Source organism: Acinonyx jubatus, chromosome B2 (genome assembly GCF_027475565.1).
Source record: "Acinonyx jubatus isolate Ajub_Pintada_27869175 chromosome B2, VMU_Ajub_asm_v1.0, whole genome shotgun sequence".
In the NCBI taxonomy this organism is placed as follows: Eukaryota; Metazoa; Chordata; class Mammalia; order Carnivora; family Felidae; genus Acinonyx; species Acinonyx jubatus.
This window is the reverse complement of record NC_069385.1, coordinates 90670520-90958877: the sequence shown is the minus strand read 5'-3', so window position 1 is coordinate 90958877 and position 288358 is coordinate 90670520.

Here is a 288358-nt window from a genome sequence, read left to right as displayed (position 1 = left end):
AGCCTAGCTTATTGACTTGTCTGCAGAATTTTTGTAATTCCAAGTTATTATACAGATTATCAATAATGTCATTGCTTCTTATTATTTGGCATAGCCCTTATGCATTTGGGATAATATATTTTTAGACAACTAAGGTCAATTTGACTTGCTTAATTATAGTAGTTACTCTTGATGTTTCCTCTTTGGGAAACTGGATATGTATGTCTCCACATGGCTCCTAATTTTATTTTCTGAAGAAGGATTATTAACATAGAGGAAAACAAACGCTGCTTTCATGCATAGCTATGAGTCATGATACTCTCACAACTTTAGCCCCTTCCAATACAGTAAAAACTCAAACAGCATAACAGAGGTAAGAACAGATATTATCTGTAAACGGAAGTAACCTGTCACTGTTAAGTCATACTAACGCACAGTGGCTTTTTCGTGAAGAAGCAACAACCAGTCTTTACCTTCTGAACTCTTTGTAACTTCATCTGAACTCACATCTTCAACTATGAGTCATCATTTCCTCATTTGAAACATAAAGAGATCAGACAAGTACTCAGAAGTATACAGAAATTACATATACAAACTAGGAGAAGGTTAAACCATCAAAGACCAAAGAAGTGCTGGTGCTCTTGATTGAAGACATAAGGAAATGCATGTTAATGAACTCTTGTTGATTATTTCTGGAATCACTTTGATACCAGAATTTTGAATTTATGTGATGAGCTTAGAGTTGTTCCCACGATATAAACCTTTCCAGTTCAAATAGGTTTATTGAAGTCACTTCCTTTTGAATAATTTTAATAACTATTAGTTATAACATTGCATATAAACAATGAAACCTTTCATTTATACCCTTCAACATTGGGGTGTGTGTGTGTGTGTGTGTGTGTGTGTGTGTGTATTTTTTTCCTTTTTGAATCAAATAAGCCTGGTAGATTTTCCTCAAGCATATTCCATACTTTTCAGTATTATAGCTTTAGTTTATTATTCTGTTTCTTCAGAAATTTCTCACTTCTGTAGCACTCAGGACTTCATTTATGGTCCAAGGCCAAAATCAAATCTTACTTCTTCCCACTACCTTCATTTCATGCCTCCAGGCTGTGTTCTTTATATATATAACACAACCTTGGGGGAAACATTTTTTTCTAGATATAAAAGTTTACAGTCTCATTTTATTTAAAATTTTTTTTTAACATTTATTCATTTTTGAGAGATAGAGAGAGACAGAACATGAGCTGGGGAGGGACAGAGACAGAAGGAGACACAGAATCCGAAGCAGGCTCCAGGCTCTGAGCTGTCATCACAGAGTCCAGTGTGGGGCTCGAACTCACCAATCACGCAATCATGACATGAACCAAAGTCGGATGCTTACTCCACTGAACCACCCACATGCCCTACAGTCTCATTTTAATATGAATGTATTAATAACAACAAATCATAATCTCATTGATTAAAGATGACCACTGTTCATAATGTATATACTTATTTTTCTGTGAAAATGTTATTTATTTATCTATTTATTTATAATACACACACAGCACACATACTCTTTCTCATATATACAAGTTTTAATAACATAAATCTGAGGAGACCAGTTCCTGGACACCTGCTCAAGTTCAAAGCCTCTGTGACTTTTCAGACCCAACTATAGGCAATTATGGTTGTTTTATCTGGCAGAAAACAACTGCATTTCCCACACTTGACTTGGTAAACAGCAACTGCATTACAGTCTGTGAATAAGGGAGTTGCAGTCCAGGACTCAGGGCTACCAGTAGGCTATGTATTCTTAGCTCAGAGACCTCCATTTAGAGTCCACTTTATCAAAGTCCTTCAGTTGAGACGTTCTTAAGGTGCCTCTGCCTAAACTTCTTATTTGGTAGAGTGGGGAGAACTTTGAAGACATCTTGCTGCACTCTTACAACTCAATATTTTTCCATTCTGGCCCATCACCCTCTACCCTCTCCATCTTGACATCCCCCAAATAGTAGAAGACTTTTGTTAGAGGCCCCTCAGCAGTAAGACACCACCGCATCTGTGCTGATACACCATACTTTCTACCTCTTATTTATACCATCACAGTAAGTGATTAAGTCTTCTTACTTTCATTTTGATTTGCTGCCGTCATCAGCTACTCTGATACCTGGCAGCTCAATTCCCTCCAGCTCAGCTGAACTTCTGACAAAATTATGTTCCCTTCCTCTCCCTTCCTTTCCCTTCCTTTCCCTTCCCTGTACTGCCCTCCCTTTCTTTCTCTCTTCAACCCCTTTCCTCTTTTTCTTCACTGCTGCAATCCTTGATACCAGGGTAAACTGTCTAGCAAACAACCTTTACACAATCAATATTTGTTCAATGAATAAACTGAATGAATAACTAAAATGGAAATAACTAAATGAATGACTAAAATGAGAATGACTAAAATGAATGATTAAAATGACTCAATGAGAAAAACCTATAAAACCAGTATAGGTTTTTGTATACTGCATTTGTATTTTTTCTATTTCTAAGTACTTTCAAAATCCTTGAATGCACTTTAAACACATTTTTATCTATTGCTACTTTGTTTCATCATATGACTACATCTTAGTTTAGTTAACCATTGTGCTACTGCTAAACTTACTTTATTTTCAAAATATCACTGAATATTGGAAAAACTTTGATAGACATCCTTGAGCAAAGTATTGAGGTATCATTTGGTTTTATGTAGGGATTAAGACCATTGGCTTTAGCCTAATATTACCTGGATTAAATCCCTAGCTGTGAAATTTATTAGTTGAGTGATATTAGACAAATTACTAAAGCTTCTCTATGTCTTATTTCTTTATCAACTTTAATAAAGATGATACTAACTAGTTTACACTTTTTTGTAAGTATTAAATGAAATTTTATATAAAATTAACAAAATTCTTATTATTAACATTTAATAATAAATTTTTAAAAATGTCATTTCTTATACCTTATTTGCATAATTAAGAGAAACAAATATATTTGTTCAAAGCAAACAGACATTTTAAGGAAGGACATCAATGGATATTTTATTTTATTTTATTTTATTTAAAAAAATTTTTTTAACGTTTATTTATTTTGGGGACAGAGAGAGACAGAGCATGAATGGGGGAGGGGCAGAGAGAGAGGGAGACACAGAATCGGAAGCAGGCTCCAGGCTCTAAGCCATCAGCCCAGAGCCTGACGCGGGGCTCGAACTCACCAACCGCGAGATCGTGACCTGAGCCCAAGTCGGACGCTCAACCGACTGAGCTACCCAGGCGCCCCTCAATGGATATTTTAAACAATGCTTCAGGGGCATCTGGGTAGCTCAGTCACTTGAGTGCCTGACTCTTGGTTTCGGCTCAGGTCATCATCCCAGGGTAGAGGGATTGATCTCTATGCTGAACACGGAGCCTGCTTAAGGTTCTCTCTCTCTCTCTCTCTCTCTCTCTCTCTCTGTCTCTCTCTCTGTCTCTCTCTCTGTCTCTCTCTCTCTCTCCCTCTCTCTATTTATTTATTCAGAGTGCAAGTGGGGTGAGAGGCAGAGAGAGAGCAGAGTGAGAGAGAGAATCCAAAGCAGTCTCTGTGCTGTTACCACAGAACCTGATGTAGGACTCAGTCTCATGAACCATGAGATCATGAATTGAACCAAAATCAGGAGTCAGACACTTAACCAACTGAGCCACTGAAACACCCCAGAATAGTTTAAATTTGTTCTTGTGTCAGTATATTATCTGAGGACAATAATGGAGGCTTCCAAGTTTCAGCTCTATTTAGTTTTCCTGGCACCTGGCACTTTCTTGCTTTTTTTGCTCCTGAGCAAGTCTGTATGATTATTCCGAGTTAGTACGTTATTCTACAAAGTACTTGTATTACTTCCAAGCCATAGCATTTAATTTCCTGTGATTTTTTTTTCTTCCCCTCTTTACTTCTTCTCTGAGAAGGAAAAAGCACTGTTATGCATTGGACATACCCAAGAAGTAAACTTTTAAATCACAGTTTCAGAGTTGTTCATTAACTCAACATAACCTGGCCACCATGCCTAATCACCATGCTGTATCACTGTCAATTTTAATTAGAGGGAGTTATGAAAATAGAAATATAGATGATAGATGATCTTGGCCAATTTATAATAAAAGTATAATTTAAAATGACATTCCATTAATATTGGAAAAAGTGAAAGATTTTAATATTTTCTACTTATATTTATTATAATTCAATAATATATATTATAATATAAAATAAATATAAGAAATCTTTCTTTTCAATTACAAATTCCCATTCATGATTTTACCCTTTTTTAGTTATTTTTACATGCATGAATTCTAAAATTTTTCTGCATACTAAATCAGTTGCATGTCATTTATATTAAAAACTTTTTCCCAACTTGTCATCTGACTCAATTTTATTTATTGCAAGCATTTAATGTAAAAGTGGCTTTATATTTATGTAGTTAAAAGATTATTGTTTTTGTTTTATTTTTCATTAGTCATTGTATCAATCTGCTTAGGCTGCCCTAACAAAATACTGTAAACTGGTTGGCTTCACCAACAGAAATTTATTTTCTCATAGTTCTGGAGGCTCAAAGTCCAAGATCAAGATGTTTTCAGTGTTGGTTTCTTGTGAAAACTTTTCCCTCAGCTTACAGACAGTGTTTTCTTTCTGTGTCTTCAAATACCCTTTTCTCTGTGTGTGCATGGAGAGAGAGAACTGTGATGTCTCTTCTTATAAGGATGTCCATCCCATTGAATTAGGGACCCATCCTGAGGATCTCACTTACCCTTAATTGCCTCCCCCAAATCCTTATCTTCAAATACAGTTACACTGGAGTTAAGGCTTCAACTTAATGAATTTTGGGTACACGTAATGCAGCCCATAACATTTTGCTCTGTGTCTCCCCAAGACCATGTCCTACATTGACCCCATACCTACAACCTCAAAAGTCTTAACCCATTCCAGCATTAGTTCCAAAGTCTCATCTAAATATCATCGAAATCAGGGGCACGTAGGTGGCTCAGTTGGTTAAGCGTCAGACTTCAGCTCAGGTCATGATCTCACAGTTAATGAGTTCGAGACCTGCATGGGGCTCTCTACTGTCAGTGCAGAGCCCACTTCAGATCCTCTGTCCACCTCTCTGTCTGCCCCTCCCCCACTCTCATGGAGCTTGTTTTGGATTCTGTGTCTCCCTCTCTCTCTGCCTCTCCCCTGCGCACACTATTGTCTCTCTCTGTCTCTCAAAAATAAATAAACATTAAAAAAATTAAATATCATCAAAATCAGGTATGTGTGAAACTAAAGGTATGATTCATCTTGAGGCAAAATTGTCTACAGCTACGAACCTGTGAAACCAGACAAGTTATGTGATTCCAAAATACAATGGTGGGAGAGGCATATGATCAGGATTTCCATTCCAAAAAGGAGGAATCAGAAAGAAGAAAAAATGATGGGCCCCAGGGAAATCTAAAAGAGAGTAAGGTAAATGCCATTTGATTTTCAGGCTTGAGAATCATCTTCCTTGATTCCGTGCTGTACTCACTAGGTGCACTGAAGTGGCAGCATCACCCCAAGATTCTAGATGGTAGCCCTGCCCTGTTGCTTTGGGCAAAGCCGTCTCATCACTGGGCTTTTTGTAGTGTTCCCCCTTTCCCCTGATCCCACGGCACAGGGCAAAGGAAGTCAGCCCACTGAAACCAAGTGGGTGGCCCTGTGCTCAGAAACGAAAGAGCAGAGCCTTTCTTTCCCAGTCAGTAGGCTCAGGGTTCACAAGAGTGGCAGCCCTAATGATCTGAATCACCTTCAGGTTTGTTCCTCCCTTTTCTCAAAGGAAAATGGATGCCAACAGCTGGATATCACTGTTGGCCTATTCTGTAGAATTTCAGCAGATCTTGAAAGCCTTCCTTTATTTCATGTTTTCTCTATGCCCTTTGGTCCAAACTGGCAGTCAGTATCTCTACTGGTATAATCCCATTTCTTTTCCTGCATCTGTTGAGATGACTGATTAACATTATGGATAACCTTTTATGGAGTGATTGTTTAACCACATGCATTGTCATTTTTTTTTTTCAATATGGATAGAATGCGAGTTTTCAGATCTTGTGGTTTGGGTTTCTTTTGGATAGAAATCTCCTTAACTAAACATCCAAGTTCATTACATTCTATTTTCCCCAAAACACTAGAACAAAATTCAACCAAATTATTTGCCTCTGTATAACAAGGATCCTGTTTTCTCCAGTTTCCAACACCATATTCTTCATTTTGAGATCTTACCAAAATGTTTAGTGTTCATATTTTTACCAACATTCTGTTCTTGATTATATAAATATTCTCTAAAATGATAGAAGCTTTCCCTACAGCTTTCCTCTTCCTGAGTCTTCACCAGAACTGCTTTTAACATTCATATTTCTACCAGCAGTCCCCTCAAGGCAACTTAAGCCTTTTCTAGCATGTCCTCAGAATTCTTCTAGCTTCTGCCGTTGTTTACCCAATTCTAAAGTGACTTCCACATTTTTAAATAGTTGCTACAGCAGTACCCAACTCTTGGCACCAAAATCTATATTAGTTTGCTTAGGTTGTTATAACAAAATCCCACAGGCTGGGTAGCTTAAACAACAGAAATTTATTTTTTCAAAGTTCTGGAGGCTACAAGTTCGAGATCAAGGTGCCATTCAAGTTAATTTCTCTCTGAAGAGAGACCTTTCTCCTCAACTTGCAGACAGTGTGATTTCTTGCTGTGTCCTCATGTAGACTTTTTTGCAAACTCTGGTGTCTCCTTTCTATTTTATTTTATTTTATTTTATTTTATTTTATTTTATTTTATTTTATTTATTTTTGAGAGAAAGAGAAAATGTGGAGGAGGGGCAAAGTGAGAGAGAAAGGAAGGCAGTAGAGGATCCAATGTGGGCTCTGTGTGCACAGCAGAGAGCCCAATGCAGGGCTCAAACTCACTGAGCTGGGCTGTGACATATGACCTAAGCCAAAGTCTGATGTTTAACTGACTGAGGGATCCAGGTGCCCCTCCTTTCTTTTTATAAGGATAACAGTTTCATCGAATGAGGACCCCACCCTTATGGCTTCATTTAATCTTAATTATTTCCTTAGAGACTCTGTCTTTAAATACAATCACAATGGGAGTTAGAACTTAAATTTTCGTAGGGACACAATTCATTCCAAAACAATTATGCTTAAAAAGTCTTTCCTGACATAAAGATCATACATACATTGACTCATAATTTTTCATGGTTTTCCGTGATTTTAATAATTAATTTCATTTTGTGTTAGTTTGGGCATGGCGATGTTGTGGCATCAAATAATTTTTTGAAATATGATTTCCTTACTAAACAAGGCCTTACATCTCATTTTCTGTACATTTAGCTTTGGGTTCCAAATCTTTGCAAAGTCTTATTCATGCACAAAGAGCTGGAGAAGTGTGTACTAGCTCTGAAATCCTTTAGCTTTCAAGGTTGTACCACCTATAAAAGGAGTTGAAAATATAGGTGCTGGGTAGTGAGTGAGTTTGCCACACATTTTTTTCAGATTATAAAAGAATATTATATGATAATATTTACAAATCACAAAAGGTAAAATTGAGAAAGGTTTAAAAATCACTCTAATACCACGAGCTTTTTTTTTACCAGTTCATAATATATAACATGGTTTAAGCCAATTTTTCCCAATCTGTTGATTTGGACTAATACCAACATTTCCTTGGTTTACACTTACAATATATACACTTTATATTGTATTACATCTTATATAATATTAACACTAAGATATTGTGTTAATTATATAACATAGACAAAAGTTCAAATTTAGAAAGCTTAAGATATAATTGAAAAGAAGTTCTAGTAGGTCTGTCTTTACTTTCATCCAAGATTCACACCGCTGCATACAACTGCTCTAAAGGACATTCTTTTTATGAAAACCCAATGTGAGAAGACAGAGAGTTACTGACAGTCAGCCCCCTTTCATTTCTGGCTGAGTGGTCTGGAGAGACTCTATCTCTCAATGTTTGTTTGCAAGGAAAGAGTTATTACTGATCAAGACAGGGCAATGACTCTGCCTCACATGCCAAATTAAGAAAAAATGAGGTGCTTTTCTGGTATTTTTGTAACTCCACCCCCCCCCCCCCGAGATGGAAGCAATTAATGGAAGTGAGTCAAATTGTCATTATACTTTTTTTTTTTAAGTGTGTGTGTGCAATTCTGGCTCAGAGAGCCCTGCATGGACTAGGTAAGCTAAAAATTTCCTGGTAAATCTATAGGGCTTCTTGAGATTATTGCTAAGCCTATTTTATTTCTGCAAATTAAAACACTGGTAGCTGCTTCTCCACCTTTCTCTTTTTTATTGATTTCAATGATTGAAATGAAGCGATTGGTTCCAAAAGACTCACATCGAAGCTCTAGTAAACTGCACATTTGTTCACATATCAGCTTGCAGCTGCTTCTGGAGAATAGTCAGCTGTCACTTCTTTTTCACCTTCCAAATATCTTGAGAGAACTCTCATCATCAGATTTTAACCAGAACCATATGGCCAAGAAAATTGTGGAAAAAGGAGAAGATTACTTATAATAATAAATGATGCTTAGTTAAATCAGACAATACAACTTAATAAAACCTGTCAGACACATTGGGCAAATTGCATTGTTACATAGTTTGTTTACCAACCGTGCTTAACTGAGTGTTTTCTGACTGTCTTTGTGGTGGGCTGTGGATGGAAAGTGTGTGAGCCAAGGAAGCCCATCAAGCAAGCTGTTCATCTCAACAGTCAACTTCCCCTTCTGTATGTCTGTGTGATTTATTCCACTTAGCTGTCTCTATCACTCTGCTTTGATTTGTAGTGAAAGCAGGAGTCAACATTCATAAGATATGGTTTTAAAAACATGTGAATTTGTTTTTTGACAAATATAAAATTGTTATCTCATTGCTAAATAAAGATAAATAGGTAAATTATTTACATTTTTTCAGTATGAAATTTTATGATTCAATTATTCAAAAAGAATGAATTTAGGGTAGATTGCATGATTACATCTTGAAATACAAAAACTAAGTTTAATACTCATCTCCATAGGAGGGCTACTGATTTTCTCAGTTCTAATTCATTACTGCCTATAATTTCAACTTGATTTTCCATTATCCAAAAAATACTGCTGTGAATCCTTATTACCAAAAGCAATTGAATATCACAAAATGGCCAAAATGTAAATAGGTAAAGAGAAGAAAATAAACTACTTAAATATTTCAATACACAAACATGCTATAAGAAAAATATTCAAATTATTCTTCTCCCCAGGAGCCTAATAAAATATACTATTTAAAACATAAAGTAATTGGGAAAAGAATAGACCCCCAATCATGGTCAGCACTGTCATTATATAAAATGTAAAGAGCCTTCAAGAATATATTAGGGGGAATGTAAATGCAACACACTCTTTCTAGTGTCACATAATTGATCTGTGCAACAAGTTGTGTGTATATATATATATTAATATATATTTATTATATATATAAACCTTATGGCTTTTCTTTTATAAGAATCTTTTTGTATGCATTCCCTATTAAGTTTGTCAGAGGAAAAACAACTGGTAAAACATTTTCAAATTATCTATAAAGTTTATGCAGACATCTCTAAAAAGCATTGTTTATATACCAGCCCTACTATATAAATAAGTTCTACTGCTTGAATTTTCTGGATAGGCTCCATCCAGATATAACTATAAAATTCCAATGAGATCTTACTTTGTTGTATTAAAGTATTTAGAATCCACATCAGTGACTTAGATTTTAATTCAGACAAGCTTTCTTTCTTTCTTAAAATTAAACATACAATATTACTGAAAACATCTTAAAATGCACTTTATAAAAAATAAAATTGTTTTTGTTTGTTTTTTGTTTTTGTTTGTTTTTACTGCTGTGCTAGTGCAGAAGTAATTCACTTGTGAAAAACTAGAAGCATGTGCGCCCCTATAAATTCCATCAAAACGTTTTAAAAGGTCACATAAAGTAGTTAAATTAAGTGATGACCACGAAAGTTAACGCTGCCTGGCAATCACACTGTATTTCCCTTGCCCTCCATTCTCTAACTCTTCTAAAGCATGACTTCAAGTGCCTTCTCTTTCTCCTCAAATTTCTGGTATTTCCACTCCAATATTCACTCCAAGTGCAATCTTACTACCCACTGAGAAACTGAAGCAACCAGGAAAGAACTTCCACAAATTACCATCACCATATCTAATACCCAAAAACCTCCCTGATCATAGTTTTACCTTCTCTCCTGTTTGTATCTTTAAACTGCACTAAATCTCAGCCTTGTTAACCCTCTCAGAGCTATCACTCCAGTAATTTTATCATCTCCTACTCACATTATCACATGTTCCTTCTTTTTAAGATCATTCTTACGAACATATAAAAGCGTTGTATTATTCTCATCTGATTACACTCATTAACCCTAGTCTACTTCTTGCTGTGCATCCATTTCTCTTCTCTTCAGCTTCCAGTAACACTCTTCAACTGGTTGGGTGGAATATACTTTTGTCTCCTACTAGTCAATGTCATTGTCTCTTCAGTGCACTCCAAGTAGGCTTTTGCCACGACAGCTCTGTAGAGGGTTCCAGAGATATGCCCTCCAAAGTCCAGTGGTCAAATCTGAACTGTTTATATTACTTTTATCTTTCTTGATGGATTAACTTTACCCAGAAAAGGCATTTTTTTTTGTACCTGAAAACACTTTTGTTCACTTAGGTTCAAGGATGGCATATTCTCTTATTTCTTCTCCTGCTTTACTTTCTACTCTTAAATCAATCAATCAGTCAATCGACATATGTAACAATAATTAATTATTTGCTTTGTAAAACACTGCTGATGCCACAATTGCTAACAGCCATTGAGAAAACAGTGACTAACTCATAGTTTGATTAATAAGCTCTATAAAATGACAAAACCCTGAATCAGTTATTTCATTATAGTCTAAAACAACAGTTTCTCATCCCCAGCTATTTAGATCAGATAAATAAAGCAGTTTCCTCCCATATCTGAAAATCTTTAGTAGAAACATTCTGATATATATAAACTAGTTTGCTTATACATTCAATAAAATCAATAATTTATAATATATACATGGAGAATCTTCAAAAATTGTTTATATGATCTGATTTTATCTATTAGTAACTTTCTAAGCTCTATGAAGTTATTTCCCCAAAATTGAATGTGCACAATATGTATTCTAAACTCTGTTATTAACATCTTGGAACAGAAATGAACTTCTGTGGGGAAGAAAATAAGGAGTTGGAATTCCTTTTGTTATGAATTGGTATGGTGCAAACTTTTCTCACGTTCTTTTTTTATATAAGTATCGCAATTCAATTAGTTGGTTAATGTTGTTCTCAAGAGGCAAATACCATCACCTTTTACATACAGAAGAATAACTTAGAAATGTTTTTATTTTAGAAAAAACCCACAGTCATTGAGTTGGGAAGAACAGAGGATACCTAAGCGCTCTGCAGCATCTGATTCTCAAATTTAGTCTATTTTTTTTTTAAGGTCACTGATACTTTACACATAATATGTTAATATCTGGACCCATTTGTTACATATTGGCATTCTCCTATTTCTTTATATTTAATGCTGTTGATATTTTAATTTACATTGTCCAATCTAATTGTTTTCTTTTAAGTTTATTTATTTATTCTGAGAGAGAGAGAGAGAGCACACAAGTGGGAGAGGAGCAGAGAGAAAGGGAGAGAGAGAATCCCAAGCAGGTCCCATGCTCTCAGCTCCAAGCCCTTTGCAGGGCTTGAAACTTCAAACTGTGAGATTATGACCTGAGCCAAAATCAAGAGTCAAATGTTTAACCTACTGAGCCACCCAGGCACCCACAATCTAATCATTTTTTTAAAATGAAGAAATATATGACATGTTCAACTTCAGAATGGATTTAGTCTTAAAAATCAGCATTATTGATATTTGACCGGTATAAAGGAGTCCATTGATTTTTAAATATTTAGTGTATGCCATAAATTAAGGGAGTATTTAAGAATTTGAGAGGAAGGTAAATATTTCATATTTCACATAAAGGTGTCTTATTAGGAAGAAATATAAAAAGAGGGTAAGTTTTTCTTCAGAACAGAGAGGCTTATGTAAGATCCTAAATGGAAAACTAGATTGCATTCCATTGTTTTTAGTTACATTTGAAAGCATTTCTCCTATATGATTTGCCCATCTGAATGTAAATACAAAAGGAGGATGTTTCTGTTTATGATGGATAGTACTATTTCAGTAAACTTAGGGATATAAGTAATGACTAAATTACCATCTTGCTTCTAAGCCATCAAAACTGCCTATGAAGAGTAGGCTTCATTTTTTTGTTTTGTTTTGTTATGTTTTCAGGTCATTAGAATGAGATGAGTTATAACCTTCAACCACAAATATAAAAAAACTCCCATTATAAAGAAGATAGCCTTAAAATTTGTCCTGTCCTCAAAATTCAATATAAATATTAGTTCCAAATCAACTTAATGACAGAACTAAGGAATGCCATTTGGTATTGACATTTCTTTTTAATATGGTAAGGTGTTGAACAAACAAAATAACCTTATTTCCGCTATTTCTGTATTTGTAGCTTTCTGCAATAAAACATAAAAATATTAACTCACTAGGGGCGCCTGGGTGGTTCAGTCAGTTAAGCGTAGGACTTCGGCTCAGGTCTGTGAGTTCGAAGCCTACTTGGGGTTCTGTGCTGGCTGACAGCTCAGAGACTGGAGCCTGGTTTGGATTCTGTGTCTCCCTCTCTCTTTGCACCCCCCCCCACCCCCCGGCTCACACTCTGTCTCTCTCTGTCTCAAAAGTAAATAAACACTAAAAAAGAAAAATTAAAAAAATATTCTAATAAGGTTTAATGACATTCTATAAATAATCCATTAATATAATGAGGCATACTATAGGTTGAATTGAGTAGGCTTTTATGTTATTCCTAGCATTATTTTTGATTTTTGCACAAATAATTTCAGGGGTAAGGTCAATAAAAATGTTTAAATATACTTTTTGATTTTAGAGCAGTTTAGAGTTAGAAAAACTATGAAGATAAACAAAACTGCCATATACTTCAAACCCAGTTTCTCCTATTATTAACATTCTCCTATTTTAACCACAATTTGTCACAGTAAATGAACTAATATTGATAAATCATTGTTAATTAAAGTCCATACTTTATTTGGATTTCCTTAGTTCTTACTTCATGCCATTTTTGTTTCAGGACCCCATTTAAGATTGCACATTACACTTAATTGTTATGTCTCCTAGGCTTCTCTTGGCTGTGACAGATTCTCAGACTTTGTTTTTGATGAACTGGACAGTTTTGAGTAATATTGGTCAGGTCTTTGTTAGAATCTTTTTTCATTGGGTTTGTCTGTTGTTTTTCTCATGACTAAACTAGGGTAACGTTCTTAGGAGGAAGCCATCAGAGGAATAACACCATTCTTATCACATCACCAACTGGTATATACTATCAACATGATTTATCACCATGAATGTTAATCTTTATCACCTGACTGAGATAGTTTCTGTAAAGTTGGTTTACTAAATAGTTGCCCTTAATTTCTTCCACTTTCCATATTGTATTCTTTGGAAAGAAATCACTAGGCTCAAACCACATTTAAGGAGTGGGGAGTTATGTATGCTTCTGCTCTTAGGGGAGTAGTATCTACATAAATTATTGGCATTCTTTTGCATGGAAGATTGACTTCTTCTTCCTTATTTATTTATTATTTTATTTATACCATTATGGACTCATAAATACTTATTTTATACTTTGGGTTATAATCCAATTCTACTCTATTTGTTTTATTGCTTAGATTATTCTGCTTTGGGTCATTTCAGTCAGTTTCTGCATCTCTTTGGCACATCCCAATAATTGTGTATGTGTGTGTGTGTTTCTTGTGAGCTTTTTGTTATTTCCTGGCACTACAAAATGCTTCAGGCTTATCTCGTATATTCTCTGCTTGAGTATATTGAGTGTTGCTCATTCCTCTGAGGGAGTATTGGTTCCTTCTTATTGAAGAATGGTTTTAGAAACTAAGATCTGAGTAACAGATATGCTTGTTCTTGCTTGGGAGGTTGCTGGGGAGTTGTTGCTTCGGGGCCCTTTCAGCTGACAGAGCAATGAAATAAATATGTGTATACTAGCCCATGCAAATACATGCATCTCTATATATATTTCTCTGTGTCTGTTTTATTCTAAACACATGATCATGTTGATGTCCCCTATTCTACTCCATTATTGCATGGGTATTCTAGAATTCTAGTCACTTCCCCTGCCTATCAATAACCTCTTATTCCAACATTGAGAAGCCTGACTTCCACATATGCTGCCCATTTACTCAGTTTTTCAATTCTAATACAGAAATATAAAAGTAACAGAATTGTTAACCGGTACATCATGGCAAACAAATTTATCAATAAGAGTACAGTGTTTGTGTACATTTTTTTTAGCCTTCAGTCTTAAATAATCTACTGATTGCCAAAGTTGCTTAAACTGGCACCTTTCCCCTACCCTGTTCAGTGAGTTTGTTTTACACATTTGTAATACAGTCAGATGTTTTTGTTATATTCTCATTCTATCCAGGGATTCCCTGACCTCCTAAATGATTTTTAAAACATTTTCATACATTTCAGTTCAATCTTTGTGCTGTAAAATTCTGTGGATTTTGACAATTGCAGAGCATTATGTATCCAGCAATGCAGTATGGTGCAGAATAATTTTACTGCCCTAAAAAATAAAATCCCCTGTGCTTCACCTATTTAAGCCTTCAACTTTTATATATAAACACCTGAAAACCACTTATCTTTTTTTCTGTCTGCATAGTTTTACCTTTCTAGAAAGTCATATAATTTGAATCATCCAGCAAGCAATATTTTCTGACTGGTTTATTTTACTTAGCAATATGCATTTAAGGTTCATCAATATGAGTGTGTCTTGATAGCTTATTTCATTCTGTCACTGAATAATAGTTCATTGTATAGATGTACAACAGTTTGTTAATCGATTCACTTATTCAAGTACACCTGATTCCAGGTTTTTGTGATTATGATTAAAATGCTATAAACATTCACAATTCATTCGTGAAAATACCTAGGAGCGTGATCACTGGGTTTTACGACATTTTTACCTTTGTGAGAAACTATCACACTATATTCCAAAGTTACTGTACCATATGGCATTCCCACCAGCAGTGACTGAGAATTTCTGTAGCTCGGTAACCTCACCAGAATTTAGCGTTGTCAGTGTTTTTTGCATTTTAACCATTCTAACAGGTGTATAGAAGTATCTTGTTTTAATTTGCAATTCACACACAAAAAAACCATACGATGATGCACTTTTCTGATGCTCATTTGCCATCTGTGCATCTTCTTTAGTGAAAAGTCAGATTTTATAAACATTTTTTATTTGGGTTGTTTATTTTCTTATTGTAGAGTTTTAAACATTTTTTAGTATGTTTTGATTATAAGAACTTTATCACATACATGTTTTTCAAATACTTTCTCCAAGTTTATGGCTGATCTTCTGATTCTCTTAGTAGTGTCTTCCACACAGCAGGAGTTATAAATTTTAATACATTCCAAGTTATCAATTTTTATTTGTTTGTTTTATGGACCATGTTTTTGGTGTTGAATCTAAAAACTCATCACCAAACTACTTGTCACAGAGATTTTCTCTCATAGTTTCTTCTACATGGTTTACAGTTTCACATTTTACATTTCACTCTAGAACCCATTTTGAGTTACTATTTGTGGAATGTGGAAGGTCTCTGACTACTTTCATTTTCTTGCATTTAGACATCCAAGTCTTCTTCTTTGTTGAAAGACTACACTTCCTGTATTGAATTGTCTTTGGGCCATTGTTGAGGATTAGTTACTGATATTTGTTTGGGTTTATTTCTAGGCTTTGTATTTTGTTATTTTGAACTATATCTCTATACTTTCATTATTATTATACTGTTCTGATTATCCTAGCTTTTTTATAAGTCTTAACATTTGGTGGCATTAGACTCCAGTTGTTTTTTTTTTCTCCAGTATCATATTGAGTGTTTTAGATCTTTTGCCTTTCCTGTATACCTTAAAATTGATTTGTTTTTATATATTGGATAACTTGCTGGGATTTTAATTGGAATTGCATTGTATACATAGACCAAATTGGGAAGAATTGTGATTCTAACAAATTTTTGTATTTCAAGTTATGAACGCAGAATATCTTTTCAATTATTTGTACGATATTTTATTTCTCTTATCAAAGTTTTGTAGTTTTTGTGTATAAATATACCATATGTTTCATTATATTTATATTTGAATATTTAATGTTTGATGTTATTATAAATGGTATTTTTTTCTTTCAAATTCCCAATATTCATTGCAGGTATATAGTAAGTTGTTTGACTTTTGTATATTAAATCTTAGACCTTGCTATTATCTTTGGTTGTTAGTTCCTTGAGATTTGTTTTGTTTTGTTTTTGTTGCTGTTGTTTCTGAATTTTAAAAAGATATTTTAAATAGCAAATATGTAATCTATGAAAGAGACAATTTTATTCCTTCCTTTCCAATGTCTATACTTCATTTCATTTTTTTCTATTATAGTAGCTAAGATTTCCAGTATGGTGTTGAATAGAGTAATGAGAAAAATATGCTTGCTTTGTTCCTAATCTAAGAAAGGATCATCCAGATACTCTTCATTAAATGTATCATTGTAGGTTTTTTTCTAGATATCTTTTAATAAATTGAAGAAGTTCTTCTCTATTCCTTTGATGAGAATTTGTAGGCATGAATGGTGTTGGGTTATTTAAAATGGTTTTCCTATTTACGATCATCCAATATGTCTTCATTAGTGTGGGGAAATATGAATCAAGAATTCCTTATCCTTACATAAATGGATTAGAAAAAAGCTTAGGGCAGAAAGCCACCACCATGGGTCAAAAGTGTCCAAGGTTAGCTAGTGAGATATTATAATGGGATCACGAGTAACTTGTTATATCACCTGTAGGAGATTTCTTTCCATCTGGTGCAATATACTATTGTGCTTTGATCACAAACTCCACTTGTGCCCCCAGACCCTTTGCTTCCTATGGACACAAATTAATGGTTACTATCTGGTTGTTTTCTTCATGTTCATCACGTGTGTAAGATCTTGTTTTCTTCACGCTCACCACATGTGTAAGTAAGATCTTGAGAGCTCAATAAATATAGAGATGGCACCCCTGCTTGGGGCTCTTGTCTCTTCCCAGACATTAGCCTCTCTTGTATTCATTTCTGTGTCTCTGTCTTGCTGGACAAGAGATAACTTCAGACTCATGGTCTGTGACACATTAGCTTGTTGATGTGGATGATTACACTGATTTTTAAACGTTAGAACAAACTTGCATACCTGGAATTACTATTTGGTTTATAATTCTTTAATTCTGTTTGTACATTGTTGGATTGAATTTATTAACATTTTGTTGAGGAATTTTCATCTAATTTCATGTCTGTAGTTTTTCTTTTGTTGAAATGGTTTTATCTGGATTTGGTATTAGGATAATGATGGCCTCCATAGAAGGAGTTATAAAATGTTCTTCTGCTTCTATTTTTTGGAAAGATTTTGGAGAATTGGCATTGTTACTTTCTTATATGTTTGATAGAATTCGCCACTGAACTCATCTACTACTGAACTCATCTAGCCCTAAAAAATTACTGATTTAATATTGTTAATTGGTATTGGCCTGTTCAGATTGTCCTTTCTCCTTGTGCGAGTTTGGGCAGTTTTTTCTTATAAGAATTTGGGCCATTTCATGTAAGTTCTCAAAATTGTTGGCAGATGTGTGTAGTATCCCATATCCTTTTAATGTCCCTGTAATCAGTAGTGATGCCCTTTTTCATATCTGATACTGATAATTTGTGTCTTCACTTTTTTTTTTTTCATATTTAGCCTGGCCAGACATTATCAATTTTATTTAACTTTTTAAATAATTAAAATTTGTTGATTCTACCCATTGTTTTTCTGTTTCAAAATTCATTTATTTCTGCTCCATTTTTCTTTTCTCTTGCTTAGTTTATGCTTAAATTGTTGTAAGGTGGAATTGTATGTTATTGATTTTGGACTTCTAATACATGTATTTAATGCTATAAATTTTCCTCTTCATGCTACTTTCACTGCATCTCCCCAGTGCTTCTTGAGAAATATTTTAAATTTTATTTAGTTTAAAATATTTTAAACGATATTTTTCCCGAGATTTCTTTGATCCATGAATTATTTTGGAAAGTATCTTAAAATTTGCAAATATTTGGAGGTTTTCCAGATATCTTTCTGTTATTGATTTTTAGTTTAATTACATTGTAATCTCAGGACAAATTTTGCATTTTTTTTAATCAATTAAGGTATTTTTTATGGCCTCAAATATGGTCTATCTTGGTGAATGTTTCATGCGAGCTTAAGAAAGGCATATTTTCCTGTTGTTGAATGGAATATTCCTTACAAATAAGTTAGAACAAGTTGATTAATAGTTTAGTAGCCTAATCTCCATCTAATTTTCTGTATGCTTCATTTATCAATTACTGACAGAGGAGTTTGGAAGCCTCCATATGTAGTAGTGGATATATCTATTATGTTAATTATATCAGTTTTTAATTCTCTTGCTGTATACAAATTTAAGGTTGTTATGTCTTCTTGGAGAACTGACTCCTTTATCACTATATAATGCCCAGACCTATCTCTGATAAAATTGCCTTTGCAAAGTCTGCTTTGTTTGAGATTAATATGCCTTGTCCAGCTTTCTTTTGATTACTATTAGCATGGTGTATCTTTCTCCATCATTTTACTTTTAAACTGTTCCTTTATATTTTAAATTGGCATATAGTTGTGTTTATTCTTTCAATGTGTTTTTACAATCTCTGTCCTGTTTAAATTTAGATGATTCATGGAAAAATTATTGGTACATTTGAATTAATAACTGTCTTGTTTTTAGACATTTCTTTTTTTATTTTTGCATCCTCATTTTCTGCCTTCTTTGCTGTTAATTGAACATTTTCTGATTGTTATATCTCCTTTCCTAGCATACTAATTATACTTTGGAATATTTTTACATTTTCTGATATGCACTTATCATATCTAATTTCAACTTCACATGACACTGTTCTCCCTCACATATAGCACACTTGTCTCAGAGTATTCCAATTCATTCTTCCAAGTCATTTATGATATTGCTGTCATTCATTTCACTGTTATGTGTTATAATCATCCAATACATTTGTTACTATTATTAAACAGTTATCTTTTATCTTAAGAAAAGAAAAATAAATTATGTTATCTTCATTTATTCCTTCTTCTGTGTTCTTTCTTTCTTTCTTTTTTTAAATATATATTTGATTTCTTATGTTATTTTTTTCACCCTAACAAACTTGTTTTATTCCTTCAGGACCTGAAAGTCTTTATTTTTTCTTTTACTATTGAAGTTCTCATTTTATGGATCCAGCACCTTCTGCTCCAGGTGGACAGATCCTGTCTTTGACTCTGGAGTCATCTGTCCTTTCACATTTTATAATAGAAGTTTTCCTTTTGATCTGTTTGCTGGAGTCCATGAAAAGTAATGGATGTTTAGTTCACTTAGGTTTTATTATCATAACGATGGAAGTGACATTAAAAAACTTTTCATGTTGATCTGAAAGTCACCATACTGCTTTTTAATGCCTTCTCTCTAAAAATTCCCCCTTTTTCTCCCTCTGTCTGTCTCTCTCTGTCTCCACACACACAAGCGCATACACGCGCACACACACACACACACACACACACACACACACTCTAGTGGACTGTGTCTATTGGAGGGTGTGCCTTTCATTTAAAGAAATTCAACTATACTGTCCCAATAACAATATCATGACATTGATTTTCTGTTATTGGAATATGAAAGTCTTAATTGTTGATAGCTTCTGTAATATTGCTAAGTTATCACTTCATGTTTATTTCTTACTTGCATGTGGCAATTTTCCTATATTTATATTTATTCATCCTCTGGTGTGTCTTAGCACATTTCTAGTTTATTCAAGTTATAGGTGACTGACATAATAAATGTAAAGGTGGTTCCATTCTGAAAAATCTATGGAGCAAAGGATTGGAAGCATAAAACAGACCTAGGAGAATCCTGTCATGTTCCACTGGGATATACATTTTACCCTTCAGCAGCATATTAGAAATGCATGTTTTAGAAACGGAAGCAAACTACATTGTACTTTTCTCCCATAAGACACATTTCTCAGCCATGAGTAGAATTTTCTTCTTGGCAGAGACTTTTTATTTTTCAACTGGAAAGCTCATGAGTTTAATCTACCTAGTATTATTCTTTGTACTAGTAGAAACTGGCACACAAAATTTTAAATCACATTGTAAGAATAATAATAATAATTTACTCTTCAGAATGGTTTTATTTGGTCAAAAGAGGACATATTTCTCCATAATATTTGCCAGTATGTTTCATTAGATTTTAAAGATAAACTAAAAGCGTTGCTGAAATTATCCAAAAAATCTGAAGTTGAAATATCAAATATGAAACTTATGTCCAGTCCATGGTGAAAGTCTTGTTAAAAATTAAGATAAAAGTCTTCCACTTTGAACTATAACAATGAAATATTAATATTTACCTCTCACTTTTGAAATATACAGTGATTCTTCAGTTAACAAAGGCACACTTTTCTTCAATCAAGCAAGACAATATATTTAGATAAATATCAGAAAACAATTCTACTTGGTGAATACTTATGAGACTGGACACAAAAAGGTTTTTCGTTTCATTTCAGGCACCTAGCAAGTAAAAAAAATAATAATTACATATATATGTAATTATCTTTAATTAACTTAATTATATAATAAATATGCTTATTTTGCTAACTCTGTCTATTCTCCTTATTGTTCATACATTTCAACTTCATTAAAGTGCTAAAAAATTATGAGAAACTTAAGTATCTCTCCATGGGCTATTATTTTGAGTACATGTTACAACTCATGCGGTCAAAAACAGGAAGAAAAAGGTGTGCTTGAGTCATCAATACTGGAAATGAGTCCTGGGCTTTTCCTTAGTATTATGAAGAAATGTAAATTAATAGAGGTGCCATGACAATATCATAGTTCTCCTGAGCTCGAGAACAGACAAGCTGTATATCAAGAGAAAACCCTCAGCAACGAAACCTTATGGAAGTCATCAGAAAGCCCATGCCTGGAGGGCACATTTATCTCCAAATAAATCAATTGGAAAATGCACAAGTAACTTAAATGAAGTAACTCAACAAAGGATCAATACTGAGACTGATCACTTGGAGTGTAAAATAGATAAAACTTTTAAGAGTTTAAACAATTTAGTGTTGACATGATTTTCTTGAGGTGAACCATCTCCAAAATACCAAGTGTGCCTTGTCACTTGGGACTGCAAAAAATACACACATATAAAGAAAGATGATTCTCAAAATGATGGAACTTTAAATCATTTCTTTAAATCTTATTTCAAAAAAGCATGGGGATATCTGTCTGGCTTCAGTTCACCAATATGTAGGAAAATTATTCATTTAAATGATATTGAGTATCCTTTTTTTTAGTTTATTTCAAATGTATGATGTTATGCCCATTAGCATAATACTAAATTACAAAGAAGAGCAAACAAATTTCAGAGTGTTTCTAGAGAAACCATATGCAAAAGTGAAATTATGGTTCTCTATTTAAAAACATTACCAATTATATGATACAATTAATTCTATCAAAATTTTAGAAAGCATACATTGAAAGAAATTGAAAGAAATGTTTGAACCTACATTTGGAAAGATTTACTGATGGGGGCTTTCTTTTATTCAGTGTAGTACTAGTTTTTCTTTTATGAAATTAGAGAGGGTCAGATAGGAAATAAGCTTGCAACCAGAGTTTTTGAAAGATTTTTGGCAAATTTTCATTGGAGGTGTTATATAATAATTAAAAGAATGATGAGAGAAGTGCCTGGGTCGCTCAGTCATTTAAGCATCTGACTCTTGATTTCAGCTCAGGTCATGATCTCATGGTTCATGGGATTGAGCCCCACATCGGGCTCTGGGCTGACAGTGTAGAACCTGCTTGGAATTCTCTCTTCCTCTCTCATGTTTGTGCTGTCTCTCTCAAAATAAATAAATAAACATTTAAAATAAAATAAAATAAAAGTAATTATGAGAGTCTCTCAAACAGAATAGAAATAATTTTTAAACTCAAGAGTATGATGAAAGCATTCTTACATGAAAAATAATTGAGCTTGTGTTCAGTCTTTAAGGGCATAGATGCCTCACCTTCATTTCTAGTCCACTTCCTTTCATATAGGAGGCATTTAATAAAGAACTAATAAAAAGCTAAATGATTGACTCTAAGCTTGGTGTGTACAATCACCTTTCAGTATTTGGTTTTCCTATCTAAAGACATTCTTTGTGAAGTTGTTACAAAACTGCAAAATAGTAGCAAAACAGTTATTGTGCAAATTGACATAAGAAATGATAGTATGTTGGACTATTGTCTGTTTTTAATGATGAAGACAATGAGAAGTAGTCGAAATTAGTTGACTATATGGCTGAAAAAAATTGCTGAAGTCTTGAATGAGGAATTTGGAGTGCATGACAACTACCGAGCTGTCAAAGATAACTTTAAGAAAGTTGATCTTAACAATTAAATGGTATTTGTTAATGGGAAGGGCAATGCATGAGAAAGATATACTTGGGGAGGGAAAACCTCGAGTAAAATTTTGGGTGTGTACTTTTAAGTAAGTTTTCTTTTAGAAATGTTGATGTAAATAAGATGGTTGAATATACAAGTCTACAGATCAGGAGAAAGAGTGCAGGTGAAAAAAAAAAAAGCTTGTACATCCTCAAAAATAAATGTAGCAGAAGAGAAGTGATAGGTGATGGAGTGTGAGATGTTCTTCCAGAGGGAAGGAATCACAATGCTATATTATAAGATGCAGAGAGATCTATTACAAAGAGAACTAGGAGCTGACCATCGGATGTGGCATGAAGTGGTTTTGTGACTTTCATAAGGGTTGTTTTATTGGAATTATACAGTAAAGTTATTATATACATTTTCTACCTCATTAAAATGTAAGTTTCTTGGTGTCAAGGTTAATGTTTTTTGTCATGATGTTATCTAAGGCAAATTGCATGGTGGTTTCCAAATAAACACTTAATGAATGCTTTGGCAAAATGTATTGAGGGATATCAAAAAGGAAGAGCAGCTCTCAATTTCCAGCTTTGATATACTAAGTTGCCTATTTTAAGTTTGGCCAAAAGTTTTGTAGAAGTAGAACATGCTAAGTTATTTGCTTTATTTTTAAATATTCTCATTAAATCATTGTGCTTTTTAACAAGGACAGACATGAAAATGCATTTAACACTAACAGAATTGCACTAATCTTTTTGGGGCTATTTGCAAATATTTATTTTCCTGCTAGGCAAGCTCTTTTATTTGGATGAAACCACGCATTTGATATGTACTGGCCAAAGAATATTGAATGATGCTTTATTTCCAAGGCAGTATATGTAATTAACAATTCAAAACCTTTTCTTTACCCTCATTACAATAACCAAAACTTTCCAGACAGCAGCTGCCCCAGCAGCCTAGGTCCCAGAGTGAGGCAAGAAGATATAGAAAAGACTCTTTAGATGACCTGCAATGAAATAAATAATAACAACAAAACAATACAAAAATGTTTATTGTTTGAAGCCACAAAGTTTGGGGAATATTTGCCACCTCGCCACAACCTAACCTGTTCTGATTGATACAAACACAAAGGAAATTTGCCCAAAGTGCTTACAGATTTAAACTACTTTGCCTAGGTGAAAATTTGAATTAATGGTACATACTCTTTCTTCCAGTATATGTTTCTTCCATTAAATGTGGTTAGAAAATTATATTCTTTATTGCTGTATAAAAATATGTGATAGGGATGAAATGAGAACTAGGGTCAAGCCATTATGCTTTTTGTATTCTAAATGCCTCAGCTCTTGGGAAAGAGTAGAATTAGTGAAACAGGTCAAAAGTGGATGAGGAAATTTGGAGTCTTAAAAATACTACCTTGGAGAAGCATTTATATGAATGTAGCTTTTCCTCCAAGACAAAAAAAAAAAGTAAAAAATTCTGTGGTGACTGGAACAAAGTGTTCACTACATTGACAGCATGAGAGGGAGTCAGCAAGGTGAGGGAGGCTGGTGGCATAGTAGCTTTAGGTAAATAAGATGATCAAACGTTTTTAAAAAAATGTATCCTAGGAAGTTGTGCAAATAGACCGTACTCCTGGTTACCTTCAAGAACTGATCAGAGATGGGTTTGCAGAAACATATGGTGCCTGAATATCAGCCCTACTCCCTTCAATCCTTTCGTCTTTTGTAACAAACAGAACTGTGGCACAATCCCTTTTACAGATGGGGTCGTATGTGTGGGGCCAAGTTTATCTGTGAATTCAGTGGAAGAGAGCATTAGAGTATGAGCTATTTAAAATAAGGTTTTGGTTCTTGAATACCTGAATCTGAGTGTTGCGACTGAGATTCATTAATGCTATATTTATCTATAAAATATATAGTACATTTGATTTCTATTTGTATTTGTCCAAAAGAAACATTTTATCACGCTATCAAGGATAATAATGTCAGTTAAGATTTCTATGCCCTTTTGAGTTTATAACACCCTCTCATAAACATTATCTAATTTTCATAATATCTTTCTAAGACTAGTAACATTACTGTGTTTAACTTATTAATGAATAAATTGATGTAAATCTCTTTTCATGTGGAAGGAAATTGGGTAGTGAACAGCGATTTTCCCAATATTACAATAAAATAGAAAATACACTGAAGATACAGTTTCATAATAGAGAACTAATATTATTAATAATATCATAAGAATCAATATCAATGTCAATAATATTATCAGCAAGAACTAATACTCTCAATTAGAATGAATATTTTCAATAAGATGTGAGGAATTTATTTAGTTCTCATAAGAAATTTCTGAATCGAAGAGGGTTCTTTATTATATGTGAAGGCATATGAATAGATATTTAAATAATTTGAAAAAAAACAGTGGAGAGAGAAATATCAGTGTTCTTCCCACACTTCTTTCTCTCTGCTTACTGTCCATTCATCCTCATTTAAAAAACAAAACAGAACAAAAAGCTCTTCCAATTGTTCAGCATATAGGACACCAAGACCCAAGACATATGATGGGCCTTCCCTTTGCTCCTCTTAGACCTGGGTCAGCATCTCTCACTTCTTATAGGCTTATCATTCACCAAACCTAAATCTCAAGGGTTAAGAAATCTGAGATTATTTCTGGAGATCAACCATCTATATTCAAGAAGGAAGAGAAAGCCTCACTTAAACTTATTATTAAAGTTTTATCCTCTAAATATTTAGAATGCTATGCATTTGAATAGCCTCTACACCTGTTTAAACTGTTAAAATTATATATACTAAGTTCCTGATTCTGTAAACAGTCCTTTTGTGGACAGTGGCAAGAGTTTAGAACCCCGAGGCAAGTTGGGGTAATGATATAATATGGGCTCCAAACCTCCACTCTGTACCATAAATATATTGTTTTTACATGCTTTTCTTTATCATTAAAGAGCTCCTAAATTCTATTCCTGTAGTTAAACTATATATTATACGAGAATTTCATTGTAACAGTGAAAACAACACAGTAAACACTGAAAGTGATATATATTTTTTTTCTAAAAAATTTACTTGAAGAATACTGATGCCTTTACTGCTTTTCAGATTGTATTTTCCTTAATCTCTTTCATGGGATTGATCAAGTGCATCTTGCTTCAGCAGTTATAATTCCATTTGAATTTCTAGTTACCATAGAAACAACTGATTCCCAAAACACTTTTTTAAACTGAGATAATACTTAAGGGAAAATGATGGTACTAATTAAGATTTTTACATTGGAAACTAAAGACCTTAAAATATTTAACAGCTATGACAAATCCCAGAAAATAATGCATTTTCAGAGTGAATTTATATCAAAAGAACATAAAGTACTGGCATGTTTATTCATGTTGAATGAAATATTATTTGATCCCACATAGAAAATGACATATTAGTTTTCTAAAAATAAGAGATCATGCTAAATTGTCATATGAATTAAATATAATCATTTGGTAAAAATAAGATAAGACATTAAGGATACTGAAGATAATTTATCTAGAAAAAACAAAGAATTAAAAAAGAACACGATGTTATTTTGGAGAAAAAAAATCTGTAAGTTAAAAGGCAGAGTAATACTGATATGTCTTCTATCATTTTTCTCATAGGTGATCTCACTGAACTAAGTATTCACATTTCTTTAAATATACAAGCACTGATTCTATCAAGTAAAGGCATTAATGGTATCAACTTAAAATATATGCTTCTCTAACAATGGTTATTAATGCAGCAACTTCTGGGAAAAGCATGTAATTTAGTAATAATTTTTTTTTAATTTTTAAATTTTTATTTTTGAGTAACAGACACAGAGTGTGAGTGGGGGAGGGGCAAAGAGAGAGGGAGACAGAATCCGAAGCAGGCTCCAGGCTCTGAGCTGTCAGCACAGAGCCTGAAGCAGGGCTCAAACACGCAATCCATGAGATCTTGACCTGAGCTGAAGTCGGACACTTAGCCACCAAGGCACCCCTAAAAATTGTTTGTTTATCCATGATATAGAAAAACCTGAAAATAAATTATATTTGGAAAATTATGGCAACTTTTAAATAAATTATGGTACAACCCCCTGTGGGATAGCCTATGGCCATTGAATGGATTCTTTTAGCATTCCTATAATGACATATGTAACGGGAAATAATTCAAAAACTAATGTGCACTTTTCTACTGCCTTTTTTGAATACATGAATTTTACCCTCGTTCAACCAATTTGCCCTTATGAGAAAATCACAAGACTATATTCTTGAGAAACAGTGTTGAAACTATACTGTCTTCCTACTTGAACTTAGCAAATTGGGCTGGGGAGTTATATTTCAAAAAATGTTCAGATTGGAAGGAGAGGAAATTTCCCTTTCCTGAGGAAAATTATAGTAGAAAGGAGAGAGATGTTGGTGAATCAGATGTTTAGATGTGTTCTCATTTCTCTTCTTTGAGTTTCAGATTGAGAAGCAGGTAGCCAGGATGAAGGTAAAACAGTGCCACACACCCCTAATTAGGAATCCTATATTGAGGCTGTTCGTGTCAACGTGGGGGAGTCAAAGGGGACAAAATTGCTTTTTTAGCATGTCTTGGCAGAACACTGATTTTCTTGACTTAGTATAAGGACCATTTCTTTATTTAACATTTTCTTAACTCTAATTTAAAAACCAAATAATTGTTTAAGGTTTCTAGACAATGATACATCATGTGTTAATTAATCCAGACAGTTTATTATATGGAAGAGAAATTTAGTAACTTTCCATACTATCCCCCCCACCCCCCACCCCAGTCCCAATCCACCATTCTCTAAAGGGATAAGCACAGAAAATTCTCTTTTCAGATTAAAAATATATAATCACCCTGGGTTTTTTATACTTGTCAAACATATGCTTCATAGCTGATCATTTTGTTTACCTGCCTCTGCAATGTGACAAAGAAAAATGAGTGTTGGATTCAAGAAATCCCTCGGTAATTGAATGGTCTATGTATTTAGCTGATTAGAAGGATGAAAAACAGACAAACTAAGAATGTAGAAAGGCAAAAAGGACTTCATATCTGAGGTGTATATATAAACACTGAGGAAAGCTACCAAGAGACAATTTCAACTCAGTATGAACTAAAAAAAAAACTGTGGCAAGGGAGATAAAACATGACCTCCAAAAATTTGACCCACAACAGATTAAGTAAATAATTATAATTAACACTAGTTATTGAATAATTATTATAAGCCAGGTAGTGAGCACATCTCATATTACCTAATTTAGTTTCTACAACAACTCTATGATATAGGCACTGCTAATCCAAATTTATATGAAGAAATGAAGCCTGTAGGTTATTTGTCCAGGATCACTGTTAGCATTTAGCAGGCTTAGGGCTGAAATCTAGGTCCGACTGTGTGAGTAGGCAGGTCGCTTAAAGGCAATATTCTATTTCCCCTCAAAGGAACAATGAGATGCGGCATCCCAGGAAAAGACAAGGAGTGATAATGGGAAAAAAATGTTAGCCAGGGTATTATTATCCAAAAACACACTTAAATATAGTTTTGTTTAAAATATAGTTTAACTGCTTCCCTAAATTGAAAAAATATTAAAAACATAAATATTTCATCTTCTGAAAACCAGGTGGGCTATTGCTTATCTTATAGGATTAGATTGTAGTAAAAATAAGACATGAAATTGGAGGTACAGTGCTAGGTGCAATGTCTGGTCCAGAGTAACTACTGACAAAATAATCAATGTAATGATATTGGTACAGTTACACTGGCTTTGATACATCAATGACTTACTGTTTGAATTTTATCCAAGTTTGCCTTAAATGTTTAAGGTCTTGAAAGCCTGATTTTTTTATGAACAAATACCCCTAAGTTTCTTCAAATATTTCACAACAATAGATTGTTATATTTCAGTTTTTTGGATATCTATCCCAATATTACATATTTTCCTAAATCATTGCCTGAATATAAAGGTGTTTTTAAAGTTATTCCTTGTCCTTTTATTGTTTTTAGAGAAGGGGTAACTGTGTTTTAAGCACAATTTAATTTTTTTTTAATGTTTATTTCTGATGGAGAGAGACAGAGCATGAGCCAGGGAGGGGCAGAGAGAGAGGGAGGCAGAATCCGAAGCAGGCTCCAGGCTCTGAGCTTTCAGCACAGAGGTGGATGCGGGGCTTAAACTCGTGAACCACGAGATCATAACATGAGCCAAAGTCAGACACTTAACCAACTGAGCCACTCAGGCACCCCGGTATTCCTTGTCCTTTTAAAACAAACAACTAGGGGCGCCTGGGTGGCGCAGTCGGTTAGGCGTCCCACTTCAGCCAGGTCACGATCTTGCGGTCCGGGAGTTTGAGCCCCGCATCGGGCTCTGGGCTGATGACTCAGAGCCTGGAGCCTGTTTCCGATTCTGTGTCTCCCTCTCTCTGCCCCTTCCCCGTTCATGCTCTGTCTCTCTCTGTCCCAAAAATAAATAAAAAACGTTGAAAAAAAATGTTTAAAAAAATAAAGCAAACAACTAAAGTTCTGTTATTTATACATATCAATTTGATTTAAGAAATGAAATGTCTCTAAAATATCCGCCACAGTATTTTTACATTGAAATTTGTAGTTGTCCTATACAGTTGGGCATTCAAGTTCATGCACTATAGTGATATCATTAAATTATTCCTTATGGTCATCAAACAATAAAACATTAATCTAACTAACATGTATAGTTGATTTCTGGGGTCTCTTCAGGAAGAATATATAAGGAGCAAGCAATTGAAAATTCAAACTGAATTAAGAAAATTACATTAAAATAAAGCTGATTAAGAAATAGAAAACACCTATAACAAGAAGGTAAAAGTGATTAAAATGACAGTGGTAATAACAAAACAGGCAAAAAAACGTTATGACAGTAAAAATCAGTCAAGAAAATAAAATATGTAATTGCTTCCAGAAGTGATTTAGAGACAACAGGTTTAGGTAAATTAAAGGCAAATAACCCCCAGAAAAAACAATAATTTTTAGAATAAATATGTAGGGGTGCCTGGGTGGCTCAGTCAGCTAAGTGTCTGATTTCTGACTTTGGCGCAGGTCATGATCTTATGGCTTGTGAGTTCGAGTCCTGCATCAGGCTCTCTGCTGTCAGTGTGGAGCCAGCTTCAGTTCCCGTATTCCTCTCTCTCTGCCCCTCCCCATCTCGTACTTTCTCTCTGTCTCAAAAATAAATAAAAACACCAAAAAAAACTAAAAATAAAATAAGATAGATAAGTAAAATGCATACTTCACTAGGAGTAACATTCAATAGTTAATAATGATGCCTTCTAGGAATCCTATCTAAAGCTTCTGATTCTTGACAATTCTGTTTTCATTATTATAAAAATTATCATTTTTTTAACATTAGACAATGTATAGTGTAGAGTTACCATATAAAATACAGGGTTTTCCGTTAAATGTGAATTTCAGACAAACAATGACTATTTTGGTATAAGTAAATATAAATATATTATTTGGGGCATGGTAACTGGGTGTACTGCATTTCTATTTGCTATTTCCAGAATCCCTATATAGGAGTCAGGTTGCACAGCAGTGAGTTATATTTGAGTATATAGTCAATGCATCACTAATGGCCAAGAATCATATTTCATTATTTTTTGTTTATTATTTATATATTGTCATTTGTAAATGAATTGAGGTGTCATATATTAAAAGCAACCTATTTAATAGTATTGGAGGTCTTTTTTTTTTTTTTACCAGAAAACCTAAAGTATATTACTAGGAACCAGCTATATAATATAATTTAGAGAAACACAAAATACCGGAGATTTAGGCAAAATTAGATAGGGTAAAGCCAACACTGCAATTAATATCAGAATTCAAGTCAAACAGGATCCATATTATCGGCTAAGCAAATGAGATCAAATATTTGAGCAGGAAGTAAATTGCCAAATCGCCCACAGATTCCAAAGGATACAGTGATAAAACTGACTTACTACCTTGAAATGAAATGTCAGAGCTCAGGCAGGTAAAGCAGGTGAGCAAAGTCATTGGAGCCTAAGAAAGCAGCATGATCAGCAGAAGTAAAGTAAGGCCAAATCGTGACAATCTCAGCCCCAAACCAATCTCAGGATAATAGCCAATTATAATCCCAAGTAAAAGTAGGTAAGCACAATCATTAGATTTAATTGCAAAAGCCTAGTAGGAAAAAAAAAAGTGTAGATTTTTGAAGAAAGGGATCAATTGACAGTGCCTGGACTAAATTTAATAATTTAATTTTATTCACATAGTGGTTCATATCTGAGTATGAAGATATAATCCATACTGGGAATGTCAGAAGTTTAAAAATATGAAAGAGGGGCGCCTGGGTGGCTCAGTCGGTTGAGCTTCGGACTTTGGTTCAGGTCAGGATCTCGTAGTTTGTGAGTTCGAGCTCCCCGTCGGGCTCTGTGCTGACAGCTCAGAGACTGGCCTGTTTCAGATTCTGTGTCTCCCTCTATCTGCCCCTCCCCTGCTCATGCTCTGTCACTCTGTCTCTCAAAAATGAATAAACGTTAATTTTTTTTTAAAATATGAAAGAAATGACCTCATTTCATTTTTTATGTTAATTTATTTATTTTGAGAGAGGGGGAGAGAGAGAGGGTGCATGCCACCACATGCAAGAGCCAGGGAGGGGCAGATAGAGCAGGAGAGAGAATCCCAAGTAGCCCCTGTGCTGTTAGCACAGAGCCCGATGCAGCATCCAATCCCACAAACTGCAAAATCATGACCTGAGTTGAAATCAAGAATCAGGAGTTGGCCCTTATCTGCCTGAGCCACCTAGACACCCCAGAAATGACCTCATTTTGAAAGAAAAATTGAAATATATACCAAACCAGTTGTTAATTTAAAAACACTTATTTTGGAAACTGCTGTATTTTACAGTAGACTAGAGATATATTGGTGAGCAAAACAAATATGACCCCAGCTTCTGCAGATTTTATAGTTTAGTATTAACAAATTATACAAAATGTCATAACATAAAGAAAAATTATGAGTGGTAACTTTGTATTAGACTTAGAAGGCTATTATGAGCTGAAGATTACACTGAGGAATTAAGGGTGTATGTGTGTATGTAGAGGTCAACCGAAGCTTGATGATAAAGCATCTTGTAGTGAATGCTAAGGATTATTAAACTTTATCCTGAAAATAAAGAAGGATGGATGGATGGTGGATGGTGGATGGTAAGGAAAATTCACATGGTCATAATAGAGGTGAATATCTGAACTGAGAGAAAGAGTTTGATCAAATATCCAATTTTAAGTGACAAGGTATACCTGTAGGGACACCAAAAAATGATTATATACTAGGATCAAATATGTGCAAGTTTAAAATTATTCTGAACCCATTTCGCCTCTTCAATTACTTTTATTGAGGAAGAATGAAGGAAATGATTCTCAATGATCATTGAGAGAAGTGAAACTATCTAAATAGCAGTATTAGAAATTGTTCATTACATTGCTTTATCTGTCTGTGCATAGAAGATAGCTTGTAATATTACAATGAAAATGATGGAAAATATAGATTTGCCAAAAGTAGATTTTTTTTCCTTAAACACTTCAACATCACTGGTGATATATTGGTCAGTTTGGTTCTTTTCTGTTTCAAGGTAGAGTATTCTGAACACCTTTCCTAACTCAGAAAAGAACTGAAAATATTAAGGTTTCTTTTACATTCAAATGGGGACATATTTTCTAAAGGAATAGTCACAGATAAATGGTTACGATTAAAAGACTGCACTAGGAAAGGAAGATAGGGAGGGAAGAAGCGAGGGAGGCAGGAAAGGTAAATATGGACACATTTAAAAATTATTTGAATTAACTATTGATTTTTTTAAATTACCTTCTGCTAGTCTAACTTTTTGTTTTGTTTCTTTTTCTCACTGTATTTGGCTAACGCCTATGACTGACTGAGGTTACTGAATGTCTTAAAGTGTAACTACCTATCTCTTAGACTTATCCTGTATTTAAGTACACTTGGGACAATTATGAAAAATGGTGTTTATGATAAGTGAGGAGTGAGAAGAAATATTTGTGGCAGATTGCTATGAATATTTCTGCATAAGTGAAATGAGCTACTTTCAAGTCTTGATTTTTATGCTAATAAATTTGTAGCATGCAACCCTACAAAAACTATAAAAGCAAATCTAGTAAAATATACACAGGATACATTAAATTAATTATTCTGTTATTCAAAATGCTACCACAACATCAAATACAATCAAATCACTAAAGATTGTTTTGCCCAGTGTACAAAAACAAGATTAAATAGTAAATGGAAATCAATTACTTGTTTCCATGAGAGATTTTCCCCTATCTATAATGTCCTCCTTCTGCTCTCTGCATATACCAGGTGTTTAGTAGAAGTTTTTCAGTGTTAATGATTTAATAGGTTGCCTTCTCTCCTTCCAGATGCTTTTACATGATTAACAGTCATAAAGTGTTATTTTGGTTCTCCCCAAATTTACATTTCTTCCATATAGTGCATATTTTGGGACACTGAGTTTCACACAAATGTGTTCTAATTCTATTTTTGCAGTCAAACCTCCCACTTCATTGTTTTTGTTATCATCATTTTAAGATACCCATTTTAACACGTATGTAAACATAGAAGAAAATTGAATTATGCAAACAATTTGGGAGTCATATTGGATTTATTAAAAAAATTTATGTTGAGCTTCTGAATGTCGTATTTGACTACTTAAATCTCTAAGTCCCCCCGTCCTAGGATAAGTTGTTCAATTTGTACTTTCACATTGCCTACGTAGTTATAACCCAAAGATCTATTGTGAAATGTGATTTTTCCCCTAATTTGTATAAACTGATCCTAAGGTTTATAAAGTTCTTTGTTAACTTCTTTAACTCTCACATTCATTATAATATCATTAGTACTACTCAGAGATGCTTTTGCCTTCAAGTTAGGTTGGAGTAAACCCTAAAGACTTAATGGTAAGAGAGTGGAACAAATATTATTGTCTGTTTAACCAATATTATGTCTCCCTTGATGGTACAAAATGAATATCGTAAGAGGGTCTTAGAAGTGTCCTTCAGGGAATATTTTTAAAATTGTAGAGAGTACATAAAAGTGTCCCACCTCCTTGAATTGAAACATAGCTTAATGTTAAGGTGTCATTAATCTGTTTACATATTATCTGTATAATTAGCAAAGCCTTAAAACACCCCCTTTCTAGAGACAAGTTTATTCTCATTTTCTAGCTAATAATCAAGCCTATTTTTGAACTTTCAGTACTTTGCTTAACCTGTTGGGTGACTGTTCTTTTTGTGGATAATAGTACAGCAATGACATTAATGCCTATGTATATTCACATACCTAAGTGAATGCTTAAACTACCAATGCTGAACAAGTTTGTAAGAAAAAATACAGTTAGTTATATAATGCCATGTGTTCTAAATGCCACATAAATGTCAATATTAGATTATTTTCAAATAGAAATCAGCTTAAAATAAGCCATTATTATATTTATTCTATTTTGGGTTCTTTTTCATTTTTTTATGCCTCTAAGTTATGATAGAGAATTCTCAATGTAAATAAAGTGGAGTTTTACACAAAAACAAAATTACCATGTCTTATTTTTTTCTAATTTGCTTTTTGAAAATGTTAATGTTTCTATTGTACCATTGAGAGCAAATGCATTAGGTTTGGTATCTTGTGGAAGCACACATGTATTTCACATAAAAGTTCTATGTCAGGGTCCAATATCATATATACTTGTCTTAGGTATATATTTGTCTTAGATATATTAATGTGTGTTTTCCTATATGAAACTGACTGAGGACCCACTTAAACAACAAAAGGTTATGCTCTAATTTATCACTTACATTTATCTTTGGAAACTTGAACATTATAAAATAATATACAACTAGTCTTAAGTACACTAAATTCCTTTGGTTTCTAAGAATAATCAGTATTTTATAATCCAGAAGTTTATTACCATGTTACGTAATTTTTTCTAAATACTCTACTCTTGAAACAGCCATGTTATAGGTATAGCTAAGCTTTTCCTCCCAAACCATTTTAATTTAATTGTGCTGTTGTTTTGTGAAGTAATCATTTTCAGACATTTAGTTTAATACCATGAGATTCTGGTTTCAAATTAGTGACATTTTTAAAGAATATTCATAATTTGGTGTTACCATTGGAATGAAGAACTAGATTAATGGGGGGAAGAGACATGAGGATAAGAAAGAGGAGAGTATATGTACAGAATGGCTAGAAAAAGAGAAGGCTGAAGGAGATCAATAAATGTAATAGAGTTATGTGATTAAATATCCCTTTATGTACCCCTGTATATAGTCATCTTGCTTTATTTCCCATTAAATTTCTGTAGTACCTATAGTATACACACAAACACTGTCAAGAAAATACAAATTAGCAGTTGTATTAGGATTCTCCAGAGAAACAGAACCAAGAAGATAGATGCTGTACATAGAGATAGATCCATGCATACATATACAGCAAAAGAGAATGAGAGATATATAGAGATCTAGAACTTTTTATGAGGGGATGGTGTAAGTGATTCTGGAGGCTGAGAAGTCCCATGATCTGCTATCTGCAAGCCAGATAAGCCCAGGAAAGCCAGTGGTGTAGTTCTACTCCAAACCTGAAGGCTCGAGAATCAGAGCAGCCAATGGTGTATGTTCCAGTCTGTCAAGGCCTGAGTCCAGGAACACCAGTATCTGAAAGCAGGAGAAGATGGATATCCTAACTCATGCATTTGCTCTTCTTCTGCCTTTCTGAGCTATTAAGACCCTTAATAGATTGGATGATGCCCACTTGTATTGGTGAGGATTATCTTTCATTAGTCTATGGACTCAAATTCTAATCTCATCTGGATATGCCCTCACAGATCAGACAGACCCAGAGTTAATGTTTTATCAGCTATCTAAACATCTCTTAGCCCAGTCAAGTTGAAACACTTAAGATTAACCATGTCAGCAGTAGTCCAAATTTACATTGTGTGATATTATTTACACCGTCTATAATCTTTTCATATTGCTCAATACAAGCAAACAGCTCCTGAAAAATCCTGAAACACAAAAATTTGAGAAAAGACTAAAGAAGCCAAGGCAAAGTGGATATCTGCAAATAGTTGCTGTAGAAAGTAGAAACCAAATCTATCTATCTATCATCTAGCTAGCTAGCTAGCTATCTCCTGGTCTGTTTTCCAACATTTAACTAAAATTTATTAAATGACTAGACATTGTAAGACCAAGTGAGGAAGACAGGTTAAATGTCAGCCTTCATGGGGCTTACTGTTTAGGACTTCGATAAGCTCTAGGAGCTTAGACAAGGTATAGCCACAAGAAACATAGGTACATCTATGGTAAAGATATGCCAAGCTAAAAATATGGAGATTAAATATCTGGCTTAGTGAGAAAAAAGGAACAATGAGCTGTGACATCAACTGGATGGTGAAATAGGAGGTTCCAACCCTCATACCCCTTCATAAAACACCAGTTATAACAACATCCTATGGACAAGAATACCTTAATGGAAATTCAGACGTACCAATACCTCAGTGGAGCAAAACTTGTGAGAATAATACACTGAATGAATAAGAAGTTGTTTCACTTTATCTCTTGGTCTGTGATTTCTCCTATGAGGGAAAGTGAGCATGAAGTGACCACCCAGCTTCTCAAGCCCTGTGGGATTTTGCTCAAAAGGTCCACTTCTGTCTTACCCCACCCAGAACACTAAAAAGATCAGCACAGTTGAATAGTCTGGGGACAGCTAGGAGGAGAGAAACGTGGCCAAGGTTCACAGCAAACAGTGTGCAGATATCAACATCTCCTGAACATCCTACAGCTGACTTACAGACCCCACCCAGAACTCATGCATGGAATTTATAAGATTTCCTCGCCTGAAGATCCCCATAGACAACTGATAAGCACTCCCCAGCACTCTGCATAGTTCCCCTGTGGCAGATACCCCATTGCCTGCCACAAGCTACATGCATAGGAGCCTTCACAGATAGCATGTGTGAGGTCGTTCAGACGCACACAGGTATAAGCAGTCAGCTTGACTTTGCTGGATTGGGAGAAAATGCATAACCTTGAACACTTCGGGACACTCCCTGAGGAAAAATAGAGGCTCCTCAGCACTAGGTCGGCCTGACTTTGTGAGACTGAGAGAGGAGCACATGATCTCAAGACTTCCTCCCCAAGACAATATAAGAGGAGGAGAGCCGGTACACTCACAGAAAAGGTCTGAGAGACCAATAATAGTATTTGCTAATTAAAAGATTTACCAAATACTCTGAACTTCTATAACTGACACTCTAAGTGCAATGCATTACCTTACTGAATCATCAATAACCTGGTGAAAGTGGTGTGATGTATCTCATCTTATAGATAGAAAAATGAGGCTCAACCTTTACTTTCAAATTCAGTGAACTACAGCTTCAAATAATAGCAAATCTACATTTGATGAGAGTAGCAACAAAGAAGAAATAATTAAGATTAGGAATGTGCATTGCAGTCTTCTCTAATGGAATAGGTAATTTGGAACCTGTTCACGCAAAGAGAAGTCATTGGAATCTTTATAACTAGGAGCAGACATAATCAAACATTTTAATTAAATAAGGATTATATAATGCCATATTTTATCATATGTCAGAGGTATTAGTGGTATAAATCATATAAGTGAAAGAAAGGACAGACAAGAGTGTTGATAGTGACAATGGAGGTAGAGAATTGAAATATGGAACCCAGAGTCCTGGCAAAAGAAGGAGAGGATGCCTGCTATCCAGAAGGAAACTTTGTTTCTCTTTAAGGTAAACCGCTGATGTATTATGAGACTCTTCTCAATGATGACTGAAAAAGCTGGTTTATCCTGACATACTAGGGTATAGTAAATTACTATTCCTAACTTCAAAATTGACAGGATTTTTAGATCAGGAGAAAAAAAGGGAAAAAATGCCTCTTGAATTTGTCTGGATATATACTTTTATACTTGTAGCAAGAATTACTATAAAACTCTACTCGCTGGGCCAGGCACCATTATGGTGTTAGCAAAAGTCTTGCCCCTCAGTAGCACGCTACCTGTACTTGTGAGTTCATTGGCCAGTATCTATCTATCTCTATCTATCTATCTCTATCTATCTATCTATCTCTATCTATGTCTATATCTATATCATATCTATATCTATGTATATCTATATATCTATATCTATCATCTATCATCTATCTATATCCATATAATAAAACTATCATGTAACATATTTTCTGTGATGTCTTATTATTTTTTTATTATTTAAATTTTTTTTGTTAATGTTCAATTTTGACAGAGAGAGAGAGACAGAGCATGAGTGTGGGAGGGGCAGAGAGAGAGCGAGACACAGAATCCGAAGCAGGCTCCAGGCCCTGAGCTTTCAGCACAGAGGCGGACACAGGGTTCGGGCTCATGGACTGTGAGATCATGACCTGAGCTGAGGTTGGACGCTCAACCCACGGCGCCACCAAGGCACCCCTTTCTGCAACATTTTAAATTAAAGTTCTTAAATCCAAAGATCCTGGGGAAGAGACAATATTATGTTTAAGAATTTGATTCCAGATTCAGTTTCCTGGTTACAGTCTCCATTCAACCACTTACTATTTGTATTGCCTTGACAAGGTTACTGTCTATCTCTAACTTCAGTGAAACTACAAATGGTTGTTGGGAAGATTATACGAAGTAGTGCGAACAAGCAATAAGTATATTGTTGGCACAGAGTCACGGCCTAAAAACGTTGGAAATATTCTTTTCAATATATATGCACACTCAATACATTTTTTCTTGTGATTCAAATATATTGACTTTCAATGTATCGACAACAAAAAATGACATATTGATTCATTCAACAAATATTTATTGAGTGTCTATATACATAGCAGTCACCAGTAACAGAATTCTTTTTTAATAGCAAAAAAACACCCTCATGGTATTAAATTTTTATTTCTTGACTGTTTTAAAAGTTAACCACTGGGAGGATGGGGTGCCTGGGTGGCTCAGTAGGTTAAGCATCCGATTTCCACTCAGGTCATGATCTCATGTTTGTGGGTTCAAGCCCTGTGTCAGGCCATGAGCTGACAGCTCAGAGCCTGGAGCCTGCTTCAGATTCTGTGTCTTTCTCTCTCTGTCCCTCCCCCTTCTCAAAAATGAATATACATTAATTTTTTTAATTAAAAACAATTAAAAATAAATGAATAAGTAAAAGTTAGTTACTGGGAAGCACTTCCAGAATGGCATGGTAAGTACCTCCGAAATTCTACTCCTCTTTAAAAGCAATGGTAAATCTTGGGTGCCTGGGTGTCACAGTCATTTAAGAGATGACTCTTGATTTCCACTCGGGTCATGATGTCACAGTTTGTGAGATCCTCACTGGGTGTGGAGGCTGTTTGGGATTTTCTCTCTTTCTGTCTCTCTGTCTCTGCCCCTCCCCACCGGTACATGCTCTCTCTCAAAATAAATAAATAAACTTTAAAAAATAAAAATAAAGCAATAGTAATACTGACAAAAGTGCCAAAATCTACTTTCAGTACTCTAGAAATTAACCAAAGGTTTATAACAATATGAGAAGCTTCTATTAAAACTAGCTCCAAAGGAAAAAAAAAATGAGTGGTACAGCATTTTAAATTGTCCTATTTCTATCGTCTCTCTCTCTCAACATCATGGCAGTCTCTCTCTCTCTCTCTCTCTCTCTCTCTCTCTCTATATATATATATATATATATATGGTGTATATACATATATAGACACAATAAAAGAACCTGTTAATTAACAGCAGCTATGAAAACCACCAGCTAAGCACCATTGGAGGAAACAGAACAGGTTTGGAGCTCTGCCAAAAACAGCAATCCCCCAAATTGTCAGTATTTGAACTGTATGGCTGTTCTTTAGAAATCCCATTTACTGGGCTTGTCTTAATTGATCTGACTCAGACTTTATTCAGTGTGAACAGTCTTTTCCTTGGATATGCCTTGAAAATAATCATTGGCAATTGCCTAACATCACAGATGACTGAGGAGGAAATAACAGGACAAATAAGAGGCCTCCCAAAAATCTTAAACCTGGAAAAAGATGTAGTATGGGACTTTGAAAATCAGAGTTATATTCCAGGAAATCTAGAAGGCCTTATGCAGGTGCAGTGTTGTGTGCATACCCAAGAATGGCCTGAGAAGGCACTTGTCTTTTGTCTCTTACTGACCTTGAAGGTTTGCATAAACAGGAAGTGAACAACAGGCAAAGATGGAAACTACCTGATATAATCTTGAAGATAGGATCCAAAACTTACATAGAGCCCCTCAGGAAAAAAAAAAAGAAAGAAAAAAATATATATGACAGTGGTTTAAGGAATTTATGGAAAACTGTCCAATCATTAGCTGACAAACTAAATGAGCAGAGATTTCAATGGCATGTACAGTCTTTACAGAATGTAGGAAAGTTGTCAACAACAGAAGCATGCAAACAACAAATAACAACAGGAAGAAATCTTGGAGAAGGAGGTGAAAAATACGATTTCAAGAGGTCATAGATTTTATTATTTAAAATGTCTAGGTCTCAACAAAAACATTAAAGTCATGCAAAAGACAGAAAAACATGGTTCATACAGAGAAAAAAGTCAATAAAAACTGTTGGTGAGATGCCCAGACATTGGGCTTACTAGAAAAACACATTAAAATAAAAATTAGTGGAGCACCTGGGTGGCTCAGTCGTTTGAGCATCTGACTTCAGCTCAGGTCATGATCTCGCAGTTTGTGGGTTTGAGTCCTACTTCTATTCTGTGTCTCCCTCTCTCTCGGCCATTCCAGCACTCATGCTCTGTCTATCTTTCTCAAAAATAAGTAAATGTTTAAAAAAATAGTTCATTGAAAATAGAAACAAAATTAATAAAACTTTAACAATTTTGTTTAAAGAATAGATTCAAATCACTAAAATTATTAATAAATAAAACAGGAAAATCACTTTCAACTCCAGGAAATAAAAAGGATCATGACAGAATATGAACAATTGTGTGTAGTAAATTAGATAATGTAGCTGAATTTGAAAATTTTCTTTGAAAGCAAAAATTACCAGTATTGACTCAAGAAGAAACAGAAAATCTGACTAGAACTATAATAAGATTTTGAATTAATAACCAAGAACTTCCCCAAGACAAAAGCTAATACCAGATAAATTTAATAGTGAGTTCTACCAAACATTTAAAAGAAAATAGTAACACCTTCACAAATGTTTGAAAATGTAAGAGGAGAGAAAGCTTCCCAACACATTCTATTACTCTGGTACAAAAATCATCAAATCATCAAATACAAATACATCCTAGGAAAACTACAGACCAATATACCTATGAATCTAGATGCAAAAATCCTAAACAAAATACCAGAAAACTGAACCCAGCAAAATATAAAGAGGATTGAACACCACAACAATGTGGATTTATCTTGCAAAGTGGGTTCAGCATATGAAAACAATCAACATATTTTGCAGTGTCAATAGACTAAAGAACAAAACCACATGATCATTCATCTCCAATGTAGAAACTATACTTGACAAAAATCAACTAAACATAAAAATAAACATAACATAAAAATAAACTAATCATAAAACAACAATAAAAGAAAAAATAAAGAAACCACAGATAGAACTTCCTCAACCTGATAAATAAAATCTATGAAAAACAAGTAGCCTTCCAATTATGGAATTAATAAGTCACAGGAATAAAAGACACAGCATAGGAAATATACTCAATGATATTGTGATAGTGTTGTATGGTGACAGATGATTGCTACACTTGTGGTGAACATAGCCTAAGTGTATAGAGAAGTTGAATCACTATGGTTGTTCACCTGAAACTAATGTAACATTGTGTGTCAATTATACTCAAAATAAATAAATAAAAATAAAAATAAATGAATACATACATACATACATACATACATAAATACATAACGGAAACAACTCATGTCCTTCAAAAAGTGACTGGTTACATAAATTATGGATGGTACATAAACAAAGCAGCTGGAAAAGAACAATAAATCATTCTGTGAACTAATACTGAAAGATCTCCAACATATAATGTAAAAAAGGCAAGGATCACTAGTGTTTATTGTATTCCGTCTTTTTTGTAATAAAGAAGTGAAATAAGAAAAAAAGAAAAACACAATTATCATACATAATAGTGAGAAAATTAGCACTCTACCCCTAAGATCAGTAAAAATACTTTTGAGTCTGTTCTCATCACCTTAATAACACATTGTTCTTGATGTTCTATTCAGAGACTACTAAATAAAAAGAAATAAAAGGCACCCTGACTGGAAAGGAAGAAATAAACCTATATTTGCAGATGATATGGTCTTTTATATAGAAATTTCTAAGGATTCACAAAAAGCTTTTTTGTTGTTGTTGCATTTCTTTCTTTCCTTTTTAAATTTAAGCTTTAGTTAGTTAACATGCAGTGCAATATTGGTTTCATGAGTAGAATTCTGTAATCCCTCACTTACTTACAATGTTCATCACAAGTGCCCACCTTAAATGCACTCATCTATCTCATCTCCTCCCCACCTCCCCCTGTCACCCCATTGTTTGTTCTCTATCATTAAGAGTCTCTTGTGATTTGTTTCCCTCTCTTCTCTTCCCCCTACTTCCCATATATCCATCTGTTTTGTTTCTTGAAATCCACATATGAGTGAAATCATATGGTATTTGTATTTTTATGATTGACTTATTTCACTTAGCATTACACATTCTAGTTCTACCCAGGTCAATGGCAAGATTTCATTCTTCTTGATGGCTGAGTAATATTGCATTATATATATATATATATATATATATATATATATACACACACACATATATATACATATGTATATATGTGTATATATATATATATATAACACATCTTCCCTATCATTCAACAGTTGATAAGCCTTTGGACTCTCTCCATTGTTTGGCTATTGTTGATAATGCTGCTATAAACAATGGGGTGCATATACCCCTTTGAATCTGTATTTTTGTATTCTTTGGGTAAACATCTAATAGTGCAGTTGTTGGATCATAGGGTAGTTCTATTTTTCGTTTTTTAAGGAACCTTCATATTGTTCTCCAGAGCAGCTGCAACAGTTTGCATCCCCACCAACAGTGCAAGAGTATTCCCTTTTCTCCACATCCTTGCCAATACCTGTTATTTCTTGTGTTAATTTATCAAAAAGTTCAGCAGGGTTGTAGTATATAAGATCAATACACAAAAATCAATTGTATTTCTATGCACTAGAAAAAAGAAATCCAAAAGTGAAATTAGGAAAATAATTTTGTTTAAAATAGCATCAAAAAGAACAGAAGGCTGAAAACAAAGTGCAAGATTACATTGAGAATTACAAAACACCACTGAAGCAAATCAAAGAAGTCCTAAGTAAGTGTATCCCATGTTCACAGACTGGAAGACTTAATGTTGTTAAGATGGTCATTCTCTCCAAGGTGATTTAATATTCAATATAATCTCTTTGAAATTCCAAATGGCTCTTTGTAGAAATTGATAAACTGGTCCTAATATTTATATAGAAATTCAAGAGATTCAGAAGAGTCAAAACAATATTACAGAAGAAAAATGAATTTGAAAATTTGAAGTTGAAAAATGAAGGCTCACATTTCTTTAAAACTTTGAAGCTACAATAATCATGACAATGTGGTTTTGTCATAATGATATGTAAAACAATGGAATAGATTTGAGAGTTCAGAAATAACTCTACACATCCCTGGCCAATTGATAGTTGACAAGGATGTCAAGACTTTTTTTAAAAATAATTAAATAACTGGATATCAGCAAAAGAATGAAATTAGAACAGTATCTTAAATCATATACAAATGGATTATAGATGTAAATTTAAGAGAAAAAACTAATTTTTTAAGAAAAAAATATAGGGGTAAACCATGTGACCTTGAATTGACAAAAAAAAGATAAAATAAATTGAATGCCATCGCGATTTTAAAAATATTTTGCTTCAACAGATACTATCAAAAAGGTGAAATTACAACTCACGGAATGGGAGAAACTATTGGTGAATCATATATCTGATAAGAGAGTGGTATCAGGAACATATGCAGTGCTCTTAAAATCATGATAGAAGACAAACATATTTAAAAGTAGGGAAAGGATTGAATGAATAATTCTCCTAAGAATGTATAAAAATGGTGAATAGACGCATGAAAAGATGTTCAACATCATTAGTCAGTATGGAAATCCATAGGAAAAATGCAGTGAAATATTTCTTCAACCCCAGTAAAATAGCTAAAATTAAAAAGTTAGACAAAACAAGTGGTAATGAGAATGTGTAGAACTTTGAACCCTCCTACATTTTTTGTAAGATTGTAAGTGATGGAGACACTTTTGGAAAACAGTTTAATAGTTCTTCAAAATGTTAGCATAGATTTGCCATATGACCCAGCAGTTCCACTCCTAGGTACACACCAAAGAGAATTGAAAACAAATATCCACATGGAAATCTGTACATAATTTACCAAAGAGATATGGTTTGTTATATCCCTCCCCCCAAAAAAGACATGGGTGTCTACTAATAGATGAATAAATAAGCAAAGTAGGATATACCTGTACAAGGGATTATTTGGCAATGAAATGAAAAGTAGTACTGATGCATGCCATAACATGGAAAAACTTGAATACACTGTGCACACTATAAAAAGCCAGTCCCTAACGGCCACATATTTTATAATTCCATTTAATGAATTACCCAGAATAGGCAAATCCATAGAGACAGAAAGTAGGTTAGTGATTTTCACGTGTTCCGGGGAGGTAGCAATAAGGAGTGACTGTTAATGCATATTGGGTGTTTTTTGGGGAGGGTGATGAAAATATGCTAAAATTAGACAGTGGTCATAGTTGCACTATCTGTGAACATTCTGAAAAGTGCTGAATTGTACATGTTGAAGGGCAAAATTCTTGATATTTTAGTTACATCTCCATATCCCATTTTTTTAAAATAACTATAAAGAAAAGACACCTCAGGGATCATTTTGCTGTGCAGCGTTAATATTTTCAGCATATGGATTAAAAAACAGCTGCTACTCAATGCATTATTTTATAAAGGCAAATGTTATGTGGGAATTTCAATCCTTGTCAATAATAACTACTCCATATCCCTGTGATAACCTGTTGGTTCACCGATGGATGGCTTACAAATTACTAAATACAGAAATCCTTAAATTCTTTTTTCTTGAATCTGGCCATCAAATATCTCTTGGGCCAGAATAAGATCCATAAAAACTACACTGCATATTAATCCTTCCATTTTGTGTATTTCTATGATTGCATTTTGGGGATTTGTACCACAGAAAAGCAAGTAAAGATAAGAGCAACCCATTGAGGATTAATTATCTCTATTCCAAGAAGAGAAAACATTTCCAATGCTTCACAATAGTTATAGTTAATGACCATACATATACCTTCTATCACTTAAGGAACATATGAACTTCAGCAACTTAGAATTCTGAGAAGGAGAAGGATAATGTTGGGTAGAATCTAGAAAGAAAAAGAGTACAGAAAACCACCAGTCCCCTCTCTCTTATTTTTGTCTGTCGAGAAGACATTTTGTCTGTCTATGAGAACATTCTTTCCCTGGAATATTTGGAAATACTGGAAAGTGTGATTTTTGTCTTTCTCTCAGCCTCTTATTCACTATCCCCTAAGGATGAACACTAAAGATGGTGATACTGGAAAAAGGTTCTGTACATACATTTTCTCATTTCTAGCTATACTCCCCTGTTGTTGGCACACTCATCTAATACTCCTGTCTTCCGTAGTGTAAGCACACTAGAGTCATATGCTGGATTCTACTTACTGGAGGCAAATCTGTGGGAAAATTTCTAATGCTACACATTGTTGAAAGTCCAAAAGCTACAGGGCACATACTCCTAGCTATAGTTGAATCTTCTTCAGACACAAACTCTCTTTTATGTGCATTGTCCCAAGATCTAAATTAGAGGAACCAAGGTATTAGCAATGCAGAGCAACTGTACTGGCCAAACCACTTTTTTTTTCTTTACATCACTTGGAGGAAAAAACCATGCATTTATGTTACAAATTATTTTGTAAATTAGGAGGAGAGGGTGGGTATTTTTGAAATCCAAACACTAATTCAATACATAAATACTTGTACTCCCTTATTAAAAATTTCACATTATATTATAAATAAACAATTATTGTGGGCATATTGTCTCAGTTCCTGTTAGCAAATACTTAAGGGCCATAAAGAGAACCAAACTTAAGGTCAAACTAAGAGTGTACATAGAAATGCAAGGAGATGTTAGGAACTTAAGTCTCTGAAGACATAATCGATCCTCTGAATTAACAAACCTTGACATTTGCCCTACCTCTGAACCTCCCATTGTGTACGTAATTTAGTCCTTCATTATTTAAGATCTTTAATCTGAGGGGGCTTTTTTCTTTGTTTTTTTAATGTTTATTGATTTTTGAGAGAGAGAGAGAGAGAGAGAGGGAGAGAGAGAGAGATAACATGAGCAGAGGGGCAGAGAGAGAGAGGGAGACACAGAATCTGAAGCAGCCTCCAGGCTGAGTTGTCAGCACAGAACCTGGCATGTGGCTCAAAGCCACGAACTGTGAGATCATGACCTGAGCCAAAATCGGACACTTAATTGAGCCACCCAGGTGCCCCAATCTGAGTTTTTGTTTGTTTGTTTGTTTTTCTTAATTGAAGCAAACTATATCTCAACTGATTCAAAATAAGCTATCATGGTTAGGGACCTCTAAGCAACAGATTCTAAAATATGAAATTAACATTGGGGTTAGAACTATCAGCAATACGGATTTCACAATTCCTGTCTGAGAAGTTAGTTGTGAAGTTGATTAGGCTGCTGCATATTCTACATTATTTCCAGGCCAAGAGCCAACCAACACTACAATACTTCTGTAAATGGTAGGAAAATCATAGAAGTTGGCATGAGGCTTTTGGGAAGTTTGTAAATGAATGAGGCTAGTTTCGTCTAAAGATGTCTATCTAAAAAATAAGAGTATGTAAATGACAGTTTGGGCAAGAGGACTTTTCTACCTGTGACTTCAATACAAGTTGACTGAGATTTTCATAATAAAAAAATGGTGGAGTAGGAAGAGCTTGAGATCTTGATGCCATCTAAAACAATTGAATCAATAAACATTCACTAAAGTTTGCCCTACTTCTGAAATTTCTAACTGGAAATAATGAGAACATTACTTGCTAGACATCTTTAAGATTGGGTTGCTAATACTTGTGTTAGTAAACATCTTCCCTAATACAACAAAAGAGTTTATCTGCTTGCACAGCCAAGGTTTGACATTGGGGTTAGACTTCAAAATAATTGAGGGTTACTCCTTTACCATATTTGCTTTTATATTTCCAGTAAGTTACACAATACTTAGAACATGGTAACACAACAAATGGTTATTTACAGGGTGGATCTGGCAAGAATTTGCCAGAGTATTAGAGCCTCACATAAAATGTGGAGTTTCAGTATCACTGAGGGTACAGTAAAGGCTCCACAAGACCTTCTGAGATGCTATCCCCTTTGATGATTGGCTTGGAAGCTGGAGATCTGCCTGTGACATATAGAACTCATTAGTAGATGTAGTCACAGGACAGGTCAAGACAAAGGCAAGGAGATTGATGAAGTGTGAGACAATAATGTGATCTTCTGATCTACATATTTATTCCTACAGCTTTGGGATACTAAGGGTCATTAATCATCCACATTAAACCTTGTTGCAAAGTAGCCTCTAATGACATTGTTGAATAATTAACTCTTCTTGAATTTGCTGTAGTTGCTATAGACCAGAGAGTACCTGGTGGTAAGTTTGGCTTCCTATTAAGAACAAGTCCTGAGACACTGACACAACCTTGTCCGTCATCAGTATCATTTTCACTGTTTGCCACTGGCCTCTTCTCTGTTTCACAATAAGGAAAACACTGCTCACACTCACAGACATAATTGGAACACAGATAAGCAATTGTCTTCAGGGAGTAAAAAGAAGACCGGATATAAAACAATAGGAATAATCATATTTTATCCGTTGGCATTACCATTAATAAATAGTGTAATATTTAGTGAGTTAAGCAGACAATGGCATGTGCAATATAGCCCCAAATTCATGAAAAGAAACACTATGTGTCCTTGTCTTTGTGTGTGTGTGTATGTGTTGGTATGACTGTAAAAAACCATTTCACTGAAAAGGGATGATTGGCAAAATGTAATCCTAAAGAGTTTTTACTTGTTTTGATTTTTATTTATTATTTCGTTATTTTTTTTATTTACTTATTTACTTATTTATTTGAGAGGGGAGGGGGAGAGTGTCAGAGGGAAAGAGAGAGCGAGAATCTTAAGCAGGCTGAATGCTCAGTGCAGAGCCTGATGCAGGGCTTCATCCCAAGACTCTGGGATCATGACCTGAGCCAAAATCAAGAGATGTACACTCAACTGACTGAGTCACCCAGACACCCCACCCCTGTTTGTTTTGCTTTGAAATTCAGCTGGATTCATATTTTTCCTCTGTACTAGGAAGAGAACATTTTCAGGTCCCCCCAATTTTTTTTTACGGTTTTAAAATAATACAAGCCCTTCTAGTCAGGAATTAAAATGGCTAGCCCAATATACTAGTCAATATTCTGAATGGTTTCATGTCATGGTTTCTTCTCTACCTTCCCTAAACCACCCCATCCCTCACTTCCATGTGAGCAAACTATGAAGCTCACATTCAGGGAAGGAGTGTTACATGTTTCTCCTCATGCCTATAGATCTATCTTCCTCTCAATTTGATTCTGAACCTTTGGAGTTGGAGCACAGAGACAGTGAAGAGACAAGTAGGCAGAAAGTGCACAGTTAACAAGTATTGTGAGCAGATACAATACTCTATGACCTGGGGAACTGTATAAACCCATTGCTTTCAGGGGCACCTGGGTGGCTCAGTCAGTTAAGCATCCAACTTCAGCTCAGGTCATGATCTCGTAGTTCCTGAGTTTGAGCCCCACATCGGGCTCTGTGCTGACAGCTCAGAGCCTGGAGCCTGCTTTGGATTCTGTATCTCCCTCTCTCTCTGTTCCTCCCCCTATTGCACTCTGTCTCTCCTTCTCTCTCAAAAATGAATGAACATTAAAAAAATTTAAAAAAAAACATTGCTTTCTAATGTATTAGTCCCTGTTTATCAAATAATACCTCTGGCTGCTCTTAGGTTTTGCTCTTAGAAAATCCTAGATAGCCCGATGCTGATACCACTTGTGACTCATATCAGATTCATAGGCAACAGAAACACACTGTCCGCCTTAATAAAATCTGAAAATGCAAGATGGTGAATCCAGCTGTCCAGATTTGGCTTCCCCCTCAGCAGCTAGACATGCAACACTCTTCAGTTTAGATCTGAAAGGTGAGGGATAGACAGAAGTCTCCTTTCAGGGACAAAATTCAAGCTCCGTAAGTGATTGTATTCCAGTACCTTTTACTAGACTTATGATAAAGAGCAGGAACAACAAGCCATTTAACTTCTTTAAAATGGTAAGGCTCACAGCTCAACAACAAAAAAATAATGTGCTTCTCTCCATGCTTCTTTTCTCAGACTTCTCAAGTTCTTTTGAATTGTGGTTGGTTGCTGCTGGAGGACCGCTTCTTTTCACAAACTTCAAGTGCGGAACTTGGTTGACAGGTTTTCTGTCATTCACTTTTTGCAATTCCAGCAGAGTGGTCTTAATTGGAAGATAGTGTCAATTGTTACCAAGCCTCAGCTGAAACTGATCCTGTGTTTCAAAACATCTCTCTCTTTTTCTAAGGGCTTATAAATGGGTCTCATCCCAAATATGAAATCATTTTTCACTGATATGTTTATATCTAAGTGTCCTTAATTACCTTCTTTACTGCCAGGCTCCTGATACACACCTATAAAAACAAATGATCTAAGTGTCCAGCCATGATGGAGTGGCAAGGATAAGATTTACTCTCCCTTGGAGCAGAAATAAACAAATAAACAAAATGGACATGTTGTATGAAACACGGTTTCAGCTAATTATACATCAGGCAGTAAAACAATTCCTGAAAGAGGGGAAGTGAGGCCTAAGATGGCCCCGGTTCACTGCCTTGAGAGAGTGACCAGAACACCGAAGAGGGAGGGTGATGGACTCCCTGTTTTGAGAGAGATGAAAGACAAGCCATTTCAGGGTATCTTAAGTTCACAGGGCAGTGTATCCGTGAGGAGAGAGCTGTAGAGAGAACCCTAGAGCAGAGGGCTCCCTTCAAATCTTCAGCTGACCACTGATAAGCATATGTTTCAAGAAACTACTTGAGGCTACAGGAAGAACTAATGGGAGAGAGAGAGAGTTGGGAGGGGAGGGGGAAATACCATTGGAAATAATACCTAGATCTCTAAGAAGGCCATGAACTCTTCACTTCCCTATCAGCCAGGATGGAAAATTTCTTAATTCAATAGGGTATTTGGTAGAACACTCCAAATGATATTGCCTTCTCAGTGAGGCAAAATTAGGCTTGGACTTAAAGTGTGTCCTGATTTTACCAAAAAAAGCATAAATGAACAAATTGTTTTGAAGTTGACTGTATTTTAAATAAAATATCAAGAATATGTATGGGAAAAGTTAAAAACAGATTAAATGAAAACAAATACTCTAAAAATGGAATATAACGGGTGGGATCAGTCAAGGATTAACAATAGAACGAGTCATAAAAATTATAATCATCTTCATTCTGTCTCCTGTAATTAATACTTATTTGCTTCATCTTGGGTTTAGAGTTTTATGAATCAATTTGTTTCCCATTAGAGTTTTAGAAATTCTTACCCAGTTCAGTGTTACTACTTAAACTTTTCAGAAACCTCTACCCTAGAGTTTAATTTTTGTAGAGGTCTTTTTTTGTGAATTTCTTTAATGAGAAAGCATTTTTGCCAGCAATCGATTGTAAATGTTTTCAGAGAAGACTTAAGAGTAAAAAAATAACTGCCTGTGAATGACAAAAGATTTTAAAATAGCCATGGTTAAAGATCTGATGAGAGTTTATCAAAAAATGCTACAATTGAGAAGCAAATTGTTATTTTTGTGACATCCAATATTGTAAAATAATAATGAATTGTGACTGATATACTAGGAGATGGTAAGAATTTTAGGTATTTTGCATAATTTCTGGGACACTTATATTAATAATACATACCCATCTACATATTGTCTAAGAAGGTTAAACATTAGTTTTTATTTGATAATTTTCCCATGCAATTTAACATATCAAATAAGCCTAAAAAATATTATTTCTCTTTTTATAAGAAGTGAAAGCACTTCTTTTGAGATCTTCCAGGGAATCTCTGAACAATTCCAAAGTTAGAGATCAAATAGACTTCAATCAAAATTTAATATGGGAGAAGTTTGTTAAAAATGTCAAAAGATTTAAAACCATGTATCAAACAGGAACAGAGGTCACTGTGAAATAATTTTAGATATTTCCTCAGCCAAAGTGACTTAAAGATTTAAAAAGCAAATAAAGTTATATATATAGTTGTAAAACTATAGCTCTTTTAATATGGAAAAGACTTAGTTTTCTAAGGAACCCAAGTCTTGATAAAGACAAAGTGAATTATAGAAATATTTCACAAGACACAGAATCTTTGTTTCCTAGGCAGATTACGTTAAAGGTAAAGAAAAACCTTTTTTTTTTTCTAATATATGTTTATTGTCAAATTGGTTCCCATACAACACCCAGTGCTCATCCCAAAAGGTGCCCTCCTCAATACCCATCACCCACCCTCCCCACCCTCCCACCCCTCATCAACCCTCAATTTGTTCTCAGTTTTTAAGAGTCTCTTATGCTTTGGCTCTCTTCCACTCTAACCTCTTTTTTTTTTTTTCTCCTTCTCCCCCATGGGTTTCTGTTAAGTTTCTCAGGATCCACAGGAAAAAGTCTGGAAAACCTCCAAAAGCATGGAGGTTAAAGAACATCCTACTAAAGAATGAATGGGTCAACCAGGCAATTAGAGAAGAAATTAAAAAATATATGGAAACAAATGAAAATGAAAATACAACAATCCAAATGCTTTGGGATGCAGCAAAGGCAGTCCTGAGAGGAAGAAAAACCTTTTATAATATTTTACTAAGAGCAAGCCAATAAGCTAAGACATTTTGTAATTTTAACAGAGATTGTATCAATACATCTTTTAGTTCATTTAAAAACCTTATATATTAATTTTAGCCTGCTTTGACCTCACAACATAAATTTTATTTTCCACAAACCTATGGCTTTATATATTCATTTAGGTTTTGTCTGTCTTTTTTTCCTTTGCTATTCTGGAACAACCAGTTATTTAATTTTAGAACAAAATTGCTATTTTTCTTTAACAAAAACACATTCTATATTACTTGCATGCTTTTCTTATAAAACCACATACCATTTTCTTCCTATACTTTGTATACAAAGTTCTTTCCCTTGGTTCTTATTATTTCTAGTACTTTTATTTTTACATATGATTATAAATTTTAGCTATTAGTAACTTTACTTTCTAGTGAAAACTGGGAAGCAGGCAACTGTGAAGTCTCTATCGTACATGAGCATCCTGTAGATTAACAAATTCATAAGTACATAATTATAAAAGCTTATAATTTATTAGAGACAATGTTTTTGGTAGTATGATCAAAGAATGCATTCCTTTGTGTTGCAGATGGTAAGATCTCATTCTTTTTTATGGATGAGTAATATTCCATTGTACGTGTACCATGTCTTTATCCATTCATCTGTCAATGAATATTGAGGTTGCTTTCTTATCCTGCTTCTGTAAATAATGCTGTAATGAATATAGGTGTGCATATATCTTTTCAAATTAGTGTTTTCATTTGGGGGGTGTAAATACCCAGTAGTGAAATTACCAGGTCGTATGGTATTTCTATTTTTTTAATGTTTATTTTTTTTTTTTAGAGAAAAAGAGAGAGAGAGAGAGAGAGAGAAATAGAGGTGGGGGTGGGGGTACAGAGAGAGAATCCCTAGCAGGCTCAGTGCTGTCAGTACAGAACACGATGCAGGGCTCAATCCCACAAACCATGAGGTCATGACCTGAGCTGATAGCAAGAGTTGGATGCTTAACCAACTGAGTCAACCAGGTGCCCCATGCTACTTGTATTTTTTAATTTTTTCAAGACCCTCTATACTGTTTTCCACAGTAGTTGTACCAACAGTGCCAGAGGGTTCTCTTTTGTCCCCATCCTCACCAACACTTGTTGCTTCTGGTCTTTTTGATAGTAGCCATTCTTATTTTTGTGAGGTGATTATCTCATTGTGGTTTTGATTTGCATTTCCCTGGTGGTTAGTGATGTTGAGCATCATTTCATGTGGCTGTTATCCATCTGTTTATTTTTGGACAATTGTCTACTTCAGGTCCTCTGGATATTTTTTAATTGGATTATTTGGAGGGTTTTGGTGTTGAATTGTAAGCTTTTTATATATTTTGGATATTATCCCCTTATCAAATAAATCATTGTGACAACATGGATAGACCTAGAAGGTATTATGTTAAGTGAAATAAGTCAGTCAAAGAAAGGCAAATACCATATGATTTCACTTATATGTGGAATCTAAAACAAACAAATAAGCAAACAAGTAAGGAACAGAAATAAACTCATAAATAGAGAGAACGTTCTGGTGGTTGCCAGAGGGAAGGAGGATGGGAGAATGGGCAAAAAGTTGAGGGGATTAAGAGGTACATACTTCCAGTTATAAATAAGTCACAGAGATGAAAACTACAGCTTTAGGAATATAGTCAGTAATATTGCAACAATGTTGTATGGTGACCACACTTTTTGTGATGAGAACTGGGGGATGAGAATTGTGGAATCACTATGTTGTGCACCTGAAACTAATATCACATTATATATCAAGTATATTTCATATAGTTTTAAAAAATGTACTCCGTTGTGTCCAAGAGGTTTGAGATCCTCTCTTTTCAAGGATTCCCCTTACGGTGGACTATCTTATCTGAGTTAAAGTTTCCTCAAAGTGACTATTGAAATTCCAAATTATGTAAAAATTCATCCATTTTCCAAAATGGCAGAAGATCCTGGCCTATAGAGGGTATACATTTAGAAAGCAGGAGTTTTTGAGAGAGAGGAGAAAAGAGTTTTGACCACATGGAACCTGTTTTTGCCTTTATGTTCTTTAAGATGTCTTAACTATGAGGGGCCCTGTTTTTTTTTTTTAATTTTTTAATGTTTATTTATTTTTGAAAAAGAGAGAGTGCTAGCAAGGGAGGGAGGGCAGAGAGAGGGAGACACAGAATCAGAAGTAGGCTCCAGGCTCTGAGCTGTCAGCACAGAGCCCCATGCGAGGCTCGAACTCACAAACCATGAGATCATGACCTGAGCTGAAGTCAGATACTTAATCAAGTGGGCCACCCAGATGCCCCAAGGGACCCTGTTTTTAAAGGGCTGTTTTCAATCAGGGAATCCCTCCTTAAGAACAGAATAGGATGGCTTACTAAGAAGCTTCAACAAACAAAATATGGGTAAGCACAATCAAGTCAGAGTTCAAAATGCAAACTGAGACTTATTCTCAAACTTCAGGCTCAGCAAGAAAACAGTGAACTCAATGGGCTTTGTGGGGACAAGCACCTGGTTGTTCTATTGGCCCGAGTCCTCAGGGTCTTCTTTGGGTACAATTTCTGACCCCAGAAACTGTCAAGCCAGAAATAGCAAAATTAAATCCACCAAATCAATGAACAGTATTTAGTAAGGGTTTATTGTGCATCCAAAAAGAGTTCACAAAGTGGAAGCTTTCAAAATCAAAGGCTGATAAGAAATTCAGGAGCCTGAAGTTACAGGATGGCTTATAAAGTGAAAGTGGAAGTTGGTTACCCTCTACAATGATAGGTTATTACAGTGAAGGTTTCCAGATGGCAAGGGATTGGTTAGGAGTGGTTATATCATGGGGCGCCTGGGTGGCTCAGTCCTACTTCAGGACAGGTCATGATCATGTAGTTCGTGAGTTCGAGCCCCACTTAGGGCTCTGTGCTGACAACTCAGAGCCTTGAGCCTGCTTCTGATTCTGTGTCTCCCTCTCTCTGCTCTTCCTGAACTCACACTCTGTCTCTCTCTCTCTCTCTCAAAAATAAATAAACATTAAAAAAAATTTTTAAAAAGAGTGGTTATATCATACCAGATTTAAGAGGATGACTTAAGTTTATTTTATGATTATCAGAGGCATTTACAAGAAGTAACCTAACTTTTGCTTCTCTTCATGAAATAAGCTAGATTTAGTTTTGCTTACATTCCTTACATGGTTTTGTCTGCGGAGAGAATCCTCAAGTCCAGTTGCCACTGTGTATGTAATTTTAACAATAGGGACGCTTTTCCCATTTCCTTTATTCAGAAAGGCAAGTTCACTCTAAGTATTTTAGATGTGAGTTCTCCCACCACATAGCATTAGTGTAGCTCCATAACACAGGTTTGCCTTAAGGTAAGGACAGAGAAGAAAAAGTAGGAAAACATCCCTCACCGTGCCTCACATGCACACACAAATGAGGGTTCTCCTCATGCACGGGTGCTGCTTGAGGCTTTTTCTTTCCTTTTTTTTTTTTTAGTCTTCCATTTCCCCTTTTCCCTGTTCAGAAAAATGGGCTCCTTTCCAAGGCTTTACTAGCTACACCTGACATGCCTTTCCCTGATTTAGCCTGCTCTTGTGTCAAAGCTGGGAGATAATGAGGGAAACACAAGCCAGAAACTCATTGCCACTGTTTTTGTTGCCCTTCCAATTTTAGCTTCTTTCACCAATCTCCCTGCTAATATTTGCTTTTCAGGGTCCTTGAGTATAACCTCTTATATAAGTAGGAAAGTACTTTGGTTCTTTGTTAAATATCATTACTATTACTTACCTGGTCAAAGACAGGCAATTCAGAATAATATATACCCCCAGGAACTTATTTCCTGATCTTTTCCCATCATTCAAATCATATTTTTTAAGTTTATTTATTTTGGAAGAGAGAGAGAGCACAAGCAGAGGAGGGGCAGAGAGAGAGAGAGAATCACAAGCTTGATGTGGGACTCGAACTCATGAACTGTGAGATCATGACCTAAACTGAAATCCAGAGTCAGACATTTAACCAACTGAGACACCCAGGCACTCCCAAAACATAGTCTTTACAAGGAAGGCTCCTGAAGAGGATCCTCCTTCCCAGAACACAATTGACCTCAGCTGTTTTTCATGAGATGCTGCCATGACTCCATCACTGGAGAATCAAAACACCTGGTATGCTTTCCTCTCCCAGCTAGTGCTTTTTGACTATAATAGAGGAGGGAAGGGTGGTGGGATCTCATTCTGAATTGCCTGAAGAACGGAGGTGGAGTGGGTCTTGTCTCCTGAATCAAAGTTCAGAAAAGTAAGTAGGTTATTTATTTTAATCTACTTTTACCTTCCTATTAAGCCACAGTAGCTCTTTGTGTTTTACTATTGTGGAAGGAAATGTGTTTCAGTCATTATAAAGTAGCTCTCTTGTTTTCCTTTTAAATTTGTGTGTGTCAGTCTATAGGCTAAAAACAGTTTGCAGATATGTTGAGGAAGGTGTGAATCTCATTCTACTATATAGGATTGAAAAAATGTGAAATATGTCTTAAAGCCTAATATATATGATGTTGCAAAATTGTTAATTCAGTCTAACATGAGAAAACCATGAGTTAGTAAAATAAAATGTTAAACGTGATAATTTTACCGCATTAAATAATAGTTACAAATAAATCCAAATATTCAAAATGGGGCTATAAAAATGTTTTCTGTTGGTGAAGCTAACATTCTATGCTTTTACAAACTTTTTTTTTTGTGATCACTGCCAATGTTTCTTCACCATATCAGGTAATTAACTAGACTTACTTTTCAGCATTGTGTTTACTGCTTGGTTACTCTTCATTGAACTGTTTTTAAATGCATTCCATTTTCCTTATTGGGATTCGGCAAATTATCCTAGTTAAACGTTCTTTCAAAATGACCTTTAAAGGCCTCTAGTATATCAATTTCTTCACTGTATTGATTTCATTATGCATTAGTTGAAACTACTATTGCAAACCCATCAAAAACACTGCCTTTTGTTTTGTTTTGTTTTTGCAACTTCAGGTTTGGTATAATCAACAAAGTTTTCTATCCTTAGAGTTTTCTCCAATTATTAAAATTTTCGTGATAATAAGCAATTATTTCTTGGATCTATTGTTTGCTTTCTGTTGAGTGTTTATTTTCTAAGTTAATAGTTTAGGTGGCCTCTTTAAAACAGAAGAAAAACTAAGACCATGTTGGCCAAAACTGCATATTCTTTGTTTCTGTAAAATCCTGATCTTAACTATGGACACAATTTGGAATATAATTATTAGAATTGAATTATATTCAGAGTGCCTGGGTGTCTCAGTCCGTTAAGCCTCTGACTCTTGATTTCAGCTCAGGTCACGTTCTCACATATTGTGAGATTGAGCCCTGCCTCCCGGCTCTGAACTGACAGTGCAGAGTGTGCTTGGGATTCACTGTTTCCTTCTCTGTGCCCCTCCCCACTCGCATGCTCATGTGCACTTTCTCTCTCTCAAAATAAATGAGCATTAAAAAAAAGAATTGAGTTATCTTCTTATCATAAGCACATGTTTCCTATTCTATAAAAATGAAGTTTTACAAGCAAGTGAATGAAAGAATCTCAAAAGAGAAAATGCCATCAAACATGTGTAGATAGTATCCTTCAAAATATGACTAAGAGGGGCGCCTGAGTGGCTCAGTAGTTTAAGAGTCTGACTTCGGCTCAGGTCATGATCTCACGATTGGCGGGTTCGAGCCCCTGAGCCCCGGTTGGTGGGTTCGAGCCCCGCATCGGGCTCTGTGCTGACAGCTCAGAGCCTGGGGCCTGCTTCTGGTTCTGTGTCTCCCTCTCTCTCTGCCCTTCCCCAGCTCATGCTCTGTCTGTCTCTCTGAAAAATAAATATTAAAAAAATTTAAAAATATGGCTAAGATAAATTTGGAAACTTTTCAAGATTATAACCCCCCCCCCCCCCGCCAAAAATAAAAGCACTAAGAAACTCCACCATTTGTAGTATCATCTATTTAAAAGAAGGAAATGACCAGGGTTGTGAAAGTGTGGGAAATAGGTATTGTTCTGAAATAATAAATGTAAAGACACTATTTTTTAAACCAGAAAAAAATTAACATTTATTTAAATTCCAGTTAACATACAGTTAAGATTAGTTTTGGATGTACAGTATAATGATTGGCACTTCCATACAACATCCTGTGTGCACCACAAATGCCCACCTTAATCCCCATCCCTATTTAACCCATCCCCCCAACCACCTCCCCTCTAGTAACCATTAGTTTGTTCTCTGTAGTTAACAGTCTGTTTCTTGGTTTACCTCTTTTGGTTTTTTCCCCCTTTTCTCCTTTTTGTTTCTTAAATTCCACATATGAGTGAAATCATATGGTATTTTTTTCTGGCTTATTTCACATAGCATAATATTCTCTGGCTCCATCCATGTCTTTGCAAGATTTCTTTTTTTTTTAATGTTTATTTTGAGAGAGAAAGACAGAATATGAGTCGGGGAGGAGCAGACAGAGAGGAAGACACAGAATCTGAGGCAGGCTCCAGGCTCTGAGCTGTCAGCACAGAGCCTGACACGAATTCACGAACCATGATATCATGACCTGAGCTGAAGTCAGAGGCTTAACTGACTGAGACACCCAGGTGCCCCTGATTTCATTCTTTTTGGATGACTGAGTAATATTTCATTGTGTGTGTGTGTGTGTGTGTGTATTTCTATTTTTTGACTACTGTAGATAATACTGCTGTAAACATCAGGGTACATGTATCCCTTTGAATTAGTATTATTGTATTCTTTGGATAAATACTTAGTAGTGTAATTGCTGGACTATAGGGTAGTTCTATTTTTTAACTTTTTGAGGAACCTCCATACTGTTTTCCAGAATGGCTGCACCAATTTGCATTCCCACTAATAGTACAAGAGTGTTCCCCTTTCTCCATATCTTTGCTACCACCTATTGTTTCCTGTGTTGTTAATTTTAGACATTCTGACAGGTGTGAGGTGATATCTCATTGTAGTTTAGATTTGTATTTCCCGATGATCAGTGATGTTGCTCGTCTTTTCATATGTCTGTTAGCGTTCTGTAGGTCTTCCTTGAAAAAATATCTCTTCAGGTCTTTGGTCCATTTTTTAACTGGATTATTCATTTTTGGGAGGTTGAGTTCTTTAAGTTCTTTATATATTTTGGATACTAACCCTTTATCAGATAGGTCATTTGCAAATGACTCCTCCCATTCATAGGTTACCTTTTAGTTTTGTTGATTGTTTCCTTCCTGTGCAGAAAATTTTTATTTTGATGTATTTGATTTATTTTTGCTTCTCCTTCCCTAGCATCAGGACACCTATTTAGAAAGAAGTTGGTATGGCCAATGTCAAAGAAGTTACTGCCTGTGTTCTCTTTTAGGATTTTTATGGTTTCAGGTGTCACATTTAGGTCTTTAATCCATTTTTTAATAGCAAATTTATTGTCAAATTGGTTTCCATACAACACCCAGTGCTCATCCCAAAAGGTGCCCTCCTCAAAACCCGTAACCCACCCTCCCCCTCCCTCCTACCCCCCATCTACCCTCAGTTTGTTCTCAGTTTTTAAGAGTTTCTTATGCTTTGTGTCTCTCCATTGTGCATATAAACCACAATTTCTTTATCCATTCATCGGTTGATGGACATTTAGGCTCTTCCCATAATTTGGCTATTGTTGAGAGTGCTGCTATAAACATTGGGGTATGAGTGCCCCTATGCATCAGTACTCCTGTATCCCTTGGCTAAATTCCTAGTAGTGCTATTGCTGGGTCATACGGTAGGTCTATTTTTGATTTTTTGAGGAACCTCCACACTGTTTTCCAGAGTGGCTGTACCTGTTTTCATTCCCACCAACAGTGCAAGAGAGTTCCCGTTTCTCCACATCCTCTCCAGCATCTATAGTCTCCTGATTTGTTCATTTTGGCCACTCTGATGGTATGAGGTGATATCTGAGTGTGGTTTTGATTTGTAGTTTCCTGATGAGGAGAGACGTGGAGCATCTTTCCATGTGCCTGTTGGCCATTTGGATGTCTTCTTTAGAGAAGTGTCTATTCATGTTTTCTGCCCATTTCTTCACTGGATTGTTTGTTTTTTGGGTGTAGAGTTTGGTGAGCTCTTTATAGATTTTGGATACTAACCCTTTGTCTGATATGTCATTTGCAAATATCTTTTCCCACTCTGTTGATTGCCTTTTAGTTTTGTGGATTGTTTCCTTTGCAGTGCAGAGCTTTTTATCTTCATAAGGTCCCAGTAATTCATTTTTGCTTTTAATTCCCTTGCCTTTGGGGATGTGTCGAGTAAGAGATTGCTATGGCTGAGGTCAGAGAGGTCTTTTCCTGCTTTCTCCTCTAAGGTTTTGATGGTTTCCTGTCTCACATTCAGGTCCTTTATCCATTTTAAGTTTATTTTTGTGAATGGTGTGAGAAAGTGGTCTGCATGTTGCTGTCCAGTTGCTCTCCAGCACTGGAGAGAGGCTGTTAAAGAGGCTAGATTTTTCCATTGGATATTCTTTCCTGCTTTGTCAAAGTTGGCCATACTTTTGTGGGTCCAATTCTGGGGTCTCTACTCTATTCCATTGGTCTGTGTGTCTGTTTTTGTGCCAATACTATGCTGTCTTGATGATTACAGCTTTGTAGTAGAGGTTAAAGTCTGGGATTGTGATGCTTCCTGCTTCGGTCTTCTTCAAAATTACTTTGGCTATTTGGGGCCTTTTGTGGTTCCATACAAATTTTAGGATTGCTTGTTCTAGCTTTGAGAAGAATGCTGGTGCAATTTTGACTGGAATTGCATCGAATGTGTAGATAGCTTTGGGTAGTATTGATATTTTAACAATATTTATTCTTCCAATCCATAAGCACGGAATGGTTTTCCATTTCTTTTTATCTTCTTCAATTTCCTTCATAAGCTTTCTATAGTTTTCAGCATACAGATCTTTTACATCTTTGGTTAGGCTTATTCCTAGGTATTTTATGTTTCTTGGTGCAATTATGAATGGGATCAGTTTCTTTATTTGTCTTTCTGTTGCTTCATTATTAGTGTGTAAGAATGCAACTGATTTCTGTACATTGATTTTTGTATCCTGCAACTTTGCTGAATTCATGTATCAATTCTAGCAGACTTTTGATGGAGTCTATCAGATTTTCCAGGTATAATATGTCATCTGCAAAAAGTGAAAGATTGACTTCATCTTTGCCAATTTTGATGCCTTTGGTTTCCTTTTGTCGTCTGATTGCTGATGCTAGAACTTCCAACACTATGTTAAACAACAGCGGTGAGAGTGGACATCCCTGTTGTGTTCCTGATCTCAGAGAGAAAGCTCTCAGTTTTTCCCCATTGAGGATGATATTAGCTGTAGGCTTTTCATAAATGGCTTTTATGATCTTTAAGTATGTTCCTTCTATCCCAACTTTCTCGAGGGTTTTTATTAAGAAAGGATGCTGAATTTTGTCAAATGCTTTTTCTGCATCTATTGACAGTATCATATGGTTCTCATCTTTTCTTTTATTAATGTGATGTATCACATTGATTGATTTGCAAATGTTGAACCAGCCCTACAGCCCAGGAATGAATCCCACTTGATCTGGTGGATAATTCTTTTTATATGGTGTTGAGTTAGATTTGCTAGTATCTTACTGAGAATCTTTAATCCATTTTGAATTTATTTTTGTGTATGGTGTAAGTAAGTGGTCTAGTTTCATGCTTTTTCATGTTGCTGTCTAGTTTTCCCAGCATTATTTGTTGAAGAGACAGTATTTTTCTCATTGGATATTCTTTCCTAGTTTGTCTATGATCAACTGAACATATGGTTGTGGGCTTATTTCTGGGTTTTCTATTCTGTTCTATTAGTCCATGTACCATTCTGTTTTTGATTACTACCACTTTGTAATATAACTTGAAGTCGGGAATTGTCATGCCTCCAGCTATACTTTTCTTTTTCAAGGTTGCTTTGGCTATTAGGGGTCTTTTGTGGTTCCATACAAATTTTAGGATCCTTTGGTCTAGTTTTGTGAAAAAATGCTGTTGGTATTTTAATAGGTACTACATTAAGTATGTAGATTGCTTTGTGTAGTATAGATATTTTAACAATATTTAGACTTCTAATCCATGAGCATGGAATGGTTTTTTATTTCTTTGTGTCCTGTTCAATTTCTGTAATCAGTGTTTTATAGTTTTCAGAGTACAGGTCTTTATCTCTTTGGTTAGGTTTATTCCTAGGTGTATCATACATGCATGTTTGGGATTGATTCCTTAATTTTCTGTCGCTTAACTATTGGTGTATAGAAATGCAAGAGATTTCTATACATTGATTTTTGTATCCTGTGACTTTACTGAATTCATGTATCAGTTCTAGAAGCTTTTTGGTGGAATCTTTAGAGTTTTCCATATATAGTATGTCATCTGCAAATAGTGAAAGTTTGACTCCTTCCTTGATGATTTGAATACTTTTGTTGTTGCTGCTGTTGTCTGCTTAGTGTGGTTAGAATTTCCAGTACTATGTTAAATAACAGTTGTGAGAGTGGATACCCCCCTCATTCCTGACGGTAGACGAATAGCTGTCAGTTTTTCCCCATGGAGATGATACTAGCTGTGGGCTTTCATATATGGCCCTTATTATGTTGAGGTCTAACCTTACTTTGTTGAGGGTTTTTATCATGAATGGATCTTGTACTTTGTCAAATGCTTTTTCTGTATTCATTGACATGATCATATAGTTCGTTTATTAAAGTGATGTAGCATGTTGATTTGTGAATATTGAACCATGCTTGCAACCAGGAATGAATCCCATTCGATCATGGTGAATGATTTTTTTTAATGTATGTTGGATTCAGTTTGTTAACATTTTATTGAGGACTTTTGCATCTATATTGATCAGGGATATGTAGTTCTTTTTTAGGGGTGTCTTTAGCCCATATTGATATGAGAGTAATGCTGGCCTCAAAGAATAAGTTTTGCTTCCTTTTCTATTTTTTTGAATAGTTTGAGAGGAATAGGTATTAACTCTTCTTTAAAAGTTTGCTAGAATTCACCAGTGAAGCTATCTGGCACTGGACTTTTGTTTGTTGGGAATTTTTGGTTACTGATTCAATTTCTTTGCAGGTTATCAGTCTTTTCAATTTAACATTTCTTCCTGTTTCAGTTTTGGTAGTTTATATGTTTCTAGGAATTTATTCATTTCTTCCAGGTTGTCCAATTTTTTGGCATATTGTTTTTTATAGTATTTTCTTTTACTTGTTTATATTTCTGTGCTTTTGGTTGTTACTTCTCTCATTTTTGAATTTATTTGCTTCCTTTCTCTTCTATTTTTGGCAAGACTGGCTGGAATTTTATCAATTTAATTTTTTCAGAGAATCTGCTCCTGGTTTCATTGAGCTATTGTTTTTTTTTGTTGTTGTTGTTTGTTTGTTTCCAAATCATTTCTTCTCTAACATGTATTATATCCTTCCTTCTCCTAGCTTTAGGCTTTCTTCTTTTTTCTAGCTCTTTTAGTTGGTTGTCTGAGATTTTTCTTACTTCTTGAGGTGGGCCTGTATTGCTGTATACTTCCCTCTTAGAACGACTTTTATTGCATCCCAAAGGTTTTGGGCAATTACTTGCTTATTTTCATTTATTTACTTTTTGATCGATCCACTCATTATTTAATAGCATGTTGTTTAACTTCCATGTATGTGTGTTTCCAGATATTTCCTTGTATTTGACTTCAAGTTTCATAGCATTGTGGTCATAAAGGTTCAGGGTATTACTTCAATCTGTTTGTTTTTGTTGAGGTGTGTTTTGTAACCTAATATATGACCTGTTATGGAGAGTGTCCCCTGTTCACTTGAAAATGTGTATTCTGCTTTGGAATGTTCTGAATATATCTGTCAAGTTCTTCTGATCCAGTGTGTCATTCAAAGTCCTTGTTTCCTTGTCTATTTTCTCTTTAGATGATCTGTCCATTGATGTGTGTGTTAAAATCCCCTATTATTGTATTATCGATGAGTTCCTTTAGGCTTGTTATTGTTTTACATATTTGGTGCTTTTGTGTTGGGTACATAGTATTTACAGTTGTTTAATCTTGTTAGATTATCTCCTTTATTATGATATAGGGCCCTTTTGTCTCTTCTTACAGTCATTGTTTTAAAGTCTAGTTTGTTTGGTATAATTATTGGTACTCTGGCTTTCTTTTGACATCCATTTGTATGATAAATGTTTCTCCTTCCCCTCACTTCCAATCTGCAGTTGTCTTTAGGTCTAAAATGAATCTCTTGTAGGCAGCATAGATATGGGCCTTGTTTTGTTTTGTTTTTAAATACATTCTGACACCTTATGTCTTTTGATTAGAGTGTTTACTCCATTTACATTCAAAGTAATTATTGCTATGTATTTATTGTCATTTTTTCATTGTCATTGTTTCTGGAGATTTTCCCTGATCTTTTCTGGTCTTTGTCATTTTTGGCATCTCCTTCACACTCATTAATATTTCTTGCAGGGCTGGTTTGGTGGGCACAAACTCCATTAGTTGTTGTTTGTCTGGGAAACTTTTTCCCTCCTTCTATTCTGAATGATAGCCTTGCTGGATAGAGTGTTCTTGGCTGCAGATTTTTTTTCCATACAGCACTTTGAATATGCTATGCCACTCCCTCTGGCTTGCCAAGTTTCTGTTAAGAAATCTCCAGCTAACCTTTTGGTTTCTCCCTTATAAGTTCAGGACTTCTTTTCTCTGGCTCCTTTTAAGATGTTTTTCTTTATCATTATACTTTTCAAGTTAAATTATAATATATCTTGGTTTTGGCCTGAATTTTTTAAACTTTTTTTTAATGTTTATTTTTGAGGGAGAGAGACACACAGAGCATGAGTGGGGTTGGCCACAGAGAGAGGGAGACACAGAATCCAAGGCAGGTTCCAGGCTCTGAGCTGTCACCACAGAGCCCCATGCAGGACGTGAACTCACAGGCCATGAGATCATGACCTGAACTGAAGTTGAACACTTAACCAACTGAGCCACCCAGGCACCCCTGGTCTGCTTTTGTTGATTTGATGGGAGTTCTCTGTGCCTCCTGGATCTGGATGTCTGCTTCCTTCCCTGATTAGGGAAGTTGTCTGCTATTATTTCTTCAAATACATTTTCTGCCTCCTTTTCTCTTCTTCTTCTGGGACTCTTATACAAATATTATGTTTGATGGAGTTGGTGAGTTTCCCTAAATCTACTCTCATGTTGCATAATTCTTCTCTCTTTTGTTCATCTCTGTTAATTTGTTATTTTGTCTTCTTGGTCCTTAATACAGATGTCCTTGGTCCTCTGCTTCTTCTAGTCTCCTATTCATTTCTTTAAGTCTGTTTCTAACCTCATTTATTTCATTATTCATCCCTGATTATTTTTTGCCTCTCTTATCTCTGTGGTAAGGGTCTTATTGATACCTTCTATTCTTTTTCTCCAGCCCAGTAAGTATTGTTATGATTATGGTTTTAAATTCTCCATCAGGCATATTATTTATATTTGTTTTACTTAGATCTCTGGCTGTGGCCTTGTCTTATTCTTTCATTTTGGGTAAATTCTTCCATCTTGGTATTTTGTCTAAATCTCTGCCTTCTTCTCTGTGTTAGAAAAGCCAGTTATATCTCCTGTTCCTGAAATAATGGCCTTATAGAGAAGAGGTCATGCAGTGCCCAGGGCCTAGAGTTTCAGGGAGTCTCTCTGGTGTGTGCTGTGTATAGTCTTCTGATGTGTTTTGACTCCTCTGTCCTTCAGGTCAGTCATCTGTGGATGTTCTCCTTGCCTGCTGTGGGTGGTGTGTGGTCCCTTGCCCAGATGTGGTGAATTTTAACTTGGTGTGCTCTTGTCTGAATGTGAAATGAGACTGTCACTACCTCCACCGGATCTGAGTCCCTGCAGAATTCTCTGCTCAGAAGATATGGTAGGGGCAGGGATTTGTGCTGGTCTTGTGGGAGGGGTACCCACCATGCTGGTACTTTGACAAGTGTGATTAAGAAAGGCAGTCCCACCAGTGTGCAGGGAGATGGAACTTGGTGTAAGCAACTTATGCAGTGTTCCAGAGGTGTCTTTGAGTTTATGCTGAGGGCTGGGAGAGGTAAATTGTGCTGGCCAACTTCTTTGTCCTAGAGAGACATCTGTGTGAATGCTGCCTCTCTGGGATCCACTCTGAAGGGTATGAAAATTCTCCCTACTGTGTGCCCCGGGCATTCTTCAAATAGCTACTCCCATGCTGTCTTCCCTGCATTATTTGCCTGCCTTCTCTTCAGGAGCAGGGCAGTGTCCTCTGGGCTCTATCCCAGCCATGCCTGCTGCTGACCTTTAGAACTCCAGGGTTTAAGCCCTGTTGGTTGCAAGAAGTCATGAAATTCAGCCCATTTTATATTCCAAACCAATACCTGTGGGGATACCTTCTCATTGTACATTCCTCTATGTGCTCCCCTTGCCACCCCCCCCCCCCCCCACACACACACTTGTCTTGCTTTCTTTCAATAAACAGAAGATATGGCTCTCCAGCTAGGAGAGGAGATCCTTCTCTAAGAAAAATTTATTTGATTTTTACCAGTTTCTGAACCTCGATGATTACACCAGTTAGACAAAACATTAGCTAGAATTCTTTCAAGTGAAAACTGTGTCCCTTTAAGGCTCAATATGCAAGATAAGAAATGTGTATGTGTCTTTTCTGGCATGTAGTGTACTGATGCTTTATTATAACCAGAATGGCAGCCTCGGGGGTTAATGAGTAGAGTAAGAAAAGTGAACCAGTTTGCTGGAGAAGACACCACATTATATTACTCAGAGTTGGAAGGCTTCAGTGAAAAATTCATCAATGTGGGAAGCAAAGACTGCATGTCCATTTTGAGGTATCATGTCACTAAATGAAAATACATATTTATATATAAATTGTGAGGACTTCAGGACAAAGTAAATATAATTAAGTCTTCTATAGAGTAGCTGGTACCTTGCACACTTCTGGGAAATTACTAATCTGCTTGTATGTCCATTTTAATCATGTCATATACACACAAGTACATATTATAACAACTTTTAGTCCTAAAAATCTTAGAATTTTTATCATCAGCATGTTTATTTGCTAAGTAGAACTTCAAGGTGGAATGAGGGAACACAATTTCAGGTTTGAAATTATCAGCCATTTAATTTTTTTCCTTTTATGCATTTTTGTGAACTATAATAAACATCTTTGATTTATATTTTAGAAAGATAATACTGATTAAAAACGAATAATTTTGTAATTTGATTTATAGAAGTTATCTCCCTAACTCCATGATCCTTTCTGGAGCAAAGAGAGGTCAGAGAAAGATATTAAGCATGGCATCCTCATATTAGTTTAAGGTACTATGGATAGAGTTAGCTCGTATAATACAGGCATCTTCACTCTGTTCTGACTGTTGAAGTTTTTCCAAAACTAGCTTAAAAAATTTCAAATATGTGGTGGTAATTTTGGGAAAGCAGGGTATATGTTTTGTAGAAATATAGAATATCTGAAACCCAGATAAGTGAGAAGCATAAAGATGTGTAGGGTTTTTTGTTTGTTGGTTTGTTTGCTTGTTTTTTTTCTCCAGCTTTGTTAAGAAATAAGTGGCATGTAACACTGTATAATTTAATGTGTACAATGTGTTGATTTCATACTTCTATATTTAATGAATACCACCATCACAGTAACACCTAGTAAGCACCTTCATCACATCACGTCCCATAATTACTAGTGTGTGTGTGTGTGTGTGTGTGTGTCGGGGGCGGTAGGGGGGGTGGTTGTGGGAGCTCATAGAGCCTGGCTGGTTAAGAATAAGAAAGAAATATTTGCAGCCTGGGGAATGGCAGGCTGAGAAGCAGCAAAGCAGACCAGGAAAACCTGTCTCCTTTGGAATGTCAAGGCTGAAAACAGCCAGACCTTGCCTATAGATCAACATGTTTTCTCACTCTGTAAATTCCAAATCTAAAGTAGTAAAACAACCCCCTTCCTATGGTGTATACACTGCCCTTGTGATGTACACTTACACGTCACTACCCTGATTGTACTGTTCCACGAATAATCTATGAGTATGCTTTGTTTCCTCTTTTGAAACTACACATTGCTTTCCCCTGCACACCTTGAAATGTACTAATAAGATTCTCAATGAAAACTGGAGAAGAACTTTGCTTGGAGCCATCACCAATGGCTGCTTGGCTGGAGCCATCACCAATAGAATGCTTGGTTCCTTTGACCTCCTCCTTTATCTTACTCAGGAGTCTGGAGTTATCTGTCATCCGCCACCCCGAGGTTTGCTGGTCAAACCTGGCATGTGGTGAGAACATTTAAGATCTACTTTTAGGGATTTTCAAGCCTATAATACAGTATTACTAATTATAGTCACTGTACTATACATAAGATCCCCAGAATGTGTTAATCTTATAGCTGGAAGTTTATGCTCCTTGACCAACATCTTTGATTTTCCTCCCTCCCTCAGCCCCTGGTAACCATCATTTTAGTTTGTTTCTATGTGTTTGGTGTTTTTAGATTCAGATCTGGGTGACATCATACAGACATCTTTCTGTCTGACTTTCCTCAGTATATTCCTCAAGTTCCATCCATGTTGTAGAAAATGACAGGACTTCCTTCTTTCTCATCGCTAAATAATATCCTTCTGTGTGTACCACATCTTGAATCATTCATTGGGAATTTAGTTTGTTTCTATATCTTGGCTGTCATGAATAATGCTGTGAGGACATTAGGAATGCAGATATCTCTTTGAGATCCAATTTGCATTTTCTTTGGATATGTACCCAGAAGTGTGATTACTGGATCATATGCTAGTTCTATTTTTAATTTTTTGAGGACCCTCCATACTGTTTTCCACAGTAGTTGCACCAATTTACAACAAAGGTTCTCTTTTCTCCACACTCTCACCAACACCTACCTCCTATGTTTTTGATGACAGCCATTCTAACAGGTATGAATGGCTCATTGTGGTTTTGATTTGCGTTGCCCTAATAATTAGTGATACTGAGCATCTTTTCATGTACCTATTGGACATTGGAGGTCTTCTTTGGAAAAATGCCTATTCATTTCCTTTTTTCAGTTGCTTGCTGTTTTATTATTGAGTTAAAGGAGTTCATTAAATACCTTGGGTATTGACCCCTTATCAGATATATGATTTGCAAATTTTTTTCTTATTCCATAGGTTTTTTTTTTTCATTTTTTTGGTTTTCTTCTCTGTGCAGAGGCATTATTTGACAAGTTTTTTTTTCCAAAAGAAAAGATGGTCATTAATCACCTTAAAGTTTATATTATATATTTTTTAAATTTTTTTAAAAAAGTTGCCTCATTTATCATAGTTTTTACTTAGAATGTAACATTACATATATTTTATAAATCTGATCAGATTTATAAAGATAAATTGTGAAGATATTGCAAAGCGCCTGCATAGACTGCAGCCAGTTTATTGGGATATCTTACATTAAAATGACTCCTTTGTACAATTAATGAACCACTAAATTTGTTGTTGTTATGAGCCAGTCTCCATTGTTCAAATTCTTTTAGCTTACATCTACTACCCTGATATTGTCCAGGATCCTAACCAGGATACTTCATTACATTTTGTCATCATTTCTCTTTAATCTCCCCTTAACTATGAGAAGTTCTCAGATTTTGTACATGTGTGTATAATTTTATTAATTTAACTCTTTGAGAGTATTAGCCAAGTACTTCATAGAATGTTCCTTAATTATTTTGTATAGGGTATTTGTCTCTTCTCTTTATTTGGTAACTTATATAAGTAAGAATTCACAGATATTAATTTAAAATGTTGAATTATAATCCAATAATGGTATACTTATTTAGATACTCAATTAGTCCAGCCTTGGCTATTGGAAATCCTACTCCCATGTTACTTCAACATGTTCCTGTCATGTGGATCACTGCTTTTACTTGAGCACTTCTTTACTTTCTGACAGCGCAAAATGATCTAGGCTAATTTGTATATTATTTGCCCCAGTCCTAGAATCAGCCATTTCTCCAAAGAACTCTGGTTCCTTTAATTAGAGAATTGTGTGAGAAACTACTATACAGGCTCTAGGTGTTCTCACTACTATTGGAGAGAATAAGGAAATATTTGTATACTGATCTGTGTTTATTATACATATTTATTGATATTCCTGTATGTAGTTACTTCTATCTAAAGCTAAACTTGAATTCACACTCATATCTCCAAATCTAATCCCTTGATAAACAAATGGATCATCATACACGTTTCCCCTTACTTACCAGTAACCTACTCACAGATCAGAAAAACTGGCTTCTATCATCTGCTGTCCATTTAATTAATTGTTCTGTTTCTATATACATATATTGTGGCCTCAGACTTGTTAACCCTATCTCCACAGAAAGGGCTCTATCAACTAGAGTATAGTGCTTACTTACCATTTCTTTTGAGTCATTTAATTTGTGTCCTTTAATCCTCTAGATTTCACTCATTTCCAAAATAATCTAGGTCTGCAACTTTCCACCCCCTCATTTTCAGTAAAGTGGTTTCATATACTTGCAATACACAAAAATTGGTTTTTTTCCTCCTTCTATTCTGTCCTAAAATCTCAGACACCTAAATGATTTTCTAAGATTTTTATGCGTTAAAGTTATTATTTGTGCTGTAAACTTCTAAGTGTTTCAACAAATAAATCATGGCATGTATCTACACAATTTTATATAAAATGGTTTCACAGCCCTGGAGAAATCTATGTACTTCATCTACTCAAACTTCTCTCTCCAACCCTGGACGCTTAGGAACCACGAATATATTTACTGTCTTAATGGTTTTGTGTTTCTAGAGCATTATACAATGGGAACTACACAGTATACTTTTCAGATTGGTTTCTTTCATTTAAAATATGTGCTTAAGATTTATTGTGTCTCTTTATGAATTGATAGCTCATTTATTTATCACTGAATAATATTTTTATGAGTATACCACGGTTTATCCATTCACCAATTGAAAGGCATATCAGTTGCTTATAGATTAGGCATTTTTAAATCCTAAATACCTATGTATGTAATTACTGGAGTGTGCTTATAATTTTGAAAACTGCCAAACTATCTTCCAAAATTGAACTACTTTCCCCCCACACACAATTATTGATCCAGTTTCTTTGCGTATCTGTTGAAATGGTACATTATACTGATTGAATTTTGATGTTGGAACAGACTTCCAAGACTCTAATGAATTCCACTTGTTATGGGCTATAGTTCTGTTCACATATTATATTTGATTTGTTAATATTTTGTTAAAGATTTAACATTTATAATGTTATAAATGTTATATGTATATACATATACATATATATAATATATATAACATATATATATGTATATGTATATACATTTATAAATATATAAATGTATAAATGTTATAAATGTTATAAATGTATAACTAATATACATTTAATGTTTTAAATTGAAGATAGCTGGAAAATCCCCCAATATTTGGTGACTACACATCACACTTTTTTTCCAAATACTTTTTCTATGTATGTTTTTATTTTTGACAAAGAGAGAGAAAGAGGGGCAGAGAGAGAGGGGGAGAGAGAATTCCAAGCATGCTCTTACTGTTAGTGTAGAGCCAGATGCGAGGTTGGACTCACCAACTGTGAGATCATAACCTGAGCTGAAATCAAGACTCAGATGCTTAACTGAACTGAGCCACCCAGGCACCCACATCACACTTCTAAATAACACATTAGTATAAGTCTCAAAAGAAATTTAAAATAATTTTGGACTAGAGCTCCTGGGTAGCTCTGTTCGTTGAGCATCCAACTCTTGATTTTAGTTCAGGTCATGATCCCAGGGTCTTGGGATCAAGCCCTGCATCAGGCTCCACACTGAGCTCCTCCTCTCCCTCTCTCCCCCTCGCTTGGGCTTGCATGCTCTCAGTGTCTCTTTTTCTCTCTCTGTATATATACGTACATGTATACATATGCATGTATATGTATATATCATTTTTGGGCCAAATTGAAATTTTCAAAATTTGTTGGGATGAAATGAAGGTAGTGCTTGGAATGAAATTTATTACATAAGTGGTGACATTGACTTTTATTTTCTCTTTTCCAATCTAAATTCAATTATCTAAGTTTCTATCTTAGGAAACATAGAAAAGAGAGAAGCTTAAGTGTACAGCAAGCTAAAGAAAATACACAATAAATTGCAGTCGAAATTGTGAAATTGAAAATGGAAAAGCAAAATCAATGAAACTAAGAGTTGGGTTGTTTTTTTTTTTTAAATATCAGTAAAAATTGATTAACCTCTAGTCAGTCTAACCAAGAAAAAGTACATATTACCAAAAATGATAGGTCATTAATATTGATCTCACAGCCATCAAAATGTAATAAAGGAAACTGTGAACAACTCTTTCCATAAATCTAATATCTTGTATATGATGGACAAATCCCTTGAAGGACACATGCTACCAATACTCACAAAAGGAGAAATAAACTGAATACTTCTGTCTATTAAAGATATTGGATCAGTAATGACCTTCCAAAAAGGAAAGCAGCAAGTCCAGATGATTTTACTCGTGTATTCTCCCAAATATTTAAAAATGAAATTATAGCAGTTCTCAATCTCTTTCAGAGAGTAGAAATATAATACTTTCTAACTCCTTCTATGAAGCCATTATTACCCTATTATCCTAACAGCAAAACTAGGTAAAGACATTGCAAGAAAGGAAAATTATAGACCAATATCTCTCATGAGGAAGAATACTCAAGAAAATATTAGCAAATTGAATCCAAGAGGGTATAAAATTTTTATTAACTTGTTTCAGTGTTTTAAAACCCTTTCCTTGTATCTGCCTAAGTTTTATCAGAGTATTTCATTTCTTCCATAAAAATGTGAAATCTTTCCTCCATGAAAATGTGAATCTTCTGTGAGCTAATTTGGCTATGATTCTACCTTCATGCCACCACATTGTCAGACAACTTGGCCCAGGGCTGAGCCTGAGCCCCATTTTCTAAAACTTTGTTTTCTAACAGGAGTCCTCTTGTACTCTGGGCAGAAAACTTGGAATTTTGAGGCACTACCAACTTACCATCTTTGACTCCTTAGAAATTATACCAATATTCTAACTTTTAGAATATGAGACAAGCTGCTATTTTATAATATTTTGGCATTATTCAAGACAAACAAATTCATTGTTTTATCTTGTTTCTCCCCTTTGCTGCTTGTTCTTTTCATGCCTGCTACTAAGATCTTGATGCATCTTGAAGCTAAGAGCTTAAATATGATGCCATCTTATTTCTATTTATTTTCTAAGGTTAACCCAAATGGCAGCTCAATGTGCTGTTCTAGAATTTTCTTTTTTTTTTTTCTTTTTATGATTACTTCTGGGCTTACAAGCTTTCAGCTTTCTAAAATTGTATATATTTCATTAAAAAATATATATGAGCCATCTTTATTTTTCTGACCTTTATCTCTGGTCCTTCCAATCTCCAATATTTCAGAGTTTTGGTGATCACATCAAAAAGGTTTTTTTTTTTTAATTTTTAGTATATATATATTTGAGAAAGAGAGAGACAGAGTGTGAGTGGAGAAGGGGCAGAGAGAGAGGGAGAAATAGAATCCAAAGCAGGCTACAGGCTCCGACCTGACAGCACAGAGCCCAATGTGGGACTTGAACTCACAGACATGAGATCAAGACCTGAGCTGAAGTCGGACACCCAACCAACTGAGTCACCCAGGTGCCCCCAAAAGTTTTGTTTTTGGTCTTTTGAGTTAATGGTTTTTATAAAATATTTTGTTATAATAATCAGCATAGAAATATTTATTTCTATATTTACTTTCAAGTGTATTCAGTATTACTATTAGATTTATATCCTAGATATCCCTTTTAATTTTGAAAACTAATCTTTGAAGCTATAATTCTACTTTCCAGGTTAAAGTATCTGAGCTTCTGCTAATATACATCATTATATATATATATATATATATATATATATATATATATATATACACACACACATATATATATGCATATATATACATGTATATATGTATATATATATATAAATTAGTATACATATACAGTACACATACATATATTGACATTGACATTTATATACATAAATAAAATTTTCTAATTCTTTTCCCAAATATACACATGTATGTATCCACATATACCACCAACAACCTAATTTGGATGACTTGAATCTAATAGCCTATTTGGAAAAATTTAAAGACTCCTCTTGTACAAGACACCTTTTGTTCCATCAGTCCCCTGCTAATAGTTTCCTTTCCTGAGGAGGTCAATTGTTATCTATTTAATGAATCCAGCTTCTCGCACTTTGAACACTGAAACCTTCATGTTCTTTCCTGAATGCTAAAGGCCTGTCTGGTCGTACAACACACTGCTGCCATGCCAACAGGCTAGCAAACATCTATTTTCAACTGACAACAGGCACATATCTCCTGCTTATTTTGCCCAAAGCTTTTTCAATTCTTTTGACACTCAACATACAAACTATACAATTAGAAAGTAATATAACAATTAAGAATTATACCCCTTCTTAATCTCTCCAAACTTATTCCTGAAGAAATGCAAAGAAAATTTTCTGTCCTAATATTTATAATTTCAAACTCCTTAGTGTTGTGTAATTATTCCTGGGAGGTGCATTGTGTGAGCTGTTTACATGAGATGAATGGAACCATGAATTTATAAGTACATGCTCCATTACACTCAGAGTGTATTGCTTCTTAATTTACGTCTTGCTTTGGGCCATGCAGAAGATTATTCTGGCTATTTTAAAAGAGCTGTTCCAAATTCTGTAGATTCATCTCCCACGGGTCCTTTTTATTCTGCGATTTTAAAATCATTTGGTGGGCAGAAATTTCACCATGCATTTGTCAGATAAATTTCCCACTTATCATATTTGGCTTATGGCAATATGGTAGTTTTCAGAAGAAGAAAGCAAAAAGCTCATGACTTACTCTAATGGGACAGGAAAATGTAGAGCTAGAAGACAAAGAATATAATTATATTTTTATGAGCAACCATGTAAATATATTACTAAAAATTTTCTTTTAAATAGCATAGTCAAATGGAGAAAGAAGTAAAAGCATTGGAAACCAGACTGAAAAATCCTTTGATCTGACTTCTAGACTGCTCTGCTTAATAAATTAAAGGCATCAACTTTATGCATCTGACTAAAATGCACCTAATTAAGGATATCATTACTAAGGATCTTACTAGGAAAAAAAATAAAAACTTAGGAACTTGAGGAATGTTGCTTCTGAATAAAATAACTTATCTTGTAAGAAAACAAAATTTAATATACCCAAATTAGCATATTTGCCAATGAGTTCCTCTTTTTAAATAACTCAAAATCATCGATATTTTCTCTGAGAATGGGAGAAATTCAGGAGTTATGATTCTCCTCGCACATAAAGTCATTAATTTGATCAAAATTTATGACCCCACTTGAATTCAAAAATTGGAAAATAACACTAAGTAACCTGAGTGTTTCACAAATTAGTTGTCTGTGTTTGGGGAAGATTTTTAAGTTTTCTGTGTTTCTGATACATAATATGTAGAACAAAGTAGCGTAGTCAGAAGGCCATTCTTGCAACTTTGGAATTTTGTTTCTAACCTGTTACCAAGCATGTTACCTATAAAACAGAAGAGCAGTGGATTTTTTTCCCCCAGTTAATGTACTTCAAGTAAATTCATTGTATAAAAAATAAGTTATTTAATGTTTACTGTTCTTATAATTATATTACTGAGATTAGTAGGTCAATAGACTAGAAAAACACCTCTATAATAATATTAGGGAATGTTTCTCCAATTCCCAAAGGCACATGCTCCCTGCCCTTTTCCACACTTATAACTCCTGGAAATTCTCTTGTATGGAGGAGATTTGTGGGGAGCAAAATTGGAGAAGGAGTTGATGGCCATGTGTATTTTGCAAAGTTCACAAGTATCTTGTGATACAGTCTCTTCCTAACCCAGTGTTAACTAGTTTAGATTGATCTAACACCTTTTGAGGGTATATGCAACTATGTAGACAGTATTTTTCTAACCTTCCTAAAAGAATATCAACCATACATAAAAAAAATCTACATTTAAAATTTCTTTTTTTTTTTAATTTTAGAGAGTGCACATGCAAATGTTGGAGAGGGGCAGAGGGGGAGAGAGAGAGAATCCCAAGCAGGCTCCATGTGATTAGTGCAGAGCCTGGTGTGGGGTTCAATCCCAAGACCCTAGGATCATGATCTGAGCCAAAACTAATAGTTGGACACTCAACTGAGCCACCCAGGCACCACAATCAGTTTTAATTATGGCTTTAGTGTATCCCCACTCTTGAATTTGAAAAAAAAAATGTAAGGCTAACTTGAACTATTTGTTCACTATAATTATGGATAGGTCATATCTTTATACCCCAAAATTTCATGTTCTAAACACTCATTAACTATTTAGAATCTTGTCAACATATAGAACCTTTACTATATATACTTGTTCCTTTATATGTTTCTGGACATAAGTCATGGAAGGAAAGAATTCTCTAAGAAAATGTGCACTGAGGCTATGGAAGGTTTATTGCAAAAAAGTCAAAAGGGATGTCAGGCTTTGTGATCCGGGCTTTGATGTAGGCTTAGATTTTTATCCGCATCAGAGCCATGAATGAACAAAAAATGCACACATGACTAAAGCAAACACAAATATACTGCACTCAAATATAGTTTATTAAATGTATACTATACCAGGCAAAGAATTAAACACACTCAGTTTAATTCTTGCTGCAACACTTTGAGGTTTTTATTGATTTCTCCATTTTAGGTATAAGTTTAACTTTATACAAGGTCATAGAGTTAGTAACTCTCAGGTGGCATTTGACTCTGTTCAGAGTTTTGTAAAGATCTGCATCAGAACTCCTCCTTGCAGCTTACTAGGTGTACAATCTTGGGAAAGATACTGATAACTGTCATATAGACCTCAACACTCATGTGTGTCCATAATAAATTGCCTTTCCTGCTTGTAGTCAAAGCATATGGACAACCGAATTGCATCCAAAGGTTTTAAGGATGGAATGAGAGTGAGGGAGTTTAATGATTTAAATGTTTGACCACTTCAAGCTAATGTCCTATAGTAACACTATCACTGATTATGTCTCAAACATAGCATCACAATTCCCTTTAATTACCCTCAGAAATATGTTGGAAGGATTGCATTTATATTAAATATTTGTGTGTATATATTAGATCTATAGACATATGTACTATATGTCTGGAGAGAGAGAGCAAGTGCATGAAATTTTGGTAATGCAAGCCACAGAGGAAAGCTCCCCAGTCTTCTCTGATACTGCAGATATGTAAATGACTATGAAAACAAATTTCAAAAGAATATTTTAAGGTTGAAGTTAGGAAATTTGATATCGCCAAAGAAAAGAAAAATACTTTTTATAATTTCTGGCATCCATACACAAAACAAATATTTTGTTTTGGGGGCATGGATATTCTTAATATTGGATGTCTGCAAATCAATTTCCTGGGAAATAAATTAGATAATACACATTCTTTTCTGTTCTTTAGAAAAGACCTTACTATTTACTCTGTATTCCTTTCATAGACAAAGAGTTTCTTGACCTTAAATATTACTATATTGATATAAATATTGATTAACATTAATATGTATTGATTATCTCAAACTTTATTTCACCTAGCTCTTTAAAATCTTTTAACTGCTTCCATTCTTCATAGAATAAAATCAATTCCTATCCTAGTCTGCAAAGCCTTGAATAATATAACCATATTTTAAGTTTCTCTGGGCTCATGTTCAACCACTCCCACCATAAAAGGCTATTTACAGTTCCTTGGAAGTTTTTATATCTTTCCTGCTTCTGGCCTTTGAACACACTACCCTCTTCTATTTCCACTTAGTTTTCTAGCTAAATCATATTCATCTTTTAGTGCACACTTTATTATTTCTCCAGTAGAGCTAAACTCAGAGACAGGTCGTTTCATGTAATATTCTATATTAAAATATAGTGCTTAGTCTTTGTTAGAGTTTTTTTGGTACCTATAATGACTGACACTTAATACATTTTTAATAAAAAATGAACAAACAATTGATTTTTCTATGCCTTTATTCAAGTCTAAGCTCATTTTAGAATAATGCATTTTAAAAAATCTGGATGAAATGATATCAGGTATAAGCCCTGTTCTAAAAATTACTTGGCCTCTTTCAGATGATTTTTTTATATTGGTATTTTTGTAAATATTGACTTCAGTATCTTACCCCATTTATAAGTGGCAGACAGACCAATTAGTAAATCTCTTCAGATACATAAATATTGACATTGCAATTTATTAGGTATCACAATACATTTTTTCCCATCTTTTTCTTTCTTTTTTTTCTTAATTGATTCTTTAACTCCTTAAGTTCATGGAAAATCTCCAATGTTTTCTATACCTCACAAAATTTAGTATTGAAATTTTCCTTTTCATTATTTTTAAAATTTTTTAAAGTTTATTTATTTATTTTTGAGAGACAGAAAGTGAGCAGGGGAGGGGCAGAGAGAAGGAGGGAGAGAGAGAGAATCCCAAGCAAGCTCTGCACTGTCAACACAGAGCCCGATGTGGGGCTCAAATCCCAAACTGTGAGATCATGACCTGAGGTGAAACCAAGAGTCAGACGCTTAACCCACCGAGCCACCCAGGTGTCCCATCCTTCTCATTATTATCATCATATTCTCTATATTGCATACATGGACAGAGTGCTTACTTAGCATCAGATATAATCTTCACAACAATTCTGAGATAACTACAGATACTATCCTCATTAAAAACATGAGTAACCTTAGTATCTACAGTGACTTTTTCATGTAGCAAATGTTAGGGGAGGAATTGAACCCAGAAAGCCAGTCAGTGGGGTCTCTTCTGTAAGTAGTATTCAAAGAACATGTGTTTTTATGGTTTAAGATTGCCTGAGTAGCTAGTAATCTGTGTATTCATGATACACTAGTATTAATGCACTTAAGAGTGGGAGACCCACCTTGGGTCTGGACAGATCTTTAGTAGGTATGCTTTTAGATATGTCCTGGAGAGAGGTTCCCAGTGCTAGCCAATATAGTTATCAATAACTGAATACCTTATGATAATCGTCTTCCTTTCTGATTCTATACACTTTCCATGTTGCAATGCCATCCTTAGCAGCTTACTCAGATAACTGATTTGCACATTAGTCATCAGTATACATGTTAACATTTTTCATGAAATGCAATATGTTTCTGCTTGTAGTAATAATTTGACTAATAATTTATATCTTTTGTTAGTAAGTAGTTCTGGTTTGTTAATCACTAAAGGAAATGGTATCAACTATATCTGATTTTTCTCAAATGTGAAAAAGTACAAGAATTACTATATTAGCAAAATTACTTCTATTTTGCAAGTTTAAAAATGTTAGTCAATAAATGGTTTTTTTTTATCATGTTAGGAACGAGTTAGATAAGAAAACCAAAAACAAGAAAAACAAGTTATTTGTAAAATATTTAATGTAGCTGTTGACATGATTTCCATACAAATTCAAACAAGTGGCCTCATGTTCTCTTTCTCTCTTAAAAGAAAACAAGTTTGATTTAATGATTAACTTAAAAAATTAGATATTTTTTTCAAAGCTTTCAATAGATGTAATGGAAATTATATATTAATGAAATATGAATGGAATTTTGCCTCTTTTTAAAACTGAGGGACTATTTGCCAAAGACAGTGAAAAGAGATGTGTGTTGTAACTTGACCCAGATTGATCCTATTCAATTATTTTATTTTTATTTGAAGAAAGAAATACAGAAACAAGTGATTTAACTCAAGTTGAACATTGGAGCAGCAAAGTTAAGTAGAACCAGGCTGGAGTTGGCCCCACGGGGTCAACCTTAAGAAATTTATATTTGGGTAAGCAGAAACAAAACACTGAGCAGAACTGACATGCTCAAGAGAGAATGAAATATTTCTACAACAAGAAATAGGAAATAGAGACCATGTAGCCCCAGACATTAAGATGAGCTATCTAAAGATTTTTTTTCCAGTTTTATGGTAGCTAACTGTACTTCCTAAAATTGGGTATCTGGAAAGTGTTTTGTATGTTCTCAATTAGCTACCTTTGTAATCTGGGCTCATCTGAAAGATTCTTGGACCCTGGAAAGCAAATACTCCCCAATTAAAACAATCTCATATTGAATGAGTTACCTAAAAGTGTATTTTTATAGAATCAAATTTCTTGTAACTGTACATACATATCACCTATGCTATCTAGATTTCGCTCCTTGTAATATATAGAAAGGATAATCCTTTTTAACATGTATTTAGGGACTGGTTCTTTGCTTGAGTTTTTTTTTTCTCTGTCAAATGAAATGTTTATTTCTAATCCTTCAATTAAAGATTCTTCAGATGAAAACATTATAATTGCATTAAAATTTGAGAATGGAATGCACTGCATGAGGAATATTTGTATTTTTTCTCTAACTCTATATGTACCTGAGTTGTTACATTAGAAATTATAAAAAGGGAATCTGAATTCTAGTTTATCCTCCCTGAAATTCCATGTTAACCTTTACTAGTGTAGTTAATGGGTGTGGTGACATGAAGAGCATTGGCTTTGAGAAGAACAGGACCATCCTTAAACCCAACTAGATGTGACCACTTTTCTGACCAGGCTTGAAAGTGCTCCATCCTGATCCTCTCAACAGGGAGGAAAGTACTTAAGCCTAAGGTATTGTAGTCACCTAGATCCCATGTGCCTCTCCAGATGGGTATATGTGTGTGTGTGTGTGTGTGTGTGTGTGTGTGGTGTGTGTGTGTGTGTGTTTAATCATGTTAGGAACAAATTTGATAAGAAAACCAAAACCAAAAACAAGTTATTTGTAAAATATTAAATATCAGATAACTCGATCCAGATCAATCTCCTGATACTCAGAACCTGAAAACCATAGGGTAAATTGTCCAGAACCTGGTTCTAAGACTTGCATGGGCATGAGTCTCTTTCCCAGTGTGTTTCCTACAGGGTGGTCTAAGTGTATTCAAGTGTATTCAAGTCTAAGTTGGGGTGGGGGTAGAGGAGAAGAAGTGACCAAGACATAGTTCTTGTCAGACACTGTGGACAGTGCTTGAATAGACAGGTGATGGCTCCATCCCCATGTGCAAAAGTTGCCTCATGGTATGAGATTGAACCTGCCATGTGATCAAGGGGAAGTTGGTCAAGGGCCAGGAGCTGGCTCTTTCTTAACTACCACATTCAGGAGTATAAGAATGTTGTAATTGAGTCTTACTTTCTAGGTCATTATGAAGGTATGTTTATCAAGTTAGGAGGCTAAAACATATTTCATTGTCTGGTTTATAGCTTTTGGGTATTAGACATATGGTATGTGTACCTCTAGTTGTATTATCACTGTTAAGATTCTGATGAATAGATGTTGTGATCTGGTCTTGTAGCTTTTGAGCTCCTGGTCTTGGTGGCTCATGATATGTGCTCTTGGGAATGCCCAAGGGGAAGGGTCCACTACAATATCCCTCCTCTAATTACTAAATTAAACTCAGGACACAGACCTGTTACTCTATGATTTTTCCAGAATATATTTTCCTGGTCCAGTCTGCATTAAGCATTTTTTTTAACTGAAGGAGCAAGGGATATCTTAATTTATTTCTTGAGGAAAAATTTATTTCCCATTTGAGTCTAAGTGGAAACAGTTCCCCTATAGTTTAGCTCTGGTTTTGTCCACCCTTTATAATAACATTAATGTTCTTCCAAGAACAGTAGGTAGAGGAGGGTTAAGTCATTTAATGGCTAATTCATTTTGAATATAGCTTTACATTAATTTGTAGATATGTCCTGGTTATAAAACACAAGAGACAATGATAAAATAAATTTGGAAATGGTACATTTTTAAAATGCATTTATTTTATAAACCTAACTCTTGGTGGTTTTTTTTTTTTGGTTTGTTTGTTTTGCTAATTCACATTTATATATTTTTTCTGTTGAAAATATCTTATGGCTACATTCACCAGAGAAGGAATCTGGTTTCTTTATCAAAACAAACTTAAAAAATTAGTGTGTTAAAAATTTTTTAAGTTTTCTGCAAAAATTGTTTTTCTTATTAATACACACATTGTACATGATCAGTAGCAGTAGACATTTGCTTCCTCTTTCCTATTGATACTCCTTTTTAAGCAAGGTGAAATGATATATAGAATAATATCCAGCTCAGTTTCAATAAATATTATTACAATCATCTTACAACTCCAATAATGATTAAAAAATATCATTTTAGAAGGTAGCAATGCTTCATTGCACAACAAAGCTTTAGTGTACAGGGTAGAAATATTTTATGAGGCTTCCACATTTAGATATTCGTTCTGTTGTATGTGATGGTGTTCTAATTGGTCCTTTCAGGAAATCTTATCAAAATCATAGGTTGAGTTTCACTTTAAAGCTGTTAAATCTTATACAATTTATGTAAATGACGATAGAAAGTTTAAAATACAAAGTAGGGGTGCCTGGGTGGTTAGTTAAGCTTCTGACTCTTGATTTTTGGCTCAGGTCATAATCTTGCAGTTGTGAGATCCCACCCCACCTCAGACTCTGTGCTGGGTGTGGAGCCTGCTTGAGATTATCTGTTCCTCTCTGTTTGCCCCTTACCCATTTGTGCCAGTGTGCATGCATGCTCTCTCAAATAAATAATAAATAAATAAAAATAAAATACAAAGTAATACACAAATTAAGATTACAAATCATCATTTAGAACTCCTACTCTGTCAACAGGAAGGCACATACGTGACTTTTTATGTGGAAAAAATTCTAAACTGATTTTCCCATTTCTTAAATTTTATAAGAATCTAAATTTAAACCAAAATGTTTCTTATATATTCTGTGTTATAAATTTCACTAACCCTATTGGTATTATTTTTTTTTCTTATTGGTATTTAAGAGAGGAGTGAAACTATTTGTGTAAAAAAAAATCTACCATTTAAAATAAGGACATATTGGTATTTTAACTATTGAATTTAAAATTATACACATACAGTCAAGAGTTAATTTTAATGCTTTTATTTAATTAGCATTAAGCTATAAATAGAAAAAAAAGTCTAATTTGTATCAATAGTAACTTCATGTTCTCATCAATATTATTTTACATGCAAAAAAGTCCAAAATAATCATTGGACTGTAAGAAATTATTCATGAGAATATTTTCAGTTTATAAAAGTAAGTGATATAATTAAGATTTAATTCATTGAAGATACTGGTATATATGTATTACCAGGATTCTAGTCTCATCCCTATGAGGGGATTTTTATCTTTTTGACCCTCAGTGTCCTCATCAACCTCATGTGGGCTCTAAATTAGAGCTGAAGCATTGTGTCTAACTCTCATTAACTGCCTATGTGACTAAGGTAAGTCATTTTTCTTCCTTGTAAGAATGAACATTTTATAAATGAGCTATATCTCAAAGTTGAATCTAAAACCTTCTATGGAGTCATATTTCTGAAAGAGTCAAATTTAGGGCTTAAACTCTGTTTTCCTGATAGAATTTTAATACACTATTAATGAGTGCTGACTATTATTTCAAACTTTTTCATGAACTTAACATACAAGACACACAGGTCTTCATCAAACAATACAATAGCCTACAGAGTGACTTCCATTTATTAATTCCTGAGAGGTTTATAAGTGAAAGTAATGGATTATGCATGGATGCCTTTTCCACATTAAGTGGAATAATCAGCTAATTTTTCTTAAACATTATTTTGTAGCCTATGAAAGAAGCCAGAATGTCACCCCAAAGTGTCTCTTTGACATAAAAATTAGTTTGAACTGAAAGCAATTAAGAAGCAAATCCAGAAAAAGCTTTCCCTTTTCTGCTTAGCAGGTATAAAGTTTCCTTTTACTGGAGACAAATTCTTTTCAGGCCAGAGATGGCACGAGAGGAATCCACAAACACACCTCATTCCATCAGTTTTTGTTCCCACAGTTTGCCACCCTTGGAATCCTTGAACTGCTTTTCTTTGTCCTGTCCTTTCTCTACAAATTTGTTCTTAGCTGAAGATGCTATACAAGCTGCTACTTTGAGTTACTTTTTTGTTGAATTTCTCCCGAATGTTGTCTGCTGTACATATTAACAAACTATTTTTTTCTTATTAATCTTTTTGTAAAAAAGTCCAAACTGAAACCCCAAAGTGGGTAAAAGTAAAATTTAGCCTCCTTTACATCTACTTGTCAATTACAATCCTATATATTTTTCTTCAACATTGTTTCAGTACCTACATGTCTATTAGAATTACAGGTGTTTTTATGTTGATCACCCATCATGACAATTATTTTGAGTTTGTTATAAATAGCTGGAACCATTGAAATAAGGGAATCTTCCATTTGTCCAAGGTAATGCGGAAATACAGATGATATGTCCCTGGGCCTCACTAAATTAACTGGGATCTTGCCTATTCTTGCAGTAGATATATCATAAGTATCTCTACATCTTAACTGAGAAAAGTAATATTAAAAATGCAATGAAATCCTTTGATCACTGGAATTATACTGTACATTGTGTTTCAAAAGAAATCTAACATCGTTTGAAGGACACATTTTAGTATTACACAAGGACCAGAGGGGAGAAAACAGCTTGCTTTCAAATTCTCAATATATATATTGGTGAAGAAGGGTAGTGTCTTGCCTTCCTTGTTGCTCATGCCTCTGCAAAGCTCTGCATGGCTTTGGTTTCAGTGATGGTGGAAATGAGAAGGGTGCTAATGGAGTGTAATTTCTGAGCTGCCTTTGATAGTGTGGCAATCCTTTCAGAATAGAATTTTGGAAAAAACCATCTCCTCTATTACCCATTGCACGTGCTGGCTTCCTTCCATCTGCCTCCTTTTGATGTCTCCCCATTAATGTAAACTTTTCATTTTCTAGCTTCCTTTCATTTATTTCATTCAGTTTAAATACTTAAAAGTACAGCCATTTAGGTTTTCTGAAACAAATTGTGATTTCTTGATTGAAATTTCTTTTCCATTAAGGAAAATAATAGATAAACATTCAATTATGTAAATACTGAATGGATATAGTTCTTTCATTTGCTATAAGAATAGCAACGGCTACTCTTTTTTTTTTCTTTCCCCCATATGACTAATTTTCCCTGGGAACCAATGTGAAAAGATCAATAAAATAAAGGTGTGGAGACTTAAACATTCTTTGATCAACTTGCATTCGTTTACACTAATCACTGTATTAGTTGCAATCTCTGACATTATTATTTCAGGTAACTCCTTTTGTCCTGTATGAAAATCAACATTCTGTATATACTTCTCATTCTTATTGCTTTTGATCTATTTTGAAGGCCTATTTAAAATATATTTTTATAAAATTTAGTGTATACTATGCCTGTAATATACACAAAGCTGCATATTATAATTTTTGATGGATGATATCAGCAAAAGTAATGTACCACATCTGAGAAAGTAATATAAAGCATCAAAGAGTAGAAACTACTTTCCTTAACTTCTAATGGTTCTAAACCAACAAATAACTTTGCTTTAAATTCATGAAATATAATAAAACTTTAGGCTACTAATATTGTCAACACATAGTATAATCTCTTGTTTATTATAGTTACTTGTTTGTAAGTGCGGGTAAGGGTACATTTTTCAGATAGGATATTGTACTCTGAAATAGAGTTGTGCTATGACTCTCCAGAGGGAAGATTTTTAAAACTTTGGTTTAGGTGGTGATGTGAAAACAAGTGAAAATGCCCTCTGGGTACAGAGGTATCAAAAAGCTTTCACAAGTTTCTCCATAGTTTTAAAAAAGACATAAACAAAAACAAAAACAAAACTTTTTAAAGTCAATTACCTCTTAGTAGTTGGTAAAAATGAGTCAGAAGTTTTTAAAGGAAAGAATGAACATGGTTGAACATTATGTTCTACGCAATTTTTTAATACTTTTTTTTTTTTTTTTTTTTTTACCATCTCAGATGTACAGACTATTGAGGAAAAACTGTTTTGGAACACTGTAAATTTTTGTAGCCACTTAGATTTACCACTGTACTCTACAACCAAAGTACAGAACTTGTGGTTTTGTTCATAATCTTAACCTTTGTAACAAGTGCCTAGAAAATTACAAATGATAAAAATTATTGAAGGAATTAATATTAAACCTGATTAACACATCACAATGCGGTTAAATAAATAGTACTGATAATCCTGTTTTGTTAAGAAAGGTTAAATTTTATTGAATATACTCCATTTTAAACTTTATCTTCTATTTGTTCCTATGTTAATGGCAACCATTCCCAAATTCCCAAGGAACTAGATTTTAATCTACTGTTTATTCTGGGACCTGTCCACTCAAAATGAATAAACCTTTAAAATAAAAATTTAAAAGAAAGGAATTTTATTCAATTCTAAGTTAGGATAGCTTCTTGGGATACACGGTCTTGACAAAGAAGAGAGTACTCTAGGAAATGAATATTTGGTGTAGGTTTAAATGTTTTGTTTTTGTTTTTACATTCCAGAAAGTTAGACTTTATGATTTTAGTGGGTGCAAGGCTGTATGAGTTTGATCTGGGAACCCAGAAGATTTTTTTTTCTTTGGAAGGGTCCTTTTTGGTGGTGGTGGTTGTTATTTTTAATGAGGCAGACCTACTATGTGTGCTTGGGGCAGAAATAAAGCCCATGTTGTGAGGTTTTGTGGAGTCATTTTGACTTTGGTCATTTTGACTGGGCTTTTCTAGGAGCCCAGGAACAGAGCCCACAAACATAAATTGAAAATTTCCTTTCTGAGGTCAAAAATTCATTTGTTGACAAGATTACTGCAGTTAGGTATTGGGTGTGGATACCATTATTTGAAAAATAAGAATACCTCCAACAAACAATGAATGATAGAGGAAAGAAATTTATTGAATATCTCAAATATACCAGAAACTTTGCCTGCATCACTTAAACTACTTAGCCATTTTTTTCCTCTTACTTTCTCTCTCATTGTGTGGCTGTATTACTCTGGCTTTATACATGAGAAAACTGTGACTCAGAAACATGAAAGGTTATATAGCCAGTTAAGTAGTGGCATTGGATTCAGCTCCTATGTGATTTCGAGCCCAGGACATGTTTAATTTTATCTACTTTGCATTTGCATTGCACTATGTATTTCTCTAATGTATATGTGTGTGTGTGTGTGTGTATACATATACACACACACACACACACACACACACACATATATATATTTAAACATTGTCAATATTGTATATTCTATTTGGATCCTGTGTGCCATTAATTTCTCCTTCTCATGTCTCAGAAAATTCAGTTTAATATGAAATTTTCTTTCTTTTTTTTTGAAGTTTCATTTATTTACTTTTTGAGAAAAAGGGAGAGTACACAAGTGGGGAGGGGCAGAGAGAGAGAGGGAGACACAAAATCTGAAGCAGGCTCCAGGCTCTGAGCTGTCAGCATAGAGCCTGATGTGGGGCTTGAACCCAGAAACCATGAGATCATGAGATCATAACCTGAGCTGAAGTCAGTTGCTTAACCAACTGAGCCATTCAGGCACCTCTAATGTGAGAAAAGCAAGCGGTGCCTACATACTTAATTTTTCAATATACATTTGTTACCCTATTGTCCTATAACTAATTATCAATATATTTCTGCACCAAATATTTTTGGTCTATCTAGACTATAATTAAACAATTTTACTTTCTTCTTTTTGTCTTTCTCTGTATAGTTCCTTTTTATTTAGTATACATTCTAATATAGACTTTTACTCAGAGAAATTTTCATTTCATTGAAGAGCTACTTTGGGAAACTTTCCATTTTAGTCGTGACATGTAAAGAGCTTGGAAGTCATCACTCCCATCCTAATAAGATAAAGCTTAGCAAACTGAAAAATGAAGGACTTTTCTTGGACTCCTCAGAGAAATGAGGTGCAGAACAAACTGCTACTCTGAAATTTGAGGAGAGGAACCCAGGTAGTCAGAGATCAGGTCTACTTCTTAGGAGCAGAAGTCACTGAACCATAAACTGGTATGAACTTGTACATAAAAATTTTGATGAATTTCTTGACAGTAAATGATTAGCTTTGAAAGTGGGAAACTGTTAGGGCCACAGTTTGAAGGGGAGTCTTAAACTGTGGTGGGTCTAACCTTTAAGAATCCCACCAGGTTTTCATGGTGAAGAGCCAAGAGGGATAAACTCTAGGGTCTGGCAAGGGGAAGAAAGTAGAAACCATTCTAAATATATCCAGAGCACTCTCCATAAGAGACTACTCTCTAGGGTAAAAGACTTTATCAGAGCCTTATCTTTCATGGGAGAAGGGCATTTCCCTGACTCCAGGCCCCTCTAGCTTTCCCATCTCACTAAGAGGAGAAATACTAATGAAGGTCACAACCTGCAGATGCAAGCCTACTAAAAAGCTGAGAATTAATTATAAGGATACAGAGGAATGGAAAGATTCCACCCATCTTACCAGAACTACCCCCATGACAGCAGGATTCTTAATTATAGTGGATTACTCCTGAAAGAACTCCAAAGTGCCAGCTCTGTCTGAGGAGAAATTCTTAGGGAAGCCCAAGAATTCCATGGGAGAATAAAGTGGCACTAAAGGCGTTTGAGCCTCGGATAACTTCAGCTACAGCAAATGTTGAACACAGAGAAGCTACTTGCCAGATTAACATATAACATACTAAGTTCCTATTTATGTCAGTTACTATTACCTAATAGATTATGTCTGACTTTAAATAACATTTTCAAGCAAGCTAAATGGAAAGGAAAACCATCTAAAGAGACAAATTAAGCATCAGAACCAGACTCAGATAAGAAACAGATTTTAGAATTATCTGGCAGGAAATTTAACATTGTGCTAATGGGAAAAAAAATGGAGAATGTTTAAGAGTAGATGGATAATGTAAACAGAGAGAAAGAAATTTTTTTTTAATTTTTTATGTTTGTTTATTTTTGAGAGTGAGAGAGACAGAGCATAAGTGGGGGAGGGGCAGAGAGAGAGGGAGACACAGAATCCAAAGCAGGCTCCAGGCTCTGAGCTGTCAGCCCAGAGCCCAACATGGGGCTCTAACTCACAGACCGCGAGATCGTGATCCGAGCCAAAGTCGGAGGCTCAACCGACTGAGCCACCCAGGTGCCCCAGAGAGAAAGAAATTCTAAGGAAAAATCAGAAGGAAGTATTATAAATAAAATGCAACAGAAATGAAGACTGTCTTTGATGGACTTGTCAGTGGAAAGGATGTGACTGAGGAAAATCAGTATACTTGAAAACATGCCAATATAAACTGAAATGCAAAGAGAAAACAAAGAATGAATATAACAGAACATTTATAAACTCTTGGACAACTTCAAAAGGTATTATAGACATGTAACTGGAATGCCAAAAGGAGAAGAAAGAGATTGGAGTAGAAGAAATATTTGAATGAATACTGGATAAGAAATTTTCAGAACTAATGACATGGAAAATCACTGATCGAGGCAACTCAGTGGACACTAAGCAGCATAAATAATTTTGGTTAAGGGTATAGTATACTTGATACAGATTTATCAAATAAAGTAATTTTTATAGTGGGATTAAATGAAAGGAGACATTCTGATTCCTTTTCAGACCCACTGAATATGATCGAGGGTTGTGATAGGAATGGTTTTTGATACTGAAGTCAACTGTGATTATGGGACTTTCTTTTATGTGATTAGCTAATATGAAGAAAATAGTGACAATAGTAAAAATATGCAATAATTTAAAAAATTTGATAGTTTCCAATTTTACCTTTAATTTTAAATATTCAGCATAAACATAAATTTGAAAGTGTCAAATGCCATATTTTTATTTATTCTGTTGACAGTAGCTAAATAGACATGGTGTATTTTTATTACAACTATATAAAAACTAATAAATGAAATTAAATCACCAATTAAGACTTACTATGTTGGCATGCACTTCTTAATCTTGGGGACATTGCTAAGCACAGAATGGAAAATCATTTGCTCTCTTTGCTCAAAGAAATCCACCCGTGGCAAATATTAAGGTTTCCAAGCTATTTTCATGTTTGTTTGTTATTCCTAAAGGAATCCAAGAAGAACTTATCTGAAACTCTTTTTTGGGATGGTTATATTTCTCTTAATTTAGGACTTGATGCCATGTGGTCTTTACACATAGAACACAGAATTTCTTCATGCTTTAGTTGAAAGATTGTATTCACACACAAATGATTTTTTTTAAGTTCATTCTGGGAACGCATTAGGGAGAAACTGAATGCCTTCAAGAATTCCTGGTACTGTGTTAATAGCCGTGGTAACAATGAGAGAAAGACGCAGTTTCAGTCGTTAAGGTGATAGAGTTTGACCATCTATTTTCTTTTTGTCTATTTTTAATTGTCTTCTTGTCTTCTCAGTAAAACAGGTGCCAATAATTTCCACCAATAGCAATTAGGGACACCAAGATAAATGAAATTGTGGATAATTTCCTAAAGTGCTCCCTGGCCCCTTTCCCATCTGGAAAACTGGACCCTGAGTATTCTTCCTCTAAGATACCTTGTCTTGGCTCTTGGAATGGAAAGTTTCTGACAGACAATTTTTGAAACCTTCTTTAATCAATCAAAACAGCCTCTATTGCCTATTTAGTGATATTTGCTCAATATATTTAGAAAAACTGATGCTAGTAATCAGAATAATATATCCTTTTGTTATATGCAAATAGGCAAGCCAAGAGACCCTTTATCTGGCAGTGCACATTGTCTGTAAAACTGACTTTTTTTTCTGTAAATTGTTCAGGTTCTAAAACTGACACTGATGCCACAGAGAAGTGAAATAGTTATGGAAGTATATAATCAATAAGTAATGAAAAATACTTATTTATTGGACAGTAAATCAATAGGAGCAACTTGTGCCCATTTTCATATTGTCACACACATAACAGATAACTAGGCACAATCAATAGAAAGCTAATTCTTACAGTCCCAAAGAAATGGCTGATTTCATAAATATGTATGTGTTCAATATATCAAGTTGGCACAAACTCCTTCTAAGCAAGTTAGAAATGTCTTATACTGTCCAATTTTCCATAGTCTATTTGTAAAGATTGAAAGTATCAAAACACTATTTTGTACTAAATATGATAACCCTGGCATAACCATGAGCATATATTTTTCATTTATATGTGCCCAATTCTTTACAAATGTTATATCATTAAATATTATAAAAACAATCAGTTGTCACCAGATTTGCATGACAAGATATATTAAAGGAACTTCCAAAGGAAGGTCTTCAGACTGAAAGGATATGATTCTAGACAAAAATTCAGATCTACAAGAATAGCTGAAGAATGGCAAAAATAAATACATGGTCAAATAATTTTTCCTGATTTTTAAATAAAAAACTTGAGTTATTTAGTGAAGAGATAATAAAATGTACTTTTAGGCTTATGTAGAAGTACAGAACAGTGATATAATGATGGATGGATATCAGCAGTTTGTTTTAAGATTCTCAGTGAAATGATAGACATATGATAAAATGGTATAACTCAGGCTGTGATGTTAATATATACTGTAACTCTTAGAGAAGCCATTGGAGGGAAAACAGGTATAGTTGCATGTATACAGAAAGGATAAAAATAAATACTGAAATTAATTGATTAAAAAAAACCTTCTTTTGGAACCTCCGTACTGTTTTCACAGTGAACGCACCAGTTTGCATTCCCACCAATACTGTAAGAAGGATTCCCCTTTCTTCATATCCTCACTAGCACCTGTTTTTTTGTATTGTTGATTTTAGCCATTCTGACAGGTATGAGATGATACCTTATTGTAGTTTGGATTTGTATTTCCTTATAATCAGTAACGTTGAGCATCTTTTCATGTGTCTATTGGCCATCAGTATGTCTTGTAAAAATGTCTATTCATGTCTTTTATTTTCAATTGGATTATTCATTTTTTGAGTGTTGAGTTTTAGAACTTCTTTATGTATTTTGGATACTACTCCTTTATCAGATATGTCATTTACAGGTAACTTCTCTTACTCCATATGTTGCCTTTTAGTTTTGTTGATTGTTTCCTTTCACTGTGCAGAAGATTTTTATATTGATGTAGTCCCAGTAGTTTATTTTTCTTTGTTTCCCTTGCCTCCAGAGACCTATATAAATAGAAGTTGCTACAGTTGATATCAAAGGGGTTATTGCCAGTGTCCTTCTCTAGGATTTTTACAGTTTCAGGTCTCACATTTAGGTCTTTAGTCCATTTTGAATTTTTTTGTGTGTATGGTGTAAGAAAGTCATCCAGTTTTATTCTTTCGCATGTTGCTGTCCAGTTTTCCCAGCACCATTTGTTGAAGAGACCGTCTTTCCCATTATATATTTTTTATAAAATTTTTATATATTTTATATATATATAAATATTTATATATTATTATACATATATAAAAATATATATTATATATATATTTATATATATTTTATATATTTTTCTTGTTTTGTCAAAGATCAGTTGACTATGGGGACGTCTGGGTGACTCAGTCAGTTAAGCGTCCAACTTTGGCTCAGGTCATGATCTCACGGTTCGTGGGTTTGAGCCCTGCATTGGGCTCTGTGCTGACAGCTCAGAGCCTGGAGCCTGCTTTGGATTCTGTGTCTCCCCCTCTCTCTGTCCCTCTCCTGCTTGTGCTCTCTCTGTCTCTCAAAAAATAAAAAATGTTAAAAAAAATTTAAAAAAAGAGGTGCTTGGGTGGCTCAGTCAGTTGAGCATCTGACTTTGGCTCAGGTCATAATCTCGCAGTCCGTGAGTTCGAGCCCCACATCAGGCTCTGTGCTGACAGCTGAGAGCCTGGAGCCTGCTTCAGATTCTGTGTCTCCCTCTCTCTCTGCCCCTCCCCCGCTCATGCTGTGTCTCTGTCTCTGTCAAAAATAAATAAACATTAAAAAAAATTTTTAAAAAGGTCAATTGACTATGTAGCCTATGATCCAGCAATTGCACTACTATTTACCCAAAGAATACAAAAATATAGATTTGAATATATATGTGTCTGTGTGTATTGTGTATTTATATATATATATACACACACACACACACACACACACACAATATATATATATATATATAATGGAATACTACTCAGCCATAAAAAAAAAACGAGTGGGTGCCTGCATGGCTCAGTTGGTTAAACATCCTACTCTTGGTTTCAGCTCAGGTCATGATCTCATGGTTCATAAGTTCTAGCACCACATTGATTGGGCTCTGCACTGACAGCTGTGGAGCTTGTTTGGGATTCTCAGTCTACCTCTCTCTGTGCCCCTCCCCTGCTAGTTCTCTCTCTCTCCCAAAGTAAGTAAATACACATTGAAAAAAAGAATGAATCTTGACATTTGCAATTATATGGATGGAGCTAGAGAGTATTATGCTAAGTGAAAGTCAGTCAAAGAAAGACAAATACCATATTATTTCATATGTGGAATTTAAAAAACAAAACAAAAGGGAAAATAGGCACACCAAGGAACAGACTCTTTATAGAGAACTGATTGTTACCAGAGGGGAGGTGGGTGGGGGATGGGCAAAATAGGTGATGGGGTACACCTACTGTTGTGAGCACTAGGTGTTATATGGAATCACTATACTGTATACCTGAAACTAGTATCACATTTATGTTAACTGGAATTTAAATAAAAACTTAAAAATAAAATAACCTAAAACATTATTCTAAAATAAACAGTGGAGGAAAAAAAATAAGGGGGGATTGAAAACAAACGAAGACACACGATTATCCTCATTTTACAGGTTAGGTCCAATACTGAGAAAAGTTAAGAAACTTGCCCAAAATTAGATATCATTTAAAGGAAGTTCCATGATTCAAACACAGACCTGCCTGATTGATTCTTATTACGCTCAGTTCCTAAATGGTACTGAGTAAGCGTCTTAATTACAATCATTACTGAAGGATGACAGTTTTGACTACAGTGTTAGATTGGAGTATTAGAGTATAAATAGTTCTGCTGAAAAGATACTTGTAGATAAAATTTTGAAATAAACTTCATCTAGGTAACAAATTATTCATATTCCTATATTTTCCTTCCTACTTTATGATTGTAACTTGAAAAGCAGCCATTAAAAAGTGAAATAAAATCCTATAACTATATACCAATTGAAGAAATAAAATATGATAAAAAAATGAAGTAATGCAAAAGTAGGAGAGAAGAGACAAAGAATAGAGGAAAAGATGAAAAATAGGTGTAATCATATAGTTACATTAATGTAAATTGACAAAGTATTCAAAGTTAGATTGTCAGAATGTGTTTAAAAACACAGGACCCAATTCAATGATGTCTTCACTGGTTGTACTTTAAATATGAAGACTGATAATTTATAAGTATAAATATAGGAAAAAGATTTAATATAAACCTTAATGTTAAGAAAACAGTATTTATAGGACAAAAATATATACTTAAGTGTCCTATACACTTGTGTATAGGACAAAAATATACTTAATCACTAAGGATAGAGGGATATTTCAGAGTTATAAAAGTGTCAAATCTTCAAAAAAACAATCCGAAAAGTAGATGCACATGATAGGACATCAAAACCATGAAATAAAAATAGACAAATACAAGAATGAATAGACAAAATTTATTAAAATTGTTGGAGATTTAGCATTATGTTTTAAATAGAGCAATGAATAGAGAAAAGGTAGACAAAAAGTAAGGAAGCAACATGTTTCCTGACATGACAGAAAAATTATTATAATAGGCTTATTACTAGAAGAAACTATAAAAATTAGCAAAATACATGTGGCAAAGTCTTTAGCCCTGGACTGGACATCATAAGATGGCAATTGCTAATAGAAATTAAACTCATAAGATGGAACTTATGATCAACCCAGCCTATGAACAATTCTCCAAAGCAGAAGATTGTAATTTTGTTGAGTTAGAGAGGCTGAGATGAGAATTTGGGGCTGCTGAAGCCCCTAAATTTGGAATCTAGCAGGTGGGGCCCTTAGGAAAGAAGTATAATGAAAAAAAACAGGAGCCTGACTGGGGTTCCCCATGGGTTTTTGATTGAGAGTTAGGCTCATGTAAGTGCATCAGGGCAAGATAATATGATGTTTACAGAAGAGCAGCTGCTGTGAGGTTGTAAGAAGAAAAACAAGTGTAAAAGACAAACATCCTGAGAAATCACTTACAGTGTCCTAGCCAGAATACAGAAAACATTTTAATGCCCAGGACATTTACCTGAGATACCAGAAATACCAAATTTAGGAATGATGACTACTCTAAAAAAAGGACTACTCTGAGCACTCTTACTAAGTTTAACACCAAGCTTCAACAAGACCTACAGGGGAGACAGCATTTGTAGATTAAGAACCACCAAGCTAGATCACCTTAGGAAACACCTTTAAGTTTTCACTTATCTTCCCTAATTAAACACTAAACCAAGTCTACGTAGGTTATTAGGCAATAATGAACTACCTACTAGAACAAACATTAACATTTTCAGTACAAGATAACAGAATGCATAACTTCTAAAATATATCACCCAACATGTCCAGAATGCAATTAAAAACATCGCTAGACATACAAAACCACAGTAAAACATTATCCAGAGTCAAAAGAGAAAGCAGTCAATATAAATTGATCTCAAAAGACTCAAGAAATAGGATTTAATCCACAAAAACTTTAAACAGCTGTTATAAATATATTCAAAGGAAAAGAGTTCACCTTCGTGAGTAAAAATGTAGGTATTTTAGCATAAAAATATAAAAGCAGACATTGGAAATTATAAAACAAAATAAGCAGAAATGTTCTCTGATATAGAAAAGATCTGTCAACAATAGCATAAACAGTTGGAACAGCTGAACAAAATTATGCTATGTTTATTACATTCTTAATGTAGAAAATGGGAGAAGGTTGAGGGTAGGAAGAGTGGGAATCATGAAATGTGAAGTAGAAAGTGTGCATTTTCATATAGTCAGATGTAGGGGAGTAAGAATTGGGAAGTGTGAAGTGTCAAGTGTGAAGTTTACAATGGCAGACAGTTAATGCGACACATTTTAGTAAGTTAGGGATATCTGTATTGAAAGAGGTGAGACTTACTAGCCAATAGAAGAAGAAATTAGAAAACTAAAAATATTTTATTTTAAAAATGTTTATTTTTGAGACAGACAGAAGGAGTGCATGGGAGGGACAGAGGGAGAGGGAAACAAAGGATCCGAAGTAGGTTCTATGCTGATGGCAAAGAACGCGATGCAGGGCTCGAGCTCCTAAATCATGAGATCATGACCTGAGCAGAAGTTGGATGCTTAATCAACTGAGCCACCCAGGTGCCCTGAAAAATAAAAATATTTTATTAAATGAAAATATAGGAAAAAGAGTAAGAGCTTATTAAAAGCTTGGGCAATAGAAAATAATAAGATGATACACTTAAACCATATCAATAATTATATTAAATCTAAAAGGAATAAACATTCTACTTAACAGACATAGATTTTTAAACTGGATAAGAAAGCAAGATGCAGGGGCACCTGGGTGGCTTATTCAGTGAAGTATCCAACTCTTGATCGCGGCTCAGGTCATGATCTCACAGTTGATGAGATTGAACCCCGCATCAAGAACCCCAAGAACCCCTGATTGGGATTCACTTTCTCCCTCTCTCTATCTGTCCCTCCCCTTCTCATTCTCTCTTTCTCTCTTTCTCTCTCTCTCTCTCTCTCAAAATAAACTTAAAAAAATCCAAATTTATGTTGTCTACAGAAACACATAGGTTGAAAATAAAAAGATGAAAAAATAAGCATACCTCACAAACAGCTGAAGGAAGATGATGTGAGTCTATCAAATGTCAGACAAAGTAAACCTCAAGGCAAGGAGTATTATAATATATAAAGAAGGGCATTCCATAATGATAAAAGGAATAATTCACTGGGAAGAAGTAGGAAGTCTAATATAGTGTGCATGTAATAATAGAGTTTCAAATGATGCAAAAGGAACCCTTACAGTATGAGAGGGAGAGATAGAAAAATTCACAATATTGGAAGCACTATTCTCTTGGTGATTGAAAGAAATACACTTTTCACTATGTAGATAGTTGTCAATGTGCTATTGCTGCTATAACAAATCACAAATTTAATGGCCTAAAACAACACAAATATAGTTTTGGAGGTCAGAACTCCAAATAGGTCTCACTGGGCTGAAATCAAGATATTAATTAAATGTTTGTCTTTTTCAGGCTCTAAGAGAGAGTCTTTTTTTTTCGTGCCTTTTCAGCTTCTAGAGGCTTCCTGCTTTTCTTTCTTTTGGCCCCTTTCCATCTTCAAAGGTAGCAATGGCTGGTCGTGTTTTTCTCACATCTTGAGTCTGATATAGACTCTTCTGCCTCCCTCTTCCACATTTAAGTATCCTTGTAATTACATTGGCCCAACTGGTTAATCTTGGATAACCTCCCTATGTTAAACCAGCTGACTAGCAAACTTAATTCCATCTGCAACCTTGATTTTCCTTTGCCATGTTAGGTAACACCTTCACAGGTTCTGGGGATTATTACGTGGCCTATGTGGCCACTGATCTGCATACCACAAAATTATACCTCAACAAAACACAATGAAAAGAGAAAATAATGTTAAAGAGACTGGCATGAAAAAGTCCCAATATGTTTAAACTAGAAATATAAATCTTAAAAAATGTTAAACACTACTTAATATTTTTAATATAAATTTCGATGTTTTCTCTCACATTACAGTTTCCTATTGCAAAGCTATCCATTTCTTTACGTGCTAGTCTCCTTTCATTCAAGGTCTGCTATGACATGAGACAGAGTCAGACTTCTGGTTTCACTCTGGCTTAACAGATGCATGAGAATTTACTAGAAATAGCCTCTCTCGGTTTCATGCCATGGTCTAGATGGTTGTATATTTCAGGTATTCCATGTGAAGTTAGTCTGATTGAGATGGATGATTTTTTTTAATGTTTATTTTGAGAGAGAGAGAGAGCAGGTGAGAATGGGGGAGGGGTACAGAGAGTGGAGAGAGAATCCCAAGCAGGAGCCATGCTAACAACGGGACTCAATTTTATGACCCTGAGATCATGACCTAAGCCTAAATCAAGTGTCAGATGCTTAACTGACAGCAACCCATGTGCCCTGAAATGGATAACTTTTGTCAAAGCTTCATGACTCAGATGTCCTTTACCCTCAGTATCAACTTACTGTTTACCTCGGCAATGATGTTTCTGAACCAGAAACCAATGTGACCTATTTAAGTAAGACAAACAACTATGACCTAGTGTTTTGTTTTTTGTTTTTCTTTTGTCTTGTGTGTGTGTGTGTGTGTGTGTGTGTGTGTGTGTGTGTGTTGATAAAATTTCTGGTTTTGCCCTTTCTGTTTTGAAGACACAATGGTATTGGTTTTAATTTGGGAAGAAATTACATTACCTATTAACTTATTGGTACCACCACCAAGACTATAATTTGTCCCTTATCTTTTAATGGTTACTAGTGTACTGCTGTCCTATGGCTCTCTTTTATAAAATATTTCAGTTATTAGTAACTATCACATCATACTGATTTTCGGTATGCATGTTTGGATCATTGCTGTAATTTATCTTCCCTTCTATTTATTTGGTTTGCTATTGACTTCAACTGCAGTTTTGTTACTATCCACTGTCAACATTTATTCTAATATGACTGTTCAAAATCTGTCACTGGAGAAGATACTCATTAAATCCCACCACTAAGGAAAATCAGCCAACGTGGGTAAATTTATGTTCATTTTTGGATTCCACTTGTTTACATTTACATTGTTCCAATTCAGTTAGGTTGGAAAAGCTCAGCTCCACAGATACATAATGGTTAGTATAAGTTGGAACATAATTTCCTTGCTATTACAATAAGCAATGCGATGATAGAAAGAGCAGTGGATTTATTTTCAAGAGAACTGGGTTTTGGACTCAGGTTGTTTTTTTAGGATATGTATGTGTAATTCTCCTTGGTCTTCCTCTTTGCTAACACTTAGGAGGATACATTACATAAATCTCTACATTTCCATCCATCTGCAAGCCTACCTGATTGTAATCCAGCTGCCTTTATGATATAAAAATACACTGGTATAAACTATAGGTATGTACATCATAACTAATTGGATTTTTTAAGTGAAATTAGGGATAATTAGATCATATCTCTATTTTGCTGTGGAGGTTCAGCAGTCTTTTGCTCTAAGAGCACTACTTGAAACGTGGAATAAATAAATATTTTTAACTACATAGGTCATAAATATGACCGATAAAGCCATCTCTTATACCCTTAATTCCTATAAAAATAATATTATTTTATAATGATAATATTAAAGATTTAATTATTAGAAAACTATATATGTGTACATATGTGGATATTATATATTTACAGGAATATAAAATAATAATTAAATACCATTTTGGGAATTTGGTATCCTAGGAGCCTGTTTTACTTTTGAGATAGATCTCTTTCAATTGCTTATCTTACTTTCCCAATGGACTTGTCCACATTTCTTAAAGCAAATTAGAGACTATAAATATTTTATCATAACATTTTTTAAATTATTTTATTTAAAAAATGTTTTTTACATTTTATTTATTTTTGATAGAGACAGAGCACAGGTGGGGAGGGGCAGAGACAGTCGGAGACACAGAATCCGAAGCAGGCTTTAGTCCCCAAGCTGTCAGCACAGAGCCCAACACGGAGCTCAAACTCACAAACCATGAGATCATGACCTGAGCCAAAGTTGGACGCTTAACTGACTGAGCCACTCAGACGCCCCCTTTTTTTTAAATTATTTTTTTAAACATTTTATTTATTTTTGGGAGAGAGAGAGAGAGAGCAAGCAAGCAGGGGAGGGGCAGAGAGAGAAGGAGACACAGAATCTGAAGCAGGCTCCTGGCTCTGAGCTGTTAGCACAGAGCCCCATGTGGGGCTCGAACTCAGGGACCATGAGATAATGACCAGAGCTGAAGTCAGATGCCTAACCGACTGAACCATCCAGGCACCCCACATTTTTTTTTTAATAAATGAGAATCAGTTGCCTTTTGTCTTGTTTTTTTTTGTTTATTTGTTTTGTTTTGTTTTTTGGTTTCGTTTTGTTTCTTGTTGTTGTTGTTTTCTTAGTTTCACAAATCCAGTGAAGGCTCAGTGCTGTGAGAGTGGAGATCTGCTGGGATAGCAGGGGATCCCTGGACTTCCTGGGTAAGGCTCTGGTCAGCTTCTCCATGGATGACAGCCTCTTCCTCAGACCCATACCCAAACCCTTGCTCAGGTAGGGGCAGTCCAAGCAGCCAGGTCCCCTAGAGGTCCAGGTCCCTGATGGTGGTCACAGTGACTGTGTGGTTGGGGTGATCAATGCTGCACCAACTCCGTGTTTGCTGTCACTAGCCTGTCTAGTTTGTCTGCCTCCTCTTTCTCTGCAAGGGGCTTCAAGTATTCGTGATGGTGCTCCTCCCAGAGCTGCTTCTGCTGGGAAGAGAATCAAAGGCAAGGGTGGCTACTTCTAAAACTCAGTATCTCTTGCAATTATGAGGGACCACTGTCTTTTCTTTTCAATTCACATGTAGTGTTCACAAACCATTTGATTCATTGTACTTTGCTTCAGAAGCTCAATTAAATAAAGTTAAGGAGATGCTCAAGATCTCCATCTAATATGGGCTTTAGGGATTAATTTCTCTGAAAACTTGACAACATCTGTGTTTTACATCACTGAGGTCTTGGTTACCACCTAAAATGTAAGATTCCTTGATCGTTCATGGTCTTTTATGCTCTCATTACCACAGGGACTTGTCTTTTTCTCTCTGGTCCCACATCCTCTCACTATATCCTTAGGAAAATAAACATACAGACCAAACTCCTGAGCCATCTGGAAAACTTGTTCTCTAATAGACAAATGCACTTACACTTACTTGATCTCAATATACTGTCTACATTGTATCAAATGGAACTCTTTACCTTTGAGGTTGTCATTTCCTCTTTGGCTTCTCAGGACTACTGACTCATTCACACTCCACATACCTCAGTATTAGGATGTGAGTTTATTCATCCTCACTTCAAAATATCACTTTATAATCATTGATGTTTTTTATGTTTATATAAATCTGTCTTATGCTTAATGTATATATATTCTTATCCACTTAAAATCACTCTCTATTCAACTTTAGTACTTTTGTGGAATCTATAAGGTAATAAATAAATGATTAGAAATATTGAAACCTGGATTCTTCACTCAAAGTCTTGCCATCATGATCAAGAATTTCAAATTGTCCTGTGGATGAACTAATAACTCAGTATCCCTACTTATCTACCCCTGCTTATGTCAGCCAACATCCAATTTCAAATTGAATTGAATTTATTGTCAATAGGATACCATAATTGTTTTAACAATAGACAAAAAGCCTAACTTGGGTCACTTAAAGTTTTATATTGGTAAATTCTCCCACTGAACATAAATTGGGAAAAGTTGCACATAATCTACTCCAGCACATCACTGCTGATAGCCCCAAACTGATTTACTTTAAAAATTTCATATTCCTGAGGCGCCTGGGTGGCTCAGTCAGTTAGGCATCCGACTTCAGCTCAGGTCATGATCTCACAGTTCTTGAATTCAAGCCCATGTTGGGCTCTATGCTGACACCTCAGAGCCTGGTGCCTGCTTTGGATTCTGTGTCTCCCTCTTTCTGCCCCTCCCCTGGTCATGTCCTGTCTCTGTCTCTCTCAAAATAAATTAACATTAAAAAAAATTAAGGGTGCCTGTGTGGCTCAGTCCGTTAGGCATTCAACTTCGGCTCAGGTCATGATCTCACGGTTCTTGAATTCAAGCCCCACGTTGGGCTCTATGCTGACACCTCAGAGCCTGGTGCCTGCTAAGGATTCTGTGTCTCCCCATCTCTCTGCCCCACCCCGACTCACACTCTATCTTTTTTGGTCTCTCAAAAATAATAAGCATTAAAAAAACAAATCATTTTAGATTCCAACACTTTACATGTAACTTCCTATTAACTCAGTTACCTGTAATTGTCATTCTTTATCTAATATAAACTTCAAAATAAATCACAAGAACTTCCCTGATACTGAAATTGCTAATTCCCACTGCCCTCTGTTTCACAGTTTTGCAAAACTTTAACTTTAGATCAGTCCTGCTAGTCTTTTCTATACCTATCCTAAGCTACTAAAGTCAAACTGGTGCAGCCACTTTGGAAAGCAATATGCAGGTTCCTCAAAAAGTTAAAAATAGAACTACCCTATCATCCAGCAGTTGAACTACTAGGTATTTGCCCAAAGAATACAAAAATACTAATTCAAAGTGATATGTGCACACAGATATTTATAGCAGCATTATCTACACTAGCCAAATTATGGAAACAACTCAGATGTCCACAGACCTTAGATATTTTTAAAGAAATTTTGGGATAAAGACAAATTAAGACACTATATTAACTAACCTAGTTGCTGTAGGAGATGACTCAAAATTTCAGTCATTTAAACATAAAACTTTACTTCCTCCCAAGTGTTAATTCCATAATGAGTTTTTCTGATAGGCAATAGAAAGCACATTTTATTTATGTTTGAGAGAGAGAGAGAGAGAGTGAGAATGAGTATTTGAGTGAGGAAGGGAAGGGAGAGAGGAAGAGAGAGTACGGAGGCTGCAGTCGGGTTTGACCTCACCCAAAATAGGGGTTGACCTCACCTGATGCAGGTCTTGAGCTCTCCACGAGATCATGACCTGATGCCTAACCGTGTCAGATGCTTAACCGACTGAGTGACCCAGGCACCCCTAGAAAGCACATGTGACTCAAAGATCCAGGGGATTCTGCTATCTTCACCACATGATATCCAACTTACTCTGGATATCAACATCCAGTGACCAACTAAAGAAGATAATGGAGAATGGTGTGATGGCCACTTCTAAAAATAGAATTGTATCACTTCAATTTTTTAAGTCTCAGAAAACTTCAGAAATTCTGCAAGATGAAGTCTAGCTATGTGCCTACCAAAGATTAAGATTTGGTAATCAAGTAGTATATTTTGTTCATGCTGTGGCAGACAATAATGGTACACCCAATTCATCTCTCATGTTTGCCACTATGATAGAGGTTATAATAGCTAAATATCTGCTCTCCCATCATTCACGTCCATTTGGTTCAATTATCATTAGTGAATCATAATCAAAGACTTGTGGAATTGTTCTTAGTTTTAGTTATTTATTTTGGGGAGAGAGAGACAGAGAGAGAGAGAGAGAGAGAGAGAGAGAGAGAGAACGAACATGCACAAGAGGGAAAGGGGGCAGAGAGAGAGAGAGGGAGAGAGAGAATCCCAAGAGCAGGCTCAGTGTTGTCAGCACAGAGCCCAATGTGGGACTTGATCTCAAAAATCATGAGCTCATGAGCTGAGCCAAAACCAAGAGTCAGATGCTTAACTAACTGAGCTACCCAGGTGCCCTCAAGACTTGTGGAACTATTCTCATCTGCTTCTTTCCTCCTTTTTATGGTAAACGTTTATATGGTGGCTTAGTCTGTCCTAGCCATCTGATGCCTCTGAAGATAAGGTCAAAAGAATCACATATTTGTTGTGCCTGATAGCATTGCATTATTAAAGAAGCAAATACCTACCTCTAGACTTCTGTCAATAAATGGAGTCTGATTGCCTTAAGACAGTCCTGTCAGGTATTTTATAACTTGCAACAAAAATATTCTTAACAGATACATCTGCCATCTGGGATCTTACAAGTTAGGTGCTTTTTTGTTGTTTTTCTTAGGTTATTATTTTGGCAGTTAGTGTTCTACATATATTATGTGTTCAAATTTAATAAAGAAAAAGTGATGCATAAAATAAATGTATTGTTATATGTTAATAAAATATGTGCTTGCTATGAAATATAAAAAGTGTAAAACTTCCATGCCTATGAATTTCAAGGTTTTTTATTGTATTTTCTAAATTCTATTATTATTAACTTGGACGTTTAATTAATAAACTTGAATAAATTCATGACTGAAATATAAAACATACTTTTTTCTTTAAATATTTCCTCTTTTAAAATTTTTCTTTGTGAGAAACTCTTTATATATGGTGACTTTTTAAAACCCATTATCCCCAATGGTTGATACATATTGCTACCTATTTATTGCTAGAGGAAAAAAAATATTTTTAACATTATTTTTGAATAGGTGACATATTGATGTTATTCAAAGTCGGAAACACAGATTGACTAAAAACGCATACTGAATTTCCATTATGTCCTTTGACCCGAGCCACCTAGTTCTTTTTCCCAAGGGGAAAGAATCATATCGACTTCTTATATATTATTTACAAGACTCTATGAATATATAAGCACGTGCTTATTACAAATATATAATTTCCTTTACTTTGGCAAGTTCATATTTTCTTTTGCATTACCATTTATAAATATTAGAAAATATGTGTCAAGTTATTGTTTAAAAAAAGAATTGTTGGGGCACCTGTGTGACTCAGTTGATTAAACATTTGACTTCGGCTTAGGTCATGATCTCCCAGTTTGTGGATTCAAGCCCCGCTTTGGGCTGTCTGCTGTCAGTGCAGAGCCCACTTATTATCCTCTCTCCCTCTCTCTCTCTGTCCTTCCCCTACTTGCACTCTCTCTCTGAAAAGTAAATACTCATTAAAGAAAAAAAAAAAGAATTGTTAAGCTTTCCTGTAGCCATGGATGTTTATAAAATATTTCATTTTGGTCTCATTAATCATTCCTAGCCATACTATATCACTATTATGTATAATTTTAGAATTTATTTTTATAATTTGTGAGTGTTCTGGAAGATACAATATGGATACTTTCACTGTCCTTAGTCACAAAAAATATGACTCAGAGTTCATCTGCATTGAGGGAAGTGGAGTTTTGTAGCAGATTGCTGTGGGTGATACTGGGATCAAACTGCTTTCTAACTGAGCAGCCTTCAACTAACCCTGCTTGTGTTAGCCACCAACCCTTTGTCTCTAATTTCAAAGGGACCCTTGATAACACTTCTTAATCCTTTTGAGGGTTCTTCCATGGAAATCAACTTCTGCCCACTTTTTGTTTAGATTTCAGCTATCTCATAACTGCTTCTGATTACCCTTTGTTTATCTGCTTTCTAGCTGACAGAATCTTGTTGCTGTTGTCACATCTCTAAAGTCTCTATCACTGTAGTTTTATACCTTAAAAGTAATTTTTTTCACAAAACGAGATTTCACGATGACACAAAATTAAATATGTCTTTAATCTGCCTTCTTAACCTGGAACCCTAACCTAAATTTTAAAAGTATTCTTTCTCTTTCCAGTATTTAGAGAGATAGAAGATAGAATAGTACTTGGTTACATAATGTGGTCTTCAATTATACTATTTTACAATGTCTTGAATAGTTTCTAATAAGTTGGAACTAAAAAGACTGAACATATGGTTAAGAACATGGGTCTTTTCTTACATGTACAGGCTCTCTTTGTAAATATGGGCAAATAAACTGAAAAACAAATATCCTTTAGTTTTATTTAAATTGATCATGAGAGAATGAAAACAAACATCCAAAGTAAGTAAATATATAAAATTATACTTTTAGCACATCTAGCAAAATGGAAGAGGACACTAAGTGGCAAAATCTGAAATTTTTCTTTCAAATTAAATATTAGGCTAATATATCTGGAACTTTATCTAAATCTAGATTTACATGATCACAAAATACATGCTCATGATATTGTTAAAAAGTAAACCATACATTATGGGGAATCTTGTGAAGCTAGATATTCAGCTGGTTTATGTATTTGAAATGCAAGGAAATCAAGCAAAGTCCTGTTTTCTAATACCCTATTTTCTCATGTTTGGGTAGTAGTTATTAAAGAAATGACCTTGCCATAGCTCTTAACCATGAACATAAATAAAACTACCAATGTCTATAAAGATAGCTAACATTTGTTTCATCCTATTTAAGGAACTTAGAAAAGTTGATAACTTTGAAATCGTTGGTGGCTTTTTGGTTAAAGAAAAGCTAAATTGGAAGAAAATTCTTGGCATTCTATTTGCTTTAGAAACCATTTTGAATTTTCACAACTGATGGGTTTTTATGGATTTTGTGAGGACAAAAATACTGCACATCGTGATGTCCCGTTTGTTTCTGCAACGCATGCATAGTTCAACATTATTATGGGATTCTTAAGTGATTTTTTTTTGTTTTGCTTTTTTTTTCTCTACTGCCATGAGAGTGGATCTCTATGAGCTAAACCTTGAACCATCATCACCTTTTCAAGTGAACTTGTGAAAATTAGGGAGAGAAATAGTTTTCAAAGTACATAGTATTCACTGGTTTCATTGACCATGTCATGGAAGAATTTATTCAAATCCAGCAAAAGTTTCACTTGTTTAAAGATTAAGACAGTGGCCCACTTTCAGAACAATATAAAAATAAAAGGTAAAACCATATTGTGGTGCATTGGGTGGAATTCTATAGATGTATGTACGAGTGACTTAAAGCCTTCAAAATTCAAAGTCCTGCAGGTCACAATTACAAATACTGCTTGGGTCAAGCTGGTAGTTTACATTAAAGTTACTTGAGAAAGACAACTATGCAAATTCTCCCATTTAATTTATCTGCAGGCAGGAATCTGCAGAAACCTGGAATCCCTAAAGAAAATTGTCAAAGGTTACTTTTGCTCAGATGACCTTAAAATTGAAACATGGATTTGTAATCCTTTCTTTGCTGACATGGACAGCAAATCAATGATGCAGGCCTTGCCAAAAATGACCTCACTGACTTAAGGACAAAGAGAACGATGCTTCATGAATTTCACTCAAGTCTTAGAGAATTTTGTTGTTCCTTGACACAGACTTATCCGCATTTGTCAAAGTGAGCTATGGGAGTTTTGATTCTTTTTCTATATGTTCTTTTAATTCAAGGTTTCAGCACTTATTGCATAAAAATGAAAAGTGAAAAATTGGAGATCAAATATAATATTTTGCTTTAGGTCACCCAATAATTTAAAACATTTTCAAGCTATTTAAAGACAGATTTTAATTGAACTATATAAACAGAAATAAATTTGACATTTTGATTTATGTTCACAATTTCTTTTTCTTGGAAGTAGAAGGTAATTAATGGATGCCTCAGTATTTTTAAGCTCTTTCCTGAATGTTCCCTATAACACCTAGCCTTAACAAAAATTGGTACTTCACAAGATTCTGCTTTCTTAAATCTTCCAAGTGGAATTTGGTCATTTTATCAAAATCCATATGTAGTTATATAAGTTTGAAATATCACTTTCCTCTTCCCCTCCCTAACCAGTGTCTTTTTGAGACCACTGTCCTCTATTAATAATAATAATAAACAATAAAAACAAACAAATCTTTGATCTTTAAGGCTTATACAAGTTGTTTATAATCGTGTACCCTTATTCATTTTCTCAATAAGTTATTCATTATTTTCCCTCATTCTTAATGACTTTTGCTTCACAGCCTAGAGTTTGAGCAACTTTCTGTATTTGTGAATGATCCATCTGAAATCCTGCCCTCCTGCTTTCTTGACCTCTTTCCAATGACCTTCTGTTTATCCAGCCCCCTCTCCTTTTTTATTTTTAAGTGGCCATACAATGGGGTTTATAATTAATCCAAGCTCTTTTGTTTGTTTGTTTGTTTTAGCTTATTTATTTGGGGGGGGGCGGGAGAGAGAGGGAGAGAGAGAATCCCACGTAAGCTCTATGCTCAGCATGGGGCCCAACATGGGGCTCAACACCACAACCATGGGATCATGATGTGAAATGAAATCAAGTCAGATGCTTAACTGACTTAACCACCCAGGAACCCCTAGTCCAAACTCTTCTAACTTTGAATCACAGTTCATGTATACTAATTTCTGACCATTCTATACCTCCAAATTTCTGATTGTCTAACACTTGGAACATATACAATTCAATTTTGTTCAATGAAATTAAATGTAAAAACCAAGTATTGTAAGTAATACATTTTTTCATTATAAAGTATAATATAAAATAGTTTATCTCAAGAAAATAATTTTCCATACAAAATTAAGTTATATTTTTCATGTATGAGTTCAATATAATTTTCAAAAAATTCTGTGATCCTGAAAAATTTTATAGGTCATAATCTTATGTGTATGCATGTATGAGTATATGTATATACATATATACATTTTATATGTATACATTTATATGTGTACATTTTATATGCCCATATACACTGAAACACATGAGATTTTTCATTAATTTGTGGATATTTTTCTCCATTGAAAAAAGAGGAATATTATCTATTTACTCAATTTATTCTTTTCACTAAATTTTTGATATCCAAATAGCAGGAGGGATGTTTTATGTTTCCTTATATCCACAACAAATTCTATGCACAGCATATGCTCAATAAAACCCCTAATTTTAAAATAATAAATACTAAAGTCTTACTTAGGTTTTGAAATGCAACATTAAAAGCATTATAAGAATAAGGAAAGCATTTAGTGAATATATAATTATTTTAAGCAGAAGAAGCCTTACTGGAAATGATGTTGATAGCAAACAATCAAAGATTGCTGACTGGAGAGACTGAAAAGAAAGAGAAGAGCCGAAAAATATGAAAATATGTAATTTTCATAGCTAAAACCGTAGAGGAAAAGCAAGTATGTCAAATATCACGACAAGTATATTTGTATACCAGAAAAAAAGAAGCAAACCAAGGTCCATCTAAACTATGCTTTCTTAACTTCCAGGCAGTTGTTAATATTGGGATGGGTAACTCTTTGCTGTAGGATCTGACCTGTGCATTATAGGATACTTAGCAGCATCCCTGACCTCTACCCACTAGTGCCAGTAACAACCTTTTCCAGTAGTTGTGACAAACAAAAATGTCTCTAGACATTTCACAATATCCTCTGGGAGGCCAAATCACCATGGTTGAGACCCATTGACTTAAACAAAGGCAATAAAGGATTTTGCACTTCTTAAGAACAGTAAAGTTCCAATCTCTTTAGCCTTAGCCTGCCATTGGGTGTCCGTGATACTTAGAAGGCATAAGCCATGGGACTTGGGAGAAAGCTATGCCATTTATTGGCATCTAGGAAAATAACAAGGTGAAAACAATGCAAAAAAAAATAAAGGTTTTAATGAAGTATAGTGAATGCATGGCTAATAGAAAAAATTAGATCAACTGTAAACTATATATAGTAATATAGTATGCCTCCCCAAACTTTAGAGAAAAACAGTTGACCCTCAAACAACACAGGGGTTAGCCCCCTGTGTTGAGCCCCCAATACAGTAAAAAATGTCTGGAACTTTTGTCTCCTCCAAAACTTAATTAATAACCTATTGTTATCTGGAAGCCTTACTGATAAAATAATGAATTAACACCTATTTTATATGTTATATGTATTATATACTGTATTCTTACAATAAAGTAAGCTAGAGAAAAGGAAATGTTACAGTACTATACTGAACTTATTGAAAAAAATCCACATATAAGTGGACCCATACAGTTGAAACCCATTTTGTCCAAGAATCAAATGTATTTATTTTTATTTTTCTTCTTTCCTTTGCAAGTAGTTAGTATGTACAATTTTGGTGTCTCTTTTTCTCTGGAAAGAAATCCTACCATTTTTTACAGTTTTGAAATGTAAAGATTTATGGAAGGCATTACACAGCAAGCTCTACTATTTGCATTTCAATATATGATTGAGAATCACTGTGTAACTTTACTCCTGCTGTTTTGTATTGATTGTACACAACATGTTTCATTAGACTACCTTCAAAAACTTTATTCCAAATGCTTTATAGATTTGCTAATTTCAATAATTGCCCAGAGACTGTGACTCTGTAAGTGACTAAAATATGTACTATAGGAAGGCAATGCTAGTCAGTGATTTGGCCATATTCACAGCGAAGTTTGAAGACTCAGTAAGGCTTTAATGATTCATATTGATTAAGACCACTCTCTTAGTTGAACAATACAGGATGGATTTTGGTTTAAATGTATGTCAGTTTACTTAGTTTTTTTTTCCCTAATATGTAATATGCATTCCATGAAATTTGGTAAACTTACTTTTACTTTTCTAGTTTATCCATGGTAATTGTAGCATAGCTGGAATCCTGTGAGTACAGATGGAAAATTCAGATTCTTGTTTTATAATAGAGCAGGATAGAACAGGTGCTGTTTAAGCTCTATTCTAGGGTTAAAACTGACATATTTACATTAGATATTATTCTTCTCCCTAAATAGGACTTAAAAGTATAAACCTGAGCAAGACACTGTTTGTTTTTCCCCCACATAATTTAAGCAAAGAGACATAAATGTTGCCTATTCTGCTTGGCTCGCTACTCATTCAGTTTTATATTTATAGACAGTCAAACTCTGATGTGAAAACACATCAACTTATTAATGTGTTAATTATTATTTATCACTTCCTAAGGAAATATCATTTCCATAAGGTGATATATAGCAGTTCTGTGGACTGACAGTTTTCAGTCTAAATACTACATTTTTTATTGACTTACATTCTTTAATAATTTGTTTCACTTAAAGCTGTGAATATATCAAATGTGTCTATTACCTGTAGTTCTTTAAAAGTGGAAAAATGGCATATTTAGCTTCTGCTAACAAGGAAAGGACAATTTTCTGACTGCCAAATAATGCCTATAACATATAAATTCAGTGAAATAATCTGGAGATAATATTAAAAGAAGAAATTTAAATTATTTTAAAATTATTTAAATCATTAATAAAAAGTTATTAGGTAAATACTAAAATATCTTAAGCAGCTCATACTAATATTCCACAATCTTTTCCCATATAAGTAGACTTAAAACTAAAAAAGATAGAACTAAGCTTATATTAGAAAAGATTTTATTTTTTTTTCATGGTTTATTCATTTTTCAGAGACAGAAACAGAGCATGAGGAGGGGAGGGGCAGAGAGAGAGGGAGACACAGAATCCGAAGCAGGCTCCAGGCTCTGAGCTGTCAGCACAGAGCCTGACATGGGGTTTGAACTCACAGACCATGATATCATGACCTGAGCTGAATTTAGACGCTCAACCGACTAAGCCACCCAGGCACCCCAGAAAATTTTTTTTGTATATTTAATAGTGATATTTAATTGTCTATATAATTGAGACATTTTTGGAGCCATGACTTCATTTAAGTGTTAAAGCAACATATGGATAATAAAATTTTAGTAAATTGATGGATTTGCCCATTTTTTTCTGATTGGATCTTTATATGAATTATGTGCTTTGAATTAGCATAAAATATGAAATTGTAAGCAATTTACCACATGAAAAGATGAATTTCAAATTTTGTTCTGTCCTGAACATTCATGTTCTCCTCTGCTACCAATTGTTCCTTTAATGTTGGTTTTGTGCTTAAATGAAGTTTCATTGTGAAGAGAGGAAACTGGAATATTTTCTTCTATAATTTTTACAGGATCAAATGCCTTGATTGAACAGTCATGTGTTTTTCATGTGATGATATAAATAGAGAAAGGTAGTTCTTTTTTGAAATTGATACAATCCAGAGGGTACAGCTTTACTGAAGTTCTTGGTGCTATTAAAAGCTAAACTCAACTGTAAGACTAAGAATTTTGTGGCTGATTATAGGACCACAGCTTGTAAGAATACTGGTGTAGCCTCTCTGATAATGCTTAGAAATGCAAGGTGGGGACAGCTGAGACTTCACACTAGTTTGAACTGATATATATGCATTCAGAAAATACATTAAATTGTGTGTTTTTTGATGTTTATGTTCTTCCCTAAATTGCTAATTGTTAAATATGTCATATTTGAAGAGTTTTCTTTCCCTCCTGCTGTTTGATCACATTAAGAGATCATTATTCTTTGTTTATGATCTCACAGTCTGTCAACTGAAGTGTCTACAGTGTCAAAAGAAAGATTATATGCAGGACTTTTTCAGAATAAGCAGAAAGAAAGAAGTTAGTAAGCACAAATATTTTATAATAGTTGTATTTATAAATAAAAAACAGAATCAAGTTACCTTTCACACATTCAATAAATGTACATTGTTCATGACAAATTTTCATAGATGTTTTATTATGATAATAGAGCTACAGTTATATAAGTAATAAACAACTGGGGAGAGATTGAAGGATTATGGAAACCGCCTAAGCTATTTTTGCAGCTATTCTATAAATCTAACGATAGGTGAAGATTTTTTTTAATAAAAACATCTGAGATTAAAATTCTTAGCATACTAATAAGTATTTGCCAGACAACTCTCTCTAATATTTGAGAAATACCACAGAACAGTGTGTATATACACATATATGACATACATACATATTTGTCTGCTCAGGCTGCCATTACAAAGTGCTACACTACTAGAGACAAGGTACCGTAACCAGCAGACATTTTCCTCACAGTTCTGGAGGCTAGAATTCCATGATCAAGGTGCCAGCAAATTTGGTTTCTGGTAAGGGCTCTTTTCCTGACTTGTAGACAGCCACCTTCTCACAGTCGTCACCTGGCCTTCCCTTTGTGTGCATGCAATAAGAGAACTCCAGCTTTCTGATGTCTCTCTTTTTATAAGGACATCAATCCCATTGGTTAGGGTTTGATGACCACATTGAACTCAAATTGCCTCCATAAAGGCCCTATCTCCAAATACAGTCACATTGACAGGACTTTAGCATATGAATTTTGAGAGAACACAACTCAGTCCATAATAACATACTTACACGTATATACACATTTAGCGTAACTTGAATTAGGTCACCAAATTCGTGAATAATTCAATCTCAATTTTAGAGCTGTTTCTTTTGGTCGAGAAAGGGCTTTGGGACTTACGCTGTGCAAATCATTTAGGTAATATTGATCATGCATCCATTCCATTTTCAGTATGCTGAATTGCCCATTAGCCACATGGCCTTTCCAGTTTAAGATCAGTTCATTTTTGGCCACATCAAGGACACAGGAATTTAAGAAAGGCAAGATGGTTTTCTGCTGTATTTCTTTCTGGAGCTCAGGCAAGGAAATAGTAGGAGAGTTTCTCTGATTTTTGCCCAGAAAAAGAAGGCTGTAAGAAAAAAAGAGGTCATAGAAATGTTGAGGTCAGCAGCCTTCTTGGACCAACCTTTACCAAGGATAGCAGAATAAAATAAATAAATTAATTAAATAAAATAAAATAGTAAAATAAAATAAAAAAGACTCAGAATCCATAAAGATTCAGAGCTCTCTCCCATAATAAACTTCCTGTCTTTCATATATAGAAATAATGACGCTTGCATCTTAAGCCATTATTGTTTTGTTTCTGTCTTTGTTTTTGTTTTATGTTAGAGGTACCAGAATTTATTGCTACACAATAAAAAAAGGTTAAAATAACATGTAAAAAAAGTGCAAAACTGTGGTAAGACACTCTCTTCTTGAAAGCTGCTCTTGTGTTGAAACTTTATTCATTGATAAGTACTCTATGCACTTAGCTTCAATACGTAAAAACAAAAAAATATATAAACAAACATTAACATACTAGGCAAACTAAGACTTGTTATGGTATATTATTCAATGTCAGATTAAGATATGATAAGGCTCACCTTTTTGTCATGGTATTGTCCCAATGTAAGAAAGTTTGAGAGAGAAAAAAAATGCACATTTACATCTTTCAACTAATAACAATAATTCTAAGACCTTGCCATCTAACTTTATGTATTATAGAAGCTAAAAGATTTCTAACTTTGGAGAGAAATAAAGTTACGCCTAATCTTCTTTACTGTATATAGCTATTAGCATATCATATTAAAACATCTACATTTAGATTAATGGTGTTTCCACTGTTTTATCCACAATTAAAGGAAAAAATCAGTTAAGTAAGGAGTCATTCTCTTGACTTATAATATCCTATCCTACATATCCCCAAATTTATGCTTCAAAAGTAAATGTATATATCCATTTTGGAAACGGAAGAGAGAAACTTACATCCCTGTTCTTTAGTTTTCTCCATCTAACACCATAGAATACTCAGATATATAGTAAGAATTCTATATGGTTTATTTTCTATTTTATGTTTCATGTGCAGATAATGGCCTATTAAAATCTTCAAATGCATTGTGTACTTTGTATATATCTCTGGATTTCAAACACTTTCTGCTTAATATACTTTAATGCTCTGTTATTTGGCTCATAAAATTTTATGACTATGATATTTTCATTGTAGACAGTATTTTGTATCAATATACTATAACATTCTCTGTCCCATTGAGTGCTTTTCTGCCTTAATTACACCTTGCCTGAAATTAGTATCCCAACCTCTAATTTATCTATTTTCTTTTTACATCTTTGCTTATTCTTCTGTCAAACTTTAATTTGTTTTAAAAATGCTTATATGCTGCAGCAGATAGTTGATATTATTTTATATTTATTAATCAATTGATACTATATTTTTCTTTGTACTTAATCAAGGGGTCATTGACATGTATTGTTATAACTGATTTGGTTGGTATTTATTTTGTTTTACATTATTTTTGTTCTGATTGTATAGGTGTTTAAATTTTCTGGTAATTGTTTTTTTTTTTTGCTTATGACTAAGTAATTAGTTACAAAGAAAATGGACATTCTGTTTTAATTTCATTGGCTTTCTTTTCATTAGTATCTGCTGAGTGTATTTTCCTATACATTTACTATTAACATTTCCATGCCCTGCCATAGCTTAGCCAAATTATACATTCACATTTTCAAAATGATATCACAATCTCTGCCATTCAACTACAGAAAGCAGTACCTATGCATTCCTTGTAACCACTAACATATTTCAATTTACCTCTATCATTATATGTGCTTCTATATTCCTTGATTTTCTATCCTTAATTTATTCTACTTTATTGTCTTATCTTGATCATGGGTGTTTTTTCTATTTTTTCCTTTTAGTAGTTGAGAAATTATTATTATTAAAAATTTCTAGTGAATACCCTTTTTAAAAATATTTTATTTTTAAGTAATCCATACAGCCAACATGGGGCTTGAACTTACAACCCTGAGATTAAGAATCACATGCTCTGCTGGCTGAGCCAGCTAGGTGCCCCTAATTTTTTAGTTAATATTCTTAAACTGTTGTTAAAAGGACTAACTTAAAAAATAAAACCTTAATATTAAAAAACATCTCTTTCTCTCTTCCTAACAATAGAGAAATCTTAGAAAGCATGAAATCTGGTCATTTCATAGGAGTTTATACTAATTGTGATCCAGTTTTTAAAATCAGCTTATTTTAAAAATTCAAATTAGCTATAAATTAAGCAATATGTAATTTTATAGATTAACTCATAATTTTTCCACTTATTTCTGTCAACATTTCTCCTGAAATGGCTTTCCTCTTTTCCTAAAGTAAACATCTTTTTTATTCAGTGATAAACATTATGTTTTTATTTATCTAAAAAGAGTATTAAAATTGCTCATATGGTTAAATCATAATTTAACTGAGTACAAAAGTGACAGTTATTTATTTTCATAATACTTTGAAGATAAAACTGTTTTCTCCCTACTCTTGGGAAGTTTTCATTTTACTGTAATTTCTACTTAGTAAATTGTTCCTCCATGACTGCTTGATTTTTATACTCAAATACACTTTTTTTAAGAAAAGGGAAAAATTATTACCCTAGGTCAAAACCGTTATCACTTATCAATTTTTAACTACTTAAATTTTGATGATTGTGGACACATTATAACCATAATGCCAAAAAATATAGACAAGAGTTCCATCACAATTTTATTAGTATTATGTTAAGTGAAACAAGATAAACCAAAATCAATATATTATATATTTTTATATGAAATTCTAGAACAATAGAAGCTTATTTGTGGGCACAGGAATTAAAAAATGGTTGTTTCTGTAGACATTTGAATGGAGGAGAAAAATACAGAATGGATGTGTTTTGGATAATGGCACACTATCTTGTTCTGTGTGTGAGTTATAAAATGCATACAATTCTCAGAGGTCATTGAACTGAGGACATGAGACTGTGTAGTTTATCGTATTTAGATTAGGCTTCCTTATCATATTTACATTATATTCGCAACCAAAGTGTGTGTGTGTGTGTGTGTGTGTGTGTGTGTGTGTGTGTGTGTAAAGAAAATGCAAAGCAAACAGACTGGGAGAAAATATTTGCAGTACATTCATGGCATTTCTTGGATACAGACTACATAAGGAATACATAAAACCAATAAAATGAGAGAAATTATATAAAATATAGGCACAAGATTTGAGGAGATATTTCACAAAGGAAGATATACAAAACTAATTTGAAAAGGTGCTCAGAATCATTGTTCATTTGATAAAGTCAAATTGAAACTACAAAGAGATGCCATTTCACATCCACTAGAGTGATCACAATTAGTCTGACAACACACAATATTGACTAGGAGGCAGAGCAACTGGAATTTATACTCATTACTGGTGGGACTATAAAATTATATAAATTGGGAATGTAATTTGGAACAGTATTTTAAAGTACAATATATATTTAATCTTTGTTCTAGAAATGACATTTCTACCTATTTTCCAAGAACAGTAAAAATTTGTGTGAAACAAATGTTTATGGTAGATTTATTCATAGTTACTCCTGACTGGAAAGCATCCAACTGTCCATCAAAAAATAATGGACAAATAAGTTGATGACTGAAATCCTATCAGTGGTTGCATATTGACAGAGGTCGGGAGGGATTAACTAGAAAGAAACACAAGACAACTTTTTGGGATGATAGAAAAGTCTATTATTTGAGTTGACATTTTCAAGGCTTATCATCAGTGTATCAAAACTCATCCACTTTTACTCTCAATATATTTGCATTTCGTCATATTTAATTTTAATTCACTAGAAAAAATTGAAATAAAAGATATTTTATATTTTGAGTCTACTGTTTATGGTAACTTTATTACACAGTAATAAATGTGGGTTTTTTTGTTATTAATACATTGTTTAGTCTCTGGTGAAATTATTATTATTTTAAAAATTTTAATTCCAGTATAGTTAACATAAAGTGTTATATTCATTTCGGGTCTGCAATACAGTGATTCAATAATTCTGTACATTACTCAGTGCTCATCAAAAAAAGTGTAATCCAAATTCCCTTCACCTGTTTCACCCAACCCTCCACCCACCTCCCATCTGGTAACAATCAGTTCTCTGTAGTTTAGAGTCTGTTTTCTGGTTTGTCTCTCTGGTTTTTATTTTTTCATGTGTTTTGCTTTTTAAATTCCACATATAAGTGAAATCATATGGTATTTGTCTTTCTCTGACTTATTTCTCTTAGCATTGTACCCTCTAGCTCCATCCGTATTGTTGCAAAGGACAAGTATTCTTTCTTTTTTATGGCCAAATCATGTTCCATTGTGTGTCTATGCCACTTCTTTATCTCTTCATCTATTAATGGATACATGGGCTGCTTTCATAATTTGGCTATTGTAAATAATGTTGCAATAAACATAGGGGGGCATATATCTTTTGAATTAGTGTTTTCATATTCTTTGGGTAAATATCCAATAGTTGAATTACCAGATCACATGGTAATCCTGTTTTTAAATTTTTGAGGAGCCTCCACACTGTCTTCCATAGTGACTGCCTCAATTTGCATTTACAACTGGTGAAATTATTTTGATAAAAGTAGTGTGAATATTTGTAGTGAAACAATAAATACTAATAAGTATAACCATTTGCTGTTAGCTTATTCACATTAAATGCTTGATAACCTTTACATACTTGAATACATTTGTATGCATATATATGAATAGCTAAATCCAATAATTTATTTTACAGATATTTCACTTTGAAGATATTTTATATGATAATTTTTAAGTTAATTATACTAAGCTTATAGTCTAGATGGTATATCTTGTTTCCTTACCAATTAAATAAAATGTATTTTTAGATATTCATATTTCAGTAATGCTGATTTGTATTGTCTTTCAACAAGTTGTTTTCAGAATGACATAAAATAGAAATATGTAACAAAAATTAACTCAGTAATAAAACAGCATAATACAATTGACACTTCAGTATAATGAGATATAAGAATTTCAAAATGAAGATGTGTTTCTTTGCTAAGGTAAGCTAATGACAGTTGCTTTGGGAGTAAACATTGATGCCATCAAGGTATTTATTGCCCAGTGGTTAGTTTTGTTTTGTTTTGTTTTTAAGTCATCATAATTGTTAGATTGGTACACTTTGATATCATTTGCAGAATTGTAAGTTTGATTCTGAATTGTACTTTGGAATTGTTGTAACCCTCTGCTAAGTTTTTGTTTCACTGACTCCAGAAAGGCTTGAGGATTTGCCAACACTAGTTCTCAGACAACCCATTCTCATAGATCTATCTTATTAATAGATGATTTAAAGATTCCCAATTGATGTCTCAAATTAGCACTTTGTAGTGGATTATTTGCCATTAAATAATCCTATAGTAAGTGATTTTTTTCCTCTTCAAAGATTTAGTAAAGGAACATTCAGCACAAATCATTTTATTTGCTGTAATTTCTAGTTATGGCACAACTAAGTTAAATAAGAATTTTCTTCTGAATATTTTTATTAGAAAATTACAATAATATAAATGATTGATTTCACTGTTGATTAATGGATACACTGCTAAGGAATATAAACATTGCTGATTAACTTACCCATAAATAATACATAGTGCAATACATTAAATTACCCACAAAAATAAGGAAATAATAAATCTTAGCATTTAACAACATTATAAAAATATAACTCAATATTAATTTCAAGGTATGTTAATAAAATGGACTTGGTAGTAAAGTGAAGTCTATTGTTTGTCATTCTTAACAGTGAAGTAGATTGATTATAGATTACATGATCAACCCTTAAAGATGATCATTTATCATTTTTTAATTATTAAAAAAATGGCCAACTCATTAGCATTCTTGGCACTGTATTTGTTGCAACATTAAATGAAACTCTTAGGAGGTGATTTTGAAATTCTTCAAAGATGAGGAAAACATTTTAGTATAAACAAAAGCCTAGGGTCAATACATAATGTAGTAAGTATATTGTGCAGGGGATCAAAAGCAAAAATAGACCAATTTGGGGTATATATATTAAAAATAGAGCAGCTGCTACTTATGAGTCTCTGTGTTTGCGTGTGTACCCCGAAAGTAGTATCACATTTATTAGCCAAATTTACAGAATAATTTATTATCTCTTATAATGCTTCAAAAATATAAAACCCAATTTGTTATCATGGGGGAGCAGGTCACTCACTAATTTATACAAAAGTATATGCTAGAGTTAATTTTTCAAAGTGTTACTAAATCCCATCTTTCAAGGCCAACCAGGATGCTTTAGGATGACCACGGAATGAAAGTAGACCCTTTCGTGGTGAATTTGATAGTGGATCAAATTTAGCTAGCTACCTGTGAAATTTACACGTAGAAGTTTAATGTGTGAATAGCCATATGTCACAGGAACCCACTTTCTGCTCCCTGCATTTATTTTCAAAGCTGAAGGAAAAAAAGAAAATGCTATGAATACATTTTATTATCCCGAGTAACAGAAAATACTGTAATACATTTTTAAATGGGTTCAGTGATTAAATTCCCCCAATCTGTGTATATCTGAAGAAAAGCAATGCTGTCTATTATCTAGTAACATACGTTTCCTGAACAAGTTTTACAGAACAATATTGACGTAGACTTACCAACTAATAAAATCTCCCAATGTGATAAAATTTCAGGTGGAAGAGGGAGCAGAATTTCTTCACACCATATAAATATAAATAGGAAAAGGAAGTTGCAGTGTCAAAAATAGTTTTTTCCCCTTTTTTATGGTAAGAATAGAATAATTAAATCATTTTTAAAATACTTTTTAGCAATAGCAATGTTTCTTTGCATGTCTGATATCAAATCAAAGACAAAGTTTTTAATCTTTTTGAAATACTCTGACAGTAGAAGTTAAGATTTTTGGAATTTCATTTACTTTTAACCTTTCTCTGTTTTCTTGAGCCATAGGAATCATACAAATGTATAGTCAGGAAAATTTTTTCACATTATCCAGATGTAATTTGGCATCTTGCTATTTTTTGCCAAAACTCCTCCCGATGCCAAAATATGAAATGAAGTAAAAACACCAACTAAATGTTTATATTTTGAGTAGTTTTCAGTTGATAACAATGTCCTCTTTCTCATTGTACTTGGTCCCTGAGGAAGCAAGAAGTGCTGGTGAATGTTTTTCTGAAGTAAAAGAGGGTACAAAGTGCTGACCACTGAGATGAAGGAAAAAGAATAAAACTGCACTTAAAAATAAACGTAAAAATGTGATATGGGAAAGAAAATGCTGAGTAAAGTCTATCAATAGTTTGTTATTTATGTTAGACAGTGATATAATAAATCCTGCACTTAACAACATAGGGAAGTAAATTTTAACGGTCTTGGTAGAGGGATACTAGAAATTATAACTTAGTGAATTAACTTTAGTTATTCCAAATGCTAGTTATTTCTGTTTTCTAAATTATAAGATGATAAATGTATTTAAGCTTTATGAACAAACCTTAAAGATATTCAATCACAAGTTATATACGTATTTAAAAATGATAGAATAATTAGTTGACATGAATGTTCAGCATTTATTTCATGAGATATATTTAAAGAAAGAGTATTTGAGTTGAGCTTAGATGTTATTCTACATCAGTTGCGTCAAGCTTGTTTGGTGTACAAATTATTGTCAGATAAAAGGTTTTCATATTTTAAAAGTTGTCTACCAGCGTTCATATTATTGTTCTTTCCTTTAGCATTAACTGCATAAACTATTTCAAATAGTATTCACTATCTCTGCAAATTTTAGCTGCTAATAAATTTTCCTAACATTTGTTATTTTTGGATAAGATGTTCTCTCTGTTAATTTGGGTTATGACCTCCAAGAGAAATGACTGTAGTGCATTAGTCATTCAGGATGCTTTCTGGTTAATGAGGAGACAACTCATTATAAATATTCCTGAGCTCCTGAATGGCTTCTGACCACTCAAAATTCTTCCAAGCAGATGAAATTTCCATTTGGTGGTTCACCATTTCCAATGGTGAACGTAAGCGTGTTTTAATCACGAGGAAAAAGGAAGAGTATGGGAATAACTGTGTTGGAGTTATCTTAGCAATGATGGAGAAGTGGAGATCACTGATAAAATGCACAAATAATATTAAATTCAAAATAATATTTAAAAAATATCACTGGTCATACCAGTGGATTTGCTAGAGTACCAAATCATTGCTCTGAAAATTTTAAAAGGAGGGGAGCACAAATTATTCTAGATTTCCTAAATGTAATGCCTTTTAAGGTCCAAAAGTGTTGATGAAGGAAATTTCCACTTTATACAATAATTACCCAGAAGAGATGTAAAAAAGTGGTAAAATTCAAATATCCCCATTTTATTTCCCCAAAATAAATTATCTCAGAAATAATCATTACAGTCTCAAAAAATCATTAGATGGAAAATTGATATGGAATTTTGTAATCTCAGAAAGTCACTGATCAAGATGCTTTAGGAAGTACAACATGACATCTAACTGAATCTGAATTAAATATAAGTCTCTGGATCTAGTGGCCAGTTTAATATGCTTAAAGCAGAGTAACAATTAAATAGCACAAGAATTGATTCAAACCATAATGTGGAAAATTCCAGAGGAAAAATGATTGGATATCTTATCAGATTAAAAAAACAAGTGGACAGAGAGGTAATTATAGACTAAAGAGACTTAAGAAACATACCAACCAAATGTTATGTGTGAATACCATTGGAATGATGATTCTTAATAAATTCTAGAAACACATTTTTAGGACTATCAAGGAAATTTAGAAACCATGGCTGATATTTCAGAAGTATTGTTATTGTTGTCACAATAATTGTATATTGCTTTTGAAAAATTAAATTCCTTCATTATGGCTGCATTTACTTTAAAATATTCTAGCCAAAAAAAGGCAAAAGACAGGATGGGGGAATGGTCGTGGCGTAAAGAGACAAAGAGAGCTGGAGAAAGAGACAGAGCAAGACAATATGTGAGATAGGTGAGATAAGATTAGGAAAATAAGAACTACTGAGGCTTGCTGAAGTGTACCTGAGAATTCATTATACTGTCTTCTCTATTCTGTGTATATTTGAAAATTTCCATTAAAAATAGTACTATGTTAGTACTTTAAAGACATTTCAAAAAAAAGTCAGAAACAAAATTAATTTACAATTGGTTGAGAACAATTATAAGAGAACATTCCCCAGAACCACAAAATAAAGATAATTGAAAATGTTGAAATGCATATGAAGATGCCTCAATAACAGTTTTATCATATTTTTGATAGTTCTGACTATGATATGTAAGAAAAAGACTGGCTCTACTGGATTTTTTTTTCCAACAAATTAAATGAGTCCAATGGATGACTTAGTTCTATGAATTCCTGTATGTGGATTCTTTTTCCATAGACCTAGCTGTAACCTTCCCAGCCAGAATGAACCAACCCTCTAGAGTTTGTCATCAAGTGGCTGATCAACCTGCACAGTACACCTAGAGAGGGTTGGGACCTTTCCTTGTCCTCATTTGACAGTTTACAGGGTTCCTTCCAAACAGTGAATATGACATAATGGAAATATATGGCCATAGAATCAGTGAGGATCAGAGCACCTAATTTATACATATGTTCAGTAATGCACATTTATGACTTCATTTACAGTCTGTGACACACAACACTCCAAGCTCCCTCTCACGAAAGATTATTTTCATTGTTTGTATAACATACCTGCATCCTAGTGTTTCTGTTTTTGTTTTTGCTGGCAAGTCACTTTGCCTTTACTTTTAAGTTTCACCTAACTTCCAAGGCCTTTTCCTAACTTTTGAACTAGAACAGACCAGGTATGGTAAATAACCTCAGAATCTCAGTGGCTTAATACAGCAGAGGCCCAGCTAGTCTCTGATCCATCCACATACTAGTCACAGGCTGACAAGAGAGTACTCATTGCGGTGACTGAGGGACACAAGGCTCATAGAGCAGCCATCATCTCCAACACTTACTGTCACCATCACAGAGAGAAAAGAGAGGACTTATCTTTTTTTTTAATGTTCATTTATTTTTGAGAGAGAGAGAGAGAGAGAGACAGCACAAGTGGGGAAGGGGCGGAGAGAGAGGGAGACATAGAATCTGAAGCAGAGAATCTGAAGCAGCTTCCAGGCTCTGAGCTGTCAGCACAGAGCCTGACATGGGGCTCAAACTCAAGAACCGTGAGATCATGACCTGAGCTGAAGTCAGACACTTAAACAACTGAGACACCCATGTGCCCCCCAGAGAGGTCTTGTCTTAGAGGGACTTAAATCCTTGAACTAAATCCTTGGGCTAGAAGTGACACATTATATGTCATTGGACAGAACTAGTCAGGAAGTACAATCCTATCAAATACCCTGAGAGAATCTGACTATTGGTAACAATCATTTACAATGGCCACACTCATAGCTGCACAACACATACAAATATGTATACATATACCTATGTATATATAGACTCTTTCATTGTGGACCCTATTACACATGTCAGTATTTACATTGCTTTTGCATTCTCTGAGAATTGTCTCCTTAACTAAGAGTATCTTATGAAATCTCATTGTGAACAAAAGGTAATATTATCTTTTTTCAATTTTATATGATGCATTAATTTTTCATTAGCGTTAGCTAGCATCATATAAAATAAAATCATTTCATAAGAAAGTAACCATAACAATATTAAGGGTAGTTATTCACTTAGAAATCATTTAACAGCTACAGGTCATTATATTTTTCCAAAAATTATCATTATGTGCCCTTGGATGATGTTGAGATCAAATTCTGCAGGCTATTACATTTTTTCTAATATCCTATGTACCATTTTAGATACTATGCAACAAGGACTTTGATTACCATGGGTGATTATACAATTACAATTTGAGTTAATTATTACCTGTCATTTACTCTGCACAAAAGGCCATGTCTCCATTGGCAGCTTGGATATCCTTAAATCAACTTCAAAGGCTCTTCTATTCTGGCTGTTTTAAAAGACTCTTGTTTTAAGAGCTGATACAGCCTTCTTTTCTATGATTGTTTCAATGTGGATAACCCCATTGTGATAAAACCTCTTTTAAGCCTAGGGATTTTTTAAAAGGCCTGGAATCACAGAAATTTATTGTCTCCTTTAACAAAACTTAATTGGATATTTGGAAACCCCAGAAAAGAGAAAGAAAATGACAGATATATTTTCAATTTAAAACAGAAACTAAGACACATGAAATTTTTCTAAGCAAAGCAACATTTGCTTCATAATTTACAAATAATCTTTTGGGCCTGGACCAGTCTCTATTACGAATAAGTTCTGGGGTAAGGCAGTGGGAGAGACTGAGAAAGTTCATATCCATGATTCTACTGCTTGATATCTATTGTTACATTATTCAAATTGTTCTTTCCAGTTCTTCATCAATGGCCCTGGAAAAAGCTCTTCTCACACAGAGATACATTATGCTGTTTATCCTTCAAGAAGAACACATTTTCCTAACTTTTGGGCTGGCAGTTTGCAAACAAACTTCATTTGCCCTCAGGGACTTCCTCAAATGCAGAGAGATTCTTAGAGTTAACCTCCTGGAGGTGGCTCACATCCACCGTCAGACAGAGGGAAGATAAAGACTTCCATCTTTCCAGTTACATTCCATGTGGAACACTCCTGATGGACTAGTTTCACTCTTGAGTTTTCCGTGGGGTGAACTGAGGCTGTCACTGGGGCTTGCACAATAGTTGGATCTCTCAATAAATCCAGTCCCTCTTTCCCATGTCCCAAATCAGGGCTGATGCCAAGAGTACTCACTAATAAACATCTGTACCCCAGTCTTTCATCAAATACTTCTTCCCAGTGAACCCAACCTACAACAGTATTGAAGATCACATAAGATAACCTGGTTTTGAGCTTTGATAAAATAAGCACAATGGAAAAGTAAGAGAGATTCTGATAAATCATCTTTTAATATGGTCATTTGTCTTTGCCTGGGTACACATAAAGGAATCATTTTAAACTTCTTCATATAATCTTAAAGGTATTTGTAAAATTTTGAGGTCCATAGTATTTTGGAGGAAATTTTATTTAATTTTCCAATTTTGTTTTGAAATATATTTTTCTATTTCAAAATAACATAACCCTATTTATTAGTAGAGAAGGTGATTTATTTCATTATTAAGTTGAGAGGGTGGATTCACGGCTGTTAATAATACTGTTATCATTTTTCTTCATGCCACATACATACCACCACAAACAAACAACACTACATACACTTGAAAAAGTTTCATATTTTGTATTTACAAGAAAATATAAAGTAATCATTATTTCATAATTAAAAGAAAAATATTAATGGCTCCAAGAAGTGATCCCTAGTGAAGAATAACCCGATATAACTCTAAGGTGTGGCATTAATAAATACTGAGTTAAATTGTGAGGGATAGACAAGCAATCAACTAGAAGCAATCCATTTATTACCTCAAAAACAAAATCAAGGGCTTTGCCTATGTACAATTTTTCAGTTCACTTATGCAATTTTGCATATATAATTTTACCACTTGCTCCTACCCCCTGTGTATGATGTCCTCTGGGAATCCTATTTCTGAAAGTGCAGAAGGTTCCAGGTTTGTCATCTTTAAGTTTCTTCTCCCTAAGGCTACCTCTTCATGTTGACAGGTAGGAGAGGTTTTTCACAGTTTTTTGTTTTGTTTTGTTTTTTTCTAGGAGGTTCAGTCTTTTTACTGACACAGAATCCCCATTGACTCAGTGATGTTTAGGCAAGCTGCTGCTTGAATGTTAATATTTTGGTGAAGTGAAATAGTCAAAATGCTATAGTCAAACATACCTGGACTAGAAACCTGCCTTTGCCACTTCTATAAACTTCCACTACCATATCTATGAGGAACCTTATTGTGTCTCTCTTAAAACTGCTGTACTGATTAATGACAGGTTTATAAAATTTATACAAAGCATCACCATTTGATATGTACTAGAAAATGTTTACTTTTCCCACTCTGGTCCTTTGTTTCTAGTCTAGTTTACCAGTTTTAAAATGCTGAATGAATTCTACTACAAGTCCTTTTACCCTATTGCCTTTTATTTGATTGATTGATTGATTTTTTATTTAAATTCAAGTTAGTTAGAATACAGTGTAGACTTTGCTTCAGGTGTAGAACCCAGTGATTCATCTCTTACATATGATACCCAGTGCTCATTCCACAAGTGCCCTCCTTAATGCCCATCACCCATTTAATCGATCACCCCCCCCCACGTCTCCTCCAGCAACCCTCAGTTTGTTTTCTGTATTTAAGAGAGGGCATGGTAGAGATGTTTGTCATTGGTTCTGTTACTTGGATATGGTTACTTTCATTCCTTTGAATAAAAAAGGCAATCAGCCCAACATGCATTCAACATACAGTGGTGGTCTGGATAGGACAACTGTAATAAAACATCCCCCATCCAGAAAGGTAGAGGTGGGGCAGGGAAGCAGCATTCAGTAAGTAGTTCTTAGCCATTCTGAAATGCAGTTGTGCCTGTGCTGTCCATATTTTGATTAGGGCCCAATTCCTGGCAGTGATTCTCCTGGCTCTCAATTCTGCCTTCCGTGTTCTCTCTCCCCACCCACCAACGATTCATACATGTGTTTCCACCAAAAGTAGCTCCTGTTTGGAATCAGATAAATTTTTAGACTTTTCTATGCACAGAATTTAGAGATTCAAAAACCTTTTTTTTTTCAATTTTACTTCTGTCTCCCCTTTTCCATTAAAGCTGCCATTATTCCTTATAAAATGTTGTGCATGTTTTGTCACCTTATACTTAACTCCATTAGACAGAATCCACACCCACAAATGTCCTGAAGATAAGCCTTCCCTACGTTAGACCCCTTCTGTAAGGAAGTGGTGGGACAACGCTTTTAGGAGTTTAGGAGCACTGTTATCTAGCCAAGTGGGTCAATGGGGACAGGCCTTTTGATTCTTAGTAGCCTTTTTGTTGAACTGGGAAGGCTTCTGAGATTTGGTTTCTTGGGTCTTAACAAAGGGCCTTCTAGCCATACTCTGGATTCCCAGAGGTCATGTTTTACTGGCGGTACTCTGGATTTATTTGACATTAGTCCCAAGGACATTTATTACTTTGAAAATATTTCCCTATCTAGGAAGACTGCCCTACCCCTATACATTTCTTCAAAATTCTCACTGAACCTGAAAACTTTGTTCTTTAAGTGATCAGTCTCCTCCCAAATTTCATCACTGTCAGTGAGCAGAAACCAGGAACTCCTCATAATGAGGCCACTGTTTATTGAATACATTTTCTGTTTTACAGAACATCAATGACAATGTTGCTAAGCTTTCTGCCACCAAATAACAAGGGTCATTCTAACCCCAGCTTCCAGGAATATTTTTTTGTCTCATTTTCCTTCAAAATTTCCTGTTGTTGAGACCTGTCAGGCTTCTACCTACTGTGTGGTCCCAAAATCAGTATCACATGGTTTAGGTTTTGCTATGGCAACACCTCAATCATAGTACCCAGTTCTGTTCCCCCTTTCTTTGATTGTAAAACAAACTAAAATCTTAATTCTTTCTCTGTAGAGTCACAGTGAATCAGGTGGAAGACAAAGCTATAGACTTTCAGCCATTTTGTTACGCAAAATATGCCAAGAGTTTGAGATTCCAATTCCTTTTAATGGGTATAGCCGCTTTCTAGGGAGGGAGTGATTGGTGCAACTTCCAGGCAACAACGTTATTACAGAGAAATGAGGAGAGGAAGAGAGTGGGGATGGGAAGATTTTCAAAATAAATGTGCAGTTCAACATGAAACACCCCCAGGACTCTTCCTTTTCTGTGACACACATTTCATTCCTCTGTCTTGGGTTCAGTTTTGGGTTGATTTGTATGCAAAACCTGAAACTGTCTAAAACAATCTTCAATTTATTATTCTGTTTTTATACTTGGTTCCTCAAACCATAAAAATGTAAGGTATTGTTATTCATTATATTAGTTCCCAGGAAAGAACAATTAAAAATCCCCTTAAATCTTAATGCCTTCTGAAAGATAATATTTTAGAAACTGGCAGAATAAAAGATCCTGAAAAATACATGGAATAGTAGCATTTATTGAAGAAAGAGAAAACTAAATAGAAAGGACAAAATGAGATAGTTAAAAAAAAAGTATAGATATTGACATTATATCTGACAGAGAGATTGAATAAGATGCACATTAAGCAGAAACAGTTGAATTTTTAATTCAAAGCCTATTAAAGACTTAAAAGACCAGATTAAGTATATAGTTGAAGTGAGAATTCAATGGGTAAAGGATTAAGTTTTTTCAGAGGAGGTAGAAGCTTTAATTGAAGAAGAAAAGTACAGGATAAAAAGTGATGGGCATTAATATGCTGAAGAAGCAAGATTAAATGAGGCATTTTGCTTTTGTTTTTATTTTCATATGGTTGGGGTTTAACTATGAAAGACTGAAGATCAAAAAGGACAGAGTCTCAGGGGAGACCAGAAAAATGCAAATGTGCTCAGCTTCTCTTGATTAGTGATAGTTGAGTCAGAATACCATAAATTAAAAGAATAGGTTACTCATCGTATTCTTTCAAAGAAGTAAACATATTTATTTAACAAACTTTAAAATGGTTTCAGGTCATTTGGAACATGATTCTGTTTTATCCCATTTAAATTAGAATTTTACCCCTTAAGAGACCCTTCCTCTTGGATTCTGATAAAGGCTTCGTAAATATAGTAATTAGTATATGAGAAATATGTATAATATATTATATATTATATAATATATATGATACATGTGTGATATGTATGTCACGTACATGCAAAATGTGTATGTGATATATGTATCACAAAGAAAGTTCATAAATCAATACAGCTATAGGAGAGATTAGTGTATATAAAAAAGACTTAGGGGCGCCTGGGTGGCTCAGTCGGTTAAGCGTCCGACTTCAGCTCAGGTCATCATCTCGCGGTCCATGAGTTTGAGCCCAGCATGGGGGCTCTGTGCTGACAGCTCAGAGCCTGGAGCCTGTTTCGGATTCTGTGTCTCCCTCTCTCTCTGACCCTCCCCCGTTCATGCTCTGTCTCTCCCTGTCTCAAAAATAAATAAACGTTAAAAAAAAAAGACTTCAACAACTTGTTTGCTAATTATAGCAATGCTCAGTGAGCTTTAACTAAACTTTGCTTGATGTTCATGAAACCAAATACTCCTCTTCAAGTTGCCAGTAGGATACCCAGCTGGTAGTGCCCAACAGGAAATTGGAAATGCAGAATTCGTGAGGGAGTGGTTTAGACAGGAGATGTAGATTTGAAAGATATTTTCATAAAGCTGAAAGCTAACACACTGGGAGCAGATGTTTTTGCCACAGAGTATAAAAGAGAAGAGCTTGGCAAAAAGAAATGGGAAATGCTTACACTTTCTGAAGCATGAGAATAAGAAGGTTTGTACTGTAGATACTAAGTAGAGGAAATGACTGAAATAAGTTGTAATTTTTTTAAACTTAAAAGACTTAGAAATCCACATAGAATATTAAAAACAATATATAGCCAACACTAGCAGTCATACCATCTAGCTTATTTATATTTCATATGTATATTTCACAGCATTTACATATTAATATAGGTAAAAATAAGAAGGAATATTTTGCACAAACTCGATTTATAAAAATGAGATTCTACTTTCTGTATTTTCTGTTTTTTATTTTGTCTTTTTAAAAATATTTAGTCTATTCTGGGATTCACCTAGGTTGATATATATAGATAACGTTTATTTTCCAAGTTAGGTAGTATTCTATTATCTAAAATAAATCATTATCATTTTATCAGTGGACTTTGGATTCCTTCCTGTGTTTTTCCTAGCATAGACTGTATTTCATGAACGTTCTTTTGCAGGTGTTTCTCAAAAGATATAAATAGAAACTATGGTATTCACATTGTATGTGCATCTTCATCTTCAACTTCACATCAAAGTGTCACATAGCTCCCCACTGTGATTATGCAATATTTATCTCACCTAGCAGTGTTTAAGGGTTCCTGTTACTCATTATCTTCCCTGACAGTGTTGCCAGAAATTATACATATTTACTAATTTGATGGATGGGATTTTAATTTTCTCTGATGATTGTAATTTTAAAAACATTTATTAGCATTTATTTTTATTCTTCAATGAATGATATTCTGTTTATTTTAGTCTGTTTCTTTATATATACATTTGAAAGAACTTTATGTACTTAGTCTACCTAATAGACTTTTAATTAATTAGAATGCAGCCAAAGGGATTATCAGAATTTTAATGGAATCAAAGATGTAAGTATTTTTATGTATTCACACTTGAATCCCTGTGTATTTTTCAGACATTATTTTATTAGAGCAATTTTAAGTTCACAGTAAAATTGAGAGGAAAGTAAAGAGAATCTCCTACATGAATAGCCATCTCCATTATCAATATCTGCACAAGAGTAATACAGTTGTTACAATTTATGAACCTATATTCACACATAAATGGCACCCAAAACTCATAGTTTACAGTAGGGTTCATTCTGATATTGTACCTTCTGTAGGTTTAGACAAATATACAATGACATCTATCCATCATTATTATATCATACTGAGTACTTTAATTGCCCTAAAAATTCTGAGCATTGCCCTACTCGTCCCTTCCTCCCACTTAAATCCTGGAAACCACTTATCTTTTTACTGTCTTCATAGTTTTGCTTTTTCCCAGAAAGTTATATGGCTGAAATCATACAGTATATAGTTTTTCAGATTGGTTATGACATCTAAGTCTTCTCCTTGACTTTTCATGATTTGATGGCTCATTTCTTTTTAGCCAAATAATATACCAAATAACATACCAAGTAATATACCAAATATACCAAATATACCAATATACCAAATAATATACCAATAATATACCAAATAATATTACATTATCTGTATGTACCAGCTTATTTATATATTCACCCACTGAAGGACATCATGGTTACTTTCAAATTTAGTTAATTATAAATAAATCTGCTATACACATTCATGTGCAAGTTTTATTTACATACATTTTCTATGCCCCTTGACAAATACCAAACAGAATGATTTCTGGATCATATTTTAAGAGTATGTTTACTTTTATAAGAAACTGTCTTCCAAAGTGGCTGTACCATTTTGTTATTCCCACTGGCAGTGAATGAAAGTTTCTGTTGCTCCACATCCTTATCTGTATTTGGTTTTGTCAGTGTTCTGGATTTTGGCCATTTTAATAGGTTTGTAGGGATAGCTCATTTTTGTTTGAGTTTGCATTTCCCTGATGACGTATGATGTGAAACATCTTTTCATATGCTTACTTGTCATCTTTATATCATCTTTGTTGAGATATCTTTTAAGATTTGTGTCTCATTTTTAAATAAGGTTGCTTGTTTTCTTGTTGTTTTAGGAGGTTTTTGTTTTGTTTTGTTTTGCTTTTATATATATTTTTTATGTTTTGGAAAGCAGTCCTATCATGCATGTTTTGCAAATATTTTCTCCACATCTGTGGCTTGTCTTTTTATTTTCTTGCCAGAGTCTCTTGCAGAGCAGACATTTTTAACTGTAACAGGTCCTATTAATTATTTTTTCTTGAATAATATCTTTTGTGTTGTATCTAAAAAGTTATTAATGGATAGTCAGATTATTGACAGTCATCTAGTTTTTCTCCTATGTCATTTTGTAAAAGCTGTATATATATATATATATATTTGCTTTACATTTATGTCTGTGATCCTTTTTGAGGTAATTTGTGTGAAGGATATATTGTTTGTGTTTTTTGCATACACAGATACCTAGTTGTTCCAGTGCAATTTGTTGAAGAGACGATCTTTGTTCCATTGTAATTCCTTTGCTCCTTTGGCAAAGAGAAGTTGACCATATTTATGTGGGTCTGTTTGTGGTCTCTACAATCTTTCCCACTGCTCTATTAGTCTGTTCTTTCAACATTACCACATTGTCTGGATACTGAGATTTATAGTAACTTTTTAAATGGGAAAGTGTCAAGGGCTCCTGGCTGGCTCAGTTGGAAGGATGTGTAACTCTTGAACTTGGGGTTGTTGAGTTTGAGCCCTTCATTAGGTATAGGGATTACTTAAAAATAAAATCTTAAATAATGGCATAGTGTCAGTCTTCCAACTTTGTTTTTTTTTTGACTTTGTGTTGGCTATTCTGGATCTTTTGCCTCTCCATATATATTTCAAAATCAGTTTGTTGATATCTACAAAATATCTCAATGGAATGTTTATTGAGATTGCCTTGAATCTATATATCAGGTGGGAAGAACTGACATCTTAACAATATTGAGTGTTTCTGTCCACAGACGGAATATCTCTCCATCTATTTAGATTTGTTTTTCTTTTAACCAAGTTTTATAGTTCTCCTCAGATAGGTTTTATACATAGTTTGTTAGATTTACACTGAAGTATTCATTTTGGGAAGTGCTAATGTAAATGATATTGTGTTTGTTTTTAATTTCAAATTCTACTTGTTCATTGCTGATATAGAGGAATGTGACTGACTTTTGTATATTAGCTTTCTTTCTGCAGCCTTGCTATAGCCCTTACTGGTTCCAGGAGTTTCTTTGCCAGTATGTATGTATGTATGTATGTATGTATGTATGTATGTAGAGCAAGCACTAGCAGGGGTGGGGCAGAGAGAGGGAGACACAGAATCTGAAACAGGTTCTGGGATGTGAGCTGTCAGCACAGAGCCCCATGCAGGGCTCAAACGCACAAGCCAGGAGATCATGACCTGAGCCAAGGTTGGACGCTTAACTGACTGAGCCACCCAGATTCCCCTGGTTTGTTTTGTTTTTAAGATTTCTTACACAGATGATCATGCCATCTGCAAACAAAGACAGTTTTTCTTCCTTCCCAAACTGTAAAATTTTCATTTCTTTTTTTTGTCTCATTGTATTAGGAAGGATTTAAAGTATGATGTTGAACCAGAGTCATGAAAAAAGACATACTTGCCTTGTTCCTTATGTTAGTGGGAAAGCTTTTAGTTTCTCACCATTAAGTATGATGTTAGCTACAGTTTTTTTGTAGATATTCTTTATCAAGTTAAAGACCTTATCCTACGTTTTTAGTTTACTGAGAGTTTTTATTATAAATAGGTTTTGGATTTTTTCAAATGCTTTTTTCTGCATCTATTGATGAGGTTTTAATTCTTTAGCTTTTTGAGATGATGACATTAATTTTTAAATGCTGAAAAGCCTTGCATACCTGGAATAAGTCCCATTTGGTCATGGTATACACTTATTTTTATATATAGAAATAAATTTACTATTCTCTTGAAGATTTTTACATCTGTGTTCATGAGAGATTTAGATCTATGAGGTTTTGTTTTGTTTTGTTTTTTCGTTATGCTTTTGTCTTGTTTTGACCGTATCTTGTCTTTGTTATGATCTTGCCTCATAGAATGAGTTAGGAAGTATTCCCTCCACTTCTATCTTCTAAAAGAGACTATGGAGAATTGGTAATAATTTATGCTATAATGTTTAATATAATTCACCAGTAATTCAGTCTTTGCTTGGCACTTTATGTTTTTGAAGGTTATTAATTATTCAATTTATTTAATAAATATAGTCCTGTTCAGATTGTGTGTTTCTTCTTGTGTGCATTTGGAAAAGTATGTCTTTCAAGGATCTGGTTCATTTAATGTAGATTATCAAATATTGTGGCATAGAGTTGTTCATAGTACTCTTGTGTCCTTTCAGTTCACACTAGATGTGTGGTGATCTCCCTGTTTGATTTCTGATATTAGTAATTTTTTGTCCTTTCTTTTTTTTCAGTCTAACCAGAGGTTCACTGATTTTATTGATCTCTTCGAAGAACCAGCTTTTGGTTTCATTTTCCATATAGACTCCCTGTTTTCATTTTTATCGATACTTTCTCTTATTAATTTTTTTCTGCTTCCTTTAGATTTAATTTATTCTACTTTTTCTAGTTTCCTAAAATGGAAGCTAAGATGATTGATTTTATATATTCTTTTCTGTTACATGCATTCAATTTTGTCAATTTCCCTCTAAGTACTGCTTTTGTTTCATACAATAAGTTTTGATAAATTGTGTTTTCAGTTTCATTTAGTTCAAAATATTTTTTTTTATAATTTCTCTTAAGATTTATTCAACCCATGTGTTATTTAGAAGTGCACTGTTTAATCTCCACATATTTTGGGATTTTCTGGTTAACTTTCTGTTATCGATTGTTTAATTCTGCGGTAGTCTGAGATGGACACTAAATTTCTATTGTTTTTTAAATTTCTTAAGATTTATTTATGTCCCACAATGTGTGGTCTTTTTTGGTGACTATTTCAGTGAACTTGAGAAGAATGAGTATTCTGCTGTTAGTTAAAGTACCTTGTAGATGTTGATTGTATGCAGTTGACCGATGGTGTTGAGTTCAACTCTGTTCTTCCTGGTTTTATGTCTGCCGGATCTGTCTGTTTCTGATAGAGAGGTATTGAAGGGTCCAACTATGATAGTGGATTTATCTATCTCTCTTTTCAGTTTAATGAGTTTTTGCTTCCAAGTTTGATGCTCTTCTAAGCAAATACACGTTCAGAATTGTTGTATCTTCTGGGAGAATTGATCATTTTATCATCATGCAATGCTCTTCTGTATCCCTGAAAATTTTCTTACTTTTAAGTCTGCTTTGTCTGAAATTAATATAGCTATGTTTGCTTTGTTTTCATTAGTGTTAGCATGATATCATGGTATAGTTCTCTCCACTCACTTACTTTTAATCTACAGGTTTCTTTTTATGTAATGTGGGCTTCTTGTAGAGAACAAATAGTTGGGCCTTGGTTACTGATCCACTCTGAAAATCTCTTTTATTTGATGCCTTTAGACCATTGACATTCAAAGTAATTATTGTTGTAGTTGGATTAATATCTATCATGTTTATTAATGTTGTCTATTTGTTACCCTCATTCTTTGTTTCTATTTATTATCCACTCATTTTCTGCATTTTGTGGTTTTTAACTGAGTATTTTACGATTCATTTTCACTCATTTTTTGGCATTCCAATTATACTTCTTTTCTTCTTTTGGCTTTGTAATATGCATTTAATGCTAATCCATCTCTACTTTCAAAAAACACTGTACCATTTGATGGATAGTGTGAGGGCCTTAAAATAACAAAATAATCAAATTGCTCCCTCCTGTGCTTTGAATCATTACTGTCATTTATTTCACTTTATATAAATATACATGGACATATGTAGATGTGTATATAATACATAGATATGTGTACATAGTTATGTGAATATACATGAGCATACATAATGGAATAAACTGTAGCTATTATTATTTTGAACAAAGTTTTATCTCTTAGGTCAATTAAGAAAAATAAGAGTTTTTCTTTTACCTTCATTTATTCCTCTTTTGATGCTCTTTTTTTTTTCCTTTTATTTATCCATGTGTCTGACCTGTGTTATTTTACTTCTTTCTAGAGAATTTCTTTTAGTATTTCTTGCACGACAAGTTACTGGCAATAAATACCTCAACTATTATTTTCTCTCCTAGGAAAGTCTTATTTCTCCTTCATTTTTAATGGACAATTTTGCAAGGTACAGAATTTTAGTCTGTTCCCTCCATTCCCTCACAGTTTACATATTTTACTGCACTCTTCTTGCTTGAAGGTTCTGAGGAGAAATCATATGTAATTCTTATTTTTGCTTCTCTATTGGTAGATTTCCCCCCACCATTCCAGCTTCTTTCAGGATCTTTACTTTATCTTTGATTTTCTGCAGTTGAAAATTATGCTTACATGGAGTTTGTTAGGTATTTACCTTGATAGGTATTCTAAGAGCTTGCTGGTTTTGAAGACTGGTATCTGACACTAATTTTACTGTTTCAAATATTTCTTCAATTCCTTTCTTCTGGTTCAGATATTTCCATTATGCATGTGGTATACCTTTGTAGTTGTCCAAAATTCTTGGGTATTATTTTTTTTCTCTCTTTTTTTTTTTTGAGAGAGAATGTGATCAGGGGAGAAGCAGAGAGAGAAGGAGATGGAGACTCCCAAGCAGACTCTGTGTGGTCCACACAAAGAGCCCGACGTGGGGCTCGAACTTGTGAAACTGTGAGATCATGACCTGAGCCAAAATTAAGAGTGGGACACTTAACCAACTGAGCCACCAGGTGGCCCTCTCTTTTCTTTTCTTCTCACCCTTGTTTACTTTGCTTTTTGGTTTTGAAGATTTCTGTTGAAATATCCTCAAGCTCAGACATTTTATTCTCAGATTTATCCAGTTTACTAATATGTCTATCAAAGGCCATTTACCATTTCTGATGCAGTGTTTTTGATCTCTGGTATTTCTTTTTGGTTCCTAGGATTTTTATCTCTCCACATACATTGCCTATCTACTCTTGTATGCTGCCTACTTTGCCAGTTACAGCCCTTATTATAGAAATTGTATCCATTTTATTTATTTATTTAAATTAAAAACAAATGTTTAATCTTTATTTTTGAGAAAGAGAAAGACAGAGTGTGAGGAACTCTCTGGGGAGAAACAGAGAGAGAGAGAGAAACACAGAATCCAAAGCAGACTCCAGGCTCTGAGCTGTCAGCACAGAGCCCAATGTGGGGCTTGAACTCACAAACCGTGAGATCATGTACTGAGCCCAAGTGAGACGCTTAACTAACTGAGCCACCCAGGCGCCCCAGTAATTGTAATCATTTTAAATTCTCTCTCTCTCTGTCTCTTTTTTTTTTTTTAAAGTAAGCTCTATGTCCAACATGGGGCTTGAACTCACTACCCTGAGATCAAGTGTCACATGTTTTACCAACTGAGCCAGCCAGAGGCCCTTTTTAAATTTTTTTAAGTTTCTTTAAATTTTTGGTCTGATAATTCCATCATCCCTACCATGTCTAGTTCTAATTTTTTTTAATGTTTATTTATTTTTGAGAGAAAGAGTGAGAGCGTGAGAGCCAGAGAGAGGGAGGCACAGAATCGGAAGCAGACTTCAGGCTCTGAGCCGTCAGCACAGAGCCCCTCGCGGGGCTCCAACCACGAACCGTGAGAACATGACGTGAGCCTGAGTTGGAGGCTCAACCTACTGAGCCACCCAGGTGCCCCCCTACCACGTCTAGTTCTGATGTTTACTCTGTCTCTTCAAACTGTGTGTTTTTGCCTGTCAGTGTGCCTTGTAACTGAGGTTATAGCCTTATTATAGCCAAATACAATGTGCTGGGAAAATGGAACTGCTGTGAATAGACCTTTAGTAATGTGGTGGTGAGATGTGCTGGGAGGAAAGCATTCCATAGTATATAAGTACCTTTCAGTCTTTTAGTAAGCCTATGCCTCTGAACTGTGCACTTTGCAAATGTTTCTCAGATTTTCTCCCCCTTATTTTGGGAGAGGTTGGCTAGGGGAGGCATTTACTTTTCCCATTTAGATGGCTAAAGCTAGCTGGGGTTATGTATTTCTCTTCCTTCAGGTCAGTGAGGCTTTGATAAATCCCAAGCAGGTTAGGATCTGGTTAAGTAGTTTTTTTTGGGTTTTTTTGTGTTTTTTTGTTGTTGTTTTTTTCCCCCTGAGGGTGGGCCTTTTTAAGAACAGAGTGCTTTGATGTATTTCAAAATGGCTCCTTTTCCCCTCCTCTGACAGAAGCATTTGGAGATTTTTTTCTTGTTACTTATTGGTCAAGTTCCTGGAAGCAAAACCTATAAAAGTGTGAAGCTTACCTATGACTGGGTTCCCCCTGTAGTTTTTGTTTTTGTTTTTGCTTTTTTCTTTGTTTAAGTTTATTCATTTATTTTGAGAGAGAGCGAGAACAGGAGCAGGGAGGGGCAGAGAGAGAGGAAGAGAGAGAATCCCAAGCAGGTTCTGTCTGTCAGTGCAGAGCCAGACACAGGGCTCTATCCCACAAACCCTGAGATAGTGAGCTGAGCTGAAGTCAAGAGTCTGATGCTTAACTGACTGAGCCACCCAGGTGCCCCATTCCCTGTAGTTTTTAGCTCTCAGACTTGTCCACACTGAGCCTCCAGCAAGTCATCAGTTCTGGTTCAGGTTTTCCTGTTCCAGCACTGGTTCCAGCAGTTCTACTCTAGTATATTGTGATTCTCTGTATCATTCTATTTTTTCCTTCCAGTTTTTGGGGCAACAGTTTACCCTGTGATTTCAGTTCTTACATGGATCTAAAAAGAGTTGATCTTTCATTTTTTTAACCTTTGTACTTAGTGATAGGAAAGAGCAGTCATTCCAGGTTCTTTATGTATGGAACCAGAAACCAAAGTCATACCCTTGTGTTTTATTTAGGAAATACATCCCTAACCCACTGGCATATATGTATTCCTTCATATTTGTTTCTGCAATATTTAAAGTTTTGCTTTTCACATCTTATTTTTTAGCTCTTTTCAAATCTCAAAATACTTTTCTGATGGATAGCTACTGGTTAAGTGTTATAGCTTTTCTTTTTTCTTTTCTTTTTTTTTTTTAATCCATACAGCTGACCAACTTCTACAGCTCTTTTGGCATTTATTCATCAAGCGTTAGTGATTTTCATAAAATATATCTGTAAGTAGACATGTATATCTTCTATGGAGCACTTAATTCTCTTGTTGACTGTAATTTGTTGACTGTTTGTAATCCTATGTGTATTTATTATAAGTTTATAAAAAGATTGATATCTGGTAGAGCAATCTTTCACTTTGCCCCTCCTTAAAAGTGTCCTAATATCTTGGACACTTATTCTTCTGTATAGAATTTGGAATCGAAATGCAAAATTTTGTGAAGAACGCTATTGACATTTTCATTGAAACTGAATCAAATTTAAAGATTAATGTAGAAGTGCTGATATGTTAATGACATTTATTCTTCCTAATAAACATGTTATAGCTGTCAATTTAGTTAAGCCTCCTGTAGTCACTCAATAACGTAGAATTCTCTCCTTTATTGTTTTACATAAACCTGATCTGTCTTCATTTATTTCTTTAGTTCACAAATATACATATAAATGTATATATGAGATTATATCTGTATCTAAGAGTAGAATGTATACATGAAACTATATATACACATACACTTTGGATAGTAAAATAACATAAATTGCATCCAATTTTTCTTCTTTGCTCCTGAAAAGTTTTGAGTTAGGACAATGTTTTCATCAATGTAGGTAAGAGTCATTCTCTTTAGCATGGAGAAGATAATGAGGATGACAGATCAAAAGTTAACACAAGATACTTGGAGTTTCTGAAAGCTCTGAATTAAGTCATTACATAAGAGAATTATTATAATTTTCTTTTCTTCCTTCCACCTCCTTCCTTCCTTCTTTCCTTCTTTCTTTCTTCCTATTTTCCTTTTCTAGTTCAAGTAATTTCCAGGTTATCTGATAAATTTACAGGCATGAGGCAAATTCAACAATGCTTGTAATCATTTTACTACTTGCAAGGAAATAAATGGCTGTCTTTAAAATTCTACAGCTTTCTAAAGCAGACGACATTTATTTTAAAATTATTAGTTAACTTTGAAGCCATCAATAGTGTGAAGTTTTAGTCTAAGGCAGTGATTGGCAAACAGTGGGTCACAGGCCAAGTGTCCCTTCTGGAAGAGTGAATCCAGCTATGCTATTTATTTACATGTTGTCTATGACTCTTTTCATCCTATAACAGCATGGTTGAGTAGTAGCAACAGACTCTGTTTCCCCTACAAGCCAAAAATACTTTCTGTGCCTTTACAGTAATAGTTTGCTAACCCATACAGTCTAGAAGAAACCCATGACTCTACTGTGTATGTAATTTTGTAAAAGGAGAGAGATTTACACACTTTATTTAAACCAATCTTGAAAAATAGTAAACATGGACTGATTGTGGTTTAAGACCTACAACTATCTATATCCATTTTTTAATATTTAATATTAATATTTAATAATTACATTTAATATTTATTTTACATACAACACCGGGGCTTATCACAAGTGCCCTCTTTCATCCCCATCACCTATTTTTCCCCCACCCCCACCCACCTCCCATCTGGTAACCATCAGTTTGTTGTCTAGAGTTGAGAGTCTGTTTCTTGGCTTGACTCTGTCTCTATTTTCCCTGTGCTCCTTTGTTTTGTTTCTTAAATTCCACACATGAGTGAAATCATATGTTATTTGTCTTTCTCTGACTGATTTCATTTCACTTAGCATAATATCGTCTAGCTTCATCCATGTCATTGCAAATGGCAAGATTTCATTCTTTTTTTCTTTTTTTATGGCTGAGTATTAAAAATCCTAGAGAAGAACACAGGCAGTAACCTCTTGACATCAGACATAACAATTTCTTTCTAGATAGGTCTCCTGAGGTAAGCGAAACAAAAGCAAAACCAAACTATTGGGACTTCATCAAAATAAAAATCTTCTGCACAGTAAAGGAAACAACCAACAAAACTAAAAGACATCTACAGGATGAGAGAAGTTATTTACGGATAAAGGGTTAGTATCCAAAATACATAAAGAACATAAAATATAAACCCCCACAAAAATAATAATTCAATTAAAAAAATTGGCTAAAGACATGAATAGACCTTTTTTCTTTTTTTCCAAAGAAGACATATAGATGGCCAATAGACACATGAAAAGGTGCTTAGCATCAGTCATCATCAGGGAAATGAAAATCAAAACTACAATAGCTATCACCTCACACCTGTCAGAATAAAAGCAAACTAAACTAAAATCAACAACACAGGAAACATTAGTTGCTGGCAAGTATGTGGAGAAAGGGGAATCTTCTTGCCCCGTGGTGGGAATGTAAACTGGTGCAGCTACTTTGGAGAGCAGTAAGGAGTTTCCTCAAAAAATTAAACATAGAACTACCCTATGACCTAGAGATTGCATTAGTAGGTATTTATCCAAAGAATACAAAAACATTAATTCAAATGAATACATGGACCCTAATGTTTATAGCAGCATTATCTACATTCCTCCATCCTTTTGATAGAAACAGGACACATGTTCTTGCACTATTTTGGTTTGCTTTACTGTCCCACGTGGCTCTCAGCTCTTTTATTATCTAAATAACTGTTTCTTCATATTTCATTTGTTTTAAGTGCAATCCCTTCAGTGTATTCTGTTTTGAAAACAGGTATTTTATACACTTTGGAAAAATACGCTCAGAATTATTTTGAAACAGTTTGCTTCTGGAGGAGATATTGGCTGAATGCAAGGCAAAAGGTGGCTGGAGTTGGCAGTGAATAATTGTTTAGAGGCTATACCATTCTTGTTTGAAGTTATTGTTTCTCATCATTGTGAATATATCATTCCTTTCCCCTATTACTAAGAGGTCTACTGTTAATCTTACTGACATTTTGCCATGTCTTACTTTTGAGATATTTGGTTTTCTTTAGTTTCTGTTGTTTCTCTACAATATTTATAAGTGAGTTCCTCCTAATCCTAATTGTGAGAAGTATGTTTTCTGAATCTAAACATTCATGTAATTAATTACATAAAGTCCCATCAGTCACATTCACTCACTTATTTATTCACAATCTCTACTCACAGCAAAGGGCAGAGAACTGAAATAATCATACAGCTCAGCTGAACATTTATTATTCTCTTTGGTTATGTAAGGCTTCTTTCTGGTTTTATCTTGTTTTATTTATCCCTTTTTATATATATTTTCTACTCACATTTTCCTCTCTCTAAAACAAAAACAAACAAAAAAACTTTTAATATGTGTGATATTTTTGTACATGTTTTGCCACAATTACATAGATTCTTTATGTGTATGACATTTTTGTTTATAGAAATGGCATTATAGAGACTTAATTTTTTTCACTGGGCACTTTGTTTTCTATTACTTATATGAGTGGTACAACTAAAATGTTTCTTTCAGCTGCTTCATAATATTGTATGGTATGTTTTATATATATACTGAAACTGTCTTATACAATCTCCCTATGACTGTCTTCGTCTAGTAATGACTATACATATTGTTCCATTGAATATTCATACCATGGTCTCCTTGTGGACATCTTTTTAAAATTGTACACCCAGAATTAAATTATTGCCAGGTTGCTTTCCAGAATGTTACATCAGGCAGCACTGCCACCAACAGTGCATGACCCTTTCTATATCCCTATATGTTAAAAAACAAAACAAAACAAAACAAAACAAACGGCATAATCAGGTTTTCAAATATTTGCAAGGGCAAAATATGTTGAGTGCTATTTTATTATTGCTTCAATTTATATTTTTAAATTAATTAATTAGAGATGGGGTCCCTGGGTAGCTCAGTCAGTTAAGCATCTGACTCTTGATTTCAGCTCAGATCATGATCTTTTGATTCATGGAATCAAGCCCCGCCTTGGGCTCTGCACTGACAGTGTGAAATCTGCTTGGGATTCTCTTTCTTCCTCTCTCTCTGCCTCTCTTCCCACCTTCTCTCATAAATAAATAAACACTTAAAAATGAATTAATGAGTCAGAGAAATTTTCCCATCTCTATAATTCCTTGGGTTTTCCTTTTCTGCTAATTTCTCACTCATAATATTATTTGTCTTTTGATATTGTCTTTTTCTTGTTAATATGCTCATCTTTAATCATATGTGTTGTCAGGAAAATGTATGCCTAAAGATAAAACTTATCCTTGTGGTTCAGGCATTGGTATTTAGATAGAAGGCAGATTCATAAGCAGATTCAAATGTTATTTCAAAAACCTAAATAATAATAGAAGTGTACATATTAAATATAAATATATAGTTTGTAAATATATATTCTTTCTGTTTCATTTGAACTTTATTGTGTCTTAGTTTTATGGAGCTATTACTAATCTCACAATGTGGGGATGAGGAACTATGACTGGTAAAGAAATATGATGGTAATTGCACTTAGTAAATATTGTGATGGTAATTCTCATTTTATAGGCTTATGAAAACATAGCTAGCAGGAAATACTTAAAAATTACATGCACACACATACACTCATCCATGCACACAGAGAATATTTAATAATTATTTTATTTTATTTTATTTTCATCTTTTAAAAACAATTTGTATTGTGGGTAGTGTTTCTAAATTTAAATACTAAAAAAGCAACTATCACATTGCTCCTAATCTAGAGATGAGCATATGATGACAAATTCAGCAAATTAGTACTGAGATGTGTTAAAGAGTTGTTCAGAGCAATATACTATTATAAATTTAGAGGTAACATGAACATATTTTAAAAATCAATTTCTGTCTCTGTTTTCATTTTGAAGTGCTTTTATGAATCATAAATTTATGTTTAAAGTACATTTTTTTCTCTTTGATGGAATTTTTTAATCCCATACAATTCTGTGGATAATGGACTACACATGCTTCTAGGGTGAACACTGAGAACTATTTATTAACTTACACATTGGCAAAGATCATTTTCTCTTAATTACTGTTTCTGGCAGAAAGCAAATCTTAGGATATGTTGCACTCCTGCACTTTTTAAAATAGGTAAAAACTATGAAGTTTGTGTACTACAAATGCCATTTTAAAATTGCATTCATCTGTACAACTCAACGTTTTACTTGGTATTCAGTGTTTTTAGTAATAACTGTGAAAACAATTATGAGACAATTATTCTATAGTACTTTCCAAGTGCTATTTCTGTATCGCATATATTCCTTTTTAGGTAGATTTTATATCGATTTGTTCTCCTCTTCAGCTTGAGGCAAGTTTGAGAGAAGGTAACTGCATTATCTATCCAAAATTGAACCATTAATACAACATGAAAAAGGAATACAGGAAAATTTAGGCTAAGAGTAAGATGTGAAATCTGGAGAATATTGAATGCCTTATTAGGCAAATAGTTGGGCCCCGTTGTTCTTTTTGACATTATATTTTCCAAGTATCCATGTTTCTCACAGTTGAATATATATTTTCAGATTTATTCAAAAGGCAAATATAAAATTTTAGATTTAATGTCAGAAGTATTTATTTATTTACTCTTATGTATTAGTGAGTACTTTTGACAGCTGGTGATAATCGTATTTGCAATACTTTATAAATATACCTAAATTATTTGTCATATGTACTAATAAAATAAGAATCTTTTGTGCTGTTAAATGCTTCAAATAATTCATTACTTCAAACACAACACAGGCATGGCAATTTAAAAGTAGAACAGCGAAAAAAATGTTTAAAAAAACATGGAAAGACATGAAATATTTTCGTTTTCCATAATATATAACTTTCATAATGTAAAATTTGTTCATTTGTGTCAATATCAACTAAATAATTCTGCTAATATGCATATTCATGATCGATTAAGTTGATCTGTATACTCATAAGCATGAAGAAAAGAAAATTTAATCTGATTTATAATCCCATCACTTACATATTGAGATAACTTGGGCAATTCAGTCAACTTCTCTGAGCTCCCAGGATTCTGAATGAAAGAGAACACACAGTCAACAAGCACCTACAACCCAATAAAAACTTAATGCTAATTCGTAACTTACATATGTATCTTAGAACCTGTCTAGTCAGGTAGATTACAGAAATGGGAGGGGTAGAAGTGAGAGAGGAAGAGAGAATAGAGAGACACATACATGGAAAATAGAGAAGGAAAACGGACAGGAAAGGATGAATGTGAATGAAGAAAATATTGAAAAAATGAAAACCATGGATCACATGAGAGTCCAGTTATCCAAACAGCTACCTAAATGAGTAAAGCAGGTCTGCCTCACCGTGTCCACTAAGGGACAGAAAGAAAGAGGCTTACTTCAAGAACACAATTGCTTGCCCCCAAGACTAGGTATAAGCTGATGTAGGACAGAATAGCTGTGTCATATGGTAGGTGTATGTTTAACATTTTAAGAAACTGACAATTTCCAAGGAGGTGGAACTATTTACATTCGTTGTGGTTTTAATTTACATTTCCCTATTGACTAATGATACTGAGGATGTTTCATGTATTTACCATCTGTGTATTTTTGTACAAAAGTATTGGCTCAGAACTTCTGTCTATAATCTTGTTTTAAGTTTTATTTATTTTTTAATTTTTAACATTTATTTTTGACAGAGAGCACTAGTGGGGGAGAGGCAGAGAGAGAGAGAGAGAGAGAGAGAGAGAGGTAGACACAGAATCTGAAGCAGGCTCCAGGCTCTGAGCTGTCAGCACAGAGCCTGACATGGGACTCGAACTCACCATGAGATCATAACCTGAGCTGAAATCAGATGCTTAACTGACTGAGCCACCCAGGTGCCCCTGTTTAAGTTTTGAGAGTTCATTATATATTCTGGATAGAAGTTTTGTTTTTAGATATACTATAGATCTCCCAGTCTGGGACTTTTATTTTCATTCTTTTAATAATGCCTTTTGAATGAAGATTCTTAAATCTTAATTTTGATTAACTACTTTTTAAAAATTTTCTTTTATGGATCATGCTTTTGGAATTGTACCTATTTTTGCCACCATCCAAATATTTTTTCCCCTATGTTTCCTTGTAAAAAATTTTTTGGGGGGGTTTAGGCTTTACATTTGATCTCTAACCCATTTTCGTATAATTTTTGTTAAGCTTGACATATGGGTTAAAGATTTTTTAAAACATATAGATATCTATTCTGACACCATTTGTTGAAAAGATTATTTTTATCCACTGAATTTTTGCCTGTTATACCTTTATCAAAAATCAACTGCGTATATATTCATGGGTATATTTCTAGACTCTCTAGGATGTTCTATCGATTTATTCATATGATCTTGATCCCAATAGGACACTCTATTGATAACTGTAGCATTATAGTAATGTTTCAAGTAAGAAGTAGAAGTCCTTCAACTTTGTTTTTTATAAAAGTTGTTTTAGATATCCTAGGTCTTTGCATTTTCGTATAATTTTAAAATTATGTTGTTAATTTCTGCCAGAAAAAAGGCTGACATTTTGACATTTTGTAAACTCTGTAGATTGATTTGGGAACTGACATTAACCATGTTATGAACATGGTGTGTGTCTAATACTAATTTAGTCTGACAATCTCTGCCCTTTCAATGAGTTACTTACACCATTGAGTTTATTGTTCTTTTTAATATGGTTAGGTTTATATCTTGCATGTTGCTATTTCTTTTTATTTGTCCTTTCCTTTTTATGTCCTTTTTCTCCTTTTTATTGCCTACTTTTGGATTAGTTGAATATTTTTATTATTCCATATTTTCTCCTTTGATGACTAATTAACTATAATTTTGTTTTATTATTTAAGTGGTTTTAGAATTTCTCATATACCTCTGTAATTTATCAGTCTGCCTGTAAACCATATTATATGAGTTAGGATTCTTACAACATTACATTTAATGTTCTCCCCTCCTGGTTTTGTGCTATGAGTGACATACATTTTAGTGCTAAATATATTTTAAACACCTAAAACATTGATTTTATTATTGTTTAAATGTAAATTTTTATTTAAAGAAATTCAAACAATAAGCCAAAAAGTCTTTATATTTACACTTTAGGTATCATTTCTGGTAAACAATACCATTTTGTTTTGGAAGCACTAAGTTCAGTTCCCAGATAGCAGTTTGCCTACAGAACAAGTCTTTCTTTAACATTGCATATTTCACCTGGCCTTGCTCAGGTTTCAGTTGATTTTCTTGTGTTATTGGATCTTGGATATATATTTACCTTATTTTTTCTTAACTCAAGTAGTATCTTTGAAACTTTGTAGTTGTTGTATTGGGGAATTGGATTTTTTGTTTGTTTGTTTCGGTTGGGAGCATTTTGTTTTGTTTTGATCGTTAGTTTATTTTAAGATCTAGTTCAATTATACTCAGGAAATACATAACGTTAAAAGCAAAACACAAGCAGAATTTGCAGTTGTATAATTTTCCCTTTATACTTAAACTTTATAAATCTCCTAAACTCTGCATTATGTTTGTATAAATTTAAATGGTTTGCCATAACATATTTGTGCTTTCAGTTTCTGCAAGTCATAGTATTTCACATTTGTCAAACAAATGCATTTTTATATGCATTGTCACCTCCACCACTAATTCACTTATTTTATATATTTTTTATATTTATATATATTTTGTTATTTTTTAGCGTTTATTTATTTTTGAGATAGAGCATGAATGGAGGAGGGGCAGAAAGAGAGGAAGACACGGATTCTGAAGCAGGCTCCGGGCTCTGAGCTGTCAGCACAGGGCCCAATGTAGGGCTCGAGCTCACAAACTGAGAGATCATGACCTGAGCAGAAGTTGTACGCTTAGCCAGATGAGTCACCCAGGCGCCCCCTAATTTACTTATTTTAATTCTAAACTACTCTTTATTTTAGTAGGTGAATCTATAACATATATAATCATCTAAAATAGATGTCCAATTTTATTGTTTAATCCTGCATTTTTACTGCTTCCTTCCTCTTTGCTGTATTTAATATTGTCTGTATTTTATTTTCGTGCTTTATCCCTTAAAAAGCTAGAATGCTTATATCCCACGAATTACTGATTTAAGCTATCATAGAATATATCTAGTGTCTTCAAATATTTCTTTAAAATACCTAGCATATTTTAAGTTCTTATAAATGTTAGTCATCTAATATGATTATAACTATCATTATTATTAGTTTCAATATTAAGGCACTTTCATAACTTGCCTGTAAGACTATTAAATCTTCCATATGAATCTGTAAATGTTAAGCTGAGTTTCAGAAGCTTTAGATCAGTCAATTAATCACAGACATGAGGCTATATAATGCTTTTTAATATCATGGAGTCTCATATTGTATAACTATAAAAACATTTTATTTCTTAAAAATATATAGAATATTTTATAAAACATTTATAAGAAATAAGGACCACATTATAGCATTTTAATATACACTTTAATATTTAATATACCATTCACCTTGATATGCTAGCATATTCTTTTATAGGAGGAGAGAGTAATCTTTGTTGTAGACTTTTCCATCGATGATTGCCTTTTCTAAAATTTTAGAAACATTCTCTTGCATAGTCCTATGATTCAGACAGTGATAATGTTTTAAAATATCTATATGTAGTAAAAGATAACTGAGGAAGAAAAATAGATATACAAATGAATGGACATGACATCCAATTGCATTGCAAATTGTTTTAAAATATATAACTTTAGGGGTACTTGAGTGGCTCAGTAGGTTAAGCATCTGACTCTTGATTTGGGGTCAGGTCTAGGTCTCATAGTTCGTGAGTTCAAGCCCTGCATCAAGCTCTGTGCTGACAGAGCAGAGTCTGCTTGGGATTCTCTTTCTCTCTCTCTCTCCATTCCTTCTTCTCTCTCTATCTCTCTCTCTCTTTCAAAATAAATAAGTAAACATTTAAGAAAATGAAATATATTACGTTATTAATCTAAATTTCTCTAAGGAGAATAATACATTTTTACAGATTGAAAGGTGAATATTTTCTTAATATTATTTTTAATATTAGATTATTTATAAAATAGAGCTATTTAATATCCTTGCACAAATTTATAACCTTTTACTGGTTTAATATCATAAGTTTATAATTTCAAGATAGAAGCTGAAAAAATTTATGAGTAAGTGAAACCACTATTATGACACAGAATTCATTGTCACAAAAGGTATATTTGCTTATGTTAGTGTGGTGTGATATAGAAATCCTTTAGCATCATTGTATTAATAGCTCCAGACTTTGGAAGCCTCACTGCACTGATGAATGAATGACTGAATTTCTCAACTTTAAAGCCTTCTTCTTGGAAGTCAGACTCATCATACTCCAGAAGTATAAAGTATTATTTGAGATTTTAGACTCATAATTTCTGGAAGAGAGTGTGAAATATAATTTCTTAATAGAAACTGTTTGGTATTTCTTGTGTATCACCCAATGCAGTAGTCATATGACTTTTAGTCATAAGACTCTGATATTACATGGAAGGAAATATTGGAAGGAACACTTTCCAAATATACCAGATGCCATAGTTGAAAGTAGTCTTCATTTTCACATAGTAATATTCCTTAAGTATTTATACTGAAATGTTTATTCTGCTATTCTTCTTAGGCTCGTGCTAATTTATTCTCAGATCACTTTATGAGAATAATCATACTATTTCATTCTTATTGTAAGTATTTCTTTTTAATTAATCTGGGGACTTGCCAAATAAAGCAAATGGACAAGCCACAGGAGAATGTTGTCAACACAGTGTCCCAACAGAGAGACTAATACCTTTGAGCTAATGCCAACTGTGTTGTCATAAAAACAGTTGGCTTTATGATGGATGAAAATGAGTAAAACTTACTGATAGTTGTGCTTTAAAGGTCATTTTGCATCTGTAACATGCACTGATACCTTAGATAATTTAAATTATTTTCTTAAAGTAAGAATACCATTCAACTAACCAGCAATTAATCCTTTGATCCTTTATATTCAACTCAACTAAGTTCAGTAGCCAAGATGCTTTATTTAGGATTAATAATTTGCAGTGTTTTAAAATTACTAGAGATTGAATTTACAGTAACAGTTTGCAATATACTGATGCTAGTAGATAAATAGTGTTGTATTTTTGTCCCTTTTCAATTATTAGGTAGCTCTTTTATACTGTAGTATAAAAACATCATTAAATCAAGTTTTTACATATAAATGCCTTTCAAAATTAAACAAAATTTTTTGACAGTATACTAAACATCTTTAAACTTGACATCAGGGGCGCCTGGGTGGCTCAGACGGTTGAGCGGCCAACTTCGGCTCAGGTCATGATCTCATGGTCCGAGAGTTCAAGCCCCGCGTCAGGCCCTGTGCTGACAGCTCAGAGCCTGGAGCCTGTTTCAGATTCTGTGTCTCCCTCTCTCTGACCCTCCCTGTGCATGCTCTGTCTCTCTCTGTCTCAAAAATAAATAAACGTTAAACTTGACATCAGTATGATCTAGTGTTGAAACCTAGGAATCTAGGTGGTTCTTCTTTAATACTTAAAACAATTCTGTAATAAGTTCATTGAGTATGTGCATGTTGAATAAGGTCAAGCTTTTTTTTTAAGCTAAAGGTTTTCCCTTTTTAGAAAATGTAAGCATATATACTTATAAAAATACTTATATTGGTATTTGACATTCTAAGACTATTTGTCATATATAGTGTAAAACTAATTTTGAATTTATATTCATTAAAAATGCTGGATTTTAAGTTGCTACCACCTGTGTACAATGGAAAAAGGTAGTCAAATACAAACAACCAGTCTTTTAAAATCCTTCATATATTTCCGCTTATGTCATAGCTTCCAATTCTCTTAACTCAGTAAAGATGAAAACTGGTATTTTCAGATGAGGAAAGCACTTCAGAGTGAGCTTAATAACTTAACCAAGACTATGCAACTTATACATGTTACTTCTTTCGGTAAGAATTTGGAAAATTTGGCTCTATTTTTGACTTTGAGCAAAATTATTTATTTAGCTTTGCAAATATCAACTCTCTGAATCTAAAAATCACTTCAAGAGAGAGTACAGGGGGCTGTCCTATGTGGCTCTGGTGGGCATGGAGGGCTTGTTACTGGTGGCAGAGGAGTGGTGCTGAGAGAACATGTCCAGACTCCATCCAAGAGTGGAATTAGAATCCTCCAGAATACACATCATATAGCCCCTGAGGTGGGCTTCCCTCATGGAACCTCCACCTCCATTATGAGTGAGGGAACCTCCTCTCACTCATCCTGACATGTGCATCATACTGTTCTTGACTGGACCATTCATCTAAGATGGGATTTACCTGTGAAACAGGGAAAAGGCTTATAGACCCCAAACATCATTTCAAGTTGTAGTGGAGGTTTTTAAAGTACAGACATTGACACAAAGCTCCTCTGCTTTGGGCCCTCTACTTAGTTAAAGATGCTGTACTGTTAACCCAGAACTGCCTCCATGACTGATCATCATGGCTTCAGTTTGGAAGAGATGACAGCATGTGGTAAAACATGCATCCAAATTCCAGTTTGTGGCTTCCTACCAGGAGTTGATTGTTGAGTGTACCAAGAAATGGCAACCAGATAAACTGGCAGTAATTTGGACAAGAAGAAGCCTAAGGAAGTCTTCTAAAACTCATAGCTGTCAACCTGGAATAAAAAATTCATAGTGTGGTTGTAGTCTGGCCTGTTCCTGAAAACAGTGAAATCACCGTGCCACTTTTTAAGGATATCATGCAGAGGAATGTGAAGATGAAGAGTGGACATTTGTCATAGAAAAATTATAAAATTATCAGTCAGTTAAGCATCCGACTCTTGGTTTCAGCTCAGGTCACGATCTCGTGGTTTTGTAAGTTCAAGTCCCACATCTGGCTCTGCGCTGGCAGCACAGAGCCTGCTTGGGATTTTCTGTCTCCTCTCTCTTTGCCTCTTCCCACTCACACTGTCTCTGTCTCTATCAAAATAATTCTTTAAAAATTTTTAAAAATAGAATGATAAAATTTATTCATTCATTCAATAATTGTTAAGCACCTGATCAGGTGCTGTTGATGACGGTGGTCTCAGTCTACAGTTTGAGGAACAGTCCAAGAGACAACTATTTAATCAACCTAAACACCTGCCTTGAACAGGTTCACAGTCTACTGGAGACAAACAATGAAATGACTACTAATCAAGACTATGTGGGGTCAATTTCAGGAAATTCTAATTCTGATTGAGGAACTAGGGAAGGCCTCTCAGAATATTTGATTCCTTAATTCAGTGACCCCCAGTGTGAAGGTGGGTAGAATGTGGGGACATTTTTGCCCTGTAGGAAAATATGGCAATGTTTGTGGACATTTTTGATTGTTATGATTTAATGGGGAATAGGGAGGATGTGCTACCAGTATTGAGCGCGTAGGGGCCAGGGATGCTGCTAAACACTCTACAATGTATAGGAACCGCCCCCCAAACCAAGGAATTATTTGTTCCAAAATGCCAGTAGTTCTGTGGCTGAGAAAACCTGCCTTAGCTTAATTATTTCTTACCCATCTTCTTAATGTCTGTGGTTTCCTTCCTGCCCATACATAAATAGTTTTTAGAAATTAAAAAAAAGTATTATGTAAGAATAGATAGTAAATATGAACAGATAATTACTGCAAATGATTCAAACAATAAAGAAATGTATAAAGTGAAAGAAAAAAAAAGTAGATGCCAGTATCTCATCATATAGTTTGAGTATAAATTAAACAATATATTTAAAATTATTGTAAAATTAAATTGGATAAATAGATGATTGATTTTAACATTTCTGGCATAAAAACCTATTTTTTCAATACTTTATTCATTATTTACATTGTATTGATGGGGGTGGAAACTAGCATTCTGTGCCAACTTCACATAAAAGTGATACCTATCTTGAGAAGCTAAAGAAAGGAATCATAGGACCTTCTAAGGGAAAAGAAAAAGGTAATCACACCTTGTAGTTCACCAAGTTCCTGGGGAAGATAGAGAAATGTGCCTAACTGTAGTCCCTCCCAGTATATATGGGTCAAAGACTAGAATTTGTTCTGGGTTCCCAGAGTAAAAAAAGTTTGATTCAGGTGAAATGGGACAATTATTGTCATTTTATGTCACTTAAGACATCTAATTTAAAGACATCAGCTTCTGGCATGACAGTGTATGAGTTTCCACTGACATGCTCTCCAGTGAAACTAGTGAAAATTATAAAAACAAAATCATTTAAACCCTTTTCAAATGGGCCTAAAGGTAAATAATAAATGAAGAAATACCAACTCCAGAAAGTCTGTGAAAATTTAGTAAGAAAGGCAAAAATGTGGTGTGTGATCAAAGATTGCTCCCTTCCCTGCTGTCACCTCAGTGAGGCAGAGATACCACTCCAAACTGATGTAGCTAAGAAAATAAGTCTCCCTGTCTATTGAGCTCCCACTCAGCTTTCTTCCTGGGAGGAGCAAGGCATCAGCCTTTCTCATCAGGTTGCCAGCTACCTGTTGCTGAGGCTGTCTTGGGCATCTGTGACCCAGAGATGGAACCTCTTTTCTTCCCAGCCCTCTCTCATGGATTGGAGGCTCTACCATGCGTATAGCATGCTGAGAATACTGTGGCCCCAAGTTGTGATTGCTTCAGATTTTGAGGTGCTGGTCCTATGCAAAGAAAGGCAAGTCTCTGTCTGACTCTCTACCAAGTGCTCAACAATTCAAGTCGGGGCTGTCACTCAGAGAAAAGCTTGAGAGTGTCCTTGCCTCTAACTCCAGAGTCCTGGCTCAGATATTTTACCTGTACGGAGAAACAGGCCCTAAAACAGCCATTCATCTCTACCAAATGAAATGGATTTAATTTTCAGTAGAGCATGGAGAAATTCAAGTCTAAGGGTGCTTGCTAGAATTGTGGAGGTAGTGGACAAAGGCAATCAAGAGGAGATTCATGTATTCAATGAGCATACAGCTTAGACTGAAGCCCGGCTAGTTTGTAGACGATAATAGGGAATACGAAATTTGTGAGAAATGCTCTTGGGTTTAAAATAAACATCAAACACTGATCCCAGAAACTATTCCTTTTGAGAATGCATAATTTGATTGGGTTAGTTTGTGTAGCAATTTATGCCTCAGGGAATGTTGAAAATAATAGAGCAGTCAGTTGGCCATGTGAAGTTTAGCAGCTGGGTGCAGTCAGGGAAAGAGAAGAAGGGAACCCTACCAAAAATAATACTGTCTCAAGGATAGCATGAGCATACCCAAAATTGTACCTCCCTGAGGAGCAGCATCAAAGGCTTAATATTGTGGAATTAAATAGACTACACTAAAATAATCCAGCCAGTCACTAAACACATAAACAAGCAAATAACAATAACAAGCCCCTGGGAAGAAGTATACATTTATATTTTATATATATTAATTCATTTATATTAATATATAACCAATTAGATAAAATATATTACCTAAAATGTCCAGTTTCTACCCAAAGAATTATAAAGCATGTAAAACAACAGGAAAATATGACCATGTAGCAAAACACAAACTGCTGTGAGAGGCTTCAAATGCTAGATTTAACAAATAAAAAGTTCAACATAGATATTATGTTCACAGAATGAAGGCATGATCTTAAAAGTAAAGGAAGGTATGAGAATATTGTCACATCAAAGAGAACACATCAACAAAAAGATAGTTTAAGAAAAAGCAAATGGAAATTCAGGATTTTAAAAGAGAGCTGAAATTTTAAAATTCACTAGAGGCTTAACAGATTTTAACTGGTAGTGTAAAGAATTAGTGAACTTTTTGGGTCACCTGGGTGGTTCAGTCGGTTAAGGGTTGGAACTCGGCTCACATCATGATCTTGTGGTTCATGGGTTCGAGCCCTGCGTCAGGCTCTATGCTGACAGCTCAGAGCCTGGAGCCTGCTTCGGATTCTCTTGTCTCCCTCTCTCTCTGCCCCTCCCCCACTCACGCTCGGTCTCTCTCTCAAAAATAAACAAACATTAAAATAACAAAAAATTAGTGAACTTGAAGATACAGCAATAGTTTGCAAGCTCAAGAAAATTTTTTAAAAGGAATGAAGAAAAATAAACATAGCTTCAGAGAAATGCAAGATACCATTAAAGCAAAGAAGCATATTCTTAATACGAGTACTAGCAGGAGAAGAAAGAAGCAGAAAAAAAATATCTCAGAAATAAGTACTAAAATTTCTCCAAATATACTGAAAAACAATAACCTTTACATACACAAACTTAATGAAATCCAAGTGACATAAATGCAAATAGATCCATAGTCACATCAGAGTAAAAGTGCTGAATGTCCCAAACAAGGAGAAAATTTGAAATAAGTGATGGGAAAATGACTTTTAACTTCAAATGGAATCTCAATATGATTTACAGTGGACTTCTCAGGAGAAATAATAGAAGCCAGAAATAGTGGCATGACCATGTTCAATGTGTTCATGGAAAAAAAAAAAAACAACAAAATATAGCAACAACAACAAAAACAGTTGAAAATCTTAAATTCAGGGGTGTTATCATTCAAAATGGAAGTCAAATAAACTTTCAAAACAATCAAAACTGAAAGAATGTGCTGCTTGCATACTCATCTTGCGAGACATACTAAAGGGAGATCTTTAGGATGAAAGCAAGTAAACTCTGATTATAATTAGATTCTACACACAAACACACAAAAGAGCACCAGTAAATTTAAATATATAATTATGAAAGACAATATAAATGCATATTTTCTCTTCTCTTAAATGATTTAAAAATTAATTGTACAAAACATACATAACTATACATATAAAACTATACATACGAAACAACAAAATTGTATAATACACACACACACATACACACACACACATATATATATGTATATATGGCTTATAAATATATATATATATATATATATATGGCTTATACATCTAGAAATGTAATAGGTGTGTAGTATAATTGTCAATTCTAGCACAACGGTAGTGGATGGGAGCAAAGCTATAATGAGCTAAGCTGTATTAGTCTAAGGAAAAGACTATAGATTGAAAAATAATAATAATGTATTGTTTAGTTTTTAATATTAATATTTGTAATATGCATAACATCACAAAGGGAAAACATATAGAACTATTTAGGAGTAATATTTCTATATATAACTGGAATTAAGCTAGCATAAATTTGAAATTAATTATGGTAAATTAGTATGTTTATGGTAAATGCTATAGCAACCAGTAAAATAACCTAAAAATATAGTGAAAATCATTAATTTAAATGCTACATTAGAAAATATCCACTTAAGGGGTGCTTGGGTGGCTCAGACAGTTAAGTGTCCAATTCCTGATCTCGGCTCAGGTCATGATTTTGGGGTTCGTGAGTTTGAGCCCCGCATCAGGCTCTGCACTGATGGAGCGGATGGAACCTGCTTGGGAATCTGTCTCTCCCTCTCTCTCTGCCTTTCCCCTGCTTGTGTGTGCACATGATCTCTCTCTCTTTATCTCAAAATCAATAAATAAAAATTTTAAAAAAGAGAGAAAATATCTACTTAATTTAAAAAGAGAAAAAAAAAGCAGTAAAGGAAGAGTAGAGGAACAGAAAAGACAGACATATGGAAAACAAAAAGGAAAATGGTAATTCAACCCAAAGGCACAGGTTGTTAGATTCTGGCTATCCTAATGGTGTGAACTAGTATCTCATTGTGGATTTGATATGTATTTTTCTGATAAGTAGTGATGTCAAACATCTTTTCATGCTCTTACTGGTGATTTGTATGTCTTCATTGGAGAAATATCTATTCTGATACTATGCTCATTTTAAAAATTAAATTGTTACTTCACTATTGAGTTGCAAGGCCTCTTTATATATTCTAGATGCAAGTCCCTTATCAGATATATGATTTACATATATTTTTTCCCATTCCGTGGGTTGTCTTTGTCTTTCTTGATTGTATCCTTTGAAGAAGTTTTTACTTTAAAAAAAAATTAATTCTTATTTATTTTAGAGGTGGGGGGGAGGGGGAGAGAGACAGGGAGACACAGAATCGGACGCAGGCCCCAGGCTCTGAGCTGTCAGCACAGAACCTGACACAGGGCTCAGACCCACCAATCACAAGATCATGATCTGAGCCAAAGTTGAATGCTTAACCAACTGAGCCACCCAAGTGCCCCCAGAAGTTTTTACTTTTGATGAAGTACAGTCTTTTTTTTTTCTTTTGTTGTTTATGCTTTTCATGTATACCTAAGAATTCTATGCTAAATCCAAGGTCTTGAAGATTTACTCCACATATTTAGAATCAAAAAGTCATATAATTGCAAGTGTTGGTGAAGACATGGGAAAATTGGAACTCTCATGCACTGTTGGTGGGGATTTATAGGCAGTTTGGGGAACAGTCTGATATTCTCAAACTACTAAACAAGAGTTACCATATGACTCATAAAACACACTACTAGATATTTACCCAAGAGAAATGAAAACATGTCTACATAAAAACATGTACACAAATATTTATAGATACATTATTCATAATAGCCAAAAGGTGGAAATAACCTAAATGTCCATCAACTAGTGAACGGATAACCAAATGTAACATATCAATACAGTGGCATATTTTTTGGTCATAAAAGGAGTGAGGTACTGACACATGCTACAACATGATACGTGAACCTTGAGAACATGATGCTAAGTGAAAGAAGCTAGTTATGTAAGACAGCATACTATATAATTTCATTCATATGAAATGTCCAGAATATGGAAATCTATACATCCAGTAGATCCATGGTTTCTTAGGGCTGTGGAGTGGGGGTAGAAAGATAGGTGGATGACAGCTAATAGTTATGGGTTTTGTTTTTTTAAGATAGTGAAAACTTGGCTAAGGTGATAGTTGCACATGCTTGTAAATATACTAAAAATCATTATATTGTGTACCTTATATGGGTGAATTTCATGACGTTTGAATTATATATTAATAATTCTGTAAAATAAACCTTTAATTTCACCATGAAACAAATAATGACTCCATATTCTCCATCACCAAGGCCCATGAGTGAATTCAGTTGCTGGGAGGAAGGTGGATGATATCCTCCTGCATATGTGGATAGAAGTTTAATGAGGAAAGTTGGTGCTTTGAAGAGGAGAGAGAAGAAGGGACTTACAATGGAAATATGCCAGAAAATAGGACTTTGAATAGGATCCAATATTTTTATGACATAGTTTCCCACATCATCTTAGTGTATTCTGCAGTTTTTGTTCACAAGTGTTTTTGGAATGAGCTCTATTTGGCAGGGGGAGATGAGTTTTTAAGAGATGGCATGGATGTAGAACATAAATTGGTGATGTGCGTTGTTTACAGTTCATAATAGAACAAGATATTTCATTCAGGATATTGTATTTATTTCTGATAAAAAAATCCTTTATTTTTTTTTTACTGTATCTATATGAGATTATAGAGGCTAACTAAACTTATTGTGGTAATCATTTCATAACATATGTAAATCAAACCATTATACTGTATGCCTTAAACTTATACAGTGATGCATGTCAATTACATCTCAATAAAATTGGGAGACATATTGGGAAAATTCAAATAAAGCTTAATTTGTTTATATGTATTATAAATAAGTAAAAAGTTCTTGTCGAAAACAAATAAATGGCTAACTAGGGCAGAAAAAAGTATATGATTTCCTTTAGACTAGAAAAGTAGAAAAAAATCCCTAGGATTTGATTTGGGAAATGATTTATTGGAAACAGACACAATAGAGCAGAATACTTAAAATCTCAGACCCTGGAACCAGAGTGTAGATATGAATAGGACTCCAGAACTAACTAGTGATTAAGTGAGTAAATGATTAACACCATGGGAAATTTAGCTTCTCTGCACCTCCTTTTTCTCTCCTAAAAGCAGGGCTTAATTTATAGCATAGAAATACTTTAATAGATGAGATAAACCTGTCAGAGGTATGCCTGACTTTTACTAAGTATTCAGTATAAACTAACATGTGATGCGGCTATCATGTAGAAGAGGAAGGATGTTCTATTTGGACTAGAAAAAGAATAGTATAAAAAATGTTAGAACTATACAATATTATTAATATATAATGATTTAGAACAGCTCCAAATTAGAATTTGCTGCCTTATATTTTAATGTAAAAATATTAACACTTCTCAGGGATTACTATAACAAATTTGTATGTCAGGTGATATTTAAGCTTGACAGATTTAAAGATTCTCTATGAATTTTGGATTATTTTTATAGATTTCATTCATCAGTGTATTGCCTTATTTTCAATAGATGTTTGGCTATCAACTTTTTCATTCCAAACTGATTGATTTAAGTGATTTATATCTCCTAGTTTGACAAATGGAGTAAGAGCAAGAAACTTGACCTATTATACATATTCATAAATTGTTAGAAATTTCTACTATGCTATGAAATATTTAATAGTAATTCATCTGTTACACCTGTAAAATGTTCCTTCTGGGACTAGGTGTGCAGTTTAAACTAGGATCTAATTAACTTTAAAAAATCCGTTAAGTCTTAGTTCATCTGTTTTAGAATAAGGGGGTCAATAAAGAGTCAAGATTTTAATTTTAAATTAAATTAACTGTGCTCTCTGGAAAGATTTTTATTCAAAACCTCCTACAAGATGTGACAAGGCTTAACCTTTTTTGAATTATTCCTCCACTACTTGATACCTGTTTCAGGATTTTTTTTTTTTAATTTCTGATTACCTTCTGATTACATCTACACAGTCTAGGCATCATAGAAAATGATGGTGGCCACTTATTTCATTATCTGGATCCTAAGACTGAGAGCATGTATAGGTATGTGTGTGCACACAAGCACACATACCCTCCCACACACATACACTTGCCACTGTAAGTGTACAGGGATAGAAAAAAAAAGTTTGCTCTCCAATAATTCAAGGTTGGTTTCCTATAATTATTTCCTTTCCCTTTTATCGATATATGATAATGTACTCTTTTATCTTTCTTTGGTTACCTTAGAGATAAAACATACTTTTGTAGATGTATTAATTTCTAATAAAACATTTTACTACTTTTATGATACTGGAATTTTAGAACACCTTACAGTCTCCCTGCCTTTTGTGTTATCTTGGTCATACATTTTAGTTTCACAAATATTTTAAATAGTAAACTTTATAGAGTTAGAGGAAACTATGATACACTCATATATATTAAAATTAAATGTTTTTTTAAAGTAAGGACATTGAGCTTTACCCTCACTAAAAATATTTTGCTTTTTAAATTTTTGATATTTGATCAAATATTTGATTTGAAATTATTGATTTTATTTTCTCTGCCATGCAAAGGGTTAATAACTACAAAGGGATTCTATAAATCAGGTGAACAGTAAACTGGGGCAATTAATAGAGAAGATCATTAAAAATAGAAGAAACAGGGCTAAGACACTACCAGCCCTCAGTTTGCATGGTAATGCTGCCAGAGTATCTCAACATTGGTACTATTGATATTTAGGGCTGGGGTTTGTCCTGTGTCCCTGTAGGTGACAAGGAGCATCCATGGCATCTACCCCAATGATGTCAATAGCACACACTCCTCCTACTTGTGACATTCAAAAATGTCTCCATGCAATGCCAGATGTTTCCTATGTGGGGCAAAGTTACCCCCATTTGAGAATCACTATTTTATACTAGGGAAAAGATCAGAACAAAGATAAACAACAGAGTTACTATATGACTTTTTAAAAATCTTTTTCAAAATATTCATGAAAAAAAGTGAGAAGAGTAGTATCAGCCTCATGCATCCACTACCCAATTTCAACATTTATTAACTTATGCCAGTCTTGTTTCATCTAGTCCATCATTGGTGTGTTTAATTTCCCTTGTGAACTTACTGTACTGGCAAATCCTAAACAACATATAATGTCATCCACAAAGACCTCACAGGATCCTACAGTATAGGAATTAATTATGTCTCTTTTTAAACATAATCACCATGTCATATCTTTAACTGGGTTTCTTAAAATTAAAGCCTAATATAAACTCTTATGAGTAGGTCCTTTATTTGGGAAGCTATTCTGAAGTTCAAGAGTTAATAGCAGAAAATATTAATATATGAAAAAAATCAATACAGGGTTGCATGATGGTCAATCCAATGGTACCTTCTGAAGAGCCATGTACAATGAATTTAAGGCCTGATCATCCAGGGAGCCCAAAAGAAATATTTATCATTTAATTTCCCTTAACTATTGTAAAGATTGAACACATGGGCCTTAACACTCCACCACCAACTCCACCACTGCTGAGTTCTGTATTTTCATGCAGTATGATATCAGAAAAGCCCTAGAAAAGAAATAGGTAGTGTTACATCCAGGGTCAAGTTACTGTCAGATTATCTTTGCACAAAGTTGTGTTTTGTTTTGTTTTATGTTTCATGGTTTTTTTTAATTTAAATTCTAGTTAGTTAACATGTAGCACAATATTAGTTTCAGGAATAGAATTCAGTCATTCTTCACTTACATATGACACTCAGTGCTTATCCCAACAAGTGTCCTCCTTAATACCCATCACCCATTTAGCCCATCCCCCCACCCACCTTCCCTCCAGTAACTCTATAGTAAGGAGTTTATCTTATGGTTTGCCTCCCTTTCTTTTTCTTTTTCTTTTTCTTTTTCTTTTTCTTTTTCTTTTTCTTTCTTTTTTACTTTTTCTTCTTTCTTCTTCTTTCCCCTATGTTCATCTGTTTTGTACAAAACTTTTTGATGCCTGCATGGATGTACATCAGTAGATGGATTTGCAAGGGTCACAAGAGATGTGCAAGAAAACCATTATTGATAATTTTAAAATTAACTTATTCCCTAATATGAAATATCCATTGGTAAGATTTCTTAGATTGTCTCAGAGAAATTAATTAAATAATTTGTTGTCCGCCTATTTATTTTAGGGTATTGTTTGATTCAGGATCCATATAAAGGCTATAACTAATGGGTATATCTTTCAGGTCCCTTTTAAACTCTAATCTTTCTTTATTGACTAAATTGAGACTTCTGTCCTGTAGAATTTTTCACTTTCTGGATTTTGCTGATGTCTTCTTATTGGTGTTATTTGCATGTTCCTTCCTCTCCTATATTTGTTCTAAACTGGCGGTTAGATCTTGAGGCTTGATCAGATTAATACTGACTTTGGGCAAGAATAATTTATAAGTGGTGCTCTGTATTTTATATTCTGTTATATCAGGAAACATAATACTGGTATATTTCTTTTTTGTTTGCAGGATTTTTCTGTGGGTTCAGTTGTGTCCAGCATAGATCATCTATTATAATGTTTCCCCCAAACCTTTTATTTATTGGTGTTAGCAGCCAGTAACAATGTGGCTTAGATCCATTATTTCTTTAGGTGCTGCAATTGGTGATACTGTAATCCATCATTGCTTCAGTATTTATTAACTAGAATTTTAGCATTAAAAAGAATTTCTATCATCAAATATTTAATTATCTTAAGTTATAGTTTCTGCAGGAAAGGCTGATAAGATGCTATTTTGCTTGGGACAATTTTCAGAATATTGAGTTAGGATCCTAAGCATACTTTAAATATTAATTTTTAAGACTATTTTTTAGAGCAACTTTCAAGTTTACAATAAAATTGAGAGACAGGTACAAAATAGTATTTATATATGCTCTGCCCCACGTATGTACAGCCTCTCCCATTATGAACATCACTCACCAGAATTGCACATTAAAAAAATTAATGTTTATTTATATTTGAGGGGGAGAGAGAGAGAGACAGAGTGTAAGTGGAGGAGGAGCAGAGAGAGGAGACAAGAATCTGAAGCAGGCTCCAGCCTCTGAGCTGTCAGCACAGAGCCTGATGCAGGGCTTTACCCCACAAACCCCGAGATCATGACCTGAGCCAAAGTCAGAGGCTTAACTAACTAAGCCACTCAGGTGCCCCAAGAATTGCACATTTTTAAACAATGAAGAACCTGCATTGATATATAAAAGTCCATAGATTTTTGGGGTTCACTCTTGGTGTTGTATATTCTATAGATTTGAACAAACATATCCTTTTATTCACCATGATAATATTAGAGCATTTTCACTACCTTAAAATTCTCTGTGTTGTGGCTATTCATCTCTCCCCCACCCATTTTACCCCTGACAACCACTAATCATTTTTATTGTTACCCAAGGTTTACATTTTCCATAATATCATATCGCTGGAATTACATGGTATGCGACCTTCTCAGATTAGCCTCTTTCACTTAGTAATATGCATTCAGTATTCCTCCATGTTTTTTCATGGCCTGATAGCTTATTTCTTTTAAGGCTAAAAGATGGATATAACAGTTTATTTATACATTCACTATCTGAAGAACGTGTTGGTTGCCTCTAAACTTTGCCAATGAACAATAAAGCTGCCCTAAACATCTGTGTGTAGATTTTTGTATGGACATACGTTTTCAACTCCTTTGAGTAAATACCAAGGAGTAGTATTGCTGAATCACATAGTAAGAGTATGTTTAGTTTTATAAGACATTGCCAAACTGTCTTCCAATGTAGCTATACCATTTTATTTTATTATTTTTAATGTTTTTATTTATTTTTGAAGGTGAGAGAGAGAGAGCATCAGCGGGGGAGGAGCAGAGACACACACACACACACACACACACACACACACACAGAATTCAAAGTAGGCTCCATGCTCTAAGCTGTCAGCACACAGCCTGATATGGGGCTCGAACTCACGAATGGTGAGATCATGACCTGAGCTGAGGTCAGATGCTTAACAGACTGAGCCACCCAGGCGCTGTAACGTAAACACACCATTTTAAATTTCCACCAGAGAGATATTAGAATTTTCAATGCCCCACATTCTCATCAGCACTTGGTGGTCTTAGTGTCATGATTTTGGCCATTCATATAGGTGTGCAGGGGTATCTCATTTAAATTTGCATTGCCATGATGATATGTGATATGGAGCATGTTCCATATGCTGCACCTGAATATCTCCTGAATATTCACCTGAATATTCACCTGAATATCTCCTTTAGTGAGCTGTCTGTTCAGATCTTTGGCCCATTTTTTTAATTAGTTTTTTTTTGTTTTCTCTTTATTGAATTTTAAGATATATACATTTATATATCCTAAAAATAAATATATATTTGGATAACAGTCCTTTATTTGATGTGACATTTACAAATATTTTCTCCTAGTCTGTGGCTTATCTTTTTATTCTCTTGATATTGTACTTTGCAGAGCAAGTTTTTTTTTTATTTTGATGAATTCTAGCTTATCAATTATTTCTTTTATGGATTGTAGCCTTGGTATTGTATCTAAAAATGTCACTACAATAGCCATGTCATTTAAAATTTCTCCTATATTATCTTCTAGGAGTTTTATAATTTTGCATTTTACATTTTGTGTTAATTTTTGTGAAATCTGTAAGGTCTTGTTTCTAGATTTTTTTTTTTTTTTTGCACATGGATTTTGTTGTTCAAGCCCATTTGTTCAAGAGATTATCTTTGCTCATTTTATTGTCTGTACTAGTGTGTCACAGAGAAGTTGAGTATGGTTTTAGGGCTCTATTTCTAGGCTCTCTGTCCTGTTCCATTGATCTATTTGTCTGTTTTTTCTAACATGCACCACACAGTCTTGATCACTATAGCTTTTTAATAGGCCTTGAAGTCAGAAAGCGTCAGTCCTCTAAATTTGTTCTTTTCCTTCAATATTATATTCACTTGTTATGGGAGTTTTGCTTCTCCTTATAAACTGTAGAATCAGTTTGTTGTTATTCATGAGATAACTTGCTGGGAATTTGACTGAGATTACATTGAATCTGTAGATCAAGTTGAGGAGGGACATCCTTGCCTTATACCAGATCTCAGTGGGAAAACTTTGAATTTCTCACCATTAACTATGATGTTAGCTGTAGATAGTTTGAATAAAGTCTTTATCAAGTTGAGAAAGTCGCCCTTTATTCCTAGTGTTTACAAAAATCAGTCGTGTCATTTTTTATAATATACTTACTTATTTTTTAAATGTGCATCCAAGTTAGTTAGCATATAGTACAATAATAATTTCAGGAGTAGAATCCAGTGATTCATCACCTACATATAACACCCAGTACTCATCCCAACGAGTGTCTTCCTTAGTTACCTTGCCGATTTAACCCATCCCCCCACCCACAACTCCTCCAGCAACCCTCAGTTTGTTCTGTATATTTGTCTCTTATGTTTTGTCACCCTCCCTGTTTTTATATTATTTTTGCTTCCCTTCCCTTACATTTATAAACTCCTTATATGTGTCTTTCTCTGACTAACTTCACACTCTGGTTACATCAATGTTGCTGCAAATGGCAAGATTTCATTCATTTGATTGCCGAGTGATACTCCATTGTATATATATATACCACATCTTCTTTATCCATTCATCTTTCAATGACATTTGGGTTCTTTCCATACTTTGGCTATTGTCCATAATGCTGCTATAAATATTCGGGTGCATGTGCCCTTTGGATAAATATTCAGTAGTACAATTTCTGGGTTGTAAGGCAATTCTATTTCTAACTTTTTGAGGAAACTTCATGCTGATTTTCAGAGTGGCTTCACCAGTTTTCATTCCCACCACCAGTGCAATAGATTTCCTCTTTCTCTGCATCCTCGCCAGTGTCTGTCATTGACTGAGTTGTTAATTTTAGCCATTCTGACTGCTGTGAGATGGTATCTCATTGTGGTTTTTATTTGTATTTCCCTGATGATGAGTGATGGTGAGCATTTTCTCATGTGTCTGTTAGCCATCTGGATGTCTTATAAAAGTATCTATTTTTATCTTTTGCCCATTTCTTCACTGGATTATTTGTTTTTTTGAGTGTTGAGTTTGATAACTTCTGTATAGATTTTGGATACTAACCCTTTATCTGATATGTCATTTTCAAATATCTTCTCCCATTCCATTGGTTGCCTTTTAGTTTTGCTGATTGTTTCCTTTGTCATGCAGAAGCTTTTTATCTTGATGAGGTCACACTAGTTAATTTTTGCTTTTGTTTCCCTTCCTCAGAGACATATTGCATAAGAAAGTTGTTTATAGGTGAGGTCAAAGAGGTTTTTGCCTGCTTTATCCTCTAGGATTTTGATGGCTTCCTGTCTTATGTTTAGGTCTTTCATCCATTTTGAGTTTATTTTTGTGTATGGTGTAAGAAAGTGGTACAGGTTCATTCTTCTGCATGTTGCTGTACAGTTTTCCCAGCACCACTTGCGGAAGAGACTGTCTTTACTCCATTGGATATTCTTTCCTGCTTTGTCAAAGATTAGTTGGCCATACATTTGCAGGTCCATAAAACTGCTAGAACTGATCCATAAATTCAACAAAGTCCCAGGTAACAAAATCAGTGCACAGAAATCAGTTGCATTTCTATACACCAATAACGAAGCAGCACAAAGAGAAGTCAAGGTATTGATCCCATTTACAATTGCACCCAAAACCATAAAATACCTAGGAATAAACCTAACCAAAGAGGTGAAAAACCTATACACTGAAGAGTATAGAAAGGTTATGAAAGAAATTGAAGAAGACACAAAAAAATGGAAAAAGATGCCATGCTCATGGATTGGAAGAACAAATATTGTTAAAATGTTTATACTACTCAAAGAAATCTACATATTCAATGCAATCCCTATCAAAATAATACCAGGATTCTTCACAGAGCTAGAACAAACAATCCTAACATTTGCATGGAATCACAAGAGACTCTGAATAGCCAAAGCAATCCTGAAAAAGAAAACCAAAGCTGGAAGCATCACAATTCTGGACTTCAAAATGTACTGTAAGCTGTAATCATCAAGACAGTATAGTATTGGCACAAAACAGACACTTAGATGTGTGGAACAGACTAGAGAACCCAGAAATGGACCACAAATGTATGGCCAACTAATCTTTGACACACCAGTTGTGTCTTTATATAAAAATAATAAACTATCAGAATGAGAAATTAAGAAAACAATCCCACTTACAGTAGCATCAAAAGAATACAATAATTAGGAATGAATTTAACCAAGTGAATCCTCTCTACACTGAAAAGTTTATGAGATTAATAAATAAATTTCAGAAGACAAATAAATGGATACTGCATGCTCATGAGTTGGAATAATTAATATTGTTAAAATGTCTATACTTCCCAAAGCAATCTATAGATTCAATGCAATTCCTATCAAAATTTCAATGACAGAAATAGAAAACACAATCCTAAAATTGTATGGAAGAACAAAAGACTCCAAATAGCTAAAGGAACCTTGCAAAAGAAGAACACAGTTGAGACATCACATTTCCTGTTTCCAAACTATTTTACAAATCTACAGTGATCTAAACAGTATGATATTTGCATAGAAACAGATAAATAGATCAAAAGAACAAAATTGAAAGCCCAGAAATAAACCCATGCATATATGATCAATTAATTTCCAACAAAGGAGCTAAGAATATAGAATGGGGAAAGGATAGTTTCTTTCATAAATGCTGGTAGGAAAACTGCATATACACATGGAAAATAATGAAATTGGACCACTATCTTATACCAACTTACAAAAATCAACCAAACATGGATTAAAGACTTGAATGTTATACCTCAAACTATAAAACTCCTAGAAGAAAGTATATGGGGTAAGCTCTTTGTCATCAGTCTTGGCAATGAATTTTTTTTTTTTTATTTGACACCAAAGGCAAAGGAAACAAAAGCAAAAATAAATAAGTGGGACTATAGCAAGCTAAAAAACTTCTGCAAAGTCAAGGGAACCATCATAAAAGTGAAAAGGCAACACAAGGAATGGGACAAAATATTTACAAGTCATGTATCTGATAGGATTTAATATCTAAAATATATTGAACCTATACAGCTCAATAGATAAAAATAAAAACCAACCAACCAACCATCCAAATAAACAAACAAACAAACAGACAAAAAACAATCTGGTCAAAAAAAAAAAAAATAGAAGGCCTGAATAGATATTTTTTTCCCAAAGAAGGCATACAAGTGGTCAATAGATAACCGAAAAGGTACTCAACATCACTTTTCATTAGGGAAATGCTAGTCAAAACCAGAATGAGACATCACCTCATACCTGTTAAGATGGCTATGTTCAAAAAAACAAGACATAACAAGTGGTGGTGAAGTTGGGGAGAAAAGGAAATACTTGTGCACTCTTGATAGGAATGAAAATTGGTGCGGTCATCATGGAGAGTAGCATAGAGGTTTCTTAAAAGATTAAAAATATAGCTGTCCAATAATCCCACTTCTGGGTACATGTGCAAAGGAAATGAAAAATAGGATATCACAGACATCTCTGTGCTTCTTGTGGTCATTGCAGAATTATTCACAATAGCCAACATATGGAAATAAACTAAAAATCTGTCAAGAGATGAATAAAGAATGTTATAGGTAAGTATGTGTATATATGTATACACACACATACACAGCTGAATATCATTCACTCATGAGAAAGAAGGAAATCCTGTCTTTTGCTACAACATGAATGGACTTTGGGGCATTATGCTAAGTAAATTAAGTATAGAGAGAAAGTACTACATATTACATCTTACATCCGAAATCTAAAATAAAGTTAAACTAGAGAGAGAGAAGAAAGGTGGCTGCCAGGGGCTGGGGGCATGGGGGAAATAGGGAGATGTTGGTCAAAGTGTAGAAACTTTCAGCTAGAAGATATGTCTGAGGGTGTCATGTAAAACATGGTGACTATAGCTAACAACACTATATTGTATAATTCAGTATACTAAGAAAGAATTTAAGGTTCTTAGACACAGAGATAAATACGTGAGATGATGGATATGTTAATTAACTAGATGGGAGGAATCCTTTCACAATGTGTATGCATATCAAATTATGTACACTTGTCTTATGATTTAATTTGTCAGTTATACCTCAATAAAGCCTTAAAGAAGAAACAAAACAGATCCATAGTCAAAATATACATGCTATGACTTTATTTGGAAGTGCTATCCCAGGGAAGCAGAAATGATTGAGTGACTCCATGATATTAATCCTGAAATTTCTTTGATTCTTATCCTCATGCTTGCTTTCTGGAAGCTGCTTCAGCTCCAGGAGTTAGGTGTACCTTTAAGTTAGGAAGAAGAGGATGAGGGAAGTTTTTTTTTTATTTTATTCTATCAGGAAAACAAGTTTAAGCAGAACTCTAGGAGATTTCCAGGGGAAGCAATAGGAAATAGCTACCCGGGATGCAAGGAGATGAAGGAAGGGAGTACATTGCTCCTACCTTAAAATCATGTTATCAAGGAGACAATCAAGAATATACATAGGATACCTACTTGACAGTATGTGTCACAAAAACAAATTGATTTACACATTTTCTGTAATGTCTTGGTGAGAGAAACTAATATTTGTGTTTAATCATGCATTTCAGCATAAAGATATAGATTTTAATTATTCATTATCTTTTAAAATTAGAATACATGAAATATTGAAACAAAGCAAATTATTAAGAATGTTATTTGTATAATCTAGAAACATTCTCCAAAGACTCTCAAACTATTTGAAGATTACAGGCATAAATCACTAGACTGTATAATCCTAAGTTACTAGCCTTATTTAATAAGACTCAGATCAATAAAAACACGTAAATGTTGAAACTCCAATGGAAACAATAAGAACCAGCTTAAACACTTCTATATCCTTCATCTATTTTCCCTAAGATTCTTGAAGGGAGGCCATTTTAACTGTAGTAGCAAGCATCACTTCTCCATTTTAACATCTGCAATTTCTTCCTTCCAAAGAAACAATAGCTTGAAGAGAGATTAAATCAAATATTTCAATTGGCTGACATGGATCACTTGTTCAGAAATGCGTCTCAATATCACGTGTTTCATCTCCCTCTTCCTCAGACTGAGTGTTTTTAATAGGACATGTGCATTCCTATAAATGATATAAATGTACTATAAAGTTAAGCAATAAAAGGCAGCTATGTAAAATAAAGCTATTACCTCTCTTACAGTGTCCTTTAGATGGGAATAAACTGGCATTTGATCTCTTTATTTTCTTTAAATGTAAAACATTTTCATATAATAGTCAGCACAGAAAGGAATTTGGCCTCTTATATCACTGAAATGTATAATGAATACAATAGTTATGACAACTATTGACTACCAATAGTGCCTATGTTGTTCATTTTAAGTAGCTTGAGAGAAACTGTGGAAAATAATTGGTTTAAGAAAAATGATTTAAGCCCCTTGTGATAAATTTATATCATCATATATGTAGAGCAGTTATGATGTCTAAAACATGCACATTTCTGGAAAGAAAAACAAATCATGCATTAAAAACTTAATGCTGAATATTGGTGGTTCATTTTTACACCATACTTACAGTCTATGTTTCTATGGCTGCCTATTTATGCCAATCTTGAGAAGTTAGAAAAAGTTTCTCTTAAATAAAATTATCATCTGATTGTACTATGATTTCTATTTTTTAAATAGTTTTATTTATTTATTTATTTATTTATTTATTTATTTATTTATTTATTTATTGAAAGAGCAAGAGTGCCAGTGGGGGGATGGGGGGGAGAGAGAGAGAGGGGGAGAGAGAGAGAGGGAGGGAGGGAGAGAGAGAGGCTGGGAGGGAGGGAGGGAGAGAGAATATGAATCCCAAGCAAGCTCCACAGGGTCAGCCCAGAGCCCAACATGGGGCTCAAACTCACAGAACTGTCAGATCATGGCCTGAGCCAAAATCAACCGACTCAACCACCCAGGAGCTCCTGATTTCTAAATTTTTTAATGTGCTTTTTTTCTAGTGAGTGCCAACATGGTATTTGCTATTTTTTACGAAATAATTTTCATTTTGTATTACTTATTTTTTAATTTACTTATGAGAACGGTTTCATTATACTTTATTTTTTTAGATATAATATGCTGAATTATACTTAAGTAGTATTTATCTGTAAATAGAATATTTTAAACCAAGACTACCTCAAAAATTTTCTGTTGCAAATGATTTTCTAAGAGGATATGTCTTTCCTGAAATAGATATTTAATTATTCCTTTTGTGATTGCAGAAAATACTTCACAAATATAATACCAGTTATGTAGATTTTTTAATTTATATTTTGATGTTCCTTTAATATTAGAAAAAAAGTATCAGAATATATATCATAAATAATTATACATTAAATATATTTTAAATTACATATATTTAATTTAAATATATACAAATAATATTTAGCATTAATATAAGAATGATTTGGATATACCCAGAGCACACACACTTATGTATATGTTCACACAGAATTTACTGATGCTATTGTTTTGAAGATTTTATAGTCATCAAAGGAACTATTATAGTTATGACAGGTCTTTTAAAGAAATCATATTGTGGAATAAAACTTGATGTTTACCTACCTAGTCAAAAAAGAAAAATTGAAGTAAATCAGGATCCTATATTGTCTTTAAGTTCACAGAAAATATCCCCTTTGAAATTTGACTTTCATTATTTCCAGCTTTTTCAATACAAAAAAAGTAAATAGTCACTGGATTTTTCAATACCATTTGGTGAATGGCTATATGTTGGCTAAAGGTATGAATATGAAAAATATTTCTGCCCTCCTTTGTGATCTCCCCATTCACTCCAAAATAAAACTTAATTTTTGTTTTTGAAAATAAGTGCAAAAATACTTGATTTCAACTGCTCCTATGGTTGAATAAACTTCCTGTAAATAACTCTTGAATATCAATAATCCCATGATTTATTTTTCTATAAATAAATAAATAGGTGCGTACATACATACATTATTTACACACACACACACACACACACACACACACACACACACACACACACACTGGAACATGGTTAAGATTATAAATGCTGGAAAAACATTTCTCAGTTTCCAATTTTTATTTCACTGTTTAGATGTGTGACCCTAGACATACTGCCTTTCCTTTCTGTGTCTTTGATTCCTTATTAGTAAAATCGGGATATTAAATGAGCTTGCCTTATAGAATTATTGTAAAAGTTAAGTGAGCTAATCTATTTTAAGTATTTAGAACAATTCTTGGCACCTGTCATGTTATAATCACTCAGTAAATATTAGCTATTATTATGCCCCTATGTCATAGGCCATTTACGTATTTTGACTAAATTACTGCTTAACATTTAATGATCGGTATTAGTGCCTTTTTGCATGTTCTTTTATATTCCATATTTCAATGCCATTTGTATTTGGACAAATTGGAAGATCTTTTTTGGCAGTGTCCTTTGAGTTCATTCTGCTTCACTTGGCTGTGGATGTTACCATTTATATATTAAATCCACCTCAACTTATTTCTTACCAGCTTGTTTATGCCAGTTTTATTATAACTACAAAAGCGAATACTGGCACTGGAATCTTGTGACAGTTACATGTTAGAGATTTAGCTATCCGTATAATCTATGTTTATATCTTTTAAGATTATTCTAAAGTAAAACACAATATTAAAGTGAAATCTTAAAGAATATGCTCTCAACTTTCTGAAAATGCTTCAGAAAGTTCACTTTTAAAATGTTCCTGGAGGAAATTCTGCTTTGAAATTTTGTACAAGTTCCCCAAGTCTGTTTTATATTGATTGTATACTAAATTGTTTGGATTATGGTATGACCAGTTAGCTTGTGTGTGCTACACTTCAGAAAAAAAAAATTGTCAACACACAAATGGCATGTCAGCTCTACAACTAATAACTCACACAAAATAATCTTTCTGATGCTAGGTTAATAATATTGAGTACTTTGATATTACACTGACCATACATAAGAATTTCTAGAGACACCGAGGTACCTTAGTTGGCTGAGTGTCTGACTCTTGATTTTTGTCTCAGATCATGATCTCAGGGTTCCTGAAATCAGTCCTGCTGAGCTGACAGCACGGAGCCTGCCTGGGATGGTCTCTCCTTTTCTCTGCCCCTCTCCTGATTGCACGTGGCACGCATGTGCTCTCTCTCTCTCAAAATAAATTTGAAAAAATAATTTCTATTATCTTTGTAATTACTATAATGATTTAGACATTTCATTTATGCCTCGTATATGGCCCAGGATTTAAATATTTTAAAAATTATACCAATAATAAAAGAGAAAAAATATTCATAAGAAAATACATGTTTAAAAAATAATTATTTAGGAACTTCTTCCAGAAGTATATTAATGAGTTATAATAACCTGCACTATTTTTAATGAGATGCTTTCTGTAAATCATTATATAAATGGTTATTTCTCTAAGGAAAATAGGAAGAAGTATCTTTTGATGAGCTAAAGTAGAGCTTTAAGAGCTGGGGAAAAGACAAATTTATTACTTTTACTCTACAGAATGTTTGGGTTGCCTAGGTGACTCTTGGTTAAGCATCAGAATCTTGGTTTTAGCTCAGGTCATGATCTTACGATTCATGAGGTTAAGCCCTATGTCTGGCTCTACGCTGTCAGTACAAAGCTTGCTTGGGATTCTCTCTCTCCTCTATTTACCCTTGCCCCACTTTCTCTCTCTCAATAATAAAACAAACAAACAAACAAACTTTACATAATGGAACAATCCTATGTAAATATATAGTTTTCTTATACATTGGCATAAAAAGCATAAGGTTTTGTGGGTAATAAGTTCATGTATATTGAGGTGGAATGCATAGCTTACATTTTCTTGCCATCTCAACATAACGCCTTTGACTAGTTTCTGCCTTTCAGTATACATTACATACTTAGAATAAACTCTTCATTCTCAGAGTACTCAAAGTATTGCCTGTCTTTTGTACAAGTAATCTGCATTATTTTTCTCTCTTAGAACTAAAAACTAAAACCAATTTATATATATATATATATACATATATATACACATATATGCATATATACATATATATGCATATATGTATATATATACACACATATATGCATATATATATATATTAAGTTTATTCATTTATTTTGAGAGAGAGAGAGAGAGAGCAGGGAAGAGTCAGAGAGAGGGAGAGAGAAAGAGAATGCCAAGCAGGCTCCACATTGTCAGTGAAGAGCCCAACGTGGGGCAGGATCCCAACTGTGAGATCATGACCTGAGCCAAAATCAAGAATCAGATGCTTAACCAAAGGAGATATCCAGGCACCCCTATTTCTTTCTTTTTTAATAGATTTTAAAATTTTAATCTCAGAGTAGATAACATACAATGTTATATTCATTTCAGGTGTACATTATAGTGATTCAACAATTCCAAACCTCACCCAGTGCTTATCACAAGGGCATTCCTTGGGTTGCCTGGGTCATTCAGTGGGTTGAATGTCTGACTTCAGCTCAAGTCATAATCTTGCAGTTCATGAATTCGAGTCCTGGGTCAGGCTCTGTGCCAACAGCTCAAAGACTGGAGCCTGCTTTGGATTCTGTGTCTCCCTCTCTCTCTTCTCCTCCCCCACTCGTGCTCTGTCTCTCTCACTCTCAAAAATAAACAAACATTAAAAAACTTAAAAAAAAAACAAAACAAAAAAGAACAAATGCATTCCTTAATCCCCATCTCCTTTTTCAGCCATTCCCTCCCCATGTCCACATCTCCCATCTGGTAGTGATCTGTTTGTTCTCTATAGTTAAGACTCTGTTTTGTTGTTTGTCTCTTTTTTCTCTTTTGTTTGCTTATTTTGTTTCTTAAGTTCCACATAGGAGTGAAATCATATAGTATTTGTCTTTCTCTGATTAGCCTACTTTGTTTACCATTATACTCTCTAGATCCACCTATGTTGAAAATGGCAAGATCTCATTCTTTTTTTATGACCAAGTAATATTTTAGTGTGCATATATACCACATCTTCATCCATTCAGCAGTTGATGGACACTTCAGTTGCTTCCATGATTTGGCTATTATAAATAATGCCGCATAAATACAGGGTACATATATCCCTTGGATTTAGTGTTTTTGTATTCTTTTGGTAAATACCTAGTAGTGTGATTAATGGTTCATATGCTACTTCTATTTTTAATTTCTTGAGAACTCTCCATACTGTTTTCCACAATGGCTACACTTGTTTGCATTCCCACTGTCAGTGCATGAGGGTTCATTTTCCTCTACATCCTTGAAAAATTTGTTGTTTCCTTTTTTTGACGTTAGCAATTCTGACAGGTGTGAGGTGATATCTCATTGTAGTTTTGATTTACATTTCCCTGATAATGAGTGATGTTGAGCATCTTTTCTTGGGTCTGTTGGCCATCTCTATGTCTTCTTTGGAGAAATGACTGTCCATATCTTCTGTCCGGTATTTAATTGGATAATTTGTTTTATGTGTATTGAGTTTTATAAGTTCTTTATATATTTTGAATACTAACTCTTTATCAGATATGTCATTTGTAAATATCTTCTCCTATTCCATAGCTTGTCTTTTAGTTTTGTTGTTTCCTTCTCTGTGCAGAAGCTTTCTATTTTGATGTAGTCCCAACAGTTTATCTTTGCTTTTATTTCCCTTGTCTCAGTAGACACATCTAGATATATGTTATTATGGCCAGTGTCAGAGAAATTATTGCCTATGCTCTCTTCTATAATTTTTTATGGTTTCATGTCTCATATTTAGGTTCTTCTGTGCATGAGGTAAGAAAGTGGTCTAGTTGCATTCTTTTGTATGTTGCTGTCCAGTTTTCCCAATGGCATTTGTTGAAAAGAGTGTCTTTTTCCCATTGTATATTCTTGCCTTCTTTGTCATAGGTTAATTGACTATATAACTGTGGGTATATTTCTGGGATTTCTATTCTGTTCTATTGCTCTGTGTGTCTATTATTGTGCCAGTACTGTATTATTTTGATTACTACAGTGTTGTGATATAACTTGAAGTCTGAAATTGTGATACCTCCAATTTATTTTATTTTGTTTTGTTTTGTTTTGTTTTGTTTTCAAGACTGCTTTGGCTATTCAGGTTCTTTAGTGGTTCCATACAAAGTTTAGGATCATTTATTCTAGTTTTGTGAAAAATACCATTGGTATTTTGACAGGGATTTCATTAAATCTATAGATTTTTTTTTCCAGTAGCATAGAATGGTTTTCCAACCCATCAGCATGGAATGTCTTTCCATTTCTTTGCATCATTTTCAATTTATTTAATTATTGATTTTATAGTTTTTCAGAGTACAGGTCTTTCACCTCTTTGGTTAAGTTCATTCCTAGGTATTTTCTTTTTTTTTCTTTTATTTTTGGCGCTACTGTAAATGGAATTGTTTTCTTAATTTCTCTTTCTGTGTCTTCAGTATTAGTGTATAGAAATGCAACACTGGTTTTGTATCCTGCAACCTTACTGAATTTATCTGTTATAGTAGCTTTTTTGGTGGAATCTTTAGGATTTTCTATATATAGTATCACGTCATCTGCAAATAGTGAGAATTTTACTTCTTCTTTACCAGTTTGGATGCCTTTTATTCCTTTTCCTTATCTGATTGCTGTGACTAGGACTTCCTGTACTATGTTGAATAAAAGTGGTGAGAGTGACCGGTCTTATTCCTAACCTTAGAGGAAAAGCTGACAGTTTTCCCCTTTGAGTAGGATGTTAGTTGTGGGTTTTTCATGTAAGTTCTTTATTATGTTGGGATATGGTCCCTCCAAACCTATTTTGTTGAGAGTTTTATCATGAATGGATGTTGTACTCTGTCAAATGCTTTTTCTGAATCCATTGAAATGGTCATATGATTTTTATCCTTTCTCTTATTGGTGTGCTGTATCACATTGATTGACTTGTGAGTATTGAACCACCCTTGCTATCCAGGAATAAATCCTACTTGATTGTGGTGAATGATTTTGTTGATATATTGTTGTATTCAGTTTGGCGAATGAGTTTTTTAACATGTTGTTGGATTCAGTTTGTTAATATTATGTTGAGGATTTTTGTAGCTGTGTTAATCAGAGATATTGACCTGTAGTTCCTTTTTTGGTTGTGACTTTAAGGAAAATCAATCTAAATATCTGTGTGCTTTATCTGTCCATACCCTCTCCCCTAAAAATCCATCATACAAAGTAACCTTCAAAAATTTTCAGTTCAAATCTTCTAAATTAAATTTTTCTAGGTCTTAAGAATCAAATCCAAAATCTATCCAAATGCATTCATAGCTTTCCAATTTTTTTTTATTTTCTTCCTATCCATCAGAAGAGTGGTTCTTTCAAACATATGCTACCTTAGAATCATCTAAAGGGCTTGTAAAAGCACAAATGGCTGAGACGCCATCCAGAAGTTCTGATTCAGTAGGTCTAGGATACAGTCTGATAATTCACATTTCCAACAGGTTCCTAGGTGATACTGATGGTCTGAGGACCATACTTTGAGAACCACTGCTCTAAACAAACTGTGAGTCACAGCCACTTTCTCCTCTAAATTGCCATAATCAGCACTCCTTTGGTCCCAAGCTACTTTAACACATTTTTTAAAATTATCTTATTCATGTGTTCCATATCTCTACCTCAGTGCAGTAATTGCAGGGTGAAAATTGTAAATATCTCTTATCATTAGGATGGTAGAGAATACAGTACACAAATTATGTAAGTAGTAAATAATTGCTTTTTTTATTGGTTGTGATTATTGGGTTATTTAAAAGTGTATTATAGTCATAATATAAAGCTTCCAGCACTTTTAGCTTATTAATAGCTTGAATTATTTTTGAAATGGCTATTTAAAAATGTTTCCTAGGACATTTTCTCCATTTCTAAAACCAATTAGATTTTCATGACAAATTAATCATGTCTTTATTCTTTTCTGCTTTATATGGTAAAATTGATGCCTTTAATAGCTCTTTGATGTGTAAAATGTCCTAATATCTCAGAAGTCCTCTGAGGCCTTTAAAGCTTTCTGTACATCACTTTTTCCTTTTCTAAGCAAAGATTAATGAAAACAAGAAGTAGAACACTTTTTTTTGTTTGTTTTCTTGTTTGTTTACATTAATTTTCTGAAGATGTTGTTTTAAGGACACACAAATTTTGAAAATTGTTTCCTCTATAAAGAAGTCTGTATAGTACTTGAAAGCCCAGATAATGAAAGAATGTAAGAACTTATTGTCTTAAAGTAATGTAGTCTACCAGGTGGGATTTAAAGAAGGGGGACAGAAACATCATCTCTCTTTTGTCATTGACTCAATGTGTGAATTTGGAGGAGTCCATTAATTCTTTAAGTGCCCAGATTTATTTACAAAAGTGAGATATGGGGGATGTTTTTCATATTAAGTTGATAGTACTAATTAAATATTAAAGTCTTTAGAATGCTTAAAAATAACTTCATATTTTGTAAGATTAACACCTAGATAAAGGCATTTTTCTTATAGAAGTGTACTAGAATATGGGAAATAGTTTTGCAAAATGGAAAATGTGAATTTGAATTCTGAAAATTTCTCAATTACTTCCAGAAAGTAAATGAAGCTGAATTTTGTAAAAATGCAACTTCTTTAATGTGACATGCAATGTCACATTAATTATAATGTCAAAATATGTCTAGTTGCAGCCACCACTATTTATTGTGTTCATTTGCATAAATCGTTTGACAACCTGGCATAATCAACCTATCAATTTTCTTTACATTCATGTCAGAATGGTTTATTACATCATTCATTGATAGTTTAATGTAAAGAATAAAATTATTTGTCATTTGTGATAGGGAGAATTATTAAGATGACTCCTCCTCTCATAAAATTTCTACCCCCTAGTTATTCAATCAAGCACTAATCTAGGTTCTTCTTTGAAGGACCTTTGCATATATATTATATTTACTAGTTAGCTGACCTTAAAAAAAGAGAGATGATGCTACATTATCCAGGTGTGCTTAATGTAATCACAGAATCACTTATAAGCAGAAGAGAAATGCAGAACCATCAGGGAGCTAAAAAGAGAGATGTGGAAGAGACAGAAAGTAGAAAAGGAGATCAGACATGGTCAAAGCATAGGATGGAGTTGACTAGTGATTGCTGTCATTGAAACTGTAATAGAGGGGCCATGAGTTATAAAATGCAGGTGGCCAATTGACACTGAGAAATACCTGAGCCAGTAGTCACTAAGCAAATGTGAACTCTGGTCCAAAACTGCAATAGCAGCAAATACTGCCAACATCCTGAATGTACCTGGTGGTAGATTTATCCCCAGAGCCTCCAGAAAGAAGCACAACCCTGCTGACATCTGATTTTCACCCTGTGAAAAGCAGAGCAGAGTACAACTTGAGCCATTCTGTGCCTGAGGTTTTGATGTATAGGAATGTGGGGTAATAAAAGGATGACTTAGCTGCTAAACTTGTAGTAATTTGTTATGGAAATAACAAAAAAAAACTAATACATTATCCCATTTGCTAAATTTTGTAGTCAAGTTTTTCATTGAGGAGTATACACTTTTCTGTAGTTGTCTGATGGATTATTCTTAGTTAATTAAGTAGAGATAATGAATATTAAAATTATTACAATAGTGTATTTCCTGTATTCAATGTATATTGCAAGCATGTTATAAAGGTTAAATCTTGATTAAAAAAAAAGATTCAAAGGGAGTATACAAGTGATGTTGCAGGGCAAAGAACTGCCACCAAAATTGGAAAGACAGAAAAACGTAGAGAAAAAAAATACTAGAGTAAATATCTCCAAAGACTCCAATGCAAGGGTAAGAAAAATAAATTGTAATTGACAGATTGTTGGGGGCTAGATATGGACAAGCCTAAAAGTTAAAAAGTCCAGAGTGACCAATTCATTAAGGGCCTCCATAATATTGTGATATAGCTCAACCAGATTCCCACATTAGCTCAACAAGATTCCCACAGTAAATATCAAAGAATAATTGATTCATGTAAGGAGAAGGGAAGAAGATCCATTTCTAAATATTCCAGAGCATTGTGTTCTTAAGAAGGCCTATCCTCAGTGGAAACCAGTTAACCAGATCCTAAACTACTACAATATTATCAAATCATAACTGACTCGAAGGTTGGGAAACACTAATAAAATTCACAGTCCAGAGGCATTGGACATTAAAAACCAAAAAGAAAAAAAAAAAAAACCACACACACACACACACACCAAAAAGCAAAGGGAACAAAGGAAAAAACAATATCTAGGGATGGTGGAAAAACTACAACAGGTGTAACATACACATCATTGGAATGCTAGAAGAAGACAAAAGAGAAAAAGGAACAAAAGAAATAGTTGAAATGATAATGATTAAGAATGATGCCAAATTAATGTTAGACTTTAAACCACTGATCCAGGAAACTCAGAGAACACCAACCAGATAAAACAAACAAGCAAACAAAAACAAAAAACTACACCTAGGCATTTCATTTGGAAGCTTAAGAAAATCACTGATAAAGGAACAAATCCTGAAATAAGGCAAAAGAATATATATATATATATATATATATATATATATATATATATATATATATATCTCCTCATCTGTAGAGGAACAAAGATAATTAAATCAGACTTTTCAGAAATCATGCAAGCAAGAGAACAATAGAGTGAAATATTTAAAGTGTTGGGAGAAAAAAAAAACACTAACCTGAAATCTATACCCTGTGAAATTATCTTTCAAAAGTGAAGGAGAAATAAGCTTTCTCAGACAAACAAAAATTAAATAAATTTTTATAGACCAAATTTACACAAAAAAGTTAACATAAGTTTCTTAGAAAATAATATAGGTCAGAAACTTGGATCTGCATAAAGAAGAGCATCAAGAAGAAATAAGTACAGATAAAATAAAAACTTTTATGTATCATATATATACTTACACAAGCTAATGCATAAGTGGGATGAATGCCAACCTGCAACATACAAGGGACCGGAGGTAGGAATTAAGATTATTTTGTTATTATAAGTTTATCACACTACCCATGAAGTGATATATTATTGTTTGAAAGCAGACTTGGATTGGTTGTAGATGTTTTTGCAAAGTCAAGGGCAACCACTAAAATAAAGTAAGAAAAGAAGTATAACTGATATGCTAAGAAAGGGAGGGAAAAATGGATTTATATTAAACACACAATTAAAGCTTAAAGGGCAGAAAAAGAATGGAAGACCAAAATAAGAACAAAGAACAAGGGCAAACAATAGAAAAAGGTACAACCCATTAAGGAAATAATTGATAAGCTAGACTTCATTAAGATTAAAAATTTCCACTCTGCAAAAGACAGTGTTAAGAGAATGAGAAGGCAAGCCACCAACTAGGAGAAAATATTTTCAAAAGACACATCTGATGAAAGACTTACTCAAAATACATTAAGAACTTTTAAAACTCAACAATAAGAAAGCAATGTGATTTTCTTTTTAACAAACCTTAACAAACCTCTCACCAAAGAAGCTATACAGATAGCAAATAAGCATATGATAAGATGCTCCACATCATATGTCATCAGAGAAATGCAAATTCAAGTAACAATGAGACACCACTACACATCTATTCCAACGGCCAAAATCCAAAACACTGACAAGAACAAATGCTTGGAGTTTCTCAAGCTATGCTTATTATCTTTGGCCCAGGCTTCTCTTTCTGCTCATGATCCTGTTGATGTGATAATGACTTTCAACTATCTTTGGGTTATGCCTGGACTATCATCATTTGTACATATGTACACACGTGCACAAACACACACATGCTACACATCTCAGCTCTCAAGGTACTAGGGGAGGAAATTGTACATGAAACAAATAAAATTCTCCCAGGAATCCTGAGACCATTTCCTGGTGAACACTGTAAACATCACTATCAGATATTTTCAGAGATATTTTCTGTTTTTTCCATTACTCACTATGCAATGGTTATTCATTTATGATGATTTCCAAGATGATAGCCACGAAAAGTGTAACAGTAGGAAGAGCAAACCTTTAGTAGAAAACTTCTAATGTAAAATATAGACATGTAACTTAATCTGGATAAGAAAATCTATCTCATTCAATATTTTCTCTCAATATCTACTTGAAAGTATTTTCATATAAAGACTAAGTGAGATTCTTCCCACAAGAATTATTTAGTTTTCTGTGAATCATGGAGATATTTTATGTGGGAAGAAATATAACTGCAGAAAGGGGACCTGGTACCATCCTGAGTCTTTGATTTTCTCTTCTCTGGTAACAGAGCTTGACAAAATTAAGCACAGAGGTTTTTAAGCACAACATTAGAATGTCTTTTTCTTTGGTAAGCAGAGACTAAAGTTGAAGACACACCCTTCACCAAATGCCAGTCTTCAATATACTCTGTTGGACTTTCTACAAGAACGTCTGGTCTTTTCAGTTTATATACCCATTTATCAATAGAAAATAGGAAAAGGGCCTAAAGGCAGACTTAGTGGATCAACTGTTGTCTTTTCCATCCTGAAGTTTCAGTATTTTATTTTAGGGTTTCTAACATTTTCATTTTTCATTTTTTGTTTACTCTTTACAACAATATAACCTTTATTCTAGCCTCAAAAATCATCCCAGAAGAATTAATGTGATAGAATATGGATGTTTGCTTGTAGGAAATTTCCTTGGAAAAAAGCAAAATTTTTAGTTTAGGGGGAAAATATTATTTGATTATGTGTTTATTTTTTAAATAATCACTCTAATAAACACGGAAATGTATTGAAATGTAGTTTAATGAGTAAGCCTAGAGAGTCAGTTTGTCCATTTAGTCATTCAAACAAAATATATGTATGCACACATACAACATGAAGCTTGAGCCAGCATTTAAAAAAAATATATATTGTTGACAAGACTAGCAAACTCAAGTTATTCAGTGTATACATTGGCACCAAAAGAAGAAAAGTAATATATATATATATATATATTCTAAATGTATGTTTACATTTCTTTTATGATGCAATTTATAGGAAGGTAATGGTTTACTATTGTATAAAAAGTGCCTATTTGCTACACCCAAAATTTACGTTATGTGGAACAAAATATATCTTCATTTGCAAATTAATATTACTGTACTCTTAATATCATTTCAAGATGCCAAACAACAATCATAGCAAAAATAAAACCATTTCACTTTATAATTTATTTTTCTTCACAAACAAAATAAAGGTCATGTGTAGGACTTCTGGGTTATTAATTATACTTGACACATTAGTGGTGGGATTGGAATGATAGCTTGAGAGCATAGGCAATCCTGCTAACTATTAAATTACAGGTATTTGCATTTAACTGCAGCAAATGCACAATTTAAATATACTTGTTTCATCTAAAATACGAATTATATAATCTTTGTGTTATGTACCATTGTTCCTATTTATATATGATAAACCTTATTTGCCTTTGCTTTTTATCAGGTAGTATTTGCCCTCAGTGAGTTCTTTAAAAATTCATAAAAAAGAAAATGTTTTCTTTTGAAAAATCAAAATTCATTCTTTGAAAAAAAAATGCCCACAATATAGCATAGTAAATAAAAGGCCCTGCAAACACCATTCTACTCTATATTTGTATGAATTCAGCCTTTTGTTATTGTTGTTATAGCAGCTAACATTATTTTTTTAATTTTTAATTTTGAGTATAGTTGACATGCAATATTATATTAGTTTGAAGTGTACAACATAGTGATTCAACTTGTCTATATGTTATGCTATGCTCATCACAAGTGTAGCTACCATGAGTACATTACAATGTCATGACTATATTCCCTATTCTGTGAAATTTTGTTTTTTTTTCATTCCACATATAAATGAGAACATACAGTATTTGTCTTTGTCTGACTTATTTCATTTAGCATAATGCTCTCAAAACCCACCCACGTTGGCACCAAGGGCTGAATTTCTTTCTTTTTTATGGCTGAATAATCATGCATTGTGTGGAATTCCATATATACTCTTTATTCTCCCACATTTCTTTACCCTTCCATCCATCCATGGACACTTAGGCTGCTTTCATGTTTTGGCTATTGTGACTAATGCTGCAATAGTCATAAACATAGCAGGTGCAAATATATTTTCCCGATAGTGATTTCATTTCCTTTGAATATATCCTATGAACATATAGTCATTTCCTTCAAAACAGGATTGCTGGATCATATGGTAATTCTACTTTTAATTTTTTGAGGAAACCATTTTCCATAGTGGCTGTACTATGGAAATGTACAATTTTTCCACATTCTTACCATCACTTATTGTGTCTTGTCTTTTGGATTAGAGTTATTCCAACAGGTGTGATATCCCCCTGTGGTTTTGATTTTCATTTCTTTGGCAATTACTGATGTTGAGCATCTTTTCATGTACTTGTTGGCTATTTGTATACATTCTTTGAAAAAAATGTCTATTAAAGTTCTTTGCCCATTTTTTAAATCAGGTTGTATTTTTGCTATTGAGTTACATGAATTCCTTATATATTTTGGATATTAACCCTTTATCAAATAAATGGTTTGCAAATAATTTGTCCCTTTCCATAGGTTGTCTTTTCATATTATTGATTGTTTCTTTGTTGTACATAAGTTTTTAGTTTGACATAGTCCCACTTGTTTATTTTTATTATTATAGCTTGAGCTTTTGTTGTCATATCCAAAAGTCATTTCCAAGATCAATAATTTCCCGTTTTTTTCTAGTAGCTTTACAGTTTGGGGTCTTACATTTAAATTTTTAACTCATTTAAATTGTTTTCTGTGAGTGGTAGAGATAGGGATCCAGTTTCATTGTTCTGCATATGATTATCCAGTTTCTTCAATACCATTTATTGAGAAGACTGTCCTTTGCCCACTGAGTATCTTTGCCCCTTGTCAAATATTAGTTGGCTGTATATATGTAATTTTATTTCTGGTATATCAGTTTTGTTCCTTTGGTCCATGTGTCTGATTTTATTCCAGAATCATACTGTTTGTTTGTTTGTTTGTTTGTTTGTTTGTTTGTTTGTTTTTAATTTTATTTATTTTGAGGGGCTCCTGGTTGGCTCAATTGGTTGAGCATATGACTTTGGCTCAGGTCATGATCTCGCACTTGTGAGTTTGAGCCCCACTTTGAGTTCTGTGCTGACTGCTCAGAGCCTGGAGCCTGCTTCAGATTCTGTCTCCCTCTCTCTCTGCCCCTCCCTCACTCTCACTCTGTCTTTCTCTCTCTCAAGATAAATAATATTTAAAAAATTAATTTTATTTTGAAAGAGAAAGAGAGAGCAAGTAGGGGGAGGAGAGGAGAGAGGGAGAGAGAATCCTAAGCAGGCTCTAAGCTGTCAGTGTGGAGCCCAACAAAGGGCTCAAAGTCAGAAACTGTGAGATAATGACCTGAGCCCAACTCAAGAGGGTCAGATGCTTAACCTACTGAGCCACCCAGGTGCCCCAGGTTATGGAGATTTTAACAACATGAAATCTTCTGACCTATGGACACAGGGTATTTTTTTCCATTTATTTGTGTCATCTTAAATTGTTGTCATCAACGTCTTATAATTTTCAATGTATAGATTTTTTTACCTTCTTAGATAAATTTATTCCTAATGATTCTTTTTATTGCTATTGTAAGTTGGATTGTTTTCTTTAGGTTTCTTTTGGATAATTTGTTGTTAGTGTATAGAAACACTAACTGGGAGCTTAGTGCTATGGGTGTAATCTCAGGCCCAGGGTAGCCAGTTAGTGGGTCCTAGGGGCTTGAACTGGAGGAGTCTGCTGGGAGCTTGTAGCTAAGAAAGCTACCTGGCAGCTGGGATGCTGCCTCTGACCAATTGGAGCCAAAGTTTTCAGGAGCCACTTAAGGCCATGAGATTCAGCTAGAATCTGAGTCTGGCCAGCCCTGGAGTCTGCAGTGAGGTAATTCACTCTCTTCATTCTCCTCCCACAGGACAGTGTCTGTTTGTGCTAGGCTGCCCAGGAATGGGGTGCGGGGTGGGGGAGAGTGTGATAGGAGTATCCATCTTTTTTTCCTACCTTCTTCAATGTATTCTTTCTTATTTCTGTGCTTCAACCAGGTGCTACAATCTCTCACCCAAAATCCTTGGCTCTTGTGACCAATCTTGTGACCAAACCAATGTTTGTTCCAAGGTCTATTCTTTAGCAGAATTTTCTCACAAATAACAGGACACTATAAAAGACTTTACTCTGATCTTTAGAAATTTTATCCCAGGTCTCCAGCCTCCAGGCCATAAGCATAGGAGGTGGCCCATGGAGATACCTGGTTGTGCACCTGTGCTCTTCTGGACATGGGCCTTAATAGGTCCCATGCCTTCCTGAACAGACATCAAAAGCTCTGTTGGTTTCTCTTTTCCTCCAATAGAGTCATCTTGGGTATTCCAAGCCCGGTCCTAAATCTGCATCTGGAATGGACAAATAATCCCAGGGAAGAAATGGTTAGAGACCATTAACTCACCTAGGAAAAGTTATCTCTTTATTCAGTTTTAGCTCATATGGTTCTTATTACTTCTGCACTAGTTTGATGTTTTATAAAATATGATTATTATAATTTACATATTTTTCTAGTTATTATAGTGAGAGTATCAGCTTGTCATTATGTGCCTCTCCCTATCCAGAAATGAATATTTCAGTAGTTATTTTTCCTTATTTTTATATATTTTCAAGCTTGAATATATGTCTGTTCATTACAGGAGCCTGTAAATTACCCTTAGAATTTTTAGTGATGTTAAAAGTGTAATTATTGATCATTCTATTGTGATAAAGGAGCATGTAAATATTATCTGAGATAGGCACATGTGTAAGAAATAATAAGACATCAAATGAATTAAGGATAATCATAAATACTTTTTTCCAAATACCAGCTAAAAGTATTCAATTAGTGACAAATAACAGATAAAATGTATTGAGTGAATAGTCTTTGTTAAGCACTAAATACATATTTGTCAGAAAACATATAATTTTTCCTTTCAACAGTGGATGCAACCAAGTTGCATCACTAGTAATCACATCACTAGTAATAATGATCAGATCACATCACTAGTAACAATGAAAGATATAGGACTTAAAACCAGGTCTTGGAGTTTACAGTTTGAATTTTTAAACTCTAAGCTATAATATTTTCTTTAAAATTACGCACATATTTCATTTATATTATGGTTATTAATTACATGAGAGGACATTTTCCTTAAATCAGTAAAAGTGAATTTCTCTATGTTTTAATAAAAGAACGCATGTGACTAGACTTCAGCTATTCTATAGATACACAGAGCCATTAAGATATTTTAGTCAAATTGCATTCTTGACAATTTCTACATGACAAAATATTTTCATTGAGAAATATTTATTTATAGATATATTGAATTGGTTGATGTCCCCCCAATATTCATGCCCTTCCCCAAACTTTAGAATGTGACCTTATTTGGAAGTCGGTAGTGTCTTTGTAGAGATAATCAAACTAAGATGAGGTCATTACACTGGGTTCTAATTAAATGACTGTTGTTGATACAAGAAAATAACACAGAGACCCATAAAGAATGCCATGTGAACATTGAGGCAGAATAATACAACATAAAGCCAAAGATTGCTAGTAAACACCAGTAGACAAGAGAATGTCATGAAATGATTTTTTTTCCTTCACAGAGAACATGGCCTACATACAACTTGATTTGGACTTCTAGCCTTCAGAAATATGAGAAAATGATTTCCATTGGTTAAGCTACCCAGTTTGTGGTCCTTTTATTATGGCAGCCCTCAGAAACTAATGAAGATTTTGATGCTGGAAAATAGTGTGCTGTTGTAACAAATACCTAAAAATGTGAAAGTGGCTTTGGAATTGGGTAATGGATAGAGGCTAGAAGAATTTTGAGGCCCTTGATATAAAAAGATTAGATCATCCTATAATATTTGACATATGCTCTCTTGACCCTGTTTTGACATCATTGCTAAAAAAATTCCCAATTCCCTTCAAGGGAAGTTTGCGAAAGCCACACCTCAACTGTTTGTCTTATCAGGCTTTAAAACTCCTGGGTTGCAACACACAACTCAACTTCCAGATGCCCTGAAGCCAAACATCCAGAGACAGCCTCTTCTTTCTTGGGCCCATGGAATTGTTCACAATACCCAATCCAAAGGAAGCCTGTAAAACCTAACCTAACTGCACCTCATTGACATACATAAACAGCCTATAGCTTCAAATTTTTATTACACTTTCCCTTGCTGCAACTTTCTGTGTAGTCCTGTAGCCTTCTCTTGCCTGGAGCTGGAAGTAATAAGGAATTCTTTTTTCCTCTATCCATAAGTTATTGTGTTATGTCAACTATTATCAGAACCTAACAAATGTTAAAACAATAAAACATCCCTTCAAGAGACTTTCAATAGATATATGGTTGTTAAAAGCAATTCTAGTGAGGAGTTGGGAAGAATAGGGAAGAGCAGTAGAGAGGGATCTTATTGTTCATATGTATGATTATGAATAGAATTATGGCTGAGAAAATTTCCAAGCAAAATGTGGAGGTACAACCTGATTTTGCTATTAGAGTACAACGCAAGAGGAGTGATAAATTAAGGAATTGATTGCTAAACAAAAATAAATCAGTACCCGATGATTTGGAAAATCATCAGCTTATCTGGAGACCAGGGTCTGGAAGCAGAGTCAAGTGCATAGCTGGAAAATCTTTTGTTACAGCTACCAGGTGAGTGACTCATGATTAGGATCGGCCATCTCAGCAGAAGCCAGGAACAGAGAAGCAGTTATCCAGGGAAGATTTGTGGAGGACCCTTTGTCTAATAGCATAATTCCCATGAATTGCATGAAAGTGATTTTTGAGAGTTTCAAGCACTGCCAGCTTGGACTAAAAGGAACAGAGATAGGATGAAATAAAGGAAGATTGACTAAAAAAGGAGACAGAGAGAGTTGTCTGGGTGGATCAGTCAATTAAGCATCCAACTTTGGCTCAGGTCATGATCTTGGGGTTCATGGGTCTGAGCCCTGCATCAGGCTCTGTGCTGACAGCTCACAGCCTGGAGCCTGCTTCTGATTCTGTCTCCCTCTCTTTCAGCCCCTCTCCCACTCATGCTCTGTCTCTGTCTTGCTCTCAAAAATAAACATTAAAAAAACTAAACAAAAAACAAAAGGAAAACAAAAACAAAAACAAAATGATGAAAGAGCCATAGAACCAGAGGACTGAGCTGATGGTACCTCCTTGGGACAAGAGGGTGGGATCATTATCTCCTGGGCTCAGAAGAGAGACCATTAAGCCATAGAGAATTATTCTTAGGTCCTAAAATCTAATGAATTTTCCCTGCTGTGTTTTGGACTTGCCTGGGACCCATTATTCCCTTTTTGCTCCCAACTGTTCATTTTGGAATACAATGTCTATTCCATGCCTGTCCCCTCTATTGTATTTTGGAAACAGATAACTTGTTTCATCATATACAGCTCCACAGATGGAAAGAAATTTTGCCTTAGGATAGGTCATACCTTGGTCTCATCCATTAAATTATTTTATATAAAAATTATATTTGTATATACATGTGTATAAGTATATGTCGCATACTATATAGCAGAGGTATTAACAATTTATAAGTCAGCACAATTTTAAATAATGTTATTCTCAATGTATAAGACAAAGCTTGCATTCATTTTGGCATATACTTTTAAGTTGTTGACACCTTGAAGCAGTGCAGAGTAATAGAAATAGCACTGAACTCGAAATTAGAAGCCCTCAGTTCCCTCCTAGTTTCATCTCAGTTTCCTCACAATAAAATGAATCTGAAACGTGTACCACAATAATGTTATGAGTGCCTAGCATTTTTTCTTATATGAAAGTATAAGATCTGTAAATAAATGCTATGTGACCCTGAATGTTTGTAAAAGTTGCAATGAGAATAGTTATACAAATTTTGAAAATTACAAGCACAATTAATATCTTCAGAGAAGGTAGTTTTTCACAAAAAAAAGTTAACTTGTATTGAACTAGTTGAAATCTTCTGTTAACATTATGTTGACTTATTCAAATGGATATAACAGTAGAAGAGACAATGGCAGACAATGACGTGCATTGATGTACAGGGTTAGCAATGGAATTAGAATCAGGTGTTCAAAGCACCTGTCAAGATGCAGCAGAATGTCACAGTTGTTAGCATGAAAGTCTTGGTTTAAGTTCTGGCTTTTCCATTTATAAGATACTTGATCTTGGGAAAATTATTTAATCTCTTTGTGCCTCAGTTTTTTGTTTTGTTTTGTTTTGTTTTTTGTTTCTTTTTTGTAAAGTATATATATCCCATTGAGTTGCTGTGAGTATGAACTGAGATAATATACAAAATAACCTCAAGATATCTGTTCAATGGTAAATCCTAAATAAATATGATTTATTTGTATTTCTCCATGTTCAACCACTGTGAGACTTCCATAGGACCATTTATAATCTGTAACCTTCAGTTTACATGTCTATCAAATGGACTGTAGTATCAGCTCAGTGTTTGAGGTAGAAAAAAGATAAAGTAGATAAAAGATTGACCCACTCCTCCCACCTGAAGGTGGGACTAGGTTATTTTGCCTTGTATTTCATCAGGTTGTGGATCTCTTTGGATCAATTATGTATGGCAGATGTCCACTGACTAATTAATGAATAAAAAAGATGTGATAGATAGATAATAGATAGATATAGATATATAATGGAATATAACTCAGCAATCAAAAAGAATGAGATCTTGCCATTTGCAACACGTGGATTGAACTAGAATGTATTATGCTAAGCGAAATTGGAGATATATCATATGACTTCACTCATATGTAGGATCTAAGAAACAAAACAGATGAACATAGAGGAAGGGAAGAGAAAATAAGATAAAAATAGAGAGGGAAACTCTAAGAGACTCTTAAATTCAGAGAACAAACTGAGGGTTGCTAGAGGAGAGGTGGGTAGGGGAATGGGCTAAATGGGTAAAGGGCATTAAGGGGGAAACTTGTTGGGATGAGCAATGGGTGTCATATGTAAGAGATGAATCACTGGGTTCTACTCCTGAAGCCAAGACTACACTATATGTTAACTAACTTGAATTTAAATAAATAAATACATTTAAAAATAATAAATAAGGCAGAAGTGAGGCCCTGCTTGTTTTAGACCCAGACCTTAGCAAACTAGAAGCTTCCACCTTCTAGCTCATGGAACATTAGCATTTAGCACCCAGGCATCATGCTGTGAGGAGAGGAACTGAGGCCTCCAGACCAGCAGCTGTACCGAACTCTCAGCTGACAGCCAGCACCACTTTGTGAGGCTTATATATAAGCCTTCTTGAGAGTGGATCCTCTAGCCCCAAGTAAGCTTCTACTTTTAACACCATGTGGAACAGAGACAAACCATCCATTCCCAATGAACCCTGCCTCAAATTCAGATCTGTGCACCAAATGGTTATTATTTTTAAGCCACTGTATTTTAGAGTGGTATTTTAAACACCAATTGATAACCCTCCATGGATTCCTTAAATGATATTTACCATTTAATTTTATTGGAAAAAAAAGTCAGAGGATAGGACTGAAGTTAAATTGATGCCTAATGTTCACAATGTAACAGATTTATAAACAAAGCTTGTTTTCCTGTATCAAACTTCTCAATCCTTATTTATATCATAGTTTAATGCATGACTCTGCTCAATAAGCTCTCCTGGAACTTGGAGTATAACACATTGATATCTGGATATATTATATCTTAGTTTATGATTCCTTTTTGTTCTGAAAAGATAGAAATTATTGCCTGTTTGCTTTTGTAGGCATCTTCTTGGTAGACTTATGTCAGAGTTAACTCAAATATCACTTTTTATGTACTATTTGACTTTGTTACCCTAACAACCTATCATCAATCAATTAATGCACTTTAACATCATTTGAGCCACCAAGGCCAGGAAATACTGGATTGCTGTTTTATTATAGGTGATTTGCGTTATTCATCTAAGTGCTTAAAAGGGCCTACTCTAACTAAGACCCCAGTGATCTAACTTTTAGCCCTGTGTCATATCAAAAGCATAAAGCTATAAGTTGTGTAAAGAAAAGATTTCAGAATTTGAGAACCAAGTGAAATGATGTATCCCTTTTGGGAAATGCCTTGCTTCATGCATCTTTTAGATAGCTAAAGCCAATTAGCTAGAATTATAGTTGAATTGAATATGTAAATTTATATCAAGTTTGCCTAATTAGATCCATAGGGTGGGGCAGCATCTGGGTTTAAAGCCCAGCAGTTGTAGATATTTTGCTAGCAGGCTCAGGCGTTGTGAAGGCTGGCAAGTCCAGTCCTCCAGTGGAATCTTCAACTCCTTAGGTAGTATCTGGGGACAGCTATAAGGCTCCTGCTTAAACCCAGAAGATAATAGCTGTTTCAACAGGAGCAAGAGCCACTAGGAAAGTGAGCCTATATTATTCCTCAATGTAGGGTGGTGTTCATAAGCTCTTCATGAAAGGAAGCATCCTGTTTTGCTAATCTGGGCTGTTTTCCTGTTTATGCTTATAAACAAGAAGGAAAAAGAGGTGGAACAAATGACCCGAATGAATAAATTATGTCATGTATTTTAATTTTTCACTATTTAAAAATTTATAACTAAGCTCCTTCTAAATGTGCTGTGTAATATAGATTTTCGAGGATGTACTTGAAAAATGTTGTCTACTCAAGATGATCAGCCTGCACCAAAAGAAATTCTGATATTTTGCCAACTGTTCTGTTAAACTGAGCATTTGATATACACTGAAACTTACCTTGACCTTGTAATACAACAAATACCTAATCTTAATAAAGACACCAGCATGTAGACCCTTAGTTTAGACATATAAAATAATAGATCTTATCAGAAAACAGTATGTTTTAACTCAGTTCTTGCTGTGACAGCTGCTTTGGTTACAAATTATCCTCACTTTATGTTACTGAAATCCAATGACTTCAAACTAAAATTTAGCAACACGGAATTTTTAAATAGCGATTGGGGTGAAAATGATAGTTAAATTATGGGGCATTGGTATAAGGATGCAATGAAGGTAGAAAATATGCGAACATTAGTGCCTTTATTATTCATTTTACATTTCATCAGGTACCACATGGCATGAAAATATGCTGTCTTAGTTCATTTCCTTGCTACCATCACTGATCTGCCCCACTCTTGGCTGCTGGCTTTTTTTTTTTTAAGTCACATTCCTTAGGGGCCACCTAATATTGTAAGGATAAGATTGATGAGGATAAGCTGAATAAGCTTAAAAATTTGCGCACTAAAGATAATCTCACTTTATTTAATATCAGCTGAGTGAAAGGACAACATGAATAAAATAACTCTAAGCCTTCATGTTCTCAAAAGAGGTATGGTGTGCTTTACATCTGATGCATTTATAATTAGTACTAGAGTCAAGAAAAAAAGTCTTCTTTATGCATTTTGAAGTGTATACTTTAAATAATGATTGCTATTTTTAAATATACAAATATAGATTTTTAGGTTGGTATATTTGGCAGGGGTTCTGTATATTTTCATGTGGGAGTCCATGATCTAAGAACCTTGACATAATGACTGGAGGAGTATGTTCCAGTTTTGGGTAACTTATCTCTAAGTAGTGTGAAGGTAGAACTATCATCAGTTATACTTCAGGCTTCATGATAGGTTATTATGATATATTCAATCAAGTTAATGTATGATTTGACTTTGTTACGCTAATGATCTATCATCAATCAATTATTATGCATATTAGTAACAATTACAGAATGTGGTTTTGTTTTTGTTTGTGTATTTTTAGATCAATATAAAAATGGGCTCATTATGTGAGCTTGCTTCCTTTCCTTCTTTCTTTCTTTCTTTCTTTCTTTCTTTCTTTCTTTCTTTCTTTCTTTCTTTCTTTCATGTGGGATTTTTTTGAAGGTTTTTATTCAATAGGACTTGATACTGGGCAAAGTACCAGGTTGGGATGGTGGGGATGTGGTCATAACAAAGAGAAAATTACCCATAGTGATGATGGGTGATTTTTACTTCAATCATAAGCAATTTTCTCTTCATAATAAGATATTATTCATTTGAATTGGAAATTTCAACGGAATGTATTGTTTTTATATGAACCTTTTATAGAGTGCTAAAATTTCTTAACCACAGCATTTTTATTTCATCAATGATAGAGACAAGGTTATCACCAAATTCAATAAATAAGTTTATAAAATTAAAGATGCTGATTTGATAGAATGCATTAAAGTTTCTTAAGAGAAGCATGATCATTTTTCAGAAGGCATTGTATAGACAGGGAAACATGTTCATGTGGAAACAATGCAGTGAACTTGAAAGATTCAAGGATTTACTGGTTGATTAGTGTAGACTTCTAGCTATACAAAGGCATAATTTTTAATATACAAAATTCTACTTTTATTCTACCACACTCCTACATATTATACATATATATTGTATATATACATAAATATATATACATCTATAAATTATTAATCATTCTCAAACTATGTATTGATCTGTATCTTGACCTACAATATACTAGGCACTGAGTTTGATATTAGTGGATATGAGAGAGAATATGGTAGAACATTGGAGAGCCTTTGTTTTCTGACATCTTGAACAGAGTAAACAAATTTCTAAAAGCTTTCTAGATGGGCCATCAAGAAAATTATTCTGTAATAATTTCTACTTGTTACTATCATTAGACAAAAAATATTCTACATTCAGTACAGTATTATTTCAGAGGTGTATCAGTAATAAATGTTGCAGTAAATGAGACTATATATAAAAATCTAAGCCATATGATTATAAGACTTTAATCATCAAGTCATAGTGCATTTTCACATGTGAAATACTGAAATATTGTTTATGTAGAGGACTAGAGTTCTGACTTAAGGGGGCTTACTTTAAAGGTAAGTGGAAAACAACAAGTATGAAAAAGGTTTAACCCTAGTAAACAATGCAAATGACAGATCAAAATCATCCTATGAGAAATGGTTTAGAACATCTACACTATAGAAGTTTAATAGATTCAGGACAGTGTGAAAAACAGCACAATGGGAGAACTTGACAATTGGGAAAGTAGTGGAAAGGCAGAGAGAAAGTTAGCATTATAGGCAGCAATTCAGACAAACGGAAAAGGACAAAATATGCTTAAGGTGGGACAGCCTGTAGAAAGTATTTTTCTTTTCACAGTTTTCTAATAAGTACATTGATTATTAAGTTGATGTTTAAAAAACAATAATGAAAAATTATAAAGCTAATGGTAGCCCACATTGTGCCAGAAGCTATCATTTTGAAGATGTTGATCTATGATCTATCTAGATGTCCACAGCCCTACCTTGTTTAGTTCTCAAACAAGAAATCAGAGGCACAGAGAGGTCAATTGATTTGCCTAAACCATAAGTTTAATTATTAGTAGAATAAATTTTCAAACAAGGATGTCTGGTTCCAGATACCATACCCTGGGTATTTATTGTTCCATCGTAAATCCACTTTGAAATACTACATATTCTTTAAAGATAAGAAGAATATTTCCTTTATTGTAGTCCCTGTCAAATTCACACATAAGCACAGCAAGAAGGTTTACAAGCTCACAAGTTTTTCTTTGCCTTGATTTCTTTACACTCTTTCAGGTTTCAAGTAAAGATAACTGATCTAACATATGTAAAGTGCAAGACATCACACATTACAACCATTTAACCAATACACATTAAACAAGTAATAAATAGTGAAAGAAGTAGCAGCAGAAGGGAATAATAATATTGAGGCAGTAAGATAATAGTAAACACATGGCTTCTTCTTCCTATGTGTTAGGCATTATTCCAAGCACTTCATGTTTAAAACATTCAAACTTTGGGGCGCCTGGGTGGCGCAGTCGGTTAAGCGCCCGACTTCAGCCAGGTCACGATCTTGCGGTCCGTGAGTTCGAGCCCCCGCGTCAGGCTCTGGGCTGATGGCTCCGAACCTGGAGCCTGTTTCCGATTCTGTGTCTCCCTCTCTCTCTGCCCCTCCCCTGTTCATGCTCTGTCTCTCTCTGTCCCAAAAATAAATAAAAAAAAAAAAGTTGAAAAAAAAAAAAAAAAAAAAAAAACATTCAAACTTCAGGGGCTTCTGGGTGGCCCAGTCAGTTGAGAGTCTGATTTTTGGCTCAGGCCATGATCTCACAGTTCGTGGGTTCAAGCCCCACATCAGGCTCTGTGCTGACAGCTCAAAGCCTGAAGCCTGCTTCGGATTCTGTGTCTCCTCCTCTCTCTGCCCTTGCCCCTCCCACACTGATGCTCTGTCTCTCAAAACTAAACATTAAAAAAATAATAAATAAAAAAGTATCTCTGGCTCTTACAACTGCCTGAAAAATTTCCTGAAACAATTGAAGGGTGTTAGCACAAAGACCACCATAAACCCTGCACATTTTTAATCTCTCTTTCCGTGTGTGTGTGTGTGTATACAGAAAAGAGAAAATATATACATATATATTTTTTAGTTTTACAGAAAATTTTTATGTAGTAGTGTTTTAATATACCCATGACTAGTTTCTAATATTGTTAACACCTTATATTAGTATAGTATGTTTGTGATAATTAATGAAACAATATTGATACATTTTTATTAAAGTTCTTCATTTAAATTTACTTAGTTTTTATGTAATGTCCTTTGTGTGTTCCAGAATCTATAGGAGATACCATGTTATGTTTAGTTGCCATGTCTCCTTAGGTACTTTTTGTCTGTGACAGTTCCCCAGACTTTATTTTTTAACACTTTTATTTAGGTATGATTAACATACAAAAAGCTGTACAAATTTAATATCTACAACTTAATTAGTCTGAGGGTAAGTATATATCTCTAAACCCATCACCACAATGTATGCCATAAATATATCCATCACCTTCAAAAGTTTCCCCTCATTCCTTTTAATTATCACTACCCTTATTATTGATGAGAATACAACATAAGATGCACTGTGTTAGAAAATTTTGAAGCTTAAAATATTGTTAACTATAGGTAAAATACTATATAGTATACCTCTAGGATCTACATATTCATATTACACAACTGAAACTTTATATCCTTTGACTAATGCCCCATTTCCTTCTCTCCGCTCCCCTGTAAGCCACCATTTTACTTTCTGTTTCCATGAGTATGGCTATTTTAGGCCCCTAATATAAGTGTAATCATGCTGTATTTGTCCTTATATGTTTGGCTTATTTCACTTAGCTTAATGTTCTCCAAGTCCTAAGTTGTAACAAAAGGCAGAATGTCCTACTTTTTAATGGCTGAATAATAGTCCACTGCATTTCTTTATTTTTTTATTTATTCACATTTATGCTACCTACAATTTTAGACCTAAAGACAACTTCAGATTGAAAGTGAGGAGATGAGAAACATTTATCATGCAAATGGATGTCAAAAAAAAGCCAGAGGGGCACCTGGGTGGCTCAGTTGGTTAAGCATTTGACTCTTGATTTTGGCTCAGGTTATGATCTCATGGTTCATGGGTTTGAGCCCTGTGTCACACTCCATGCTGATGACATGGAAGCACGGAGCCTGCTTGTGATTTTCTCCCTCTCTCTCTCTCTCCTTTTGCCCCTTTCCAATTCTCTCTCTCTCTCTCTTAAAAGTAAATAAATAAAAATAAAGAAAGAAAGCCAGAGTAGCAATACTTATATCAAACAAAATAGACTTGAAAATAAAGACTGTAAGAAGACACAAAGAAGGGCACTATTTCATAATAAAGTGGACACTTGAATAAGAAGACATAACAACTGTAAATATTTATGCACCCAAATGGAAGCACCCAGATATGTAAAACAAATAATAATTAACATAAAGGAACTAATTGATAATAATACAATAATAGTAGGGGACTTTAACATACCACTTATACCAATAGACAGATCATCTAAAAAGAAAATCAACATGGAAACAATGGCTGTGAATGACACACTGGACCAGATGGACTTAACAGATATATCCAAAACATTTCAACCTAAAAACTATAGAATACACATTCTTTTCAAGTGCACATGGAACATTCTCCAGAATGGATCACATATTAGGTCACAAAATAGACTTCAACAAATACAAAATGATTGAAATTATACCATGCATCTTTTCTGACCATGACACTATGAAAGTAGAAGTCAACCATAAGAAAAATTTGGAAAGGCCACAGATACACAGAGGCTAAACAACATGCTATCAATCAGTGAATAGGTCATTACAAATAAACAAAAGAAAATGAAAACACAACAGTCCAAAACTTTTGAGATGCAGGAAAAACAGTCCCAAGAGAGAAGTGTATCTAGCAATACAGGCCTACATGAAGAAGCAAGAAAAATCTCAAACAACCTAACCTTATACCTAAAGGAGCTAAAAGAAGAACAACAAATGAAGCCTAAAGCCAGTAAAAGGAAGGAGACAATAAAAACTAAGCAGTAATAAATTATATAGAAACTAAAACAAAAACAAAAAACAGATCAATGAAACCAGGAGCTTGTTCTTTGAAAAAAATAATAAAATTGATAAACTTCTTGCCAGATTTATCAAAAAGAAAAGAGAGAGGACTCAGACAAAATCACAAAGGGGAGAAGAGAAATAATAACTAACACCACAGAAATATAAACAAGTATAAGAGAATATTATGAAAAAATGTATGCCAACAAATTGGACAACCTGGAAGAAATGAGTAATTTCCTAGAAACATATAAACTGCTAAGATTGAAACAGGAAGACATGGTAAACTTGAACAGACTGATAACCAGCAAAGAAATTGAATTAGTAATCAGAAAAACTCCCAACAAACAACATCCCATGGCCAAATGGCTTCATAAAATTTTACCAGACATTTAAAAATGGAGTTAATACCTATTCTTCTCAAACTGTTCCAAAAAGTAGAAGAGGAAGGAACCTTACAAACTCATTCAACAATTCCAGCATTACCATGATACAAAAACCAGATAAATACTCCACTAAAAAAAGAGAACTATAGGCCAATATCCCTGATTAGCTTAGATGTAAAACTGTTCAATAAAATACTAGCACATCAAATCCAAAAAAAAAAAAAAAAGAAAATTAAAAAATAATTCACCATGCACCATGATCAAGTGGGACTTATACCTGGGTTGTAAGGGCAGTTTAATATTCGCAAACCAATCGATGTGATACAGAACATTAATAAAAGAAAGGATAAGAACCTTATGATCATTCCAGTAGATGCAGAAAAGGCATTTGACAAAGTACATCTATTTATGATAAAAGCCCACAATGAAGTACGTTTGGAGAGAACATTCCTCAACATAATACGGGCCATATATGAAAAACCCAAGCTAATATCATCCTCAATGGGGAAAAACTCACATCTTTTCTTTATAGTAAGGAACAAGATAGGGATGTACACCATCACCACTAATATTTAACATAGTACTGGAAGTTCAAGCCACACCAGTTAGACAATAAAAAGAAATAAAGGGTATCCAAATCATCAAGAAAGAAAAACTTTCACTATTTGCAGATGACATGATACATCTATGGAAAACCCCAAGGATTCCCCCAAAAAAACTGCTGGAACTGATACATTAATTCAGTAAAGTCACAGGACAAAAAATCAAGGTACAGAAATCTGTTGGATTTCTATACATCAATAATGAAGCAGCAGAAAGAGAAATTGAGGAATCAATCCCATTTTCAATTGCACCAAAAGCATTAAGATACCTAGGGCTAAACCTAACCAAAGAGGTAAAAGAATCTGCACTCTGGAAGCTACAAACATGATGAAAGAAATTAAAGAGGACACAAAGAAATGGAAAGACATTCCATGCCTGTGGATTGGAAGAACAAATGTTGTTAAAATGTCTACTACCCAAACCAATCTATACATTTAATGCAATTCCTCTCAAAATACGAACAGCAATTTTTTTTTTCAATTGAGCTAGGACAAACTATCATAAAATTTTCATGGAATCACAAAAGACCCCAAATAGCCAAAGCAATGTGGAGAAAGAAAAGCAATCCTGGAGGCATCATAATTCCAGACTTCAAGTTATATTACAAAATGGTAGCAATCAAAACAGTATGGTAAATACAAAAATAGACACATATCAATAGAACAGAATTGAAAACCCAGAAATGTACCCATAAATATATGGTCAATTAATCTTTGACAAAGCAAGAAAGAATATCCAATGTGAAAAAGACAGTCTCTTGCAAGAAAGAATATCTTATAGGAAAATGACAGTTTCTTCAACAAATGGTGTTGGGTAAACTCGATAGCAACATGCAAAAGAATGACTCGACAACTTTCTTACACCATAAACAAAGATAAATTCAAAATGGATTAAAGACCTAAATGTGAGACATGAAACCGTAGACATCCTGGAGGAGAACACAGACAATAATAACCATTTTGACGTCAGCCGCAGCAACTACTTTCTAGGTGTCTCCTGAGGCTGGGGAAAAAAAAACCAGAAATAAACTTTTGGGACTTCATCAGAATGAAAAGCTTCTTCCTAACAAAGGAAACAAACAACAAAACTAAAAGGGGACCTATGGAATGGGAGAAGATATTTGCAAATGACATATAAACGATTGGTATCCAAAATATATAAACTGAACACCTCCAAAACAAATAATCCAATTAAAAATATACAGAAGACATTAAAAGACATTTTTCCAAAGAAGACATACAGATGGCCTACATACTCATGAAAGGATGCTCAACATTGCTGATCATCAGGGAAATGCAAGTCAAAATTACAGTGAGTTATCATCTCAAACCTGTCAGAATGACTAAAATCAACAACACAAGAAACAACAGGTATTTGCAAGGATGTGGAGAAAGGGAATCTCATGCACACTTAGTGGGAATACAGACTGGTGCATCCACTCTGGAGAACAGTTTGGATATTTCTCAAAAAGTTAAAAATGGAATAATATAGACATGATAGATAGATAGATAGATAGATAGATTAGATTAGATTAGATTAGATTAGATTAGATGATGGATAGGTAGATAAATTGGGCTCTGCATTGAATGTGGAGCCTGCTTTAGATTCTCCCTGTCTTTCTCTCTCTGTGTCTCCCTCCCTCCCTCACTCCCTCCCCACCCCCTGTCCCTCTATCTAGCTCATGCTCTTTCTCTCTCTTAAAGAAAAACAAACAAACAAACAAACAAACAAATAAATAAATAAATAAATAAATAAATATTTTTAAAAAGGACGCTTGGGTGGCTCAGTTGATTAAGTGTTGGACTCGATTTAGGCTCAGGTCATGATCCCAGAGTCATGGGGTAAAGCCCTGCATCAAGCCCCACAATGAGTATGTAAGCCTTCTTGAGATTCTCTCTCACTCTCCCCTTGCCTATCTCCCCCATTTGTGCTATCTCTTTCCCTAAAATTAATTAATTAGTTAATTAATTTTTAAGTTAAAAATAGAACTATAAATGCACTACTGGGTATTTACCCAAAGCATACAAACATACTAATTCAAACGGTTATATGCATCCTGATGTTTACAGCAGCTTTACCTACAATATCCAAATTATAGAAATAGCTTAAGTGTCCATCAACTGATGAGTGGATATAGAAGAGGTGGTATGTTTATGTATAATGGAATATTATTCAGCCATGAAAAAGAATGAAATCTTGTCATTTGCAACAGCATGGAGCTAGAGTATTATGCTAAATGAACTAAGTCAAAGTCAAAATAGCATATCATTTCACTCATATGTGGAATTTAAGAAAAAAATAAATGATCAAAGAGGAAAAAAGAAAAAAGAGAGAAGCAAATGAAGAAACAGATGCTTAACTATAAAGAACAAACTGTGGTTACCAGAGGGGAGGTGGGTGGAGGGACTGATTAAACAGGTGATGAGGATTAAGGAGTGCACTTGTGATGAGCAGCAGGTGTTGTATGAAAATATTGAATCACTGTATTGTATACCTGAAACTAATATTACACTGTATGTTAACTTGCTGAAGTTTAAATTAAACTTAAAAAATAAAAGAAGAGGGGCACCTGGGTGGCTCAGTTGGTTGAGTATCCAACTTTGGCTCAGATCATGATCTCACAGCTGGTGAGTTTGAGCCCCACATTGGGCTCTGTGCTGACAGCTCAGAGCCTGGAAGCCTGCTTCAGATTCTCTGTCTCCTCTTTCTGCCTCTCCCCCTCTTGCACTCTGTCTCTCTCAAAATAAATAAACATTAAAAAAATTTAAAAAAGAGGTGATAGAGAGCATTAGTATCTTGCTACAGATTTTGGAATAAAAGCTTTCAGTTTTTCATTATTCAATATAATGCTGGGTATGGGTTTCCACATATCCCCCTTTTTGTGTTAAGTTTCTTCTGTATACCTAATTTGTTGAGAATTTTTGTCATGAAACATTGTTAAACTTTGTCAAATGCTTATTCTGCATCTATTAAAATTATCATGTGACTTTTTATACTTCCTTCTGTTGATGTGGTATATCACATTTATTGATTGAGCTTTTTAAAACATGTATTCATTTTTGAGAGACAGAGACAGAGCATGAGCTTGGGGTTGGGGGTGGGGGAGAGAGATAGAGAACAGGAACAGAATCTGAAGCAGGCTTCAGGCTCTGAGCTGTCAGCATAGAGCCTGACACAAGGCTTGAACTCATGAGCCATGAGATCATGACCCGAGCTGAAGTTGGAGATTTAAGCCCCTGAGTGACACAGGTGCCCCTCACATTTACTTATTTATTTATTTATATTAACCCATCTTTGCATCCCAGGGATAAATTCCAGTTGATCATACTTTATGATTCTTTTAATGTCCTGTTGAATTCAGTTGCTACTATTTTGTTATGGAATTTTTCATTCATGTTACCAGCAGTATTGAATGGTAGTTTTGTTTTCTGTGCTGTCTGTATGGCTTATTTTTAGGTATGTTGACTTCATAGAATTAGTTTGGAAGTGTTCTCTCTCACTGTCTCTTTGGGAAAGGCTTAAGAAGTATTAGTATTAATTCTGTAAAAGTTTGGTAAAATTCATCTATGAAGTCATCTGCTCCTGGGCTTTTTGTTGTTGGGAGGTTTGTTACTGGTCTGTTCAGGTTTTCTACTTCATGATTTAGTCTTGGTAGAGTGTATGTTTCTAAAAATTCATCCATTTCTTCTAGATTGTCTAACTGGTTGGCATGTACTTATTTTGGCATGTACTTATTTTTTATAGTCCTATATAAGCTTCCCCCCCCCCCAATTTCTGTGGTATCAGTGTAACTCCTCTTTAGTTTCTGATTTTATTTATTTGTGTTTCCTCTCCTTTTTCTTGTTTGGTCTTTCTAAGGATTTGTTGATTTGTTGATGTTTTAAAAAAAAAAAACCTCTAAATTTTGTTGATCTTGTCTATTGTCTTTCTAGTCTCTATTTCATTTATTTCTGCTCTAAACTTTGTTTCCTTTTTTTTCCTTTTTGATACCTTTGGGTTTAGTTTGTTCTTCTAGTTTCTTGAGATGTGATGTTGTTTATTTAAGATCCTTCCTCTTTTAATGTAGGACTTTATTTCTATAAACTGTATACAATATAAACTGTATCCTATAAGTTTTGGCATGTTGCGTTTTCATTTGTGTTTGTCTTAAGATATATTTTTATTTACCTTTCATTTCTTCTTCTATCCAATGGTTGTTCAAGAGTGTGTTGCATAACTCCATGTATTTGTGAGTGTTCCCATTTCCCAGGTATTGTTGATTTCTATTTTTATTCCAGTATGGTCAGAAAAGGTATCTGGGATTATTTTAATTTTTTAAAAATTTAACTACCAGCAACACATATGTAACAGTGTATAAAAGGAATTATATATTATGACTAATGAGGTTTTACTCTAGGTATGCAAGGCTGGTTCAACATATAGAAAACATATGGTGAGATACCACACCCATTTGTCCTAACATTCATAGCAGACTAAAAATACAGTAGAATTCGCTCAACCTGAAAACAAAACAAAAAAAATCTATAAAAACCTATAGTTAAGATCTCATATATAAACACTATATATATGTTTACAGTTCTATTTATATACATTAATTACTAAATGTGCAAATCTCAGTGTGACAATATAGATATACAAAGTAAATCATAGGATTAAGCACCAATAAATCACAGAGGCAAAAAAAGTCGGCCTGTAAGTTTAAAAAATAAAACAATACATTTATGACTGGGAAGCTTTGACTTGGCTACAGTAATGTAAACAAGATGAGGGATGAGAGGAGTTGGTCACAATTATTATGGAAGAAATGGTACACGTACAGCAATACTAGGCCAGGAGAAAGGGGAGAAAATAACTACTTTTTATATATTCATGATGTGCCAAGCACAAAGCAGGGTATTAAATCATTACACACTCCACATGGTGTCCACATACTTTCTGTTTTCCAGAGAAAGCCAAATTACTTGCTGATATTTTGTCTTTCATTACTGAAAAAGGATTCAAAATCAAGGTTGGCTAAAATCATATCTGCATACTTACCTCTATAAAATATAGTTTGGGTACAAGAGTCACAGTTGTCCTGTTCCTCCATCAATCATTAGTGTTGTCTAGATTTCTGTGTATAGTTATACCTTTGTGAGAGACACTAGTGAATGAAAAGGTGTCTAGAAGTAGTTTCATCAGGGGAAAAGAAATGCTGACATAAATTGTTGAAAGAGCTGAGGACTATAATCTGTAGGAGAGAAAATTAAGCAGGGGTGATTTTGCTGAATTATATGTCTCTCTAATATTCACCTGTTGAAATCCTAACACCCAGTTCCTCAGAAGATAACTATATTTAGGGAAAAAGTCTTTAAAGAGGTTACTGAATTAAAATAAGGCCCTCAAGCTGAGCCCTAATCCTATATGACTGGTATCCTTATAAAAGGAGGACATGTGGATACACGGATGCACAAGAGAAGTTAGGAAGACCACATGAGGACAAAGTATCAAGAGGGTGGCCATGCAAGACAAGGAGAGAGACCTCAGAGGAAACCAACTATACTGACACCTTGATCTCAAACTTTCAGCCTCAATAACTATGAGAGGATAACTTTCTGTTATTTAAGCAACACAGTCTGTGGTATTGTGTTATGACAGCCATAGTAAACTAATAGAGAAGAGGTGGATAAAACCATTGACTTTGAAATATTATTGTCTTAAAGTGTACACATACTTGTTCTGAAGTATCCCACAAGAAAGCAAAATGAGAGGTAAAAATTTCCAGAAACAAATTATACCAAACCTATAAGTTGACTTTTTAAAATAAATTAGATTTTTTTTAAAGACTGAATAGTTGTTCCCTGTAGGTTGCTTTAAATAGCAAAAAGAACAAAAAAAAAAAAAAAAGAAAGAAAGAAAAAGAAAAAGAAAAAAAAGGAGGGAGGAAGAAGAAAGGAAGGGGGGAAAAAAAGAACACCCTGTGTCTCCCTTTTGGCTATATAACTCTTATCTTTAGGTAACAAGTTAGATAATGCTCCAGGAAATACTTTGCTAATCAGACAGCATGTAGCTTTCATTACATTGTCTTCAATGTGGTGGTTATGTGCTTGCTTTGTTTCCTATCTTCCACCCTAAAATACAAGGGGGTATACAGCAAGTCTGTTTTTATCTTCATATTCAGTATTTAGCCAGACTGAAAGAGGGGGCAGGCAATAATCATCTTCTGGAAAGAAGGAAGTAAGGAAGGAAGGAAGGAAGGAAGAAAGGAAGGGAGGGAGGGAGGGAGGGAAGGAAGGAAGGAAGGAAGGAAGGAAGGAAGGAAGGAAGGAAGGAAGGAAGGAAGGAATTAGAAGAGAGGGGAAGGGGAGGGAGTATGGACAGAAGGATGAACAGGGGTGCCTGGGTGGCTCAGTAAGTTGAGCTTCCAGACTTTGGCTCAGGTCATGATCTCATGGGTTCAGTTCATGAGGTCGAGCCCCGCATTGGGCTCTATGCTGACAGCTCAGAGCCTGGAGCCCGCTTCAGATTCTGTCTCCCTCTCTCTTTGCCCCTCCTCTGCTCATGCTCTGTCTCTGTCTCCTCAAAAATAAATGAACATTTAAAAAAATTATAAAAAATAAAGAAGGATGAAGGAAAGAAAAAAAGGCAAATGAATGAATGAGGCAGTGCATTCCCCCTCATTCGGAATTATTCAGGAGGAACTAAATGACCATCTGCAGTATTGAAGAAGGAATTCTCAAAGGTGTATTATTTAGACTAAATGTCCTCTATCTGCCTTTAAGACCGAAAATTCTATGAAGTTGTATATATTGAGAAACACTAAAAATATCAATGTATCCTTCAAAACTCCTTCAATTTTCTAATAAATAATGAGTTGATATATAGCATTTAAAATAGCAATTGGTTCTAGTCTGATTAATCCCTTGTTAGAATAATCATGCTCTCTACCTTCCCCAGGGGGTACTCAATTTAAGTGACATTCTTTATAATACATTATGTGCTTCCTCTTTTGAATTAAGAATATTTAAAAATAGCCATATAATAACAAATGAGTAAGTAAACATCCATTTTCCCTTCTTTGATGGTTAATTGGGAGATTATTCAGAAGTTATGTTCAAAGTTGAAATTTCTCTTTAGGATTAGTTACAATAGGTTTTTTAAAAATATTTTTGTTTGTTTTATTTGGATGAAATGGATTTTTTAAAACTTTTTTAGCTCAGAAAACAGGCTATATCTGTATTACTTAGGGCCCTATTTACACTCATCTAAAAAAATCTCTCTTTTACCAGTAATTACACACTGTTGATATATTTTTAAAGAACCATTCAATTATTTTTCTATTGTAAAATTAATTTGCCATTTTAGAGCTGAGTGTATTTGTATAGGAGTTACATACTTAACAGAAACCTTTTTAAAGCACTATGTCATTCATGTTCAGCCACAGGACCAAATAATTATAATAATTCAATGATCATGATAATAGTGAAAAAAGTCTAGGCAATTAAATGTTTTTTTTCAACAAAGCTTCTAGTTCCCTATCTGTTAGGGAAATTTTTTCATAGTTTTCCATTTAATGAAAGAAAACACATCGTAATACTGAAGTTAGAAAATTACCTATACTTTAGCCAGTTTAATGAAGTAAATGAATCTTTTTATTTCCAATAACTGATGATATCTTTTTATAGAGTTCCTGTCCCATATAGATAGTGGAGAAAAACAAACAAAAAATAATCTTAGTCTAACTGAAAACTTCCCTGTGAGTAATATAAGCAGTCTCTTGGATAGCTCAATATTTTTTATTTAAACCACTCAGTGTGTAATGACCTAATAGAGGGGAATATTCAATGGATCCATAATCCTTAGTGCTCTGGTTACTGGGTTGGTGACTCATGTGTTATTTGCTTGGATTCCATCCATGGGCTTTCTTCTGGTATTTAATTCTAATTTCTGTAAATGGATTCTGGTAGCAGATGCTGAATTCTGTAAATGTAATATTTTGTTATTTGTCTTATCTTTCAGCTCTTCTGTGTTCTTTTGATGTTTCTCTTGGGCATGTTGGACCTTCTTCAGCTCTTACCGATACTGACATATTATGGACTATAACTTCTCTTTGGTTTTGGGGTTTGAATGGTCAACTCAAGAGGTATAGACTTCAGGATCACTCAGCTACCACCATGTCAACTTATTTTCCTAAAACCTTCTCAACATAATCCCTAAGGGCATGTAGGAAATCTGGACATTTTTTATTCCATTTCATAATGAAAGAAAACAAAATTCAAGATATCCTACCTCCTCTTCTTCTGAATAATCTCTCTCTCTCTCTGCCTGCCTCTCTCTCTCTCTCTCTCTCTCTCTCTCTCTCTCTCTCTCAAACACACACACACACACACACACACACACACACACACACACACAGAACACATCGTACTTGGATGCAGCCGGTCCAAACTGAAGAAAGAGCAGACTTCAGTAAAGTTGCATATCAGATAATCAAATGAGAATCCAGGAAAAATCTTGCTGTTTTTCTCACTTGTTTCTTGGGAATATCCTTTCTGGTTATGTAGGCATATGTGTCTCCTGGATCAGTCTCACTTCTGATTTCTAATTTCTTTCCACTTCCCCAGAACTAGGTGTGGGAGGTTATTTCTTCTATGTAATATCCTAATTCTTTTTTTAATGTTTTATTTATTTATTTTGAGAGAGAGAGTGAGCAGGGGAGGGACAGAGAGAGAGGGAGACAGAGAACCCCAAGCATGCTCTGAGCTGTCATCATAGAGCCCGATGCAGGGCTCGAACTCATGAACCATGAGGTCATGACCTGAGCTGAAATCAACAGTCAGACCCTTAACCAACTAAGCCACTCAGGTGCCCTACTCATAATTCTTTTTCATGGGTTAATTCTTTATTTTTTTTTCAAAATTTTTATTTAAATTCTAGTTAGTTAACATATAGTGTAATACTGGTTTCAGGAGTAGAATTTAGTGATTCATCACTTACATATATGTAATATCCTAAGTTTTAACCTGTGTTAATAAAATGCTATGTCTAATTAGGCAAACCTAGCTTAGAATGAGCCAAATTGAAACTCCAGTAATTTAGGAAAATCCTTTTCTGACAACAAGGCTTCACTTTCAAAGAGATTATTTTTATACTAATATTCTCTTCTAGCAAACGAAAGTTGAACATTGACTCCTTTATTTGTGTTAGCATTCCAGGTATATCAGAACTAAACAGTGACATTCCCAATTTCACATCTGTCACCAGTATTTTCTCCTTACCAAGCCTTAAGATAGATAGATATTTTGACTGAGAAGGAAGAATATGTTATATGGAAAAATGCAAAAGAGAAAAGCCAACTAACTGATTGCAGAAAGTATTACTCCAAATCCATTAGAAAGTATGAGCATTCAGAAAAAGAGGTAACATGGGGTGCCTGGGTGGCTCAGTCGGTTGAAACTACTTCTTCGGCTCAGGTCATGATCTCGCGGTCTGGTCCGTGAGTTCCAGCCCCACGTTGGGCTCTGTGTTGATAGCTCAGAGCCTAGAGCCTGCTTCTGATTCTGTGTCTCCCTCTCGCTGTCTGCTCCTCCTCTGCTCGCGCTCTGTCTCTGTCTCTCAAAAATGAATAAATGTTAAAAAAATTTAAAAAAAAAGAAAAAGAGGTAACATTAATTTCAAATTAATTGGTGTGTTAGAGACTGTGTGGCTGAAACAGCAGAGATTTATTTTCTCACAGTTCTGGAGTCTAGAATCCCAAGATCAAGGTGATGGCAGGGTTGGTTTCCACTGAGGCCTCCCTCTTAGCTTGAAAATAGCCACCTTCTTCCTGCTATGTCCTTGCATGATTGTACATCTGTGCTTGTGTGTCTCTCCTTTTGATAAGGACACTAGTCCTTTTAGATAGGGACCCACTCTTATGACTTTATTTAACTTTAATTACCTCCTTAAGAGTCCTCATTTCCAAATATAGTCACATCGGGAATTAGAGTTTCAGTGTAAGAAATTTGGTGAACACAATTCAGTCCATAACAATCAGAATGAAGAAAATATATTTCCAAGTATTTCATGCTTGTTCCTGTTCTCTTCATATATTTCCTTATTGTGTCTTTATTTCTTCTCCTACAACTCTAGCAAAGCTTCAAACGACTTGTCCACTTGAAACTCAGGTGAAAAAAGTTAAGTTAATTAGACTACTCATTTACTGGAATATTTTCTTCACTGGTCTGTGCAAGTTTTCTATGTTATTTTCTTGACTGATTGAGTGATGGGTTGAATTCCTTGTATTCCCCTCCCCACTTTCATATCCCATAAGCAATTACTCCAGTGTTTTAATGGATATCTTTTTATATGCTCTCTTGAAAAATTGGTATTGTTTTATATTACTCAATTTATGTAAATGTTATGCTATGTATTTTGTTTTATTTTATTTTATTTTTTATTTATTTTTATTTTTTTACTGAAAAGCAGGTATTTAAGATCTTCCCTTGTTTCTATGTGTGTCTCTAATTTGTGTTTCCAACCACTCTAAACATTCCATGGTATGCATCCAACACATGGCTTTTGAATTTTGACAACAATTATTGATGTCATCTTTGAGTTACCTGATATATACATCTATTCACATACCCGCAGTTGCACCTTTACTGAGAATTAACCCTTAAAAAGATCCCTGACATTCAAAAAAACAAACACAAATTACAAGTACAAATAAAACAAAATAACAATAATGATTATAATAAACTATATTGACAATAATTAACTGTTAAGTAAACTGATTTAAGGAAATTCAACAATTAAATAAGAAAATATGAGCCTCCAAGGCCTTCTGAAATTTTGTAGTAAAGAGGTATGATGGGACTAAAGTATGTGTTAAAAATAAGTGAGAGATAAAACAAAGGTAGTAGAGTGAGGTGATTTAGCTCGAATCCCTAAGAAACAACCCCTGAGGTGAATGTCTTGTACAAAAGATCAGTTAAAGACATTTCTCCAGGAGAAATTCTTAGGGATTGGGGGGAAAAAGCAGAATAGGGAGAGGAGGAAGCAATCCAAAAGCTCCATTTTAGGCAGAATGCCACCAACAGGATGTCCCTACAGGAGATTCCTAGAGAGTGAATTCATCCTCAGGATTTGTCCCTGTCCAGACTGGGCAGAGGATTTGCATAGAGCACCACCCAATTATTGACTGGCCAGTGAGTGGCTAAATGCTGTCTGGAGCTCTGTAGGGGGAGGGAACTTTCTAGCCCAATGCTCTTGCCCTTGCTGGCCAAGTGGCTGCAGCAGCCCAGGCATAATTCTCTGTACAGAGTTACAGGTACATGTATATTAGAAACAACAGAACACAGAAACTAGGGGCTGGGTCTGAGGAAATGACAGATGGGATCTGAGCAGAGCACTGATAATGTCAGCTTTGTGTGAAAGACCAGAGATCTTGATCTGTTAACTAGATTGTAATGAAACATAACACCCAGCCAGACTGTAGACTGCCAAAATTTATGACTAACCAAGGTTGTTAAGTAGCACTTAATTTATTTACTGCTGTTTTAATACTATGTAAAACTGTTCTGGATATGACTTGTAAAAACCTGACAGTTTTTAGTTTTAGTTCAGCTCTAGACCAATACCTTCCTTTTGCATTTGAGAAAATCTGAAACCTGGAGGGATTAAGTGACATCTTTCATGCCATGCCAAGTTCCAGTATAATTTCTGGGATCCAAGATTTCTGAACTCCATATTTAAGCATGAATTTTAGAAAAATAATGATTTTACACAATAACATTTATAATCACACAATTTAATGACTGCTTTAAAATGAAAACCTTGGAGTGCCTAAGTGGCTGAGTTGGTTGAGTGTCTGACTCTTGATTTCAGCTTAGGTCATGATTTCAGGGTTCTGGGATCTAGTCCTACATCAGGCTCTGTACTGAGTGTGTAAGCTTGCTTAAGATTCCCTCTGTCTGTCTCTCTTTCTCTGTCTCTCTGCCCCTCTCCCCAGACCATGCTTTCTCTCTAAAATTAAAAAAAAAAGAAAAACTTGAAAATGTAGAGATTTTAGCCAATAAAATTTAGAGGTATATAAAGGTTCAGGATTAGGAGCATAATGGACACAAAGAAGTGGAAAATTAATTATAATTAAATAAACAGGATGAAAATGAGAACTCATAGGTGCAATACTGCTGAGTATAAAATTGGTGGCAGTCTGGATTATTTTCTTTAGATATTAGCATATCTTAAAAGAATGCTCCTTCAATGTATTCAGTTCTTGGAAGAGCCTTTAAGTTGGTCTGGTCAGTCAGTCATGTTTTAAAACCTGTCAGTGAAAGCACATTAAAAAAAAAAAGTAAAAGAAAAAGAAATTAAGTTATCATTTTTTAATATCCTATCCTTGACCTATTTTCATATTTCAATTATTCCTTACAATTCTTCCAATATAACTTCTTTAACTTAATAGTACTTTTAAATGCAATGCTCCTCTTTAGCTAGGTAGGTGATTTTTATAGCTCTTCCTTCAAGTTGGTGTCATAAGTAGGTCAGCATAATGAAATATATATGGAGCAATGAAAATAAGCGATTTTTAAAAAGTTGCAGATTTAGTTTTGAGTTGTGGGCTCTTGTAAGTCTTTTTAGTTCTGAAAAATATTAGGCAGCATTATTTACAGTTCAAACTACTTTTACTGTCAAATAGAGCTTTTCCAGATTTTACAGAAGATAAAAATAAATTAAATAATTAGAAAATACACAATAAATGAAGGATCTATAAAAATATTTTATTTCAAGTTTGACGTTGATAATTTATACTTGATTATAAAATAAAATACAGTGTGTCAAGATAAATTTATCAATTATTCAACATTTCAGAATTCAATCACTTTCACTTACTTGTACCTTACCTACGTAAGTTACACAACATATTTTTAACTTTTAAATTTAGAATTTTCCTTAAGACCTTTAATAAATAACCAATACTGTAACATAATTTTCCCAAATTAAGGCAAGTTAAAGATTCATAAGTAATTCAGATGAATTAAACAGAAAGTAATTGTATATTTCTCTGTTTTATTTTTATTTTATATTTTATGATTGATTTTCTCTTGTATTTTAATGAGTATTTTAGGAAAATTACAATGAGATATGTCAAACAAGTTTAATTAACACTTATTTAATATGCAAAAAACCCCACCATTTTTCTTAAGTCAGTAGGATTCCTATGGTTTCTTATCCACTATCCTAAAAAAATGTGTCAGTCAAATTTTAAAAATTAATTTTATTATTAATACAAGACAAACATATATAGTTGGCATAGTTGAATCCAGGTTTTGCGGAGCTACTGCATATATAATTTGTGGGAGCTTTTTCAGAGTAAAATGATTCAACCTTATAAATATGAAATTAGTACACATGTGAATGCTTACTTTTACACTGTGATGATAATTCACAAAAAATTATAAGAATATTTAAAAAGTGAAAAATATCACAAGTATTTTCTTTACATTTATATTTTTTACATCCACTAGGATTCTTCCTTTCCATCACAACTGAATCTGAAAACAATTCTGAATCCCAATTATTCTGTAAAATAATAAAAAATTAATCTTAAATTAATTACACAAAATATGTGTAATGAATTTAAAAATTAACACTATGTTGCATTAGGCCATAAAGGGTAATTAAAATACTCATAATATGTTGAATTCCTGATGGATATGTGTAGAAGTTTTATTAGTGGAGCACTTGTTTCTTTGGGTCACTTTCACACGTCAGAGACCATATGCATGATTGTTTCTTCTTTAACCACTATTCTTAAAGTTTTCTTTTTAAAAAATGTTTATTTGAGAAGAGAGAAGAGAGACAGAATGCGAGCAAGGGAGGGGCAGAGAGAGAGAGGGAGACGCAGAGTCTAAAGCAGGCTCCAGGGTCTGAACTGTCAGCATAGAGTCCTACATGTGGCTGGAACTCACGAACTATGAGATGATGACCTGAGCAGAAGTCAGATACCTAAAGAACTGAGCCGCCCAGGTGCCCCTATTTATTACTGTAAAATAATCCCGATACCTTGGATTGCATAAAATAGATAACTTTGTATACCAATATATTTGCTGTATGCAGTATTGCTCTATATGTGCCCTGCTGTCATAGGAAATCTATCCATTTTATTTCAGGAGATTCACATAAAAAAGAAAACTATGTGGTGTGTCTATGTTTGTTTATGTTACATTGCTGAGTATTTTTCTGGCAGGAGAGTACTTTCTATTTGAGTAGGTCTTGCTGAGAACATAATTGTCCACTCTGATTACAATTTTATATGTCTTAAGATTAGAAAAGTTTCCACAGGATAGTTACAGACTCCCTATCTTTATCTTATCTTATTTCTTCTCCAGTTCACAAATAGTAGCAATGAGAATTAGGACATGTTGATATCACTGTTCCATCTCTTGTTTTCTACCTTTGTGTTATGATGCTGGATTAGTTGGCTCAGTGAGTGGTGAGGGCATCCTCAAAGCCATCTGTCTACCTGGACACCTGCAATAATTGCCCTCAAAAGTGAGTATGAACTGGGGCGCCTGGGTGGCTCAGTCAGTTAAGTGTCTGAATTCAGCTCAAGTCATGATCTCATGGTTCTGAGTTCAAACCCCAAGTTGGGCTCTGTGCTGACAGCTCAGAACCTGGAGCCTGATTCAGATTCCATGTCTTCCTCTCTATCTGCCCTCCCCTGCTTGCTCTCTGTCTCTCTCTCTCTCTCCAAAATAAACATAAAAAAAAGTGAGTATGAAGTACCTAAGGATATCACACTAAAACCAAAATAATGTACACCAACATAAATTATTCCTTTGCCATATCACAAAAAGTCTTGATCTATTTCACTTCTAAGGAAGAATTAAATAGGACATTGCAGTAGAAAGAGATAACAATCTTGATCAACTAGAATTTTTTTAATGTTTATTCATTTTTGAGAGACAGACAGTGTGTAAGTGGGGGAGGGGCAGAGAGAGAGGAAGACAGAATATGAAGCAGGCTTCAGGCTCTGAGCTGTCAGCGCAGAGCCCAATGTGGGGCTCAAACTAACGGATGGTGAGATTATGAACTGAGCTGAAGTTGGATGCTCAATCAACTAAGCCACCCAAGCGCCCCAGACCAACTAGAATTTTAAACCATAAAGTCCTGTAAATCCCCTCAAGAGCCTTCCCATACCTGGGGAGTGGGGGCACATAAATGAGAATTCCTGAATCTTCCCTTCAGTATCTTCTTATAAATCCAAATAACTAAATAACTAAACAGATAAGTAAATAGAACACATATATCAGTTTTTCATGACTCTGTTACTGAAATTTACAGTGAAGCAGTGCAACAGAAACACTACATTAAAGCACCTGAAGGATAATGAAAGTACACAAGGCTGTTCCTAATATCATGTGTTCCAAGACTACAGGAGGAATCCCTGTTCCACTTCCAAAAATACTTTACATAGTTTCTTATTCATACAGAGTTGTCTTTCTCAGACTAAACAGTGACTTCTGGAAAAGCAGTGTATCAATTCAAATCACCTTTGGGATGGGTAATATATAGATTGCATTTCACATATTGCATGATTTCTTTTTAAACAGAAAGTGATAGTGAAAAAGTATGTAGGAAAACTCACAAAGGAACTAAGTTGTTAAGTTTTTTTTCAGGCAGTAATAGATCAAGAGCTTTGCTGTGTTTCCAACCCATAGGTAGGAGAATAGGCAAGTGCTAACATATGTCAGAAGATTATACAAAATTCTACACCAGGGATCGACATAGGGAGGATGTTTATTAGAGTGATGACATAGGAAAAGCATCTGAAATAGGTAGTATTTGATATATAAATTATCAGGTAAACAGATATACCATAGATGAAAACACATACAGTCTGTTACCACTCTGCTTACTTGCTGAACCAGAATGATCACTCAATACTCTGTCAAGTGGTAACTAATACAAAAACTTTCCTCAGCCATTCCTTTCCCTTCGGGAGAATTGGGTCTTTCTTTTCTCTGTTTTCATTCCATCATGTGTTCCCATATGATGGCAATTATCACTATAAATGATAACTGCATACAGGAATATCTTGCCATTGGATAGTTCATGGCAAGAACTGTCTCCTTCATGGCAAGATTCTGTCTTGTTCATTTTGCATGCCCAACATTATGTGATAACTGTTTAAATTCAATAAATGTTGGCTATAAGAATGAACACTGGAGCAATAGAAATAGCCAGACTTATGGGGAAAAAAAACTCATGGTCTATATTTGGTGAACAGTAAGTTAAATTTGACTAGCAAAAGTGAAATACACACTTGAACAAAAACCAGAATCAAGGCTATAGCAATATTGAAGAGAGCCCTAAATGCTAATTGGTGTAGTTTATACTAAACTTGGTCGGCACCAGATAGTCTTTAGAGGTATTTTAGCCAGAAGGTGGCATTCTTGAATCCCAACAAAGGATTGTGTTCTCATAAAAGCAGTTTATAGGCAGTGAATGAAAAATGAAGTATCTTTCTTTAATGCAAGGTATATTCAGGCAACTATTATAGTTGATATAATTCAGAATTAATAGTGTTTAACTGCATATTGCAGACTCCAAAGAGCAGAAGAATGAAATTTGTGTAGAGAAAAACTTAAGGAATTAACTTTGAACTGGAGAAGGGTATTTTCGTAAACAGTGTGATATAGTGACATGTACAGAAAGTGATGATTTTGTAGGGGCTGAGGAGGAAATTGAGTGTATTTCTGATTGCCATGTGTCCTCTAGGAAGTAACAGTGAAGGTCATTTGTTTTGTGGTCGATTGGGTTGAGGAAAAATGTAGGTAGAATTTGATGAGCTCTAAAGACAGAATAGCTTCTGTGGGTCTCTAGAAGAAGAAATGAGACCAGTGATATATAGGTGATGGGGACCAAGCTAAGTTTAGAAGCCACATGTACCATACAGAACTGACATGTCACTGTATTATATTTCCCACCTCTAATGAAAAGCTACCATGGTATCAGGTAACAAAACAAAATACAGATGATGTGAAACCTTTGTATTTTGTCAGTTTAGCTATGTAAGGACTACTTTCCCCAAAATGCCTTTCTCTGAGGAATTTCATGTTAACATGAACAACATCTTATTCACATATACATCTTTTGACTTATATAGACATTTTGAAAGGCAGAATGAAAATTAAACAGGTATAGATAGATGATAGGCAGGTATATAGGTAGATAGATATACTATATAAATACATAGGAAGAGCTCAGAAGGCCAGCACAAGGCATGGGTTGTTGTTACTGCCCACACACGTAATAACTTATGTTTTGCTTCCCCTTATGGTATGGGATTGGATCTTGTCCCATGGCTTCCTCAGACCCTGCCAAATCCACCTTCAGAGTCTTCTACTCCTGGGTCAGATATACCTTTATTTCCTTGACAAGTATCACAAACTTCTGCATGACACCCTCATTATGAAAATTGGAGGCCTGGATGCACAGAGATACCCACAAGGTTCCTATCTATCCTCTTCGTTTACAGCTCATCTAAACAAGTCCAAAGTTATAATTGCTTGCCTTGTTTTGTGTCCACTTCTCTTCGTGATTGCTTGTCTTGAGGGTTTTAGTTTCCTGTGCCAGGGAGAGATGCCACAGACTCACATATACCACGTAACCAGCTCAGTGTGTGTATATAGATATTGTGATAAATTAGATCGATATATTTAAATTTACAATTGTATTATATGGAAACATGTAAAAAGTTTGTAAGCGTTGATGGAATTTTCCTTCTAAATGGTTGAAGAAGTAGGCAGATAAAACTATACTCAATGGAGGGGAAAAATAACAATTCCCTAGGACCTGTTATATTTATTTAAAATAAATGCATCCTATTAAGTCATGGAATAAAATCAACTTGAGGCATATTAGGTGGCCCAGCCAATGTTTTCCCTTAACTAACATCCTAAATTTAGTATTCTCCATGCAACAAAATGGGAAATTTATTAACACTCATCATTGTATTTTATAGAATACACCTGTTACATAAATACCAGAAAATTACATTCCTATTGTTGTGAGAGAAATCGAGCTATGTTTCACAACTAGCAAATAGTTGCAAGCCAGACAGAATAGGCTACTGTAGTATTATAAATTTCTACTTCCAGTCTTTTTATTTTCCCACATTTTCTTTCTGAGTCAAAAGTCCTCTCCTGTTTGTAGGTATATTTTGTAGCTCCAGTAAAAAATGATTTAGACAGACTTCCCTTGGTTTTGTGAAATTTAGAGAAGCACACTTTTTAAAAAATATATTCTTTATCAACCTAAACAAAAAAGCAATGTTTAGAAACAAGTTGATCACAGGAGGCAGAAAATGAGAGTGATCATGAGGAAATTTTAGATGTGTAAATACATTTGAATGCTAGCTTCATCAATTATAATTTCTGTTACTTTGGACAAATTATGTGTTCTTTTCAAGCTTCAATTTTATCATCCATAAAAGAGCATTATACATACTGCACTTTCTCTACTGTCAAACCCTCCTTACTTGGCATTTGTGGGTTCTTCTTTCATCATCTCTATCCTTCTACTTAACTCAGCATTAGTCCTCTGATAGGCAGGGCCATGCTGGTACCTTAGCTGACCTTCATAGTCTCTGAAAAACATCCTTCTGAATACTATTTGTCTTCTTAGTCCTCACATGTACTATGGAAATTAGAACTCTTAAGATGATCTTTAGAGTAGATATGAAGCAACATTAGCAGGAGGTAATTATATGTAATTTACTTCAGGGGTAACACTTTTCACAAGCTGAATTCACCCACTACTATGATAGATGTTAGTAGGAGTTTAAGATTCCATACTTAATTTACCATTGAGAAACTAACACTGGCCATAGATTGCTGTGGTGACAAAGGAGATTTTTTTCACAATTAATTGAAAAAAACTTAAAGTATTCTTTCTTTTTCTAGCTGCATATCTTTGTGGGTCCATATTTTCTTCATATGTACCCAACACAATTCATAGCAACTTACTGAATGCAAATACAGATATGAGGAATAAGCCACCTTCTGTTTACACCAGATTTATAAATACAATGAAATATCATTTAATAGCTTTGTAATTTTCAAATACTTTTAGTTTTTGGAATGCAGTTTTTCATAAGAATGTTCTCTAATATATTGGGGCACCTGGGTGGCTCAGTTCATTAAGCATCTGACTTTTGGTTTCCACTCAGGTCATGATCTCGAGCCCTATGTCAGGCTCTGCACTAACAGCTCAGAGCCTGATGGGGATTCCTTCTCTCTCAATCTCTCTCTCCCTCTCTCTCTCTCTCTCTCTGCCCCTTACCTATTCACTCTCTGTCTCTCTCTCAAAATAAATAAATAAACTTAAATATAGGTTTAATATTGTAGTCTTTGACTAAATTTTTAATTTTTTGTTTTAATTTCAAATATTGTACATATAGAAATAAACAAAAGCTCTTTGACCTCCTCAATAAATTTTCTAAGATTATAAACAGATTGAGATAATAACATTTGAGATCCTCCATTCTATTTTATTTTGTTTGTTGACTGGTCTGTCTTTACGTTAAGTGTCATACCCTCTTAACTACTGCAACTTTAAAAGAAATGCTGGCATTGAGTAAGACCAGTTCTTTCACTTTCTATTTCTTCTTCATAAGTTCCTTGTGGAGCTGAGAAATAAGGTAAGGAAAGTAAATTTTACCTTATATTTCAAATACTCAAGAGGTGGGAGGGAGGATGCGTGAAATAAGTAATGGGGATTAAGGAGTGCGCTTGCTGTTATGAGCACTGAGTGTTGTATGGAATTGTTGAATTGTACACCTGAAACTAGTATTACACTGTATATTAACTGGAATTTAAATAAAAATTAAAAAATACTCAAGTATATTTGAATTTGTAGTTTCATATGCACATATTTACATGATAAAATTTAAAATATGTATTTAATAGCTCATTGAATTAATATTAAAGACATAATAGCCTGAGTGACTGACAAATTAAAATGTCAGACCATTTAACCCATCAACAATAGGATTTGGTCATGACTCATGAAAAGGAAAAGAAGAAACCAGTCAACAGAACAGTAATAGTAATAGTAAACAGAATATCACTAAGAAGAATTTATTTATCTGAGAAGTATAAAGCATTCAGATTAATGTTGTTGGAAAAACACAGTATTTAATATGAATCAGAGATTTCTCAATATATAAATGTGTTGGCAAGAATGCTAGTTGGGAATGTAGACTTGAAATATAGAAATGTTTCAAAAACAAATTATATTAAAGAAAATTAACAGACAGACGAGGAGGTATGTATAAAAATGTTTATAAGAAGAATGCAATGTATAAGTTAAAAATTAAATATTCACTGATGGGGTATAAATATATATTATATTATATTAAGTAAACATGAATAAGAAATATATCCCAAAATAAAGTGTTGAACAAAAAGTCACATAGGAATAGGATTTACACATAAATATTTCAGAAATATTAATATAATTTTAAGTTAACATAGGGACTAACCTATTTTTCATCTATAGTTCTCCTTATATTTTATTTCATTGATTCATTCTCTCCCTCTCAATTATATATATCCTATTTTCCTTCTAAATTATCATAGCCAGACTTTTTAATAAGTAAATCTATAATCTTGCATAGGATAAAAATCAAGTTTAGAAGCATATTAACTGATATCCCTTTATTTACTTTAAAACATTTAATGTTTATTTATATTAGAGAGAGAGAGAGAAAGAGAGAGAGAGAGAGAGAGTGAGTGGGAGAGGGGCAGAGAGAAGGAGACACAGAATCCAAAGCTGGCTCCAGGCTCTGAGCTGTCAGCACAGAGCCTGATGTAGGGCTCAAACTCTTGAACTGCGAGATCATGACCTGAGCCAAAGTCGGACACTTAATCGACTGAGCCACCAAGGCTCCCTGATGTCCCTTTTTAAATTTTTATTTATTTTTATTTATTTTTAATTTTTTTAACATTTATTATTTTTGAGAGACAGAGAGAGACAGAGCATGAGCATGGGAGGGGCAGAGAGACAGAAGGAGACACAGAATCTGAAGCAGGCTGCAGGCTCTGAGCAAGCTGTCAGCACAGTGCCTGATGTGGGGCTTGAACCCACAAACCGTGAGACCATGACCTGAGCTGAAGTTGGTTGCTCAACCGACTGAGCCACCCAGGCACTCCGACATCCCTTTTTTTTTTTTAAATTACACTTCTTATTTTGTGATAAAATATGGAGATATGAATATTTACACAGTGATGATACATCACATTTTCATCACCACAAGAATTCCTCATATTGCCTTTTTACAACCATGCCCTCTTACCTCCTGTTCCCATCTCTTCAGTAAGCCCTGGCAAGCACTAATGTGATCTCCATTCCTATAATTTTGTCATTTCTACATTATATAAATGAAGCTGTAAAATATGTAACCTTTTGGGATTGACTTTTATCACTAATATAATTCTCTTGAGATCAGTACAAGTTGTGAATATCAATCATTCCCTCCATTTTTTTGCTGCATATTAGTCCATAGTATGGATACACTAGTTTGTTTAACCATTCATCCATTGAAGGACATCTGGATCACTTCCAGTTTGTGGCTACTATGCGTAAAGTTGCTATAAACATTCACAAATGTGTTTTTATGTGAACATAAGTCTTCATTTCTCTGGGGTATATGCACAGGAGTATTTTTGTAGGTTTGTATGGTAAATGCATGTGTAATTTTATTTTTTAAAAAATATTGAATGGTTTTCCAGACGGACTATAGCATTTTAAATTCCAATCACTAATATATAAGTGATCCTGTTCATCCACATCCTTGTGAGTGTTTTGTTTTGTCACTATTTTTTATTTTAGCCATCCATTCTTATAGGTGTATACCGACATCTTTATTGTGGTTTGAATTTGCATTTTGCTGACGGATAGTGATATTTAACATATTTTCAAGTGCTTATTTGCCATCTGTATCCTCTTTTCACTTAAATGTCTGTTTATGTAATTTCCCATTTTCTAATTGATTTTGTTTTATTCTTCAGTTCTGAGAGTCCTTTATATATGATATAAACTAGTCATTTTTTGGATATATGGCTTGTAAATATTTTCACCCACTCTGTACATTGTCTTGTCTTTTTTTTTATATTCTTAACAGTCTTTAACAGAGCAAAAGTTTTTCATTTTTATGAATCTCAATTTATTAATTTTTTCTTTGTCAGATCATGCTTTTAGTGTCTAATTTTCTAATTGACTAATTATAGATCTTAAAGATGAGATATAAGATATTTGGTTTAGGGGCGCCTGGGTGGCACAGTCGGTTGGGCGTCCGACTTCAGCCAGGTCACGATCTCACGGTCTGTGAGTTCGAGCCCCGCATCAGGCTCTGGGCTGATGGCTCGGAGCCTGGAGCCTGTTTCTGATTCTGTGTCTCACTCTCTCTCTGCCCCTCCCCCGTTCATGCTCTGTCTCTCTCTGTCCCAAAAATAAATAAAAACGTTGAAAAAAAATTGAAAAAAAAATTAAAAAAAAGATATTTGGTTTAAAAATCTGACACGTCTATCAAAGATTTGTTTTGTTTGTTTGTTTGCTTATGGATGGCTAATTGTTTCAGAATCATTTGTTGAAAAGGCCACCTTTACTCAACTGAACTGATTTTACATCTTTGCAAAAAATCAATGGGGCATATGTGCATAAGTCTGTTTCTGATTTCTTTATTGTTCCACTGATCTATGCATCTATTCCTTCATCAATACCACACAGTATTAATTACTGTAGCTTTATAATAAGCCTTGAAATTGGGAACATTCTTTCTTCCTACTTTATAGGTTTTTGTTTTCCAAAATTTTTTTAGCTATTCAAGTTCCTTTGACTTTCCATACACATTTTAGAATAATTCTATCTCTAATCTCCATCCTGCTGAGATTTTGATAGTTATTGCATTAATCCTGTATTTCAATTTATGAAGAACTGTATCTTTACTATTTCAAAATAATCTTCCAATTGATGAATACAGTATATCTCTCCATGTATTTAGATGTTATTTGAATTCTTTCATCAGTGTTACATATTTTTCAAAATATTAGTCTTGTACATGCTTTATTAAATTTGTATTTAATTGTTTCATTTTTTAGAGAGATTGTGGACAGCACTGAATTTTTAATTTTGGCATCCACATGTTTATTATTAATATACAAGAATACAATTGTCTTTTGCATATTTATTTTATATCATTCTTTTTTTAATTCCAGTGTAGTTAATATACAGTTGTTATATTAGTTTCATGTGTACAATGTGTGAGTCAATAATTCCATATAATACTCAGTGCTCATCAAGATAAGTTTACTCTTAATCCCCTTCACCTATTTCACCCATCCCACCACCCACCTCCCCTCTGGTAACCGTCCGTTTGTTCCCCACAGTTAAGACTCTCTTTATGTTTTCCTTCCCCCACTCCCCCCCTTTTTTTATTTTTGTTGTTGTTGTTGGTTTTGTTTCTTAAATTCCATATATGAGAAAATAATATGGTATTTGTCCTTCTCTGACTGGCTTATTCCTCTTAGCATTATACTGTCTAGATCCAACTATGTTGTTGCATCATTCGGACTTACTAAAATTATTTATTAGTTCTTAGAGAATTTTTTGTTGCTATTTGTTTTCATATGTTCCCTGGAATTTTCTACACAGTCATGTTGCTATCTGCAAATAGAGACAGTTTTTTTTTCTGACCTGTATTTTTTTTTATTTTCTCTTTCTTTAGAACTATATTAAATAAGAAGCGTGGGAGAACAATTTTGCTTCATTTTTGATCTTAGAGGGAAAGCATTCAGTGTTTAATAATTAGGTGTAATGTTGTATATTTTCAAAGTTTCCTCTATTACTGTTTTTCTGAGATACTTTATCATAAATGGACAATGAATTTTGTCAAATTCTTTTTCTGCATCAATTGATTAGATAATGTGATTGTTTTTTTTTTTTCTTTAGCCTATTAATATGGTGGATGTGGCTTATACTGATTGATTTTTGAATGTATAGCCATTCTTCTTGAATTTCTGGAATAAACTGCATTTTCTCCTATTGTATAATTATGTTTATATATTATTGAATTCTATCTGCTAATATTTTGTTAAGGGTTTTTGTTTATGTTCCTTAGGGATATTGATCAGTGGTTTTGTTTTCTCTTTCTTTCTTTCTTTCTTTCTTTCTTTCTTTCTTTCTTTCTTTCTTTCTTTCTTTTGTTTTACTTGACTTTATCTGGTTTTGGTGTAATAACAGCTTTAGAAAATGAACTGAGAAGTTATCTCTTCTATTTTCTGGAAGAGATGGTATAAAACTGGTATTAATTCTTTAAACATTTGGTGGAATTCCAGTAAAATCATATGGTTCTGAGTTTTTCTCTTTTGGGTATTTTAAAATCATGAATTGGATTTTCTTATTAGTTATAGAGCTATTCAAATGATCTATTTCATATTAGGTGAGGTGTGGTAGGTGTTTTATTTTCCTAGTAATTTGTCTACTTCATCAGAGTTATTAATTTATGTATTCAGTTGTTTTGATATTCCCAAATTATTCTTTTAGTGTGTTGAAGGAAGTGGTAAGCTCTGTGTCATTCTTCATAATTGGTATCTGTGCATTCTCTCTTTTACTTTGTCAGCCTAGCTACAAGTTTGTCCATTGCATTTACTTTGCCAATAATTAATTCTTTGTTTACTTGATATTCTCTATTGTTTTCCTGTTTACAATGTCTGATTTCTGCTTTTATCTTTATTATTTCCTTTGTCTATTTGCTTTGCATTTAGTGCTTCTTTCTTTTTTATATTCTTATGGTGAAAGTTTGGATTATTAATTTGACACTTTGTGTGTTTTCTAATATCCACATTTAGTACTAACAACCAGTCTCTCAGCTCTGCTTTAGTTGTGTCCCACAAATTTGGTGTATTTTTTATTTCCATTCAAATGTGTGTGTGTGTTTAAATATGTATTTCACAGACTATTTTTCACTCATAGATTATTTAGAATTTTGCTGTTTATTTTCCAAGGCTTGCTGTAGATTTTCCTGTGAATGTTGATTAGATCTTGATTAGATCTTTTTGCTTGATGGTATTATTGAGCTCTTCTATATTGATACATTTTCTGTCAAGTTGTTCTATCAATTATTTTTTTGGGGGGGGGTTGGTGAGTAAGAGGAGTACCAGATTCTCTCAACTCTAATTGTGAATTTGTCTATTTTTCCTCTTAGTTCTATTAATTTTTTGTTTTACATATTTTGCAGCCCTATATTTTAGTGCATTCATATTAGAATTGTTGTTTTCTTTTTTCCTCTATCCTTAATGAGGTTTAATTGACAAAAATTGCATACATTTGAAATGTACATGTGATATTGATATATATATATATACCTTGTGAAATGATTATCACAAGCTAATTAACACATTGGTCTACTCACATAATTATTGCCCCCATCCCCTGAATTGGCTAGAAAATTTAAGAACTATTTTTTTAAATAAATTTCAAGTACATAATACACTATTGCTAACTATAGTCATCCTGTAGTACTTTAGATCCTTAGAACTTACTCATTTTAGAAATGCAAGTTTGTATCCATCTCCCCATTTCCCCCACCGTGGTAACCACCACTCTACTGCCTGCTTTTATGAGTTCCATTTTTTTAAATTCTGTAAATAGATGAGATCATACAGTACTTGTCTTTTTCTGTCAGGCTAATTTTATTTGATATGATATCCTTCAAGTTCACTCATATTATCACAATGGCAGGATTTTCATTTATATATGTGTATGTATATATATATATATATACACACACACACACACACACACACATATACATATAAATACATACATATATATTTATATACATATATACACACACGGTGGAGTATTATTTATATATTTATGTCACATTTTCTTTATTCATTTAATGTTGATGGAAATCAGGTTTTTTCCATATCTAAGCTATTATAAAAAATGCAGTGAACATGTTAGTGCAGGTATCCCTTTGAGATAGTGATTTTATTTTCTTTAGATATTTACCCAGTTGTGGGATTTCTGGATCATATGGTAGGTCCACTTTTAATCTCTTGAAACCGCACGTTGTTCTGATAATGGCTATACCAATTTACATTCCCACCAACAGGTTGTAATGATTCCCTTACCAGCACACCCTCACCAACATTCATTATTTCTTGTGTTTTTAATAATAGTCATCCTAACAAGTGCGAGATGATATCTCCTTGTGGCTTGGCTTTGCATTTGTACCCTGATGATTAGTAATTTTCAGCACCTTTTTATGTAACCTGTGGGACATTTGTATGTCTTCTTTGAAAATATATTTAGGTTTTCCTGATAAACCATTTTTTTTCATATGTAATATACCCCTCTGGTAATATTCTTTACTCTGAATTCTGCTTCATATTATATTACTATAGATCTACTTTCACTTGATTAATGTTTACTTGATACCTTTTTCCATCTTTTTATTTTCAAACTGCCTATATTGTTATATTCAAAGCACGTTGAGTTTCTTGAAATTTGTTTATTTACTTTGAGAGAGAGAGAATACAAGCAGAGGAGGAACAGAGAGTGTGTGGGGAGAGAGATAATTCCAAGCATTCTCCTACTGTCAGCACAGGGCCTGATGCGGGGCTAGAACTCACAAGCTGTGAGATGAGCTGAAACCAAGATGCTTAACTCACTGGACCACCCAGGCACCCCAGGAGTGAGGTGTTTTTTTTGTTTTGTTTTGTTTTGTTTTGTTTTTATAGACAGTATAGAGTTGGGTCATATTTTTAATATATGCTGCATTTTGAGTAGTATATTTATACCATTTGTATCTATTATAATCATTGGTATATTAAGACTAAAATATTCTAATTTATTTTTTGTTCTGTTTTTTGTTAATTCGCTGTTATCTTTTCCCTACTTTTATGTTGATTACTTGAACATATTTTGGAATTTTATCTTCATTTATCTATAGCAATTTAGTGCATTCTTTTGTGTAGCTTTGTTGTCGGTTGCTCTAGATATTGTGTTATATATGCAGTATTTATCACAGTGTCCTGTTATTATTTTTTTAAGCCCAGTATAAAAATGCTTTTTGCATACATTTATCTTCTCCAGTTTAAATACAATTGTCAAATATCTCCCCTACATACACTTAGAACCATTTTTGACAGTGCTAGAGTATAAAATAAAATATAAAATATAATTTATAAACTTCAAAAGGCTTGCCTAAATATAGTTTCCCTATCACATTATTTCTTCCTTCCTTCAGATGTTCTAAAATTCTTTCCTTTATTATTTATTTTCTCTTTGGGAGAATTTCCTTTAGTCACTGTTTTGGGGTAATTCAATTGGTGAAAAATTCTCTTTATTTTCTCTTTCTGAAAATATCTGTTTTTCCCCTTCATTCCAGAAGGATATTTTTACAAGCTATAGGTTCTGAATTGGCATTTCTTTTCATTATGTACTTGGATAATATCATACCCTTCTTTCTGGTCCCCACTGATTCTTACAAGAAAAGTTGCTGACATTCAAATTGTTTTTCTCCTTTATATGTGTCATTTTTCTCTGGTTTCTTCTGTACTATTATTTGTTTTTAATTTCCAGATAGTCATTTATGTGATGTCTTGATATGGATTATGGATTTGAGATTTAATCACTTCTTGAATTACCCTTACAATATTACATATTACCCACCATGTATTACCTGGGAAGGTAATATGTGGTTTTGTCTCTTGCTAAATATGGGAAATTCTCTCATCATTTCTTTGAGTACTTTTTCAACTCAGCCTTCTATTTCTCCCTGCTTCTGTGATTTCAGTGAAGCAAATATTGTATCATTTGTTATAGCCTCATAGGTCTTGTTTATTTTGTTTCTGGCCTATTTCTTCTTTGTCATTTAAACTATGTAATTTCAATTTTTTTAATCTAAAGTTTACTTATTCTTCCTCTATTGCCTGTATTCTGCTGTTGAATCTGTTCAACAAACCTTTTATTTCATTCATAATTTTCAGTTCCAAAATTTCCATCTGATTCTACTTTATATTTTCTATTTCCTTTCTGAGACTTTTTGATTTATTACCAAATTTTTGTTGTTTCTAATGTGCTCACAATTGTTTGTTGAAACATTTTTACTATAACACTTTTAAAATATTTGTCAGATAATTCTAACATCTCTGTCATCTATTGTTTGACGTTTTGAATTGATTTTGAGGCCTCCTGCTACAACAGCGACTTTTTATTGAAACAGACACATTTGTATATTATGTTATGGGACTCTGGATCTTAATTAAACCTTCTGTTCTAACTGACTTTTACTGATATCATTCCAATAGAAGTGGAATGCCACATCATCACTGTGAGATAGACACAGGATTTTAGGTTCTTCACTTGGCCGACATGATTCCTAGGTATGGGGCTCCTGATTACTGCTAGGTAGAGATTGGAGTTCTGATTCCACATATAGTCTCCCAAGACACTATAATGCAGTTATTCTCACCACTGGGAATACAGTAGAAAATGATGAAAGTCCATACTCTGGAAATCAGGCTTCCTTTGTGGTCTCCAGAGACACCACAGATGGGTCCTTGTTGCCAGCTGGTGGAGATGAAAGTCCTGGCTTCCTACTTGGTCTCATCTAACACTACCCCAGTGAGGTGGTCAGGCATTTCATTACAGTCTCATAAAAGTGGGTGTCTAGGCTTCCCACTTAGCCTTTGCAGATGTGGTTGGGTAGGGGGTCACATTTTTTCTGTGGTATTTACCATATTTAAAGCAATTATTTTCTACAAGTTCTCTGTCTTGCTAATATTTCCCTTTCCTGGTCCTTTTGCTAGAGAGAGAGTCCTTTTGTTGGTGCTTATTTTGTCTGTGCTTGTAGGTATTTTCAGGTTGATCGTTTCTTCAGCTCCAAGTCTGGGATATATGAAGAAACAGACACACACACACACACACACACACACACACACACACACACACACACAGAACTTATCACCTTGTTATTCCTCAGTTCCTGATATTCTTAGGAGGTCTGCTTTTTTTCACTTAAATTTCTGCCTTCTTATGTTCGTTTTATATGTAATGTCCAGAGTTTTAATTGTACTTAGCAAAGGAATAGTAAAAAGTATATCCATTGTGTGTTTCTAAAACAAAAGCTTAATCTTATTTTTAAATATTAAAAATCTTTTTGGAAAATCCAAGCCACATGAGTATATCCTCACTCTTTATTCACCATTCCTATTCTCCACAATTCTTTAGGGTTCCTGGAACATTTGAAATCTCATATCCAAAATATTTCAAATATAATGTGCTCAGGTCAGAGGAGTAACTTAGCATACTAATTTAAGGTACTATTTTTCAATTAATTCACTAAAGTAATTTTTTTGGTATTTTCAATTGAATAATAATTTGAGGGAAAACACAAATGATTTCCACAGTTCCATTTTCTGTCATTTGTTAATATTGTAAATCCTCATTAACTTAATTGATACATTTGAAATCAACCCTGAAAACTTTAGAAATAACTAGACTAGCCATAATGTAAAACTATTTGAAGGTCAAAAGACTGTGCATTTAACATTATAAAAATTAAATTTGAAAAAAGGAAAATTTATTTTATTTTTTTAATGTTTATTTTTGAGAGAGAGACACAGAACACAAGCAGGGGAGGGGCAAAGAGGGAGGAAGACACAGAATCTGAAGCAGGCTCCAGGCTCTGAGCTGTCAGCACAGAGCCTGATGTAGGGCTCAAAATCATGAACCAGGAAATCTTGACCTGGATGCTTAACGGACTGAACCACCCAGATGCCCCAAGAAAAGTATATCATATTAGATTTAAAATTTTTTAAATTTAAATTCTAGTTAACATACACTGCAATATTGGTTTCAGGTGTATAATTCAGTGATTTGTCACTTACATAAAATATCCAATGCTCATTACAAGTGCCTTCTTTAATAGCCATCACCCATCTAGGCCATCCCCCCCACCCGTCTCCCTCATATCAGATTTTATTCTTGGCTGCCTTTCAACTTAAGAATTAATATGTCACCTCATAGCATCCTTTTTTTTTCATGTGTTCATGAGCCGAAATTTTGATTTTCAACTCATAACTTAAGTATAATTATTTTCTAGCAACCACATTTGATAATTTGCTTCAGAAGTAGGGTATTCAAAAGATGCTTTCCATAGTCACAATGAGTATTCAAAAATTGGTGAACAATTTTAAACGATTATAAGAACATGACTACTTTCTCTGACCAATTTTCTAGTCTCTCTGTAAAATGATAACCTGCTTGTAGACCTTGCAATTAAGTCCATTGCTCAGATCAGTAAGTGAGTCTAGGCTTAGACCTATCATAACATGCAAACAGAACAAAATAAAGCAAAACAAAACTACTTCTTTGTGACTTTCATAGACATTAAAAAAAATATTTCTAAAATAGAAAAAAAAGTGCTATGTTTAGGTAATTGTGCTGTGTGTATCTATTATTTATTAAAAACAAAGACATTCTAGTCCCGTTCATTGTAGTCATCTTGTAGATATTACACTATTTTTTTAAAAATTAAACAGGGGCGCGTGGGTGGCGCAGTCAGTTAAGCGTCCGACTTCAGCCAGGTCATGATCTCGCGGTCCGTGAGTTCGAGCCCCGCGTCAGGCTCTGGGCTGATGGCTCAGAGCCTGGAGCCTGTTTCCGATTCTGTGTCTCCCTCTCTCTCTGCCCCTCCCCCGTTCATGCTCTGTCTCTCTCTGTCCCAAAAATAAATAAACGTTGAAAAAAAAATTTAAAAAAAATTAAACAAAACAAGTATATCAACTTAGTCCATTTGGGCTGCTATAATGAAATACCATAGACTCTGTAGTTTGTAATCAATGAGAACTTCCCACATTCTAGAAATTGGAGGTCTAAGGGTACCTGCATGACTGGGTAATGGCCCTCTCCAGGTTGCAGGCTTTTCATTGTATCCTCACATAGCAAATGGAGCAAGGGAACTTTGAGCAGTCTCTTCTATGACAGCACTAATCCTGTCCATAAGGGCTCCACCCTCATGACCTAATCACCTACCTTCATCTTCGTACTTAGGATTTCAATATGAATTATGGGGAAGATACAAACATTCAAATCATAGCAGATATATTCTGGGAAAGTGAATAACATTCATAAAATTAAACTTAAGCAACAAAAATAAATAAATAGTGATGTTAATTAAAAAGATTTAGTAGATATCTCATACAAAATGTCTATATGTATAGAGGGAGATGAAAAATGCATGTAGAATCTTGACGAGTACTTCAGGTGATGTGTCAGAGAATGGCAGGGGGATGAGAAGTTATGGTCATTGAGGTAAGACATGCAGAGTACTCAATGCAGCGTCTGATACTGGTAAGATCTCAACAAATGTCAGTTTTATGTCTTTTTATAAGGAATCCACAGAGGTGATGATCGGGAGAGGTTTGGGGAAAGGTTTAGTCCTACTGGCTGCAATAAATCATAAAAAAGAGACCAATAATCATGATAAATTGTGATTTGACTTAAACACTAAAAACTTCTATGAAATTTATATGCTATAGTTTTTTGTTTGTTTAAAGACAAGTGAATAATATTTAGAGAAGCCAATAATCTTTCTTATGCTTGTTCTGTATAAATACGCATGCCAGAATCATGCAGTCACCTTTGCATACAATATACTTTTTCAAATGAATTTTTATTGTTTAAAAAGCATACCAACTGTTTTATCAAACATATAAGGCCAAGGTTGAGTAGGATTTAAAGAAAAGCTCATTTCTTTTATTATTAGTCTTCATATTTCAGGGGAGAAATAGAAAACATGCGTTGAATGGTACATGTTGGTATGATGGTAGCATATTAATGGTACTGTTACCTTTATCTTTTTTTTTTCTTTTTTGGATCAATTGTATTTCTAAGATGCCAAGTAATATCAAATTAGTGAAAAAGAGCCAAAGCGGTTAACAATATTGCCTCCATAAAACAAAAGGTTGAATAATCATAGTCTACATATTTCACTACACTTAGGCTCAGGTAATCATAACATAATGTTAACTGACAAATATCATACCAAGCCAAAAATCTGATTTTCCACATTTTGAGCAATAATGTATCATCGATATGAATTTTCTTCTAATATCTGTGCAGATGGAATTGCACATTTTGTTTCTTGTCTTAACTTAGAAGAGAGTTTTGTGTTTCTGAAAAACTAAAAAAGTAATTTAAGTCAATTACCATGTACTCTCTTTATAATTGTAATCATGCCAAATTATGTAATTAAAAAATATTACAAGTATCAGCAGTCATATACTGACAGCTTATAATTATGTAATTACCATGTGGACTTAGAATTATGACACCTAAAGATGTCAAAAATATTTAAGGATGATTATTAACTCTTTCCTAGTAGTATTATTCTAATTGAATTATGTAACATTCATACAAAAAAACAGGGGCTTGTTACAACATCTGCAATTATAAACATGACACAAAATAAAGAAAAATTTGTGACAAGTAATTTACATTTAAAATATTCTGAAATATTCATTTCATATGCACACATACTTTATGATAAAAACATTGAAGTGTATTTCTGGAAGACGATAGTTTTTCATATCATTAAAATAATTTAAAATGGTTATATATCCAGTTATTCATATAAATGCATTTCTAGACAACCCATAACTGAAAAGCAATGTATATACAATGCGTAAGTATTTTTTTTGAACTGGATGAAATTTCACATATGTTCATCCAATCTAGTAGCTAATTTAACATACATTTTTTAGAAAATAGGAAGCTGGATTATGGGTGTTTTGAGGACTTTTTAATCAACAGGAAGCCAAAAGGCATTAATAAAACAACAGATACATTTGACGATATAAAAATTAATAACTGTGGTAGCTTCATTATGGTGAAGTAAAATCACTACTGCCTATCTCTCCCACTGATTACAACTAATCCCAGAAAGTAACCACTTAACTTTGAACAAATAAAAGGCCTTTGAAAAGATAAGCAAATAGAATGGAAAAGGAAGTCAAAACTTAAGGAAGATTCCCACAAAGGCGTGAGCTTCATTATTGTTGTATGTGTTTTTTGTGCTTTGTCTTGTGGCTTTGCATGGGAAACAGTCCTCAGTCTAAGAGCTGCACAGAAAAACAGTGATGTAGATGACTAAGTCTATAATAGAAATCTCATCTTTATGGTCAGCCAGGAGAACTTTGAAACTGAACTCTGCAGACAAAAGAGTGTGGGAAGTACAGAGAGAAGAGAATGCTGAGGAAAGGGATCTTATAATTATGTGTGCAAATCCTCGTAAGACCAGGGTCCACCCCTCAGCTGTGCATGTGGTAGGAAGGCATAGAGCTGCAGAGGAGAAATTTTGAGATATAGGCTTAATTTACGCCATAAACCACATCTCAGATTAACTCATGAAAATAACATCCACAAGAAACTCAAAGTGTTATATAGTAAGGCTTTGAAAATTGAACTGAGATTCAAACCAGCATACATAAAAGATGTATACATTATGATCTAATACTAACCATGTTGACTGCTTGTAAAATAACAATAACAACAACAATAAATAAATGAGTTGTTTTCAGAGATTTATAATAAAAATAAATATAAATTATACATAAATTATGTATTAAGTAAATATAATAAAAATAAATTAAAAGTAGAGACTATGCACCATATTATTCAAAATTGCAATTCAAAGTTACTTAACAAAGACGATGGAAAATTTAACCTGACCACAATGAAAAGGACAATCAACAGATTCCAACATTTATATGAATAATTTATCAAACAAAAATGATAAGGTAAATATTAGAACTAGGCTTCTTGTGGTGAAGGAAAATACATCAGTATCTCCTGTGAGACAAAAATAGATTTATTATTTTTTTACGTTTATTTATTATTGAGAGACAGAGAGAGACAAAGCATGAGCATGGGGAGTGGAGGGACAGAGAGAGGGGGGAGACAGAATCTGAAGCAGCCTCCAGGCTCCGTCAGCACAGAGCCCGATGTGGGGCTCGAACTCACGAACTGTGAGATCATGACTTGAGCCGAAGTCAGATGCTTAACCAGTTGAACCATCCAGGCGCCCCAAGACAAAAATACATTTAAATGTGGCACAGAGAATCTCTGTTGACAGTTACCTTCTGTATTCTGATGATGGTTAAACCTTTTTATTTGCCCTTTGCCCATTCAATCTGCCTAATTTTTAGTCTTTCAGTTTTTTTACATTTTCAATAATTTTGTAATGACAATAGAATTTTTTAAAATTCAAACTCTTCTTGTTGAGAATGTATGTCAATAGATGAATGGACATTTCAATACACCAGAAACTTTGGCTTGCAGGTGTTCCCTTATTTGTATCTTTTTTTACCTTTGAATGTATCCTTTCGATGTTATCTCCTTAAACTATAAGCTGTTGTTGATTTCAATATTTTCTTAAAAATAGCTATTAAAAACACCCATCCTACCTCATCTTTCCTTCTTTTCTTCCTTTCTCCCTTGCTTCACTTTCAATTCATTAGGATAAGAAAGTTGAATGAAAGCATAAGATTTCTTCAAGAAATACTAGATTTACATAATGTTAATTTCATTCTGAAAAGTCTTTTTATTAGGGTGCTAGTTCTAAAAATCTAATTGCCATGCTTTGGTAAAGCTTAAAGATAATATTTTGTTTAAAACAATGCACAATTATAATCAGGACAATCATGCTTTTATATGAGCTAAAAAGCTTCATGGAACCTGAAACTTCACAAAGAAGTTTACAAATCCTTAAGGTGTCCTTACTTGCCATACTATGCCTTTGAATCAATGGTTTAGGTGACAGATTAAAAGAATACATAACTATTTCCCCAATGCCCATACTCTACTTAAAAGATGAAGAGTTAAGAGAGTTTTTTCCAGGCATATGTCACAATTTCATTATGGCAGTTCTTTCTTTATGGTTTAGTATAATTTTAGTTGTGTTTTTAGGATTATATCTGGCTTTAAATGTGTAAAATTTTATTTTGGAATGTATGTTTTAGGGAATCTCTGAACAAACTAAAATAGCCAATATGATTTAAATTTCTCAATTTTTTTTCTACATAAAAATGTTTTTTTTTTTGTTTGGAGTCACAAATTTTGATTCTTGTATCATTGTTTGATTTCTCTAGTAAAAATTACTTTGTTAGTATTTTTTTTTCACCTGGTAATGAAGCAAGTTAAGAATCCCAATATGTTGGGGCACCTGAGTGGTTCAGTCAGTTAAGCATCTGACTCTTGATTTCTACTTGGGACATGATCTTCTAGTTCTTGAGATCCAGCTTGTCAGTGGGCTCCACACTGAGTGTGGAGCCTGCTTAAGATTCTCTCTTGCACTCTTTCTCTGCCCCTCCTGTGCTCATGATATCTCTCAAAAGGAAGGAAGAAAAGAAATGGAAAGGGAAAAGAAGGGAAGAGAAGAATCCCAGGATGTTAACATTCGTGCAATTATCTTCCTAAATAACATTTTTCTCCACCACATTTAACATGTAACGAGATAATAACAAGATAAAATCTCAGTTATATTTTTACCATATCAGTATTTAAAAGTACATGCCCCCGCCCAGAAATAGAATATGGAAGATAACCAGAAGAAATACATCCTAGTGTATACCAGATAAACAATTTTAAGACATCAACTCACACACACACACACACACACACACACACACACACACACACACACATTTGCCACTGTATTACCTGTATTGATATAAGAAAATGTATTCTTTCTACAGAGCCATGAGATAGAAAACTGTTTTAAAATAAAAGGAGTTTCAACTATGAATTTACCATGAAGCAGACCAAAAACATCATTCCATACAGTACAAAAAAATGTTGTAGAAAGTGAGAGAATAATTTTTTGGTGTTTGTGTTGATACCATTGGTACTGGGACCTTTAATTTAGATTATTTGGAGAAAAGGGGATGGAATTGTCCTTATAGCTGTCATGATTAAAAGAACATGAAATCATAAAACAATATATTTTATTTTGTGAGCAATAATAAGTGAACAGGGCAATCCTAGTAAAACTTTCGATGTATTTAAAAGTTATTTTAACTTAAAAAAAATTTTTATGTTTATTTTTTGAGAGAGTGAGAGACAGAGTATGAGTGAGTGAGTGGCAGAAAGAGAGGGAGACACAAAATCTCAGGCAGACTTCAGGCTGTCAGCTCGAACCCACGAACCGCGAGATCATTACCTGATCTAAAGTCTAATGCTTAACCGACTGAGCCACCTGGGCAACCCTAACTTATTTTAAATGGTTATTTATGTATTTATTTTGAGAGAGAGGGCATGTGATCTGGGAAGGAGCAGAGAGAGAGAGGGAAAGAGAGAATCCCAAGCAGGCTCTGCACTGACAGCAGAGATCTCATGGAACCCTGAGATCATGACCTGAGCTGAAGTCAAGAGTCTGACGCTTAACCAGCTGAGTACCCAGGTGCGCCTGAAGAGTTGCTCTAATACCTATTATATCAAGTTCTTATTTGTCTTTTCTATGCTGCCTGATTTCAGCCTTCTCTGCCTTGGTTAAACTAATCACCACTTAGGATCCCTTGCATGTAACAGGCTTGGGATAGGTCATTTTGAGTTTTATTTCTTTTTCTGTACTTGGTATGGTATATCCTGTGGTACAGACTGTACTAAAATTTGAATTGGTTGGATTTTAGGCTGTACTTTCAAATCTGTTACTAATAACTGTGTGACTTGGAAAGTTTTTATTTTGTAAAATTTATAGTGTTCTAAAATGACATTTTTGTCTTTGAACTCTATGTTTTAGCTCCAAATAGATTAACACTGTTGTCTTGTAGCAATTTTCTATTTCTAACTTGTAAAGATTGACCCTCTACAGAACCCAGTATCAAGCTTGAAGTCTTAGCTTCCCTTGGTTTTAATTTTTATCCCATGTCACAAATTTCTGGAACCTGCCTTTTCCATTTTAATTGAATAAATTAGTTTCGTTCTCAAGATGAATTTTAAAAGTAGACTATACATGTACTTATGATTAGTCACCCTCTCTTGCAAGGTCAATTTTCATTGATTGGAATAAAAATTGTTAATCTCCAGCTTCACAATGATCAAATGTATGTTAGCCTCATATTTGCCACAGGTATATAAATGATTTTAATCCACAGTGGATACTCATTTGGCCCACATTGAAATTTCTCTGTAAGTGTGCTCATTTTCCCCAACTTGAGGTTTTTTTTATACATTAACTCCTATATTATAATGAAAGTATAAAGTACAGTTTTACAGCACAGGGAGCTATTATAATATTTTTATAAAACTACTAATGAGTATTTGGGTACATTATTTATATGCAAATAAATGCATTTTTCTTTATAAAATATTGTTGATTAAAAACATACTTAATAGAGCTTAGTATTTGATACCAGGAGATATTTTTTTCCTCAAATTTTTATGACAATTGTAAGCAGTCAAATTGAGAAGCACAATATTTAGACATATTGATCTCTCCAAGTCCTTCAAGCTATTCTGTTCTATTTGCTAACTTATGAGAAATGTAAGAGGAACAACCATTTACTAGGAGGATAGTGGTTCTATATCCTAGGAATTTGAATAATGACCATTAGAGAAAGGAAAGGCCTAACTCTTCATTTATAATATTCCCTGTAAAAGCAAGATCACTGCCCACAGCTAGCCCTTGACTGTTGGAATGGAAGCCTCCCCTGCCCCCTTGCCCCTGACTGGTAGGGTTGCTGTTCCTTCTTTGGAGCAGTGTATGATAATCAGGGAGATAGACTCTTGAGAAAGAGTAAATTTATCAGCATCATTTCTTTGACTGCTGTACCATTTTTAAATTCACATTTCAGTGAATTCCGAAGTCACCATTTTAAGTATAGAAAATGAAAGCCCTAAAAGCGTTCAGAAATTTTATATAACCCAGAAGTATTTCATGTGGAATTTTGTGTCAGAAATGAAGAATGAACTTTGGAAGCAACAGTCTCAATATAACACAATTTATTCAAAGATGTTTCATCACTTTAAGCTATGGAAACTTCTACAGTTAAGCATATCCTAGATATGTTCCTGATGATCAAAACATATAGAACCATAAGTTAGGACTATTATTGGTAAGTTTTCCCTTTTCCTTGAAACAGTTAATTATGTTCTTGCCAAACCAATGCAGATGGTATTTTACAGGTGACCCCCTTTGTGCAAGGGAGACATAATGATTCAGACTAAGGGGAATTGAGTAGATCTGGCTTTTAGAGTTGCAATGGATATCCAGAATTCCTACTTATTGATCATGGATACAAATTGGAAAAGAAAAAGAAGGGGACTTTGGAAAATGGAAGTAGGATTAATATTCAAGACTTACTCTACACACTGCTGCTAGAATTATCCAGGGTCACATGAATGCACAAGGGCAGACTGATACATAAGAGAGTATTTATTACATTTAGTGCCTTTTTACATTCCCATCTAAGAAAGATCACAGTTCATACAGAAATGTGTAATAGTAAAGTAGGCTGTGCTATATCAGCTATATTATTTTTCCACTATGTAGGAATATGTGCCTGGAGGTATGTACTTTATACCCTATTTCTTTACAGTGCTTGTTTTTCTGATTTTGTGGAGGTCAAAAGAAAATGTAGAAAATGCATGAACATGAAGGTCATTATTCTGAGGTTCTGTTAGGTTATAAAATAAGAGGAAATTCAAAGATGACAACCATGCAAAACATCTGGCATCCTGTCACCTGAATATTTTTATAACTAAACTGCTACATGTGCTTTTGTGTGACTGTGCCAGATGGACACTGCAATTATATACTACAGTGAATTACTGGTCTCGAAGGACGACATTTGCATGCTTCCACGTACACCATTTTATGCACTCAGGATAAGAAAGGGCTACAAAAAAGAAACCAAAGTGAAGGTTGGGGAAAAAAAAAACCCTAACTGGCTCAATTTTAGTTTTTCTGTGAGTATCGATTGTTTTACATATTAATGGAAAATTACCAGATTGTCAAAATGTATTTACTTTTTTTTCTTAATAATATTGATACCTCGGGGTACCTGGGTGACTGAGTTGGTTAAGTGTCTGGCTTCGTCTCAGGTCATGATCTCACCGTCTGTGGGTTTGAGCCCCATAATAGGTTCTGTGCTGACAGCTCAGAGCCTGGAGCCTGCTTCAGATTCTGTGTCTCCCTCTCTCTGCCCCTCCCCCTCTCATACTCTGTCTCTCTTTCTCTCAAAAATGAACAAACATTAAAATAATAATAATAATAATAATAATAATAATAATATTGATACCTATGTGTAAATAAAGACAATCTGATGCCCCATCTTTTTCATAAGTGGAATGACTTAATCCAGGGACAGAAGTATCATATAAAAATAAAATTTGCATAAAATTCTTAATACATTGATTCTCTTGGATTTCTTATAATTAACTTGAGAAATCAATGCCTGCATTAAATGGAGATACTAGTCCTGTACACACAGTAGCTCACTCACATGCCTCTGTGTGTCTAGACCATCTTCTCCTCAGCAACCGAATACCAACAACTAGTATTCAGCAACTTTCAGATGCTTTGGGAGATTTTTTTTCTGTATCTAGTACAAATAACTTCTACCGGTTTCTTTTGAAACAAACTAACTGGAAAATTTAACCCTTACCAGAATCTAGAAAGTAATTAATAACTCAATTTTTAAATATACACAGATATTCAGAAATAAAGAGAGTAGACACTGTTATTTGCTAAGAGTCTAATTTGGGCCTGGTATTTTAAATACATTATATACTTTAATCTTTAACCATTTCTTCTTTTTTTTTTTAATGTTTATTTTTTGAGAGAGAGAAAGAGGGACAGAGAACGAGCCGGTGGTGGGGGGTGGGGCAGAGAGCAGGGGGAAAACACAGAATCCGAAGCAGACTCCAGGCTCTGAGCTGTCCGCACAGAGCCCAACACAGGGTTCGAACCCATGAACTGTGAGATCAGTACCTGAGCTCAAGTTGGACGCTTCACCGACTAAGACACTCAGGCACCCCTATACTTTAATCTTCATAAAGATGTTTAAAGAAGGTAACATTATTGCATTTTCACCATAGGGAAATTCAGCAATTGAGGAAGACAGTTTGAACTGGGGCAGTCATTTTAAAAGTGGCAGATTAAGAAATAGAACGAGGGGCGCCTGGGTGGCTCAGTCGGTTAAGCATCCGACTTCGGCTTAGGTCATGATCTCGTGGTCCATGAGTTCGAGCCCCGCGTCGGGCTCTGTGCTGACCTCTCAGAGCCTGGAGCCTGTTTCAGATTGTGTCTCCCTCTCTCTCTGACCCTCCCCCGTTCATGCTCTGTCTCTCTCTGTCTGAAAAATAAATAAACGTTAAAAAAAATTAAAAAAAAAAGAAGTAGAACGAAAGTCTGATTATCGACAAGATCCATGGGCTTTTCACAATACCATACTGGTACACATATAATTAACTGCAGTAACATGACTAATTGAGATTTTAAATTATTGACTTCAGAAATAAATTTGTCCATCTTTGCTGATATCTGCACAAATTTACTAATATATATCTAATATTATTTCCCATAAACATAGAGCACATCCAAACATCAGTTTCAAAACACTTATTCTATAAAATACAGTCCATCATTCTCAAAGACTGTAATCTATATTAATACAAGAATCCCCTCTGGCCATTCTCATGAAGTTTGGATGTTAGTAAATATATCTGGGCAGGTTGCTTCAATTTCATCAACACTTTGATAACACAGTCCTTGTGCAAAAGTGTTCTAGGATAGACTGTAATCCAGGAGCCTGCAACTATATCATACATATATACATATGGCAGGACTTGTGTGCAATACAATTTCTGTTCTTTCCTGGGTGGATCATACTAGGGGAGCTGGAGCCTTGTTTTGTTGGTTGACTTCTCTTTTTAAGTTATCCCCAACTGGATGGGAGATATTAAAAATCAATTTGAACAACTTTGAAGAACAAAATTTGTTCAAATAACACTATGAGCATTTTGTAATACAATTCCTACAAGGATCATGCTAAATTACAAAGGGCTGACTTGAGAGCTCTGTCCATTGAACAAGATCTCAGATTTGTTTGGTTGTCATATTTCAATATGTGCCATTCTTTCCAGAAGAAGTGCTGAAGAAAAATCTAATTGCATTTTTATTATCTATTTGAAAGTTGCAGTTAGCCTAAAATAAGCAAAATATACTTTAATATACACAGTCATAATCACATTGAAATATGCTTCACTATTATGACAAACATGTTTATAAATAATTTAACCTTTACATTGCAACCCTAGCAACAACAAAATCCTTTCTCTATAGGAAAAAACTTTTTACAGATTGAATAACTTCTGCAAAGTAATAAAGTGAAAAAAACAAATTATATTTTATAATTTCTTCTAACTAAGTAAACACTTTCCCCCCCCCCACAATTAAAACAAAAACTTATTAAGAAAATAGATTTAAACCAAAAGAGCTATGAATCCTTTTTGCTAGAATGCCACTATAAATCAGTCATGCATGGACATCTGGATTAAACCGCATTCACCAGGTTTGTTGCTAACTAAGGCTACTATAATTGCTAAAGGATTTTTTTTTTTGCTTCTTGCCCTACTTCAAGAAGAATAATTATTCACAATTCATAAATTTCTGCATTAGTTGAAGAAATTGTGACTCCATGTTTTTTGCTAATATTTCTCTACAGCTGTCCATCTATACTCTTTTTTTAATGTTTATTTATTATTAAGAGAGAGGGCATGAATAGGGGAGGGGCAGAGAAAGAGGGAGACACAGAATCGGAAGCAGTCTCCAGGCTCTGAGCTGTCAGCAGAAAGCGAACTCACCGGCTATGAGATCATGACCTGAGCTGAAGGCGGACTCTTAACCGACTGAGCCACCCAGGCGCCCCCTTATATACTTTTGAATAAACTTATCACTTGAGATCCTTTTGCATCAATAAAACTTAACAAGTTATCATGATGTTAGATATATTGGAGAAGTTATGAGAACAGGTATTTAAATACTCAACAGATATCATTAAAACATAAATATGTCTTTATTTATGAATACAAATTTGATGTGTCAGTGGCTGTGATAATTTACCATGCTTATATTACATTAAAATAGGTCTGAATTCAAGTATTTTACTTCATAAGTCATATGAACAAAAAAGTGAAAATTAATACTATTTTAAGAGATTTAAGTTAAGAAATGAAGTCAATTATTAGCTTTGTTATAGAAAATAGACTTATATTTATATTTCAAAAATGGGATCAAAAATCAATCTACCTGTTTAATTGGTAAAAATAAGTCCCAAATATGTAAACGCTGAATTCTACCTTACTTGAAATTAATTTGTTATATATGAAACAATAGTGAGTACAGAATGATAGAGGCAAGATTAAGAGTATATTCCAAATGCCATATATATGGTAAATGCTATTAGATTTCTTGAGAGAGTACAGTCTCTGTGGAATGGCATGGCTAGAGCCAACTTTATGAAGTTGAATGGACTTACAGGGGTGGGACAGTCAGAGTGGAGAAATTGACTATACAAATTGAGTTAAGATCCATGGAGATTCACTTTTTATCTGGTACTCAAGAGCTAACTCTTTCCAATTTTAACCTGGCAATAAAAATTTCAGAGTTTCCAGAGTACAGGATCTAATTTCATGGTATTCTGTTTTTGGAGTTGTGAATAAACCTCATCATCCGCAGGTAATGGGGAGGAGATTTGAGATCCAACTTCCGGAGTTTGTCTTTGAATAGCCATGAGTAAATCAAATCAGAGGTTTTGCCCTGCAGTTATTCTGAAATTTGCTGGTAAAGTTAGAAGCTGTGAGACCAGTGTTAGAATGGAATAGGGGGAGATATGAAGGCAGGGCCAGGTGAAATTAACTTTCTCAGTAACCAGCATCAAAATTCATTATCTTCTCTCCTTAGTTTTCCTTTCTTAAACAACCATATTCTTGTCATTGTCTAAATCTAGATAAATTATTTTTGACTCTGGGCAAAGGACATCTTATTTCCATCAGATTGTATCTTAAAATAGGCTCCTGCTTTTTTGGGGACATCATACAGCCTGGGATTGCCATGGCAAATGTTTACTGTTGCTGCTGTTGTTGATGTTTATCCTTATTGTATGTAGAAGCCTAAGAAATATTTTTGCTACATTCTTTTTGCCAATATTTTTCATTGACTTTAATTCCTTACTGAATTTTTAATACAGCCAAGATTTAATCTTGGCATTATATGCCAAATATGGTATATGTTATCTGGCATTATACCAACATTTTTTGCAGGCACTCAGTCTTTGTTGCATGATAGAAATAAGGCTTATTCCCAACAATAATAATTAAAGAATAATTCTCAAGAAATAACTAGAGCCTCGATTTGCTTTCCAGTATAAAAAATGAAAAAAGTAAAAGGACATGCCAGTAGTGCAGTTGAGTTTATTAGAATATTAAGTTTTATGGTAACTACCTGAATACAATAATTATATTTATAGCAGCTGGTACCTGCACTTTCCATTATTTGCCTTATGTCTGCCTGAACATTCATGGGACACTCATAAATACTGCCTCATGTGGTAAATGAATATATTCATTCTCTATGTACTGGCTGCCCATTTCCTATTACTTATTTTTTTCCCAAAATTATTATCTTGGCCCAGGCCAACTAGCATACACTGGTTAGTCAAGTGCACAAATCCAGTTTACTGTAGATGGAAGATATTCTTTATAAGAATGAATTTCATGGTAATTTACCTCTCTCAGTTCAGTTTACTCATAAAATTTTTTAATATGAAATTTATTGCCAAATTGGTTTCCATACAACACCCAGTGCTCACCCAACAGGTGCCCTCCTCAATGACCATCACCCACTTTCCCCTCCCTCCCACCCCCATCAACCCTCAGTTTATTCTCAGTTTTTAAGAGTCTCTTATGGTTTGGCTCCCTCCCTCTCTAATTTTTTTTCCTTCCCCTCCTCCATGGTCTTAAGTTTCTCAGGATCCACACAAGAGTGAAAATATATGGTATCTGTCTTTCTCTGTATGACTTAATTTCACTTAGCATAACACTCTCTAGTTCCATCCATGTTGCTACAAAAGGCCATATTCCATTCTTTCTTATTACCAAGTAGTATTCCATTGTGTATATAAACCACAATTTCTTTATCTATTCATCAGTTGATGGACGTTTAGAATCTTAAGAAAAAAATTTTTAATAGCCTCAAGGCTATTAAAACCATTAAAAATAGACATCATTATTCACTTATTTTCTCAATGTCTATTCCTGAGCTTGTCTTATGATTTTTTAATATTTTATGGTATATGAATTGTATTTTTTTGGATTTAGCATTCTGAGTTTTAACTAGGATAATATATAATTTTATTATCCAAAATGAGATACTTTCAAGAATTAAATGAGGTACTTGTGATAATTAGGCAGAGAAAACAGCCATAAACAAGCAGTATCCCAGGTAAAATTATAATTCAAATCATATTAATATATTAATGAACAATTTGATATAATATAATTCAGGATTATCTCTGTAGTCAAGAAATCCCAAATTTACCACCATTTCCTATTTTTTCTGGTCTACAACATAAACACATACTAGATATTTATTTTACTTTGCTACAATAAATATTTGTAAACTCTATATTACATATGAGAATGCACTGTGGGAAACATTGCATCTTCAACATCATTGTTATGGATTTGGAGATACAAGGAAAAATTAAATGTAGCTTTCCAAAAGGAGACATTTAAAGTAGACAAGCTTATATATAACTAACACCTATATAAAATTATGTTGAGTATAAATAGACAAACTAGTATTAAGGAAAGAGAAATTTTTTTACAAGAAAAGTATTTAAGTTGAATTTTGAAGAATGGGTAAGATTTTGATGGAATGGAGTATACATAATGTCAATCATACTCTAATGAGGAAACAGGAAATTTATTGAAATGATTATCCTTGTGGTGTCTGGGTGGCTCAGTCGGTTAGGCGTCCGACTTCGGCTCAGGTCATGATCTCACGGTCTGTGAGTTCGAGCCCCGTGTCGGGCTCTGTGCTGATGGCTCAGAGCCTGGAGCCCATTTCAGGTTCTGTGTCTCCCTCTCTCTCTGCCCCTCCCCTGTTCATGCTCTCTCTCTGTCTCAAAAATAAATAAACATTAAAAAAAATAAAGAAATGATTATACTTGATGAAAGAGCTATTAGCCCAACTGGATAGGGAACCAACCTTGAAATTAGCAGTAACAAGAAGTCACTGTCATCTTTACACCTAACAAAGGAGGCAGGGGTTTTCTAGAGCCAAGGTGTACCAACGTCACCCAACAGAAGTGAGAAGAGCAGTGATCCTTGCTCATTGGAGCTAGAGTCTCAGAGGTAGTAGAGTAGCTTTGGGAGAAGCAAAGAGGGAAGGAGAGTATTTATCTGACTTCTTCCTTTTTCCTCTTCTCCTATTCCCTGCCTGTGCCTTCGTTGACTAAACTCATCTGGAAATCAGCTGACTCAGAAGCCTGGAGGAGAGAGGGTTAATGCAGGGGAGGGGCCAGGGTATATTTAAAAAAGGAATTTTGATCAAAATTAAAGGATATGGGAAAATAGTAGGTTCTTTCTTGTATGTAAAAGAAGGCATCGCTAATAATGTCCATTCATTGTTAATCTGTTCATCAATCCCTCTACATTTTTTATATTTTCTTGATGTCTTTTTTTGTGTGTGAGAACCAATTTTCCCTGCCAAATCTATGGAAGTTTAGTGGGACATCAATCATAGTAATCAAATATCCTTGACCCATGATACAATGGCACATCATGTGGTCTGGCGAAATCATAATTTCTCCTCATATATTCCTGTATAAAACTTCAAAGTTGTTTTTCTGTTTCACTAGACCATGAGTTGTAAAAACAAAACTACAGAACTTCAGACTGCTGGGTCTCTAGCCAGGAAGTCACAGTAAGAAACTGAGAGTTTCAGCACTCAAATCTCCATAAGATGCCCCCCAATACACACTAATCCGATGTAAAAATATATGCAGCAGTTTAGGAAAAACAGTGTTGTTACAAGTCAAACACAGCATCAAATCCTCCAACCCCAACTTTGTGACAAGTCTACCCCAAAAGGGTTAAAAACAGAAATTCATGAACTGCCTTTCTCAGAAATCTGTATAAGAGGAAAATATTGGAATAATAATAATTAAAAAAATACTGCAGATAGAGAAATATATTATTTACATTATTTTATTCCATCTAAGTCCTATACTGCTTAAATAGGAAGGCATTAGTTCATAGGCTCTGTATCATTTATCTCTTTTTATCAGGTAATAAGGGAGATGGAAATTTTTATGATTTCTATCGTCAGTGAGAGTAGAATGTAGTTGAGAAAATAAGAACAAGAAGGTAAATATGTGAGGTGATGGATGTATTTACTTGATGAAAAGAGTCCTTTCACAAAGTATATGTGTATCACAACATCACATACACATTAAATATCTTATACTTTTGTCAAATAAAATGTATTTATAAAAGCATCAGAAAGTGACAAGGGTAGTCAGATGCTAGGATTATGGAGGAAACACAAGTTTAAAAGAAATTTGCAGCGTGGATTAAATATGCAAAAGTATCAAGGGAGGAGAAAATCTGTGTTTAGTGAGGAACATGAATAAAAAAGGAAAGTTTGGAGTATTTAAGTAAGATTTAGGAAACAGGTTGACCCCAATGGCTGAAACAGAAAAACATTGTGCTTTTTACACTTCCTTTTGGTAGTTGTGGAGCTGCTAGTACAGGGAATTGTATAAAGAATTGCATGGAAGTCAATTTGAAAATATAATTGCAGACTCATTCTTAAAGATGCTTAAAATTAGACTTCATAAAGATGGTCCATTGCAGATAACAAACTATGTTACATATACAGGAGTACTCTACAAATGAAAGGTAAAGGTAACAATCATAATGACAAGAAAACATTTCTAAAAAAAAAGAAAAAAAATGAATTAATAAGACCTGTTACTTGTTTTCTTTACTAATGTTTATTTCATTGTTTTATTTACTGAATTTTTAATTTTATTTATTTCATTGCACATATTTACGGATTTAAAATTTTTATTTTTTTTCAACGTTTATTTATTTTTTTGGGGGGACAGAGAGAGACAGAGCATGAACAGGGGAGGGGCAGAGAGAGAGGGAGACACAGAATCGGAAACAGGCTCCAGGCTCTGAGCCATCAGCCCAGAGCCTGACACGGGGCTCGAACTCACGGACCGCGAGATCGTGACCTGGCTGAAGTCGGACGCTTAACCGACTGCGCCACCCTGGCGCCCCGATTTAAAATTTTTAAATGTACATATTTGCTGATCAGTTTGATAAATTTTAACAATTATATATACACATGTACAACCACTCAAAATATGAGATAGATAATTTCCATATTCCCAGACCTACTCCTTCTTCTAGTCAATTCCTTGCCTACTCTACAAGAGGCAAGCATTTTCCTATTTCTAATACCATAGATTAGCTTATTCTTAGAATTAACATCCCTGATATATAGTCTGGCTTTTCTATGTCTGGTTTGGTTTATTCAACATATCATATTTGAAATTATCCATGTTCTATCATTAGTCCATAATTTTTAATAGCTGACTAGTATTCCATTTTATGACTTAAACATAATTTTCTTACCCATTCTCCTGTTGATGAAAATTAATATTGTTTTCAATCTGATGTTTTCAAAAAGAAGACTGCTATAGGGGTGCCAGGGTGGATCTGTCAGTTAAGCCTTGGATTCCTGGTTTCGGTTCAGGTCATGATCTCACAGTATGTGGCTTTGAGCCCCACATCAGGCTCCATGTTGAAAATGTGGAGCCTGCTTAGGATTTTCTCTCTCTCTCCCTCTCTCTCTCTCTGTCTCTCTCTCTCTCTCCCTTTTTGCCCCTCCTCCACTTGCACTCTCTCTCTTTCAAAATAAATAAATAAATAACTAAATAAATAAATAAATAAAAAGAAGACTGCTATATTTTCCAAATTGTTTTATAGACATAATTTTTTTCATTCCTATGGGTAAATGCCAAAGAACTGTTGGCTATATATTTGTATGTCTTTATGAGAAACTGCCAAACACTTGTCCAAAACTGTTATAGAATTACATATTTTCACTAGCAAATTATTAATGTACAACTCCATATTCTGCACAATATTAGAGAAGGTCTATTATTGATTTATCCATTCTAATGGGTAAAAAAACAAAAAAAAGGATCTGATGTTTTTCATTTGTATTATCTTAAACTAATCAAACACTTTTTCATGTATTTAATGGCCACTCATATAACTTCTTTGGTGAGGTGTCTATTCAGCTCTTCTTCCTACTTTTAACTGAGAGTTTGTTTTTTGTCTTCTTATTATGGAGTTATAAGAATTTCTTATATCTTCTGGATAAAAATCTTTTTTTTTGATATATTTGCTGAAAAAAAAATCTTCCAATGTGTGCCTTGCCCATTTGATATCCTATTGATGTTACTTAATGAGAAATATTTTGTTTTGGTGAAATATAATCAATTTTCTTTTTTTGAAGAAAAAAATTTAATGTTTATTTCTGAGAGAAAGACATGGAGTGTAAGGCGGGGAGGGCCAGAGAGAGAGAGGGAGACAACAATCCAAAGCAGGCTCCAGGTTCCAAGCTGTCAGCATAGAACCCAATGCGGAACTCGAACTCAAGGACTGTGGGATCATGACCTGAGCCTAAGTTGTTAACCGACTAAGCCACCCAGGAGCCCATCAGTTTTTCTCTTTTAAGTCAGTACTTTTTTATATTCTAAGAATATTTTGCCTAGCCAAAGGCTACACATATATTATCTTCTTTATTCTACTAATATTTTCTAATTTTTACATTTAGTACTGAACCACCAGGCACCCCTGGTTAAAACTTCTTTTTGAGTTAATTTGAGTGAGTGATGTAATATAGGGATCTAACTTCATTCTTTTGCATGTGATCAGAGTAATTCTTGGCTCTCATGTCAAATATTAGTTGGCTATATTTGTTCGGGGTTGTTTTCAGCTTTTAATTCTGTTCTAATGGTCTGTGTGTCTATACTTACTCCTACACATTACTGGGTTTTTTTTCTCTTTTTTTTTAATATAAAATTAATTGTGAAATTGGTTTCCATACAACACCCAGTGCTCATCCCAAAAGGTGCCCTCCTCAGTACCCATCACCCACCCTCCCCTCCCTCCTCCTGCCATCAGCCCTCAGTTTGTTCTCAGTTTTTAAGACTCTCTTATGTTTTGGCTCTCTCCCACTCTAACCTCTTTGTTTTTGTTTTTTTTTTTCCTTCCCCTCCCCCATGGGTTCCTGTTAAGTTTCTCAGGATCCACAAAGAGTGAACACATATGGTATCTGTCTTTCTGTATGGCTTATTTCACTTAGCATTGCACTCTCCAGTTCCATCCACATTGCTACAAAGGGCCATATTTCATTCTTTCTCATTGCCACGTAGTACTCCATTATGTATATAAACCACAATTTCTTTATCCATTCATCAGTTGATGGACATTTAGGCTCTTTCCATAATTTGACTATTGTTGAGAGTGCTGCTATAAGCATTGGGGTACAAGTGCCCCTATGCATCAGTACTCCTGTATCCCTTGGGTAAATTCCTGGCAGTGCTACTGCTGGGTCATAGGGTAGGTCTATTTTTTATTTTTTGAGGAACCTCCACACTGTTTTCCAGAGCGGCTGTACCAGTTTGCATTCCCACCAACAGTGCAAGAGGGTTCTTTTTCTCCACATCCTCTCTGGCATCTACAGTCTCCTGATTTGTTCATTTTGGCCCCTCTAACTGGCATGAGGTGATATCTGAGTGTGTTTTTGATTTGTATTTCCCTGATGAGGAGCGACGTTGAGCATCTTTTCATGTGCCTGTTGGCCATCCGGATGTCTTCTTTAGAGAAGTGTCTATTCATGTTTTCTGCCCATTTCTTCACTGGGTTATTTGTTTTTCGGGTGAGGAGTTTAGTAAGCTCTTTATAGATTTTGGATACTAGCCCTTTGTCTGATATGTCATTTGCAAATATCTTTTCCCATTCCGTTGGTTGCCTTTTAGTTTTGTTGGTTGTTTCCTTTGCTGTGCAGAAGCTTTTTATCTTCATAAGGTCCCAGTAATTCATTTTTGCTTTTAATTCCCTTGCCTTTGGGGATGTGTCAAGTAAGAAATTGCTATGGCTGAGGTCAGAGAGGTCTTTTCCTGCTTTCTCCTCTAGGGTTTTGATGGTTTCCTGTCTCACATTCAGGTCCTTTATCCATTTTGAGTTTATTTTTGTGAATGGTGTGAGAAAGTGGTCTAGTTTCAACCTTCTGCACGTTGCTGTCCAGTTCTCTCAGCACCATTTGTTAAAGAGACTGTCTTTTTTTCCATTGGATATTCTTTCCTGTTTTGTCAAAGATTAGTTGGTCATATGTTTGTGGGTCTAGTTCTGGGGTTTCTATTCTATTCCATTGGTCTATGTGTCTGTTTTTGTGCCAATACCATGCTGTCTTGATGATTACAGCTTTGTAGTAGAGGCTAAAGTTTGGGATTGTGATGCCTCCTGCTTTGGTCTTCTGCTTCAAAATTACTTTGGCTATTGGGGGCCTTTTGTGGTTCCATATGAATTTTAGGATTGCTTGTTCTACATTCGAGAAGAATGCTGGTGCAATTTTCATTGAGATTGCACTGCATGCGTAGATAGCTTTGGGTGGTATTGACATTTTTACGATATTTATTCTTCCAACCCATGGGCACGGAATGTTTTTCCATTTCTTTATATTTTCTTCAATTTCCTTCATAAGCTTTCTATAGTTTTCAGCATACAGATCTTTTACATCTTTGGTTAGATTTATTCCTAGGAATTTTATGCTGCTTGGTGCAGTTGTGAATGGGATCAGTTTCTTTATTTGTCTTTCTGTTGCTTCATTACTAGTGTATAGAATGCAACTGATTTCTGTACATTGATATTGTATCCTGCAACTTTGCTAAATTCATGTATCAGTTCTAGCAGACTTCTGGTGGAGTCTATCTGATTTTACATGTATAATATCATGTCATCTGCAAAAAGTGAAAGCTTGACTTCATATTTGCCAATTTTGATGCCTTTGATTTCCTTTTGTTGTCTGATTGCTGATGCTAGAACTTCCAACACTATGTTAAACAACAGTGGTGAGAGTGGACATCCCTGTCATGTTCCTGATCTCAGGGGGAAAGCTCTCAGTTTTTCCCCATTGAGGATGATATTAGCTGTGGGTTTTCATAAATGTCTTTTATGATGTTTAAGTATGTTCCTTCTATCCTGACTTTCTGAAGGGTTTTTATTGATAAACGATGCTGAATTTTGTCAAATTATTTTTCTTCATCGATTGACAGGATCATATAGTTCTTATCGTTTCTTTTATTAATGTGAGGTATCACACTGATTGAGTTGCAAATGTTGAGCCAGCCCTGCATCCCAGGAATGAATCCCACTTGATCATGGTAAATTATTCTTTTTATGAATTGTGGAATTCAATTTGCTAGTATCTTATTGAGAATTTTTGCATCCATAGTCATCAGGGATATTGGCCTATAGTTCTCTTTTTTTCCTGGGTCTCTGTCTGGTTTAGGAATCAAAGTAATACTGGCTTCATAGAATGAGTCTGAAGTTTTCCTTCCATTTCTATTTTTTGGAGTAGCTTGAGAAGGATAGGTATTATCTCTGCTTTAAACGTCTGGTAGAACTCCCCTGGGAAGCCATCTGGTCCGGGACTCTTATTTGTTGGGAGATTTTTGATGACTGATTCAATTTCTTCACTGGTAATGGGTCTGTTCAAGCTTTCTATTTACTCCTGATTGAGTTTTGGAAGCGTGTGGGTGTTTAGGAATTTGTCCATTTCTTCCAGGTTGTCGAGTTTGTTGACATATAATTTTTCATAGTATTCCCTGATAATTGCTTGTATCTCTGAGGAATTGGTTGTAATAATTCCATTTTTATTTATGACTTTATCTATTTGGGTCATCTCCCTTTTCTTTTTGAGAAGCCTGGCTAGAGGTTTATCTTTTTTGTTTATTTATCAAAAAAACAACTCTTGGTTTCATTGATCTGCTCTACAGTTTTTTTAGATTCTATATTGTTTATTTCTGCTCTGATCTTTATTATTTCTCTTCTTCTGCTGGGTTTGGGGTGTCTTTGATGCTCTGCTTCTATTTCCTCTAGGTGTGCTGTTAGATTTTGTATTTGATATTTTTCTTGTTTCTTGAGATAGGCCTGGATTGCAATGTATTTTCCTCTCAGAACTGCCTTCGCTGCATCCCAAAGCATTTGGATTGTTGTATTTTCATTTTCGTTTGTTTCCATGTGTTTTTTAATTTCTTCTCTAATTGCCTGGTTGACCCATTCATTCTTTAGTAGGGTGTTCTTTAACCTCCATGCTTTTGGAGGTTTTCCAGACTTTTCCCGTGGTTGATTTCAAGCTTCATAGCATTGTGATATGAAAGTATGCATGGTATGATCTCAATTCTTGTATACTTATGAAGGGCTGTTTTGTGACCCAGTATGTGATCTATCTTGGAGAATGTTCCATGTGCACTCGAGAAGAAAGTATATCCTGTTGCTTTGGGATGCAGAGTTCTAAATATATCTGTCAAGTCCATCTGATCCAATGTATCATTCAGGGCTCTTGTTTCTTTATTGACCATGTGTCTAGATGATCTATCCATTGTTGTAAGTGGGGTATTAATGTCCCCTGCAATTACCACATTCTTGTCAATAAGGTTGCTTATATTTGTAATTGTTTTATATATTTGGGGGCTCCTGTATTCGGCACATAGACATTTATAATTGTTAGTTCTTGTAGGATAGACTCTGTAATTATTATATAATGCCTTTCTTTATCTCTTGTTACAGCCTTTAATTTGAAGTCTAGTTTGTCTGATATAAGTATGGCTACTCCAGCTTTCTTTTGACTTCCAGTAGCATGATGGATAGTTCTCCATCCCCTCACTTTCAATCTGAAGGTGTCCTCAGGTCTAAAGTGAGTCTCTTGTAGACAGCAAATAGATGGGTCTTGTTTTTTTATCCATTCTGATACCCTATATCTTTTGGTTGGAGCATTTAGTCCATTTACATTTAGTGTTATTATAGAAAGATATGGGTTTAGAGTCATTGTGATGTCTGTAGGTTTCATGCTTGTAGTAATGTCTCTGGTACCTTGTCTCACAGAATCCCCCTTAGGATTTCTTGTAGGGCTGGTTTAGTGGTGATGAATTCCTTCATTTTTTGTTTGTTTGGGAAGACCTTTATCTCTCCTTCTATTCTAAATGACAGACTTGCTGGATAAAGGATTCTCAGCTGCATATTTTTTCTGTTCATCACATTGAAGATTTCCTGCCATTCCTTTCTGCCTGCCAAGTTTCAGTAGATAAATCTGTCACTAGTCTTATCAGTCTCCCTTTATATGTTAGAGCACGTTTCTCCCTAGCTGCTTTCAGAATTTTCTCTTTATCCTTGTATTTTGCTAGTTTGACTGATATGTCGTGCAGAAGATCGATTCAAGTTACATCTGAGGGGAGTTCTCTGTGCCTGTTGGATTTCAATGTCTTTTTTCATTCCCCAGATCAGGGAAGTTCTCAGCTGTGATTTCTTCAAGTACACCTTTAGCACCTTTCTCTCTCTCTTCCTCCTCTGTAATCCCAATTATGTGTATATTATTGCGTTTAATTGTGTCAGTTCTCTAATTCTCCCCTCATACTCCTGGATTTTTTTTTATCTCTCTTTTTCTCAGCTTCCTCTTTTTCCATAATTTTAACTTCTAATTCACCTATTCTCCCCTCTGCCTCTTCAATCCAAGCTGTGGTTGCCTCCACTTTATTTTGCAGCTCATTTATAGCATTTTTTAGCTCCTCCTGGCTGTTTCTTCGTCCCTTCATCTCTGTAGTAATAGATTCTCTGCTGTCCTCTATACTTTTTTCAAGCCCAGTGATTAATTTTATGACTATTATTTTAAATTCATTTTCTGTACATTGCTTAAATCGTTTTTGATGAGTTCATTAGCTGTCTCCACTTCCTAGAGTTTCTTTTGAGGAGAATTCTTCCATTTCATCATTTTGGGTAGTCCCTGGAGTGGCGGGAACTGCAGGGCTCTTCCTCTGTGCTGTCTGGAATAACTTGTGTTGGTGGGCGGGGCCTCAGTCAGACCTGATGTCTGCCCCCAGCCCACCACTGGGGTCACAGTCAGACTGGTGTGTACCTTATCTTCCCCTCTCCCAGGGACAGGACTCACTGTGGAGTGGTGTGGCCCCTGTCTGGGCTACTTGCACACTACCAGGCTTGTGGTGCTGCTTCGATGGGATCTGGTGTATTAGCCGGGGTGGATCTGCAAGGTGCACAGGGGTGGGAGGGGCAGACTCAGCTTGCTTTGCTTTTGGTGGTCCACTTCAGAAGGGGCCCTCTGCCACCAGGAGGGAGGCCGACCCGTCGGAGGGATGGATCCACAGAAGCGCATTGTTGGGTGTTTGCACAGTGCAAGCAAGTTCCGAGATGGGAACTGGTTCCCTTGGGGGTTTCAGCTGTGGGATGGGCGAGGGAGATGGCATTTCCCAGAGCCTTTGTTACCCGCCAAGCTGAGCTCTGTCCTCCTGGACTCAACAACTCTTCCTCCCATTGTCCTCGAGCCTTCCTGCTCTGGGAGCAGAGCTGTTGACTTATAATATTCCAGATGTTAACTCCCACTGGCTGTCAGAACACATTCCTTCAGGCCCCTCTGCTTTTGCAAGTCAGACTTGGGGGCTCTGCCTTGCCGTGGGGGCTGCCCCTACACTGCCCCAGCTTCCTCCCGCCAGTCCGTGTAGTGTGCACTGCCTCTCCGCCCTTCCTACCCTCTTCCGTGGGCCTCTCGTCTATGCTTGGCTCCGGAGGGTTGTTCTGCTAGTCTTCTGGTGGTTTTCTGGTTTATTTAGGCAGATGTGGGTGGAATCTAAGTGGTCAGCAGGACGTGGTGAGCCCACCATCCTCCTACACCCCCATCTTCCTCCAAAATCTGTACATTACTGTTTTGATTATTGCAGCTTTGTGGGACTTTTTTTTTTTTTAAACCAGAAAGTGTGATGCCTCTGTCTTTGCTTTTCTTTATCAGGATGGCTTTAGGTTTTTGGGGTTTTTGCTATTCTTTACAAAATTTAGGGTTGCTTTTCTACTTCTGTGAAACCTGCTATTGGAATTTTGATAAGGCTTATGTTGAATCTCTAGATTACTATGGGCAGTATAGACATTTTAAAAATATTCTATAAGCACCAGATATTTTGCTATTTGTATCTTCATCTTTTTAAAATATTATTTAGAATATGGTAAATTATTGCAGTTCCATCTAAATGTTAATATCAACTTAATTTTTTTTCAAAAATTCTACTAGTATATTTGCTGAGATTGCATTGACATAACTGGAAAGAATAGATATCTTAATATTATTGAGGTTTTCAAACCATGTATATAGTTATATCATTATTTATGTCTTCTCCAATATCTGAGCATATGTTCTGATATTAATGAAAAAATCTTGAATGTATTTTGTTATTATTATTCACAGTATTTTTTATGTTATGTTGCATTATGTATCAAAAACTATTACAAGCGGTATATTTATACCACATTCCAATTGTTTGTTTCTAGAGTGCAATAATACTTATGATTTTGTATACTAACATTGTTTCCTGCTACGTGGCCACCAAAATCTATTAGCCTTAATAATTCTTTGTAGATCTGAAATAATATTTCATGTACACAGTCATGTCATCTCTAAAGACATCTCACTATTTCCTTTCTGATCATTATACCATGAGTCTCTTTTCCCCTGGGAAGGAATTTTCTGGAATTTAGTTCACTTGTATATCTTTGTTTTCTGCTTTTTTTTTTTTTCATTGGTGTTTTAAAAACAACAGCAGGAACTCTGATTTTGTAGTTTTTGGCTTGTTCTCATTGTTTGGGTGAGAACAGTGTTCTTTCTTGTAACTTTCTACTTCCTTTTCAAAGTCAAATTCCCACATGTATCTTGCCATAGCTGGGAAATTAATTCTTTTAAGCACTGTAACTTAAGGCTGAATATCCCAAAAGTATATTCACATAAGAAACTATGAGAAAATATATCATGTTGCCTATTAACTATATTATCTGTTTAAATTTTATCAATATTAATTTAAGGATCTGGTGATATTTTAAACACTGATATCCCCTTAGAATTTAATACAATGTTTTTTCAGTAAGAAAGAAGTCAAAAGCAATAGTTGGAGACTTCTGGCATGTATTCAGAATATAGAAAGTGGGAACAGTATCTATCCCAACTTAACAACAATGCTGAACATTATATCTTTTATGGGAAATGAAAATAATACAAATAACCATAATGAGAAACAAATACATACCTGTTAAAATGACTAAGACCAAAAGAAAACTGACCATACCAAATACTTAGAAGGACATGGAGTAAGTGGAACTCTTCTGCTCTGCTGGTGGGAATGCAAACTTGTATGGTGACTTTGGAAAATGGTTTTGTAAAAATTAAACACACACAACATGACCCAGTTATCTCATTACAGGTATTTAATTGGAAAAAACAAAACAAAACAAAACAAAACTTATGTTCACACAAAAACCTGTACTTAAATGCTTATAACAGCTTTATATATAATAAAATCTGGAAACAACACAGATGTCCTTTAACCACTGAATGGATAAACTCTGATACCACTATATATTGGAATAGCTCTTTCTTAGCCATAAAAAGGAATTGGCTATTGATACATACAACATACATGTTGCTAAGTGCAAAGAACCAAAACCAAAAGACTGAATACTGTATGATTCTATTTGTTCAGCATTCTAGAAATGGCAATATTGGGGGACTAAAACCAGATCATTGTTGCTTGCCAATGTTAGGGAGTACAGACAGTGGTTGATTAAAATGGGATGCTCAGGGGAAATTTTAATTTTGATGGATCTGTTCTATGCCATGCTTATGGTGATGGATCACAATTCTATGCATTTGTCAAGCCTATAGAACTGTATACCATAAAGAGCAAATTGTAATGTATGTAAATTAATAATAATAAAAATAAACGACCAAAAAAAGAAGTAATAGAAGAAAAACTCTCCATTCAGTTCAGACTCAAACAGATGCATGCATAAAACATTACTAGCAAGTGTCTCACATGACTTTTTTTTTATTTTAGAGTTTTCTAATTTACCAAAACACTTTCTTACCAAGACATTAAGCATTTTTTAATCATTTAATGTGACAAAATTGATAATTTCACTGTGATTGAATTAAAACCAACAGAAATCCCCAGCAAAGACAGGTGGTCAAGGGAAGAGCCTTGGGCAGAGCCAATTTATGAGGACTACTCTTATTCTTCAGCAACGTGTGATTCCCTGACACATGGGAATGTGGCTTATTGTGATTCCTTAGGGTATCTTGTGGATTTAGTTATGTTAAATAAAAGTATTTTATATTAATTCAGAGTCTAAATGGTAAGAGCTCTTTATTACAAAGATAAACTAATGTGAAAAGCACAACACAGCCACATCCTTTCCCTTCCCTTCTCTTCTCTGGCATCCTGGTGTGCTTAGTAAATGGCTTCTGTAGTCCAACATTTTATATCAGGAAGTGGGACATTAGCTAAACTGCCTTCTTTTCTTTAAGACAGTACTTTCAGTGAGGGCTTTTTCCAGTATTTGATTTGGCAAATTTCAGTAATTTCTGCAAACCATTAGTTATCAGCAAATTGAGTATAAGCATCTTGTGAACTGCTTTTGTGATATTAAATCGGTAACTAGATCTATTTGAGTATTTCTACTATGGACAATGTTTAGTGAGTTAAAATATGCATTCAGGATATCATTCAGTAGTATATGATTCTGTTAGTTTCTCCTCTTTCCTTCCATTTCCCTTTAAAATACATACACACAAACATATACATATATGCATACACACCAACACTGTCAAACTAGGTGTCATTGAGATATATTTTATGATGTTTTTAAATAATTTTATTCAAATATTTACCTAATACTTTTTCAGCTTATAGAACTAATTGAGGAAGAAAATTACATAAAATATTGGCAAAAATACATTCATCAAAAAATAATTGGCAATTTTATTATTTATGATAAAAAGTATACTACTAATATAGCCTCATCAATTTGATTTAAAAAATGCTTATCAGCCATGTATTAGATTTGATCAAATAAGTAATTTCAAGAAACAGTAACTCTTAACAAAATGTGAAAATCTTCCTCAAAGCTCTTTGTTTACATGGCCCTTGAATTTTTCAAATCAATAATCGCAGTAAAAGCAAATTATCACAGTGAAAGCAAAAAGAAATGAAGACTTCAGAGTGAGGGCAAAATGCTGATAATCTGTCTTGTGTATCCTTGGTCTAAAGGAATCATAGACTTCTCATGTTTATGTGTTACTAGTTAAAATTTTCCCCTGTTAAAAAGAAGGAACATATCAAATAAAAGGTAATCTGGAAACAGCACAGAAACACAAGCAGCAATATAAAAGCTACATTTATAGATATATAATATTAATCATTTTCCTCTTTCATATCCTTTATAAAATCAGGTTCAAGAATTTTTTTCCTCATGCCACTTGTTCTAACTTTCTTTTCAGATTCAGCAAGCTCAGGATTGAACTTTGGCATGTTTAAAAATGAAGAACCTATTGGATTACAATATACAGCCCCCTTTAATTTCTTTTGCAGCCTCACATTTCCTTCCCATTATTCATCTGGGAATGAGAAATTTTTCCACAGATCTAGTTTGGCCTAAAAATATCATCTAATTCATAAACATATGCTTTTTTAATTCCGATGCTACCCAGTCAATATTCTTTCATAACCTGGGACATGATGCATAAAAGGGGAAAACTATAATATACATGATCACAACAAATAAAAGATGCTACATAAAAATAGACCATAAGGAATTCTATTTTCTTTAAATTTTCACATGAAAAAGAAACCCATACAAACAACAGACATTGTTAATTTCTTTAACCTATGCACTTGATTTGTATTTCTCCAAATAAAGAATGCATTTCCAAGCTTTCTAGAATTGGTTTTCATAACAGAATCCATGATTTGTAGCTACCGTGCTTATTTATACACTTTTCCAACTAGAAAGGACTTATTTCTTCTGCAAAGAATAATGCTGATGACAAGGTTGTGCATATTTCAGCTTCTTTCATACTTAAACAAAATATCAGAAGTCATAATCAGGATATAGCATTTTTAGGGCCTAATTTATTATTTTGTGCTTTAGTTTCAGGGGATTTTCATAAGATTTTCAGCATGGCTACACTTTTGTATTTAAAAAAAAGTAGTGAGTTAGTAGGTGTCATTATGTAGAATACTTATCCCCAGTGACAACCTTTGAAAATAGTTTTATAATAACTAAAACAACAATCACAATGTTTGAAGTCTTAAGTTTTAGGTGCAATTTAATAAACATCTGTTTTCTTTTAGAGGTAAAACTAAAAATCTAATGCAATCTAATACTGTTGAAGTATTTGAAATAGTATTTGTGTGCTTTCTTAAAATGCTTCAGTAACAAACTATAAATTACAATTTGAATGCACTACAACTTGATCAAATGTGGTAATATGTAGTTGGCACCTTGGAATAAAAATGAAAACACTGGAAATTCAAATATGTTTGATTCTAGCAATTTCCTCCAGTACATTCATGAGCTTAAGTCAGCAAATGTTATTGCTGTTACTAATGTATACACTAATTTTTGGTTTTGTTTTGTTTTTTGTTTTTGTTTGGTTTTGGTTTGTGTTAAAGATGTATCGTTGCAACATGATTTTCTGTGGCTCATTTGCTTTTATCTAAAAGTGTGTCTCTCTCTTCTATAACTAGAAAATAAATCGAATATATAATCAAAAGTCTCCTAAAAAACAAAAGTCCAGGGCCAGATGGCTTCTCAGGGGACTTACACCAGACATTTAAAGAAGAATTAATACTTGGGGTGCCTGGGTGGCTGAGTCATTTAAGCCTCCGATTCTTGATTTAAGATCATGTCGTGATCTCACAGTTCATGAATTCAAGCTTTGTGTCCAGCTCTGCACTGACAGACGGAGCCTGCTTGGGATTCTCTCTCCCTCGATTTCTGCTCCTCTCTCTTTGTTTCTCTGTCTCAAAATAAATAAATTAATTAAATTAATTTTAAAAAAAGAAGAGTTAATACCTATTTTTCTCAAATTCTTCCCCAAGCTAAAAATGGAAAGAAAGCTTCCAAACCCATTCTGAGGCCAACATTACCTTGATTCCAAAACCAAAGACCCCACCATAAAGGAGAATTACAGGCAAATATCCCTGATGAACATGGATGCAAAAATTCCAACAAGATACTAGCAAATCAAATCCAACAGTACATTAAAAGAATTATTCACAATTAGGTAGGATTTATTTCTGGGCTGCAGGGTTGGTTCAATATTTGTAAATCAATCAACATGATACACCACATTAATAAAGGATAAGAATCATATGATGCTCTCAATAGTTGCAGACAAAGCATTTGTCAAAATACAGCATCCATTCTTGAAAAAAACCCTCAACAAAGCATGGATAATTATAGAAAGAACCCAAATGTCCATCACCTGATGAATGGATAGAGATGTTGTATACACACACACACACACACACACACACACACACACACACACATTCCAGTGTCCAACTATTATTCATAGCTGAATAGTGTTCCATTATATATCAAAGTATACTATATGGAATAATACTCTATATAGTCAAATCTTCTTTATCCGTTCATTTATTGATGGATACTTGGGCTGCTTCCATATTTTGGCTACTGTAAATAATGCTGCAATAAACACAGAGGTGCATATATCCCTTTGAATTAATGTTTTCATATTCTTTGGGTAAACAGTAGTGTGATTACTGGATCAAATGGTAGCTCTATTTCTATTTTATTTTTTTTTGAGGAACCTCCATACTGTCTTCCACAGTGGCTGCACCCATTTGTATTCCCATCAACAGTGTGCAAGAGTTTATTTTTCTCCTGTCTTATATTCAGTATACTTATACTTATGTACTGCTTCACCCTCCTGGCCTTGCAGTGGATGAAGCAATCGGCCCAGGTATAGGAATTTAGATTGCCATTTCATATTCATTATGAGTCATAAGACACTCACTTGTTGCAAGTCCAAATAATTATTCAACACTGTCATTCCATCTACAGAAGACCTTCAACATTATTAGCCTCAACTTTTAGCTTTAGCTGGAGTTTATACCCTAATAGTTTTTCTTATTTTTACTTTGTTTATCTATTAGAGTTGGCACTGGACTAATATATTTCATATGTACAATATAATGGCATATCCAACTCTGTAGAAGAGGCTAAAGTTGCATAGGCCTAGGTTGTCCTTAGATGAGGAAGAGTACTAGCAAGAGATTATACCTGAGATGCCTTTTGAAAACGAGGTAGTAATTTTATATATGAGAAGGAAAGAATAAGGTCTATGGTGGTTGGATTGATTTAGGTTTACATATGTATGTTTCACTCCTTGAAAATGATTTGAGGAAATTATTTTGAAAATGTATATTACAAGTAAGTGATATTGACTTAGAACTGTAAGTGAACTTGATCCAATAGGCATTTTCACCAGCATGCTTATAATAAAATACCCAATGCATTTATTAAAATATACATTTGCAGGATATTATGATTCAGTATGGAATCAATATTGGGAAATGCTGTAGTAGGCAAGAACAAGCCATTTTAGTCTTATGTGTAGGACAATGGTATGGTAAGTTGCAAAATGTTTGGTCTTCACGGGCCATGATTCTCCCAGTTGCTACACAGTAAGTGACCAGTACATAACTGTTCTATAAATGAAACTGCATAAATTATTTTTAAAGGTTAATCTAGAAGTTATATAAAATATGAATTGGAATGGAGAAGTGATAGAAATGTAGTGGACAGCTATGATATACTGGAATTATATTGATGGTATCGATAAAAAAGAAAAACAAGCAAAAAAACTTAGAAAAAAATCTGTGTCATTATTCTGAAAGATTTCTGACAATCTTTAGGTTTTTTATTATATATTGTACTGGATATTGCTTTGAAATGTCAGCTACATATTTTTGATACTTTTCCAAGACACAATAGAAACAGAACAGAGAAAGCCTTCGTACAATCAGCATTATATTTGCAGGCTGTTGAAATTTCATTGTTTGAATGACATGTTGAGATGTTAGGCTGGACGTATAGTTCACTGTCACTTTATTATATATAAATAAATTACCTTTGCTTATACTATCCCTACTTTGTAGAGCAACCTTCATCTGCCTCTGTTTCTACCAGATGAAACCCTATCTATTCTTCAAGCATTAATTGCAATTTTGCACCATCAGTTTAATTGTATTTTTCTTCATAGAGCTAAAGCTGATCTCCACTCTAATGAGCATAGAGCTTAGTGCTTCTTTCTTTTTAAAATACTACATCATGATTTGAAACATTATGATTGCATATATTGATGTCCTCTATAGTGTAGTCAAAGTTGCCTTTTATCTTTCTGTCATGGTTTTTACATCTAATACTTTACATACAATGATCCTTAATTAGATTTGTTCAATAAATAAATGAATTTTAAAAAAGTTGACATTCTACTAATTCCTTAATCCTTTTCCATAATTAAAAGAACTGAGGCAGAAACCTCAGTTTTACAGATTGTTAATTTGATGTTAAGATTGGTTTAAAGTTTATTTTTAATGTTTTATTTCACCTTTTGCTTTTCTGTTTTTGTTTTTAATAATTTTATGTTAACTAAAAACACATTAACTTAAGAAATATTTTTATTACCAAATATAAAACTTATCCTAGGCCACATATACATAGATATTCAAGAAACATTTTTCAAAGCAAACACAGTACGGCATTCTAAGATTCAGTGACAGTTTGAATGGAGGCTCTAAAGCAGTGCTAGTTTTATATAATTGGTAGCATATGTGGCAGCAATTACTAATTAGATAATTGGAAGCATATGGCAGCAATTACTGTCAATCAAATTATGCAATATCCCAGTAGGTATAGTAATACCTTTAGTGCAGAAATGTCTGATATGTATGTTCTCAATTTGATCAAGGGATTAATGAGAGCATTCTATGCTATTGTTTGAGTCAGTACCAATGAACAATGCTTAGAAGCAATCTATAACTTTAATTGAGGTCGTGGCTACAGTATGTGACAGCAGCTATGAATTGGCCCATCCAATTTGCTGTGGCTCATTAAGATATCCACTGCTCAAGAATTGTGTAGACAGGTCACAACAAATCATACCAAGTGAATTGTTCAGTGAGGTACAATTCTATTGTACAGGCATGGCCTAAGGCCAGGTTTATGTATCACAAAAAAAAATGCCCATGATATAGTATACACAGTGTATCCAGGTCTTAGCTGGATTGTCAGATGCATCATGTTCTCTGGCAGCAATAGCTCATTAAGATCTATATCCAGAGAATAATGCAGCCCATGCTTATAATATGTCATGGTTTCTATGGAAGCCCATAGATACACCACTATTAATCTGTTGTGAGAAGGAAACCTAGTTTTGGATTGGAAGGCAGAGCACTCTGCTTGCCCAGAAAAAAATTGCTTTCATAGACCATATGGGTATGTAGGCTTCGTTGCTGACCCTTCTTGATCAAATTTGGCCCTCAACAATGCATATTCAATATGCTCATAAACATTCCAAGTTCAGATGAAGAGACAAATCATTAAATGTATTATGAAGGTATCAAGCTTCAGATCAGAGTACTTGGTTGCTCTGTTGCTCTTCTGTTTCAGATAGCTGTAGACAACCCTGTTATGAGTTGCCAAAAATACTGCCATATTGCCTGAAATAGAACTTGCTTGCCTATGTAGATCCCTTTCTTTTTCTTTTGCCCTTTGAATGCTTACATCAATAATTTTGTCACATATTTGTGCTCACACATGCATCTACAGTCACACACGTAAGCCCACACACTTTATCATAACATGGGTCTACTATCTACGTTGGAAACCAGAAAAATTGAAACTTCAATGGGAGCTAAGAAATAGTCTTCCTTTGTATCAAGACGTTGTCTTTTCCTCTGACAGTAACATATGATAGGGATAGGCCATTGTGGTTCTAATGTTATGCAACACATAATTATAGTAACTAATGTTATGTGCATGTTCATATATATAAAGACAGTGATAAAGATTGTGTTATGTATCTGAAATAATAATAATAATAATAGTAATAATAATAATAATAATAATAATAATAAATAGCCCTTCAAATTACCTGGCATTTAAAGCTATGAATCTGCTTAGGCTATTATATTTTCCTTATACCATAAACATCTGTGCACACACTTTTAGTTTCAACAATTCATTCAGCAGATATTTATTGTTTAATGGGCTCCAGACAGTGTGGTAAGTCCTGTGTGCATAGGATGAATACACCCAAAGTAAAATTTCTGCCTTCATAGAGATACAGTTTAGTGCAGAAAAACAGTATAAACAGCATGAATAATAAATTATGTAAGTGCTAAGTAGGAGAAAGCAGCTGTGAGAAGAGATGGGGAGAGACTGTGGGAAAACAGTGATCAATGACTTGAAGGAGGTGAAGTAACAGGCCATATGTAAAGCTGGAAGAATTCCCCAAGTACTAAGTAGAGCAAGAGAATGAGGGAGAAGAGTACCTGGCAAATTCCAGACAAGCCAGGAAGCCAGTGTGGCTGAAGGGGGAATGCAGAGGGCAGAAAAGGAGCGGATCAAGGTAAAGAAGTTAGGAGGTGACTTTCTCTAGGTTTTGAAAGTCATTTTAAGGACTTTGGCTTTTACTGTGAGTGACGTGGGAAGCAACTGAAGACTTCTGAGGAAAGCAGAATTCCAAGTATACTTTAAAAGAATCGCTGCTGCTGTCATTCACGACAGACTAACAGGGAAGGATTGGATCGAGAGGTCAGGTAGAATCTTACCCATTCAAGATAGAAATTATGAGAAGTCACTGAATTCTTGTTCTGTTTACAAAGTAAAGCTAATAGAATATGATAGTCAACTGAATATGAGTTGTGAGACAGATGGGCTTCAAGTTTTTAACTTGTGAGACTTTCCATGAATGCAGTGTGAAAGACTTTAGAAGAAGTAGGGTGTGAATTGTTTATCTTTGGTTTGGTTTGGCTGTTAATACTTTTCTTCTTTGGTGAAGGATGGAATGGTCGATTCAGAAACGTTAAATTTAAGCTTATTATATGTGGTCAAGCTCCATGAAGGAATGTAAAGTAGGCAGTTTGACATTGTGAGAAAGGACTAACAGACCTTTTCCAGCGGGGTATTAGAATTTAAGTTTTGTTTCACTGTCTACTTTTGTGTTCCCCGAAACCTGATATGAATAATATGCTAACGGTGTTACTGACGATAAAGAGTTACTATACTGACAGTAGGTGGAACTGAGAGTTGAAACCAAAATTAATTTAGTTCCAAACAGACTGCAGTATGACACACAAAACAGGTAAATATGCCAAACCAAAATCATGAAGATCATCACAAACTCTATTCTCAAACTCTTTAACACTGGCTCGTTCAGAAACCCATGTTCCAAGATAAGAACATGAACAAATTGAATAAACAGTCACTCTCTGTGAACCATATAGATATATTTTTGTAAGTTTATTTCTTTATTTATTTAGAGAGAGCGTGAGCAGTGGAGGGGCAGAGAGAGAGAGGGAGAGAGGGAGAATCCCAAGCAGGCTCTGCACTCTCAGGGCAAAGCCCCACGTGGGGCTCAATCTCACAAACCGTGAGATCAGGACATGAGCCAAAATCAAGAGCTGGATGCTTAACTGACTGAGTCACCCAGGAGCCCTGAGTGAACCATACATTCTAAAGTCAAGACCACTAACTATTCCAGAACCATTCTAGTTTGCAAAGACTGACACATCCCTACCAATACATTCTATGACTAATTCCAGATCTCACAATCCTATAAGTACCTCTCTTTAACTTCCCCTTTTTGAGACACCCTGCTAATCCTCCCCAAAAGTGTGCCCTTTGTTGCAACAAACTCAAAAACATAAACTTTTTTTTTAAGCTATTGGTGTGTCAGTGGGTGGGCTTTAGCAAATAAACTTTAACACAAAGTGATTTTACTTATGGCAAAAATAATCATGATTAGTAAACTGCATCTGGACTGGGAGAACCATACTTTAAAGGAAGGCATAGCTTTGCACTTCCCTAAATGCAGTGAGTGTGGTAATTGGGTATGACCCTTATGGAGACCGTGGAAGCCATGCCTGTTCAATTGTTACAGAAATATAGCTCCCATGGTACCTGAGGTTATAAAAACTAAGTGGATCATGTAGCTCCTGGAAGGGATTCTGTTTCCCTGCCCCTGAGCTGCTGTAAGAAATGGTACTTGGATTTGAAGAGTTCCCAGAAAAGCCACTCCCCAAGGCAAGCTGCAGTAGCTGTCATATATCCTTCGTGAAGGAGGACTTAGTCTGAGGGCTGAGACAGCTTTGTAAGTCTGAAAGTTTAGGTGAACTTAGGCAGAGTCTGTGGGCATTCCAGTGAGGCAGGCTGGAATTCATAGAGAAGGTCTTTGTTGAGAATGAATGTGTAAATGGCATCATTGTAAAGGTGATATTGAAAACCAGGCTTTAAAGTAGTGCATGCAAATAAAGAAAAGACATCAAAAGAGTGAGGCCTTGGGCATTCTGAATGTAAAGGGTTGAGGAAATAAAGAGAACCATGAAAAGATCCTGAGAAGAAATTGTCAGTGGTGAGGTGCAAGAATTCTCCATACTAGGAACCAAGTGAAGTGTTTTAAGGAGCGAGTAATTAAGTTTATCAAATGCTTCTGTTAGATCAAAGAGGATGAGGAATGGGAATTGAATATTGGATTTAGCAACATATGGGTATTTGCTGATCTTAACAGCAGAACTTTCAGTAAATTCATAAGAGCAAACACATGATTAGAGAGGGTACAAGAGATAATAGGTAGGAGGAATGAAAACTGAGAGAGCAGATGACACTTTTTGTGAAGAGAAAGATAAATGATAGTATTATTGGAGAATGAAGTAAGCCCAAGACAGAGTTGTTTGTTTGTTTTTTTCCTCCTTTTATCATATCTCTCTCCCCTTTTCTTTCCCCAGAAGCTTGTAATGCAGTCTGCATGTATATTAGCTGGATGGTCCTCAAGAGAAGGAAACTGATGGTGATGCAAGAGGAAGGGGGAAATCTAAGGTTTTGGATGGATGAGGAGATAAGCATAAAATAAAGGGTTGGCCTTCCATAGAAGCACAGTGTGTTTATCTGTATTCATGTCCACTCAGAAGTTTGAGAGAAAGCTTGATTACTTCTCTCCTTTCAGATTCAACACACCGAGTTTCTGTTTATTCATTAATTAAATTTTTATTCAACACCTTCTAGGCCTTAGGTATTTCTGAACTGCTGGGGACACAGCAGTGAACAAAACAAATTAATGGCCGCCCTACCTTCATGCTGTTTGCCTTTTAAGGAACCTTTTGAATTTGAAAAACAAATTGAAGAATAAAATAATCTGTTACAGTTTTTGTCCAATATCTTTTTTAGAAAATCACTTCAGTGTAGCCTTAGTTGTCTTTGTTGAAATTTCAGTGTAACTATTTGCTGGGAAAAGAAACATGAAAGAAACAGCTTGGGTAATGTTTCTTTTAAAAGAACTCCTTATTCAGCTGACAGAAATGATTGTGTCTGGTAATCACTGTTTACAAAGAACTGATGAGATTGTGTCAGCAGAGGTTTGAGAAGGAACACTGAATACTTCCAGATCTAGTCCATAAGTTCTTTCCTGAGACTGGCCAGACAAAATCAATATAAAGCCTCCATAGGTTTCTTTTCATGTCCCATGGAAAAATAACTAACTTGGCAAGTGCTGCAATCAGTTACATCTTTTCAACATCAAAATCTATTTCAGTGACTAGATAGCCTTGTAACTAATGTTTTGTATAAAAGACAATTCACCATCTGTTACTTTAAATGTGGTCAATAGAACATTTTACCACTCAAGGTAATAACCACAATTTTCCCCACAAAGATATTGTTCATTGTTTGTGCATGACTTCTATTTCTAAATCACCTCAAGGACCTAGATAAGCATTTAATTGAAAGGAAAATAGGCAAAACCTATTTGTTGAGACTTATTTATGTACAGGAAAAAGCAAACAAACAAAAAGACCTTCGTACTCTCTAAAGTAGGATATTTCTTCTCTGAACCTTCCATTCTGGCCTCCCCTTTTTTTTTCACCACACAAATTTTCATCTTGATTTTTATCAACTCTCATCCAATTTCTTAAACATTCCATTCATTAATTCATTTTGCCTGTGATTCTGTAGATCCCATGGTTAAGTAATAAGTACCTTATTTGATAGACTCCATTGAAAAGCTATTGATTTAGAATTTCTTAGAGGTGGGAGTCTGGGGATCTTCATTCTAAAACAACACCCAGATAGGGGTCCCTGGGTGGTTCAGTCAGTTAAGCGTCCTACTCCTGATATGGGCTCAGGTCAGATCTCACGTTTTCTGAGATTAAGCCCATGTTGGGTTCTGCACTGACAGTGAAAAGCCTGTTTGGAATTCTCTTTCTCCCTCTCTCTGCTCCTCCCCTGCTTCCTTCCTTCCTTTCTCTCTCTCTCTCTCTCTCTCTCTCTCTCTCTCTCTCTCTCTCCCTCCCTCCCTCCCTCCCTCCCTCCCTCCCTCAAAATAAATAAACATTAAAAAAGAAATGAAAACACCACCCATGTAAAGTTATACACACATGAAGGTTTAAAAACCAGGACCCTAGAGCCTCTAATTGGCCCTAGATTTGAGGAATATTGATTGTTGGTCAAGAAATAATGTTAGCATCTCCTTCAACTGATTTTGCCCTTAATTTTAAGACCATGGTGATTATGAAATATTGTTGTTGCTATTATCATTGTAAGTTTTGTTTTAATACCTAAAGCTATTCTTCTCAACTGGAGTGGGATAAGATTTTTGCCACCCATGGGAAATCTGACAATATCTAGAGTCATTTTGGGTTGTGATTCAGAGGGTTTGGGAGTGCAGCTGTGCCTAGTGGATGGGAGTCAGGGATGCTTCTTAGTATCCTACAATGCATCATACAGGCCCCCACAGAAAAAGAACCATCTGGATAAAAATGTTAATATAATGGGAGCTGAAAAAACTTGCCCTAAAGCAATTGCCTAGAATTGTTAACAATTACATCATGCATCTTTGTCCACACAACCCATAGCTCAAGGGCATTTTTTTTTAATAGCCAGACAAATCTACTTGTAACCATGGAAATTCTACAAGGAAAGAGGCAGACCACTAGCGTATTTTGATCTTCTGCATCCCCACACACTCAGCTTAATACACAAGAGAATTAGAGTCTCTTTTTTTTTTAATTTTTTTAACGTTTATTTTTGAGACAGAGAGAGACAGAGCATGAACAGGGGAGGGGCAGAGAGAGAGGGAGACAGAATCTGAAACAGGCTCCAGGCTCTGAGCAGTCAGCACAGAGCCTGACGCGGGGCTCGAACTCAGGGACCATGAGATCATGACCTGAGCCGAAGTCGTATGCTTTACCGACCGAGCCACCCAGGCGCCCCGAGAATTAGAGTTTCTAGGGAGAGGGGAAACAGTACACTAAAAAAGGTAACATCATAAAATCTGAATGTCAAAATGGCACAATTGCATAAACTTTAAATATTATTTTTTATGCTCTGGATATCCAAGGTAGAATCTTACTTTTATGAAAATTATAAAATAATAAGAAACTGTAATGGCAGAGAATAAGTGAAGCTGATTTTTTTTTCTTTTTGACCACACAAAGTAAAAATTCTTTGCTAATTTGTGTAAAATTTCATTTGTTATGTAACAGCGTGTTAGAGATGTAACAGTAGGCTTCTGTGCCATCTGGGATTTGCAGCTAAGCAAAGTAGAAGCATCATAGAGCACAGTACAGTAAAAAGGAATGGTGCTTTAGGTCATCAAAATTCACTAACACAGTCTTAGGAATCAATAATAAATTGATATTCCAGAAAGCATACTCAGGAGGGCAATTCCAGAGGTATAGAAAATCTTATCCCCATGGCACAGAATTGTTTCCTGTAAAAAGTAAAACAAAAATAAAAGCAAAAACAAAAACATGGTAGATATTGAGTAAACACAGAGACAAAGTTCATGCTGTGATTACGGAATAGCTGCATTAGGAATTAGACATCCATTATATTGAATAAGAAAAGGATTTCCAATTTGATAAAAAAAAAAAAGCAAACAAAAACCTTAGATACTAGATGTCTTCTCAAAAGATTATCCTTTTCCAAACATATAATTTTGTGATTACAATATGAAAGATTGTCCTAAGAATAATTTGCTGAAAGAAAAAGCACTTCAGAAAACTATATAGTGTCTCTCACTCCCAAATTTATATCACGTTAATTTTATTTTTTCATTAATATGACAATTGTTTCATGAAAGCCTGTCTCATACCAGGTTCTGCATATATGCTAATACTGAGGTGAACAATACGAAGTATCTTTTCTCATGGAACTTCAAATTTATCAAGGGGTGCCTGGGTGGCTCAGCTGGTTAAGCGTCCAGCCCTTGGTTTCGGCTCAGGTCATGATTTCATGGTTTGTGAGTCTGAGCCCTGCATATCTCACTCTTCCTTTCTCTTAAAATAAATAATAAATACTTAAAAAAACAAAATTAAAAATAGATAAAATTTATCAAGAGACAAAATATTTTTAAAAAGCAAAGCAATGAAGCATGCACTTTTTGTCAAAAAGAAAGTTAAAATAGATGACAAGGCTGGTTATGGGTAACTTTTATATATACATATATGTGTATATATATGTGTGTGTGTATATATACATATATATGTATAAAATGTGAACTAGTACATATATATCTAATGGTTCTCAGAGGAGGTGATGTTTGATACTGTGCTTTATTTTCCATACATTTATACAAATGTAATAAAAAATTTGCCTATTGAAAAATAAGATTTCTAAAGTCTGTGTAGTATTCTATCTTGTTAATATTGAACTTTTATGTCAATGTCTTATTTTTAGCATATAGTTTTATGTCAAATAATTAATGGGTCAAATTAAATAGTTTAAAAGTTTGACACAAATTTTGAATATACCTTTGGAAGAATTTAACCATTTTTAATCTCCTAAAAATGTGTAAGGCAAATTTTTACAAAATTCTAACCAGCATGTTTGTTTTCCTTAAAAAAAATACATCACAATTTGAACAGTTAAAAAATGCATAATATTTTTGAATTTACATCTTTTAATTCACTAGTGGGCATAACTATTATACATGTTTATTGGGCATTTTTATTTTCATACATGTAAATATACTTTAGATCAACTGCTAATAAATATACTTTATATCAACTGCTTGATGACTTCTTAATATTATGTAACAAGAATATTAGACATTTGGTAGTTGCTTATACTGTAATAATTCCTTATAACTAGTTTTATGTATACAGTATTAGAACTGCTTTTTAATCATTTGAATGATCTGCTTTTATCATGAGGTAATTTCATAGTTGAAAGAACATCTTGATGTTATTTATTATCAATAATGAACATTCAAGATTTCAAACTCAAATCAGAATTTTGGAAAAATTGTATCTGAAACGATAAGCCTGTCAGTTTTCCAGCACTTCAAAAACTTTCTGATAAGATAGATGGTGGTCTTAGTGAATGTGAGTTTTTGATATTAATAAAAAATGTCTCAATATTTAGAAGATCTCTTTGAATAACTCACTGAATCTAATTTCCTGAGAGATCAATAGATGGCCTTATAGAAACATGCATGAATGAAGAATCTGTTTAAAGTTGCAAGAAGGATCTTAGGATTTTATGGTAGCTCTCATTAATGAAGCATCATATTCCATATTGCAACTGAACTTCACTAAGATACCACTTGTTAGATTTTGGTGTAGTATTAAAGGAAAATATCCAAAATTATATTAAAATGTCATGAAAATATCCTTCCTCTTTCCAACTACGTATTTGTGAGACTAAATATTTTTTTGTATACTCCAACTAAATCAACACATAGCAACAGATTGAATCAGAAGCTGATACAAGAATCTAACTATCATCTATTAACTCAGACATTTAAAATATTTGCAAAGCCATAAAACAATGCCAATGATATCACTAAATACTTTTGGAAATTATAGTTATTTTTAATAAACATGTTATTTATGTTAACATGTTTATTATCATTTTTAATTATTTAAGATTTTTTTAAATCCTCAATTTTAACTTCTAATATAGTAAATACATCTATATCTATATATGTCTATAATTTCATAATGTGAATAGGTCCTGGATTAATGAGTTTGAAAATTGCTGTATTAAGGTAACTGTGGTAAATAGTGAATATGCAAGGTTGTATTTGTGGCAAGTCCCCATGAGAGAATCATAGCAGAAGTCCTAAGTTTCTACATTAGAGAACTGTACAGTTTCATGAAAGAGTTCTTGGCCAGCTACAGATCCTAGTACAATGGAGCATTTGACCATAAGGTATCATATGATCATATGAGCAGTCCTGTTCATCCTGAGCCAGGACTGAGTGGACAGACCTACCAGTTTAGAAGGTTGAATAGGCCTTCAGAACTTGATTGGAGGTTGAAATAATATCTGGGATCAGGCACAAGAAAGACAAGAGGGCACATGTAAGCTGCAGGAGTAAGGTTCTAACCACCACATTATCATCACTTTTGCAGAAACGGCTCTCTTTTTAAACTATGACCACATCAGAAGTGTCCTTTTGACCAGATGACAAAGGAAATAAAGGTTGAGCTTAATTTTCAGATAATTTGGATAAGTATGCATGTAAAAGATAATAATTAACTGATTACACTATAATTGTACTGGAGGATGGATTTGCAGGGTAAGGGAATCCTCCTTTTCTTGTGCTAAGAGTGGAATATGGTATCGACTATGTGTACAATGCAAAATGGCTTAGTTAAGAATATACATAGATTCATTTGTAGTAGCAAATGGCCTGGATGGTTGGTCAGAGGCATTTAAGGAGAAAGATTTGAGGTCTGGGGAAAAGGCCTGTAGATAGACCTATGGGAGTGTGCATGAAGTGTGAAGTTCTTACATTGCATATAAATGTACATCAAAGATCATGTACCCTAGATGAGGTGCTAAATAATCAAGTAGGTGTTAAAACGTGTTGTTGTTGTTGTTGTTGTTGTTGTTGTTGTTGACATTAACCTGTTTTATCAGCCATCTTCATTCTAAAATATGGTGGCAGGGATGGAGCCTAGGCAAGGGCAAACTACCAATGATCCATTCACCATGGGTAGCCTAAGTACTATAGCTGCTGAATGTCCAATTATCCAGTAATAGAGATCAACACTGAACCCTTAATTAGGCATATTCTTAAAGAAGACAACTATCCACTTGGTAAAGTTCATTACAGAAAAACTTGGAACAGGTAGTGATTCATTTTGATTGGAAATTGCATATATTTTGAGTATGGACTTGTTTTTTTCTGCTTAAAGGGATTCATCCAACATTACTATTATAGAAAATTCAGTATTTGGTTTCTTAATACATAATACCATATAATATTTCAGAATAAGGAACTATCTCTAGTAAAGGAGATATAGCAATGGACTGGCTCATAACAGTGGCATCCACTGGTGCTATTATATAAAGTACTATCCAGAAGTTACTGATAGAAAAATGAGATAGTGTTTGAAGGCAATAGCTAAGGAGACAACTTTGAAAAGATCCCCAGTTAGTATGGGGTGCCATCCCCCAGGGTATGTTACATACCATTAATTAATGACCAATTTATTGTTATGGGTTTCTAATAGCTATACTACACAGGATGGTACAAAAGAGAGATAGGAATGACTCTGATTTCTGTTATACCTAGTGACACACTTTCTACTTTCTCAATTTGCAACCTTAGGCTCTTTGCATCTAGAGTTCCCCAGAAGAGAGTACATTTCTGCCAAGGGACACAGTAAGACTCCTAGTAAACTAAACTATAGCTGCTCCAGATCAATTTAGTCTCATTGATCCTAGAATCCAGAAAGCAAGGAAAAGGCCATCCACTACCAAGAATTTTGGCTGCTGTGAGGTCACAGCCTAATGAAAGGGAATTTTCCTTTACTGAAGGGTGCTTCCTCACACAAGACCATGCCTCCTCCATGCAGTAACCTGTGATCAATGGTGGGTCAAAGTGCAGTTACACAAGCTTGGCTTCTGTGCCTCAATGGGGCAACACAGAATGGCCATCCCAGCTCCAGTGCTCCTCGGAAGATCCTCTGAGACCTCTGTTGCAACTGCTTCCCTGTTCAGTTCTCATTCTGCTTCATTCTCCATCTTTCATCCATGTCACGTGTTGTTCCTCAGAGCACACAAAAGCTTTCCTGCACACAGATATCCTTTTCCTTGTCTATTTCCAGAGAATGTTCTAAAGCATGACATGGATAAACAACCTTTATTTTAGCCTTTACTAATTACTTACAACATACCGTGCATTATGTTATGTATACCTTACTCACATTATACAATTAAATCTTACAGAGTATAATGAGGTTAAAACTTCCCTAGTAATACAAGTTTTATCAAATGGAATTTGGATATTTATGTATATATAGAGACAGATATATCATAGACTATATAAATATTTTTGTCAATATTTAGCCAGTAATATACTGTTACTGATCTCTAATTAAATCATTAGGCAGAGTAACAACTGTTCTATTCTCTCAGTAATCAATCTTAAAAAAGCAATACCCATAGAACACTGAAGTGAATCTTTCTGTACATAGGATACAGGATAGCACTGCCCCTAGGGTGGAATATTAATCTGAGAATAAATTTAGTTTCTCAATCTTGTGATTATAGCAATCTTCACATTATAAATAAATATATTAAATAACCAATGAAAGATGAAAAATAGTTCTTTCACTTAAAGTTAGGTTGAATGCTTTGGAAATAATCAAAATTATCAAGCTACGTAAAGCTGTTGCAACATTTGGACTAAGCTGTTGCAAAATTATAAAAAGTGAAAAGATGAGAAAGTTTATAAAACTATGGAATATTTGGACACATTGTTTTCACATGTTTTGGATTATTATTCTGCTTTAAAGAAAAAGTAAATTTTGAAAATGTCTAATGCAATAGGGTTGTGGTTTATGGAAAACAAGATAAAAAATGGCACTCAGTAGACCGTGTAATCCAAGATTAGACCATGGTCATATGTTAAAAGAGTGGTGATCGAATGCATGCACACATACATTTCAAATTTAAAGTAAAGGTTTTAGAAAATGTATTTGTCATTTTTTTTGTGATTTCCTTCTTTGATTTTTTTTAACTTGCCAAATATGTAGGTTAAGCAAAGGTATTCTGATGGGACAGATGAGAAGACTTTTAAATTGTTTTCAGTTTTGCTAGTCTTAATAGAATAGTGAATTCATGATTGCAATTTTGTGATTATTAATAGTTGCATCTCAAATTCAAGAAAATTGGTGAGGAGTACTGCTTTACAAAATGTCACTAGGACGATGTATGCCAAACTCTCTAAAGGATAGCTATACTACCCACCTGTCACCCACTTACAAAGGTGGGTGATCAGAAAAGATCAGAATTTCAAACAGGGAATTGAGAGTCAGCAAAATATTAAGTTTTTAATTTGGTAGGATATGCTGTGATGGAGTGGGGAGAATGGGTGAGAAGCATTCATTGAGAACGAGGACAATAGAGGGACACTGTTATCTTACCTCCAGGTTTATTTCTACTCTGCAGAGTTCTATAATCCTATCTTAGCATATAATACTGGAGTGTTGCGCCTTCAGAAAGTTCAGTGGAGGACCTGACCTTTGTCTTCTAGAGCAATCTGTCCCTAGTATGGCCCTAGTTTAAATGGAGAAAGTGATCATAAACATTGGTAATTTAAGAGTTACCGATGTGTATCATATCTAATAATAATACAGAATTAGATTTCTATTAATACATATATTTTGTCTTAATATTTTTCATTTTTCTAATTTATATTTATTGCATTTTACATAGTATGGTCTGTCATAATTGAAAACAAAACAAAGAAAATATCTGATTTATTCCTCCACATAGAATTTTAGAAACAGCCTCCTAGTGTACAGAGAGTAGCTGGTACCCACATTTATGAAAGTCTGGAGGATGGCTGGAGCATAAGGTAGAATAAAGAAGAAAGCAGAGAGGTAGCCTTAGTGTTTCTCCTGAACTAAGCAGAAATAGCCAAGGTTGAACCCTGTAAAGCAGTTTAAAAGTGTCCTAACAAACAGGATGATGGCCTGTCAGGTGCAAGGACTTCAAAACAAAGGCTGTGGGGACTACTAGGACAGGAGTTTGGCAGGGGTTGGTCACAAAGCTCCAACTACAATGGGCATCTCTGTCTTCAGGGGACAGTGTAATGCATAGCTAAGAATTTCAAAGTAAAGGCACTTCAATTTGAAGTCTGTTAATAAAAGATGTTTTCCTGGATGATCACAAAAACTTTTTTTTTGTGTTTGTGGTAATTTTATTTTATATGTTTAAGTTAAAAAAAATTACTAGTACAGAGGAAAGGCAGCAAAGAGCCTGGGTACTTAACATATTTGTAGCACATTTCTCAGTAAATAGTCATTCATTAACCAAGTGTTTTAGAATCTACTTGTTCAGGGAAAATATTGTTAGGGAATTTTACATAGTCTTTCCACATAGAATTGACATTCCAGAGGGAGAAAGAGATGTTAAACATCAGAATACAGGACAGATCACTTGCTATTCTGAGAATTCTATAGTGTAGTCACTCACATTCACTCCAACACCTTTACAAAATTTTTAACTCAATATAGAAGCTGTATAGGAATCAGATTTATTGCAATAAAAATTAATTTGAGAATGTGGTTTGGAAATATTTTCAGTTTCTTTACCCAAAGTGTAGATCTTACAAACTATCTGAAGAGGGAGAGAAATTTGAAGTGAAGAAGAGAAAATAATGAGGATGTCTTAATTGGTTACAGGTTTGTTAGTTTTACAAACGCTTTAAAAATTTTTGCTATTTTCATGTAATTAGAAAAGAATATTAATATTTTCAATTGTGGGTCTCTAAGTGTTCAGAGGATAACTCATTTGATTAGAAGCCAAGCCAGTTTCTTCTTTTAACTTCCTTAGAGCTATGTTAGAATTTTGTCTTCCAAGTTAATTGATGCAATGCACAGATTGGGTTTGGATGATATCCATGCCCTCTTTTAAGCTGCTCATTCCTAAGGGAATTCATTGGAAAATGTGTTGATGCCTTGCTCTAAACTACCTGTTCTCAAGATACCATTGTCTTTGTCAGTGATTCCTAGTGGTATAAGCCAATTCTTTCCAAAAATGTTTTGGTAACCCACTCCTGCAATGATTAACTACACTTCTCCCTGAAATGACATTCTGTGTAATCACAATACATCTTCCAAAACCATCACTTGTTCAATCACTTCCAGGTTTTTAAAAAAATAATAAAAGTGAGCACATGGACTCAAACACTCAGACAAAAGGCAACATGAGAATACAATGATGCAAATCATAACTAGATGCATGGTCTTTCAAGAATATTTTTGTGTCCTGGAGCCCTGATATATAAGTATGTAACAAACTAAAAATTCTGGATTCCTCTGAGGTAACTTCTTTTGATGAATTTAAATTTTATGTATGCTATATTCATCTGTTTGGTGCGCAAATCATAGACTTGCATTTTACTCCGTAATCTGCCAGTGATATGTCTTACTAATATGATCTACTCATTTTACTCCTCAGGGCCTCAGACTTACTAATTACATAATAGGGATAATTTACTAGAGCAATTGTTTCACACTGTCTTCTCTGAACCATCTCAACTATTACTGGGTAAAGAGAAGAAAGAAATCTTGGTGGTCAAGGCTGTAGGGTGATCCTTTTGTGGGAATGATAGGTGTCATTTACTGTTGTATAGATATTGGTCTTGGAGGTACGATTCTTTTGAAAGATACTCTAACTATAAAATATATCTAAAAATACCCATTAGTACTTAATTAAAGTCTTATTTTAAATAGGATTCCAGACTAAAAAGCATAAGATTAATATTGACACCACATCTTGTTCTATTTTAGTTAAATTGTATGAAATTATAGTTTTTGTAGGTCAAAGATAGTTGGACCACAAGGCTCAACTTAATGTGGAAGCATAACTTTTACACTCATGCTTTTGCCATCACCTCAAAAGATGTCAGTCCTTATTCTTTTATATAAACAAATTGAATGAAATAAATGTTTGAAAAGTTTTAGCAGCTAAGACTTATTTTTTTTACTACGTCTGCACTGACTTTAGGAAATGATGAGAAAGAAATGTGAAGGAGAAGAATGCAAATGTTTTCAAGAATATCTCATTGAAGTAAAAAATTATGTCTGATATTATTTTCTAAAAATAAACTAGTTATGATTTTGAACTTCATATACTTAAAGAGGCAGTTATAATGACTTGGTGACATGAAAATGTTAGAGCAGAAACTGTGCATGATTTTGAATGAGTCATTTATAAAAGATATTTATCATAATGTTAACCACAATGTTCTGTATTTGTAAACTCATATTGGTATATTTTTAGATCCATGCTTGTTATTGGGTTTCAACTAATTGGAATTAGTTGTAGAAGAGAGATTGAGTGTACAAATATTCTTAATTCATGTTTGAAAACTACCAAACTACCACTTCTAACATTAATGAGCTTTACTAGAAAAAAACTGGCACATTCATGGGCAGAATAGGCAGCCTATTCCAAAAGTGTCTAGCAGCAGGAATCATACTCAAACAGAATTACTATCAAAATCATAAGTAAATAGGATACCAGAAAGATACAGCTTTAAGATAAAGAGAGAAATAGGGAAGGACAGTATCATAGAAACTGAGAGGAATATTCTTTGCAAATAGACTGGGTAATAGGGAGCCTGTTGACATTGTAGTTGCGATCTATATTAGTATTTTCTTCCTGTGTTGTTAGGATTGGGACTTATAACTTTATATTAGCATGGCTATCTCTCTTGCCTTTTCCCCTAGCCCATAGCTGGTATGAGTTTTCATATAACAGTGAGCTATTCATGAAAAATTACCATTAGGAATGAAATGACTTCTCAGTCCAGGCCCCAATTAATAAAAAGGTGAAGTTGAATGACATCTGCAATAGTGATGAAATGAATAACCCCTGTTGTTCCCTGTAACACTACTTATAAAGAGATAGCCTAAGAGTAGGAAACAGCCTAAAACATGTTCTTTGTCTTTAGAGCCCAGTTCAAGAAGTCACTGAGATCCTTTATTCTTCCCAACCCTGACAGAGACTTACCGTACCTTTTACATGAGAACATCCTGGTCTTTAGCAATACTTGCCACTAACTGCTTACACTGACACTACTCCTGCGACTTCCACTACACGGCAGGCCTATGTGTTAGTGTTGCCTGTTTCATATTCAGCAAAATAAGGGGCAGTTCTTGAATCAGGGATTATAGGTGTTTAGTAACATTTTCCAGAAGGGAACCTGGATCTTTACTTACAATCTTTTTATTGTTATCATTTTGAACGTGAAATAAATTCCACACTATTGACACCCAATATTACCCAGTATCATCTCCATCACCCCTGACCCACAGCCTTACAATAGAACAAAGCACAATACTATCCCCTGACTATTTCTCTGAACTCAACCTCAACCATTCTCTTCCATATAATGACCTATGTGGTGTTTCTTTGTCTGGTGTGTGTTCTCACCAGGAATTCATAATCCTTTCTTCTTTATTTCATTCTCCATATTAAATGCCATGCTAATCACTATTAAATTTCTGGATCACCCTACGTAAGTTAGAAGTCTGCCATAGCACTTCATGTTTTGTTAACATATCTTATTTTACTCAATAGCACTTATCACTACACATATAATATATATTTGTTTTATTTCTTAATTATCTACTCCTTCCTCAACAGAGTGCAAGCTACCATTAGAGACATTGTATTTTCACAACTACATAGTCTTGGCACTTGTGCAGTGTGGTGACTGACATATTGTAGGAACTCAATAAAAATGAAAAAATGGCCATCTTGAGACATTTCTCAAGCATATTTTCTATGTTCTGTGTTTCTTATAGGTGTGAAAATTGTCCAGATATACAGCCCCACAGAGATTGTATATTCACCTCTTTTTATTAGTTTCATCTGTTACCTCAAACACCAATTTATCAAATGGAAATTATACTTGAAATCCCTAAAAACTTGACAAGTCAATATTGTGGGGTCTCCCAATCAGATGGAGGGGGACAACAAATGTGGTGTTATCTGATTGGATGGAGACTGGTGGTGCAGGTGGTGAAAGAACTCACCCAAGGCAGAACAAAGGAGATACAAGTTTACTGAATAGATCTCAAGGGAGTGGGCAGGATCACATGGGAGATACTGTCTGCTAATAGGAAATGGTAGGGGCAGTAGTTAAGGGGGAAGGTGAGGAGGTATGGGAACATATGGGATTTTCCTTCTTTGGTACCTGTGTCTGGGTGTAAGTAACCCATTGGTCAGCTAGAGATTATGGATATTTTGAGGTAAGTCGCCCAATGGGCCTGTTTGTATTTAGCCAGAGAGTAGGGCCTTTCTACCTTATTCAAATTTCCATTGTTCTAGTGAGTTGTCTAAAAGGGGCCTCTACAAATATCAAATGAACTTAAATTTTGCATTACTAAATATTCTAATATGTATACATATACATTATCTCCCTTAGTTTTATTGATAGAAATACCATTTGTAATCCAAATATTTTCTAAATTTACATCTTGAAAATAAAGGGGTTTAAACAAACTTTAAACAGTGTTCTGTTTGGAAAATAACTAAATTTTTTTTCTTACAAAATATTTCATCAAAAACAAAATTGTCCATTATATTTTGGAACATTGTATAGCCTTAAACATTCATGCTTCTTTTGTGGGAAATCAACAGGAGATCTCACTGAGTTTACTTCTGTCACCTTCCTTTTTAATTATCTCAATAAAGGAGAATAAAATATATAAAATTCTTGGCCAAAAAAAAAAAAAAAAGAGGGAGGAGATGTTGATTTCTCACTTCCAAAACAGTTTTCCAAGATGAAGACCTCTTGGAACAATTATGTCTTCCACCAGTAGGAACCCTTTTACCTGAATTAAAGGCAGAATTAAACTAAACTTTCAGGCAGATGTAGATTTGCGTCAGGGGACTCTGGATGTTCAGGCTTTAAAATCTCATTCAGACATTGAGACACCTGGATAATTCTGTCGGTTAAGTGTCCAACTCTTGATTTAGGTTCAGGTCATGGTCTCACAGTTCATGAGCTCAAACCCCACATCAGGCTCTGCACTATTAGTGAACTAATTAGTACAGAACCTGCTTGGGATTCTCTCTCCCTCTCTCTCTGCCCCTCACTACTTCCCTCAAAAATAAATGAAAAATATTTAAAATAAATAAAATTAAATTAAAATTAAATTAAATCTTATTCAGACACACGATTATCACATTTAAACTAATACCTCTCCCAAAGACTCTACCATTTAATTGTGTCACTTAAAGTTATTGTGTTGTTATCAAAATCAACATAAGGAAAAAACAGAGACAAACTCACTCTTGGGACTAGAGAATACATCTCAGATAAATATTTATGTTCCAAGGAGAAATATTCTAAATGCAATCTCCCCTTTCCTTCATTTAGCTATGACCTATCATCTATATTAGGTGTCAACATTCCAGTGTAATCACCTGGAGATTGATTAATCATTTAAGGTTGTACAGTTAAAAAGAAACATTTACTAAAGGTAATATAGAGCCAGGATGATATTTTTGGAACCTTGACCTGTTTTCTGAGTTTAAGGAATGATGCTGTCATATTTTTGTAGGAGACAGCATCTGGTATGCAAGATAAAATGTTGTTTCTCTAATATGTCCCAACCCCAAAGAACCAGCTGATTAGAAGCCTGGATGTTTGTATGACAAGCTTAGGTATTTGCTTGCCTGTGCGAAAATTAAATTGTCATTGTGCCAAGGGTATACAGAAAATATCCATTAGCAATTGATGTCAGTATGTTTATGTAGAATTTGAATGGGCTCTTTATACACATCAAAATTGGGTATGTGGAAGGCAATAGAGATCAATTATACACTTGGAACATGAATTCTTAAAATAAATATTAAGGCTAAAAGAGAGGAGATACTTCAGTTCTTATCTAGTTCCACTCCTGAAGCTCTGATAAGGGAAACATTTTTTTCCCTTATAAGAAAAATGATTATGTTATTCAGAAAGAGGTTGTAAGAAATTGAGATTTTTATATGTGAAAATGCTCTGAATTATTGAGTTGATGGCAATGTTAATCTAGATCTACAGTACAGTAATAGCTTTAAAGAATTGATCATAGCATGAGGTTGAATCCAGTGCATTCTGTACAAGATTTCTTGTTAGTACGTGTGTTTGGGAAGATATATGTATATCTGACCACCATATTTGTTAATTACCACCTCCAGATTCCTATGTTCATTATAATGACAGGCTGTTTCCATTTATTTCCTCTTTTTATTTGGTTTACTGAAAGCAATACCTTTCATGTTTTTTGCAGGAGAGAGATTAAAAACCAGCAGGATTATTATTAACATAACCAAAAGCTAATGATGAAGAAGATAAGTGCCATAGGCTGGAAAATGTTTGTATCAATTGAAAAAAAATGTTAAAAAGACTTATATTTTTCTAGTTGCATATTTTATGTTAGTTGGGAGGTTGATATACTATATTGTTGGTTGTTAGAAGAATTGAGAACACAATAATTTTGAAACCAGCTGTCATTTTGGCACACAAGGGCTTTGAATATATTCTCCTATTTATTCTTCCCAACCATCCTATTCACATGTAATAATATTGCTCTTTCAGAAAAGAGAGAGCTGAGTATCTTCCATGCTTATGTTAGTGGTGATAGAGTGATGATTTAAACTCAAGTCATGTAAATTACCAAACTTCAGCTCTTTCAAGTATTTGATAATGCACGTGATGTTGTGTGTGTGTACATGTATACACCCATATGTATAGGCTCTTTCTCTATTCTTTTATTCTCATTCTATATCCTTATCCTATTGAAACTTGATTACAATATTAAAATTTATCAGAAGTTGCTTAAAATATGTTAGTTTAACATAAACATTCACATATACAGCAAAATAGTTTGATTTACTAATGGAATTGCAATGTTTGATCAATATTAGATTTATTTTAAATCAGGTACAACTGGCATTTACTTAATTATCTTCACTAAAAAGGGCTTTGAAGATAAGACTATACTTTTAAAATAATCATTCCAGTGAAAACAAAAATCATACATGTCTTAATTCCCTATTGTTATTGTTTATCATATTTCTAGGATCTTCTTAATTTCTGCTGCCAGCCCAAAATATACTTTATAAAGTACTCCATACTTTTTCTTTCATGTTCTATTTATGTCTTTCTCAAATACATTGGGAGAAAAAATTCTTATAATATAAACTTCAAACTTGCAGAAATTTCTTGACAACTGTAATGAACAAAAGGAAATATCTATGCTAATATAAATATCTTCCATTTTTGTGCCCCAGTTTTTAACAAATAGAGGATGGGAAATAATTATGCCTTATAATGAAGAGATCCAATTGCATAATGTGTATTTCCAAGTATATGTGAATATAACAAGAATATTAAAATTTTTAACATGATGTTTATTGAGTTATTAATTAAGATTGTATAATATGACTGTATATTATTTTTAGTTAATCGCATAATATGAGAAGTTTCATCATATTTGTGTTAGTTATATGTCCTAATTGAGTAGTAGTCTTTCTTTTTTTTTTAAGTTATTTGTTGATTTGAGAGAGAGAGAGAGAGCACAAATGAGGGAAAGATGGAGAGACAGAATCCCAGGCAGGCTCCAGGCCATCAGCACAGGGCCTAATGTGGGACTTGAACCCACAAACTGTGAGATCTTGACCTGAGCTGACATCTAGAGTCAGACGCTTAACCAACTGAGCCCCTCAGGCACCCCGATTAGTAGTATTTTTAACAAATACTCTGTTATAGCAAACTCTCATATATAATTGCAATAGAAATCACTGCACTGAACCAGTTAATATTTTATTGTGCAATATCATCTAATAAATGATTTATAAAAGTTTGATGATATGAACAACATATAAATTGTTTATGTAAAAATTTAAAAAAAGGTTTAATGATATAATTGTGGATTCAGTCAATCAATAATTATATTACTGAAAAGAAATTTGCAGCTATGTTTGAAAAAGAAAACACTCGTACACACATTTTAAAGCCCTTACTTTCAAGCATTTATACTTTTTTTGAAATATTACCCTTTAAGCCAAAATTTCTCATTCTTACACTCAGCTTCAAGGTATAATATTTGGAAAGGTTAGTAAAATTCCATTAAGTCATTTTGAGTTATCTAAGGGTGAACTTTAAGAAATTGTTCAGACAGTTTTAATACACTTGAAGAGCTGAAAAGTAGTTTTGTTTTTAAAGTTCACACTTGGCACATATTTAGTCTTCACTGAAGAATTGACGCCAGAACTTCTTGGGGCAAATGGAGGCATGTTAGGAGCAAGATTGAAAACCTCTGTACCTTTTGTTTGATTCCTAAGTTATAGCAGACTGACTATAGCCCATGTGAGACAGAAAGGAAAAGATATTTTATTTTTGGCCTATTAATATCCTTATGCCTTTCTGTCTCTTCTTATAAATTTTATCATATATTCATTTGCTCTCTGTGGGCCATCCTGCTGACAGAAATCTCATAATGGATACAAATATTTTCAAATGAGAGTAAATTTTTTTTTCAAGACAAATAGATTTATTTCTAGATTCACTTTAAATTGCCATAGTTTTATTCATGTTTTCTTCCTGTTTACTCATGCGATGATCTTAATATGCAGTGAGCCTTATAAATAATTTGAGTTAAAGAAGTGACTTAACTAAAAAAGCGAGAGAGACAAAGAGAGAGATTATCAAGAGCCAGTGGAGGCAGGGAAGTGGAAAGAGTGTCTTTAATTACTTATTTCAGATGTAACATAAAACATAGCATTTTATATATCCAGAAATAATACCATACTAGTACAAACCAAAGATTTAGTCTAAAATGTACATTAAGGGCGCCTGGGTGGCGCAGTCGGTTAAGCGTCCGACTTCAGCCAGGTCACGATCTCGCGGTCTGTGAGTTCGAGCCCCGCGTCGGGCTCTGGGCTGATGGCTCAGAGCCTGGAGCCTGTTTCAGATTCTGTGTCTCCCTCTCTTTGCCCTTCCCCCGTTCATGCTCTGTCTCTCTCTGTCCCAAAAATAAATAAACGTTGAAAAAAAAATTAAAAAAAAAAATAAAATGTACATTAAAGCTAGGGTGCCTGGGTGGCTCAGTCGGTTAAGTGTGCAACTTCAGCTCAGGTCATCATCTCACGGTTTGTGAGTTCAAGTCCCACGTTGGGCTCTGTGCTGACAGCTCAGAGCCTGGAGCCCACTTTGGATTCTGTGTCTCCCTTTATCTCTGCTCCTCCCTTACTCATGCTCTGTATCTGTCTCCTTCAAAAATAAACATTAAAAAATGTACATTAAAGCTAGAAAAGTACACTAAATTATAAAACCCAGAATACCAATCTATTTTTTTAATTTTAAAATGTTTATTTATTTATTTATTTATTTATTTACTTTTTTGATAGAGAGAGAGCATAAGTAGGGTAGGGACAGAAAGAGAGGTTGGGAGAAACAAACCCAAGCAGGCTCCATGCTGTCAGTGCAGAGTCTGATGTGGGACTTGATTCCACGAACCATGAGATCATGACCTGAGCCAAAATTAAGAGTCAGACAGTTCACTGAATGAACCGCACAGGCGCCCTCCAATCTATTTTTTATTGAATGAAAAATATTCACAACAGAATGCAGATGTAAATTGTTTTTGAAGAGAATAAAACTTGACTACAAAATGGCATATATATTTTTTAATTAGCAAATCAAATCTTGCAATGTGTGAAAATAATTATACACTTTGCACAAGTGTGATTTATTCAGTATATTTAAGTCTGGCTCAACATTTGAAAATCAATCTTTGTAATTGATTATATTAACAGGCTAATGAAGATAAATCTATAACCATATCAATTGATACACAATAAATATTTAATAAAACTCGATACCCATACATGATAAAAGCTTGAAGTAATTTAGCATTAAAGGAGAACTAACTCAGACAAAGAGCATGTAATAAAAACCTATGGCTCAGTTTATACTTAATAGTGAAAAACTATATCTGTTCTTCCTAAGATCAGGAAGAAGACAAAAGTATCTGCTCTCACCACTCTTCTTCAAGGTAGTCCTGGAATTTCTAAACAGTTCAATAAACCAAAAAATAAATTTAGAAATAAATAAATAAATAAATAAATTTAAATTATTTAAATAAATACATTTAAATTATTTAAATAAATAAATATTAAATAAATAAATATTAAATAAATAAATAAATAAATAAATAGAAAAGAAAGAAAGAACACACTGATCAGAATGGAAGAAATAAAAACTGTCTCTATTTACATTTACAGATGACATTGTCTACATAGAAAATCTCAAGAAATCTACAAAAACAATCTTTTAGGGCTATTACTTAAATTCATCAAGGCCATGGTAAACATGATCAACATACAAATTTCAATTAAATTTTTATATACTATCAAAAACACATGGAAACCAAATTAAAGAAATCATCATTTATATTTGTTCTAATGAGCAATTTATAAATTATAAATTTGTTATAATTCTAACAAAATATGTAAAGGATCTGTGTCATGAAAACTATAAAATGCTATCAAAGGGATCAAGGAAGACCTAAGTTGATCAAGCAACATGCCCTTTTCATGGATTGGAAGATAAATGTAGTAAAGATGTCAGTTCTCCCCAAATTTATCTATGGATATAATGCAATTCTTAACAAAATTCTATCAAGAGGTTTTTTGTTTGTTTGTTTGTTTGTTTTTGTAGAATTAGGTAAGCATATTCTAAAATTTATCAGAAAATAAAAAACCTAAAATAGGTGAAAGTATCTTGAAGAATAAGAATAAAGTGGAATAAATCACTGTATCAAATATTAAGCTTAAATTACAGTAATTAAGACAATGTGGTAATGGCAAAGGGACATATACATAGATCAACAAAAAAATAAAAAATAAAAACCCAGACATAGACCCATAAAAAATGCCCAACTTTTTTTTGAATTTACCCAAGTCACCATTCTCCCAAGGTGGTACAGATCAATGCCAAGTAACACCTATGATTTCTCCCATAGGGGAAAGTTAGAGTATGTGAGTGAGCACCTGGATTCCCATTGGATACTGCCACAGAGGCCTATTTTTCTCTCACCCTATCCAGAGTTCTGAGTTATGAGCTGCACAAGTAGTAGATGCATAAAAGCCTGGGAGAGAGCATATAGGACTTTCACAGGGCATTGAAGGCATTCAGACTCATGTCAAGGGTAGAGCAAGAATGATGCCCATAAGCCACTAGGGACACCTTGCCTACAGATCCCCCCAACTGGTATATAGGCAGCTCTAGAACTCCTGCATTTTACCCTCACTCTACCTCTACCTCTACTCCCCTCCATCATGTGGCATGCTTTCTGTGTGCACCCCTGATGGCAGTGAAAGTGAGCTTTGGCAGACAGATAGAGGGTGTGTGCAGATAGCTGGCTAGAATCTGTGGACAAGGACAGACTCCAAACTTGAGTTTGGTAAAGAGACCATATTTGGTAAAGAGACTATCAACATTCAGGTTGGTGTATTTCAGGATCAAGAGAAGACATACAAGCTTAAGAATTCCTCCACAAGTGGGAGCAAGAAGTATGGAACAGGTGTATTCATAGAAAGTCTGAGAAACCTTCAGAAACCCAAACAAGGCTTATAGAAGGTATTTTATTTCCAAAGTCAGAAAAGAATGTAGGAAGAGGCTCCTACTTCAAATGCAAAGACAACAATGCAAGACATCAAGGAATATGAAAAAAATCAAGGAAACATGACACCGCCAAAGAATCACAATAATCTTTAAGAAACCAACCTTATGGAGATCTGCCATATGCTGATAAAGAATTGAAAATAGCTATTTTGAAAAGCTTAGCTACAAGAAAACACAGGAAGACAATTCAACAAAATCAGGAAAACAAGGCAGAAAAAAAAAGAGAAAACTTTAACAAAGAGAAATAAAAAAAGAACCAGACATTTCAGAGCTGAATAATTCAGTGACTGGAATGATAAATTCAGTAGAAGCATCAATAGCAGAATAGATCAAGTAGAAGAAATATCTATGAATTAGAAGACAGGGGCTTTGAAATTATTCAGATTAGAACAAAGAAGAAAAAATAAAAAAGAGTGAAGAAAGCCTACACGATCTATACAATACTACCAAACAAAACAAAACAAAAAGCAGAACACTCTGTGAATTATTGAAGTATTGAAAGGAAAAAAAGAGAGGGTCAAAAAGCTTGTTCAAAGAAATAATGGCTGAGAAAACTTCCTAAATCTGGAGAGAGATTTAGATATCCAAGTTCATGAAGTTTATTTGTCCCTCAACAAACTGAACTTAAAGATACCTTCTCCAAGATACATTATAGTAATACATTATAGTAACAGTGTCAAAAAGAAAAAGAGAGAATATTAAAAGTAGCAAGAGAAAAAAGTACGTAACTTTCAAAGGAACCCCTCAGAAGTCTATCAGCATATTTCTCAACAGAAACCTTACAGGCAGGAGGAGAGTAGGCTGATATATTCAAAGAGCCAAAAGAAACAAACAAAAACTACCAACCACGAATACTCTGTCTGCTAAAATTGTTCTTCAGACATGAAGGAGAGAGATAAAATCATCCCCAGATAAACAAAAATTAAGGAATTTCATCACTAGACCTGCCTTAAAATAAATGATGAAAAGAGTTCTTCAAGATGAAATGAAGGGATGCTAATTAGTAATATGAAAGTTTATAAAACCTGGCAAAGGTACATATATAGTCAGATTCAGAATACTCTAATATTGTAATATGGTGATGATTAGCCACTTTAGTATAAAGGTTTAAGGACAAAGTATTAAAAATAACTAAAGCTACAATAACTTATTAATGAATACACAATATAAAAAAAAATAAATTGTGACATCCAAATATAAAAAGAGGAGGAATAAAAGGATAATTTTTTTGTATGCAATACAAGTTAAATTGTTCCAGTATAAAACAGGCTATTATTTCTGTAGGGAATTTTATGTAAGCCCCATGGAAACCATAAAGCAAAACCTATAGTGGGTACACAACAGATAAAGAGAAAGGAATCAATGCATACCACTACAAAAAAAAATCATCAATATATAAAGGAAGACAGAAAGAGGGTAGAAAGGAATAAGGTTAAGTGCAAAATGTCTAAAAACAATAAGATGGCATTGGTAAGTCCTATCAATAATTAATCTAATTGTAAACAGATTAAATTCTCAAATCAAGAGGCATATAGTAGCTGGATGAATACACACACACACACACACACATGCATGCACACAACTAAATACTGCTTACAAGAAATGCACTTTAGATATAAGGACACACAAAAGTTTAAGTAATATAAAGGGTATAGAAAGTATACCCTAGAAAGTATATAAAGGGTATAGAAAAATTTATTCTATGCAAGTGGAAACCAAGAGATAACCAGAGATCAGGTAAAATAGTCTTTGAGTCAAAAGTAGTAAAGGGGCAACTAAGGTTATTATATAATGATAAAGGGATCATCAAGAAGATATAACAATCATAAGTATATATGCATCCAACCTTGGAGCACCTAAATATATTAAGCAAACTTTAATAGATCTGAAGGAAGAAATAGAGGAGAATATAATAATAGTAGAGGACTTGGTATCCCAA